Below are 283,935 nucleotides of genomic sequence, written 5' to 3'. Positions count from 1 at the left end.
CCACAACTAAACAGTCTCCATACCTTCCCCTGGAAGAAAATGAAACTGAAGATGATATTTCAACTGATAACCCATCCCACATCAAAAATTTTGATGACTGTCATTCTCAAGAAAGTGAAATGGTCCCTACAGAAGAGGAAGAGGAAGTGACAATTACTGGGACAATGTCACAAAGAGAAGAGCGGCTGTTTCAACTTGGTATCATAAAGAATTTGTTCTCCATCTTTAAGACCACGCTCACCAGGGACAAATGGCTGGAACATCCAACAGAACAATACTCCCTAATGTGGTGCCTGCGATCACTGAATGTACGTAATACCATAATGTGTATTAAGTTTCAAAGCAGAAATTTTGTAGGCGAGGAAAAAGCCTTTATTGGCTTGGAGTTTAGCTAAGAACAGATCTACAAAACTTTTCCACTTTGAAACTTTACATAAATGGGGTGCTAGCTATTTGTTATTTTTGAATGCTGTAGATAAGAATTAAGAGTTGGTAGCCATTCATGAAATATTGTAGGCATTCTGGCCTTACATGTAAGCTATGAACCACATCTGTGTTGTACTTTTGTTGCAAATACAGTAGTGATCCCATTAAGTAGAGTATACATGCATGCATTAGTCCAGAACATTTTTATTTCCCATCTCACAGCACCCTCATATCAGTTCATGGATAGACTCATTTCTTCCTCCATTGCTGATGTTTACTGATCATCATGAGGTACAGGACAACAGTTACCATGGTGTTGCCATGATAATGTACACCATCTTAGTTACATCACAAGCTACTAGGCCTGTCTGGTTTAACTCACCTGATCAGAAATGTCGTGAGTAATCAATGTTACTTGTGTGTATGTGTTTGTGGTAGTCAGAAATGAAGTGAGCCATTCTCATTGTCAAAATATGTTACGGTCAGCAAAATTTCAAAAATATATATAGTCAACCATATTAGTCTCCACTGTAAGTCTGCATGCCCTGTGATACAGAACAAGCTGAAGGCCAAAGTTGTCACTCAAGACCCACTGTGATTTTTTTAAGAAGAAATATTTCGAACTGATACTCTCAGTGTGACAATCCATGCTTACAAGACACTGAAACTCCATTAATACTGTCTGTAAATTCTTTCTAGCTATATACATTGTATCACTTTTAGAGCCGAAATTGGTGCAGTTGGCAAGCCACTTTGTACATAATTGACGCATGTGGGGATTTTTTTACAATGGCCAGTTTAGATAGGTGACCATGTTTATAGCAACCTGATCAGACTGTATGTTGTAATTAACTGATCATCCACACTACAACAGTCTGGAATAGTTCATGAACATAAAAGATTTCAACACATTATTGGAGACGATTGACTGACTGGGTAACATCTAAGATACAAAGGGACTAAATGCAACGGATCTTCCCTCAAATGTTTAGTCGGCAGAATCTTTCACCTGTTGATCAAGATGAACTGAGCATTGTTTGTCTATATTCAACCGTACTTGTTGAAGATTCAATGGTAGGTAGAAGGGAAAACCACACGGGTTTGTAGTTGTCATCCACAGAGGCCTTCTTCCTTCTTCAGTTTGTTCTTCAGTAATTATACTACTTTGGCGATTAAGGAATCACGTGTGAGCCAATTTAACCCCCCCAACCACTGGGGATTGTAGATTTTTAAAAAAATACGTGAACTATTCCAGTGCGACGCTTATAACTTCCAATCAATAAGCAGCTCACAGATAGGGTCTGGCCAGGCGAGACTACATGGACAATGAGCAATGTATTAATGTGGTGCCTCTACGATTTTTTTGCCATAGAAGGTTTTGTGGTTTTTTCACACATTTGCTGGAAATATAGATCCTAATGATTGATGTCAACAGGTCTAACACATCGTATAGACATGATAGGGAACCTTTAATTGTGAAGTCTCACACCGCTGACCAGTTAAGGTTTCAAATCAGGTATGTCACGTGTTTCTGTCAGAGAGGAAATGTGCACAACCTTCTGCGGCATAACAATGTAACACTGTTGAGGCAATAATTCTGAACGTGCACAAGCAACGTAATTATAATTCATCCTTTGCAGGTTTCGTAGTTCGGCTTTAAAAATTTCTATGTAAATTTGCATATTGCAGGAAAAAAAAAGTTTTACCACACAAAAAATTGTATCAAGCACATCGAGCTATGGAATATCAGTCATTGTCCACTTCTCTTTACAGAACGCAGCAGAGATGAGGTGGTACAATAGAGCTATGGTAGTGTATGAGGTAGGTTGATGCACAATGAACCGATTGTGGGTTTATGTTTATGTGTTTGTGGTGCCCTCAGGCTATCCATAAATTCCTGTACTTTGGAGATGTGAACATCATCTGGTCTGTTCATCGATGTTTGTGGTTATTGCTACCGATCATTGATGGTCCCTCACCAGTTAGGGTGGATGCTCCATGTAAGGTAATGTGTGGACCATTGTGTGTGTGCACGCACACACCTAGTTGCTGTTTTTGAATAAACCTAGTTGCTGTTTTTGAATAAACCTAGTTGCTGTTTTTGAATAAACTTTACCCACATTACTCCAGTATACGTTGTTGAAATAGGGATCGGTGTAACCTGGGGAAGCAACACCGTCTGTATAAAAAGTGAAAATTTAGCACTTCAGGTGCCCACCCCTTGGGGTACTACTAGTCCTGCCCCATAAGAATTTGTTTGCATTGACTCGTAGCACCTGAGGTGGAAAGGTATACATAACCACTAATACAACAACCATAGGTTTTGCTGTGCTTGTGTGCGTGTGTGTGTGTGTGTGTGTGTGTGTGTGTGTGTGTGTGTGTGTGTGCGTGTGCGTGTGTGTGTGTACATGTAGAGTGTCTGTTTACACAGCCTGGCAAGAGAGATGAAGTGTTCAGTATCTTACTAAACTCGATGGACTTTGAGACCAAATTACCTCAGAAAAGGGTAAAACATTCAAAACCACTCACACACCATATATGTGTCCCTCTCAGGCGTACAGTTCCGGTGTACTGGGATACATTGATATGATGGGTATCCATGGCGCCAGGCATCTGAAGGTTAGCATGTTGTGTGGTTACTGTACAGTGGAACCTCTCTGTAGTGGACTCTATTGAGACAGCCCATTTTTTTTAACTATTGTCAGAGAGGTCTTTTCTGTTGTCCTTAATTCAAGGAGTTTGTTATTAGTGGTTCTGCTGTAATACTGTCTGTTTGGAGTAAATGTTACAAACAGCACACTTTGTGTACTCTTGCTAGTAATTTAGGCTGTGCAGTTTTTACTGCTTACAAGCCCATACTTTATGTACTATTTGGTCTGGTGTGTAAAAGATCCCAAGCTGTATTCACAATCACCTTTCTTAGTGGTGCCAGGGTGATATGTATTTATAATTACAATGTTTGACGTAATAGAGTACAAAAAAGGGATAGGAAATGCAATAACGTGATGTCACAATGTACGTACATTTCTGTTGGAGTTCTGTGTATTACGTTACAAACATACTCTTACGCCTGCTGTACTTGTATCAAAGAGAAACAAATTGTAGGAATGACAGAATTTTGTAACCAACAATTGTGAAACTTCACTACAATGAACTTAAGTGACTGAGGAATCGGATGGTACCAACTCATAAGGAAGTTCTATGTAAAATAGAATAAGATTGAAAGTGAGAAAAATGGTCGAAAAAGTACTTTTAAACCCCTTAACTTTCTTCACAAATACAATCTATACTTTTGACTGTGATATACCTTTTCCTTACCCCCCACCCATGTAACGGAGAACCAGAGCGAATATCAGAGCAAAACAGGAACAGTTGCTCAAAGAAACCGCAAATTATCTCCCATTTTTGTCAAAAGTTTAAACCCTAGCAGTGCTACACATGGGTTGTTACTAGACAAGACTCTAAAGTACGACAGGCTATACAAGAAGATGAGGGTACTATGAGCAAAGGTACAACAGCATGTAACAGTCACAGTTAATGCGATATGCTTTGTTACAAAATCTACTCACCAAAATCTCTCACAAAGGCCCAAACACTTACTGTGGTCTGTTGAATTACTGTACTATTTATGCTGCTTAGAACACTAATTCCCATACTTGAACACAGAATTGTCTCGTCCTTTCAAGTCACGCATAATGGAAATCGTTTGCGTTTCCATTTCTTTTAAAGTACTCTATTATCTATGGTTTGACTTAGTCTGTTGTTATTATACAGCCATCTTCTTTATATCATTTTTCCCCATGTGTCCTCCTTGTATAAGAGAGCAGCCCTCACTGCATTTTTATTATTGTTAACAGTGGTGTATGTATCAGTCTAGCCTGGCACATGATTCCTCTAGGGGGTTCAGAACCAGTCAGCTCTTTTTAAAATCAAAAAATGAAGATCAATAGACTCTAATAGAACAGTCAGAGGAAGAAGAGGTTACCTGTTGCACAATGTCTATTAAATTACTCACCTTTTTGTCACATCATAATTGTGTCTCCAGAATTTCCAAGTGTGTTACATGTAAAAATAATTATCATTTAAGTGTTTTTAAATGTTGTAACTGCTTTGTTAGATTTCAACCGTTTCTGCCTGGAATGGTGAAATTTAACTGAAACAATGTTGTGTGGTGATTTACTCCATTGCTAGCTAGTGTACAATGCTACATCATAGTGGAACCCTATGCCCACTGTGTCAGAAGGGTTGACAATGAGCTTGTATGGTGTACAGAGTTGAAACCAGTCAGCAATTTTTCTACAACTGCCCTTGAGTCTAGCTGTGCTGCACTGTGCCATTCAAATGTGTGCAACGAAGCTTTTGTGGGTTATAATGCTACTGATTTTAGTACACAGTTTTGTGGCTGTATGATTTTTAACACTATCATGATGCTATGACAAGTCCTGTCCTATCACAGAGGCTGCTCCATGTCATGTACCAGTACTTGGAGTTCCCTGATGTTGGGCAGGAGGAGTGTCGACTGAACTGTCTACGAGTGTTGGTAGCAGTCATGAGGAATGTCTGGCCAAGGTAATTATTGTGGTACAACATGTCTTAATTGTTGTGCGTATGTGTACTGTAGTGTACTGTACTTGTGTGCATGTGTGATTGTATGTGTGTAGTGTCATCATAGATAATGTAAGCGTTAGGAATGCATACATTATCTATGGTGTCATGTAGCTTGTGTGTGTGTGTGTGTGTGTGTGTGTGTGTGTGTGTGTGTGTGTGTGTGTGTGTGTGTGTGTGTGTGTGTGTGTGTGTGTGTGTGTGTGTGTGTGTGTGTGTGTGTGTGTGTGTGTGTGTGTGTGTGTGTGTGTGTGTGTGTGTGTGTGTGTGTGTGTGTGTGTGTGTGTGTGTGTGTGTGTGGTGAGACATCACAGCCAAGCGGTTGTATATAACTGCATATGTACAGGAATCTGTGTGTGGTAGGGCAATATGTCACGTGTTCGGTCATCTTGTTCATACAGGATTCCCTACCATCAGGCTGACATAGTCAAGTCACTCATCAAGCTGGTGTCCGATTGTTGTCAGGCAAATGGAGCACTACCCAAACCAAAATCACCAGGTATTTGTAGTAACAGCTCAGAATACGTCATGACAGTAATCTGCTGTACTGTTACATTAGTAAAATAGAGATCATGGAGGTTTGCATTTTCTCACAAAAAAAAACAGCCTTACAATACCCTTCATAGTAGTGCATAAAAGAATGTCGATTTTATGCTTCGAAAGTTTGATGAATAGTGTATGGTGCTGTAGCTACATATTATGTAGGTGGTATAATTTAGAGTGTATTGTAGCTTAATCGAGTTTTTGTTTTGGCTGTCTTTGGCAAGTGAAATTTCTCACGTTGACACTATTATTCGCCTGTCTAACAAGATATAGTAGCTGGAGAAAACACAGAACAAGATGTAGCTGCTGCCAAAAGACCTCACAGTAGTACACAACTCAGAAATATTCTTCCTCTAAAGCTTGTCCTAACTGCACTTCACGATTAGCGGTGGGCGTGGCCACTTGCGATTAGTGGTGGGCATGGCCACTTGCAATTTGACTTGTCCAGCTGGAGAAAACACAAAACAAGATGTACTGTAGTTGCTGCTAAAAGATCTTACAGTAGTTAGTACACAACTCAATATTCTTCCTCTATAAAGCTTGTCCCAACTGCACTTCACGATTAGTGGTGGGCGTGGCCACTCGTGGTGCGAAATAATTAACTTGTTAGACACTTAGTACAACCACCTTCCATTAATACTTTCTAGGTCTCAAGCGTAACTGCTCATGGCGAATATTATTCATGGCGTGATGAGCAGTTAGATTCTTACGGTCTTCTGCTCGCTAATATGACCAGGTTGCGTATGCGCAAAATTCAATCTTCGTTTACGTCATTCGAATGATGCACCCTTCAAACCATTGAACGAATGCAGCACATTTGTTTATGTACTACTTCATAGTGCTTTGGCAGTATTGGTTGGGTATATCAAGCCCAAAAGTACTTACCTTCAGTGCAACCCAAAACGCTTTCAATACATCAAAAAAAAAAATAAAACAAGTGAGATCATGTACACCTGCAGATGTACTAGTGGAGATTACCTTGTTTGATTACTGCTTTTTTCTATGATCCCTGAGAATGTCACCAGTGCTCAAAATAACGTTTGATAATCTCACAATATCCGGACAATACACGGAATGTCTGAATAAGTTTCTATTTATGGACAAATTGTCCAGACAAAAGAGAGCCAGTGAAGATACTGCTAGCAATGGTTGCAGAAACACTAAGAAGTGTGTGGTAGCGAAGAAAATGGTGGAGAAGTGGGTGTCTGAAAGTCTTCAGACAATATGATGGTTGCAGTTTGAAACAGTGTCTGGTGATCGGTAGCACATGACCATGCCATAATTTTAAGTTTGCTGTAAGTTTAATGATATGCTCTGCTCGATGCAAAACTATAGGCTGGCCTTTTTTGAAAGCATGACCAATATTTGTGCTTTGACCTTCAAGGATCATACGGCAACTGATATACACAAGCGAGCAATGCAGGCAGGAGGTAGCCAGTAGCTTGATGGAACATGCACCAATTGCAAAGGCAATGGCTAAAGCCAACTTTTGCGAGGCTGCCAAATTGAAGATTTAAAAATGGATATTGCTTACACGATTGCTAAAGAAAACCTTGCCTTCACTAAGACTTTATTTGTGAGCTTGAAAATATTGACTTAGCTATAGTTATAACTGTTATGACCATATCGCTTACTGTAATTATCAGTGTAATAATATGATAGTAGGGCCACCCAATTTTTTATTCAGAAGATTGCTATTGATGTTAAACGTTGCAATGCTGCATCTGTAATGGCAACAATTCTATCGACACAGGATTGGGCAGAGTTCGCCTCTCTGCCCACAGTTTGAGCGTTAAGACTTTCTATTTAAAATGCTGTATTTTAAATCGATGTAAAGAAAACATATTCAATAATTATATCATTTTATTGTGATATTACATGTAATGTACAAATTGTACAAGCTGATCAATTCTTGTTTGCTGTCAATAATAAAAATTAATCATACATGAAAATGTTTATAAATGATTCACAGATTAAACTTCAAAATGCTTCCAGATGTGATCTCAGATGTTGTGATATTCCTAGGGAGTATTCCTAGGGAGGGGGGGGGGGGGGGGGGGGGGGGATGCTTCCAGGCCCCCTTAGAATGACATATGCTGAAGTAAATTTTGAATGTGACTGGATAACCACAATTAATGACAAGTCATTGGTGACATTGTCCAGACATTTTGACAGCGAAATAGTTTGACACTATTTCGAGCACTGAATGTCATGGTTATGTCATATGGATAGTGACAATGGTACTGTGATGGACTTTATCGCTTTGATTTTCAACTTCAATGGGAGGGAGGTGTTATATTATCATACTGTATGACATTGATTGCTGATAACTTCTGTATGTACTGAACAATCAAACTATACTTTTGTATCTATGCCTTTAATCACTGCCAAATTGAGGCTGACTCCCAATGTCCCTTTGACAATAGTGGCCATTCTTGGGATGACCTAATCCAGCTGATGTAGTGGGTCTTAGTCTAGTAGGACCACTTCCCCTTTTCTAGGAGTGGAAGTGTGGTGATGTCAGAATATATTGTAGTGGTTTCACCAGGTTCTTTTTGATGTGCTCTAATCCTGAGAGTCCAGTACAGACATACCATAGTCTTGGGATAATAGAGATTGTGTTATTAGTCAGTAAATTGTGGTAACTGAGGATATGTGTTTACTGACCGACCATGTGACATCATGTGATCTCAAGTGACATCATAATAGTGTGAAATTGTAGTGTGTAGTAGTGAGGAGAAGTGTCCAGTTGTGATGGAGTCTAACGTGACCATGTTTGATGGATCTGAGGAGACCATTTACAATGTGACATATCCATTGTATGCTACCTACATGAAGTTGTTTGGGTCGCTACTGATAGCCATCCTTGTGGTCATGTCATCTTCATTTGTCATTTATGTCATACTAAAGAAAAAGAACAAGGAGTTGAGGAATGCTAACAACGCGCTGATCATCAACCTGCTGATTACCGACATCATCTGCACTGTGACCCTCTGCAGTTTCCTTGTACCAGTGATCATTTCATATCTTGCAGAGTTTGACCTCTACTACAACTGCGATACAATTATGCCATTTATGGGATGGTTAACGATGTCCAGTCGTATGATGATTCTTCCACCAGCTGTCCACCGCTTCATTTGTGTGGCACGACCATTTACTCACCACATAATCCTGACCAAGAGGAGAATCATTCTAATGATCGTAGCACTGTGGGCTATTCCAACAATTCCCTTCGTTGTACTGGGGAGTAGCATTCGTACGGCTCAAATCCCATCCCTCGGAAGTTACGTAGTTATACATTCTGATTTACAGTTTGGCGTCTTTCTCGCACTGACTGGTTATGTATTATCCTTCTTGCTTACCATCATATCTGCTGTGTACCTGCGTCACAAGATCATACATATAAAGGCGTACATCCGAGATTTGCAACAGAGTGACTCTAATCGAAGAAAGCTTAACAGATCCCAGAGGTTAAAAGAGCTGCTATCAGAGCAGGTTAAGCCAACCATAGGGGTATTTGTTGTGGGTGGAATGGATGGGGTTTGCAATTTGCTTATTGGTACCATCCTGGTATTTTTTAGGGTCTTTTCCACACCAATTGTGCAATTTCAAATTTATCAGACTGTTGTAGTTCCCCTGTTTTATCTTCAGACCCTAAGCCACTCGTTGAGCTATGGATTTTACAACAAAGAAATTCGAGATGAAATGTTTCCATGGTATCCTAAACAGAGTAGAGTTATTGTACTAAATAGACAGTAACATACTGTAACGCAGCATGCTCACATCGTGAGGTCCTTTACCATTTTAGATGTATATAATAGATTGGCGTTATATTTATTGTACAGTGTTATTAATATTTTATTTACATTTGTAATGATTAAACAAGAAGTTGTCATGGGATAGTAATGTATGGGCAATGTATTTTACAGTCGAAGGGGTACAAGTTGAAATTGATGTCAAGCTTCAGTGGGTTACTGTAGCTGGACTGTAGTACAGCTACCTGTTTGTTGATTATCTGCAGATCTCACTCCTGACAATGAATCGCTTCAGGTTGAGAGGGAGCTAATGGAAGTCTTGTGGATAACACAATTATATTGTAGTGGGTAAATGTCGGGTAGTGCCATGGATCATGGCTATAAAATACTTGCATATGGCAATACAGTACCAAGATGGTCACTGTAAAGTGTTAATAATAAGATGAAGCTGAGTGCTGTATTAGGTTCGAGACACCCTTCAGGTACTGTATTATTTGTGTACACAAACATAGGTTGTACTCTTAGTATGTATTAGTTAGAACACACTGATAATGTTTCTGTGCTATTTAGAGACTCAAAGATATTGTGTGTGAGAGCTACCCACACACTTAATCACCAAGGCTACAGGCCGAAGTAATTGTGAGCCCACATATTATCTGAAGGGCTTTAAATGGCCCTTTTACAATTTGACATATCCACTATCTACATGAAGTTGTTTGGGTTGCTACTGGTGACCATCCTTGTGGTCATCTCATCTAACAAGGAGTTGAGGAATACTAACAACCTACTGATCATCAACCTGCTGATCATCAACCTACTGATCATCAACCTACTGATCATCAACCTACTGATCATCAATCTGCTGATTACCGACGTCATCTTCACAGTGACACTCTGCAGTTTAACCATGTTTTGGTCACTAAATATCTTGATGTATATCAATATTGTGATACAATTTCACCGTTTCTGGGATGGTTAAAAATGTCCACTCGTATGATGATTCTTCCACCAGCTGTCCACCGCTTCATTTTTGTGGCATGACTATTTACTCACCACACAATCCTGACCAAGAGGAGAATCATTTTAATAATAGCACTATGGGCTGTTCCATGCATTTCACAGGTTGGCAATATTTGAATGCTTTATGTTTCATCACTTGAAGCTGTGCAACACTACAGACTTTCAGCACTTGTGCTGTAAATAAAGCCTTAATAAATAAACTAATATCCATTTGTTCCACATGGGGTACTTTGAGATAATAAGTCACTCTAGAGTTCCTATGGATACATATACATGAAATTGACAAAGAGAAGACATCCTGACTGCCTGACAGACCCCTGCAAGCATTCAAGCATTAATTGGATGGCTGCAGGTTCGAGGCGGCCCAGGTCCAATTTTTTTTTCTCCTTTCTCCACCTTTTCAAACATACTTCAGGCTGTAGGACCAGGCATCCTACAGATCTTTGTAAAGCCTTTTAATAATAATTACTAAATGATCAAACATTATGCCCCTTATTCTCACTAATCAGCTATGTATTATTATTGCCATATCTGTTGTGTACCTGCATCACAAGATCGTACATGTAAAGCATACATCTTTGATTTGGAACGGAGTGGTTCTGATCAAAAAAAAGTTTAATTCAGAGGTTATCAGAGTTGCTATCAGAGCAGGTTAAACCAACCACAGGTGGGTACAACAGATGGGATTTGCAATTTGCTTATCAGTGTCATCAGCGTATATTTTAGTCTTTTCCACACAAATCGTGCAAATCAAATATATCAAGATCGTAATAATCCCTCTTTTTTTTCTTCACTTGTTGAGTTATGGCTTATACAACAGGAATATTCGAGATGAAAATGTTTCCTTGGTATCCTAAATGCAGTAGGGTTATTGTTCTAAATAGACAGTAACATACTATGTGCACTCCACATTCACACTGGATGATGAACACAACTTTTGCTACAGAGACCTTGTAATGGTGCACTCATCATCAGTCCTTTGATTAACCCTGTGTGTATTTAAAATATATCTATCATTTATTGTATTGTTGCATTAATTTTTCGTTGCACTTGTTACCATAAGGAGAAGTTTGAATTGTGAGATATTAATTCATGGGCAACATCTTCATGAAATTTAAATACTTGCAGCCCATGCCCGAGTAGTGGGGACTAGTCGAAGATGTCATTTTAGCCAGTCTGAGTACCTCTGTCAACTGCCTGTAGTTCTCATTCACAGCAATGAATGGTTTCAGCCCCTAGATGCCGTGCACATAAAAGTAAGCACAGAGATGCTTACACCAGTGTCCCCTTACTCTGATAAAAGATAACTTTCACACTAAAACTTAATGGTTGAAAGAGCACTGAAGCCTTTTAATGCCATCGTTGTACTGGGGATCCCTACTATATAGCACCTGCTGAGCACGTGTATGATAAATTGGCAGTACAACATGAGGTTATGCCGAGTGTTCAAGATACACTTTTGAGTGCTGTATTTTTTGTGTACATAAGCAACTTCAATCATTCTTTTTCATTTTGAATGTACCAGCCATCAGATTATCTGAAAGTCTCCATACAGTCAATTTCTAGGCATAGAAGACCAACTGTGTTGTTAGTGGAGTAGTTTTGGTACTATTAGTAGGTCCCATATTATAACACACTTCATTGTAACTGTACTAGCTATAGTAAGGGGTCCAAGTTTTATTTACTGGACAATGTACTGTATGGTGTATTCAGGAGACCAGTCCAAGAGTACAATCACTGTGTTGCTTCCAATCAAATCATAAACATCCATTCCAATCACAGGTTCTTGTGGTTGTATCACTATTGATGTTGTATACAAATACCATGTCCTATTCTAACACTATAGAGTTTGCTGTACTCAACTGGGTGATCAAATGTCTCACTATGTTACAAAGGTGTTGTCCATCATTAGAGGTATGTACCACTGTGTGTGTAACTGTGTATGTGTAGCAGTAGTGTGTGTTTGCGCACGCGTGCGTGTGTGTATATGTATGTCTGTAGTGTATGTATGTAGTGTGTGTGTATGTGTAGTGTGCCCACATCTTCACTTGTGGGACATGGTACAGCCTTCTGCAGGTTAATAGTCCTGCCCCAGGAGGATTTGCCTGTGCTGACTGAGTAGGCACAGGTGTCCCAGTGCTGGTTCACTTACTGTGCTAGCATGACAGCTGAAGGCTCTGTAATTTTTGCGTGTTGTGTGTATGTATGTCTGTACTCTGTAGTGTGTGTGTGTGTGTGTGTGTGTCACATCAAGAGTAAAATATTGTAATGCCAACCAGCTACACAAGTCCCACACCGATATTTACTTTGTAACTAGTGCTGCATGTAGTGTGTGTATGTAGTGCATGTGTGTACTGTAGCTTATGTCACTCTAACCTTACAGCAATTGTGTGTTCAGTTACAGGAACTAGCAGAGGGTTGTGATCATGAAGGCCTGAACTACTGTATCCAGCAATCAAGTACTCAACTATCCCAATAAAGAATGGAACCACAAGAAACCACAGCAAGGTGATAATAGAGAGTTTATGGAGCCATGGCCTAGTTACATACCTGTACAAAACAGTGATTAACTGATCTCAAGTGTAAAATAAAACTTCACACTACAGGCACACACTTGGTAGATGCAGTAGTTGTTGTATGTACAAGATTTATTGTTGAGAATATATTAGTATTGTTACATGGAGAGAACTCACCAGGCATTGCAGGTAGAGACTAGGGAATGGCTTAAGATGCTTGACAACTTGCGCAAGGACGTGGCAGATACCACACTAGAAAAAGAAGCCAAGAAGGTACCAGTGCTAAGCAGCCGCCCAATGGATTGCCGCAAAATCTTGAGGGGCCATTTTGCAAAAGTGCATGACCTTAGTTGGGGCAAGGACTCTAGGACACTTTTGACAGTCTCACAGGATGGGAAAATCTTGATGTGGGATGCATACACTGGCCAAAAAGAACATATTATAAACTCTGAATGCAAATGGATGATGAGCTGTGACATGTCTCCCTTAGGAAGGATGGTGGTAGCTGGCGGGTTAGACTGTTTGTGTACAGTCTACCCAGTGACAGATGACCCTGAACAACAGCAAAGTCGACAATGTTTAGATCATGATAATTTCATAGCCTGCTGCCAATTTATGGATGAGGGAACGATTCTCACAAGCACTGGCGATGGAATTGCTTACATATGGGATCTGGCAACGAAGACAGTCAATATGGAGTACCGAGGGCACACAGATTCTCTTCTCTGCCAAGCAATATCTCCAGATAAGAATCTTTTTGTCACTGCAGGCTGTGACCAAATGGCCAAAGTGTGGGACACAAGAATTAGAGATTGTGTCCAAACCTTTTATGGCCACAGTAAAGATATTAATGATGTGGCTTTCTTCCCTAGCGGCACAGCCTTTGCCACGGCATCTGAAGATTACTCTTGCTGCTTATTTGATTTGAGGTCTGATCAGCAATTGATGACGTACAAAACAAACGCAGCAAAGTCACCAGTAACTAATTTAGTTTTCTCACTGAGCGGCCGATTGTTGTTTGCAGGGTATGAAGATTGTGAAATACGATTATGGGATACACTAAAGGGAACATTTGTGGGGATCTTACGAGGACACGCATCTCTGGTCAGTGGTTTAGCAGTCACACCAGATGGCAAAGGGATTGCCTCCTGTTCCTATGACACCACAGTTAGGATATGGAACTGAACCTCAGCTTATTGTAGAATTAGTAGTTGGTAAACATCATGTAACCGCATTGGATGTATTTGTTAGTTATACTAGATGCTGTGGTAAAAAGAAACGAAGATTCACACTCATGGTGCGCTCTAAAAGAAGTGGTACAGAAATATCAGCGAGTGCGTGACCTGTTACCTGTTCTAGACTAGTCATGCAATGCTGTAAAATACAATATTTATCTTGTAGCAGCTCACTTTGTAAAAGATCCTAACTCGGGTCCCATTTTAATACAGACCCACAATCGATACGAATGGCAGTAGCAGCAGCAACAGCACCCGCGGCTGCAGTCCCTTTGAGTCAGAAAACGCACGACAGCGTTGGTGCTGCAGATTTGGAGAAAGTTACCGACTATGCGCCTGAAAAAGAAATATCTGGAGACATTGGGAAGGTTAATATCAGCATACTCTATATAATACCCATCATATTTATGTTGTGTGTAGGCAGTGTCACTCATAGAAGAACAAGAATCAAAAGAAAAAGTGAAAAAAGCTAAAAAGTAATTATTAGCTATATTTCTTCCCTTAACACAACTTTATTCAGATGATATTTTTTATTGTTCACTTGTCTTTCAATGCAGAGATCAGGAGTTAGCAAAGATAAAAATACGCAAAGAAGATGTAGAACTAATTGTAAGTTATTGTCATAGTGATTCAATATCTTGAGCCAGCTTGTTCCTTTGTAGGTTAAAGAATTTGAAATCTCAAGAACTGCAGCTGAAAGAAGCTTAAGAGAAAATGAAGGAGACATTATTAAAGCTCTTAGAGCCTTGACAGATTAGCAACTACAAGTACACAATACCATGAAGAATTGATCTTGTATAAACTTGCTTCAATGCTGACTCAGTCAATCATAATTTTATTTTACACGCGCATGCGTTAGAATTAAATTGCACCACACGAGTGTAACCGCGGCGCGCGGCGCATCTATATAAGACAGCTGCCATTTTCAACCAAGCCTCTTTCTGTGTTTGATGTAGCGGTGAAGATGCCGGTGAGTTCCGTGGTTGCCAGCTCAGCAAAACACACCAAAAGACAATCTTTTTAAAATCACTCAATACTGAATGACTTTTGGGCTGTGTTCTGCCGGCGCTATGCTGCCCGATTTGCTGTTTTGTTGTAACACGTGGCATCGCCATTTTTTTTGCAGTTGTCAGTCGACTTGTTACATCCGAGCCCGGAGGCTGAGAAGCGAAAGCACAAGCTGAAAAGACTCGTACAGAGTCCCAATTCTTATTTTATGGACGTAAAGTGCCCAGGTGAGCTGGTGTTCCACGTCGCCATTTAATGTCTAGCATTCATTGTTTCGCAGGTTGTTACAAAATCACCACTGTGTTTAGCCACGCACAAACTGTAGTCGTGTGTATGAGTTGTTCAACAGTACTGTGTCAACCAACTGGCGGCCGTGCAAGACTAACAGAAGGTTGGTGTACACGCTGTACTGTTCATCCCTTGTTCACGCACACCCCTTTTCTCTGCAGGTTGCTCGTTCCGACGAAAACCGCACTGACTGATGTTGTGAATTTGTTGTATGTCTGTATCAATACTACAATTGCTGATACCTTTTCATACATGGATTAAAAATGTTAATTACCCTTGAACTGTAGGGGATATAAAATTGGTGGTATAGTATGTAGGGGTGCTCGAATGGGTAGTGATTGCAAGACTGAGGAGCTTATCCTTTTTTTTTTTCCAGCATGGTACAAAAAAGTGGAGCCCCTCTCCTAGATATCTTCAAATGAACAGCACAGGTTTATGATTTCAGAGGATTAAATGCGAGTACAATAGGAACAAGGACAATTGTGGGTTGTCCTGATTATTGAGGTACCATTTTCAATAATTTGTTAGTGTGTAGTATGTTCATAGTAATCGTGTTACTTTAACAGACTGATATGATAATATGAAAAACTATGCATAATAAATCGGATAGAAAAAAAAAACATTGGTTAGAAATGAACATTAGTTTATAAAAAATTCTCTCATCTTGCCGCAAGTATTGTTGGAGCACATTTGACAACGAAGGTGTAGCTGAGTGGAACATGACTTGTCCTCCTTGAGGTGGGTGTGCACTAAATCAGCCAGTGCCTGCTCAAGAGTGTTGTCATAGCAACAGACAATGCAGTATTGTTATGGTTACCTCAATGAAAGTGTTGTTATCATTGAGTGACTCTGCTCTCTTGACACTGTTTGGAGCACCACACTACATTGAGAGAGAAAGAAAAGTGTCACATTCATTACTGTGCACACAAACACATACGTAACACATCACCCCACACACCCACTCACTTTTGTAGCCAGCTCCTCAGCATATTCAAGGTCAAGCTCGTGTAGTGTTTCAATATGATCTGAAGTAAATGCTATTGGTACCAGTAAAATGTTCTTGCGGTTTCTTTTTATCAGTTCTTCAATAGTTTTGTCTGTTTGAGGACCCAGCCATGGAAGCGGCCCTACCTAGGTACAATTACAATACAAATTAGTTATTATGACATGTGTGTAGTGTGTCTGTGTGTAGTGTGTCTGTGTGCATGCATGTATAAGGCAGCTACAGCCTATGATCCAGGTTCGATGTCCAGTTGCTGGAGCAAAAAATTGTTTCAGTCTACCCAGCTAGAAATGGGGAACTGGGAAAGCAAACACCAATTGTCCATGGCTCTTTGGATACTCACACCTTACCTGTGAGATATGGCACAACCTGGTGCCAATTTCTTCAAGTTTCAGCTTTGCTCCTAAGTCTCTCAGAAATTCTCATAAGGTGCCAACAGAGTCAAGAATTCATGACTCATACAGAGTGTGGTGGTGTTTTATTTAGTGTATTGTGACAGGACAACAGAAGGCTGTGTGAGTGTGTGCATGTGCGCGTGTGTAGAGAGAGACAGTAGTGTGTTGTACTATGTAATCACCTTAGACTGCCATACTAGCCTGTAAGGATGGGAGAACTTCAGTTGTTCCATTACAGCATGTACAGTAGCAGCCACCTCAGCAGGATAGGGATCACCTCGTTCTACCACCTGTTATATCATCCTTCATGACACACATCCCCACCCCCTTCATTGTGACACAACACTCACTCTCATTGGCAATGAATGAGCAGAAAATAATATCACTACATCATCTCGCACTTCAGGTGAAAACTGCTCCACTCCTTTCTTGACATTGTCAGAAAATGCCTAACACATGATACAAACTGTGAGACATGCCAATCATGTATCAAAAGCACAATAGAGTACATGTGGCTTATGGCAGGAAAAGTGAATCTGTTCATTACATGTAGTTTACAGGTTTATCAGAGCAATAAATTGGAAAACAGTTTAGCTGGTGAGATAAGCACTGCACATACCCCAGAGGCGAGCAATAGGCCAAACACGTAGGCTTGCACCTATGCAGTGTACTCTTACATGTGGTTAGTGATAACTGTTCACTGTCTGTGACCAAGATGAGGTGTAACAAACTTTTAGTTCAGGTAATATATAGTGTGCGTATTCTCAGACGATTTAATGGGTAATATTATGAACAGGTTTTAAAACAACTGTTCTTTCTGGTACATCATTACTAGGGCCACCTATGGGATCCATGATAAGTGGCCCTATTACTGAAACCCTAATTAATGCAGCCATAAAACAAACTGGTCTTATCATTGAGGTTTTCAACAGACATATTACGAAGCTTTCAACAAACCAGCCACCGCATATTTTCAATTGATCACTGTGTAGATTTTATCACAGAGAAAGGTATATAGGAATATAGCTACACTGTACCAGCATGACATAATGGTTGGAAAGTATACTGCTGGAATAATAGGTACAGCTTTTCAGTAGTGAAAATATACACTTAAGAGGAGCAACTTTTGCAGTAATACCTTCACTGCCTGGTCAGCTGGCCTCTTTACTGAGAGAACATTGTATTAGTTTTACCAGTTTGGTCCTGTAGTATGTGGCCACTGGCCTTAATAATGAGGTGGCCCTATTAATAAAAATTAAATACATATAATAATAATGGAAAATGTGTTTGGACTTGCTGGACCTGGCCACTATAATGAGGTGGCCAGGTTTCACTGTATTCAAAGAGCAGAATTATAATGCTCATTGATAAGTTGACAGACTAGTAAGTACACATAAGTACACATTACAATAAACAGACACCGGATTTTAGTAATGAAAGATAACATTCTGTGTCAACCTGCAATATAGCATTACTTTACCTTTACAAGTCCAGGGTGTGTGGGCCATCTGTCAATAGTTGACCAACGTATTTTGGAGGGCTTTTTGTTCACATAACGGTAGATAGCATTAAGACTGCTACCAGTAGTGGAGCAAGAGTACTGGGGATACTGGGTGAATGCCACTGCTCTCTCTATACCATCCCTAGTGTCAGTGGTATTGTAAATGCTTCCATACAAAGAGCACCTTACTGTTCCATCTGATCCAATGAGTCTTCAGTTAGTGGGTGAGCATAACGAAACCCAACATAGAATTTGTGAGGAGCTGTAGAAACACACACACACATGAACAGGGTTACTGTATTAAATGCTGCAGCATTTATTACCTTAGATAATAAAATCATTGCAGCGATTATATGAATTTCACCACCAGTCAGTGCTCAAAAACAACGTTGAACCTCTAATCGTGTAACTATTATGGCCTCAATAAGGAGGTGGTCTTAATGGTGCAGGCCATGAAATGCACCTTAACTATGTTTGGGACCTACTTGACATGGTCACTATAATGAGGTGGTCTTATTAATGAGGTTATGAAGTACACCTTAGCTATGTTTGGGACCTACTTGACATGGTCACTATAATGAGGTGGTCTTATTAATGAGGTCATGAAGTACACCTTAGCTATGTTTGGGACCTACTTGACATGGTCACTATAATGAGGTGGTCTTATTAATGAGGTCATGAAGTACACCTTAGCTATGTTTGGGACCTACACATGGTCACTATAATGAGGTAGTGGTCACTAAGTGAAGCCTACTGTATGTCATGTCTTCTAACCTGTTTCAGGACTCATCTTGTCCAGGAGGTCCACCATTCCTTGGCCTTGTTTCTCAGTCCACATCTTAATAGGGGATCCCCCACCAATCTTCTTGTATTGCTCCTGAATCTTCGGAGTCCTGCGGCGAGCTATCCATGGGGCCAAACGGCTAACAACAAAACAGAAAATATTTACCAGTTGTTTATAACACTTCTTATAAGAGAGCATATAGATGTAGCTACCGTATAGCCTAAATATTTTGCTGATTTTGCGGTTTTGGGTGTTATCAGCAAAAATTTTACCCTTGAAATATTTAGACCTTCATATAGTCTAACACATTTTGGGAGTGTTTGCAAATCCACAAAAAAAAATTATTTTTAGCAACATTGCTCAACCTCGAAATAATTATTTGCCCCTTGAAATATTTAGGCTATACGGTACTTACAGTACAATGAAGAGGCTATGTTTGAGACTAAAATATGGCCTCAATTATTACAGTACCCACAACATTTGTTTGTAATGTCCTCCTACGCTACAAAATTTTGCCATGATTTGGGACCTACTACAGATGGCCAATGTAGCATTGTGGTCTTACGAAGAGGTGGCCATCAAGATTGAAAGAGCTGGTTACAATGGACAAGTTGGTATTTCTCAGTGCATTACAAATTGTTATCACCAATAGGACTTCTTTGACACTTCACTGTTTACATTATTAACACTATGCCATCCAGAGAAGGCTGGACACGCTATAAGCACTGCTAAAATAAATTATGCAAAAGTCTGTTTTTATAGACTGGATTAACAGTACAACATTTGTATGTAGATTTTAAGTGGTACTAGGGGCTCATAAGCACCGCAGTGGAACCTCCTAATATGGTCCAGCTGCTATAGTACGAGATCGACTACATTATCAAGACACACAGTAGTGTGTTGCATATGATATGAAACACAAGTAAGTAGACAAACTTTATTCCTGTGATTTAAAAATAAAAGTAGTATGATTTGCTTTAAAGAGGGGAGGGGAGGCCATGGATGAGTATGTTGTTCACACTGGGAACCCTTCAACCACACGGGTGTAACTAATCACTGGACTGGACTACTGGACTGGAACACTGGACTGGACTACTGGACTGACATATTTTTGGTTTTTACACATTCTGAGGTTGGTTTTATTGAGTCTTGCTAGCCAAGGGCCTTCAGAAAACTTGAAGTCTGCTACTAAAATGATCAGTGTGAGGAGTGGAATAAGCAAAAATTTACTTCTACCTCTATTATGTTCTTCTACAGTACATATACTGTACTCTTTATCAGTATGCTGCAGGGAATGTGCTAGTTATGGTTAACCAACAATAAAGTCTTAGAGATAGTAGCAAGTTTTTATAATGCTAATAAATTTGGTCATATATTATAGTACACCAACCAGCACATGTAAGAACTAATCATGATAGCAGAAAAACCCTACAGTTGTGCAATGAGTTTGTATATTGCATGTAGGAATGAATTTAACTACAACAGATTGTCTAGAAGGGATAGGTTGTGTCCAGGGGTCTGAGCTATTTAGTTCAAGGGTTCATAGGTAGCACAAATATAGTAAAATGATTTTTGGTAGCTATTGCTATATATATTACAATCTCCAAAACGAAGTGTATAAATGTTGTAAAGCATAACAAGTAGTGAGAAGTCAGTTTTAGCTTACTCCACTCCTCACACTGATCATTTTAGTAGCAGACTGCAAGTTTTCTGAAGGTCCTTAGCTAGCAAGACTCAATAAAACCAACCTCAGGATGTGTAAAAACCAAAAATATGTCAGTCCAGTAGTCCAGTCCAGTGTTCCAGTCCAGTAGTCCAGTCCAGTGATTAGTTACACCCCAACCACACTAGCAACTGGATAATAAACTAATTAGCCCTCATACAGCTGTTTTTTTTTTTTTTTTTTGCTGTCCCAATTGTTTTGTACAGTATTATGTTACCATGGAACCACGCTTGCATGTCCATGGAATGTTTTCAAAGGACCAGTAATTCATATCAAAGTAATTTTTTGATAACATGGTTCTGATATTTAAAGGACTTTACCAAATGCTACTAAATGTTTCCACAGCTGGCCTGTATAACCAGCCCATATGGCTCAGGTGAATATGATATACACGAATTTGATACTTTACTGCATACACTCCTTACAAATATGACTGTTCTATTACAGTATCTAGATTTCACTGTGAAGCTCTTAAAGATTCAAAATTTGAAGCAAATTAAATAAAACATGTATAAATTTTTCAAAAGCAAACAAAAGCAAACAGAAAGGAAGCTAAGAAAAACGTGAATATGAAGAAAACAAGACAAAACATTTTTTTTAAGGTGCATATCTTGGAGATGGCTACATGCTGGTTCAGTTAATACCATACAGTGGCTATTTATTGAGGGCAAATTTTTTTTTGCAGATCACCATCCAAAATTTCAAGAGGGTATTTTTTAAATTTCTTCTGCGTATTTAAACAATGCTATTTTGATCCAGCTACGAAAATTTTCACCACTCTGGAAAAACAATTCCCCTTTGGAAAAGCCCGCAATACAGAAGGCGTGTTGCATTCTGAAGAAATTTCCATAACAAAAAGTCCTATTTCCATTCAACCATTACAACTAGAGGTTCCTCTATCAGATAAAAAATTAGCCAGGATCAAACCTTAGTCCTTATAAAGGTTTCTTTCTTGATGTCAGGGTCAGTTGTGAGGTTTATTTCAGAGTTTGCTAAAACAGGCTTCACTGATTACTACAGTAATCCAGTTAAGGTCAATTGTGCACTTCACACAATAGTGACAATACATGCAGAGCTACAGCTTCAGTATTGAACATTAACTACAATTATGGAGACAATATATTTCCCAGAATACACTACACACCTTTGTGCTGGTAGAGGGATGAGGTCCTTATCAAGGAAGAGACGTAGAAGAAAGTCATGAACATCATCCACCTTCTCTGGTCCCCCAAGGTTAAGCATGATGATGCCAGTCTTTGGAGATGAGCTGAGTGATCATGAAAGACCACAAAATTACCATTTAGTTTATTTGTACAATTGCTTAAATAAAACAGTCAGGCCTGTTTAGGGCCAACTTGACAGAGCTAGTGCTACCAGTTAATTTAAAATTGATCTTGGTAAATGGTGACAAGGTTGAAGTAGGATTCACTGAGCTCTTAATAATTCTGCAAATTATATGCACACTTATATACACATTAGTTAATAAAATTTTAGGGTTTTCAAAGCATACTCAACTACCTAATTCACTCTCCCATTAGTTAACAGCAAAGCTAGGACAATGGATATTGCATGCAACAGCAGCACAGCTGTAACTCAAGTTACAGAGCTGCTAAGTAGCCTTACGTCTGGCTAGATGAACCATTATTACGCGCTAGGGCATTAGTTGTAGCAAGCAGACGCTTACTGCAGGCACCAGCCGGGCCAAATGTCCGGCGAGCTTGATGAATCCCGGATAGCCCTCCAGCAGAACTCAAACATCTTAACGTCTTCGACAACATCTTAGTGTGAACACTTGAAAGTAATGGCGGCTACCACAACGAAGTCTATGGCTTTAGGAATAAATATATTCTAAAGATTCGAGCAATATAATAGTGTACTTTAAATAGAATGGCTGCTGAAGTGGAGACGTATGATGCCCTCATCAAACTAATCTTGATAGGCAACTCTAGTGTGGGCAAGACGTGTCTAATATTGCGATATGTGGAGAATACTTATCAGAAAAACTTTCTTCCTACAATTGGTGAGTGATTTGGCATGGACGCTGTTAGGTATCGTATTACTGTGCATGTTCGTAGGGGTTGACTTCAAGACGAAGAACGTGAAATACCAAAATGGACGTTACAAAATTCAAATATGGTGAGAAAGAAGCGTTTAAAAATCCCCTAAATTGTTGCATAAGCTCGCAGAGTTATTATTACACAAGCCCGCAATTTATTTCAGTGTCTGTTTACATCTGTTACTAGGGATACAGCTGGCCAGGAGAGGTTCAATTCTATCAGAACTAGCTTCTTCAGAGGAGCTAAGGTACAGAACCTATGTAAGGTCATATGATTTCAAAGCACTATATTGTGGAATTTGTGGTATAGCAAAAAAAGCTCTCACTGCACCTGTACTAGAGTATACAAGAAACTGGACGCAGTAATGAAAGTTCTTGGCAACTACACAGTCTTACTGTACATAGCCAGTGTATTTTTTTGCTTTTTGCTCGGTTAAAGTTTATTGAAAAGCTAGCTACACGTCACTAGTAATAGTGCACATCTCTATGACCAGCAAACAGTTTTCAGTAATTCACTTTCAATACAGTTATACATACCTGACTAGTGAGAACAAAAAAAATGTGCCTGAATATGGGTGTACAGGTGTATGAGTTAGGTTTTGTGAATAATATCAAATTTTCTGTCTCGAGGTGAATGGTATTGATTTCTAGTACACTTTTGTGGTTATAAATCTGACTAGTAAACAAAAAAAAACTTGAGAGTCCAGATACACCCCCTGAATATCACCAGCCATAGAAGGTTTTGCTATTCCTTACATTGCTTGTGGACTACACTAGATGGATTAGTACTACAGTAGTGTTGACTTTTGTAAATCAGACGAAGAACTCACTCATGAGTATATTTTTCATGGGCCGTCACTATTCAGTGGACTGGACTACTGGACTGACATATTTTTGGTTTATACACATTCTGTGTGGATTTACTGAGTGTTGCTAGTTAAGGTCCCCTAGGGAGCATGTAGTCCACTATAGTATGTTCACGTTGAGCTGAATCCTGAAAAACGGCTAAAAATTAAAAGTGGATTTTTTCTCAACAGAGTTAATATTTCAGCCAACCAGATGATTATTGGTAACAGCAAAGGTGTCAACAATAGACATGTACGGTTTGGCTCCATTGCAAGTTTGGGAAAGGGCTGTAATGAACACTGTACTTATATGGCTTCACCACAGGAAATATATTGTGAAAATTTTGATTGACTGTAAATATTATGTCAAACATTTGAACAACAAGATTTTGAAATATTTTTAGCGGGTCAAGCAGTACTACAAATGAGCCAAATTTCAAGATCGTGTGTAATTGCATCCATGAGTTATTAAATGTTTTTGAGGGTTCAGCTCAACGTGAACATACTATACTAAATGCTTAATACTGGTCAAGTCTTGCATGGCCCCAGTCTTCTATTTCAGCACAGGAGCTTAGATTTTAAAGCAAGGGTGCTTATAATCGCTCATTAATAAGCCCCTGCATTGAAATACTGGCTAGGTTTAGCCACACAAGACTTGACTCCTCAAGCTTGCTCTAAGGATATTATCAACTGGCAAGTTGATAGTTAACTGTCATCATTACATATACATCCTGCAGCATTACTATATACCAGTGTAAGGAGTGAGTATTGTCAGCTATATACATGTATGAATGACATAAAATACAGTAGCGAAATTACTAAGACAGTTTTTGCATATACTCCACTGCTCGAATTATTCAGTGTTTAGTAGCAAGCTCTGCAGGTTCCCAAAGGGCCCCTTAACTAGCGAGACTCAATCATATAATGTATAAAGCCAAAAATATGATATGTCAGTCCAGTAGTCCAGTCCACTGAACAGTGATGGCCATTTTTCATGGAAACTTTTTTTAATTGACAAACTCTAATGGTAAAATTTATTTCATGTGTGACCTGTGGTCACTAGCATGGCTATTAATGTTTAGCCACCTGAATTACTTATCTTTTACAGTAAAGTTGTAACAAACTACACAGTGATAACAGTATTGCCAGAAATTTGTATGCATCATTTACAGGTGTATTGGATAAATTAATGATGTTAGTTGCTATAGTAATTGTTTTTCTGATCAAGTTATGTGTTTGTGTCAAATCATACTAACAGGTGATATCAAGAGTTCATAATATATATATATACTGAAGAGAGTATCCTACTCTCGTATACCCCTGTAGAAGGGTGTATTGTGAAGTTATGATGTAATATTTCCGAGTTCGCCTGTTTCTCTGTGTATAATTAATGATGTTATTAATTGAACATAATATCGATTGAACCCGTGCCTAACAACGTCGCTAGCAACTGAACTAACTCGACCTTTCAACGTTCACTGAACTACAAGCATATTTTTGTGGGTTTGACACAACTTTGTAGACATTTCTTACCAGGCCATTCGCGAATGTGGCTTTCTCAAGTATCACAAGTGTGGGGAAATGCTAACAATTGTTGCACTTTTATGGCTGCTCAGACGTCACAAACCACTACATCTTGTCGTTATGTCATAATTTCATGATACGCCCTTCTACAGGTGTATATGAGTCTCCTCAGCATATATATTATGAACTCTTGGTGATATATATAGTAATTATCAATAGAAGTTGGGTTTTTTCCACAAATAGACTTTTGAGATAAATTCACTGGGTCCACATAGCTACTGGCCCACATATATTGCTATGGTTATTAAAGTTGTGAACTAAGAACTTTGATCATACAATATGGTAGTGCTGTATACTAAGGATCATACTAATAGTGCCTTCATTTAGAGGAATTTTCTACTTTCTGATTTACTCACTCACTGACTGATTCACTCTCTTACTAATGCCTTCAGACAAGCGTAACTTGATAAGACTGTGGCTATGAACTTAATTTTTTTACCGTTAGACGTTGCTTCAGCCCGACGGGTACCTTTTGGCATACTGCAATATATACAATGCATGCATCGTGGAGTTATTTTGTCTCCCTTTGTGTCCCATTTATCTTTGCTGACAGTTGATTTGCAGTAGTGTATAGTGGGTTCCTATGTTAGTAAGGAGAATCGTCCATATTTTCCATGTAGTGACTGGATTGATTGCAGAGGTGCTCATCATACTTTTCTAACACTGTAACGGGTTGAACATAATTGAAAATGAAGTGTAATGACCACTTTGCACTTTTTCAGTTATTGATAGTTGGGCACGTGTTCAAATGAAAACAATAACTCTGGCGCCATTCTTTCTTTTGATGTGATATGCACAGGTGTACCAGTCGTAATAATGTTAAGGAAAATAAAGTATTAAAAAAAGTTGTGAAAAAAGGGAGGTCACCTACACCTGAAGATATACTAGTAGACATTTAACTTGAAGTAGGGATTAAATGTCCACTAGCATATCGTGCACTTGCATGGTTCTGCCCACACTGGTCGGCAGTGGTTCAAAGAGACCAGTACCTCTAAAAACTGACCAGTACCTACATGTACCAGTACGTATGCAATTACTCTAATACAACAGCTCCATGTTAATTTTAGGCCACCACTAAGGAATTCCTAGGCAGAACCCTGCACTGTTCTTTCTCAAAATGTCAAACTGTTTATTTGATAGAGTTATAGTGCTGCAAAGTACCTACAACAGAAAGATCAATTGTATAGGGATGTTAGAAATATAAATTACAGGAGCTCATATCATAGTACAGTGGAACCTCTCTTATCCGGGCAGTCTGGTACATACTACTGTCAGTATCTCAGAAATATCTGTAACTAAGAATAACATGCTATTATGCTAAAGTGACTACCTTAAATACAATTATAGAACTTTGCGTGGGCGAGATCAAAAGAAAAAGTGTACTTAAATTTCATAAAGTACACTCTCAGCTGGCCAACTGCTTCATCGACCACAAAGAGTGCTTTATTGCACCGCAAAGAGTGCTTTATTCGCAATAAAGCACTCTTTACGGTGCAATAAAGCACTCTTTGTGGGCAATAAAGCACAGTTGCCCATGTGCCTTAGTGTAGGCTAATAGCCTACGGGGCTCGCGCCAGTACGACTAATCACCCAAGCCGGTGAAGGCTGATAGCCTCGCCGCGCTGAGTGATTAATCACCCCAGCCGATACGAGTTCCACCACTGGATTGCTTTTATAGACATACCTAAATGCTTCGATGATGGGTGGGAGAAGATAACGTTGCTGTTACGTTTGATAATGTAAACGGACAAGTCCTGGAGATATCACGGAAATACTTCACCATGTGACTCGCAATAGAATTGATTGTGGGTTGCGAGCAAAACCTGCCAAAAGACGCAATGAACGTCTACTATGCCAAACTATGGTGAAATACGCGTGAGTTACTTTGTTAAACTAGTTTGTGTGCGTTCTGGCTGCTAATAGTTCGTACAACGCTTGTTAATTACGAGTCCTAGTTTATGGTGAAGCTGCACGGCTAGAAAGTTCCATAAATCATTTAAAGCATAGCCTTGCTCGTGCTATATGAAAAATAAAGTACTCGGCGCTTGGCCTCGATGCTAATAAAGCACTCGGCTTCGCCTCGTGCTTTATTAGCATCTCGGCCGCGCGCCTCGTACTTTATTTTTCATATAGCACTCGCGGCTATGCTTTAACATATACGTAATGTTGTTATTGCTATCAGTTAGTGCTATGCAGTTTAGTGGGCAGAGGGGGAAGTCGCTACAGAGCATTCATGGTCACTCCCCTGGGCTGTAAAAATGCATTATCACCTAGCAACCAAGTGGTAGTTATTAGTAGTAGAATAAACAAGCCACCAAACAGGTAAACAGCAATTTAGGCTCCCTCCTTGTGCTTTTATCTAAGCCAAACTCCATTATGGTCAACTAAACTACAAGCCACATGACCAATTTGGGCTGTCTGGACAATGGAGGTGCCTGGATAATAGAGGTCCGGATAAGGGAGGTTCCACTGTAAAATTGTTTTTAACTTAAGAATTGTAGCATGCTGTATTTGGCATAAATCCATTGCTGGGTAAATTTCAACAAAAATGAAATCTTGATGGCATTCCATATTTCCGATGTAATGTACTCACATGTACTGTGCCATGATGAAACAAAAAGCTTATTAAGTTTCTCTTCGGATGGTGAACAATCGTACAAACATGAACTGGACATATTTTAGTAACCCTGTCTGTCTGGTAAGAGTATAACTAAATATCAATTCCCAGACTTTTGTCATTAGATCCTTCTGTAAGAACCCACATTTAAAGAACATGTCAATGCTTTACTGTAATTTTGGTGGGCGTTATCAAGAGTTCATAATATTATTTATCAAGAGTAGACCCTCAAGAACCCACACTTAAAAGGTATTTTTCTGATAGACATTCATATTCCCTGGGGTGAGGTTAACCATTTGGTGTTATCATACTATAATTTGAAATGCTGTTAATTCCAGTAAACGGTTTTGATACTGATCTCGTATAAAACGCCTAGCCCCATTTAGTCGCTGGCATTAACAGAAATAAATGCTTAGTCTTCAATGAACATCTAACAATCTGTGCAGTGCAGTAAATGATGAGGTCAATGTTGAAACAAGAAAAAAGTATGTTATGGCTTGATGCTATGCACCGCCATTATGAGATCACATGATCTATTGTACACCAATAGTCTCAGCAATCAAAATAATGTTTTAGTGTCATACCAATACAAGCAGGAAACTATGAAACAAATACTGAGATAATAGCAGGTGAACATATTGTTCTCTACATTGATCTATGGGACACTGTTACCAGATATGACAATGCTTGGTACCAGTTTATATGATGAGTAATGTAGTGGTTGTCTGTCAGTTTGTATATTATCGGAGTTTATACAGAAGCATGTGTGATAACCTAAATATCAACTTGCGGTAGCATTTTCTAATTTTGAATTAAAAGGGGGAACAGGATTCTGCATGTTACAGTTAGTTAAAACACTGTCACATGTTTTTATGGAAAATACAGCACAGGGGGGGGTGTGTCAAGATTAGTGTTCCACCAATAATCGGATCGGTATCGTATCGGAGCCGATATTGGGCTTTTCGTATCGATCGGTATCGGTTATTCAGGTATTCCGATACCGATTAATAGCCACTCGCGCCAATCGTCATAACCATAACTATCATCATAAATCCTATGCTAGCAAAACGTGAGGTATAACAAGTTGGAAATAGTGTTGAGTATTATTCTAGCATAAAAGGTGCAAGAATTGCTTTGCTAAACATCAAGCAACTGCTACTTACTATGTTTGCATGAAAAAGATCGAAATACTCTAATAGAACAGTCACTGCACAATAATATATTCTACTACAACAGTCACACATAGCCAGCTTGAGATGATTGTAAATTGTATAGCAATTATCGGTATCGGTATCTGTATCGGTGAAAATTTGCTTCTAGGTATTGGTATTGGATCGGTAGTTATTTTTCTGTATCGGTGGAACCCTAGTCAAGATGTTAGTTAATACAGTAGGAATGTAAAAAACAATTATTGATTTTGGTGGAGGAGATGTTTGTGGTTCATTACTTCTTATCTAGTGTGTTTACATATTATGGTAGTGAATTAAACAAGTTTTTAAGTAGTAACTCATTGTAGAACAGCAGAAAGGTAGCGCTCAGCTTATATGACACGTGTATGCACAACTAATTCTGTTTTTTATGCCTTAAAGCCTTCTTGTAACTTCTAAGGGTTAAATGAATAAGTTAATTATAGTTAGCAAAATACTCTAATAGAACAGTCACTCCTATTGTTCAAATGCTGCCATATGTAAAGTGTGACGTTGTGATGTCACATTACCATATTAGGGAGTAATAATCTGTTATGACATCACCAATGCTGGCTCATTTCAGTCAATCAGAAAGTGGATGGATGACATTGAAAATGTGAGTGGTGATTGGCTGTATTTGTAGCTAAGATTGTGCTGTGAGCCCCACCCTTTGTGCATTTACACAACATGATGTTGTGTGTATATTGTGTACATACTATTCTGGTATTGATTAATAGCCAGTTGTGACTGAGCCTGCAATAACCAGTCGTTTGAGCACAATCACAGTCACATCTCAGTACTGGAATAGAATATCTGTAGTCTGTAACAAAGCCACTACTGAAAATTGTTTGACCAAAGTTTAGTGGTGTAAAGGTTATGGGCCATAAAAGTTTGAAGAAAATAAAGATACCTTTCTTGGTCATATATTGTAATTTGAACTGTTGGTAGCGTTGAGCATAATTAGAACAAGGTGCAGACTTTACTAAACATTAAGTAATAGCTAGGACTGTACCGATTTCACATTTCCCGATACTTCAAGTACCAAAAACTTATCTGCTGCAAATACAAGTACCGATACCAAGTACCTTAGCTATACTTCATAACTGCACACATTTATAACACCATAAAATTATGTGACCGGATTTGCGAAAAGTACCTTTTCCACACATTTTATGTACTAACAAATGAAATGATATAACACTTGACTCCTTTTGCTGATTAATGTGCGCTTAGAATCACAATGCAGCCAGATACTGCATGGAAAGTTTCAGGCAATTATATGCCATGAACAAAAAGTTATGAAGGTTCGAATTTCAAAAAATGAGTCAAATTTTCTGTGTGAAAAAGGTACCTCTTTGCAAATCCCAGTCACATATATATATTGTTTGTGTGCTTCATGTATTTAAATGTAAAATTTTGTATCATAATTGTATAACAAGTTCATGATAAAGTAGCAAATCAAGATTCACCTACTAAGAAGCTGAGAATTTATAGAAATGCAAACCAGTTTAGTGGCTAGTACAGTATTCTTCTGTGCTCTACTACTTTGGCTCGAGAAGAAGTGGTGTTCACAAAAGCAACATTCTAATGAAACAGTCATGACTAACAGCTCTCTGATTGCTCTATTAGAGCTATTGACTGTTCTATTAGAGTATATTGATATTTTTCTCAGACATGCATTTTCACAGAGAAGTTCCGGTACAGATCAGTAATATTGCTGGTAGTTATTAGCATATGCTTGATGCTTTCAGGTGTCCATTGTGCCAGTAAAATAAGCAAGTACAAATGCATATTTTATTCTCGCACGTGATAAGAATTAGTATCTGCAGCTATATATATAATGGCTGATTCCAATACTGCATGAAAACATCAGTATCGATCTGATACTGATATCAGTACTAGAATTGGTGCAGTACTAGAATTGGTGCAGCCCTAGTAACAGCAACTTATCACATTTACTTTGGAAAGGATCAAGACATTCTAATAGAACAGTTGCCACACATTGGAATTATCCTAATAGAGCAACCACATATAGCAGCTAACTTGGAAGATAACGCATGGTAGTACTGTATAATAGGGATCATGGAGGTTTGGATAGTTGGGGTGTACATTCAGACAAAAACAATAAGCCTGAAATCATTCTTCTAGTGCAGTATGTGTGGGCTCACCAGTCATAACAATGTTGCAAAAAAAGTAAACAAGTATGATTAGGGATCATAAAAATAAAAAGTAGTGAAGCAAGGGAAGTCGTCTACAAACATACTAGTGAACATTCAATCCCTAATTCAGTTATGGGTAGACTGAAGTAGGGATTAATTGGCCTCTAGTATACGTGTAAGGTAGTGATGTACACTGGTGTCCAATTAACCAGTTATTAACAGGTGTTGTCTAGGTCAGCCAATAACCGGTGAAGAAACCTTTAGACCAGTTATTGCCCACCCACTTGGTAAACCATAAATTACCCCTGCTGACAAGTGTTAACATCATAACATAACCTCAAAGAATGTGTAAATATGTGATTGTAATAACTGTTATTGCTAGACAGGATGTTGATGGTCACTTTGGTAACACCCTAAACCTTCCAGCAGGCTTGTTGACTCGCGTTATGTCTGCCAATATACAAACAAACCAATTAACTGGTTATTGCCAATTATTGGTAGGCAATTAACGGGTGACAAAAATTTTGTAGGTGTACAGCACTAGTGTAAGGTGACCTCCCTTGTTTCCATACTTTATGAACTTTAAAAAATTCTAATATTTCTTTATAGAATGCAAGATTAATTTGATAAGTATAGTTGGGGCATAACGGATCAGTGGAATATTTAACTGTTAACATGCGTGAACACCTACATAATCCAGACACCTAGTTAAGGTCCCAAAGTATCCCTTAGTACATAAACTGATCTGGAAAATCAGGGTTGGTCCCAAGGTGTCCATATTATTAGAAGTTTTGGACATTTTGATAGCTTGTTGGTAATGACTGTGGCGAGGAGGAAATTCCATCACTGTCGCAAGCTTGTAGTTTTTGCTTTTGCTTTATTAACTAAAGCTCAGATTTTGAAATTTTTGACCACACTAAATTCCTGGTTTCATAATTTCATACCTAACCTTCTCCACTGACTAAAGCCAAATATACTTGAAAAGTACTAATGTACAAGTACTCATCAATGTGTATACTCAAGTATACAGTAAGCATTCGTCTGCCACTGACATCATATCCCATACTACTAATGCTTTTACAGGGTGGTAAAATAAGCACTAATCTTTTACACTGTGTCTGCTGGTGTTATTTTGTTGTGTAGAACTGCAGTAGCTATGATATGCCAGTGATTTTGTTGGTGGGCAATAAAAGGGATAAAGATCATGAAAGAGAAGTGGAAAGATTTGACGCTGAGACGGTGAGGGCGTGGCTGTTATGAAAGAACTGTCATACAACACATTGTTACTCCATTATAGGCAGCTCTTGGTTTGGACATCAAGTACAAAGAAGTTAGTGCATTAACTGGAGAAGGAGTGGAAGACGTGAGTATATTCTGTATGTATTCTTAATGTATTGTATACACAGTGAAGCATGATTAAAAGGCCCACCTCATTACCATTAAAAACATGCTACAGTGTAGGATAGTGAGATAATCGTTAGTAAGACGTTTCCTGTACAAGCCAGCAAATACATCAGTTACCCTCCTCTCATATTACACTTGATCACCATTATGGTATAACCATTACAATAGCACAGCCATAAAGTCTACACGACAGGATATTGAATTTGTATTCAATAAAACACGTGAAGCAAATATAACACCAACTAGCTCAAAGAATGAAGAACACATACAATGAGGTGGTCGGTGGCCACAGTATTTTATATGTATATTGTTGCTTTTTGTTATTATTGGAGGGGCTGGTGGCCTCAGCAATTGGCAATCGCTAACTTCTTTAGCCGTAACTTCCGTTTGTGTTAGTCTACAACGTTGGAATTTGGCTTAAAATGTTCCCCATGGATTTGGCAAATCAGCCAAGGTATAGTATTAGCACTGTAGTGACTTACACATATGGGTATGAAGGCGGTTTAAAGCATTATGTAATAATATTACTGTACATTATTACTTTGTTACATAACAATAATACTTTTATGACTTCTTCAAAGTGTTCCACTTAGAAGACCAAATATGGAGTTACTTTTATTATTCCCAACTCTGCGCATTCCATATTTGGTTGCACAACTGCACCATGGGAATACAGTTGTGTGATCACCTTCCTCTGAGGACTGAGTTAAAGTAGACACTACACACTACACAGACACTCACAACCACACTTGTATAGTGCATCATACAAGTGTAGTGACAGAAATGAGGGATTTTCCCTTGTAGTGATTCACTGGTGATAAAGTTCACAGGTGTCCTACCTTTCAATTTTAGGATTTTCACAGCTCTAAACACTGAAAGTGCATTACTATATAATAGTGAAAGTGTCATGTTTGTACAAGTCTTAGTGAGTCCCACTATCTCACACTAGAGAAGTGTTGTTATTACCATTTGTGACCACATTAGCTAAAAGGAATCTTCCACATCCAGTCAGCACTGTGAGATAGACTTGTAGTTATTGGTTTGATATTTGGTTAGGGCTGAGTCACAACACTGGTTAACAGATAAAGAAATTTTTGGGCTTCTGTGCGTCTTTGATAGTTTTTCAAGATATGTGTGGAAGATCCCTTTTTGTAAATCCAGTTGCATCTTAAGTGGTTGTATAATCATCAGTGCTATTAGAAGCACACAGTAAGGGCTTCTTTAGTCTTGCCCATCTCGCTGTTATCACTTAAATAATGTGACTGGATTTGCAAAACGGCTCAATACTGACCAAATTTCAAAGCAATAGTTTTATTACAGTTATGAAACACTAAATTTTGCTATGGCGTTTTTACCTTAGTTTTAAAAAATCAATGCGGGAACTATTCACTATTTAGTACTTGAAAGTAACCCATTTTCAAAGTCAGTTGTGGCACCACTCAAGTGTAGCGAAGGTGTTGTGTGTAATCAAGTGTTTGAGTGACATCACCAAAGTTATTGTTTGCTGAGAAAGGCTTTAATCACGTAGTACTGTATTGTGTACTTCAACAATTAGGGATGTGTGTTGATGTAGGTAATTTTATCCTTATTCAATTTACAAAAATGTAAAAGTTTTCTCTGTGATCGATAACTGATGAAAAATTTCTCATGTAAACCCTGGACTTGTTTTGAGCAGTATCATAACTTGAGTGTACTTGAGTATACATTCTTAACAATAATGCGTGTATGAACATCACATAATGTTAGGGCTGTCCTGATCATCAAGGTGTCCTTATTAGTGGATGTCTTGATTTCAAACATCTAAACATGTGACCTTCTTGGTGTCCATTTTTTGTGTATTGCTGTGTCTTTTCTAAATGTCTTACGTGGGATATAGAAGGTTACTTGGTTTAGTGTTGTATCACTTTATGCCTGTACATTTCATTGACATGATCATCTTGGTCATACAGGTGATGAAATGTCACCTAAGTATCTTTAGGCCATGTCAAGGTCCTGACCAACCCACATTTTCCATAATTTGAAAAAACAACTTCATATTTTCCCTCTGATGACAGTATAGTATTCTCCCAATGTATTTAACCTGTGAATATCTCAAAACGTTACCACTGTTTTGTTGAGACAATGCCTCCTTACTTGTATTTTATTATTTTTATACTCTGATTTCTGTTCATTTATATGTTAACCCCTTACTTTTGAGATATTTGCCGGTGAAAAAAACTAATCAAGTGGAAGTGGCCTACAGCCACGTTTCATGGGACTAATGCCGGTGGTAGCTATAGTGTGTTGGAGTGAAGGCCTACCAGTGTGCGCCAGTGGTATTGGCATTTGTTACGTCAAGACAGACAAGAGCGCATTGGTCAAAGCACACTTGATTCTCACAAAGGATAAGTTACTCTTTGTTTAGTCAACAGCTCCACCATCAAGGAAAGAAATCTGACCCGTCATCGTTTCCACTGTGGAGCACCTTAACGTGAAGCAAATTTTTAACTTTCTATATAAGTTTATTTGTCTGCAACAGAAGTGCATGATGTAAGACAGGTATAGTGCAATGAGTTGGATGATGTAAGGTTGTTGCATAATCCAATATGCCTGATGAATGGTGGTTCAACAATGTTATAGCAGCCTTACAAGGCAGTGTTATTCAGTGTTTGATTAGCAATTTGTAGTTGGTTTGTGGTGACTACACAAACAAACTTTGATCTGAGGTGGACACCAAACTACTTGTACTTGTCAGTACATATGATAGGACAAAATTTCTTGTGTTCCAGTGTTACCTTTGACTTGTGGGATGCATGAAGCTTCGTTTTATCACACACTGCATGTACCTTTATACACTTTTAACTATTTTTGAAGTATTTGGGTGATATGTACTTCATGACTCTTGATGCCATTTAATGCACACACACAGTGGAGATTCAGTGGACAGCCCTCCTATAATTCACATCATGGTTGTGTTGGATTGGCTAGATGAGCCAATAATAGCTGGATGAGTCAATAGGGAGCACTTACAAGAGTTACTCAAACAATTTTATGGATTCAGATGAAATGTCACAACTGACACAACTTACATATAATGATCTATTGATATGTAAGAAGTCTGATGCTTTCAAGACGTGTTAACTGTTATGTGATCTCTGATCCAGATTGTGTTAAACTGAAACACAACATTACAAGACTTCTTGGACAGACATACCCAGCAAAACCACTTTTTAGGCCTCTTGCAGGAAGTTGCCATTGAAGTGCAAGTCATCCACAGAGTTTTCAAATTAATGTTGTCAACATTAGCAGAATAGCCCACTAACTGTTAAACCATCATGTGATAATGACTCACTAACTGTAATTACATGACTTCTGTGTTCCTGACAAATATGGTGGCAAATCCGTAAATTTGAAATTAAACATGTGGTAGCACACAAGTGCGTGCGATTACAAGTGTGTACGACTAACAGCAACAAAATTTTAATTATTGTTTTTACTGTTGTACTTGTTAAGCTTGAACATTCTCTAAGTTTGTTTGAATAGAAAGTTACCACCATATTAGGAATGATTCACCAAAAAAAAATTTATGAATGGTACTTCCTCATTCGTAAGGTTAAAAATTTCCCATTGAAGTATTCTATGCCTAAACCTGGCCAATATCTTGATGCACATTTGATTGCAAAATGGAAGCTGGTGATTGCATAAGTGACCATGACGAGATAAATACATGGGTATCACATGTATCAAGATATCTGGATGTCATTTATAGACAAACTTCTGCTGAGAAGAGGTAAACGTTCATGATAATCACGACAGACACACCATCATAGTGAATTCGCAGTCGGTTGTTCCAATACACAGTACAGGCAGCTGAATATCCAGTGGAGGGTCGAGTGCATCACTATTGGACTTTACACTAGTACACATGAGTGTAATACATTTGAAATCAGCACTGATATATTATGTCTTTTCCTCAACAAATTTATGTTAGGTATATTGTACAGACGCAATAGGATGTGATGTAGTATGGCTTCTACTACAAAGTGTACATGTATGGGGCTTCTGACTTAACAATCTTTCTGTGATAATGTTTCTCTTGCTCCACAAGACTTGGGGGACATCTAGGCATCTGATTGAGTAGATTTCACAAGAGAAATGACTTTAATCGTTCACAACCATCATGAATATTATACATTATTTAAAGTACTTTTTATGTAATCTGATATGCTGTATGTGGGGTATATAATCTAGTTTGTTCTTTGAAGCAAATATGAATTTAACGGTAGCTTTAAAAGAAACTCCTCCACATGCCAGAAAGAGCTACATGTGTGTATATAGTTCAACCAGAAATTTGTTTTAAGTGCTGACAAAACATGGAATGGAGCTTGTTAATGTGTTCACTTGAGGATACCTGTATAAAACAGACACTTAGTACGTAAACTGACCTGGAAAATCATTATACATGCCTTGATGCATGATGATACTTAACAATGTTTTATTTGTTCTGTTGTTTGTTGCAACGTTATAATTTTGTTTGCACATTATTGCCGCAACAATTCTTTATTTGTAACCTATTTTATTCCCGCGTTACTTGTGATTGTGAAATTGTTTTCTTACATAATGCATACCACACTAGTCATGACTGTTTGTAATCTAATAAGTATTCCTACACAGCGTACACTCTTCACGTTATGTACATACAGAGAATATTTTTTGCTGTTGTAGAATTAACTGTAGTCCCTAACTTGTGAAACCATGCACTGTGTGATTTAGTTGTTGTTTTTGTACTGTAGCGAACCTTACCATGCTTATACATATAAAAAGGTCAGCTACACACACGTTGAATGTCTTTTAGGCACAATGCGCCAGCCTGAAGCTTCCCCTTGCAAAATCATGTCAGCTAGAAGGCTATTCCAGATGTAGCCAGCCAACTGCGTTTGGATTTATCTAGTGTTCTAAAATTACAGGAGATGAGATCTGCAATGAGTTAGATTATCACACAACTGTGGACAGTAGGTAAGTTCCCACGTTCTTCTAAACTAGTCCCAAAATAGCGGCATGTCGACATTGGAAAAGGGCAAATGAGCAAGTCTGTTCAATGCGACACTGCAAATCATCAATTATGTGGATTAGCATCTCTTTGCTGAAAGGTAGAACTCAACAACCCAGTCATTTTTGTACAGAGGAAGAACTGGCTGCATGTAGCTATAGCTGGGTAAACAGTTATGTAATAGACTAATAATAGCGTTGTCCTCAGTTTGAAGACATTACTCAATATCTTGTGTGCACTCACTGACCGATTGGGAAAAATTACAAATCCTGTTTGTGTCTGTGTAATCAATGTATCACAACAGCAAATTATAAAGTTATTACAACAAAGCTTAACCACTCATACGTATATTGTCAGGATTCAAAAATGTGCCACTGTAATATTGTTTGTGCTATAATATAGTGATTCTGTTGTAGTGAGGTATTAATTTTAATTTGTTCGTCTTTTATGTCTTTTCTAGGCATTTGCCACAATTGTAGAAGATATCATCAAAAAAGATGTTTTTGGTCATTCAACTGCTCCAGCAACAAAGGTAGGAAACCTTAATATCTGTACAGTAGACCCTCGGTTATCCTAACCCAACAATGGTAAAGTGTTCGGAAAAGTGAATTGTTTGACAACCGAAGCCCATACATTCATATGTGACCAGACCTGCAAGAACCCCACATTTTTCACATTCCATTTTATTACATTTTCTTTACCAAGATAGCCAAAGGGATGGTCAAAAGTTTCAGCTCTAGAAGCCAAGAACTTTTGAAGTTAAAAATAGATTTGTACAGTGACATTTATGTAAAATAGGCTACAGGTGCTTAATTAAACAATCATTACTTACGAATGCTGTCTTCTACCAAGATGCAACTTGCACCATTGGGTTCTCCATGAACAGGCGAATTCATTGCTGGGTAAGTTTTGTCTTCCAGGCCCTTCCTATGACCAGGGTGGAGGCAAAAACATGAAGAAGAAAAAAGCTATAATGAATCACTCGTCCAGACTAATACTCATATCTTTCATCTCCTTTGGAGTACTGGCATGAAACAAAGATTTTGAAACTCCTCTTGCTTTGGGGATCACGATGCTATCAAGATTTTTGGAGTTATCATCTTCCTTCATTGTGAAACAAACGCTAAAAATTTACGGAATTTTTTTTATTTCGTAAATAATCCATCCATTACATTTATTGTGTCATACAGTAAAAAAAATTGGCTTGCACGATTCTTGCAGATCCGGTCACATATACAGAGCTGTGTTGAAAATAATCCAATAGAACAGTCGTTTCCAATTTTGATAAATAAGGCTGGAGGGTCTATTGTACTGTATTTTCCCAAGATCTTGTGTTTTTCAGATAATCCTCATGTGCTAGTAATGCATATGCACGCAAGTTACATAATTTAAAAATAGGTTTATTTCTAACATGATAGTACAGGTAAATATTAGCTGTTCATTGTGCACTGAATGAAGTGTAAAACTGAGTCAGCTGTCCAGCAGCATCCATTTTTTACCATATGCGTGTACATTCATCTAACACATGATGTTTGTACAATCCAAAATGTCAGAAAAATGCAGTAGAGAATGTAGTAAATGTTATACATGTAAGTACCTTGTCTTTTAAAGTGTTTCGGCAGGTGGCCTGTGTAAGGAAGGTTTAAAACTTAATATCTGAAGAAGGACCTTTCACAGTCTCGAATCTGCTACAGTTATATAATATTTTTATTTAACTAATTGGTCACCCACAAAATTATACATAGTGTTTGTTATGTAACTGAGTTGAGCAATATTACAGTAAGATTGAACAATCAGAAAATCCCATGTGTCAGCATTTAACCTTGTGTGGCTGTGTTGGACAACTTTGGCAATGTTTATCATCACACTACATACACAGTGTTAATAATGTCACATGATATTGCCGTTTAGTTTTGGTATTTGCTGCAAAGGGATAATTACCTGTTAATAGTTGTAAGACAAATATGTCTTTTTTGTAACTGCTTATGAAACAAAACACTACCAATAAAGGTGATCAAAGGAAACATCAATTAAAAAATCCCAATGCCAGTGATCGTTTTGTTCACGACTACAGGTGGAGTGGTCACGAGTCGTGACCCTACGAGTGTGATTGCATAGCCAAACATGGTATAGAAATTCATACCTTTGTTATTGAAATAGCATTCACGACAAGTATTCATTACCTAGTTATTCTTTCTTTGCTAGAAAAGCCACTCAAATGTGTTGGGATGGCAGTAAGAAGGGCTGTGGATGGCTTGACACATCAATCTGCAATTTGCACCTTCTTTATATTGACACTAAAGTGTTGGACTGAATTTTACTTTGGGACCATGACATACAACTTCACTTCATTTGGATTTCCAATAGTAATATTGACCAATAACAATGCCAATTCTGTTACCACATTGACTATAGCACAAGTTATTTGGACCTTTCTAAATCCTAACATTCTGATAAAGCTTTTAATCTCTTGTGTATATTAGTCACTAGTGTATATGTATGTATGTAAGTATAATATCTAAGTTCAGTTGATAATTTTGCCCTGCTAGCTTGTTTATTTCGTAGTAGCTAAGAATACAGTTGAAGAATATAGCTATAAAGAAATTGTGACTTGCTACATACTGCAGCATACATTTAGTGCTCATTTTTAACGATATGACTTCATTGAACAACACTGCAGCAATTTTCATACAATACATACAGTTAATGGCAGCAGTATTAGAGACATTTCAACACAGAGTGCCAATGAGTTTATTGTCACCTCAACATCAATGGTTATTTGAGTTGTATATCACACATGCAAGGCTTGACAGGAAAGTCTCTGTGGTGATCATGATACTTTCTCAGACAAGGATGCCATACATGTACACTGTCTTGTCATGTGTTGCCTGGTATTGGAACAGAAAATTTGTCAAAAGGAAATCCAGTTATGTACAGTTTTCATTTCAACCTTTCAATTATAAAGCCACACAACTGATATATATAGCAGGCAATGAGGTTAGTTGAAGCCACTGGGAGTAATTAGATTTTCCAGTCATAATTGGAATCCTTTGTAGTCCTTTTTGTCTTTTGAAAATTAGCATCTCAGAAATTTCACCAGCTGTTTCTCATCAGCCATCACCATGTGGTTATAGTTCTGATTAAATGTTTTAGATGGTTTCTGTGTTAATGGAGGACATATAATTAGCCTTTATAAGGAATTATTAGTCTGTAAATATTTTTGCAGATTCATAAAAATATAAACTATTTAATAAATGTTGAATCATGTACTTGATGACTTGGTGTCAGTTGTGTTAATATAGCCAATAGTTGTATGTGTCATCAAACTTGAATGCTATGTTCTTGCTTTGAACTCGTCATGCCAGGTAGTTTGATCAATCATTCAACAAGTGTAGCTTTGAAATTTTATTACTTTATTAAGGTTCTGTGCTATGCCTTGTATGTGAATAGAAGTACGTAGAGGATTAAGTTATTGCCATAGCATTTCTCTTTGGCTTGTTAACTCTGGGAATCTAATCACCACTGCAGGATCGATGTTTACTAGGTTGCGCTATTTAGCTACAAGTGTAAGGAAAAATTAGGAATTTTAAGTTCAATTAGGGATCATAGTAAAAAAAGGTAGTTAAACAAGCCTTCACCTGCAGATATACTAGCGAACATTTAATCCCTAATTCAGTCTTTGTGTTAAAATTCTTTAAAGTACCGCATCAAAAGAAAGGATTGCACCAGAATTGATGTTTTCATCTAAACGTGCGTCCCAGTTATCAAGCACTGCTTCAAAAGTCCAGTGGCCATTACGCTTTGCTTTCAGCTATGTTCAGCCCGTTACACAGCTATACAAACGAAGAGCAGTGTTAGAATTGCCTCTGCAATCAATCCAGTCACCACAGAAAATACGGAGAATTCCCATATACAAACCTACTGTAGGGAAGCCTTGCATTGCGCTACTGTGAATCGACACCTTGGGCTGTCAGCAAAAAGAAATGGGACACAAAGGAAGACAAAGGTAAATCCGTGATGTGTGCATTGTACGTACTGCAGTATGCCAATGGGGACGTCTCCGGACGAAGCAACGTTGAACAGTAAAAAAATCAAGCCCATAGCCTTAGCCGTTATCGAGTTACGCTTGCCTGCCTGGGTAGACAGGCAGTTAGTCAGTAGAAAATTCCATTGAATAATTTATTTATTTTTAAATTTCGTACCAATTTATTGGAAGCCCTTAGGATCATACTGAAGGCACTTTTGGGCTTGGTTACAAGGCACCAGGATGGTATTGTGAAGCTGGTTTTTGGGTGATATTTTTGGCCAGTAAAACCCAAATCTCCACGATCCCTAATATACAGTACTACCGTACAGTATGATACGTCTGTGAATAATGCAGTACATATATATATGTGTGTGTGTGTGTGTGACCAGATCTACGAAAACCCGACATAATGGTGCATTTTTCAAATTCTTTATTATTGAATATTTATAATCTACTTAGCCAAGTGCATGCTCTGGCCAAGTTTCAGCCTTGTATGCCAACAACTTTTGGAGTTACAACCCTACAAAGTAGCAGCAACAGAAAGATCGATTTGTACAGCAAGTATTGGGAAAATAAATTACAGGTGCTTACAAAAACGACTGTAACTTACAAACGCAATGCAGTACAGAGTTGCAACTTGCACCATCGTGTTCGCCATGAATAGGTGAGTCCATTACGTGGTGAGTTTTTTCTTCTTCACTACATACAGAGACGAAATCAGTGGAGAAAAATCGATCGCGTACGACCACTTTGACATGACATAAACAAATGCCCATAACTCACGTATCCTTAAGGCTAAACAAAGATTTTCGAACTCCTCTTGAGTAGGCGAATAAAATGGTACCTATGTTTTTATCATTGCACGTTTTCGTCATAAAGAAGAAAGCATTTTAAAATTTTACGTATTTTTTTTATTTACGGAAATATTTTACGCATTGCAATCAATAGCCTATACTGAAAATTTAGGCTTGCGCCATTATGTTGGGTTTTCGCAGATCCGGTCACATATATGTAACACTTTCACACCTCAGATCAAAGGAGCCACCCGGGCTACATTTCGTATGTAGCCCAGCTAGCTGGCCTACATACGAAATGTAGCCGGGCTAGCCAGTGATTATATAGACATTGAGGCTGAAATCGATTGTGGGGATCAATTAATACTCACGTGATCAGGATGCATGACTTGGATTTTACCATGAAAACCACTCAGACGGAGAGCATTTTGTTATCCTCGCCATCCTACAAGTTAAAAAATGTTGGGCTAAGGTGAGAACTAGTGCTATAGCTTATTCATCGATTGTTTCTGCATGTTTTCGAATACGGACGCGCCCCCATCACGAAGCTACCACTCTGCATGGAGTAACCACTCTACAAGCAAGCTTACCTGTCTAGGCCTTTAGTGAACTCCGTACTTTTTTCACAAACGATTCAATAGCACTGATTAAAACATTAAACTCGTGTAACCAAAATTCTCCGTAATATCTAGGATATGTCCATTCATCATAACCGAACGTAACCAGAACTAGTTGCTGACCCATAATCAAAAATTTTAGGTATGCATATATAATACATCCAGTGGCTGCACTTGTATTGGCTTGGGTGATTGATCGCCCTGTACAGGCTATCAGCCTAATAAGTGTTACATATTAGCTGTAACACGGGGCATTTGGGCTTTGCCTGCAGCCCAAGGGCAGTCGGGCATACATATCAGGCAAAGCCCTCATGCCCGTGTTACAACTATTACATATATTCTTCTTACATTGTGGAATAAAAGAGAATGACAGGATAAGAATTTCCTTCACGTAAGAGCTCATAATGAGAGAACTTATTTAGGACAAAGAGTTCATAATATCGAATTTTTTAATATTGAATTTTTTTTTATATTTGGACTCTCACTAGGACACATTCAGCAAAATGCATCCCCATACTACCTCAGTAGAGCTAAGGTTTTATCTTATTCAAAACCTATCAACAGCTCTCTACACAGTCCCTATCACCAGGAAAAGTGTTGAATGTCATCAAGAACAATGTCTATTAAACCATACATAGTAATTTTATACAGGCTGCATTGGCAGTTAGAGACTTCCTCAAAATTTGCTCTTGTTAAAATCTGTTGGTGTTCTATAGTGTTTCAGACACAGTTAGATGAGATATACAACTCTGCTTATGGGACTTCTGTTGTGCATAAAGAATATGAAGAATTTGGCCATTTATTTATTTTTTATTAATGCTTTACAGCACAAGTCCTGAGGGTCTGTAGGACACCTGGTCCTACAGCCTGCTCAAAGACTTTAGCTGTGTTTGAAAAGTTGGAGAAAGGAGAAAAAATCCATGACTGGACCTCGGTAGCCTCGAACCTGCAGCCATCCGATTTACGCTCGAACACTTACAGGAGTCTACCAGGTGGTCAGGATGTTTTCTCCTTGTTATTTTCATGTAACTATATCCATAGGAATTCTAGAGAGTAACTCATTATCTCAAAGTACCCCAAGTAGAACCAAATGGACACTAGTTTATTTATTAATGCTTAAATGGACACTAGTTTATTTATTAATGCTTGATGCCATGTAACACTAGGATTTATGGCTAGGATGTAGAACATTACATTAACTTGCCTGTTGGCTGAATGGAAGCAGCCGTAGCTTTTGATTCATTGTGAGACACTATAGATAATGTTCTTTTATTTTGTACTTCCCCTCGATGATGTCATAAAAAAGCTGCAGCACTTCATTCAAACATGCCAAATTTGTTTCTATTGTTTTACCAATTCAATATCCTGCCATGTAGACTTTATGGTATGGTATTGTAATGGTTATACCATAATGGTGATCATGTAATATGAGAGGAGGATAACTGACGTACATGCTACCTGATACTGGAAATGTCTTTCCAACTATTATCTCACCATTTCAACGTGTTCTTTAATGGTAGTCAGTGTTCATGGAGAAGCCTTCAATCTGTGATGGTTTTACCTACAGTAGATGACTCCTGGATACATTTTGCATTGTCAAGATTCTTCCTGGCTTACCTTTGTTATAAAATACCAACAATTAGTAGCAGTATGTATTGGTCACCTTCTGGTCAGGAGTTTCCTGCACTCATGGAGTGATCAATATTTGAAACAATTAAGAAAATTACGCATATGGAGTGTTAGGTACTTGTCCAAACATACTATGGTACTATTCAGATTTACTATGAATATGTGTAGTTAATATGATAGGCAAAAGTCCATGGTAGCACCAAGAGCCAGCTTTATTTACTGAGTTGATAAGATGATATATATCAGAGTACTACTCTAAAGGGATGCTTGTAGCATACTCTTGATATTGTTCGCAGCTTTGCAAGGCCTTGCGTATGCAACATCTTGTCATGTTATTTTGTCAAAATTGTAAGAGGGGGTCCATCTCTCAAATCCAGTGCACAATCAGCTTTACAGACAGCAGGAGTTTGCTGTCTGCTCACTGTACATATCCAGAGGAATTTGTTGAATTTGTAAAATGTTCATTCAATCTTAAGGACAACTTATATAGTGAATATATGAATCTCAGCAGTTGACATTCTAAAAAGTTACCTTTTCCTACAACTAAGCCTTGTATAGTTTGTTGAACTAGTATAACTACCTCTGTTGGTTGGTAGAGGAAATATCTTCTATACAGGAAATATCCTGCATTCTGTGTTTGTGTAACTTGTCTTTGAATGGAGAAAGTGACTGAACTTCATCAAACTTGATTAAGATTCTAATCTTTGCAGGGTATTTTTAAGTTAATGAGATTATTGGCAAAGCTGGAGAATTTAATGTTAGTTGACAGGTTTTGTTGCTATACATGACAGAGTTCATGTAACCTGAAGTCACTGTATTGACTGTAACAGTGTTGGGCCTTGCAAAACATTTTCACTTTCAGGTTTATCACTTGACCTTCCTGTAAAGCATATAGCCCACACATCCAGTTACTTACAACAAGTATGGACAACTGGTTATCTAAGTTTCCTTTCAAAATTCACTGTCAAATTGTAGTAGTGTACTGCCATGGCTGCCCTCTGTAAATATGTTATTATAGCCTTCCATGAATATCTCTTTTATTTATATTGCCATTTTGCTATGTTAATTGTTGTTTTAGTCCTTTATAGCACATTCAGAGTTTACTCATAAATCTGTTGTTAGTATCATAAAGAACTGTAAGTCATTCACCTTTTGGATTTCCACTCTTATCATCACTGGTAGCAGTGATGTCATTCACACTAGGTACATCTGATCAGGCAGTACCTTGTGTATGGTCTGAGAACAAGAATTGCTGTTCTGTATAAAGCATTTTAAAACCAGAAGTCACACAGTGATACATTAAAGTCACCAGGGTTGGGCAGTTACTTTTACAATATTGTTACTGGCACTACAATGTTATGTGTTACATTTACATATCATTCCATTTTAAAAGTAACTACCGTCAGTTTAACGCACTAGTCCAGAAACGTGTTAGTACTTCAATATTACTGCAACAAGTAGTAATGTGCTACTATGGTGTTTTCATTACGAGATTGGATGTTTCATAAAAGTTAACCATCCATCAAAAGGCAATAACCAATATCTGTAAATTTACATGATTTGATGTGTGAAACGTATTGAATTTGGAACTGTGACTTGCCATCCCTTATGCTAGTTTAGCTTAGGCAGTAACTTCTCTCTCAATCGGAGCAAGCTTGATTAGAGTAGTTGATGGTAACCATGACAGAATTGTTTTAAGAGTTTCTGTCAAGATATCACATTGTGGTCATTACACTTCTACACTAAAGCACATGTTACTATACAAACATGGAAAGCCCCATACTTGTCTTGCTGTGTGGATAACAATAGTTACTGCTCTAAACGGACTTTCACAGACACAAGATCTTCTATATATGGAGGAGGTTTTTGATAGTCACCAGACAACTTGTGGGGATGGTTAATATGAATCACTGTTCCCATGAGAAGTAGTGACGGAGGTATAATCCATTTTATCTTAGTTTCAATGTATATCCATGTGAAGCCCAACTTAGTGAATAGTTAACCTTGTACCAATGGGAGCATACATACCAACATGTCAATGGCTTGTGTACATACAATAGATGAACCCGAACCTTTTGTATATCAACTGCTTTCTCTAGATCTATTGCTTGTAACAAAAGTTTGTGATTGATTGAAACATCAATAGAAGCTGTTGAAGACAAAGAGATTGCAAACAATGTCACTTGATGTTCAAATATTTGAACCAATTCATCACTAATGGATGACCAACGATCCAGTTAACTGATGGTGATGTCAACGGAAATTGTCACCTACCTGGGATATAGGATCATCTAACGACTTCTGTACAAATGAAATCTGTTGTAGAGTACGTCATGTAATATACCAAAAGTCAGGAAATCAGGAGTAGCTGCACCCACAAAAATTTAACTCGTGAAAAAATTAGCACACGAAATGTACCAAGCAATGTATTACTGAAAATGTAGTGTATGTAGCTATGTCAATTGTCCTCGCAATTGCCCCCTTCTTGCAAATGCAGATAAAGGTGTTCTACAATTGCTGAATCGAAAGTTCATTGTCCAATCAGGTGTCCATCGTAGCCTGTGATAGCATCACAAAACATGTAAAATATTAGAGTGAGTGCAATGTGTAAAGTCCAGAGAGATACATTGCTGCTAAACTTACAGTAACATTAGCTTGTTAGTTGAGAGATGGAGACTAAATGAAGATATTGATTTAACTGCAAATGCAAGCAACAAAATGTATATAATAGTTATTATTGTATCTGTGAGTTGCAAACAACCGTTTCTTCATCTGTCTTAAATCAGAGCAAGTTATGTTATCACTGACAATCTTTGGCTTAATAAATGACCTTTAATATTGGCTTTATCCCTGCTGGATTTTAAGTTTATACCTGTCCACATGGAAAAAGTTTCAGTAAAGCTGACAAGGTGTTGCAAGTTTAATAGAAACTGGGATTACTCTAATGCTCATACTAAAACTGTTTGTGTATTGAGGAAAGTGTTAGCCACACTCATAGCTATATAAGGGAAGGTTGTAGTCACATTTGTTTAGTAGATAAGGAAGTTGAGCCCCATCATTGGTCTATGACTGAACTTCCTGTAAAAGCAATTAATTTCCTGACAGCAATATATCACACCTTTTATCATAACAACAATAGTGTCTACAATGGATTATGTGTGTGGTAGAATGGAATCATTTCCTTTGTGTGCAAACTTGAGCTAATAGAATGTTAATAAATAGTACAGTGGAGTCCGTACCTGTATAAAAGGCTACCTGTTTAAAAAGGACGGCTATTTATGCATGTCTAAAGCAGCCACCTGCCTACTGCTTGAAAGACAAGAAATATTGACCTAAATAATGTGACTGCATGGCCTACTTTCTGGAATAAATATTGGTGATTTAAAAGTTTGTCTGGGGACAAGGCAGTTGTCAATCAATTGTTCGTAATAGCCTTTGAGTTAGAGGTGACCTTAAAGTTAGAGGATTAAAGTTTAGTAATACTTTTGACCATCACAGAATGGTAGTGTGTGGTGTTTTATACAACATAATAAATTATCTTAGACATTTGTCATGTGACTGCAATAGATTACATATAACTAGTAGTTATGGTACAAGTTCATGATATGTCAAAACAAGCCAACCATAAACTACATTATATTGCTAATGAGTAGGGCTGTGCGATAATAGTAAAACCTATATCTCGATAAGTGACAACCATTTTATCTTGATAATCGATATTATCTCGATAATAATGTAATATTGTAAGCATAGTTTTACATATTTGTTGACATAAAGTCCTTGTCAAGTAAGAAATTTTACCTGTTCCTCATTTAATTCAATACCTTTCCAAAGGTTTTTCATCTAACTGTGGTTGATGTACACCAGATTACGGAGATTTACTATTATCTCGATAATGAAAATCATTATCTAATTTACGATAGGTGATGTAGGTATCTAGATTATCTTTTTATCTAAATTATCTCCCAACCCTACTAATGAAGCAGTACAAAAACTAAACTGTTTTTGACTACTTGCAAGGCATGTCAAAAAAGTTCAACGTTTGTCTCAAATTTGTACCTGTCAAACTTTCTCTTATGATACGAGTCCAGTACATATGTAAGGAGTTTTGTTGTTCGTACAAATGTGTTACAATTCAACTATATTTTCTATTATGTTAAAGCATTGCTGTGAGTGCTACAAGGATAATAAAACATGAGGCAAAGCCATTCGTATAGCATTAGCAAGGGAATGCTTCAACTTTTCTATAGAACTTTCTAGTGGATTAAAGCCCACAGTACATAAATCATGCTAACATGACACCTTAGAAGTACACTTACACATGTTAAGTCCAGTATCCCAAGTGTTCCAGCTTCCTTGTGTACAATAGTATAATTGTAAACTTCTATGGACTAACTGAGTTCCTTAGCAGCTGTCCTGAAGGCTGTTGATAACAAGCGCCTGTAGTTGAATTACTATCATAACTGTATTTTATTAATCTTTGAAGTTTCATAAAGTATAGTTCACACCTCAACTGTACTTTTTTGAAAACAGAGTACACATTTTTGTTTGATGTCTCCCACACATAGTTCTATAAAACATTGTCTAAGCTTATGTCTATACAAAACTGTAAAGTTATTCATGTGTAGCTATGCACTATGTTGTTCTGAATCTTCTGATTGGCAAGAATGTTACTTCCTTGTTAAGAAATCAACTTACAGTGTTAGTTTGCAAATATCTCTCAAATGGATATCATGTCAGCTCTGTGTCTGCCCTTGTTATGCCAGATGAGTATATTGAGTTTATCAGCTTGAAAGTGAATATATGTTGGAAATTTCAAGAATGAATTGATGTCTTTCAGGCTGTATTAAATTTCCAGGTGTTCTATTTCTAGTTGGAAAGTGAATATATTGTTGAGCGTTTAACAGTTAATAGAAATCTTACAGGTTGTAATGAATCGTATACTTGATATTGTAAAAGGATAACAGTAGTGTTGGCTTATCATATAAATTACATGGTTAAATCAAAATTTCTAATGTCTAGCACTGCAGATTCAGCTAAATCTCAGCATTGCAGACTTATTTTATTGATTACAGCTGGATGATTTTGTGGTCACAGTGAAATGTGGTATTTAAGATAGATTAGACAGCAAGTATTGTGTGTAACTTGATACAATGCGCAACACAATACTCTAGTCTCCTTGTGGTAAGACTTGTTGCTTGGCAACTTGATGTTGTTGATAATGTTATAATTAAACACTATGTAAACCCATTGACCAGATGACATCTCTGTGATGTCATATGACGTATAGTGACGGCTTATCTTGTGTCTTAAGAGCAATTATTCTCAAGATTTACAACTACTGAGTCAAGGATTTGATAGCTGGTTGTGAATGGCTTAAATACTATACATGTAGAGTTTGAGGATGGTAACGTGTTACAATTGTAACATGTCACACAATATTATTATTACTACTTTTTAAAGAGCAAAGTAATATGACACGTTACATGGCTTGTAGCTATTATCTACTTTACCAGTTAGGCAACTAGAAATACTTGTTGAATTAGTAATTAAATTACAATAGTAGTGTGCTTAGTGACTTGTTATAATAGTAATGTGGTTACTAAGTAACTATCGAGGTAACTAGTTAAAGGTTACAAAGCAACTAGTTACTATAGCAAAGTAATAAATAAATTCTTCTAGCTAATGCACATCTTATTGTCTTGTAATCTACTTTGTGTTTCACCTCTGTGTGTGTGTGTGTGTGTGCGTCATGCACACATGCAACCTTGTGGCAACTATGGGAGATAACAGTGGCAATTCTGCATGAGATTCTGGTAGTCCAAGTTCCAGTCATGCTTCTAACAGTGAAGTGGCAAACACAGGGCTGCTTAATAATATACTGTGTAAAACATTGTCATCTGCTAAGATTACTACTTCAAATCTCAAGAAACATTTGAATGAATATACTATACTGTATTGGTAGCAACAAAAGTAAAAAAGAAAAAACGAAATGAAGAAATGAGGTTGATGGTGATAGCAATAATGGTGAACCAAAGAAGCAGTTCGCTTTACCAACACTGTTGAACAGGCATTCCAATAATCTGCAAAGTTTACTTTCAGAGTTTGTTGTAGAAGACATGTCAACCATTGAAATGTGTTATGATATGTAGTAATGGCTTATCTTGTGTCATTATTACCTCTTTGCTCAAGTACGTATTTACCACTGATCAGTCCATAGTTCAGGTTGAAGTGCTGTTAGAGAATGGTTTAAATACCATGACACACAGAGTTGAGTGTTTCTAGTCTTATTTGATAAAGATGTAATAGTGTCTGAATAGTTTCTGATCTAATGCCACCCACATTCTGTTTTATCTTCCTCATTGTAGATATCATTTTGAGTGTCTTACAACATGCAATAAATAGAGAATATATAGAAACTCCTTTAAAAACCGAATCACCTTGTTGAAACCGGTTTGTTTTACTTTGCCCAAACGCTTAAACCTCCTTTTCATGAAGGACTCACATGTATGTCCAACAAAGCATTGCATTAATAGTCCTTCTGCAATACTAAAGTATTGTAAATTAATTTAAATGTAATTGGTAGCAGCTTTTTTTATTGTTTGATACATTGTTAATATTGCTGAAGGATTGTGATTTTAATGTTCAGGTATTGCTACCTCTTCTATCATCCTTTTCTATAAACACTGAATGACAATATTTGCTGTGCGCACTTCCTAGCTCACCCAACACATGTGTATACAATAGTGATCCTTGTATAGCTGTACTTCCTGTGATTGTGTAGTAATTTGTACACTAATTAACACATTGTGTTAGTAAATATAGTTAATTGTCAAAAGATTAACGATCAATCTCTAGATGTGCTTCATTGCTACTTTTGCAGCTTCATTTATAGCAGCTTCTCTGGTAAGTCATCGAGACCTGACTTATGGATGGGTTTTGCAGCTGTAAATTTACATACATCTCTGTATTGAAAGTTATTGGTACGTAACCTCCTCCACTTCACGAGGACTTTTAGTCTCAACAGTTGGGTACCTTACTAACTATGTTATTGTATGATACTGCTAAATGTAGTGAAACACAATCAATAATTGCACTAGCTGGAAAATGTCTGCATCAAAAGTCTGATGTCTCAATCATGAAAAAGATGTTCTTACATGTTGTTGTTGTTGGTGTTCAGTTTTGTAACAGAAAATCAAAAATGCCATCGTTTCTGCTTAAGGAAGTCTACTGAGTCAACCTGACTGTAACTCTAATCCTGTTTGTTGATAGTGAAAAGGAAGCTAGGAAGTTAATGTTTATATTTTGTTTGATGATGTCAGCTGGTATGTAACATGGCAGAAGTTCCAATGATTTTATTTGAACACAAGCCGCAAATCCTCACCAGAAACTGTGTCGTACAGTAGTTTTATATGTACCACTGGACCACGTGTATCACATGTATATATGCTATCTGTAAGTGTGCTGCATGTTATATAGTGCTCTTGTGTAGTAAATAGCCAACGTATAGAATCAGTGTTGTATATCAAGAAATTTAAACTGACAAAATATGTCATGAATTCATACTATAGACATGCCTCCAGGTCCTTAGAAAAATATTTTATAGTCTCTTCAGCGAACTATTTTCTAAGCTAAAACTAGTACCACAATCTATGTAGGCACACTCCTGTTAATACAGGCACCATGCTTCGTTGGATCACTATGTATCCTATTATTATGTCATGTTTATCATGCACAGTCATCCTTGACAAGGAATTTCTTATTTTGCAATGGGAGACCATCGTAGCAAACTATATTCCAAATGCCACATGGGAAGATCCATCTACAAGTACACAAAAAAAATTGGAATTTTCAACTAGAGTAGGAACCATAGCACATCGTTAAAAAGTACTTAAACAAGCTGGAGTAGTGTACAATATTAAATCACAGTAAAACGATAAGAAGTGTTATATCCCTACTGTGCTCAAGATAAAATTATGGAAATGCACTGTAGGGGTATAACACTTCTTATTGTTTACTGTGATTTACTACTCCAGCTTGTTTTAGCACTTTTTATCGATGTGCTATGTGGTCCCTACTCTAGTTGAAAATTCCAATTTTTGTGTACTTGTTTGTTAACTTATTATTATTATTATTATGACTGGTGAACCCACGCATACTGCATCAAAAGAAAGAAATGGTGCCACACGCCCCAGCTACAAATTATCGTCTGAAAAGTTAAGTACATGTATCCATTACACTTCGTTGTCAGCTATGTTCAACCCATTACACAGCATTACAAATCAAGAACTGTTTGAAAGCACCTCTGCAATCAAAGTAGCCACTATGAAAATTCTGTCACAAAGAGAAGCCATCACGTGCTACCACTAAATCGACTCCTTTCATTGTTGGCAGCAAAGATGAATGGAGCACAAAGGAGGACACTGGTAAATCCATGAAGAATGCATTGTACATACTGTGCATGGGCATGTGTCCAGCTGAAGCGACGTTGAACAGTGAAAAAATCAAGACCGTAGCATTAGCCATTATCAAGTTACACTTGTCTGAAGGCATCAGTCAGTCAGTAGTCAGTCGGTAGAAAATTCCATTTAATAAATTAAAAAAAAATTCCCTTGCAGCTTGTTGAAAGCATTTTGGGTCGATCTGAAGGCTTGTTTGGACTCAGTTTTACCTTACCAATACTGCCTTATTGTCATCAGGGAACAGTGAGGTTGGTTTTTTGGGTGATGTTTTGTCATGGGGCACACCCAAACCTTTGTGGTCTTTACTATACAGTACTATTGTACTGTATGATAAATTGTTTCCATGCACGTATAAGAATTGTTGTCAGTTGCAAAACCTCACTTATTTTTAATAAGACAACCTCATCATGTCATTGAGGACCCAAACATAGCCTTGTGACCTCATTACTCCCATAGGATTAATGGGGCTCCATACACTAGCTTGTATTACAATACATGTTGCAATGTTGCTGTTATACTACTCCAGACATGTGATCATTGCCTTGTAATTCCTGGTGTTGATAGTATTGCAGTATTGAGTACTTCAATGTGTTCATTATGCCAAACAGGATCGACACACATCGGTTGCTGTGGGGGCAGCTAAAGACTCAACCACAAACACCTCCTCCTCGTCTACTAATTCCTGTATTTGCTGATGTGACTTCATCAATGGCCTAGAACTTACAGCTATTAACTACATAAACTGTTAAAATTATAGAATTATAATATGTTATATTTTTATGTAATAATATTTATACGAACTTTGCATGTACATTGTATTTGTAAAGATATAATGTGTGTGTGTGTGTGTATGTATATTATAGTGTACAAGGTTTGCTATTAACGGAAAGACACTAAAGTTCTAAAAATTTATAATTATGTCATTAGCTGTAATTGCACTTCTGCGGTTTGTGTTTCCGGTTGGCGTGACTTCCGGTCAACGGATTTTTATAAGTGCGAAATGGCCTTCAGGTTTTTCACACTTATGACTCAGCTCGCAAAGCTACTGTGTTAAAACGAGAAATTTATTTTTGACTGAGTGATATGACAGTTAAGAAGAACCTCAAGAAAATTGCTGCAAAAGTCACGATGCCTACGAAGAAACTGCGTAAGTCATTCACACCAGTCACATGTGTGCATAACTTCAATTTCTGGGACGATTGCTAGCGAACGCTGTGAGCCTGTGACCATGTATCTTGCAACTGTAGTTTGAGACTCCCTCTGTATTCCTCCAGTCTCGTGATCCTGCAAAGCTTCATGCATGGAGAGTTGCTACGAAAATACCTCCGCCACGATTTGCTGATTTTGCTTAATCGAGGGGTAGGGCCTGTATAAGCCATTTGACGTCATGGATTGTTATTTAGTTAGAGGGGTAGTTAACTTTGTCGAGCTTCGCTCCTGCTAGATCCGAGGCTAGATCATCGTGTGAGGATCTCCGTGAGGTTCGTCGTTGTAGTTGTCGAGAAAACCGTACCATAGTAAGTGTCATTCTAAGTGTCAAATGTGGTGTTTTAGTGTTGGAAGGCCGGTTATGACACGGGCTATGACGTACTATAGGCCAATTAACGAGGCTTGAATGGGTTCTTTGTAACTGGTGGCTAAACCAGCTGTTTGGTTATTTGGTTGAGGACTGTATTTTGGCGACTAGACTTTGCAATTGTGCTAGCGAAGATACGGTCATGGATCCAGATCGTACCAGAAGTTACTCAGTAAATTACGGCTCCAACCACGGTAATTTTCCGTGTTGAAAGTTTGGAAAACATGTCTGTTAGGTCATTCTCTCTTCCCAATGATACAGGTGTAGTTCCTGCACTGCAAAAACGTTCAGCAACAGTCGAAGACGACAGTTCAGTTAAAAGATCAATCCAGAGGAGACACGTGTACAAGGGTGGTGACAGACGAGGAGACAGGAATTCGTTACGCGTTTCGGACAGGAGTTTCGACTACTCGGACGGAAATATACAGTCAGCGAAAAGTGCTCCAGGCTCAGGAAGGTCTTCACCTCCCGATATTCTCTCTGTATCGCTGGCAGGACAAAGAGCTTGGTCGCCGGGCGGTATGACTAACCAACCAATTGAGGCAAAGGTCGTCATCCTTGGCGCTCAGGGTAAGTAAAATTGTGTATGTTACGTATTGATGTGATGAGTGTGTTAAGTGTTGCTCAAGAAAGAATTTTTTGGGTAGCAGCGGAGTTTGTGGTAAATTATACCACAACAAAAATGTTAAGGTGGCCATGTTTTAATCAACAGTATTCATAAGCTGTTGTCAGAAGAGGTTGGATGTGCTCTAAGCACCACCTAATTTGTTTTATTTCACGTGACCCTCAATAGTTGCAATACAAAACTGAAAAATGTCCGTTGGGGCTTCAAGGCAATGTACTTTTGTTTTGTAAGAGCATTTGGAGTTTCTGGTTGAAAAAAAGGTGCAGTTTGGTGTATACAACTTCACCAGACTGGTCATGTACATATTCTATAAATGGAACAATGATACCTCGCTGCATTATACTGAGATTGACACATTACCCTCCTCAATATATTTTACTGGCACTTAATCCCTCTGGATTGTTGTCTAGCTGAGGATGTCGAATCGTGTCATCATTCATCTCATGGTCGCAATAAAATACTGTACTTGTATTACAAACCTTTTCAACATAGCATGTTGCTTTTGTTGCTAAGAAACAAACTTTAATAAATAGCACCTTATGTAATTACATGACAAAGAGTGATGTTGTCCTTAGCAATCTTCTCTATAGAAGAACAATGAGTAGTAGTTATGTTTTGTTGACTTGTGTAGTTTTAACTGCTGTATCCACAACAATAGCATACAATGCTTGACTACAACTACGCTAAGTGACTAAATAAGAGGTCTGTTTTGCTAAATTTCAGTTAAGGCTATCAACTCCAATAGTGTTAACAAGTTATGAGTGAGGTGGCAAAATCTTGGTAACCATGAGTGGCATGTCCTGTGATGGTGATGTAAGTGAAACCTGTCTAATCATGTCACTGTGTAATAAGGTCATTTGTCGATAGTATTAATCCCCAAATGTGTCATTTGTGTACTGAGTGATCTGCTTACTCAATATTGTTCAGAAATTTTGATCCAAAGAAGGCACTGTAACAAATTGTTAATCATACTTTTGTTGTTTGTATGCAGGAGTTGGAAAGACTTCCATCGTGTTGCGATATGTTGGAAAAGTGTTCTCAAATCGGGTGAATTCAACAATTGGGGCATCCTTCTTTACATTCACAATGTAAGTTGTTGTTGCAATACACTTGTGTATATTATGGCTGTTACATAATTAGATTCCTTATTTAGAGAGCATAATTTTATTATCTGAACACACAATTGTGCTAGTATCTGTATTGATCAACACATGCTGTTACATGTGTATGTACGTCAGATACACACAACACAGTGTGCACTTCAATGCCAGAGGAGGGATTTTCCGACGTAGCCATGTTGTAATAGCTACCATCATTCATGTATCTTGTCTCGCTATTTCTTTTTATTGCTAGAACCCTATACACTTAGTTTATTAACTCTTGTTGTAGCGTAATGTATATTTGCGTATGTAGTTGAAATGTGTTACCATAGCGATTTATTTGTAGGGATGTGGACAGTAGTACTAAAGTCAAAATTCAATTATGGGATACAGCCGGTCAAGAAAGGTATTGTTATCTGTTTTGTTTTGGTGTTGAATTTTTTTTTTATTCTGTAACATTCTTAAGTTACACACAACTGTTTTTGTTCTTTCAGATTTCGGTCCATGGCTCCCATGTATTACCGTAAGGCCAATGCAGCCATTATCGTTTACGACATTACAAGCTCAAAATCTTTCGAACAAGCTAAAGATTGGGTGGATGGTAAGAGAGGACTTATACTGATTTATTATGTATCTTTATGTCTGTTCTCTCTTTCTTGTAACTTTAGAACTACACAAAAATATTGGATCTAATCTAGGTATGTTAACTGCAATCAATTTTGGTATTGTGTTAGTTATTGTTTTCTTGATCACAGCGTTATGCATTGTTGGCAACAAGATTGACTTACCAAAGGACATGAGGAAGGTTTCTACTGAGAAGGGAAGAGAATATGCTAATTCACTTGGAGCATTGTTTGCAGAAACATCAGCTGCTCGTGATGTTGGTAAGGGGAATTACACACATGTACACACACGCACGCACTCACTCACACTGCTCATGTGAATACTATGAAGGGTACCTCTAGATGGTTTGACTGTGTACCAGACTAACTTGGATTTACAAGAGTTTGTAGTGTGAACTCTTGTTTATACTATATTATAATTCCGTTGTTTTAAAATTTAGTCCATTAGGACAGCAGGCTTAAACCTATCCTATTTTTTTCTATGCAACAATTTCTACATGCAGGTCACAGATCACATCACCCATATTATCTCCTGCAGGTATTAAGGAGATGTTCACGAACACAGCAATGAAAGTTGTCAATCTACATCAAGACGATGACCACTCTGGCATCAGTTCTCTCTCAACCTCCCAGTTCTCCAAAGGTGGATCGTTGAGGCCACAACATCTACAACGTTACATGTCTAACCCAACGGATCAGCACTCACAACCAACAGAACTTCCAAACATTAGATTAGGTCCCACACAAACTGACACACCTTCTCAAGAAAGTAGTAAGAAAAAAGAAGGATGGTGCTGTTGGCGATAATGTATGTAATCTGCACACATTAACATATTCATTTCAATAGTAACACGCGATTCCTCTTATGCTGCAGTTTTGTTTTGTATTGGTGTATCGTTGGTAGTGTGTGTGTGTGTATAGAATATACTTTTGTGTGTAATTTTAAAGTGTTAATATATTTTTAATATGATTTTACAACATGTACTTCTATGTAAATTTTATTGTGGCTATCACTAGCCTATTGATAGCACAGTTACCATGACTAAACAGTAGACTGGTAGAGTAGAAAATGGTTATGATGAAGACTACACAGCAGTTGCGAGACCATGAAGCATGCATGAATTTATTAGTATACACATCTCAAAAAGTGTCTGCTAGTGATGGATCAGTATGACCCTTTGTGAATGATACAGTAGTAATACATTACTAGGGTCATGATCAAATGGCTAACATTCTATATATGCCCAGACATTTCCTCAAACTTGTGTATATACCTCCTGTAGGGGAAGGTATAAAAGCCGCAACGGGATGGAACCGGAACGGAACGCACCCCCTCCTTTAATTATTTTTTTATTGTCATAATTACATTTTGTGTTCATTTTCTACATGTATAGTTACATGATTTCACCTCAGCTGAATCCTATCGTTGAACAGTGATGACAGCTACCTTATCGACGAGTATGATGATTCATCGTATCCTCCTTTTCCCCGATTGTGGCCATAGACAACATATACCATACGTACCTTTAATATGGCTAGTCTATGGCGGTAGCAATACGACATCATTTCATAGCTATGAATGTACGAGACTCGATACATCATTGTATTTCGCTATTGCACTGTTCAAGCTAAATTAAATTAGATAAACTGCACAGCACTGCATACAAGTGTGTGATTTATACAATTAATAACATTGGAGGTACAGTACTGAACTTGGGTTCGCTTGCACGAGGCTGGCGGCTACTTCTACAATCTCCACTTAAGTTGTAGCTATTCAGCAGACTTTGTTGCTTTAAGTTTGTATCTTCACTTAAGTACGTCAAAGTCTATCACCGTTGTTCTCTATCCGTCGTCACCAAAACGCAACTGAGCAGGGCAGAACGTGCTACGGTCACGTGCTATTAACAGTGCACTATTTGGAGATGATAAATTATCCCTGATGCAGTTGGTGTAGAAGTCAACGATAGGATCTGAGGTGAAATCATGTAGCTACATGTAGAAAATGAACACAAAATGTAATTATGACAATAAAAAAATAATTAAAGGAGGGGGTGCGTTCCGTTCCGGTTCCATTCCGTTCCGGTTCCGTTCCGGCTTTTATACCTTCCCCTCCTGTGGCTATTTCCTTGTTTTAGGTGTAAATGAGAAATGAATTCTGGTAGACAATAAATGTATTATCAAACAGGAAACGCACAGTAGGTAAAATCAAATTATACCACTAGCTAGGCCTCAGATTTGAGGTGTGCCGTACTACACAATTTGTATGGAAATAACTAACTGATCTCCATTGACAACCAGTCACAATGCTACAACCTTAAGACTTCATCAATCTCTTGTTTGTCATAGTTTGACTGTAACTTAGGAAATTCATTGGACAATGTGATGAAATCTAGCATGGCCCATTTTAGACACTACACTACACACATAACTTTATTCATTATCCACAACTGCACTGTAATATTACTATAGAGAAACCCTAACAAGTTAGTCCTGTGTAAATGAGTATGGTGCTCTGTCACTCATGATGGGTTGTACGACATTGGAGTGCTAATTAATGTGACGATTTTATAAAGAATGTGTCTAAGCTTCCCTTAAAAATGAGCTTGTTCTTTCAAAGTCTTCAATTATCTTGAAGCCTTAGTATCTGGACCACATGGTAATGTAACACTGACCAGTTAAGTACATCCTAGCTGTACCTTGGGACCATGTGTCCTTATATACACGTTAAGCTGATTCTAAAAAGCATTTAAAACTCATGGATGCAACTACACAAGTACTTGAAATGTGCTCATTAGTACTGCTTGATCATGACCCATTAAAGTATTTCACAATATTTTCATTCAAATATCTGACACAACTGTCACCATACATTTCCTATGAGGAAGCCATAAAATGCCCTGTCTATTATGGCCGTTTCCCAACCTTGTAATGGAGCCAAACCACACATGTCTGTTGTCGACACCTTTACTGTCACCAGTGGTCATCTGGTTGGCTGAAATGTTACTGCTTTAGCTGTTTTTCAGGGTTCAGCTCAACTTGTACATACTAGCATAGTACATAATAGTGGATGCATGGTCTGATTTCAGTGGTGTACACTAAAATGGGACCATAGACCATTAATTTTGATGTGCGATGGCCTGATTATGGCCTGATTTGGATGGCCACGTGCTCACATTTCTGGATTCCATTGTAATGTCTCAGTAGTCCCTCCGGTACCATTTACACTAACAATGACATTATGTACAATTGAACACTACTACAACAGGAATACCAGCACAGGATATTAATAGTTATACAGGAAGGACTGGTATGATATCTGTTACTATGTTTGGAATTATTTATTATGTGACAAATTGGTGTATGGAAAACAATACCAGTATGTGCAGACATACAATTTCTTTAGGGATAATTTCTCTACTTTTGCTTTCTGATAGTGTGCAAAATTTTGCCATTGTCTCTGTGACACCAAAAGTATCCATAAACCTAAATAATTATTCCACATAATTACGTGTACATACTAGCCACTAAAATTAATACAATTTCTCTCATGATGTGTTATATCAGTAATGTAGTTCTGTGTTGGTGTGTGTGCAACTAAATCACCATGTGTACTGTTTTGACTTATCAAGGCAATGCATGAGGGTACTTACGGTGAAACTGAATATACTATGTAAAATGTGGTAACAAGGATTATTTCATTAAAAATGCAAAGTAATGGGTTCTACCAGTAGCAAACACAGTAACTAATTAAAGTGTCCTAAAACAGAGAAATGTGCAGACAGTTTCAGTGAACCACACACACACACACACACGCATGCATGCACGCACGCACGTACACACACAACACACGTACACATACACAAATGCACATAACTAATAAATATAGCATTTATAGTATAGGACTAACTGCACCTCACATATTGTGACAAAATATTCACCTTGGATGTCTCTAGTACGTAAACTAAGCCTGAGGTAGCATGGATACAGCAGTTCAGTAGTAGTGACATGTCATAAGGATGGGTAGTCACTCAACTAGACTATGATAGGATGTACAACAGATGGTACATAAATTATCACTTTTGATAGTGCTCAGCTACAAGTGAGTGTTCTCTGTTGGATACTTATATATGGTGAAGATACATGAGTCCAGAGATTACATATGTATGTCAAATATATATATATATATATATATAAAACTTAATGTTGAGATATTAGGTAGAAAGACGACACTCCACAGGAAGACGCTGTCATAATAAATCCAGAATGGCTCAAAGGTATGCAACAGTCAGTACTGTTATTATTGACAGCTATCACTACTGATGCTGCTTTGCTGGAGACTCATCTAATTATGGCAGTGCAGTGAAGTGTGAAATGATTATAAAAATGTATAGTTGAAGACTTATCAGATGACGGAAAAGATTAATGTTGAATGGGATAACATGACACGTCAATAAGGAAATAAAGCAATAATTAAATACTTCATGAACTGTACTGCTGAACTATGTAAATTTTGTTGTAACTAATTACTAACTACTATAAAATTAATGTATTATTGTGTAATATGACCAAATAAGGAGGAATAACTTTACAACACAGAAACAAATTGGGTCATGTTTAATTGGGAGTTTTCATGAGCCAACAATGGCCGCTGTGAATCATGATAGTGGCATACAGTATTGCGTACTAGCTCACTGAACTCTCCATCTCATACATGGCTTGATGCTCTAGCTCCCTTAACTGAGCCCCTCTGTAATAGACTCCTTGAGATCATACTAGAGTGTCATTGTTAGTGAGGTGTCCTGATTTCAGAGGGTCTGATTTAATACAAATGGACAAGTGTCTTGATAATCAAAGTGTCCTTATTAGTAAAGCATTGGTACCTGCCCTATGTGCAGGACCATCTCCACATTAAACATTTTAATGCCACAAAGAGGGACTAAGCATTAAACACCAGCACTGCTAATGTAGCTATGTAGGGTACATGGTGATGTCACATTTTTTAAAGAGCATGAGGTTTTCTTATGTCATTAATGATGCAAAACACTAAAGTTTATTGTTTGTGGTTTTGACAGGAATGTAGTTTAATTATTCAGTGCATCTTCCCTACCAGTGACTTCAACGTGCTGTATAGAACAAACGGAACCTTTGCTGCTTTACATGAGAACTAATGCAACAATAATTAATATATTGGGAACCAAGCATAAATATTAGTGTCCTATATTTGCTGTGTAGCATGTATGTCGATAGTGCTTTAAAGTACATGATCCTTATGCAGTACATAATAATTTATAGTGAAGCATGCATGCAAGGCTAGCTAATTAGTTAAACTGCATGCGAGCTAAGGCAATTGTATACAGTATACCCTACATTACATACAGGTTGTGTACACACGGTACAGTTTCAGTTTCTACATTTTGATGTTTACCTTACCGACTGTCACAAAGAGAAATGAACTTGAGCATAATTTAAAGTCAACACAATTTGCAGTTATAGTTACTGCATGGCAAGCAAAAGTTCAGAACTTGTCTTATGCACTTTCAGTTCTGATGTTGCAGTGACACATATACCTCTTTCCATACAAAAACCCAGTTTTGAAACACCTGCAGTGTAATTGACCAATAAGGTAATGTATGAATCTTTAGAGTGAAAGCATGTAAGCAGGATAGTGAAACAGTTGTGCCAGGTCAGATGCAGTTCCTCGGTGTAAACTATGGATCTGCATGGTTCCAGTATTATCATTTTTCAGATGCACAGTAGTATTTGTTCAATCATGCAAGCTGCCTATTACTACAGCAGTATTGAGGTGAGTCTGAACAAACAGTTTTTCATGTCAGTGCACACCTATGTGCTTAAAACAAAGATGTAGATATTCTGGATACTGGTGAAAGAAGCTTTTACCTACTCTAATACAACACACTGGACCAACACACAGATGGACAAATATGTTGGCAATTTGTCTGCCCTGTCCCAAAAGTGCTATAAGAGTCCCTATTATGTGAGGTAATTCAGTGCCAGTGCTGAAAAACTGATCATAAGAGTTTGTAGATGAAGACTTGCATGGAACAGATACAGCAAAAAGGTGCATCAAAAAGGTCCCAAAAGTGAAAAAAAAAAGTTATGACCTAGGCGGGGATTGAACCCTGGCTGGTTATAATAACTTGGGGTTAAGGGGAGGTGCACAAATCGCCACAGTTGTTTATCAGTGGTTTTGACAGGAATGTAGCTCAACTTTTCAGTGATCCTTCCCTACACCAGTGCCTTCATCGCCCTATAAAGAGCGAACAAAAGCACGTATTGATTTGCTACAACAACACTCGAGTTGCCAGATGATGGGCGTTTAATTTCGCTAAAGTCCCGCCTCGATACGTGCTTTGCATGCCAAGATATGATGAGCTAAAAGTCGTGTTTTAAAAAGGTGTTCACAAAAAGGTACTGAGTAGAAAGAAAAAAATCTGTCAACACGTGGATTTGAACCCACGACCTCTTACACGCTAGTCAGGCGTTCTACCTCTTGAACAGTATGTGCTGTGGTTTTCAAAGGAATGTTGCTCAAGTTTTCTCTACACCTTGGCCTTCTACGCGCTGTAGAGACCGAACGGAAGCACGCGTGAACTCGTGATAACAATCTTAGAGTAGGCGGATGATGAGCGCTTCATTATCAGCACAGACTATGTCGATTCGCGCCAAGTCTGGTGAGTAAGCAGCGTGACCGTCAGACAGACAGATATAAGGTGTCCTGATTTCTGAGCAAGGGCCTGTCTAAATGTGTGTGTGTGTGTGTGTGTGTTTGTGTGTGTGTACACTTATGCAAATGGGATCATGGAGAAGTGTCCTGATTATCCGGCAAAGTGTCCTAATTGCAGTTGTCTGGTGAGGTGTACTGATATCACATCTGTGTTTGTTTCCATTTTGAAAGGTCCTATAACAATGTAAACATATACACTCAATCACAATCCCACTATTGTGGGTTCCCGGCACAAACTACACCAGTACAACAGGAATGACATCACAAGAATTAACACTGCTGGGAAGGACTGTTGACCACAAGGTATCTGTATACTTGGAAGTTTACGTGCAGTAGACTCCATAGTGAGTGTAGGCCTACAATCTCCTTAATTCAGTAATACTATTTGGCATTGCCTCATTGCTACCAGAGGCCATAGTGTACAGTCATCATTCCACATGATAGGGACCTCACACCATCAACTCCCTACATACATATAAGGAACATCCTGTTTTGAATCCTCTCCTGAGTCCATAATTTTGGAGTTTAGAAAAACACTAAATTACTTCTTTTGCCATTTATGTATCAGTGGCGTACATATAACTGCTATAGTGTACAACTCAGTGACACTCCCCATTGCATGCATCTAGAATATAAGTGAAGAATATTCAAAAGAAACCATATCATATCAGTTAAGTTGCTTCTTTCCGGCATTGCTTCCTTCCTCAGCTGAATAGTTAATCAACTATGAAAAACTATAACCATGAAATACTACTATGATGTAAGGGAGGAACCTTTGATTAAAGAATTACTTTCTGTTATTGCATTGACTGCATACCAATACAATGGTTGTTTTCACTACTGAAACCACACACATGCATGCACACACACGCACACGCACACACACACACACACACACACACACACACACACACACACAGAGCACACTTGCATGGTTTGTTTTCTACCTGTATCTCAAAGTCCCTAGTAAGCTGAGACAATACTGGTGTTCTTGTGCTACAAGGATGGATGGTACAGCAGAGAGCTTACAACATTATATTATGTGATAGCTGTTACTATCACAAGAGATGATATGCTTTCCGCCAGCTGGAGACCAGATATGAAAGCAGATCTAGAGCAAAACATGAGATGATTGCAGTGATAGTTATGTAAGCTGTGATCAGGTTTTAAGGAAAAGAATGGGATAGGTAGCTAGAAACAGGAAACTTCAATAATGAGGAAACAATTGTAAGTGTGTGCTAGATTTCAATAGGAAGACGTTGTTACATCAACTACCTATAAAGTATCTTCCTTGTATATACATGATCAGGTTACTGTATAGGTATTGGTGTCAACATGGTATGTATTTTTGAGTCTTACTAGGAGCTCCTTGCTATTATATTAAGTCTGATCTATTTAAGGTGGCGGTGAACCACTTAGCAGCTTAACAACTGAAGTTAAGGTAGTGCTGAACCAATACAAACCATCTCAACTCCTAATGAGGACCTGTATATGGTATAATCACTACAGTTAATAATACAATCATACATCTAAGATACAAATAACCTAAGCTCTATGTGGTTATGATCACCAGTTCACTTTATGCTAGCAGCCTTACAAAGGCAGTGGTATTTAGTATTTAATTATGTAATTTGTTGATGGTTTGTGGTGATTAACAAACTTTGAGGTTTGAGCACCCAGTCTACTTGTACTACTTGTCAGCTATGAAGTGTGAAACGTATTTAAAATGTTTTTCAGTGTTACATTTGACTTGTGGATGTGTAGAAATAAACATGTGCAATCTACATTATTATCTATTCATATTAACAATACACTTGAGGCATACCACGTGCACGCTTATCACCTAGTTACTATTATCTCATTAATCTAGTACAGTTATATAGTATTAATACATGACTAATGTGATAAGTAGTTACAATAAGAAATTTGTGCTCTTCATTCCACTCATAATGACCTTAAAAGTTTTGGGTAGATGCCAAAGAAAATCTGCTCTTATATAAATGTCCTCTTGTTTGTGTTTCACTAGGTAGGGTATAAAAAGGACTCTGGGTTAATAGATGTCATTGACTTTAAGATTTTGAAAGTTTCAATAAGATCTCCTAGCTCTATTCCTTCGACAATATAATGAATATAAATCGATATATCTAAGTCTGTCAATGTCTTTAATTAAATAAGTGTTCCAGAGTTGAACACAATACACCAAGTGTGTTTAATGTAAGATTTGTAAGCTAGCAGAAAGGATTCTTTATTTCATAATCTTTTTCAAGTTTAAAGCTATATATGCACGTTACTTATTATTTGTTTGGTCCTCTGAGAGGATTTTTAAAAAGTATGATTCAACCTTAATGGGCCGTGACCGTGACAATCTCTGAACTCTTGGTTTTAACTATTCTGTTACACCAGCTGAGTTGTGAAGAATAGAATACAGTACAATCAACCCATTTAATGTGTGAAAATTAGTGTTCCAGCATTTACTAGTTATTATTGTGGCTGTTGTAAATAGTTATAATAATTTTGTTACTTCAAATGTAATGTATTAGTTATCTCCCTCTGTGGAGGAACAATGACATTATATTAATTATTAATCTTGTACAGACATGTAACTAAAAATCATGGATTCTATAGAACAATTAACAAACTACTCTAATAAATAGTAGCAAGAGTTTATAATGGTCTAACACATTATAAACTCTTGATAGTAGAGTAGTACCTGTACCTCAAAAGTCCCTAGCACTGAAGCTGAGACTAAATACAGCAGTTGGTAATGATGTATGTACTCAATATGTTAGCTACAGTAGAGAACTCGGCTTTTTTCAATAGTATGTGATAGTTGTTACTAAGTTCACAAGAGATTTTATGCTGTAACTTGTGACGCCAGCTGGAGACCAGATATGGAAGCAGAGAAGAACATGAGATGATTGTAGTGATAGCTACTGTACGTATGTTAGTTGTGATCAGGTGTTAAGGAAAAGATCAATGTTGAAAGGGATAGGTAGAAACATGGCACTTCAATAATGAGGACTGAGATAAATTATAAGTGTATGCTAGATTTCTACAGGAAGATACTGTTACATCCATACACCTTAAAATATTAGCTACTACCCCCAGGCCAAAAAGTATTTTCGCTATATATTTATGTGATCAGGTTACTGTGAGGTATCGGTGTCACCATGGTATCAGTGTATTGAGTCTTACTAGCTATAGGAGCTCCTTGCTATCATATTAAGTCTGATCTATTTAAGGTGGCGCCAAACCAATTAGCAGCTTTTCAAAGTTAAGGTGGTGCTGAACTGATTAAGTACAGCTGTATAAAGCTTCTCAACTCCTAATGAGGTTGTGAAATGGGTTGGATGATGTAATTAAAATGGTCTGGTCAACTTAAGGGGGCACACTACTAATTCCTATGGCTTCAATGCAAAATCTTGGTTTTCATTGATCTGTGCTTGCTTTCCATTCCTTTTTGTATCAGATGTGTTTATGGTACTTAAAAATCACTATCTCCAGTTCGAAGCACTGACTTTAAGACCCAGTTTAGTATTTTAGAGCTAAAGAATGGGAATTCTACAAAGTTCTCACGTTTTAAGTTCTGCATTTCTTAAACTTTGTCATCTGCTACTTAAGTATGTTTGTAGCAAAAGTATGGAAGTAATTTTTTGAAGTACTTGATCAAATGAGCTATTGAACTCTCTAAAATTTTTATGAAAAACAGTGATCTCCACTTTTGAAGCCATAGTAGTCATATCTAAATATCTGTTTCCATACTTTTAAAGATAATACTATTGCAAGCCACTACAAGAATTTTGGGGGAGTTTCACAGTTAGTTGTAAGAGGAGAATCAATTTTAGTGCTAAAACTACAGTGTTTTGTAACCTGTAAACCACGCCATATTATGCACATACTTCAGAGGATTTCACTCAGATTTGCACTAAACAGAAGTTCAATGTCTCAACTAAAACATGTTTTATTTATCTGGTGGAGAACAACAGCTATGTTGGTTTTACAGCTTCATATAAACACATAATTTTATTCACAGAAGCCATAGGACATAGTTGTTTGCCCCCTTAATTATTAGTATTTAATTAAGCAATAACGGGTTCGTGGTGATCATACAAACAAACTGAATACCAGTCTAGTTGTACTTGTCAGCTATGAAAGTGAAAATTGTACGTTTTTCAGTGTTACATTTGACTTGTGGGATGCATGACGTTTCATTTTAATATTACTTTTAATTATTACCATGGTGCGTGGGTGAAACTAAAAAGAAAAACCCCACCAAGTTAGTCCTGTGTAAATGAGTATGGTGCTCTGTCACTCATGATGGGTTGTATGACATTGGAGTGCTAATTAATGTGATGATTTTATAAAGAATGTGTCTAAGGTTATTCCATTGAATGTGGAACTAGCTTCCCTTTAAAAGTGAGCTTGTTCTTTCAAATTCTTCAATTATCTGAAGCCTTACCACATGGTAACCAGCTTGAAGGTGTCAAGCCTCTCCATCTTACAAGTGCATAGCTCGGAACCCCTAGCTGTATTCCAGACACCATGTGTTCTTATAGTGTGCACGCATTGAGCTGAACCCTAAAAAGTCATGAATGTAATTACACAAGTTCTTAGTTTACTCATTTGTAGTGCTGCTTGATCATGATCCGAATATCTGACACAACTTTCACCATGTATTTCCTATGAGGAAGCCATAAAACGCTCTGTATATTATGGCCTTGTAATGGAGCCAAACCACACATTGTTGACACCTTTACTGTCACCACTGTTTATCTGGTTGGCTGAAATGTTACTTTTTCAGGGTTCAGCTCAACTTGTACATACTAGCTATAGTGCATAATAGTGGATGATCTGATTTCAGTAATGTACACTTGTGCAAATGAGACCATAGACCATTTGATGCGAGATGGCCTGCTTATGGCCTGATTTGGATGACCACGTGTCCACATTTCTGGATTCCATTGTAATGCCTCAGTAGTCCCACCAGCACTATTGTGGATCCCACGTAAACAATGACATTATGTACACCTGAACACTACTACAACAGGAATACCAGCACAGCAGACAGGAAGAACTGGTATGGTATCTGTTACTATGTTTGAAAGTATTTATCATGTGAAAAATTAGTGTATGATAGATACCAGTATGTGTAGACATACAATTTCATTGGGAATGCTTTCTCTACATTGTCTCTGTGACACCAAAACCCCTATAGTAAACACCACATAGTTACGTGTACATACTTGTCATTCTCTCATGATGTGTTATATTAGTAATGTAGTTATGTGTGCAACTGTGCATGCTGTGTGCAACTAAATCATTGTTTGTACTGTTTTGACTTATCAAGGTAATGAGGGTATAACTGAATATACTATGTAACAGTGTATGGTTTTATTCTGCATTTGAAATGTGGTGTCAAGGATTGTTCGATTAAAAATGCAAAGTAATGGGTTCTACCAGTAGCAAACACATGTACAGTAACTAATTAAAGTGTCCTAAAACCGAGAAATGTTCAAGTTGCGCAGACAGTTTCAGTGAACCACATACACTACACATACTTCACACACACACACACACACACACACACACACACACACACACACACACACACACACACACACACACACACACACACACACACACACACACACACACACACACACACACACACACACACACACACACACACACACACACAAATGCACATTACAAATAAATATAGCACTTATAGTATAGGACTAACTGCACCTCACATATTGTGACAAAACATTCACCTTGGACGTATCTAGTAAGATGCGCCTGAGACTGCATGGATACAGCAGTTGGTAGTGACATGTGGTCTATGTGACTTGTGTTATAAGGATGGGTGATCAACTAGACTATGATAGGATTGCAGTTTAGCTATGTATATAGCATAGAACTTGACTCACAAGATGTACAACAGATGGTACATAAATTATCACTTTTGATACAGCTACAAAGGAGTGTTCTCTGTTGGAGACTTATATATATATGGTGAAGATACCTGAGTCCGGAGATTATTATTATTATTAGCACTTTACAGTGACCAGCACTGAAGGTCTGACAGCAACATGTGCTGCAGCCTTAGGATTACCTAACCTAATTCAAGGACTTAGATTACATGTGTGTGTCAAATATATAAAGAAAACTTAATGTTGAATGGCTGGGGATATTAGGTAGAAAGACGACACTCCACAGGAAGATGATGTCAAAAAAAATCCAGAATGGCTCAAAGGTATGCAACAGTCAGTACTGTTATTATTGACAGCTATCACTACTGATGCTGCTATGCTGGAGACTCATCTAATTATGGCAATGCAGAAATGATTGTAATAACATATAGTTGAAGACTTATCAAGATGACGGAAAAGATTAATGTTGAATGGGATAATATGACACATCAATAAGGAAAAGGAAATCAACCAATAATTAAATACTTCACAAAATGTACTGCTGAACTATGTAAATTTGTGTTGTAACTAAAATTTGTGTTATTGCTGTAACTAATTACTAACTACTATAAAATTAATGTATTATTATGTAATATGACTAAATAAGGAGAAATAACTTTACAACACAGAAACAAATTGGGTCATGTTTAATTGGGAGTTTTCATGAGCCAACAATGGCCGCTGTGAATCATGATAGTGGCATACAGTATTGCGTACTAGCTTGAAGCCTCACTGAACTCTCCGTCTCATACATGGCTTGATGCTCTAGCTCCCTTAACTGAGCCCCTCTGTAATAGGTTCCTTGAGATCATACTAGAGTGTCCTTTTTAGTGAGGTGCCCTGATTTCAGAGGGTGTGATTTAATACAAATGTGACCATGGACAAGTGTCTTGATAATCAAAGTGTCCTGAGTAAGGTGTCCTGATTGGGGCCAGTCTAAATCTGTGTGTATGTGTGTGTGTGTGTGTGCGTGTGTGTGTGTACACTTATGTAAATGGGACCATGGAGAAGTATCCTGATTATCCAGCAAAGTATCCTAATTGCAGTTATCTGGTGAGGTGTACTGATATCACATCTGTGTTTCCATTTGAAAGGTCCTATCACAATGTGAACATATACACTCAATCGCGATCTCACTATTGTGGATTCCCAGCACAAACTGCACCAGTACAACAGGAATGACATCACAAGAATTAACACTGCCGGGAAGGACTGCTGACCACAAAGTATCTGTATACTTGGAAGTTTATGTGCAGTAGACTCCATAGTGAGTGCAGGCCTACAATCTCTTTAATTCAGCAATACGATTTGGTATTGCCTCATTGCTACCAGAGGCCATAGTGTACAGTCACCATTCCACATGATAGGGCTGCATCTCACACCATTAACTCCCTACATACATATAAGGAACATCCTGTTTTGAATCCTCTCCTGAGTCCATAATTTTGGAGTTTAAAATAACACTAAATTACTTCTTTTGCCATTTATGCATTAGTGGTGTACGTATAACTGCTGCAGTGTACAACTCAGTGACACTTTCCATTGCATTGTATGCACCTGGAATATAATTGAAGAATATTCAAAAGAAACCATATCATATCAGTGATCTTGCTTCTTTCGTTGTTTCCCGCCTTCCTCAGCTGAATAGTTAATCAACGATGAAAAACTATAACCATGAAATACTACTATGATGTAAGGGAGGAACCTTTGATTAAAGAATTACTTTCTGTTATTGCATTGACTGCATACCAATACAATGATTGTTTTCACTACCGAAACCACACACATGCATGCACACACATGCACACGCACACACACACACACGCACACACACACACACACAGAGCACACTTGCATGGTTTGTTTTACTGTACCTGTATCTCAGTCCCTAGTAAGCTGGGACAATACCGGTGTTCTTGTGCTACAAGGATGGACGGTACAGTAGAGAGCTTGGCTTTTTGCAACAGCATATTATGTGATGGCTGTTACTATCACAAGAGATAATATGCTTTCTGCCAGCTGGAGACCAGATATGAAAGCAGATCTAGAGCAAAACATGAGAGGATTGCAGTGATAGTTATGTAAGCTGTGATCAGGTTTTAAGGAAAAGATTAATGTTGAATGGGATAGGTAGCGGCTAGAAACACAACACTTCAATAATGAGGAAACAAATTGTAAGTGTGCTAGATTTCAACAGGAAGATGTTGTTACATCTACTACCCAAAAAGTACCTTCCTTATGTGACCAGATTTAGCAAAATCAACCATATGGACGCAAAAGCCAAAACTGAGATAACACCAGCATGAAGTAGCTGCACTATCAGGCTAGCAATTTCCATATCAAACTCGCCTTCAACTTGTCGGGTCTGCTTATGGTGGACTGTTCTCTGGCGGCCTGTATAACCACACCAGACGTCTGTACAGGTCTGTGAACAACAGGGAAGTGCTTTGGGGGGTTCATACACTCTGGACAGACGAGCAGGGAGCTGAATGTGTGATGTATGTCTGTTTTGTGAGAGTTCAGTCTATATTTCTTGCCTCTGACGAGCTGTTTTGTGATCTGGTGCCTTCAACTACCATTTTGTAGTCTATCTCTTGCCCACCCTGCCACCCTCCACCCCTTTTTGAGGACTCGTGATATAGCAACACTGGTGAAAAAAACCAATTTAAAATGGCAGGAAACTCTACAGGGATTACCTTGGCCACTAGCTGCTCTTAAAGGTTGTGAATTGCTCCATCTTTGCTGAAAAATCCATACATGTAGCTGCCAAGGCTGGTGAGTAACAAAGTTTTAAATTATTAAAATACATCTTTCTCAATGCACCCATAAGGGTGATTTTCCAAAATCCAGTCATATACACGATTAGGTTACTGTATAGGCATTGGTGTCAACACAGTATGTATTTTTTATGCTATTATATTAAATCTGATTTATTTAAGGTAGCGGTGAACCACTTAGCAGCTTAACTGACAAAGTTAAGGTGGTGTTGAACCAATAAAGTGCAGCAGTACAAAGCTTCTCAACTCCTAATGACTGAGAATGAGGACCTGTATACGTATAATCACTACAGTTTATAATACAATCATATGCATACATCTAAGACACAAATAACTTAAGTTCTACGTGGTTATGACCACCAGTTCACTTTGACTCCACTTGTACTGTATACTCTTGTACAAAAATAAACTGTGTGGTTGTTTTCTATTCTACATCCAGTCTAATCTGCTGGCAGCACAGAATGATGAAATTTCATACCATGTGTATGTAATGAGAAACAATGAAAAACAGAATTGGGCTTGTTATTTCACATAAGCATGATGTAAGGTGTTGGGTTCCAACTTAATGCTAGCAGCCTTACAAAGGCAGTGGTGTTTAGTATTTAATTATATAACTTGTTGATGGTTTGTGGTGATTATACAACACAAACTTTGAGGTATGAGCTGTCAACTATGAAGTATAAAATGTATTTAAAAATGTTTTCCAGTGTTATACATTTGACTTGTGGATGTGTAGAAATAAACACACACAATCTATCATTATAATAGCATATTAACAATGCATGTGAGGCATACAATGTGCACGCACGTCACCTAGTTACGCTTATCTCATTGTTGCTATGTATAAGTACATGACCAATGTGCGGAGAGTTATACTGCTAGCTACAATATGAAATTTTAAGTGACATCTTCAGGAAAGGAGTTCCAATCATTAATGACCCAGCTAGAAAAATAGTTTTGGGTAGATGCCAAAGAAAATCTGTTCTTATATAACTTCAGTGTGTGTCCTCTTGTTCGTGTTTCACTGGGTAGTGTATAAAAAGGACTCTGGGTTAATAGGTGTCATTGACTAAGATTTTTTGAAAGTTTCAATAAGATCTCCTAGCTCTCTTCCTTCGACAATATAATGAATATAAATAGATATATCTAAGTCTGTCCTCATATGGTAGTGTTGCAATATTGTTTACAAGTTTAGTAGTTCTGCATTGGATTTTCTCTAATATGTCAATGTCTTTAATTAAATAAGTGTTCCAGAGCTGAACACAATACTCCAAGTGTGATTTAATGTAAGATTTGTAAGCTAGCAGAAAGTATTCTTTATTTCATAATCCTTTTCAAGTTTAAAGCTATATATGCACGTTACTTATTATTTGTTTGGTCCTTTAAGGGAGTTTCATTCAACCTTAATGGGTGGCAATCTCTGAACTCTTGGTTTTAACTATTCTGTTACACCGGCTGAGTTGTGAAGAACAGAATACGGTACAATCAACCCATTTAATGTGTGAAAATTAGTGTTCCAGCATTTACTAGTTATTATTGTGGCTGTTGTAAATAGTTATAATAATTTTGTTACTTCAATATGTAATGTATTAGTTATCTCCCTCTGTAGAGGAATAATGACATTATATTGATCTTGTGCAGACATGTAACTACTAAAAATCATGAATTCTATAGAACAATTAGCAAACTACTCTAATAAAATAGTAGAGTAGTACCTGTACCTCAAAAGTCTCTAGTACTGAAGCTGAGACTAAATACAGCAGTTGGTAATGATATACGTACTCCTCAATATGTTAGCTACAGTAGAGAACTCAGCTTTTTGCAATAGTATGTGATAGTTGTTACTAAATTCACAAGAGATTTTATGCTGTAACTCGTGACACCAGCTGGAGACCAAATATGGAAACAGAGAAGAACATGAGATGATTGTAGTGATAGCTACTGTACACATGTAAGTTGTGACTACGATTAGGTGTTAAGGAAAAGATTAATGTTGAAAGGATAGGTAGAAACATGACACTTCAATAATGAGGAGATAAATTATAAGTGTATGCTAGATTTCTACAGGAAGATGTTAGGTCCAGTCATGGATTTTTTCTCCTTTCTCCACCTTTTCAAACACACTTTCTGTAACAACTTTCATGAGGCTGTAGGACCAGGTGTCCTACAGACCTTCAGCATTTGTGCTGTAAAGCCTTAATAAATAAATAAAAACACCTATACACTTAAAAATATTAGCTACTACATCCAGAGCCAAAAAATACCTTCACTATATACGTATATACACGATCAAGTTACTGTGAGGTATTGATGTCACCATGGTATCAGTGTATTGAGTCTTACTAGGAGCTCCCTTGCTATGTGGTGCTGAACTGATTAAGTACAGCTGTATAAAGCTTCTCAACTCCTAATGAGAACCTATTATACCATAAATCACCAGTTTATATTACATCTACACTGAGCTGTAAGCTCCATTGGCTAATAGCTATGCACCACACATCTACTTTGACTCCACTTGTACATACTCTTGTACAAAAATAAACTGTGTGGTTTTTTATTCTACATCCAGTCTGATCTGCTGGCAGTACAGAATGATGAAATTTCATACATGTCGCTGTATTATTGCTTGATACAAGGTGTTGTTGTTTGGGTTGGATGAAGTAATTTAAAAAGGCTTGGTCAACTTAATTTAATTTTTAATTAAGCAATAACGGGTTCGTGGTGACCATACAAACAAACTGAATACCAGTCTAGTTGTACTTGTCAGCTATGAAAGTGAAAGATGTACGTTTTCCAGTGTTAGACATGTGGGATGCATGACACTTCATTTCAATATTGTTGCACTACTTTGATGCATTCTTACCTGGTGTATTCTGATCAGGCTGAGTATACGAAACATGTTGTAACCCACCATAACCTATTGTAACCCACAATGACCTGCTGTAACCTAATGTAGAATCTACTTTTCACAAGGCAATGGATATAGTGTCATGAGTTAGTTCATTAAAGTTCTGACTGACACAACAAATGAATTTCAACAACTCCGGACTCCCACACATCATGATCGGCTATAGATTCAGTGCATCTGTAGAAGTAAGCACATGCAAACTACATTATTTCTAAAAAAATCTATGCATACTTTTAACTTGAATACATGCACGCAAGGCGTACATGTTGGCATATCACCTTATTGATGTATCTTGTATGGCTACAGCATCATGGCCAGACCAGATACATACAATGACTAATCATAATATGAACTTTTTTGTGTATGTTTAACATAATTATTTGTATGATTATTCTACTCAAGACGACGCGACATGATGTATTGTACATTTATGCACTCCCCAAATGCAAATATTAATTACTATACCAGCTGAGTTATGAAGAATAGAATACAGTACAATCAACCCCGCTTAATGTGCAAAAATTAGTGTTCCAGCATTTACTAGTTATTATTGTGGCTGTTGTAAATAGTTATAATAATTTTGTTATACTTCAAATGTAATGTATTACATTATTAGTTATCTCCCTCTGTGGAGGAATTACTAATTATTAATCTTGTACAGACATGTAACGTACTAATTCTATAGAACAATTAACAAACTACTCTAATAAAATAGTAGAGTAGTACCTGTACCTCAAAACTCCCTAGTACTGAAGCTGAGACTAAATACAGCAGTTGGTAATGATGTATGTACTCAATATGTTAGCTACAGTAGAAAACTCGGCTTTTTGCAATAGTATGTGATAGTTGTTACTAAGTTCACAAGAGATTTTATGCTGTAACGCCAGCTGGAGACAGAGAAAGAGCATGAGATGATTGCAGTGATAGCTACTGTACACATGTAAGTTGTGACTACGATTAGGTGTTAAGGAAAAGATTAATGTTGAAAGGATAGGTAGAAACATGGCACTTCAATAATGAGGAAATAAATTATAAGTGTATGCTAGATTTCTACAGGAAGATGCTGTTACATCCATACACTTAAAATATTAGCTACTACCCCCAGAGCCAAAAAATACCTTTACTATATACGTATATACATGATCAAGTTACTGTGAGGTATTGATGTCACCATGGTATCAGTGTGTCGAGTCTTACTAGGAGCTCCCTTGCTATGTGGTGCTGAACTGATTAAGTACAGCTGTATAAAGCTTCTCAACTCCTAATGAGAACCTATTATACCATAAATCACCAGTTTATATTACATCTACACTGAGCTGTAAGCTCCATTGGCTAATAGCTATGCACCACACATCTACTTTGACTCCACTTGTACATACTCTTGTACAAAAATAAACTGTGTGGTTTTTTATTCTACATCCAGTCTGATCTGCTGGCAGTACAGAATGATGAAATTTCATACATGTCGCTGTATTATTGCTTGATACAAGGTGTTGTTGTTTGGGTTGGATGAAGTAATTTAAAAAGGCTTGGTCAACTTAATTTAATTTTTAATTAAGCAATAACGGGTTCGTGGTGACCATACAAACAAACTGAATACCAGTCTAGTTGTACTTGTCAGCTATGAAAGTGAAAGATGTACGTTTTCCAGTGTTAGACATGTGGGATGCATGACACTTCATTTCAATATTGTTGCACTACTTTGATGCATTCTTACCTGGTGTATTCTGATCAGGCTGAGTATACGAAACATGTTGTAACCCACCATAACCTATTGTAACCCACAATGACCTGCTGTAACCTAATGTAGAATCTACTTTTCACAAGGCAATGGATATAGTGTCATGAGTTAGTTCATTAAAGTTCTGACTGACACAACAAATGAATTTCAACAACTCCGGACTCCCACACATCATGATCGGCTATAGATTCAGTGCATCTGTAGAAGTAAGCACATGCAAACTACATTATTTCTAAAAAAATCTATGCATACTTTTAACTTGAATACATGCACGCAAGGCGTACATGTTGGCATATCACCTTATTGATGTATCTTGTATGGCTATAGCATCGTGGCCAGACCAGATACATTCAATGACTAATCATAATATGCATTTTTTTGTGTTTGCTTAACATAATTATTTGTATGATTATTCTACTCAAGATGACCCGACATGATGTATTGTACATTTATGCACTCCCCAAATGCAAATATTAATTACTATACCAGCTGAGTTATGAAGAATAGAATACAGTACAATCAACCCCGCTTAATGTGCAAAAATTAGTGTTCCAGCATTTACTAGTTATTATTGTGGCTGTTGTAAATAGTTATAATAATTTTGTTATACTTCAAATGTAATGTATTACATTATTAGTTATCTCCCTCTGTGGAGGAATTACTAATTATTAATATTGTACAGACATGTAACGTACTAATTCTATAGAACAATTAACAAACTACTCTAATAAAATAGTACCTGTACCTCAAAACTCCCTAGTACTGAAGCTGAGACTAAATACAGCAGTTGGTAATGATGTATGTACTCAATATTGTTAGCTACAGTAGAGACTCAGCTTTTTGCAATAGTATGTGATAGTTGTTACTAAGAGATTTTATGCTGTAACGCCAGCTGGAGACAGAGAAAGAACATGAGATGATTGTAGTGATAGCTACTGTACACATGTAAGTTGTGACTACGATTAGGTGTTAAGGAAAAGATTAATGTTGAAAGGATAGGTAGAAACATGACACTTCAATAATGAGGAAATAAATTATAAGTGTATGCTAGATTTCTACAGGAAGATGCTGTTACATCCATACACTTAAAATATTAGCTACTACCCCCAGAGCCAAAAAAATACCTTTGCTAGATATACACTATCAGGTTACTGTGAGGTATTGGTGTCACCATGGTATCAGTGTATTGAGTCTTACTAGGAGCTCCTTGCTATCATATTAAGTCTGATCTATTTAAGGTGGCACTGAACCAGTTATCAGCTTTACAAAGTTAAAGTGGTGCTGAACCGATTAAGTACAGCTGTATAAAGCTTCTCAACAGCTTCAAATCATACAGCTTCTCAACAGCTTCAAATCATACAGCTTCTTAAGTACAGCTGTATGATTTATGGTTATGAGAACCCATAACCATAAATCACCAGTTTATATTATAGCTATACTGAGCTGTAAGCTCCATTGGCTAATAGCTATGCACCACACATCTACTGTGACTCCATTTGTACTGTATACTCTTGTACAAAAATAAACTGTGTGGTTGTTTTTTATTCTACATCCAGTCTGATCTACATGGCAGCACAGAATGATGAAATTTCATACCATGTCACTGTATTAAGGTGTTGTTGCTGTTTCAAGGTGTTGTTGTTTGGGTTGGATGATGCAATCAAAATGGTCTGGTCAACTATTAAGCAATAACGGGTTCGTGGTGACCATACAAACAAACTGAATACCAGTCTAGTTGTACTTGTGTCAGCTATGAAAGTGAAAATTGTACGTTTTCCAGTGTTACATTTGACTTGTGGGATGCATGACGCTTCATTTTAGTATTGTTGCACCATGATGGTGTATGGGTGAAACTAAAAAGATTCTGATCAGGCTGAATATACGAAACATGTTGTAACCCAATAAAACATTATTGTTGTCATAAAATATGTACATGTAATATGTCTTCTATACACACACAATGTTGCACTATAATATAAATATAACGAGAAACCATTAACCAGAAACTGAGGATTGAAATCGAAAACACTACTACACCACTATCGTCCACAACAACATTTCTTTTTCTTTTTATTTTCAGTGTCCGGTGATGGACCAGGCTGTACAGTCTTATTATCAACATTGTCTAGAACAAGATGATTGCATAGCAGACTTGACAGTATATTGCACAGTATATTGTATAGAGGGAAACTTTGGCGGGAGAAAACTTTGGCGAATTTGGTGATTCGCTACAAATTCGCCAAAGTTTAACCCACCAATTACTCGTAGTGCCTGAGATTAGCATCTTCATAGCTACAGATTGAGCTTGAATTCGCCAAAGTTTATTTCGCCAAATGCGATTTAGCTTGCTATTCGCCAAAGTTTCCCTCTATACGGTAATATATTGCAAAGATTATTGGAAATTGTATTGTTGTTGCTTCAAAATTACTACTAAATATCTGACTTGTAAACTTTACACAAGAGACCGTTTAAAAATCTTATAATTTGGGGGGACAAAATCAGCCACAAAAGGCTATTTATAGTTATAGTTATATGCTCACTGTCACTATCGTGGCAACCATTTTGAACAGTGCAAAAATCTAAACAGTATTTAAATGGAACACTCTGGTAATGTCAAGCTTATTAGCATACATCAAATATTGCCTGAATGCAGTCATTCAGCAATACCTTTTAAGGTTGATAACTGGCTTGAGCAGTTTAAGAAATTGCATCCTGATCTATCTATTTCAGCCTTCTATTCTAGTTAATAAAAAAATAAAAAATAAATTGCTTTTAATTTTAATTTGAAAGGATGTGAAACTATTAAATTAGTGGCCTAATATCGAAGAAACAGTATTTCAGTAGTATTTCAACAAATACTATGTCAGTATAGTGGATTTATGATTTTCAAAAATGGATTTTTGTATATAGCTATAAGGAATAAGGTATCTAGAGACACACATCTGAGATTTTAAAAGCTCTGAGATAAGATTTAGGCTATTATTGGTTTATATTCACAGCAAATCCAATGCTGATATAAAACTTTACAGGACAAAAATTGTTCTAAGCTGAATGGAATTGAAGGTGAAAATAGTGTTGCTGAGCATGGAATATAGGATTGTGCTATGGTAAGTTGTCAACATAGAAATAACAGCTAATTAGACTGCTTTTAGAGGGGTCTCGACCATAACCACTTTGATCTGCCACTGCAAATATTGTCCAATTACATTCTACTTATATTACATGTGGTGATTTACGTACCTAACTTTATTGTTTCATTCACTCGAATTGAAGACACAGGGGTAATAGGGAGACTTTTGCCATGTGCAGCGTGTTGAGATGATGTGAGAGGCTCGTTACGATGGAGTCTGACAATGTTCTCCACTATGAGAGTGAATATATCCTGGATACCTGTGAAGTGAAAATACCATCGTGATGAAAATACGGTACAAGATGTAAGTAATGTATGAGTGTAGCCCAAGAGGAGCTACACATATGATTACCGTTTGTGAGTTCTTAATATTGACCTGTTATAAAGTTGTTTATTATCAACAGTTTCACAAAACCAGGTCACAAACAACACCACTATTAACATATGGTTAGATCTAAAAATATTTCATTACATTGATCCATGTGAATTTGAGCATGCAACTAAACTAAAATTAGTCATTTCAGAGGTCGGTATGTATCACCAAAGACGCCTTAATTTTCATTACAGCACAAGGGATGTGTGTGTGCATGAGAGCGTGCATCTGTGTGTGTTGTCTACTTACCAATATCATGAGCAGCTGATGTTTCTCCATACAACACTTGAAGTGACCTAGCATATTCTTCTAATGTTTCCATTGGAACCTTCCGCTGTTCTTGCAAATCACACTTGTTGCCAACAATGTATAACACTGGTTAAGGGAACAATGATTAAAACCAATACCCATGACTGGTTGTAGTCAACTTACCAACATTAGTTCCAACGTTATTGTGAAGTTCTAAAATTGTACAAAGAGATAATATTATGTGTGATAGTTCATAATAGTAGTGATCACTGATCAGAAAGGTTAGCAGTTTAAAAATGTCATCCAGATACCAGTACCAGATGTACACTTTTGGTGTGGTTAGTTACAACTTCTAGAAGGTTTTGAATGTGTAATTACACAAATGTGAGCAAAATCAACTAAAATCAAGAGGAATTTTACAGTGTACAGATCTCTAGAGCTTTACAGGTCTGCACACAACCACACACAACCATCCAGACATCTCCTTTTTGGCTAGTGCTGCATTAATATTTGTATGGTTTGTCCCACTTTAGGTGTGGTGGAACAGGTCAAATAACAGCAACAAACATTACACAGTGAAGTTGTAAAAGCATACGACAGACCTGGACACCATTTCTGGGGGCCTGGGACATGCCCCACCAAGAAATGATTTAGATTTTAGAAGGTCTGTAGTATTTAAGACTATTTCATCGTGGTAAATTAAGAAGATACTCAGGAATAAAATGTGACTGTTCTAGTTGACTGCTCTATTAGAGAATCTTGATCTTGTGCTACAAACATTGACCAATAAGTGACCCCATCACCTATGATCCACTTTGATTGTGGCAGTGAAATTTAATTGTGTCTTCATATACCTCTGTCTGTGGTGAAAAACCCCAATCGTGCTGTCATGGACAATGAGACAAGTTTGATTGCTGATCATCCAATACATAGTGTGGACTGACCATTAACTAGCAGTTTGTGTCACAATGACCACACAATTATTTTATGTTTTCATCATATCTAATTTTCTACAAATTTTGACCATGTCATCTGTTGCTAAAGTGTATGTACTATAAATAGGGTTGTATGGGGTGATACAAGCCCTGTACATGTAGATGATCAACTCTGCATTGCAAAATAGTTTATAGATTTTTGAGATGTGTACATTTTGTGGATTATAGCTATCTGTAAGTAACATTTTCACTTGAAAATTTAGTGATTATCCAAGTTACATGATAGGGAGCTTGTGTGGAAAATGAGTGATCCTCAGACTACAAATTTTTGATCACCCACAAAAAAATATATATATACCTTGAAGTGAACTGATAACGTTTACAGACAATTAACAAACTAATTTACCTTCTACCCATTCTTTAGCATCTTCAAAAGACTGTAAGTCTGTGATGTCATAAACGATAATGGCTGCAGTCGCCTTTCGATAATACATTGAGACCAAGGATCGAAACCTGATGAGAACATGAACAATCCAAAATTAATGTCAAAAACTGACTATACCTCTCTTGTCCGGCAGTATCCCATAATTGAATTTTAACTTTGGTGTTTTTTTCTACATCCCTACAAATATCAAACTAGCAGTAAGTAAACTGACCTGATATGTGTAGGCGTGTGTGTGTGTGTTGTGTGTGTTTGCGGCCAGACTAATAACCACATCACTGTGTGGTGATCACAAGGCATTATGTAGTGTTGGGACAGTTACTTTTTACAAGTAACTAGTTACATATTACTTGCAACTGAACTATTTAGTTACAGTTACATATTACCCATAAAATAAAGTAACTATAATAATATTACATATTATATTACTTTATGTCCACAGCCTTAAGCTGTCACGTGTGAAACTACCACCTTATCACGTGACATGATTGCGTTGTTGGACAATGTGCAAATCTTGGTTATAAGTAAGAAGCTGGTGAATAAGCTTCATTCAGTAAGCTTCATTACTTCGTTGTGGCCAGGTGTTACTCAGTGGATTACTAATGAGATTAGTAACTTCGTTACTAGTAGTAATAATACATAATATTAGATTCGTTACAGTAACTATATTACTTAGGTAACGCATTACATTTGTAAGTAAAGTAACTTGAGTTATATTACCCATTTTTATAGCGTGTTTCGTTATATTACTTAGTTACCATAAAAGTAATAATTAATTATTACGTAATGCGTTACCCCCAACACTGGCATTATGTATGTTAGTACTACAGTACTGCACACTCACAATGTAAAGGTAAAGAAAGACGCACTGATTGTTGGCTTCACTTTACCAGAGAATGTCTTCCCAATGTGTCGTAACGCAATAGATGTCTTCCCCACACCTGCAATAGCACGCAACAGATAGGATCAAGTTTTTGTTCTACCATAAATAACCAACATTTGCCACCAATTTTTGGTTGCTCGCTGTATTGAAGAAAAAAATGATTATTTTTAACAATCTACAAGTAGCTATTGGTGCTACATAACAATTTGGTAGAGCATTGACATTACTAATTCCGTCTGAGGGGCTTAATGTAACCAGTTTGGGCTCAACAAACAAGGTATTACTTATGCTGACATCATTGTGATCCTCAAGCCAACTGCTAGTGACCCAAGTTTATACATAGCAGCTATCTCTTTTCTTAGAACACAAATTCCTACCTCCTTGTCAAAAATCACCGTTTTCATCATTTGCCAAAATAATAAAATATTTTACATCAAAAATTTGAAGGTAAATATTTAATCCCAATCACTGCAGGCTCATTAAAATCACAAAAATAAGTTACAGCAAGAGAATGTATAGTGCAATTTTGTGGCTAACTCTTAGTACAAAACTTTTACAAATTCACTTTTGATCATATTTACACCTCTGATTACAGAGAACCGTTGATAGGCGAGGATCACCGACAATAGGCGATGATCACTGATGATACAGTCTAGTATGCTTCTAAAACAAAGCCGAGACATTACTTTTAGTATTATTATACTCCAGTTAGATGCTCTCCCTCGATAGTAATCATGTCAAGAGGCCATTGTATGGATAGTGTCTAGCTGGGTGCATGGCTAAATAAAGCTGATCTTGGAAGGCTTCCAACATAGCTTGAAGAACATCGTGACATTTTCCATGTTTTCCCAAGTATATTGTATAGCTAATAGCCCACAGCAGGCAACCAGCCACCCAAGCCAATTATAAATTCAATCACTATTCATTTTATCACCTGCTGGTCTTGTAGCAACAACTCGTGACACGTTGTTACCATCACAATCCACATATTTGCACTGTTTTTGTGCACTTGTTTGTCACACTGTTCTGACACCATAAGGACTCATCAATTTCCTTGTCTGGCACTTGGTCTAGTGACATTATCTTCACTAGCCATGACTGCTTTCCCAGGTCTGACTTTACCGAAGAAGTAGAAATACGGTGTGTGAACTTTGATTTCTTTAGCTCTTTTAACAACATCATATTCAAGTCTTCTGTACTCTTGCAAGATTTGTCTTGTGCACTCACAAGTAAGGAAACTTGCACAGAAAATAAGTAAGATTGAGGACTTTCTACTAAGGACCAGCTAGCAGGTCTAACAGACCCTTCCATAGATCAAACCATATTATGCATACCACTATCTGGCTGTTGATTGGTGTTGATAATAATAGTCTATGAAATCACTAGAGAGGTTACTAACCATTTCTCTTTTCTGAATCAAGAGTTCATAGCAGTGTTGTCATATAGCTGTATTGCTAGGGATTCTGGCATTAAATATTGTTAAATAGTAAAGTCAAAGTTGTCCCCATGCCTTGGGATGGGGAACTCCTCATATAATAGCAAATCCTGACATGGGATATGCCCTTGGGCCAGTATACGAGGCCAGGTGTAATATAGCATTAGAATACCATGAGTGAATAAGAGACTTATACATTCTTGGTATTAAATTTATTATACCACTCACCCTGAGCACCGAGAATAACCACCTTTGCCTCTATTGGTAGTTGTTTGAAAGACATACTGGTAGCCTGGGGTGCTCAATGATAAACTCACTGCAGGCTCACCAGCAGGTGGTGAATGTTATGATGGATGGATTCCTTATAGCTAGCACTGTCGAGTCAGTAATCGATGGAGTTCGTAGCTGGTTGCTTTGAGTACACAGCACACAATACAATACACTGTCGTCTCGTGTTGATTTTATTACGTGTATTAATTGAATCAGTCAGTCATCACTCACGAGGTCACTCACTGAACAAGCCTTTTCCATAGTGACATCAGAATAAAAAGTGGCGACCTCTATTTGGGGGACTCTAATGTTTTCAAGTATAGGTGATATTGGGCGACAAATGAAGATCGATCGTTTGTGTGATTCAGGAAGATGTCGAGCTAAAACTAACAGGTATGGGTATAACGCAGCGGAATAAAATCATTTACGTGGGTTTTGAACATTTCGGCTGGTTTTGAAGGTTGAGTAGAAATAACATTCCCTTATATACGTTGTAACCATACATGGTAACTTGGCTTCAATATCATCCTTTATTAACAACTAAATGGTTCACGAAAAGCTTGTCGTCATAGGACGCAATACTCGAAAATATAAGAGTGCCCGAAATAGAAAACCAATGTGACGCATAATCACGTGATGCGTTCGTAGGAATATAGCGCTCCCACACCATACTACTACTATACACCTGATGCATGCACAATACCAATTTTCCAATTTTTGGTTTGTGCCTATAACTAATGACCACATTTAGAAAATTGTTACAACTCTACTAACACATAATAGCTAACACGTATATCTACAAAGACCACAAAACAGTACAGAGTGAGGGCTAGCCAAACATAAAATAAATTGAACAAAAAAAATTCAGAACTATCCAGCCCCAAGATAGTCCTTGGAAAAAAACCTGGTGGTCATTTTTTAAATTTATTTTTAACCACTCAGGGAAAAACCAAAAAACAGCTCACTCTGTTGTGATGCATGTATGACAAACAATTCCAAAAAAAAGTCCAGTAGCCGTCGCAGGTCACTCATCTAGACATCGTTAAGAAATTTCAGGGGGTGGGGCTGGGATCCAACTTGCTTGTACACGTGGCCTAGAATGAATTAATACACACCATACAACTTTATATACCATGCATCACGTGACACTACTACGTATTCACATGGGAGCTTATTTTCTTGCTAATTCACTGCGTTCAAACGCCAGAAAATACACAGGATGTGTGTGCTCGTGTGCTCGTGTGCGTGAGGGGTCTGCGGATGTGCCCTGGTCCGACGCCAGCTCTCTATGTAAAGAGGCGGGCGCTGCCTGTGTAATAGATTGTGCCCCATACATGGCTGGAGTTATTTATTTAATATAGTTTCTATAATTATAGCCGGAGGTATTGCTGGAGGATTAATGGCGGTTGGGGGGGGGGGGAGCCTTTGATCCAGAAACTGCCGCATGATCAGGCATTTTGTATTGAAGTCTAATAGAGCAGTCAACAACTCTAATAGAACAGTTACAATTTGTAAAGTAAAAACAATGCTTTTTAGACCTGAAATTTTTCCTGGGGCATGCCCCCAGACCTCCAGAACGACATCCATGTGTCGGCAGTTGTATGTTTCAAATTTCACATAGTTCTATGTGTACCTCTTAACCCTTTAACCTGCTCCTGATACTATGCCAGTAGAAGCAATTGCATCTGCTGGCATAGTATCAGGAGCAGATTAAGGTATACTTCATATAAGCAGCCTATATCAATCAGTTACTAACAAACTTTAACTGTCAGCTTTCAGTGTACTTTTAAAAGTTTTCTTCATTTCTTGTGCATGCAACAGAATTTTTTCTGGTTTCACTGATGAGGTTATATCTCTGTGAAAATCAAACAGTATGAATATACAAAACAATTAGCTGCATGCATTACTGCAGGATCACAGTAAACTTTAAAAATCCAGTCCACATCACTTTTATTTTCACCCATTATTGCTGTGTAGGAACGAGTCACAATTATCTTGATGTTGAGATGATTTTGCAGCACAGGAAATATATTCTACACCTCAACAAAGGCAATAGAAAGAATCTTAGCTGATTGTTTTAGTTATCTTGAAAGTTGTGATTGGTTAATATATTTCAGTATTTCCTGACTGCACTGATTAGAGTATCTACGGTCATTCTTATTTCTGCAGCGAAATCGGTTCTTTTAAAGCTCAAGATATACCCATGGCATTTTGTTGTAAAGCATTATAGACTCTGTCTAGACCCATCCATTATCTATTTCAACATCCCCATAGAATCTTCAACTCGCACCATGGTAACTGGTGGATAGTTTGAAATCCATTAGGTCTATCACTGATGAAAATCATTAAGAGCAGCCTTCTAATTTCAGTTGAGCACAAGTCAATTTGTCTAACCACTTCAAAACAATTTTTCATTGTACGGCAGTTGAACAGGATGTGTACATGTTAAATTGAATTGTAGCAAGAATAGTACTACTAACATGACCAAATAAGGTTGGATATTGATCACTGAATATATAACAAATTAGTGAAATTGTACAAGAATCAGTTTGAATATACACGTGCTGGAATTTTTAAAAAAATCAAAAAAAAAACTTACAATACAAAAAAGATAAACAAATTGCATTTTTCATTGGGAGCCATGGTGGCAATGAATTATCATTCAATAGCATACACACAGATCTCAAGGTTTTCTACTAGTGATAGTGGTGTAGCGTGGATTAGTAGGTCCCTCTGTGATGCTGTATAGTGATACGTTACTAGGGTCATGATCAATGTCCGGTGCTCTACGTGCAAATATCATCCTGATGTCTGTATGAAGGTAGACGTGACCGGACTTGGAACATCGGAATCTAAGAACAAAGATTGTTACTTGATACACAATATATTTTCTCCCACCTTAAATGGATGAGGTAATGAAGCTCTGGTACGGCTTTCTGCAAGTACAACAGAAAATAAATTGTCTTGTATGCACACACTTAATATAACACTTGTGCAAAAGTTGTATTAGAACTGATATCAGTGGCTTACATGCAACGGTGGTACTGGTGGTCTGGAGAGAGTTCTCTGCCGTAGAAAGGTTTGACTGTTAGGTGGCATGTTGGTGAAGTCATACATCACAACAAACATCTTCACCACAGTCTTGTTGGGGTTAAATAATGTCTACAAAGTTAACACAATACATGCTACACGCATACAACTCTGATAGTAATTTACTGTCAGAAATGTTACTGTTATGTTATTGGTTAGGGTTTCTTAAAACATACTTAATCCTTATAAGGAACATCCTGTTTCCTACTAACCCCACTACACATAAAATTCTAAAACCAACGTCTATTATCATGAGTTTAAAAAGTGCAAAGTATCATGTCTCCATCCTACTAGATGACATGGGGTGGGGTATCTACCAGTAGTGAGATCAACCAGGAAAAGAGATAGTGATAATGACACAAGTTATCCATAAGGGGAACTACTATGAAAGTACATGTTGTATATTTACTGATACAGAAGTGTGAATATACACATAATTGCAGCAACCATCACACTACACAAAAAGCAAAACCTTCAGCTGCTGCAGTGGCCAGCACTGGAACACCTGTGCACTACTCAGGTGCTATGAGCCAGTGCAGGCAAATCCTCCTGGGGCAGGACTAGTAACCTACAGGAGGCTGTACCATGTCTCACAGGTGAAGGTGTGGGCACCTGAAGTTCCACCTGGACCTTCAACTGCTATATGAGACATGGACAGTTGAGCATTTGCTTCCCCAGTTTACACCAGGTACCCATTGATGTTACAGTTTGGTGGCCCAGTTCCACCAGGTCCCTATTTTAACAGCTGGGTAGACTGGAGCAATGTGAGTAAAGTTTCTTGCTCAAGGAAACAACAACACCAAAGTGGCCCAGTTGGGAATTGAACCTGGAACCTTTCGATTACCAGGCTGATGTCCTAACCACTATACACACAGAGTAACACACTACACATGTACAATGACACACTACACATAAACGCTACATAAACGTACAACTTGTATGGTTCCTTTACGAGGTACATGGTAGCCTTTTCTACTAATACTACTGAGATCAATGTGTCCCTATATGGTAGAGGCAGTGACTAATAATAGAAGCAAGCAGCATATATACTGACCATATATGGTGAGGGACCATCCTCATCAGACAAACTAAAGAACAGAGCCATCACTGGTAATGTAACATGACTCGGACAAAATGATCCACTAGCACCAATATCAGCTGTAAAGCCCTACAAATAGTAATGACATCACATTACATCACAATGTGACGATATAATACCTCAACAACTCCAAGAGGCTCCAGTCTGCCATTTAGTACTGATTCCTAAGTAGGAAAAGTGTTACAACAACACTACAATGGGATCTGTATAATACAGACACCTTGGGACCAACCAATAGTGTTCTGGTAGGTGCCCACATTAACATGTTCCAGTATATACTGTACCTCAAAAGTCCCTAGTAAGCTGAGACTAGATACACCAGTTGGTAGTGACATACTTCTCAATACTGGTGGTCTATGTGACTTGTGCTATAGGGTGGAAGTGAGTGGAATCACAGAACAATGAGTCAAAGTGTACAGGTTTGTGTGTGTGTGTGTGTGTGTGTGTGTGTGTGTGTGTGTGTGTGTGTGTGTGTGTGTGTGTGTGTGTGTGTGTGTGTGTGTGTGTGTGCGTGTGCGTGCATGTAGGAGTGTATCCATTCAATGGACTGGACTCAAGCAAAGTTTGATATTTCTATATGTGTGTATGTAGTGTGTATGTTTGTACGTGTGTATGGTGGTCTGTACATAACAATTGTTTCATCTCACCTTTGATGGTGTTGCAAAAGATTGTCTTCGATGAAGACTGGTATGACAGTTACTACACAAGATAATACCCAGTGTAACAGACTGAGATGATGTACACATATTGAGGAAAGCTTAATGTGTACATCATAATAAGTAGGGATGCGGCGATTATGCCGGCATAATTTCGGGAATAATAGGTATGTGTGGGAATCAGGAATTATGCTAGCACTTTGAGGTGATTATAAAGCTTTAACAGTAGGAAAATCTGTAGATTGCATAGTTCCGTTAAAAAAGATCGAGATACTCTAATAGAGCAGTCAGAAACTCTAATAGAACAGTCACTGAATATTATTTACTTTAATAAAGCAGTCACATTGAAATTAAATACTCTAATACAGCAACCAGTTAAAGAATTCAAGACTATTGAAGCTTAACCATCAATGAAAATAGCCTGATACAGCAATGAACTGGCATTATTAGCCAATTATGGTGGCATAATTTTGGGAATAATGGGCAATTCTCAAAAGCATAATAGGTGATTTTTTGAGCACTGCTCAAAAGCATAATGCTCAATTTTTGGAGCATAATAGCCTCATGCCTAATAATAAGTTAACAGGAAACACTGTACCAACTCAAGAAATGCTGATGTCAACAGGTAGTAACTCCTACATTTCACTGCAATTTGAATTATGCTATAATGAAATATGTCAATCTGAATTTCCTTATTGGTCACTATTAACCCTTAACCCACGTAGTCGAGAAAACTGAATTTAAACTTTACAAATAAGTGTACCCTGCACAAACCACTGTAACTTTCAAAGCATCTGTCCTATGGCTATGCAATTTGCGTCACTGTGCTAGAGATGTAACAAGAATTAAAATGATACCTAGGGTTTTACAATTGTGAGGCCAAAACTAGCCATGTATAAATAACTTTTCGGGTAAGGAAGTGCACAAACTTTTAAAATGATCCATAACTCAATGGTGGTTGCTCCAATCAACTTGCAACAAGTTCCATTTGCTTCGCCATTACATTTTCTATCCCAACTCATGTGAGTAAACCCACAATCGAAATAACACACCTAGCAAGATTTTCTAAGATGTGATTCGCTGTTGTTCATCACTTCACAACAAGTAAGCCATTGTAATTACAGTGTGAGTTTTAGGTTATAAGGATAAACTACTGTTTATATTGTGTAAACATGCACTCCCTTGTGGGTTAAGGTTAAACATAAAGTTTATCAAGTATATTCACTAAAAATATTATTACTATGTCATGTGTAACTTAAGCAATACCAGGATGTGGCCATATCAGTTGACAGTCAAGAAGTCACCACTATTTGAAAATAACTTCACAATTTTGACTCAATAAAATGATTTTTTAAAGACACCAGAAATATCTTTACTTCAACCAGTTTTGCTCAGCACTCAGGACAAAACCTTGTGATACGTAGGTGTGGACTGCATTGATGTGAAAAATAATGAGATTACTAAAAGACCACCTATTGTTAGTTAGAAGTGTAATAAAAAATTAATTTAAAGGGTCTTAGCGATAAAAAGTATTGAAACTAGAGATGATACTTAGTGCAGTTAATATAAACATCTTAGACCTTTATAAGGCCTTCTGGTATACAGGCTCTGCCTTTACTAGGTACTTTAATCATAATGATGGTAGCTATGATGGAAAAATCCCTACTTGGCATTGTAGCAATGCAAGAAATCCCTAAATTGGCATGTTTTCACCACCTTTTAAACGCCAAAGTAGGGATTCTCCCAAATTGCTACAATTCTAAATAGGGACTTTCCCTCATAGCTACCTATCCGTACTTCTTATTCAGGAGGAATCTTGGCAAACTTCAAGTATATGCGATTTTTTGATGATACTGTTACAGAAAGTATTACAAGGCACTCCAAAAAGATAGCAAGTACGAGTGTGCATTTATTACGGGTGCGCCCAGTTGGGAACCACTACTATCATTTGGCTCGCTACCAGGGCACCAGCAATGATTGCCTGTGCCCATGCAGGCCTGGGTGTAGCTATGCCCCGTCAATTTTTAGAAAATTTCTATGTAATTCCCAGCATCATGTGCTAACATTTTAAGATTTGAGTGTGGGTCGAGAGTCAAACATGTGCTGCAATTTGGTGAAACCAGTCAGTGGACAACAGTACTGGAAATAAAGTAATTGTTTTATTAGATGTCTAATGGTACAGACTGATAAAAAGGACAAAAAAGCCAATTCCCAGTCAGTTGTGGTGCCCATCTTAGCTACTGACGGCAGATCATTGTTTATTCAAGCTTTCTCAATGTTGTTATGCTACAGTGCTCAAGTAGAGAAGACAGAAGAGTGAAATATGGGGCTGGAGTTGTCACTGATGAAGTATTATGCTCAGCTATAAAACACTGACAGAAGAGTAAAAAAGAAGTCCGATATTGGGGCTGGAGGCTAAATTAATCCACCATTGTTTAGTTTTAGCTTCTATATTATTCATGCAGTAGTATCTTGGTCTAATAAGCTGCACAAACAGCAGTGTATAGTAGCTAGCTAGGTACATGTATGCAGCCAAACTCTCCACCTGACACTGTCTTTGACTCGGATTGACCCAGCAGAGGAGGTCTTGAAGTCCAGAAGGTGGGCCGTGAGGCCCGCTTCCGCCTAATCATTTTTAAACAGTTTTCGAAAGCAAATGTGTCCACAGAAATGGGCTCGCGTTACTTGCTAAATAGTTTGCATGGTGGGGACAGCTTGATCTTGTGCCCGGGAAATCCAGAAAGTTAGCTACGCCCCTGTTTTTATCACTGGAACCCTATATTAATTAATATATACATTCTTAGTGCACTATTTGTTAACTTTTTTAGTGAGCACACTGTTGCTGTGACTGTTGTACTAGAGTAACTCGATCTGAGGTAGGCAGACAAAAATACTGGTATTTAAAAATTCTGTATCTGGATGGATGTAAATGTTTTCTTGTTTTTAATGCTGTATTTGTTATTGAATGAAGTAAGACTATTCTGTGAAGGTGATTTTTGTCATATATGATTTAATTTTCTATGATGGCTTTTAGATGCGACATTTCTAGTGGCTTGCACCACTTTAGGGGGAGCCCTACACGCCCCTACTAAACAGTACAGTAGTACTCTTTGATATGCTTCAGATCAGGGCAGTTAACCTAAACCAATGCGAGCAGACAGGCACTTCACTGGTGCAATCTGACGGTTTTAAGAGTTAGCTGAATGCTCTGTTAAGAGTATTTCAATTTGTTATTAACCACTAACTCTCTAACTTGGAGAAAGGGCTAAAGCTAATTCTCCCTTACACTGAGGTGGGTCTTCTAGCTGCATGCAAGTCTACCATCAACAATGTTTATACTACCATAAATAATAGACATCCCTACTGGAATTGAAGCGCATGTATAGTGGTAGATTGTTTCTTGGGTGGTGGTGTAGGCGTTTTCCATATAAAAAGTATTTGCACATGACAGGGTGCTAGTTTAAGGGTGGTGCTTATTACTTACTAATACTATGTGTACTGGTACGTGTCTCATAGCATATTTACTCTAGTTCAGTCAAGTTCACTAATCAAGCGCTTCTCATATCAACCTTTCATGCCTGTCAAACTTCTAGCTAATACACATCCACACAAAAATAGCCAAGTTATGAAATAATGATGCAGCCTTGAGCCTGGGTGAAAACAGTTGTGAACAGTTCTGAAATTAAAGGTGGTCCCCAAAAATGGTTGCAATATGTTAATGCTAATAAACTTTAATAATGGCTGCATGCATTGCTAAAATTTATTAGCACTAACATATTTCTTGGCCGCCACCTTTGATTTCAACACAACTTTTTTTATCCAGGCTATTTAAGACCATACCATTTTCATAGTTTGACTTTTTTTTGTGGATTTCACTTCTTTTTGTACTTTATAGAACTGACTGTGGGGTTTGTTTCTACTAACATTTCTACAGATACAATGATGATAATTAAAGACAGACTCATAAATGTATTGCATTCATGATTTACTTCAATATTTGGGTAATACTCGTAAGCAGACTGCACATTTTTGAGGACTTCTAATAGAACAAACATATCTATGAAATACAAAATGTTTATTTAAAGTAAAAACTAGAATTTTCATTTATAATAAGAGGTTCTGGTAAGGACGCATGTTAGGTATTGAGTTTTCAAACTCTGGTAAGTTTGTTTTGACATTTTTTGTGTACCTTTTTTAGCTTTACAACTTAGCAGCTGTAACTCTACTGATTTTCAAACTACCAAAAGGCACTACACTACTAAGATGATCAGCCTATGTACACACCAATTTTCAAGGTATTCCCATACTCAGTTTACCTGTAGCTGAGACAAAAGTTTTACATGAATAAACGCTCATAACTCCTTTGATATTCATTAGATTCACAGCAAACTTGGTACATGAATTTACCTTTATATACTGTTCATTTGTGAGGCAATCAATTACACATTTACGTTTTATAGCAATTTTTACAAAGTGAGCGAAAAGAAATCGAAACCCCACATAGGGCATAAGAAAAAATGAAGACATTAAATCAAAAATTTGAACGCCCATATCTCACAAATGGCTGTTGCAACTTTAATCAAATATGTTGTGTGGCCTACCCTACCTGGTGGACAGCTATAATGCAAAAATGGTGTACTTTGGAAAAAAGGGTATGGAGTTATGCATGTGTGAAAGAGCTGTTTTTTTTTTTTCTTCCTGTTAATATACTCACGGTGTGGTATTGGCCGTATGACACTATCGTGTATCTTGATCAACACACCCACTATGAACCTTATATTCCACGGTGATACATCCAGTAACCAAAAATATGTTTATTAAATCTACTCCCAGTACTGTGTACAGTATTTTAAAGTGGCACGAACTGCGGATAGCTCAGGTGAAACTTATAAGTTTCCAATCCAGTATGGGGTGTCTATTATTTATGATGCTACTATTATTGCAGACAAATAACAAGGGGCACACAGTTACAATAACTCACTGTTGGGTGATTTCTTCTACTGTACTTGTGGATGGCTTAGATCTTGAACTGAATGGAATCTAATTTGAAGACACACAGTTTAGAAGAAGACAATATAATAATTCAATTCTTACAGGACTAGATGCTTCAGGGGGACACACCCTTCCTTTAGACGTGATCTCTTTACTGCGACCAGAGGACTCTAGTGTTCTAGCAGTTATTCTCTGAAGGATAGAACTACTACCATTCTCAACAGATTTACTAGATGATGATGATGGGCTAATAGCAATATCATGGTGTCTACCGGGACTGAGCAAATGAGATTTGTGTGATGGTGACTTTATGACTGACAGACAAGAAGAATCAAAACAGAACTCTTGTGAACATGAGTGTCCATTAGTACTACTACTACCATTACTACTAGAATGAGATACTCTTTCACTGTTACCATTTAATGAGGATGAAGATGATACTTTGGGCGATAACTTCGTGAATTTACTAGAACATTCTGAACTGGATTTACCTCCACCAGATCTCAATAACTGCATTGAGGAGGACAATGATATTTTATCTTTGCGTTCTACAGTGTGACGGTCAATTGATGAGTCACTCAAACACTTTGCAATCCCTTCAAACTGGGTGGTCAGTTTACAACTGGACATAAATGGCATATTGGCCAGTCTTGGTAGGTGACAGATGACAACTTGCAGTGTCTCCACAGGTGTGTAGCTAGCTAGAGGGAAGTTGTGTATATCTGGCATGGCCACTGTGAACTGGCACACATCATCCTCTGATGGACCACATATCCTGTAACAACATTAACACATAACTGACTGCTCTATTAGAGTATTATGTGCTTAAAGTTTCAGAATTGCATTGAAACCTGTGTATTATGGGGACTGGGACCAATCAAAAGTTGTATGATTGTAAGGGGTCCTAATTTTCCAAGTCATTTTGGTTCAGCTTTATACATATCCTCAAGTATTCATATTAACAGGCTCCAATTCTTTATAACTAACTAATTACTACTAAAAAACAAAGACTTTTATACCAGTTACCAAGCAGTGAGTTATACTTTATATAACTACCCCTGCAGAGGAGTGAACATCATTACATCACCTCAAAGTGAGGATGATAGTGGTAGTCACATAGCACCTATATAGGTTTCCTGTAGGAATACTGATGTGCGGAGGTTTGTAAGGGCTTTGGGACATGTAGGCATTGATACACTATTAGGCCTTTAGAATATTTTTGGTAACAATTTGAGGTGTCACTTTTGAGTTTGTTCAACAAATTATGAGATGAGACATGTGACCAAACCTACTAATATATCCTACTCTGTCAGTTACAAATAAGGAATATAGTGTATTGTGTCCCATTGTGCTAGTAATAAAGTTCGTAGGAGATTTATTACACTACAGATATGTAAATAAGTACACGTTATTATGTGTTTTTAAAACATACACTTTGTTTACACAACACGTAAATAGTATAAATAATGTGTCTAAACTTGGTGCTCAATAGATGCATGTACATACATAAACACTTGTTTTAGCAGGAAACTACAGTAGGGTGTTCCATGCCTTGATATACTTTATAAAGGCCAAACAAATATGTGACCGTCTCGGCAAAAACCCAACTTGTTCGCACAATTTAAAAAAAAATTATTCACTCAGCATTATTTGCAGTGTCCAAAGAATGGATCACCAAAGTTTCAGCCTTCTGTGGTGTGCAGTTTTGAAATTGTAGCACTAGACAGTAGGAAGAGCAAGACAATTGATTTGTACATTGACTATACTGAAAATAAACTACAGGTGTTTAAATTCGCAGTCATAACTTCCGTTTGGATTAGTCTACAACTTTGCAATTTGGATAAAATGTTCACCATGGATCAGCACATCAGCCAAGGTATAGTGTTAGTCCTGTAGTCACTTGTGTATATGGATATGAAAGTGGTTTGGTAGAAGAAACAATGACGATCTTATTGTAAACACATGCATACTGTTGAAGCTACAGAAACGAAACAAAGATTTTCGAACTCTCCATGAGTAGGCGAATAAGATGGTATATAGTTTTCTTCCTTCTTTGAGTACTGGCCCGATAAAAACTTGCATATTTTTCTTTGTAGCATGTGTAATTTTACGAATTATTTTTAAATTTCAATTTTCTCAATATGCATGCTTGTACAAACAAGTCGGGTTTTTGCTGAGATGGTCACATGTATGTACGTACAATTCTGTTATGTTAGAATGCAGTGAAGCCAGTAATCACTTACTACCAAAAGCCGTACAAAAGGTATGCATGTAGGGTTGGGAAGTATTAGTAGTTAATAAAAGTATTTTTTAAATACCGATGTCCATACCAATGTGGTGGCCATACATGAAGTCAAGTAAGTAAAGGCCATGTGTGTTAAAGTATTCACAATGGTTTTTAGTTTTTGGAATACTTCAAATCTTACTTTGCAGTACAATTGCCGTTTTCATTTGTTCCTTCAAAAAGATAACTTACTACTAGCACAATGTGGGTAAGTGCAAGAGTGTAACAGTACGATAGTACTGTATAGTAAGGGTTGGTAAGAAATCATATGGTTTTGTGAATTTTCACACCTTTAAAAAATGGCCTTGTAATAAGTTTTACCCGAAAAAAACCACCTGGAATGCATTAGTACTGTTATAATGATGCTGTATCTTGTGTAAACGAAGCGAAAAGTCGAATGTTTCGATGTACAGTGAGTTTTTGAAAATCCGAAATTCACCTGCATTTCATCTGCCAGCCTGCCTGCTGTAAGACAGCCAAGGTAATGACAGCTGATTCACGAATTTGTTGTTCCGATTACATTCTGTCCACTGCACCATGCTATTTGCTTTCATCATTCATTCAAATCTTTGTTCTTCTCGAAGGATAATTAATAGTTGAAGCGCTCAATAGTTGTGGTGCATGCCACAACACAAGCACGTGCTTTTAACGAAGTGTGAGTACATGTGCATAAGAGGAGGGTGAACGGGTGTAGTACCCAAGGAGTTGTCTCTAGCATTTGTGACCGGATCTGCAAAAACAGGACATATTGCATTTTTTTTCGAATTCCTGTTTAGTAAATACTTATGCCAAGTGTACCCACTGGCAAAGCTTCAGCTTCATATGCCAATAACTTTGGGAGTTACAGCCCTACAAAGTAGCAACAACAGAAAAATTGATTTGTACAGCAAGTAAAGGGAAAATAAATTACAGGTACCTACAAAAATGGTTGTAACTTACTAACAGATTGAGGTACAGAGCTACAATTTTCACCATAGTGTTCGCCATGAACAGAGGAATCAACTACTGGGTAAGTTTTCCCTTTACTCGCCTATCTTCACTGCATAAAAAGACAAATTTCGTGAAGAAAAATTGATCACATACGATCGCTTCGACATGACGTAAACAAATGCGCATAACGTATGTATCCTTGGGTCTACTGCAACGAAACCAAGATTTTCCAACTCTTCTTGAGCAGGTGAATAAGATGGTATGCAGGTTTTTATTGTTAGTCCCTTCCTTCACTAAGAAAGAAGGGTTTAAAAAATTTACAGAATTTTTTCAATAATATGCAAGTATTTTGCTCAAGGTATTCAATGCTTTATACTGTAAATTTAGGCTTGTGAGAGTATGTCTCTTTTTCACAGATCTAGTCACATTTATTAATGCTGGGTAGTCGTTTTATATAGTCTTAATGACCAGTTTAGCTTTTTTTTTAAGGTAGCTAGCTAATAATGTCTTTGAAGGGCGGAACCACCTCGGGATCCAGACTTCTAAAAGCGAGGGTTCCACTCTTAATGGTGGGTTCTCCAGCAATGTGTTACTGTAAAATCATCAACATTTAGAAATGCAGCTGAAGCCTTTAACAGTTGCTGTAATAGCTTTAAAATAATTATTTTTAGAGGTGCTTATTGCATACGAAGGTGACAGCTGCTTCAAGTGATATTATACTATGTGGAAAACAAAAAGAGTATAATATAGCTAGCTAGCTAGATAAAAAGCAAACAAACTAGCCATTAAAAAAATTTAAAATTTTAAAAGCAAGTATGGATTGGTATAATATACACGCTACAAAAAGTAAGGAAACAAGCTCAAAAATGTTACAGCTGAAATGAGAAATGATCCAGCAGTAAAAAGTAAGGAAATAATATTAGACGACTACTTGCTAAAATGAGACACACTTTAATCCCTACTTTTGGCGAATTTGATGGTCTCATTTCAAGATGCTAGCCAATAGTAGGGTGTCTCATTTTAGCAAGTAGTCGTTCAATCTTGTTTCCTTACTTTTTACTGCTGGATCATTTCACATTTCAGCTGTAACATTTTTGAGCTTGTTTCCTTACTTTTTGTAGCGTGTACATTATACCAATCCCTACTTGCTTTTAAAAATTTTTTGGCTAGTATAATAGCAAGAGTTAATAATTGAGTATTAACTCTTGATAATAGGTATTTAGAGAAAAATTTTTTTAAATATAATACCGTAACATGTACAATAAAAATTTTTTTGTTTTTGAATGCTCAAACACCTCATGCTAATGTCATGCTTAGCACTAACAAAAATAATTTGGTGACTGAGTGAATTGTTATCGAGGTGGCGACTACATGTACCAGTGCAAATTAGACAGTGACAAGGGGATATCATGTCTACAAAGAAATATGGACCACTATGCTAGGGGAAATTTTGTTTGAGCACAAATCATTGCACTAGACATAACATAGCTACTCCACAACCCATGTGCTCAAGTACCTAAGGATCCAGTTGCTCACACTTCTGCAGCACGAGTTCACATGTGAGTAGCAAGCTCTAAGCTCTTACATAAAAGTTCAGCTAAATCAATTGTTACCCACAAACACTCTAATACAACATACACTGTCTCCTGGTTTGGTGTAGTTATCCACAAGTCTCTTTGTGAATAAGAAATTTCTATTTCAATTAAACTTCAAAGCATTGCTCACCTACCATTTTCTAAAAATGGTTAAAAACCTGCTAGCAGAAAGACCTAAGTCAGGCATTGTAAATTTCAATCATTGATTTCAAAGAACATTACTGGGGTCGAACTAAACACTGATATTACGGAAAATTCTGTTTAATGCCCATCTGTCTATAAAGCGTATTTCATCAACTAAAAAGTAGATGGACTTTACCAAATACCTAAGGTGGGTAGCCAAGCTTCCTTGTAGAGTAGTTATTTTGCTTTATCTGTATTGTGGGTGTGGTCCATATGCAAACTGTATCTAGTCTTTATACTGCTGTAGCGCCATAAATCATACAGTACAGTAATACTGTATAGTAGGGACCCATGAAAAAATATCACCCAAAAACCAACCTCACTATTCCCTGACAACGATGAACAGTATTGGTTCGGTAAAACTAAGTCTAAACAAACCTTTAGATCAACTTGAAATGCTTCCAACAAGTTGCTATGAACATTTAAAAAAAATTACTAAACAAAATTTTCTAGTGACTGACTGACTGAGTACTGATGCTTTCAGACAAACGTAACTCAATAACAGCTAATGCTACAGGGTTGATTTTTTTATTGTTTGATGTCGCTTCAGTCGGACACATGCCTTTTGGCATACCACAGCACATACAATGCATTCTTCATGGACTTAACAGTGTCCTCCTTTGTGTCCATTCATCTTTGCTAACAGTGAAAGGTGTCAATTTGGCGGTAGTGAGTGATGGCTTCCTTTCATAACAAAAATCGTCTGTATTTTTTATAGTGGCTACTTTGATTGTAGAGGTGCTTTTCGAATAGTTCTTAATTCGTAATGCTGTGTAACGGGTTGAACATAGGTGACAATGAAGTGTAATGGATATTTTACTTTCATACAATAATTGATAGCTGGGGCACTTGGCAGCATTGCTTTCTTTTGATGCAGTATGTGTGGGTACACCAGTTATAATAAAAAAAATTTATACAAATATTTTTTTTGGAATTTTCAACTAGAGTAGGGACCATAGCACATCAATAAAAAGTACTGAAACAAGTCCTTTTTGTGTACTTGTACCTATTAAGCCAACAACTTGTGACAACTCATCGCCATTGTAGTCACTCAAGCGTGTCTTCTGTTACTACTCCTGTTCTTCACATTGCTGTGACAACATGGCACATGCAATAGCAGCAACTGGTCAGTTTCCTTGTTGAAATTATTATTTCCACTAGCATTCGACTTCAAGAAGCAGCAATAAGGTGCAAGCTTTAATTTCTCTTCTTTAACATGTTCAGTCTTCCGCACTCGTGATAAGATCTCGTAGCAATTTTAAAACGACATCTAATCCAATCCCACAATGACTCCACTCATATGTCCATATAAAACTAAGTCAATAGACACCACACTCTTGGATCTTCCTTTAAAAACCTCGGCTTTGCCCTGGCTTTTAAAATCCATGAAGATCCTCATGCTAGGTCCCCACACACACACACACACACACAAAAATCATAGTTCCCAACACTGGCACCCTGATGTATAGAGTGAGTGTGCCCCTGTCAATATTAATCACAAACCCTGCAAATTCAAATTTCAGCATGATTGCTCTATTAGAATAGTTCGAACTTTTCAAAGGATAAATGATTGTTCTATTAAAGTAGTTGCTCCTGGTTTTGAAATAAAGTGACTGCTCATATAACATACAGCAACATGGATAAGGGGTTAGTACAGTGAAGTTGTATAATTAGGATCATGGAGCCTTTCTCACAAAAAAAAATTGACCAGAAACCAGCCTTACAATTAAACAAATGCCTTCAGTGTGACCCAAAATACTTCCAATATAGGTTACTTTTTATTCATAAGAATTTTCCTTCAGATCTAGATCAGTGTGCTGTAACTAAATAACAGCTAATGCTGTTCACTGTTAGTCACGATAGTCATCCCTTCAGCCCAACAGGTGCCCTTTGGAATATCGTAGTAGAACAATTGCATATGGCAAGCAATATTCATGAGATATTTAATAGTTTTGGGGGCAAATGCGTTTCATCCTTGAAATCTTTTACATCCCATGTATGAGTGGTCTGAGCCAGTGTATTCATGTAAAATACACTGGCTCAGACCACCAAAATTTCCTGTTTTACAGTAAAGCACCAAATAAGGTGCTAACTATGACACTGCTGGGTGATAACTGAACAGTACCCCATAATTTAGTTATCACCTAGTGGAGCTATCTCAGTTTGCAAAACATGATAGTGACAATGTTGTGTTAAATCAGCAAAACATAAACCCTCAATGGAGTTTATGAGTGTATGGTAGGATTGACATAACAGAAACAATACATGTTTAGAATCATTATTTTATTGAAATGAAGGAAGTACTTGTAGACTAACAAACACACACACACACACACACACGCACGCACGCGGGCATGCACTACACTCTACACTTTAAAAACATGCAACAGAAATGAAATCTACAACTGTGTACAAGAACACACAGTAGCTAGTTATCCTTTGCAATATACATCAACACATACCCAGAACAAGACCACAGACAACAAATGTTACATGTACAAAGTAGGACACTCCATACCAACATGATGACAACTCTGCTTTGATAATAACTGATAAACATCGTGACATACTGTGATATGGAACACATTCACAACAAAGGGGATAGCAAGTCTATAGAACACAATCCACACTGGGTGGAAAAACTGAGATGACAAGGACAGAAGCCTCTAGTGCTAATTTACAGCAGATTTACAAGACTAAAGGTGACAGTTTAAGGTATTTAACACCAGAAGCCAATAATAATATTTAACACCAGAAGGGCATTAGCTAAAAGGTGTCAAGGAAGCCTGGATGATGTACACAAGGGAACATGTGAGAGGCACACACACCTCAACCATTATTTTTAATGAAGTCACTAAGTTGTACTAGAGTAACACAGAGCTCAGATTGACCATTTGGTAGAAGTACTGTGCATGTATGGTGGAAAGATACAACCTTAATAATAAGCAAAGAGGTTTCATATATCATCTGAGGGCTCACAAATCATCTTACACTTCACATACCATAAACATTTCCAAAAATAACAATACTCATATGATTTCAATAAACTCATAAATTACACATACATCCTCCAAAAATTAACTCCACAAAACTAAATTTAACGATATAGCAACATCCTATAATATCTTGAGCTTCTAAAATCAAATTTCATCATTGTAATCACAGCTACCATGTAAGTACATGATGAAGCAAACAAGGATGACAGATCATGTGAATTTTATGCAAAAATGATGCAAGATTTTTGTGCAAGCTTCAGGTATGAAAATTATGCCAATCAGTTAACACTCAATGACAAGGCTAATATGATTCATTAGATGCTTGGAAATAACTCCATTACTAAAATACAAGCTACCATTGCTCAATGAAACATGAAACTGGCACATATACCAGCTGGTATACAGGTATTGTCACAGTATGGAATTTGAAATTACACAAATATTTTGGCTTCAACAACCACTACACACACTTGGTAGACACATTATAGTAGACTTTTCAATGTCTTAAGTACAATAACAAGTGTGTGCTATTTTTAGAATGTCTCCTAATAAGGACAAGGTGTTATCCACACACTACATGCAGGGATGAGCTCACCTGTATAATAGTTCAAATGGGAGTCTTCCTGAGCTGGATACTATCCACGCCCTTATTTGTGAGAAATGTGTAAATGACTCGACGGCTTGTAACAACTGTGCACAACTGATACTGCTCGATGGAGGCCTACAAAGTAACATAGCAAACTAGATTACTATTGAAAGGACACCATGTAAAGCTCATACAAACATTTATCACCAAACATGGTATCATGTCAGTATACATCACATGTATTAGTTGGGACATGTGATACTAAAAATATTGTCACCTTTTAGGAATTGTCTGAATTGTCCACTGTTCCAAAAGGATACAATCTGAATGTTGTTGCTGGGAGTTCTTATGAGTGTGACTCCTAGCAAACAACTCCAGGCATACTGGTGCACCACACCTCCCTAACTGTTCCATTTGCTCTCTGATGGCTGCATCACACTGTTAACATGATAAAATATTTATTACAAGAAGTTATTGCACTCATAGTGTTTACATATCTCATGTATCCAATAGTTTAAAACCATATACCCACATTACCTGCCTCCTGTCACACTCCACACCACCAATAAGAGTTGAATACACAGGCTATTTTTGTAAAACAATATTCACAGTTTAGTCGATGAAGGTGTTAGGGGGTAAAGCCACACAAGTAACACAACAGCTGACCCAACACAACACATACAGTGTAATCCTACATGATATTGTATTGATGTGTTGTGTATCAACAACTTATCTACTTCACTAGTGACACCAAAACACTTCTCACCACGTTGTTAACTTGTATTAACTCGTCTGAGTTCTTTCTTGTACACTTTTGTCGCTTGTGTCGCGATTTTATTTCTTCTCCTGGCGTCCTGGGTTCATGCTGGCGGGAGTTTAACACTGATAGAACTATCCTAGCGACCACGGACTCGTCGACATGGCTTGGAGACGTTGACCCGTCTAAAATAACAAGGTGTGTATGATAGTAACATTACAGAATACTGATATAACGCTATACCTGGTGATAACGGACTCTGCTGGTAAATTACTGGCATGTTAGTAGTTGAAATAGCAACCTAGTTGACTAGTACACGCTCGTAGTGGCACAATTGTCGCTACGCTATTGTGACTTGGCAACTCAATCTATCTCCAACCAACGCCCACTTAGCGGCGAATGTACGTCGTTTGATGTAACATATTTACGTCATATCTCATGTGCGCTTTTACCAAAAATGGCGGACGAGGTGGCGAAGGCGCAGCAATCTCAGCCAGGTGGAGACACAATATTTGGTAAAATAATCAGAGGGGAGATACCAACTGACTTTCTTCACCAAGATGAAAAGGTATGTGGTTAGCTAGTTGATGTTTTGTGCTATCGAAGTTGCTGCAGTGTGTAGCCTTCAAAGACATCGCCCCACAAGCTCCTGTACATTTCCTGGTGGTGCCTAAGAAGCCGATAACATCTGTAATGACCGCTGAAGATAATGATGTAGAGGTAGGGCTGACTGCTCAGTAATATAATAATCATAATCAGAGGTGTGTTATTATACTGCTTAATGGAGACCTCGTGCAAGGGGGTGTCACGTCAGCTCACGCTGTAGGTAGATCTGCGACCGCGGTCAAAGTCTTGACTGGGGAAAATTTCACCTTGACCCTTGACTTGCAGCGTTTATCGTATTTGACCTGTGACTTGAGCGTTACTTGCCGAACTTTTGACCTCCACTTATTTCTCTATTTTCCTAATCGCACCTGCGCTTGTAAGGCCACTCCAAATAAATTCTCTGTTTCCCGTCCACCGCCCGCATCTAGTTACAGCCAGCTCTAAATATTTCATTATTCCGTATTCTTCCATAATTTTCCGGTTATTCTTGCATACTGATAGGCCCAGTAAAAGCCATCTAAATAGTGTCAGCTCATGTGTCAACAGTGCTATCAAGTCAGCAAAAACTTCACGTTTGAGTTATTTTTGCAACTTAAAAAGGAAGGAACAAGCTTGAGCATGCTTTTATGCAGCCTTTTTGGCTGTGCCAGGCAAATAATGGCTTGAAAAGCTAGCCAATCTTATAATGAAATAATGGAAATGGACCGACCGCCCGCATGCAAATATGCCTGAGTCCAGGACGGGAAACAGAGAATTTATTTGGAGTGGCCTAACCTAGTATAATATTTTCTTAGTGCGTGCTACCAGCAGCTGGGGAAGAAAAATCGTTATAATTACAGCGAAATACCTGTTGGAGCTTTAAAGCATCTCCTTCTTGTGAGTTACGTATAATCCCGTAAACTTGATAATAGCTACGTATAGTTTTCGATTGTGGGTTTTGAACCTTCTGTATCGTCTTGACCCACTGTAAGAGCTATTTTGTGGCCTTGGCTGTTGACTTAGTGTTTGACCGCGGTCGCAGATTGACCTACAGCAAGAGCCTGAGTGACACCCCCTTGTCATGTACCATTTTGGGTCGACTTTTTTCTTTGAATTCGACTTCAAAAGCTATAATATATATTTTCTTTGTATGACCAGATATATTAAGTGAACTACTCTATTCTCTTGCAGCTCAGCTAGTGAACTGAACTAAAGAGTCTTCTGCAAATTTAGAAAAAAATACTCAAAAACTGTAATTTGAACCTGGGTAAAGTCTACCTAGAATTATGAGGCACTTGTCATACTCACTATGCTTCTGCTGCCAGCTAACCTACTCCTTTGTAACCTTATTAAAAGTCTCAATGGCCTAGTGGCTTGTGTGAGATTATGCATACTAGGGCTGGGACAAAGCTTCGAATGTTTTGTGGGTTCGAAGGTTAAGTAAACTTTAAGTCATAAAAGTATCCTTCAAAGCTTCGTAATGCACTCATAGTCTACGAAAGAATTACAAATAACGGTCGTTGTCTTTATTGCAGCTACTTATTCCTCTTGTGTGATCAATGTTTGTCTCTTCTTGATGGATCTTTGTGTGCCACGCCCACTTTTAAACCATCGTAGTTCAGCTTGCTACCATAGTTGCAGCCTTAAAACACCTTATAAAGTGATAGATAATTCATGGAAATGTACTTTTAGCCATTAGTTGGTGTTAACCTATGCATGATTGCAGTATAGTGGACGCACCCATTTGCAATCGATCGATCGTGTCATTCAGTACTGCTGCTATGCACTTTGCAAATGCGGTTTAGAAAGATAAAACTTTAGAAGGATGTGCATAAATACAAGAAAACCTGTAACTGGAAAGCTAATATCAAAGCTTTGAATATTCGAACATTTTATTAGCGAATGTTCGAAGATAAATTTCAATATTCGTCCCAGCCCTAATGCTATGGATGTTTTGCAGGTTTTTTGATAAAAACATCAGTATTATTGCATGTGTAAACTTAACCTCTAAGGAGGGGAGAAGCCAATAATAGCTTGTTAGGCATGGAATCGTGGCTGTACCGTCACCTCCTCATAGCAAACACTACTTGACATGGTCACTATAATGAGGTAGTCTCGTTTAAAGTAAAAAATTTCATAGGCCATAGTTTGCCATATGTGACTGTCTCAGCGAAAACCCGTCTAGTTTGCACAACCATGCATTTTGAGAAAAACTAAATTTTAAAAAATATGTGAAATTACGCATGTTGTTATTATTATCTACTTTACTAGTTAGGCACTGGATGGTGTACACAGAAGGCAGAGCCTGGTTGAGGTGTTTACCCATAGCCTAGGAGTTAAAAATATTTTTTTACACAAGTTTTAATCGAGCCATTACACAGGAAAGGAAGTCTTAAATCAAGTAAGCCTATACACCATCTTATTTGCCTACTCATGGGGAGTTCGAAAATCTTTATTTTGTTTCTGTAGCCCCAATGGTTTGCGTGTCACATGTGTTTGTTTACGATGCAGTAGACGTAAACAAAATCGTCACCGTTTTTTCAGTAAAATCGCCTTCATACACCTATGTGCAAGTGACTGGTGGGCTAAAACTATACCTTGACAGCGGCTGATCTGCCAATCCATGGTGAACATTGTAAGCCAAATCTCAACTCTGTAGATTAATCCAACGGAAGTTATGGCTGCGAATGTAAACACCTGTAGTTTATTTTTAGTATAGCCACTGTACAAATCGATTTCCTTGCTTTTCCTACTTTCTAGCACTGTGACTCCAAAACTACTCACTATAATTGACTGAAACTTTGGTGAACTTGAACAATGCAGATAATGCTGAGAAAATAAAAAAAGAAATTCGAAAGTTGTGCAACTAGATTGGTTTTCGCTGAGATGGTCACATATATGTCCATTGTTCTTAGTGGATATGTGTATTTTGACAGATACCTATATGTCCAGTGGAATACAACTTTTTGTAGTTATAATATTGTATCTTTGCAAAAAAGTCTAATGTGCAGAAGTCATGAAACTAGTTTTGGCAAATTGATCATCCTTGGTGTTGGTTAAAACCTTTATCTGTTAGCATCCTGACTAATCATGACCAAAATTTGTGACATTCAATCATGGAATTGTTTGTGTCACACTGTTGTGATGACACAGTGTGATTTGCTTATCTCCAGCCACTGTACTTGATCATGCAATGGTTATGTAGTGATATACTTGGCTTTCACAAAGTAGGACATGTTTCCTCAAACATGGTTAAAGTGAAGTGAATTAACTTTCTGTACCTTAGAGGATTGTTGGATTGTAAATCTTGATTGATAATATTATTTTATGTAACATTTTCTTTGATGTCTGAGGTGACTAAATCCAGTAGAAACCTGGTGGTGGGGTTACTAAATAGTTAGTAACCTGGTGTCTCGCCGGCAAAGCCAAAAGCCTTACTGTTAGCTTACTTTCTGGACAAGACAAGTGTCTTTCTAGCCCGGCATAGTAACTAGTTGATACTGGCACTATAATAATCATGCAATGGTTATGCCGGAATGTCATGCCATAGCAGTGGCACTGACACGATCAACTTGACTTAAGGATGAATGAATCCAAATGCTATCACCATGACACCACTTTCTCATACTCTTTCTTAACCTAGGAAATTTTCTAACTCACTTAGAACCTAGGAAATTTTCTAACTCACTTAGAATGGGAAGCCGAGGTAACTAATTGTGGGTAGCCAAGCCCACATCGTCTGAGGGGCTCTAAATAGCATAGAAACCTTGTCAACCCATTCTAACTAATACATAATATTGGTAGGTAGGAAAAGCCTCCTAAACCATACTGCAAACAAGAATTGTAGACAACAGCTAAGCTGGTTCTCTGGTGTTCACTTATTTAGTGTATACTTCTCCAGGGTTTTGGAGTAATGTATTCAGCACATGATTAGCCGGGACAAAGCTAATTGTTTGATCTTCTATACCTCAGAAATTAGCTAGTATTGTATATTGTAGCCTGATATTATTTTTTGTACACTGGTACTGTATTTCCTCAAAATATTTTGTACCTCATATTGTAGCCACACCTCTGAAAAATGTGCTAACCTGAACTTCGTTGTTGCCACACCTCTTCCAATAGTCTCACTACTAGTCTCGCTTGGCCAGACCACTTTTTTCTCTTTGTCATTGGGTAGGGAGAAAAAAGGGTCTGGAACAGTTCGAATCCCACAATCGTCTTGACACGTCATGAGGCTACGTCACATATGCAACCCATGCGCTTAAACTCCATTGTAACAAGAATGCCGCAGCACAACAATAAACAAAGACTTAGCTTACCTAAACAACTAACAATCGATTCAATCTATTATCGCCTCAAGGCAGCTTTAGATGCTGATAGGTTTATAAATACACGCTTGTAATTGATTGATGCAAGTGGCTACTATTTGAAAACACATCACGTTTCTTTGGTAAACACCCCTGAATTAACCAAGACGTGTGTGGGATTTGAACTGTTCCAGACCCTTTTTTCTCCCTACCCAATGGCAAAGAGAAAAAAGCGGTCTGGCCATGCGAGACTATCTCACTACAGCTATCTGTATAGGGTAGCTGTGGTGATATACAGTGACCTTAACTGTCATCCCACCATTTTCACTTCTCTGTGACAAATTCAAAGGGAAGGATACTGCTAAAATCTATGCAACATAGATATTATATTTATGATAGTAAACAAGAAACCTATTTTATATGTATGTGTATTGTAGAGGACTTGTTTGTAAAATATTTGTTTCTCCTCCAGTTATTAGGTCATCTGTTGCTGGTAGCTAAGAAGGTAGCAGCAGACCAAAACCTCACCAATGGCTACCGAGTATGTATCAACAATGGCCAAGATGGAGCTCAGTCTGTTCATCACTTACACATTCATGTCTTGGGAGGAAGACAGATGCAATGGCCACCTGGTTGACTAGCTACTAACAAGCTGTAATGCTACTGGTAGATTTAGTGACTGGTTGTTGTTTTTTTTACAAATTTTAATACCATAATCAAAATTATCATAATTAATGTGTGCAAGCGATTGTGGGTTACAGGAAAGCGGTGTGTGTGTGATGTAAGGGGATCGAGTTAGGTTGTAAATGTTTCAGATAGAAGAGACATGAGTGATACATCGCAGAGCCAGCTACCTCACAACTACCCAGAGCAGTCACTACCGTGTGCAGCCACATTTAAGATTCTACTTATCGGAGACGCTTGTGTTGGGAAGACGAGCTTGTTGTGCAGATACGTTGATGGGGAGTTTAGACACAATTACGTCACGACAGTGGGTTAGTAATATAACAAAGTGTGTAGCGAGTTTGTGTGACGTACTGCAGGTATTGACTACAAGAATAAGATCGTGGGGCTGGATGATATGAGAGTGAAATTACAGATTTGGTAAGCAGGAGGTGTGGTGACCTCATTAGTCATGCGTCGTTGTAGTGAACAAAATTTTGACTCGTAGGCCAACCTCCTCCATGTGCAGTTTCTTAATTCACTCTGTGTTTTCTGAGGGGGCTGCCACTTTTGAAATTATGTACGAAATTTTGATGTCAGTATGATTTCACTGATTTCTGAGAAATTCAGTGATTTCAGACCACAGAAATCAAATTAAACGAGCTCAGTCTCTGACTTTTAAAAAACTCATCCAAAATCAGATGAGGGTTACTGGCCATTTAGGCACGGTGGTTTCTGGTCTCCCCCAAATGGTATAACATTTTGCAAAGTGTCGGACCCCATCTTTTTATTGCATACTTGGACTTGGTCTGTATTTTATAAGTACTATTGTCAGCACCAAACATTTTACATACTTTTAGAGAAATGGTTTACCTCTCAGTGGAGAGTTAGCGCCAAGTTGTGACTGGTTTTAATAGTTGGGTTGGTAGCAAGGAAACTTTTGTGCTTTTGTAAGCTACTGGTATCTTCTTGTACAAGTGTATATACACTTGATATAAAACTCGATGCATTTTGTATCCTTGAACGTGTCTTATGAAATATTTTGTGTTGTGTTTGGGGAAGTTGTTTCTTGTAAGGGTCCAGTAGTGTTGTGTAAACAGAAGCAGTTGAAAAGGAAATATCTCATTTCCCCATTACATGCAGTGATGGTGAAAAATACTTATCATAAGGGTTATTTGAATACCAAAGAGCTTTTCTGATATGAACTTCCATTGGGTTCTATTCATTGAGTAAACTGTAATTGTTTTGTTGGAATATTTGTAGTGCAATTGATTACATATGTGGGTAATATTTCCATTTGTATTACATACATTCTCCAAAGCCATTACCTGTGATCAGTGTGTTTTCAGAAGTAGCTAGAGGCTCAATTCACACCTGAATCACTCCTATACAGTAAATGGATAATGTACACTCATTGTGACAACCTCCATTGAAGGCCACAATAGGGCTGTTATTTAATGCCACACCTGTTACTTACTACGTATGACAAGAACAAGGCCTTTGTCTATTATAACATTGCTATTGTATCTCAGTGGTTTAAACAATATAGTCCTTGTCTCTTGTTGCACCTATTTGTGTATGTACTTTGTACACAACGTTCTTGATATAGCACATCCCTTACACGTGCTCAGTGTGTGTTGTGCATTGCACATGAATGCCTCACATTGCCATGGTTTACCAGTTACGTTAATGGTTGTAGGTGGAATAATAGTTTCAGCTGTATCATACACCCTCTGTCCTGCTTAGCTTGTAATTCTTGTGTATATGCACCTGTAGTAGCTGCTGCATGTACAAGATTGCAAACATGAGAATGAAGTAGTTGTGAACAGTTGTGAAGTCAATTAACAAATTTAAAAGCTCCTTATCTAGTTTGCATAACAGAATCAAACCTTGTGTAGAATAATTGTGTAGGTGATTATTGAATTTAAAAAAAAATTGGCTAGAATCTCTCGGGGGTTTGTTAAAAAATAATACATTACTCAAATATATATGTATAAGCAAGAGTTCATAATATAGAGAGGGAGGGAGAATGTCCAACGCTGTATATTACCTGGTCAAAACACACTGTGCAAAGCACTAAGAATGCTTTCCTTGAAAAATCATCACCTATCAATGCACTTCAGAAGGTGAAGCCAGGTGACGAATTTGTATGGAATTATACTGAAGTATACTGAAGTATTCAGGATATGATGCAATCTTTGAACACAGTGTTTTCTCCCTCCCTCTCTATAATTATTATGAACTCTTGGTATAAGAGAGTTTCTACGCAGCAGGTAACTGCAGATCTTCCTCATAGGGACACAGCTGGACAGGAGAGGTTCCGTACTCTAACTAACGCCTACTACAGGGGAGCACAGGTATGTATGTATGGAATATACATGAAGCAAAGTGTAAGGAAAACTTGCTATAAGAGTATTAAGAATGGTCTTCCCTAAGGAGTGACACTGTTACTTTGCTCAAAAATTTTTGTTGAGGTAAAAGGAATGTAGAATGACTTTGATGTTGGCACTGTATTTTGCAGAGAAAAACTCTGAAATTTTATGGTGTTTTCTCTTCTTGTATACCAAATTGACAAAATCCATTCAAGTTTCCTATAGATTACAGGTGGTTGTCAGTTACAATCTTTTGTTAGTGATGTCAGGTGAAAAATAGCCTGTAATATACCTTGTAAGAATTTGAAAAGTGGTTGCTTGCCTTTCATTGGTTGAATTTTATGCTGAGCCCCATTTGTAAGACCGACAATCAGCATTTAAATCCTGTAGCAACTTGATACGTATCACCACCACCATTAACATGGGATTATAACCTTTTAATTGTCTACATGTAACCTTAGCTTCTTCATTCAAATGACTGATCACATGACATCATATCACACACACAGGGGGTTATTATCATGTATGACATCACAAACAGATCAAGTTTTGATCATGTGATGGAGTGGGTAAAGAATACCAGACAGGTAAGTTGATAATGTCATTTGAGCTCACATGACGTCACATGATAGCATGGAGCTGTGGACATACAGATAGTACTAGTGGGACACAAGAGTGATAAGGTGGATATTAGGACTGTAACTGTACGAGAAGGAGAATTGGTAATGTGTTTGTGTGTGTGTGTGCGTGCACATGTGTGTGATACATACATTACATGGAATCGTAGATGTACAACTCCTAATAGGGATTGGAAATGGCGTCACACGCCAGAAATAGGCTTATTTCAAATGTTACGGGTAGCTTCCATAATTTGTATCGTATACTAATTTAATTGGCCCCTATTGAAGTTTTAAAGGTTTTACAAGAGTGATTTAGAACCTAAGAGTGAAGTGTTCTACCATCCTACTAGCTTTGTTCCACAGCTTTGGCATTAGATTCAAGCTTGAAACACAAGCAGTTACGCTAGACAGCAGCTGTGCAGAGTTAGAAGAACAGAAACATGATGCTACAACAACACCTAGCCAAGTTGTAACCAAGGAAATATGTAGCGTTTAAACTAGAGGTGTGGCTTACAAACCATAATGCTCAATTCTATTGACCAAAGGGGTTCTAGAAAGCCACATATCGTCGATACCAGAAGGTGTACACAGCTGCTACACGAACAGAAACGTACCTTGGTGTAGAAGAGGTACCGAAACGGCACAACATGACGAGTTTCTTCTGTGGAAAAGGCCAGTCAATGATTTCCACCAAAGCAACTTGTATCATTCAACCTTAGACAACTTTTATATTCTATTAAACCTTCACTAATAGTCTACAGTAAAGAGAAATGTTAGTCTTTTCATGCTCTTCAAAGTGAAATGTGCCTCGTAACTAACCAGTGACGTCAATTGTACAGGTAGTATACTGGGTGCGTGGCGCCGTTTCCAATCCCTATTAAGAGTCGTATATCTATGATGGAACATTGCATGGAACATTCATGTCATGTATCCATTACTGCTTCTTTCTTCCACCTTTAGCTTGCAGAGAATTTTGGTGCTTTATTTTTCGAAGCAAGTTCACTAACAGGAGACAATTGTGACAAAGTAAGTTCAACACTTCATCAGTACGTAGCTACCACAATGTAACGTTTTGTAATGAACATTTTGGGGCCTAGAGTGCCCGTCATTTTTTCAGTGATAAAATTTCAGTAGGAAGGTGAAGCTTCCCTCAGATAAAGAAATGTACAGTGTTTTTTATTTTATTCTGAGGGTCTTTTAAGAGTTATATCAAATTTACTGTATGTACAGTAATGCATAATGCACCACCATATATGTGTACGAAAAACATAGCAGGTGTGTCAAGAGATCAATGCAGCATGAGGCAAAGCCATCACCATGTACTTTATCATACAGTACGGTAGTATTGTATATTAGGGATCATGGAGGTTTGGGTCATTCTGGCCAAAAAAAATCACCACGAAACAAGCTTCACAATACCATTGGTGCCTTGGCAGTATTGGTTAGGTATAACCAAGCCCAAAAGTGCCTTCATTGTCACCCTACGTAAATGCTTCCAATAGATTGTTATGAACTTCTAATGACTGACTATCTGCCTGATTCCTTCAGACAAGTGTGACAGGATAATGGCTAAGCCTCCTTGTGTCCCATTTCTTTTTGCTGGCTGCCCTGCATTTGTAAACGGAAATAGTCTGTATTTTCTGTGGATTGATTGCAGATGTACTTCTGATACTTCGTTGTAGCTCTGTATAACGGTCTGAACATTACTGAAATAAGCGAAGCGTAATGACCACTTCACTTTCAAGCCAGTAATTGATAGCTGGGGTCAGTAATTGCAATTTTTTTTGTTCAGATGAAAACATTAACTCTGGTGCCATCCTTTCTTTGATGCAGAATATGCGCGGGTTCACCAGTCATAGTAATGTTACAAAAAAAAGTTTACAAACAAGTACGTATTAGGAAAAATTAGAAATTTTAAGTTCGATGTAGGGAAACAAGGAAGGTTGCAAGTTTACTAGTGAACATTTAATCCCACCCATGTAAATGTTCACTAGTATATCTGCAGGTGTAGAGTAGGGATAAAATGTCTGCAGGTGTAGGCGATTCCCTACTTCTTTTTCTATGATCCCTAATCGAACTTAAAATTCCTAATTTTTCCTTATACTTTGATAGTATTGAGACACCACCACCACCTTCCCCCCCGACCATCATGCTGTATTTTTCATACACCAAGCATAGGTGGTGCTTTAAGTGTTGTATGGTACTTTCTGAGTTGTCTTCTTCCAAGCATTCTTAAACTGCTTTAGTTTTCAACCATTAAGTGTCCATGTGGTAGTCATAGAACTAGCAGTTAGGATTACCTTGGCTAGTTTTAGCAAAATTAATGTGTGCTAGCTGTTTATCTGTAAATATACCACTTTAGCATGGGTGTTCAAAGGTGCCACTTGGGGTTTAATATTACCTGAACAGTATCATGGTAAGGTGGTTTGCTTGATGCCCAGTCAGTTCGCTATATTGAGCAACACAGAGGTTTGTATTGTGGTATTTAATTTAGTAGTTTTAATTACTTCCTGTCCCAACAATGAAGTTAGTTTGTGTTGAGCTCATAATAATGTGTGAATAACATTTTGAGGGGTATTTTCCCACGCTATTGAAACCACGATCGTTCATCAGATACTAGTGTATAAAACAAATGGGATGGTTCTTTCACCTGTTAAGTGAGTGTACCCCAAGTGGCATATATCATGACTGCTCCATATTATCCTTGGGCCTATGCTTAGATATATTAGTAAATCCCTCACAGCCGTGGTATAACTGTTACCAATACCTCTCCATATTATTAACTCTTGCTATTACATGCTATCCACTGCTGTGTTGTTTAAGCATAACTTAATTAACATACTTTTCATAGCTGCATATACTGTATCTACTGCATAACTTATTCCATAAAGAACTTGCTACTCACTCTTTGATACTTTGATCCTCCCACACATAGTTAAAACACTGCCACCAATGTTATGTGAAAATATAGCATGTAAAAGAGAGGGCGAGAGGCTAATAAAGCATGGGGCGGAGCCGAGTGCTGTATTTCATATCAAGAGTCAAAACCACTCTTTCAGTGATATATTTTTCATATATTGTACTTTGCGTGGGAGGATCAAAGCGATGTTGGCATACTGTATTGTCCATACAGTACTAATCAGCTACATAACTGTACTGTGTGAGTCATACAGTAGAGTTATGCAGCTAATTGGGCAAATACAGCAATGTTATGAAAACAACCCCACATGCGTGACACTGTAAATCGCTAAAACCAGCCAAACTAATTCTACCAGTTCATTTTACAGTTAGAAATAGATTGTATAAACACTTGCTGACTGTCTGATCACGAAGCTATTTAAACACTACTCTACTAAGACGCATGGTTGATCACGTTCGTGACATTGTAAATTGCTAAAACTAGCCTAACTAATCCTATTAGTTTGTTCTACAACTAGCAGTAGATTATATAAACACTTACTGATATCCTGATCACCGAAAATCGTAGTGGTTTGAGTACTAGAGGAAATCCCTCCGAGCCAGATGACCAGGAAGTACAATATAACGCTTAAAGCACCGCCTATGCTTGTGTGTATGAAAAAATATAGTACTCGGGGGTGTCTTGAGGCAAATACAGCACTCGGCCTGTATTAGCCTCTTGACATGCCCTCTCGTGCTATATTTTCTGAACACACATGTGGCGGTGCTTTAGCTATAACATATCATATACCCAGAATATTTTGTGGTACATAATTTTCATAGTTTTCATGGTTATTAAAACTACCGTGAAATTTTATCAAATGAAATTTATGGGTGTCCTACTGACCTTACTGATAAATTGGTGTGGCTCCTGATGTGTGATAGTACTGCAAGACCAGACCATGCCTCACACAGAGATTGCTGCTACTGTGCTACTTGGTTCTGATGTACTTTATGATGCTTGAAGTAAAAATCAATGTAGACCCTTTGTAGCTGTGTGATTGAGAACAAAAATCTTCGAATCGAGCAACAGTGATCTGTGAAATTTAAAATGCGAAAATCCTGACTAAGGACATGACTGTGAAATTTACATACGCAATAATTTCCTGGTTTATGGTAACAAGGCAGTGCTAGAACTTTCATGTTCGAGCTGGAGCTTGAGTGAAACATATGTGAAACTATTCAAGACTCACGATCATCTTAGTTCTGAATACGGACGTACCTTGAAGACCATTTGGAGTGCTTTTTCCTGGTGCCTTTTCTCCAGTTAATCATCCTTGTCTTGATTTTATGGTCGGTAATTTATTACCTCCATATAGCACTGCAGTCACCAATAAAGCACTGTGGTCGTGTATATAGCACTGTGGTCGTGTATATAGCACTGTGGTCGTGTATATAGCACTGTGGTCGTGTATATAGCACTGTGGTCGTGTATATAGCACTGTGGTCGTGTATATAGCACTGTGGTCGTGTATATAGCACTGTGGTCGTGTATATAGCACTGTGGTCGTGTATATAGCACTGTGGTCGTGTATATAGCACTGTGGTCGTGTATATAGCACTGTGGTCGTGTATATAGCACTGTGGTCGTGTATATAGCACTGTGGTCGTGTATATAGCACTGTGGTCGTGTATATAGCACTGTGGTCGTGTATATAGCACTGTGGTCGTGTATATAGCACTGTGGTCGTGTATATAGCACTGTGGTCGTGTATATAGCACTGTGGTCGTGTATATAGCACTGTGGTCGTGTATATAGCACTGTGGTCGTGTATATAGCACTGTGGTCGTGTATATAGCACTGTGGTCGTGTATATAGCACTGTGGTCGTGTATATAGCACTGTGGTCGTGTATATAGCACTGTGGTCGTGTATATAGCACTGTGGTCGTGTATATAGCACTGTGGTCGTGTATATAGCACTGTGGTCGTGTATATAGCACTGTGGTCGTGTATATAGCACTGTGGTCGTGTATATAGCACTGTGGTCGTGTATATAGCACTGTGGTCGTGTACATAGCACTGTGGTCGTGTATATAGCACTGTGGTCGTGTATATAGCACTGTGGTCGTGTATATAGCACTGTGGTCACATAAACTATTGTGTTACTCTGTGCAGCTAATGTAGCACTATTTTCACTTTGATCACTCACCTTTACAATAGGTTTGCACCTTCCCATGAAGAAATGTTGACCAGAAATTAGCCACAGTACCTACACCACACCTTGGTAGTATTGGTTAGGTATAATCAGACTCAACACGATTAGCTGCTCAAGAAGTTGCAAAATTTTCTGCTGATTGACTAATGTCTTCAGACAAACGTAACTTGTAAAATGTTTATTGACTTTTGTAAAGCTAATAATCAGGTCTAATTGACCTCCCAGTGGTTGTATACTTCATGACCTCATTAATAGGACACCTCATTATAGTGACCATGTCAAGTAGGTCCCAAACATAGCTAAGGTGTACTTCATGACCTCATTAATAGGACCACCTCATTATAGTGACCATGTCAAGTAGGTCCCAAACATAGCTAAGGTGTACTTCATGATCTCATTAATAAGACCACCTCATTATAGTGACCATGTCAAGTAGGTCCCAAACATAATAACATATTTCATAATGCCATTAATCAAAGTTTAAGAGTGTACTTGTATAAGAAGGGTAGCTAGATTGTTGCCTTCAAGTTTTTGTGGTCTTGATTCAACTTTCATTGTACTTTATGGTGGTAATAAGAATTTTTATAATGATAGTGGTGTTATGATAATGGCTGCTGCTTTCCCAGTGTCATTATCCAAACTTTTCCATGACAAAATATCTTGTGGTTTTGAGGTACTTTAATAAATTATTGAAAGTATTTTGTGGATATAAAGCTATGACATGTGACAGTGATCTAATAGATCACAGGACTTAATAGATCACATGATCTAATACACAGGTTCTAATAGTTCTTGTGTGACAACAATAACAAGCGAAATCACGTGTATAGGATTTTGACCAATCAAATCAATTCATTTTTGAACTTCAAACTATAATTACCACACGTGACTTCCACTTTAAATTTGTCGACGCATAAGAACTATTAGAACCTATGTAGATCACATGATCTAATAGATCACATTTGTAACAATGTTTGTTGTTGTCTTTTGCAGCTTTTTTTGTCTTTAGCAGATGCTATTAAAAACGTGAGGGAGGGAGCTAATTATGTGAGTGAAGCATCTTAGCGTCTTTGATTTTGACTTTATTAAATGTCTGTCTTTTTTAAAGGGAAATGAAGCTAGAATTTCAAATATTGCAGTGGACAGCAGATTACATGTACCTAAAGAAAAAACCGGCTGTTGTAATTAATGATGCTTGATGATAATTTCAGTCATTAATTCTATTTTCAGTTAACTGTCAAGTTTTTAAAATTGTAATACAGCTATGTCTAGCTATATTCATATCTGTAATTTAATATACTTTACTAATTCTTTTGGATAAGTTATAAATATAACAGATTTATAAATAACAGGGGTATACGTGTGTGTGACAGTAAATACAATTTACAATTCCACAGTTATTTACAATTACATATAATGGATTTAAAAAAATCAATGATCCTCTTCTATGATTGAGTTCAGTTTCGGTTGATGTTTTCTTCTTTTCGTCGACTGCTGTAATACCCCTGAACCAAAGTACTCATTTCTAATAGTTCTCTGCAAAGGAGGATGACTGGCCCTTTGTTGTTCCCCTTTAGCTGTCTTGGTAGGTGGTCGATGTACAACCACTCTGTCTGGTTTAACCATTTCAATGTCGTCATCAGAAGAGTCTGAAAATGATGGATTTGTATAGTTCATGATATGTGTGTCATCTTTTGCTTCAAGTCTATTTGTTACTACTATTTTTGGAATTAGAGGAGCTTGCATTTCTTCTGTTTCGCTCTCACTGTCTGAGTCGCTGTAGAGAGTTCGTTGGCTTGGTTTGGGTTCTTCGTCGTTGGTCAAGTTAAGCATTGGTTGACTAGAGGATAATAGCTCTTCATCAAAGTCAGAATCTTTTTCTGATTCTTGGTCCTCTAAAAGGATGTGTTTGCGAAGTAAAGGTTGTGACTTGGGTGACTGTTGCGATTTCAACAGTGGTGAGGTTTGCTTCGGTTTATAAATTTGTTTGCGGGTTAATGGCTGTGACCTTGGCAATGATTGTAACTTAGGTGGGGATGAATCTTGCTCTATCATTTCAAGGTAACGTTGTTTACGATTAGCTACAGGCTCCCAAGAATCATCGTTACTTCTAGTTTGTTTATGAGGCTTCTCAGTTACGAAAGAGTCAGAATTTGTTAGTGTGAGTTGAGGTGCTGAAGAATAGGTGGACAATAGTGCATCATGATCAGAGACTATGGTCCCAGTAGCACCATCACTTTCATCATGTTTCTCCTCCTGTTTGATGGATGACTGATCCTGGGAACTTGTCTCTTCACTCAACACTACTCCAGAGTCTGGGGTACCTGTCAGTCTTTCTCTAAGGCTACCCTCTGATGTATCAGATGTGGTGTCTTCTTGAGAAGGTTGTGAAGTTGACACTGGTTGATCATCACCATCTTGGATATCTTTCTGTTGATTGTCTGGTTGTTTTGTTGTCTCCTGAGTGTCATGTTGACTGGTTGATTGTTGAATGTTCTGTTGATTTGTTGACTGCTGAGCATCCTGTTGGCTGGTCACAGTTTGTTGTTGACTGGTTGATTGTGGGATATCATGCTGATTAGTTATTTGTTGATTGTCAGCTTGACTTGTTAACTGAGGGTTTTCATCTTGGCTGGTTTGTTGTTGATTGTTTTCTTGACTAGCTGGTTCTGGGATTTCAGGTTGGCTGGTTAACTTTTGGTTGTCACTTTCTCTTGTTGGTCGCTCAGGACTTTCAAGTTCCTCTTGTAGCAAAGTCTCCATATTTGTGGCAAGTTTGGAAATGGACACATCTCCTGTACTAAAACAATCTTTCTTCCTAGGAGAATTGTGAGGCTTTTCCATGTCATAAAATTCTAGCAGCTCTTTGGGGTTAACAGCTGATACACCTAATTTAGACAATTGAGCTTCTGACTTGCTTCGGGTAGAAGGACCTTCGAACAAGGTCTCATCTACTCTGAGTGTATGAAAGTCATTTTCACTTTCTGAATAATTCATCCTGCGCACATAGGTCTGTTTAGGAGAGAGGTCCTCACAGCTTGCAGCTAATCCTCCGTCAATGTTAGTCAGGTTCTCATTACTGCGCCACACTTGGTTGTCAATTACTTCCCTAATGATGGTAACACAAACACTGATATGACATGACATCACACTATGTCACGGTTTGTTGTTATGAACTATTTTATTCTATATGCGTGCACACTACTGCATATTGGAAGAAGATACATCAGTTTAGTCATATATCTGCAAAAGAGCTTGTGACTGAGTTATGGCTTGACTATTTATCATAAGAAACATGCATCTCCAACTTACTTTCTTTACTGTACAAATAACATGTCTAAGTTTGAAAAACTACTTACAGTGAAGGACGGCTTAAGTTTGTATCTGATAATCTTCTCTCAAGCTCCTCATCATTAACAGCAACTTCTTCAACATCTTCCAAAACAGGAACTTTGTCCATTGGCAGTGAAGTTGATTTCTCTATGTATTTCCGTGTAAATCTTGTTCGTCTTGCTGGCCGCTGTCTATTATTTCTCTCAGGCTTGCAACAAGCACACACCCTACACACTCATCCACATTACCAACACTACACCTGGTATATTATCCACACTCACCACATCATAACTGTCAGCCCGGCAACAATGAGCAGTACTAAAGACACTACCACACTCGTGGCTACCACTGTGGTTGTGTTGTTGTTGTCATCAGATGGTGGATTTGTACCACTGCCTGTAGTGACATAGTGCAAATGTGCTATAACAAGGTCATTTATGATAAGGCCACTTCAACTAAATCTTATGTTTCTCGGGCGAAATTCTGCCAAATAAAGATTGGTAGGTTGGTAAAATAAAAATATGCTATTTTACTAGCTGAAGAGTGATATTGCGAGTCAAATGGTGGCTAAGCTACATTACAGTTGCTGTATCACTTGTGAGTAGGCAGCTATATGTTGAGATATTTAGTGTTACTTACTTTTTGAGAGCTTAAAGACAAATTTGCAACTCCTTCGTGGCATTATCACTCTTGCAAGGTGATCACGTGATTAACATAATTATTTTATACTGAAAAACATAGGGTCGGTCGGGCCCGAGAAACAAAAGATTTAGTTGAAGTGGCCTAAGCATGATAATTAACAACATAGTGGGTACTCTAGACTATCACATAAGGGTTCTGAGTAGATTTTTTTGCTACCTCTCCTTCAGCTGACTTCAACTTTAACCTTCAGCTACATCAACTTGAGAACTAAGACAGTTTGCTGGTCCAAGCACACAGATACATGTATATATATGAACGTGTATGTGTGTGGCTTCTTGTTAAGTAGACACACCCACTATTCCTTACCGCTTTGCCCATTCACGGGGACAATTATTATCGCGATCACCACGAGCACGTAATACAGCAGCAGATTTAACTGCATCATCTTGTCCTCAAGTATTCAGCCTGCTGCATACAAACATCGTGATTTAAGTTTATGATGACGTGGTTGTTTACCTTGGTAGCTAATCGAAGGGGCGTTGCTCCTACACGAAAATCGAGGCGTGAATCAGTACTCAGTATAAACTAGTGTGTTTCTCAGACTGTAGCTTCGGTGCAAGCACGAATCATTGCTAACTTGCTATGTGTACTTGCTGCAGGTGGGGCGTTCTTGTGGCTGCAGTAGTACGCACCCACGTATTCAACAAACATGTATACGTCATGTATACGTCGCGAAGGTATGATCCTTTCTCACGTGATTTTGATCTTGGGCTCACGCTAATAGCACGAGACTATAGCTACCTGGAGCAAGACTTATATGCATTTTATCGATAATGACGAACTTGAGAGTAGAGACAGCGGCGTTACAATATAAAATATTGGTACTTGGTAATACACAGGTTGGAAAGTCGAGTATAATAAGACGGTACACCACTGGCCAATTTCCTCACGGCATGCTCGCGACAATCGGTGAGTTTATTCTGTTTCTGTGTAGCAGCCAGTACTACTTGTGGTATGTGTTAGTTGTGCAATCATCTCACCCATCATGAATTGTGTATGATTTGTTGACCTTCAACTACATGAAGCCATAATCTTTTCAATGAAAGCCTTGATGAAAGCCATACTACAGATATGTACTGAAGGCAGTTTGTTAACAATTTGTTACCAAAGTGTTTCTGATTACACTGAAACCAGAAATCACAAAATGATAGTGATGTACTAGGTACATTGCATCACTAGTTGTACGAAGACCAAGATGAGGGCTGTACAACTTCAGTTCTTAATTTTACTCCCATTTTGAAAACTTTATAGTTTGAGAAAATGTTCATAGTTCTACATATACAGGGTTTGTAAATGTGATGTCACGTCTGCCAATCTGTTACCTCAGAACTCTAATAGCAGATTTAACGCTTTATTTATGATTGCTATTTGGATACTAAACACCATGTGATTTGAAAACTCAAAACTTATAAAAATTTATACTGGAATCTTAGCTCTGAAATTTTGCCCTGAAACTCATTGCACAAGTTTCATCAGGTTTTTTTCTGAGGTGCAAACACCTCAGTTATGTAGGAATTAGCTTATACAGAGTGTATGACGCACACACTTGTCACTGACATAATAGGTATTGCTTTATTGTTAAATACTTCAAGAGTTCTCTAATTGGGCTGTTAGCTACGTAGCTATAAAAATATGGTAAATAGTTCAGTGAGAGTTAACATTTCCTTGTATCAAAATCGCTAGAAATGGATTAGATCTGTGTGCAAGTCAGTGAGGTATATGCCACTTAAATGTGGGGGACCTCCCTAGGGGAATCAGTAGTGGTGCAATGAATCTTAGGTCATGTGTTATAAGATCACATGACTGTATAAAGACCACATGCTTAAAGTGCTGAAGTCTGAAAACACAGTGACATATAGTAAAAGCTAAGTGATCCCCAAGGACAAGGTTTACAAGGTTGTATGAGGAAGTGGAGGAATCGAAACAATGTCCGAAGGGAACCGGAAGTCATTCCTTGTGTCCAGAACCTCCAAGAAAAGTTACCATTTCAGATTAGAAACAGTTCAAATTATATTTTACAAATGTTTGTTCATTTTATGTACGGTCTCATATTGTGGTACTGTTTGGTAGGAGTTGATTACAGATCGAAAGACATACTAGTGGAAGGTGTACGAGTTCAACTCAAAGTTTGGTCAGTGTATACACATAGATACACATGTACTACAATATAGACATCTCTTCTCCTTAAACTAAAATGACCTGTAGCTATTATATGACATTTTAGATTCTGTATTTGCATGTATCAGTAATCACCTGATGTAGGGGTTACACCAGTTGCTATAACACCTGTGATGTTACTAAATCACATGTATGCTGGTGATGCAAGACTTGTGGTGATCGATTCTACATTGATAATAAGCAAGTAACAGGCTGACAAGATTATGTGTTCAAGAAATTGCCAGCACGATTTTAGTGACTCTAAATTTGTACTCTATGTACTTCATACGTATTTTAATCACACCTTACTATTAATTAATTGATCTATAATATTATGATATTGTGAAGAGTGTCCCAGCTTGTGTTGTTTGTGTATTACAGGGACACAGCAGGGCAGGAGAGATTTTTTTCCTTCACTAAACAATTTATCAGAGGATCGCAAGTCTGTTTTGTTTTGATAAAGTAATGTTTTTGTTACCTACTTCACTGTTTAGGGAATACTACTAATGTATGATATCACATCACCAGCAACCTTCACTGATATTAGTAGATGGATAGGTGCTGTCCAAGAGGTTAGTGCATCTGTGTGTGGTGTGTGCAATGGGTACCTGGTGTAAACTTGGGAAGCAAATGCCAACTGTTCATGTCTTGCATAGTGGGTAAAAGTCCAGGTGGGACTTTGGGTGCCCATACCTTCACCTGTGAAACATGGTACAGCCTCCTGTGGGTTACTAGTCCTACGAGGATTTGCCTGCACTGACCCATAGCATCTGAGTAGCAAACAGGTGTCCTAGTGCTGGTCTACTGGGTAGGCATGACGATGCTAGCATAACAGCTGAAGGTTTTGATTTTTTGCTTTGTGTGTATTGTGTATGTGTGTGCATACATGTATGTGCGTGTGTGTTTTCCCAAGTGTAATAATGTAGGAGTTCATTTATCTCGTGTTAATTCACCAAGCCTGAAGTGATGGGAGAACAAGGGTGAAAACTAAAAATATTTTGTAAAAGCATTTGCCATTGTGTATACAGTCAGTGTAGCAGTATATAGTGATGTTGATAAGGATGATTATCACTTCTTATTTCAGTCACTGAAAACGGCAGCACTTACACTTCACTAACAATTAAGTCTGTAATGTTGGCTATAAACAATTTGCAAACAACAGTTAACTTACAGAAGAGCAGAACTACAATTGAGAACAGTTGATTGAGAACAACAGTCAAACAAATAATAAAGTTTTTATAGAATATTTATTTTGGAAATTGTCTGGTTGGTGATTCATAAGTTACATTATTAAATGAATCACATATAGTGCTTGAAGTAGGCTCGGTGATGTCTAATGATTTAAGGAATTTTGAAGCAAACAAATAGTGCCAAAATGTTTAGCACAATAACTTAAACTTGCTATTGTGCAATGCACGTCTATATCTCATCTAGTTTGTGTTTCTGTACTAGTATAGCTATTATTATTATACCAATTGTACTCTCATGATATAATGACTATTTTACCTTGTAAGGATGTTGTATCATGATTAGAAGTGGAATATGATGTCATACAATAGGCTGGGCTACAAGGTGAGACTCTGATGTTGATTGGTAACAAATATGATTTGGCAGAACACAAAAGAAATGTGGAGACTTCCACAGGACAACAGGTGAGTGTTACAATGATAGACAATCAGTGTAATATTTTTATTAGTAACCTTAATCCTAGAAATCCTGTTAAAATTCTGCATGGCCATTGTGCTTATATGTGTTCAGTAAACACTACAGTCACGAGGTTATGAAATAGAACATTAAATGCTTTTTGAGCAGTGCCCATGTGTATCTTATACCATCAAATATTACACATTACCTTTTAGTTGGTTGATGTTCTTCATGTGCTTTTACTGATCTATATACTGAGTATCTCAACTTTTCACCTGAAATGTGTCATTTCTTACTCCTAAAAGTGTGTAATGTTTTCTTGAGATCCCTAAAATTATTGTCACATCCCCTAATGACAAAGAACCTAAACACTTCACTGTTTCATGTTTGAAATTGTACATAGTTGTCAGGGGTGGATCCAGGATTTTTCAAGAGGGGGGTCTCTGAGCTGGGTGGAGGGTAACCCCCCTAAGTTCACATAATTATTCAACTCAGCACATCCGGCCTATATACGGCTATACGTAGCATTCATACATAAAATGTGCCCTTAAGCAAACTTTAACAAGCACGATGTGTGTATCTAGCTATAACTAGTTGGAAACCTACACTGCTGTTCGTGCAGCTTATTGCTATACTATGCTATTGTAGACTTATAGCTTAGGCCATACCTATTTGATCTTATGTTACGCAGGCCCGACTGACTGCATTTTTCTTCAAATGAAATAATTTTGAAAATCACGTGTGCGATCACGATCGTGTTCTTAATTAAAGACAACACATCATCAACACCCTCGTGATATAGTCCAAAAGGGACCATTGAAGATTGTCCAATGCTGTAAAATTGTAGAATACGATGGGAAAGCTCTTTTGGAGATTTATGTTTAAATCTGATGCTACTAGAAGAGTATGAAACCTAGATTTTTAACTGTGTATGTACTATTATAGCTACATTTATTATTTGCATTTTGTGTGCTTGTGTTTATAATTTTTTTCATTTTCAAACTGTCCTACCTACCCAAATTTAAAATAATTTTGCCCGCGCAACATAAGATCAAATAGGTATGGCCTTACTACATACGCAACTTCCTGGCACACAGTACTCACGACGAATGATGGAGCACTTGTTCATCACACCATAGATTTTCGATCACACTTCTTGCTTGCCGTCACCCTCGCAGAAGTGGCACCAAAATTGAACCTTGTACAAGTGAGAGTGAAGTGGGTCTTCCTGACTAAGTTGAAGAACTACTGAAGTAGCTAACTCTTGTGTCACTTCATAATTCACATTGTCGAGTGCGGGGACTGGCATTCTGCACTGTCTTCTGTTGATGTCTTAAGAACAGCCGAGTGATATCACGTACCCATATTGACCAAAGGTGGGGTCAGGTGTATTACCACAAAAGAAAAGTAACGGCAGTAAAACACTCTTCATATACAAATCATACATACCTTTACAACAATATCAATGATTACAAACGTCATTGCTCCCTTGCAGCTGCCAGATCTTCTACGCACAGAAAGCGTGTGTCTTCCGCCATTTGATGAATTTTAAACAATCCATATCACGTGAGTTATCATCACGTGAGCTATCATAACGTGAGCTATCATCACGTGATGCTATATTAAATACTTCGGGACTGCTCTATTAGAGTATATCGATCTTTCGTGATCTGTAGCTTTCCTCCGTGCACTTTCTGTCTTAGATTTCCTGTTTGAGGTTCAACCTGAAGGGGGGGGTCTCGAGACCCCAAAGACCCCCCTCTGGATCCGCCCCTGGTTGTGTTCAATCCAGCTAAGGTGGATACCGCAACTTTCCTAGTTCTTCTTGTAACATGCATAATATATTATTCCCCACAGCTTGCTAACCAGAACTCATGCAAGTTTTTTGAGACAAGTGCAAAGACCGGTCACAATGTTGAGGAGGTTAGTAAGTGGATGTGATAACATGTGCAGAGAGTTGCCTATCTACAACTTTGTTGTGATTTTGCTGTTCAAAATTTCTGGGCTTCTTTGTATTTGTCACTATAAGGCCACTCCAATGTACATAGTGAATCCAAAATAAAGCTTGGTGACCTCATAGGTCCCAAAAATAAAAATATGACTGAGGATGCAATTGTGATATCAAAAATGTATGTGTGCATTACAACCATTATAGCTTAACAACATACTTTTTTCCCCTTACTTTGGCCCCTTTTCTGTTACACCTTTTCAGATATAAGTCACTAAGTCTAAGTCTTTGCAATTAGGTTAGGTAATTCTAAGGCTGCAGCACATGTTGCTGTCAGACCTTCAGTGCTGGTCGCTGTAAAAGCACTAATAACAACAACAATACTGTGCATCTAAGTTATGGTACCCTCAGTATATGTGTATTCAATATGGTCCAATGTATAACTCTACTGCCTAAGTCTCTAAATTTGTAACATAGTCAGCAGAAAAGGGGATGGGCTATAAACCTTAATCTCCCACTGGCTGAATAAGGTCTGGACAAAACTTATGCTTCTATAGGAGTCAAATGAAATATCCCTAAAATGGTTAATATACTCTAATAGAACAATCTAATGCTCTAAATAGGGTCAAGTTGCTTTGTAAAAAAATTCTCTTTAAAAATTCAAAACAAAAATAAAATTAATGTTTTCCCTGTATCTCTGCATCTACTGTAATACTGCCTAACTGAAATGTAAAGGACTTATTTTACCTATCTGAAATGGTTGATAATCTTGCTAAAAAGTAAAAACACAACTTTTGCCTGAGATTGTCTAACTACCAATAATTACAGTAGCATCCATGCCAATAATTTGAGACTAAAAAATAGTTATACTCTGAACAGTTTCTGGCATATCATCAACCATTTCCTCTGCTCCTGAATTGTGGTAGTATAAACTGATACTGAAAAGAGGAGAGACAAACATGACTACTCTATTAGAGCATCTTGAAGTTTCTTCTTGTAGCTTATGGCACCTACAACTGGTAAATCTTTGGACAGTAATAGCATGTTCATATAATTAAGAAGTACGTAATGTCCTCACCATGACAGCTACAGCTCTTAGCTGAGTGTTGATGTGTATGTTGCAGGCATTTTATGAAATGGCCAAAGGGATTTTATACCAAAAAGGAATATTTGTTCCTGGAAGATTAGTAAGTTATATACACATATCATGTTGTTAATGTTGTTGTCACATAGTATTATAGTAGAGACAACAAAAATATCACACTTCACCTTCGCAACAATCTGAATACATTTGATAAAATTACTGACTGATTATAACTAACTGACTGACTAATGATGTCTTCAAACAAGTACTCTATAATGGCCAATGATACAGGCTTGAGTTTTTATAGTTACACATTACTTCATGGCAACCTACGTATATTATTTTGGCATACTACTATTTCCCAACTCTATCCTGCTCTGTGTGAGCTCGTCAGATATTTTCAACCTCATATGTGAATGGGACCGACTGCAACCACAGTGTATAAGAAACTAGCTTCCATGTTGGCTGACAAGTGGAAAATGAATTATAGTCACTGTCTGTATTGGTTGAGATGTAGACTTTGCTTCTCTATTAAGGTCAGCCATCGTGTGTTTGAGGGAACATCATTCTTCTGTATGTCGTCCTGCATTTGCCAGTATTGATTCTGCCTATTCTGAGGGCAATGCCCTCGAATAACTTTGTTCTTATAGTCATTGTTGTTATCCAGCTGTCCAACACATGCTGGGGGTGGTGGCAAAGGCATTCCATCTATCCCAGGAAAAAAAATCTACTATACGTACAATGGAAAAATTAATCATGATGGATCGAATAATACTAAGTGTTGCAATGTTAAGTGCCGTCTACTGAAAACTTGAAGGGTCTGGTACACTTGTAATATAAGTATCAGGGATAGTAGAGCAGCATAGCACCAAAAAATGAACATTTCATGCACTTTGTGATGCAATTATGAAACTTTCCACACAAATTGTGCTCCTTGTGACATATGTTTTTTGATATAGAGCCAACACGGATTTGACCTTTGGTGACCTTTACAACCATTTTTTCATTGAAAAGTAATCATTACTGTCTTTATCTCCCTGATGCATTATTTACACTGTTAAAACATGGTATCAAATTACAGATGTTGATCTAAGAACTATATTGACTTTTGTTTGAAGTTAATATCTCATTCCACTACAAAGTTATGATCATTTTTATGTCATAAATTCTTTGCCCTTGGGGTGTAAATTACTAATGGGCAAGTAATTCATAGAATTTCATGGTTAATATAAATGATCATAACTTTGGAATGCAATCACCTATTGACCTCAAATAAAAGCCCAGTTTGTTTTAGCAATTAACATCTTTAATTTGAAACTGTGCAAAATGATGCCTCAGGAAGTTATATAAAGACAAAAACGATGAATTCTCAATACAAAAATGGCTGTAAAAGTTACCAAAGGTCAAATATGTGATGGATCTATATCAAAAAATATATGTCACAAGGAATGCAACTTGTATGGAAAGTTTCATAATTGTATCAAAAGGTGTGCAACTATATCGCACTATGCCGCTCTACTATGACCCAATCCAATGGATGTTGATAATGTTGAAAGTTAACGTGCATTCTCTATTTTTCTACTCACTTTTATGAGTGATGTGTTGTTTGCATCACTAAGCTGGTTGTTATGCTATTCAGTGACATTTTACTAGCTCTTTTTAGAATAGGTTCTTAAAATGAAAAAAAAGCCCCTCTGCTGAAATAGTACTCCAGCCATGTGAGTACTATAGGTTCAAAGTATTCCATTTAAGGTGCTTTTCTGCTGTATTCCACTTTATTCCTCAAAGCAACATAGCTACAAGCAGCTAGCTGTATTTGTTTAGTAATGAGGCAGCTAGCAAGCAGGTGATTAGACATGATTTACAGTGGAACCTGTCTAATCTGGTCACCAGACCTTATTAGGTATGTAGGTGACTGCTTAAACAGCTAGATTGGTATGTGTAAACTTCTTATTTGAGGATTTTAAAGTTGGTCTTTTTAGAGAGGTAACCTTTGCATACAGGTGATTGCTAAGACAGGTTCCACTGTACATATAACAGTATAATTTTAAGTAATTTGCAAAAAACTTAATGTTGCATGTGAAAAGTGTATGTGAAGAATAATGTTTGCCTCAGTGATATGCTGTAGTCTGTGTGGATCTGTTGTGCCTGTAAGTTGCAAGGAAGCAAATTTGGTGAAGAATTCTTGTTTGTGAAGATCATGTGTGGGCTAATCCAAACTACAATAGCATACATGCTCCTTCTGTGGTGCCTTATATGATTATATTTTATGAATTATTTTGTGTAGTTAGTGTATTTTTGTATTATCGCTGTGCTGTATATTGCGTGTCCTTGTGTGTGTGTGTGTGTGTGTGTGTGTGTGTGTGTTTGTGTGTGTGTTTGTGTGTGTGCGTGCGTGCGTGTTGTAATTGTATGTACTACTTGTATATGCTCCTGCATGGAAGAACGGCTTATAGCCAAATGCAAGTACTTAAATAAAAATCAATCAATCAATCACCATAATGGGTGAGTAACCTGAAATTTGCCAAGTCAGACTCTATCACCAGTGGCTGCAGTGTACACCACAAGTCCATCAAACTGGGTCCACCAGAAGCAGAGGAAGAAACTGTCACGAAAAATAAAAGTTGTTTAAATTCATAATTTTATGATCAATATGATTTTTTTTAGCACATCGTGCAATAATTTATGATAGTTATGCTTTAGTAAAGTGCTCCCTGCACTGTATGCTTGAAAACAAGGATTGGGAACTCTTGTAGCCAACTATCTTGATACAGAATGTGACCAATCAAATGGTAGATTGACATCAAATTATTTTCAATTCCACTATCAAAATCCTTAAGTTCACTGTATATATCCACCTGGAAAATCTTTTTTCATAAATCTGGTCCCATATTTGTAGTTTACTTGCACCTCTATATAAACAATATAGCTACGTATATGACCTCTCACATTATGATATTCTGTTTTATCACTTGTAGCTTAGTATCAGTTCAGTGAAATTTGCCAAGTCAGACTCTATCACCAGTGGCTGCAGTGTACACCACAAGTCCATCAAACTGGGTCCACCAGAAGCAGAGGAAGAAACTGTCACGAAAAATAAATGTTGTTTAAATTCATAATTTTATGATCAATATGATTTTTTTAAGCACATCGTGCAATAATTTATGATAGTTATGCTTTAGTAAAGTGCTCCCTGCACTGTATGCTTGAAAACAAAGATTGGGAACTCTTGTAGCCAACTATCTTGATACATAGAAGTTGAACAGTTGACACTGTATCTGCATGTGGTTTGTGGATGCATGCAGCGGCTATTTCATTTGACTACCAGTTGCTTCATTGACAATATGTTTAGCTAGTCCACACCTTTATACCTGTGAGACACAGTATATAGCCTCTTGTGAATTACTGTGACTATGCACGGTCTGTACCAAATATTGGTTTTAGCATCTGAACTGTAGTGCACATGTACAAGTTTCACATGTAAAAAGATATATACGGCAGCTGATCACAGGGGCGGATCTAGGATTTATAAAAGGGGGGGGGGCTAACTGAAGGTACTAATCTCTTGGGTAGAGGTGTGCAAAGCATGCTGGAACTAGGGGGGTCTGGGGGCATGCCCCCCCAGGAAATTTTTGAAAAATAGATGCTAAAATACTGCAATTTGGAGACATTTCCATATAAAATTCATAATATTTTCTGCCTGTAGTTATTTTATATACTGCCTTTAGATTATAGGTATGGCTCTCTGAAGCATTTTGGTAATGGAAAAGTTTGGGTAGGTATAGACAACCAAGTACATGATGCACCCCTCTCACAATTGCACAATACTGAATATGTGCATGTTAGAATAAGAATGTTGAAAGTGGAAAATTTTGAAATTTGAACAATACAAGATTGAATCTGAGAGCATTTTCAATGGTAATTATGTACCTGAATTAAGTATTGTCATACATATTAACTACACAAGTAGATGAATGAAGCCCTTAAACAGACCAATGCACTTCATTGTATGTATAGGCGCAGGCAGATTTGGAAAAATTCCATAACAGAACCAACTACATGTTTCCAGTGAATGTTCTATTAGAGTAGTTAGCTGACTGCTCTATTAGAATATCTCGATCTTGTACACCTCCAATGCTGATCCAGGTCCTTGTTACATAAACTTTAGCATAAATCCACTGATAATACCTTGGAAAGATGTTTATAAGGTGGTTTCAGTAATGAGTATTTGTATTATTAGCGATCATATAATTATGCTAAGACAAAATTTCATTATAGTACTCAGCATATTGATCAAGTAAAGCCTAAATATGAAGGGGGGGGGGGGGGGGGGGGGGGCTTCAGCCCCCAAATCCCCCCCCCTGGATCCGCCCCTGTGATGATCATGCAGGCTTTAGTATATGTGTGTAAGGAGAAATGATGAAATCATGTCATGCGGTCTCTGAGTTCCTCCTGGCAATCCAATAATTGGATCTAATTTGTGCATGGTATATGTTTATTGGCTTCATGGTAGCTATGTAAAGGCTTCTTGATGGCTGTGCTATGAAGTCATGATCACAAAGCCGGGTGCGAGATAGCCACACCGGTGAATTCTGCATTATTCTGGTGACCTGAGTTGTACTATGCAGAGACTATATATACATTAAGCTTGAGGTGTTTATAGGCTCCAGCCAGTGTAATACTTTCTGTGGAAAAAACATTTTTTGTGGCCTACAGCCGGATGCACCTTTACAATTGATCTCACGTGATTCAATGTGATTTCCAAGTTTGACTCGCCCTTCCAGTTAGGGCTTTAATTATAAACGTCGGTTCTCTGCTGCAAGCTTCTTAGCGAAGTTTTCCTTTTATACCACAGCCAGGAGAAAGACATGAGTAGAGTAGAGACAGCGGCGTTAGAGTATAAGGTGCTTGTACTTGGTAACACTCAAGTTGGAAAGTCGAGTTTCATCAAACGATACACCACCGGAAAATTTCCCCGCGGAATGCTCGCGACAGTAGGTAAGATTTTGGTCTTGTAGTGAGTAAATTGTCCATGCACAAAGATAGGGTCCGCAATCCGAAAAATCAACTTTTACAAATCGACCCCCCTACCATTGTGGGATGTTCATTGTGGTATCCCATTGCTAGATCCACCATGAAACCGGAGGCACGATTGTTGTCTTCACAGAAATATTGATTTTAGTATTTCGTGAGGTGCAAAAATTATTTTTTTAAATTTCGTGCTCCACACAAAGAACAGGATAGAACTTCAGATATTATCTAGAGTTAATGTAGTTAAAAAGTACACACAATAATAAGCAAATGATTCACTGGATTCCCGGCACAGGGTTGCTTTCTCTCAAAAAGCAGAAAACGAAGCACAAATTTTCGAATTCCAACTGCCCTACCAGCCAAGACAAGAAAAGCCAACTCTTCCTCATAGTGATGTGATAAGGTTGGATGCATAGTCTGTCTATGCTGTTAGTCTGGATAGGATCTGAGACTTCTCACCATCTGGGTGAAGAATGTCAAAATTTTCGTGCATCATTTCAAGGGATTCTCTCAATGGTACCAAAGTGCTTTACTTCTGATGCCACACTGGTCACTTAATTTTGTTTAGAATGATGATAAATGATGGATCAAAACGTTTGGTAGCTGCTGTGGAGCGAGAGAAGTGAAGTCAAATTTGGACAATTTTGCTGCCTCCTTTGATGCATAGCTTAGAGCGAGGCGTAGAAGCAGTGGATGAAATAATAATTGACAACCGCTGCTACCAAACGTTCAGGGACATATTTTGTCATAGTTTTAGCTTATAATTGATGATTGTTGTGGTTACAGAAGCGCTGGAAATGGCTAGAAAGCGCTACACAATTCTTTGATGCTGCAGAAAATTTTGACGCTCGTCACCCAGATGGTGAGAAGTCTCAGATCTTTTCCAAACTAACAGCATAGACAGACTATGCACCCAACCGTATCGAAACACTATGAGGAAGAGTTGGCTTCTCTTGCCCTGGGTGGTAGGGCAGTTTGAATTCGAAACTTTGTATCTCTTTGTTTTTTAAAGAAAGCAACCCTGTGCCGGGCACCCAGCAAATCATTTACTTATTTCTATGCGTACTTTTCAACTACAACAACTCTGTTTTGGCTACGTAGCAAGTTTCATCCGATCCTTTGTGTGGAGCACAAAATTTAAAAAAATAATTTTTCATCTTGCGAGATACTGAAAACAATATTTCTGTGAAGACAACAATCGTGCTCCGGTTTCATAGTGGATCAAGCAATGGGATACTACAATGACCATCCCACAATGGTAGGGGGATTGATTTGTAGAAGTTGATTTTTCGGATTGCGGACCCTAACAAAGAGTTGTGTCAAGTTGTGCAAACATTGGGCAAGCCACAAAGGACTTTCGTTTCAGTGGAAGCCATACACAAGAAAAGGCACAATGAAATTATACATAAAATTCTACAATAGGTTTATTGCTCTGTAGAATTAATGCTGAATTGAACAGACTATGGGGACAAGAATTATGATTATTATAGTTTGTTCAATTTGGCATTAATTTTACAGAGCAACTAAACCTGTTGTAGTTGTAACTTTTCCTGTGATATAATAGGTGATGTCGTTTTGTTGAGACCACACCCCTTACTCATATTTTTGCACTCTTGTCCTGACATCATTGCGGGCCTACTGATCCTATACTTCTCATTTCACTCGTAGTCAAGTCCTAAGCACCTCTGGGCGGCTTTCCAGGAGTTAAAATTTGGGATAAGCCAATCATATTGACTTAGCCACAGTAATTGCATCATAGTGCTAGCATTTTGTAGGGCTGGTAAAAAAGATTATTAGGATACCCCCTGTATATTAAAAATAATGATTTTACTATCGAGATAATAGTACGTCTCCATAATCTACTGTGTATCAACAGTTTTCAGATAACCAGTACGCTTGTGTGAAGGTGTCAAAACTAGTTGGGGAAAGACTAACACATCACTTTGAATACAGTACGTAAAACTGTTTACAAATGACATTGAGATACTGTAATACTGATTATCGGCTCTCACTTCTTGAGATAATAGTGTTTGCTATTATTGCACAGTCCTACAGCTAGCATTTTGAAACTGGGTGGGTTGGCTACTTCGATGATTGAAGAACTATGTTTCATCCACTAAGACTTTTGGCTTATAATCCCTTGACTAGGTGGTTGTAGCAATAAAGCCCTGTGTGGTGACCTGCAAAACTAAGTGTGTAGTTTTGGTGTTCACTTTCACAGTTTTCTATATGAGCCAGGCTGGATTATTATTTTTATATAACCACTCACTTGTCATTATGAAACATAAATGACATCTGTATTTTTTTATTTGATTCATATTAAACTTGATAGTTAATTTTCGTTTAATAATAGTGATAGCATCAATTGGCATTAATTTTATTTTCGCTGAATAGGAGAGATATGTGAATGGATTACCATATAGTTAGAGTGGGGGGAGGAATCAGTCCCTTTACCCAAGTTTTGAAGGGAAATTTGTTTGCGTATTAGCAAAGTCAGAGATGTTTGTGCTTTTTACCACATTTTCAAGATTGGAATACTGTGATTACATCACTAGCAAGCCAAAGAGAGTTTTATTAGTTATGCTGTAGCCAAAGTTGTGACAATGGTAAAAGATGACAAGGCGGCAGTTGGCCACTTGGCCACTCCATGCCTAGGAAATTTATATAGGAGCTATTTTCCTTCCTAGCTATCATTTTATTCCTGATGATATCACAAGGCATGTAGCCAATAGAGATAGTGATTTGAAACTACATAGAATGGTCACAAATACCTGACCAGTGTTTCTTATCAGTTGAGACCCTAACTAAGTGTCTGGATTATGTATAAGTTGTCCTCAAGTGTCCACATTAACAGGTTCCAGTATATATAAACACTATGACTATATTTACTGCCAATACTGTTGGAAGGAGTTTCCCAGGGAAACATTGGTTACTGCAATGATAATGTAAGCAATGGGTGAAGTTCTAGAGTTGACAGTTTCTTCCTGCCAAATATTATGGTATTAAGTCCATATTTGTTGTTTTGAGGCAAGGAAGAGGTTTTGAGTTGGTATTACTGTTTGTAGCATGTTTTACTAGCCATTGAATTGTCATCCCTTATATATACATGGAATTCCTATTACAGTACCTGTATCTGCACATGTTAGAGTGGTAACCAGAATAACACCAGGAAATATATACAAGTACACAAAGAAAATTTGGAATTTTCAACTACCATAACACATTGATAAAAAGTACTGGAACAAGCTGGAGTAGTGTACGATATAAATCTTAGTAAAACTATAAGAATTGTTATATCCTTACTGTGCATTTCCATTATGGTATCTTGAGCACAGTAGGGATATAACACTTCTTATTGTTTTACTGTGATTTAATATTGTGCACTACTCCAGTACTTTTTATCAATGCGTTATGGTCCCTACTCTAGTTGAAAATTCCAAATTTGTGTACTTTTTTGTTAACTTCTTTTGTAAAATATGACTAATGAACCCACGTATACCGCATCAAAAGAAAGAAATGGTGCCACATACCCCCAACTATCAATTATCATCTGAAAAATGAAGTATCCATTACGCTTCATTGTTAGCTATGTTCAACCTGTTACACAGCATTGCGAATCAAGAACTGTTCAAAAAGCACCTCTGTAGCCGCTATGAAAAATACGGACGATTTCCATTATGAAGGGAAGCCATCACGTGCTACTGCCAAATCGACATGAGACACAAAATAAGAATACATTGTACATACTGTGGTATGGCAAAAGGCACCTCTCGGGCAGAAGTGATGCTGAACAGTAAAAAAATCAAGCCCATAACCTTAGCCGTTATCGAATTACGTTTGTCTGAAGGCATCAGTCAGTCATTCACTAGAAATTTAAAAAAAAATTCTGTAGCAATTGAAAGCATTTCAGGTCGAGCTGAAGGCTTGTTTGGTCTTGGTTTTACCTGCTTCATTGTCGTCAGGGAAAAGTTAGGCTAGTTTTTGAGTGATGTTTTTCATGGGTCACGTCTACACCTTTGTGGTCCCTGATAGTACTGTATGATATATTATGGGGTAGTGATGAAAAATAAGGTCACTGTGTAATAAGCCAACTTGAAAACATATAATTATATATCATTTTACTTTCCACTTGAAGCTCACCACAGGGGAGTAAATATTTTCTCTGTGTTGAGTTTTTTTATCTGCCTCACTTTGCAAACCAAATATTTTCTGATGTAATAATGCAAGTCAAGTCCCACTCCCAATGGTGGGGATTTGATTTTCACATCTTGTCCTACCCCCAGGGCTTTAAATTGCTGAGGTTATTTGGATATTTTTTTAGGTCCCTGTGTTATGTCTTAGTAGAAAGGGACTGCGTGGGGATTTGACAAGTTGTTTTGTCAGAAATTTTTACTCCAGAATTTGCCAATAGTAGTACTGTATGACAAGTAATTTTTAAACACTGTACAGTAAATTTGGAAACATTTATTTAATTGGCAACTCGACACAAAACCTGCTCTTAATAGGGACACTGCAACTATCACAAACTTTTTTGTATGATTTGTCCAGTTTGTAGCAGTGAGAAAGTTTATTTCATACAAAAGTTTCTTAAGCGACAGTTTAAAGTAGCTGTCAAGGACAAACATTTCTCAGTGTAAAGACTATTGTTACTATTTTGGTAACTTCAGTAGTGAGAAAATTATACACTGTTCACTAGGAAACATTAGTGGAATTATAAAACTCTGGCAAATATGCAAATAATTCAATTGGAAAAAAACAACTTAGGTGATTTGCCATGTAACAACTGATAAAATGCTTTGTCAACAAAGTTTGGCAAACTAAGCCATTGTGTTTTTTACTGCCAAAGTTTTCTACTGTATGGCAGTGTGTGTGTGTGTTGTGTGTGTGTTGTGTGTGTGTGTTGTGTGTGTGTGCGTTGTGTGTGTGTGTGTTGTGTGTGTGTTGTGTGTGTGTGTGTGCGTTGTGTGTGTGTGTGTGTGTTGTGTGTGTGTGTGTGTGTGTGTTGTGTGTGTGTGTTGTGTGTGTGTGTGTGTGTGCGGTGTGTGTGTGCGGTGTGTGTTTAACAGTAGCACGCACACTGTACGACATACGTGTTAATCCTTAGCCATATTTTGTGTACAGTTGTGTCATATTATTGTGTCATATTAACAGGAGTTGACTTCAGATCTAAAGACATACAAGTGGAAGGTGTTCCTGTACAACTCAAAGTTTGGTCAGTACAGCAATACACTGTACAGTACACTAATACACTGTACAGTACACTAATACACTGTACAGTACACTAATACACTGTACAGTACACTACTAGAGATCTTTGTGGTGTAGAGAGGCCCTACTTGCCCAAAGAAGGCTTGTTTAAATACTACATTGGTGGTACTACAATATTTCAATGTTGGGCCCTCCGCTTAAACAGTTTCTCATGGCCGTACTCTGTTGCTAATGGGTGCCTTTTTTTTGTTGATGTGGTAAGAAAATGGCTAGGGATAGTAACTTAAGTTGACCTGGCCTTAGTATGAAGGTGATGTATATTTGAGACCCACCAGACACACTGTGATACCGTGATACCGTGATATTACAGGCACCATGTTATGATAAAGTTAATTTTAGTATCAAAGTAAAGTGTTTTTAAGGTAAGGTGGACTTACTGCATCAATTTGTTTCTTGACATTTGTACTTTACAAAATCAGATACGTATAGTACGGCTCATGTGTTACAACTTGGCAAGCTATTTCTTATCAATACTAAATAAAAAAATTTAGTAAAGCCGTGCAGAGCTGTGTTCACAATTATCTAATGCTCATAACTCATTGTATTAAGGACAGTTTATTGTGAACTGCTTGCTTTATTTGTGCATATAAAATTTAAATTTCGTATAAAAATATTTTCATGATAAAAATTTTGTGTAAAATATTTTCGTATATTTTTATGCACAAATGAAACTATTGTATTTTACTTGGCTTGTGCATTTAAGTATCTTGATTTTTGTAGCAATGGATTGGTAGCCATGTTCTGTAGTGCTTGTTGTGTAACTAATAGTAACAGTGAGCCGCGTAGTGTATGTTTTGAAATTTTGGGTTGTAACTAAAACTATAGCTAGTGGATCGGATGTGTACGAAAAGTTCTTAGTAAAAATCAACTTTGGCATGCAAAATTTTGTTAATATATAGTTATAGGTTGATGATCAATGGTCGTGTTTTTGTATCCTTGGTTACCCTGACATCTGTTACGTATATGCTTCAATAACAGATCTCACTAGTAGTAACTATTCAATTAGAGTATTTTGTCTCCGTGTGCATTAGACATTTGTGTGTTCTATCAAAACTGATTAAACAGAGTTGTCTATACTAATCAATGTGTGAACATCTTAGAGAATTATCGAAATGTTCAGATGTGTAAACTTGTAATAACAGTGGACCCACAAAAATATGCCTGACTATTACCATTGAGAGATCTTAGACTTGTGTACAGTTTCTACATAGGGCTGGGTGGTATTGATACTATAGCAGTGGGTTGGTGTATTGTGGTAAAAAAGATCATGGTATTCTTATATGGTAAATAATAGTTGTGTGAATACAGTATTGTTATATTAGAGCACTTGACTAAGTTGACTGCTCTATTTGAGAATCAGTGCTTAAGTGTCTGATCTGCTATCCCATTGCTTGATAGCACATTATATACTAGAACAATATCATTAGTATTCCAGGGCAAGAAGTTGGTGCTAAAATACTGCAGTGATGTCAATATTGTGATAATGTTGTTTCATGAAACTTTGAGTGATACATGCATCATCACGGTTTTACAATATACAAATTTTTTGCCTGCCTTGTTTCTGCATAGCTGTTTATTAAGATGCTTTGCTTGTAGGGACACTGCAGGACAGGAGAGATTTTTAACCTTCACTAAACAATTCTTTAGAGGAGCTGAAGTTTGTTGCCATGGTAACATGTATGATTATGTAATCACCACTACACAGGGGATAATACTAATGTACGACATCACATCACAGGCCACATTCAATGATATTGATAGATGGCTTCGTACTATCCAAGAGGTGAATGTTGTGTTTGTTCATGTGTAGTGTGTGTGTTTAGTGTGTGTGTGTGTGTTGCTGCCCTTACTGTATAGTCAAATGGTTTAATATGTAATACAACTTCTCATGACATCTCCCACGATTACTGTATTAGAGGTAGCGTGGACACCTCTCTACAGTGGACACTTTAGGGAAAAATTTAAGCTTTTTTTGCTGCAATTATTATTTATAGAAGTTTTCCCAGACCTGTTGGTTCTGATACTAATAACTGTGTATGGTTTAGTTTGTGTTGTCGCTATAAATAATGTTGTACAATAGGCTGGACTGGGAGATGAAACACTGATGCTAATTGGTAACAAATATGACTTGGCAGAGGATGAGAGAGACGTGGATACTGCCACTGGACAACAAGTATGTAAGTTATACTGGCACAGGAATAAGCTCAGTAAACACAAGAACTTTTGATAGGAAATATGCAGCATAATTCATTTTTGTTGAGTTAAGAGCTGTAGTGCAATAAGCAGGGTTGATAACCTGGTCATTATGAGGTCCTAAACTATTTCACAGCTTTTACATATATTGTCCCTACAGCTTGCTGATCAGAACTCATGTAAATTTTTTGAAACAAGTGCAAAGAACGGTCACAATGTTGAGGAGGTAAGTGAAAGAGTAAATGTTATGCATGCTTATAAATGTGCGTGTTGTCATGTAATAAGCATACACATTTTTGAAGGAATTTGTATTAATTTTTTGTACACAACTCTCTTCAATAAAGACATTCTTTCTTGGCCACCTCCTATCATTATAGAATAGCTGTGTGTACCTAGTTACTGTGTGTACCTAGTTACAGTACATACCACTCAAATGCAACGTTGTCTCACAGAAGTGCAAACGATTAAAATTAAAACTTGCTAATTAAAGGGTGTGGCACCCATTTCCTTGCAAGTATTTGGTCCCAAACGAAACGGATGAATACTCAAGAGCGAAGCAGGTGCCACACCTTTATCACTTGCACTTGTGCAAGACAATGTTGCACACGAGCAGTACCGTAGTAGTTTATTGAAGTTATGGCATTATATGGCATCATTCCGTACCTGTACTCAGTGCCTCGTGATGCAAATGGCCTTGGATGCTACATTCCACAGTAGTTAGTGAGTGTGTTGTTTTTTGTAGGCTTTTTATGAAATGGCAAGAGGGATTTTATACCGGAAAGGAATCTTTCTACCTGGCAGATTAGTAAGTTACATATGCCTCCCTGTTGTGCTGTAGTATCATCATTATTAATCTTGTACATATTTATTTTATTACTTGTTGTAGCCCAGTCTTGGTCCAATGATGTTTGCTCAATCAGATCGCAGCAGCTCTGTCAGTAGCATGCATCACAAATCCATCAAACTGGGATCCACTGCTGAACAGACTGCCAGTAAAAAGAAATGCTGTTCATCATCAACAACATAGTGTTTTTTTTAATTGTTATTTTTATTAAATGCAGTGCTTATTTAAGTGCGCGTAAGGCTATACATGGCGCTTTTGGTGCAAATTAAAGGTGCGCATAAGATTGACCACTGCAATTTAGGTTAATATATTAATGAGAAGTTGAGAGCATGGCTACCGTTCCTCCCAGTAGAGTGAAGGTAATTTTAAGTGATGCGGAATTCAAAAGCGAGCTAACTCAAGCAGAAAGCGCACTCGTAGTTGTCAAGTTCACGGCAACCTGGTAAGAAATGAGGGTAGGCGCGTATTATAGAGTTTATATTTCTGGTCATAGGTGTGCTCCTTGCCAGTCAATTGCACCAAAGTATCATGAGTTCAGTAGAAGACACACAGGGGCCTTATTTCTAGAAGTGGACGTGGACCGTTGTCAAGTGAGTAACCACGGACATACCATTGTGTCTATATCATATCTTTTCAATAGTGGCTAGCAAGAGTTGTCCCTTGGTAGTTTCCTGTAGTGTTGTTTATTAATACACCTATCTGTTATGTTCTTATTGATGCGCCTGTTTTGCTTATAATTTACAATCAATAAGCGCTGTGCAGAGAAATAGTGTCTGGCTATGAGAGACTATCTGTAACCATTGCCAGAATATTGACAGAGTCAATCAGATAACTTCGTGCACTCTGACGAAGCAAACAATAAATGTTCACGTTCTTAGCTCTTGGCTGAATCTAGATTACAAACAGTCTTGCAAAAGTTTGAAACACAATGGGGTAGACTCTTGAGCATTGATAGGTACATGAAGTATATTGTACTTTTTGTTTAATGTGAAGTGAATGGGAAAACATTTCATGCAGTAGTTTCATATGCTTCAAATGTGTAGTGAGCAAATACTGTATAAAATTTGTGTTGCAGTAAGTCATTACAGAAGCTGACTGTATTTTGGCTGATTTTTTTCTCAACATTGTGAGCTCTGTAAAATGTGCTGTATTTCAAAGAAGTGCTGTTTACATGCAAAACATCTCCCCTTCTCATTAGATTTATTGTGTAGTATGTTAACGTTATAGTGATATGCCATATGCTTGAATCTGACTGCTGTGCCATTGGGATATGATATTGTGATATGATATACAGTTGTTCGTTCATGGGGAAACACTAAATTTCCTCCAGCTATTGCCCCATTGCACTGCTGTTGCCAACTAAAACTGTTGGATCATTAAAATAATTTTGTATTGGAAACCAGTATGCTTTTACGTCTAACCTGAATATCTCTTGAACAGCTGACCTTATCTTCGTAAAACTTCTGTGAAACGGAGTTATCCAAGGACTGCACCTCCCACAAAACTTTCACAAAGAACCAACGAGCCATCATAGAGTTACACACAAAATCGCACATTGTGCCGATAATTGGTCAATCAGGGAAGTACAGTTGCCGATAATAGGTACCCCATGCCGATAATTGGCACACGATAGACATTGCGATTTTCCTCATAACAAGACGGTCACTTACGTGAGATAATTAAAATTTGGTGCGCTAAGAGATGAAGGACTGTTCTGTTAAATGGTTCAAACCGGAAGTTCGTACGCTATTGAATTAAGGAATTATAATTGCGTGATGAAATGGTGCCGATAATTGGCGACTTACGCTAGCCGTTTGCAATTGAATTCATCGGTTTTGCATTTGTGTACTTGCACCAATATGCATGTATCATGCACCACTAGATGATATTTGCTGTGCATGACTTTATCAAAGTGTAATGGCATGGAATGCAATAAATGGAAAATGGTGTTTTATTGGTTCATGACAGGACAGACATTTGGGTGTGACAGAGTACTGTATCTATGTACTGTGTGTAGTGTGTAGTGTGTGTGTGCGTGCGCGTGTGCATGTGTGTGTACCTGGTGGCCTGGTGTCTACTGGGGAAGCAGCCCACCCAACTGTAACATCAATGGGTACCTGGTGTAAACTGGGGAAGCAAATGCCCAACCGTTCTTGTCTCGCTTAGTGGTGTTGGGGTCGTTGTGGAACTTTAGGTTCTGTGACCTCTCTCCATGAGACCTGGACAGTCTTCCTGCTGGTTACTAGCTCTGCCCCAGGAGGATTTGCCTGCACAAGGCTCAAGTGCTTGAGTGGTGTACAGGCATCCCAGTGCTGGTTCACTGGGTGGCAATAGCTATGTTTCGCATGGCTGCCAGAGGCTTCGCATGGCTGCCAGAGGCTTTGCTTTGCTTTTGTGTGTGTGTGTGTGCACATTAAAACAAGATTGCAGACATATTTCTGAAATCTGATGTGATATATGTATCAAGAGTTCATAATATAGTAGTGGGGGAGAGTGTCCTACTGTCAATATAGCCTGTACTAACACACTGGGTTAAGTTTCTGTTTGATTAAATCAATACCTTCACTGGTGATAGAGAACTGTTGATTAGCGTTAATTGGTGCTGATAAGGTCAATTCTTTTTCTTTGAACAGACTCAGGTGTAACTTAACACAGTGTGTTCCATGGAAGTATTTCAGTTAGACACTCTCCCCCACTACTATATTATGAACTCTTGTATGTATGATATATGGTGGGCACACAATGCATCATGTGAGCAGGATGTTCATTTGTGTACATTGCAGTGAGGACAGACAGTGCGGACTGATTACTAGTTTGTATTGTTACAAGCTAACGTGAAAATTGTTAGTATATTGGACACAGTAATCAAAATACTGATACAGGCGCAGTAAAATTTAAAAAGATCCATAGAGTGGAACCTGTTTATAATGGATCCTTTGGAAACCAGCTGTAGCATAGACGTTTTGTCTCTGTCAGAGGTCAATCAAAAAATCTTGTCCTTGTGTTTTGTTTCTTTAATTAAACGAGTCCTTTAAGAGAGGTATCCATTGTATCTTGTTTGTGAAGCAGAAAATTTCACACAAGGGGCAAAATCTAAATTTTGAAGGTTTTAAATTTTGAAAGTGCATATTTTCAGGTAGTAAACAGAACTTTGTATCAGAAATTGTGCAGATACATGCATGCTTGTCAAACACTGACTCACTGATGGAATAATCCTCATCCCCATGTGCTGGAGAAAAGACTGTAGGAGTCTCGAGTGGAGGAAATTTTCATCAGCCACCAACTTGATGGATATTTTCACTAAGATCAGATGGCACATTTTGTCACTACACTCACTAATATACTGAGCTACGAAGAACATGTGAGTGATTACGAGTGGATGGGTGTCCACTCCAAGATGTTGAATCTCACTCAAAGGTTTACTGCATGTGGGAATTTATTTTTGAAGAACAGCAGATCTTTGGGACATTGTATTTAAAAAGATAAATTATCTGTAAATAAAAATCCTTTGAAAATAACTTGCTTGACAGTATTGTGTATCATGTATGCATGCCAACTTGTACCACCAGTGTCTAGTACTTCAGGTATCAACAATGTGTTTATAACTAATGCTCTTTCTAGGTGATAGCCAAGAGATATGAAGTGAGAGCTATCCCAGTGTTCATCTTCTTCAGGAATCGTGAGAAGATCCATCTGGTCAAAGGAGCAGATATGAATAGTTTAGAGGCGGCCATTACACAACACATCACTAGTGGTCCCAGTGTGGAGGCTGGAGGAGGAAGTGATGCTCCTAAAGTACCTGGTCAGGTAAGCTAGAGATGGTGTGTGGTTTGTATTACAACCATGAATCCATAGCACTACACACAAAATCTTGGCAAATCTCTTTACAAAATTTTTTAACCCTTCACGATTTTTTTTCACTGAAAAATAATTGTTTTTGGTATGAGAAAAAAGTGAGATGTTTAAAACACATTTCTTGGACATAGAGAGGTACGACACATGTTAAGCACTATCAAAAGCAATTCGTGTTAACTGCATATTTTACTTTTAAATGATGCTTTTATCTGGCTTTACGTGATTGTGGATACTTTGAATATAATTTCCAATTTTCCAGTGCTATTCTCTTCCATTGTTGCTGTTTGCACTCTGTTTTGTGTGGTAAGTTCTTCATCACGTCATAGTCTCCCGTATACTAATATCAAACAAGTGGGGTTCAACACACCATTATATTACGCATAAGAAAAACTTTCAATTGGCACCTAGTTTCCAACAAAACCCGTTGCTTTAAATTGCTCTACAAAAATGCTACGAGCTCACATGAGTGTGTCATATCTCCTCTGCATGTGACTATATGTGTGAAACGCACAGTGCTATGGAGAATGATATAAGACAACATTCCTAATCATTAGTGATGTGATAACCACTAATTCCTATCAACCACAAGCACTAAAAAATGTAAACTTTGTTTTTACTAGTTCTACTGGGACAACTTCCTGAAGTCCCCAGGTTGGTCCTCAATAAGTTATGCTATGCAAACACATTTAACATGTGTTTAACATGTGTTTTGTTGTTCATAGATGAACCTCAACTCTTTCATTGAGAAAAGTGGTAGTGAATGTTTGAATGAACAAGATGATCATCCATTAATAAATTGTCTCACCTTCAGCAACAGTGGCTACCTTGAGAGTGACTGTGATGAACAGGTAACCATGACTACCAGTACTGGCTAATCTGATTGGCTATATTTCATCACAGTTGATATTGGCATTCAAGTTCAGTCAACCAATTAAACTACACACATTGATCTTTAGAGCTCCAAGTGATGGTGAGATGAAATGCTGTAATAGAACGTACGCTTCGTATTTACATAGAACATATTGGTAAATTCAGTATAACTCATTAATGTGGACACCTGAGGACATAATCCAGAAACTTAAACCTTAAACACACATACGCCGATATATTGGCAAGTCTGCAAGGCTGGAAACAAAGCTCTAACTCTTGAATCATTCCTATCTCTACTCAATCAACTCTTGTAATGATTCATAGTACCCAGGGATTTACCTAATATTATGGGGCCTAGAATTCATGATGAATCCTTTGTCAGGTTGCTAAATGTAAGGAACACATGTTTACACAAATGGGTATGACTGGCTTAGCTCAACCTGAAACTATATAATGTCAACAAAAAGGTCATGTATTGACCTAAAGGTGAATGACTTCTGTAACAAAAATCACTCACCTGTTATGAAACAACGAAACATGGAGACTAATAGTTTCATGACTTCCATGAACATTTCGTGTGTGTGTGCGCGGGCGTGGGTGTGTGTGTGTGTGTGTGCATGTGTGTGTGTGCGTGCATGTGTGTGCGTGCATGTGTGTGTGCGTGTGCGCCTGTGTGCTTTTTAGGCTTTTAATTAAGCTCCCTTTAGTACATAAACAAATCTGGAAAATGAGGACACCTCGATAATCAGGATACTTTTATTTGGTCCCGCCATTATATCAGGAGTCTGAAAGTACCACAAAACAGTTTTGGTCTCCTGATAATATATAGGTTCCATGGTAATGTGCAGCAGACATTACATCAGAATTTCTCATTTAGGAACTCCTAAAAAGTAAGATCTTTCCTCACACCTTTTCCATGTTGTTCCAAACTCTCACCTTGTTTTCCTCAAAATCCTGTTTATTGTATATGAGCCAGTCTGCTGAACTGGTTCATCCTACCCTGTTGTTGTAAAGACACTGGCTTATATTCTAATAGTATTGTTATATTAGTGTTTCAATTACTGTAGGATGTGGTCCAAAGACAGTTAAGTTATTTACTAATCAGCCGAACACGTTGGACTTTGATCAAGCTGAGCAGCAGAGACCAGTACAGGAGCTGATGTTGAGCCCTACTGACCTCTCAGAGGATAGTGTTATGAGTTTGAATTATGTCAAATACCAGAATGTGCAGAACCTGACTGTAAGTGAACTATTGTTGAATGGTTGTGTTAGTGTATTGCCAGGAGGGTGTGGGGAGGGGGTAATGGAATTATGTATGAACTCAAACCTGTATTCTAGGACTCCAGTACATCCAACATGGCAATTTTTTGTAGTTGTTTGATAAATGTTAAGATCATTAGTGGTGACTTAGTGACCATCGTGTGTCATCATTTTGGAACATTGATTTCTTCTAGACTGAAACAAATAGTACAAATACTCACTATTCGTTCGTTAAGAATTATTCGTATTTGTTAAGGAACATTCATTATTTGTTAAATTGTTAATCAGAAATTACACATTTTATCTTGAAAAGCTTTTAAAAATTGAAAACTGTCATTTTTAAATGTAGTTCATTAAACTTTATGAATGTAAAGGACTTTTCATAATCATAAGTTGTAGTAGTAGTCAAAGTAAATTTGTCCCCTTCGAGCACCTAGTTATACAGAAAATTCTTAAAGAATGATTTGTTAATTCATTTGTTAATTTGAAAAGTATTCATATTCTTAAAATTTGATATTTGTTTCACCCCTAAATTCTTCATAATGGGTTTTTCCCACAAAATTCATGTGCAAACACAGTAGAACTTGAATCAAATGTCATCAAGCCTCTTCATTGATATTTTGTATGGTAAACAATGACTTTAGTCAAGCATTGCTTAAGTACATTGTGTAATGTAGATCAGTTCATGTGGGCTTGTTCTACCTCCTGCTGTATTGCCTTGAGCATATATGTCCAGATTTGCCATTAACAATCCTTCAGTTTTATAGCTCATCTGACAGTCCTACACCTTTTAATAGAAATATCCCTCCACCTACACTGCAGTGTTCCACAATCCCATAGCTCAGCTGTAGGAATATTCAGTTCTGTCTAGTTGCTCTAACATTGCCACAGAAATAGACACCTGGTCTTGAGTAAATATAGGTCTTAATCGTAGTCACTGTTTGTTAGAATTCTGTAGTACCATAACAAACAGTATCCTATTCTTTTCCTTTTACCAGGGCAAGAAATTTTCGTGGTGTTAAATTTTCCTGTTTTGCTGAAATGTGGCAAAATTAGCAGAGATGTTCCCAGGTTTAAAACAGTGGTGGCTACAAGAAACCCAGGATAGAACGTGTGAGGCCTTAATTTGCATAAGTTTAAAGTAAAATTGTAATGATTGTTGAGTGGTACTGGTGGCTATTTTATTTGTGTGGGCACATCCCTTAATTAGTAATTTTGATGGAACAAATTTTTGTGGTTTAGACGTCGACCTCCATACAACTTGTACATAGCCTGTAAATGATTTAATTTTTGCGGATAAGTTGCCCACGAAATCTACGAAAATTTGAAATTTCTTGCTCTTGAATTTTGTGGTGAATATCCAAGAAATTAGTAATCAGGTAAAAATTGCTTGTAAGAATTACAGTAACATCTGGGCCACAGTTGAAGCAATGAATTATAAAATTTGTCAGCATATAAGTTTAGACTTTCAATGTGCTGTTAGTTACCTGTTTTTCTTTCTACTTTCTGATGTGACACAGAAAGTCAGGGATCTGATAGTGTACTTGTGATTTTGATAATTGACGAAATGTGTAACTCGGTAGCGTTTCACAAATTTTTGTTGCCCAATTGCTTAATTTAGTCTCACAATCCCTTCTTTGCTATCTGTTTTAAATCATATTAACACTAGTTAGTGGCCACTGAAACTACACTATACGAAAGACAAAAAATATTCAGTGCATTTAGGAACCATGTAAGCTATGGGCTTCTGGTAAGCTATAGGACAGATATCAAAGAAGGGAACTGTGAGACGAAATATTGCCAGACAGCTAAGGCACTGTGTGTCCCTTGACAGCCTAGCTTGTTGAGGTGGTATTAGTCATTGCCTGTACTTTGTTGTAGGTGTTTATTAAGGATAATCAAGGAGGGAAGGAGACTACAGTATTGGAGTACCTGGGACTGTATGGTACTCCATTGGACTCCACTAACATGAAGGACTTTAAGAGAGTGAGTCTCTGTGTGTTGGTTGTTTGTGCACCAACATTTACCAATGAACATAAGCACTCACGCATTTTTAATACTGTACAGCAGCTATTAAGGGGATAGTGTCTAACCTCAAACATCTCGAGTCCGTCAATGATATCCCACAAAGTACTGTATATTAAAACTTGTAACTTATGCAGATGGACCATAAGCATTTTTTCGATGGTCACTTGTGTTTCATGTAGAATGATTTTTGAATGTTTCAAGGAAACAGTTTTGGCGAAAATCAATATTCAGATTTATATTATGTACAGTGAACCCAGGCCTAGGGTTACTTTTTATCCAATGAACATAACCTTACTGTTGAGGTGGTTTTATTCAGGGTTGAACCCTGGGTCAATACTGCTGACTAACTGACATGAATAGTAGTGTGGATGGGACTAGTGTCTGACCCAAAATAGAGGCATACACCAAGAGTTACATGAATAATAAAAAGTAGTGTAGTTATGGATATGGTGTTGTACACAAGACCCAACTCTGATAATAGTAACCTCCATATAAGTCTACAGACAGTAGCACATAGTGGGCATGGCTCCATGTATGCCTACAGACAGCAATGTTCCTTTCAAGTGGGTGTAGTGTAGTTTGTAGTGTCACCAAGACTCCTCCTATATTATGAACTCTTGGTGTCACATAGTCTTGAATGTATACATGCATTTCCATTAGTGTATGGGATTATGGAATTGAGCTTGTTAATTTATTAGTTGTGAAATTTTGGTACTTTCACGACAACATATCACGATATGTTATAACTATAATGAGGTGGTCTTGTTAATGAGGTCATGAAGTACACCTTAGCTATGTTTTGGACCTATTTGACATGGTCACTATAATGAGGTGGTCTTATTAATGAGGTCATGAAGTACACCTTAGTTATGTTTGGCACCTGCTTGATGTGGTCACTATAATGAGGTGGTCTTTCATGAAGTACACCTTAGCTATGTTTGGGACCTATTTGACATGGTCACTATAATGAATTAATGAGGATACCTTAGCTATGTTTGGGACTTACTTGACATGGTCCTTGTAATGAGGTGGTCTAAATAAAGAGTTGTTAACCGAGTGAGGTCTTGTGCTATGGTCATGCACCAGTGTTGTAATTGGGTCAGATCATTGTGGGTTGCATTTTGTTGGGGGTCAAGTGGGTCTCGTCCACTTTATTGAATAGCCAGATCTGATCCGGATGGGATCATAAAATACAATTGGAAATACAGTTGTGCATACCCTTACATGGAGCCACACCCACCAGTCAGGAATGTGTTTTTCTGTCTAGTGATACACCTATTCATCACAATTGTATACTACTGTCTGTGGACAAATGATCTGGTGTCAATGGAGTGAGCTTATAGGAATTGTGGGTTGCTATAGCTGCTTGTAGACATACATGGAGCCACGCCTCCTTCTCAATTGTTGATTTATTTATGTGTGTTAAATACTCTTTGGTGGCTAGCTCTTAACGCATGCCTCTTCTTCCAGATTACTATATAACTTGGAGTTAATCCGGTCAGCAGTACTGACCCACTTACAACCCTGTTATGTACTATAACCAGTTACAATATTATGTACATTGTTTACCCACTACAGATTGCTGGTGAAATTGGAGAGAGCCACTGATGACACTATAGTAGTAAAATTGACACAATTGATATTTATTACATAGCAAAGACATGGGTAAAAAATTTGTACTGAAGAATTATTATTCATTTTTACAAGTATTGTTCAACTTCACATCTGATGCATTACAAATGACAATGATAATATGGACGAATTTACTAAAAATGCTTTGAAGGGTCTATCACACATTAGACTCTATTTAGGCTGTTTTGGGTGGGTAATAAATCTCATATACTCCACCTTGTTTTCTAATATACTCCACGCCTTTAAGCACAATATGACATATGCTCAAATTCGGGTTTGTCCAATCGCTATGCGTTATTCACGTGCAGTGATTTAACGAGCGCGATTATTTAGTCACATGAGGACTGTCACGGAAATATCGGTCCGGGTAAAATCGGTCCAGCCGGACCGATTTTAGATACCAAAACTGATCCGGCCGGACCAAATTTGGTTGACCAAGTTTAGTCCGGCCGGACCAATTTTGGCATCCAAAATTGGTCCGGCCTGACTAAAATTGGTCCGGCCCAAACTTTGTTGGCCACATGCACCCCCTGACCACCTGGACCAATTTTGGTTGGTCCGCGGGTGTACCCGGCATTGTGTGGACAGGTCGGTCCGTGCTAAGTATATTGTGATGGATCACTGCAGCCGACCGCTTAGCCTGGAAACTATATAAATGAGTAGCGTAGTTTAATTTCCCGAGTTGATTTACGGAAAATGCATACAGTAACTAGAAACTAAATTCCATGTCATATAGCTCAGTATATATGCAGCGATGAACAGTCGCAAAATTAATGCTGTTTTAATTTAAAGCAGTGTGGTATAATAAAAGTCCTGCATTCTTCTTCTCCATGTCAATAGCTAGCTGGGAAGTAGAGGTTTTCTTCCGGCATACATCAACTCAAATGCATGGTCAATGCTAGATTCATGGTGGTCAATGTTGCATGCAAAAACACAGGTATCAAAATATTCTTCCCAGGTACATTTTTATATGTTCAACCACTGTTTGAATGTGAAAACCTTTTCTTGTATTATTGATATAAATTACCAATTAAATTAAAAAAAAAAAAGTTCAATAAACTTCACAAGCATCATCAGCTCTGCAGTGTTTGGTTGAATCTTTCATCCAGCTTGTTTGTGTTGATTATGACAAACAACTATAGCAACATGATGGAAATCACCAGCCTATGCTGGATCACTTATATACTTGAGGATGGTAGACAATATATAAAATCTATCATTAAAACATGTCTTATCTTTAACTTCTGCATATATAGCTCAGAATTTAATTTGTTAATTCTGGCCCTTGGTCAGTTTTTTATTAATCTGGGAATACCCATGCACGCATTGTCATAAACAGATACACATATTATTTCAGGGACTGATCCAGAGGGGTGGATGAGGTGGCTAGCCACCCACCATGCATGGCCTTGCAGCCACTCAGACATGCATTATTTAGGCCAATGAAACTTGATTACCAGTTTCTTGCTCATATTTTAGAAAATTTGATGCGGGCGGACGGTTATTATTCATTATTCATTATTTTTCCAAAAGCACAACACACATCCAAACATGAAGATTTCTGCCAAAAAACAGTGAGATCTAAACTGATTACTCTTGCATTAAATAGCTAAAGTATGTTACTAATCTATAACAAGTGATTTTTCCATTAGATTATAACTGATTACTCTATTAGAGTAAAAGTGACTGTTCTATTAGAGTATTTCGATCTGAAATACCAATAATGAAATTCCATGCGGGTGTATCAAAAGCATGCGGGCGATGACGCGAAACTGCTAATCAAGTTTCATTGGCCTTAATAATGAATATTACTGATCATGAACACTCTTTTGTTATGAACTAAATCCCTACATTGCATCAGATTCCAATGCTAGCTGGCTATAACCTTACAGTAGATGGTAGCAGTATACATGAATTTATCTATGATCATGCCATGGGTCTAGTAATGAAGTTAGTCCTCTCGGTCAAGCTTGTTCTCGGTGTTTCTGTAATCTGAGCATGCATATTGCATGGTCTGGTGATCCACGACACCCTCTGGAGTAGTGGAGTAGGAATCGCTAATTGTGCATTACTCAGTGGCGTTAAACAAGGATAATTGAAGCGGCTATTTCTTGTGAGTGGCAGGTACTCTCAGAAACTAAGTCGGCAGAAATCTATACCGTATTTGAGAGTTAATTAGTTTCAATAGATTTCTTCCTTCTCGTTTAGCATCATATGAGAGCAGCCAACAACAATTGAAGTCTCCAAGAGTCATTCGTGAGTAGTATCCGTAGCAGTGATGGAAATGTTGAGCCGGTAGCATATGCAGTCATGTAGATGTGACGATAGGTTTTACCTTCTAATGTGAATAGCAGCTAAATGGTGCAGAATACAGACTTTACCCCCTACAAGATTTTTGTCCATGGCTGAAGAGCTATTGAATCGTGGGTAGGGGGACTACATTGCTAGTACAGTAAAGAAGATACTGAGCTGACGCATGTACATTTTACGTCATAACTTGTGCAAAACATTAGTAAATTAACATCGCTTTGGTGAAAATTTAGATTAGATATCATCTGCAAGTTATAGCTATCACCATTTAGCTGAGATCATCTTGTCAGAGAAGACATACAAAAAGAAGCCACATATATGCCCAGCAAATCAATTACACTCTCCCACGCGGGAGAGTATAATAACGGAAATGGACCGACAGCATTCAGTCATTGATGCAAATATACCTGCATGAGGTCAGGACGGGAAACAGGAAATTTATTTGAAGTGGCGGCCACATGATAAATGTGGCTTTGTGGTAAGGTAATTATTATCTATCGTTTTGCAGCCACATGCACCCTTTCTCTTTTGTGTGTTTTCTTTCTTAAATCATAATCCTCGACTTTTATTGTTCAAAATGGCAAGTTTACCAGACGACTTCGGTGTGAAAATACAACGCTTAACCGTCTCTGAATCAGAGGTTCAAAAACTGGGCCAGGACTTGGGGAATGGAGCGTACGGGAGGGTCTACACGGTGAAGTATTGTGGATTGATATGCGCAGCGAAAGAGATCCACTCCATTCTGATGGAAGGCGCACAGACCCCAGACGAAAAGCGACGTCTCAAGGACAATTTCGTGCGTGAGTGTACTCACTGCAGCGAACTCAGCCACCCCAATATCGTCAGCTTCATGGGTATCTACTTTCCCACACGACAGTTACTTCCGGTGATGATTATGGAGTTGATGGATGAAAGTCTCACCGCTTACATGGAGAAGAAGAATCTCAAGGTCCCTTTGATGAGGAAAGGCTCCGTATTGCTCGATGTAGCCGAAGGTAAGACTATGAAAATGTTTACTCTGCTAGTATCAACTCAGTATCTCGCAAGGATTGAGCTACCTCCATGTGTGGAGACCTCCCATTGTCCACCGTGATTTATCTCCTAACAATATTCTTCTTAAGACAGGCGAGGGAGGAGGCGTGACTGCAAAGATTGCAGACCTGGGTGTGGCTAAAGCGATAAAAGCTAACAAGAAGGTGCAGAGCAGGCTCACCAAAGTCCCAGGAACAATGGACTACATGCCACCTGAAGCATTTGAAGAAGACCCGGATTACAACACTTCACTAGATGTGTTCTCTTATGGAGGTGTCATGTTGTTTGTTGCCAACCAAGAATGGCCCACTCCTACAGTTCAAGCGAGGATGGATTCTAATGGCAGACTAATTGCCTTCACAGAGGTGCAGCGTCGGCAAAAGTACCTAGATAAGATGACCGAAGGAGCAGAAGTGCTGCGGCCACTCATAGAGTCCTGTCTTAGTAATGACCCTGCTAAACGTCCCACAATGGCAGCTGTGACTGAGGCTCTTAAATCAATAAAGGTGTGCATTACTTGTAAGAGGTTGCATGGTAAATAAAGCATGAGTGGACATGATTAAGGGGCTAAAACAGTATGAGGGGAATTTAAGCAATTAAAACACTCCAGCCACCCTCCTTCACATAGTATAATTACATGTTATCATAAGCAGGCATAACTGTGTGCTACAGGCAGTGTTGGGAGTAACGCGCTACATATTTAACGCGTTACGTAATATTATTACTTTTGTGGTAACAAAGTAATATAACGAAATACGCTGATAAAACAGGTAATATAACGCAAGCTACTTTACTTACAAATGTAACGCGTTACCTAAGTAATATAGTTACTGTAACGAATCTAATATTACGTAATATTATTACTACAAGTAACGAAGTTACTAATCTCGTTAGTTATCCTCTGAGTAATGCCTAGCCACAGCGAAGTAACAAGGCCTACTGAATGAAGCTTATTCACCAGCTTCTTACTTATAACCAAAATTTGCATATTGTCCAACAGCGCAATCATGTCACGTGATAAGGTGGTAGTTTCACACGTGACAGCTTAAGGCTGTGGACACAAAGTAATATAATATGTAATATTATTACAGTTACTTTATTTTATGGGTAATATGTAACTGTAACTAAATAGTTCAGTTGCAAGTAATATGTAATATGTAACTAGTTACTTTTACAAAGTAATTTGCCCAACACTGGCTACAGGTATGTGTGAGGCACATGTATGCGTCTGTCTACGTAGCTAATTGATTGCTGGTGTATATTATTATCTCCATATTTTGTGGTGTATATGCATGTGAACAATATAGTCTAGTTTCTTATTCCCACTGTTATTTAATACTCAGGGGCGTAGGAAGATATTTAACTAATGGGTTCCCAGTGGTAAATCTGAAGACCAAAAAAAAATGTCTCAAGTGTGACTGCTTTATTAGAGTCATTGACTGCTCTATTAATGTTTTCAGTAATATATAGTTCAGTGTGCTGACTCCTGTTAGTTACGCCACTGGAAATATTTATGGGTGCCCAAGCACCCATGCTTCCTATCCCTCTGATACTGAGGGCAATTGATCTAGTGTTAATGTCTTCCTTGTAGGAGTCACCTCCTTTGGTGCCGGCACTACAAAGTGGTTGTTATGAGATCACATGGGAGAAGTGTGCAGACCTGCCCTCTCCCATGTACTACATATCAGCAGTCCTACATGACAAGAAGGTATACATCATGGCTGGTATGGCTCCAGAAGATGATACATTATATAATGTCTACTGCTACAACATCACCACTGACCAGTGGGAACAGTTACCTCCCCCTGGTCACCACTTTGGTGGACTACAAATAATTGATGGGAAATTAACTGTAATTGGTGGAGTGGATAATGTTACTAAGAAGACAACTAACAAAATCACTACCTTCACCAACAACAGTTGGGCTGCCCACTTCCCCAACTTGTTAAGAGCCAGGAGTAAACCAGGAGTAGTGAGTCACTCTGAGTATGTCATTGTAGCAGGTGGAGAGAGAGACAAGGATACTTTCAATGATGATATTGAGATACTGAACACTACACAACCATCTCAGTGGATTATGACGACTGTCCTCCTGCCAAGACCAATGTGGGGCATGTTCCCCACTATCAGTAATGGTGACCTGTACATTGTGGGATATACTAGCCCCAGGGGTCAATCCTGTAAGGCATACAATTTACCTGTGGAGATCATTACCTCTACACTGCCACTTCCAGCAGGTGATCAGTCAGTTCAATGGGTGGAGTTACCAAAAACCCCTTACTATAACACTATAACAATACCAAACACTCACCCACCAGTGATCATTGGTGGTAGCACCCAGGGTGTTCCTACTTCTGATGTTGCTGTGTTGGATGATTCCTGTAAGATTTGGAAGAGAGTATCATCATTGTCCAGTCCCAGATCTGATGTTGCTGTAGTCCACATTGATTCTGACACCATCCTTGTCCTTGGGGGTTGTAATGGTGGAAAAGGTATTGCAGGAGCTCTGGCACATTCCATCACTACAGTGGAGAAGGGAAGAGCTATCCTCACACAAAGAACAGCAGCTATTCCTACAGAAGACACTCAGTGTAGTATCCAGTAAGACTATAACTAATAACTGTTTACATTGTTGTATGTTGCTATAGTATTATTAATTTATCTTATAACTTTTTTGTAAATCATGCGAAACACAAAAAATCAACTGAATTTTGTTGTGAAAATTAGTTTGCGCAATATGGTGTGTTTCTACAATGTATGATGTCATTGTAGAGTGGGTGAATGATCTACAGCTATAGCAACTATATGTTGTGTTTCAATATAAGTATAGGCTAGGAAACTAGACTGAGGTTCTTTAGGGTGTGAGGTTTTCTACAATAATGACCGATTATGAGGCCATGGTTCCTACCTGACTTCAAAAATGGTGGGGTGATTAGTAGATAGATTCATCATAACATGATATCATCATAACATGATATCATCATAATATATCTTGCATAAACTGTAAACTCACAATCAATTAAGGTTCTGAAATGTTAGAAACCTGTTAGTAGAGGCATTGGAAACCTCATTAATTACTTTGAAAGATCAAAGGCTTTTATGCACATTATAAAGTTTTTATTCTAGTAATAGACATTGTCACACTTAAAGTACTCACTCTATACATTCACTATATGTGGTGATCTCCTCTTGACTGGATGAACTATTAACTTCACAGCCCACAAAACTATCAGTGTAATTAGGACATTATAGGGGTATTTACAGTATTCAGTGAAATACATAGATAACGGTGAGGAACAACGCTCGTGCACACATGCATCTTGTGACAAACAAACACACTGACAGATTATTTCATTTAATTACTTGTGAAAGGTAGATAGGTAGGTACGTACACCACCATAGATTTATAAACACACGTGTTTTTATGAAAAATATTTCAGTAAACCAGGCTGTGGGTGCACGCCTGGTTTAAAAACAGAGTTAGGAGGGCACGGACTCCTTGACTAGGATAACTGAAGGTAGTGTAGACTGCTAGGGTAAACCAGAGGTATAGCTACGTACTTGTATTCATCCAAACAAGCTCCAGATGAAATTTATACTGAGCTACTTGACAGCGCCAATGAACTATCAATAGTAACTGAAAACAGAATTTCTAAGGCGCATATATATATATATATATTGAAAGATCTTTAAACTTATTGTATTCACACAAGAGATTGAAATATGTTAGCCTGGGACTAATAGCAGTTGTAATGGAGCTACCAGCCTATCCTGATCTCAAGAATTACCATGTAGCAAACGTGTATCTACATACAGCCAAGATGGTGGACACTTTATCAGAGGATAATTGACGGTGTATATGTATGCAGCAGATGGATGAAGTTACAACACAAGATGATGACATTACTGGATCACATGATCATGTTACACAAATGCTAATTCTTCAGTCCAGCATGTAATGCCTTTCATACTATACCAGGTCCTCTCCAAACACCCCTACAAGGACCAAACATGTTAAACACCGCTTGCGTTTGATGTTCATTTACCATATGTAGCAATCCTGACCAGTAAATCTCTGGCATGATGTCTCTCTTAATACATGCTCGCTTGTTCCTATAGCAAAGCCAAATAGAAGTTATATAAGTTAGCATAATTATATCCAAGAAAGATACAGTGGAACATATTGGGGCAGATTACAAAGTCTCCTGATTATCAAGGTGTCCTGATTTTCCAGGTCAGTTTAAGGGATACTTTGGTACATTAACTAAGTGTCTGGATCCTTAACAGATTTTACCTTTCCTTGGTCGATAGGGAAGGTTTCCAGTGGGACAACGACACAGTGTTGAACTTAAACTCAGCCAGAGTGGTAGTCCCATATCCAGTGATCAGTGGACATGATGTAAACCCATCATACTGTAATAATGATGAACACTCATTCATCAATTTGTACATAATATTAAATAATATTACATGTGGCCATTTATTACTCCGGACCATGGATTATGTTGTAGTGATATATAAGTATTTATTTTACTGTGCATGCTTTCCTGACCACATTTTCTGACGTGTGCATGTCATGGTTGTTGGGTGATGACCTTTATAGAGACATCATAATCTTGTAGGATTGTGTTGTACAAGAGTAATAATAATAAATGTGACCAGATTTTACAAAACTGATCCAAATCGCACATCAGGCAAAATCAAACCAACACCACCAGTGGATAGCTACACTATTGTACTACTAGTTTTGACCCTCAGTACTACTCAAACTACTCGAGGTTGGTTTTAACAGACGTCTTTTCTGGGTGGTGTGGAGTGCTCAAATGGCGGTTTCAGGCCTTGTGAAGGACCTGGCTTGGCAAGAATCAGTGGTTTACTGGTGGACAGCCTTATAATGTTGGCCAGACGTTTTCTCTGTTGATTTTACTACTTATCAGCCACAAGGGAGCCAGCACAGCCCTGTAATCTCGTGTCTGGACTCCAATCATGGTCTGCCTCCATTTTGAGGTCTATCTCTTGACCTCTCCACCACCCCCCACCCCTTTGTGAGCACTCGTGATACTACATCTTATTTGACGGGTAACTCTACAAGCAGCTACAAGTACTGGAAGTGTCCTGAAAGGTAACAGATTGGTGCATCTTTTGTGTAAATTTCATATGCGTGCTTGCTATCCTTGGAGAGTTATGCTGGCTTCAATTCTTTAAAACCGTTCATCTCGAAACTTCTAATGTGCGATTTGGATCGTTGTTCCAAAATCCAGTCACAAATACTTTAGGTTTAAGGAAGAAAACCCATCCCTCCTGGAGGAAGACTGAGTGTGGCCCCAAATAGACATTGGGTGACCTGCAGTTCAAATCCTGGGGTTGGAGGGATTTTTTTCCTTACTTTGGCCCCTTTTCTGTTACACCTTATCAATCAGTAAATCAAGTCACTAGGTCAAGTCATTAGGTCTAAGTCCCTGAAATTAGGTTAGGTAATCCTAAGACTGCATCACATGTTGCTGTCAGACCTTCAGTGCTGGTCACTGTAAAGTGCTAATAATAATAAAGAGAGCAGAGTCAAAAGAACAGCAGTGTGTAGAGGCTATTATGCTCATAAAAATTAATGTCACCTGACTGTTATATTAGAGTATATCCCACTCTGTAATATTCCACTTGACTATCTTATAACACTAACATAACTTTTGTATTTTTTGACTATACCGTAATTCAATTTTTGTGATAAAAATTTTCATGTAAAAATATTTTCGTATGATTTACATAAATGACTGCTCTATTAGAGTAGTTTGATCTTGTATAAAGATTTTCTTGCAAGAAATTTTTGTATTAGCTATTTAACAACAACAAAAAAAGCAAATTACGGTAGTGTCATGAGAATTTGTTGATGTTTGTCCATGTGGTGGTTAGCTCATTATTAGTATATGTAATAGGCTGTGGTATTCGGGATTAATAGTGCGAGAACTATTAATCCCGAATACCATGGCCATCCATCCTATTGCAAATTAATCCGACAACCATAGCAACTGTTGCTAGGCAACAGAAATTGAAAAATAACCGTTGCAAAATACCAATCACACTTAGCAAACGCTTCCTAGCAACCGTTGCTATGATCTCAAAATGTTTTACCTTAGCTACAGTTACCTAGCAACCGTTGCTAAGCAACCATATTGTGTTATACCTTGGGGCCTCTATCACTATGGTGACAATAGTTGTCAAGTCGGACATTTACTTCTAATATAAACACACCACACTATTTTAGCCAATCAAATTAGTATTATAGATTTTTGTCAAGGGACCTTGACAAACAAGTGTAATACTAATTCTATTGGCTAATCGCTTGACATATTTCAATATAATACGTCAAGCTGCTATTGAGAGTATTATACAGTAACATATTCAGTTGTTGGATTATTATTATTATTATTACTAGGCGTTTAGTGTAATTGTTGACTTGGACTTGGGCTGTGAGCTAGGTTGTGATGATATCTGTCTCTGCAACAGTTGGTGTGGGTGAAGCTTCAAGAATATGGTCCGAAAATTGCTGATCTATGTTGAGCTCTCTGGCAGATGGTGTAAAGTATCTAAAAAATTTTAATGAAAATGTGCAAAAAATTAACTTTAAAGCTTTAGAAATGGCTGATTTTCTCACATACATATCATTCCTCAAATTAAACACCACACTCCTAGCAATGTGCCATTTTGTCTTTGGTCTGTGCTGCTATTCAGTAACAGCTTGCACCCCAGGAAAACAATGACAGAATTTACAACTATGAATGGGATGGTTACAGCAAAAGGATAGAACGTGAGAAAGAAAACATGAAATATTTCACCGAATCTTTAAGTACTAGATGTAAATTTTAGTAAATCTGTACAATCAGGTAGTAGAATTTATATCCTTCAAAATGTTACCAGATACTATAGTGGATGCATCCATTTTACAGTCAAGCATTCTTATGACTATTATGTAGATACAACTTTCATCCTGAAGCCGTCATATTTACATGTAACAAGATTGATGTTGGAATACTAGTAAGATGGGTTTTACATGGACAGTGAGCCTCATATAAATAAAAGACTTTCATCTGGGACTGAATTGTAGAGGTATCGGGATGTTACTAACCTTCTCAGCAGGTATCTCTCCCTTCAAGACTCTTCAACAGTACACCAGATTGTCCTGTCACAGCAGCTGCAGTCTTACTGGTTGGTACATTACTATAGTCACCAATAGCAAACACATTGGGGAATCTCATGTGTTGTAGTGTAGTCTTGTTCACATCTACCCAACCATTAGCATCAGATACTGGACTATATCCTTGAGGCAGGCCACTGGTCCCATTGGAGGACTGACATGTATATATGTATTCATCCATGTGCTTAATCTTGCTTGTGGTTATTGTTATTGCAGTTTGTGTTCGAGAGTGATGCACGTGTGGTGCTACAGCTGCATGCATCATGTATGGTTTTTTCCTCCAGCTGTTCTTTTTTACCCATGTGGTTTTTGTTCAGTGGAGGTTTTTTCCCTTGGGGGCAGATTTGGGGTCGGCTGTCTCCAAAATTTAGGCAAAACCAATACTTTATTGTTGTAGACCCTGCTGTAGCATCACTCAGGTCTGCAACTCACTGATCACATGGCATTTATTAATGTGTTGGGTAGTGTTTCCAGTATCTATGGTGTTTCATAGTTAGCCATGGTGGTGTTTTGTAAATAATTATTTTCAAACAATCATTAAACTCTTGCTGTGGGAAACATGTATCGTATAATTTATACTGTACAGTTGTACTGTATAGTAGGGATCTCCGTAAAGCTCCTAAATTGGTGCCCATAAAAGCCATCATAGAATATCTTACAGACTTACACAATGAAAAGCATCTTTACAAAAAAGTCTTAGTGTTACTAATGTGAGATATAGCGTTAAAGCCCTTACAGTGGAAGAATGAACACAGAATTTTTAGAAAACTACCCAAATTAAAAATTTTTAGTCTATATGGCAAAAAACAATGCCTCGTATGACCATCATATAATGCCATAATAGGAATGTACCTTTGGGGTTCCAACAAGTGTCTGACCTTTTTACCTTGTCCTCAATCATGCTGGTTGTCGTCTTCTTGAAACCATATTGAGGCATTAATTTTCCATATTGACACTTTCCATTTAGATGCCATAAAATTATCAGGCTAAAGTGCATTTGTACCATTTGCCTGTTGGTTTTCTGTACTGAATACAGTGTGAATGCTTCCAATATGGTCCTGTGGGTCCAACAAGGGCAAGAGAAGGACCAGGTTGGCAACCCCCCTAGATCCACCTATAGTGATACTTATGTTGAGTTTGTACATTATCGATAAATATCTTGCACAAAATGTAAGCCCATAATCAGATTTCTGAAATCTGCTAGTAGTGACATTAGAAGTTGAAGTACTCACTGTATACACTAACTATAATTCTATAATTTAATTGGCTGGATCAACTACCTGATCAACTTCACAGCCCACAAAACTATTAGTGTAATTAGGACTTCAGTGAAATACACTGATAGTAGTGAGGAACAACACTCATGCACATCTTGTGACCAACTCACTGACAGATTATATTGTTTAATTACTTGTAAAATGAAATATAATAGTGCCAGAGACCAGTATCACAGCTAAAAAAAGTGATCCTTTGGAACTTCAATCCAAACAGAAAAACATTAGGACTGGAGGGCATGCTAGGACAACCGAATACAGTGTAGACTGCTAGGGTAAACCAGATACATAGCTATATAGTCACTCATGCAAATGAATGTAGTTTTCATACTGAGCTACTCAACAGTGCCAATGAACTATCATTAGTAACTGAAACTGAACAAAACAGAACTTCTAAGATTCATATTGAGAGAACTTTGTACTTGTATTCACACAAGAAATTGCTAGCCTGGCAGTTATAATGGAGCTACCAGCCTATCCTTAGGCCTACCCTGATCTTAAGAGTTACCAGCAATCATGTACACATCTTCAGCCAAGATGGTAGACATTTTATCAGAGGATAGTTGATTTTGGCATGTAAGGCAGATGGGTAGTGTTACAACACAAGATGATTGACTATGATATTAATGACACTGGCAATTAGTCACATGATCATGTACACTATTTGTTGGTACAGTGGAACTTCAGTTATCTGGATCCCACTTATCTAGGTTCTCAGTTGACCAAACTAGAGAAATGACTGCTCTATTAGAGTGGTGACTGTTTTATTAGGGTAGTTGATAATGCTGAAATTTTTAAAATGCTATTTTAAGGTTATTTTATACACAGTTTCAGGGATATGGACTTTTCAGACTTATGGACCATCCCTGGTTCAGATAACTGAGGTTCCACTGTAATGTATTCTAATTCTTCAGTCCAGCATGTAGTGCCTTCTGTACTATACCAGGTCCTCTCCATACACCCCATACAAGAACCAAACATGTTAAATACTGTTTGCTTGGTGTTTATTTACTGTAGCAATCCTGACCAGTAAATCTCTGGCATTATGTCTCTCTTCAAGTAATCAATGCTTACTCATTTCTATAACAAGTACAATATTATGATTAAAGTACCTGGTAAAGGCAGAGCCTGTATACCAGAAGGCCTTATAAAGGCCTAAGATGTTTATATTAACTGCACTAAGTATGTTTTGAAAAGTAGGAGAAAGAAGAAATAATCCATGGCCATGACTGGACCTGGGCAGCCTTGAACCTGCAGCCATGCGATTAACGCTCGAATGTTTACAGGAGTCTGTCAGGCGGTCAGGATATTTTCTTCTTACTATTTTCATGTACGTATTTGTATCCATAGGAACCCTAGAGAGTGACTTATTGTCTCTAAGTATCCCAAGTGGAACCAAATGGACATTGTTTTGTCTGAACTATCAAGGTTCAGACTAATTTAAATAGAAGCTATTTAAAGTAGTCTGAAGGTGTGGCATAGATGCAGTGAAACCTGTGTGCTGTGGACACATTAGGAATGACTAAAATACCCTGATTATCAAGGTGTCCTGACTTTCCAGGTCAGTTTATGTACTAAGTGACCTTAACTAAATGTCTTGGTGTCCTCAAGTGTCAACTTTAACAGGCTCCAGAGTGATAAGGACACCTTGGGACCAAACAAAGGTGTCAATTTATGTACTAAGATATTTTGGGACCTTAACTAAGTCTAAGTGTCTGTTATACATGTCCACATTCACAAGTTACAATGTAGTAAATATTTTACCTTTCCTTGATCGATGGGGAAGGTTTCCAGTGGAACAGACAGCATTGAAGTCAAACTCAGCCAGAATGGTAGTCCCATATCCAGTGATCAGTGGACATGATGTATACCCATCATATCACACACAACATAATTTTTAGGCCAACAAAATAAATGCATGCAATTATATTTCCTTTAGTGTGCATGCATGCCTTCCTGACTAATGCAGTGGTGACCTTTATAGAAGCTTCCTACACTTGTTGAGTTGTACATTGTGTGTTGAGAGAGTGTAGGCACACAGAGCAGTATGTTTTTGAGCAGTGTTCAAAAAGCGAATACCAATGTATTATTTATGCTAGCACTTTTCTGCCGATTAATAATCTAATACAGCAATCAACTAGCACTCAGTAACTCTATCCAGATAATTCTACTTTGTGACACTGTTACAATGCTTCTTGATGTTACAGTACATGTTGCAACATTGAAAAATCTATCCTTTTTAAACTAGTCGCTATGTTGGAGAATTTATAACACATTCACCCAACATTTTTATTAATAAAGTAGCTAATACAACTAACATGATTGTGTCATCATTTAACTACTCTATTTTCTGTTTGGAGTCACATTTTTCATTGCATTTTTGATGTGTGCTGGTAAATAGTAGCAACTTGCACCAATTTCTGAAGACCTCAGAAGCCCCATACCTGCTTATATTTATAATATAGAGAACATGCCAGTTTTTACAGCCAAGTGTCTTTATGCCTTAATTACATAAAACGTTTAGCCAGACACATATTGAGGTTGGAATACAAGTCAGGAAGATAGACAGTGGAACTTCTCTTATTGACCATCAGAATGAAAGACACTCCTCTAACATCACATGGTGCTGTAATAGTGTCACCATTACATCATTCTATGTTGTTATAGTATTCTAAATCATGTGAAAATGTTTTTATTGGCACAAAACATTTTATCACGAAAATAAAGCAAATTATGTTGTGTCGACAATGGATGTCAGGGTGAATCAATGTGGTAGTATTTCAATGTGGAGATATAAAGTTGTATATATATATATATATATATAATAGCCAACTCTTTCAACAGTCATTCTTAGGTTTAATAATATCCACTTCTGTACTGGACACTGTCACACTTGAAGTACTCACTCTATACACTCACTATATGTAGTGATCTCCTCTTGACTGGATGAACTACTTGACAACTTAACAGCCCACAAAACTATCAGTGTAATTGACATTAGGAGTATTTATAGTATTCAGTGAAATACATTGATAGCGATGAGCTCAAGGAACAACACTCATGCACATTTTGTGACAAACACACTGACAGACTAACCATTTAATTACTTGTGAAATGAAGCCTAGTAGTTGCCAGGGACCAGTATCACAATTAAAACAAGTGGACCTTTGAAACTACAATCCAAAGAGAAAAGGAGGGCACAGAATCCTAGGACAACTGAAGGTAGTGTAGACTGCTAGGGTAAACTAGAGGCATAGCTATATTGTACTTACTCATCCAAACAATTCATACCAAGCTACTTGACAGTGCCAATGAACTATCAAAACAGATTTCAAAGGCTCATATTGAAAGATCTTTAAACTTGATATTTACACAAGAGATTGAAATATGTTAGCCTGGGACTAGTAGCAGTTATAATGGAGCTATCAGCCTATCCTGATCTTAAGAGTTACCAGCAAACATGTACACATCTACAGCCAAGATGGTGGACATTTTATCAGAGGATAGTTGATTTTGGCATGTACAACAGATGGGTGGTGTTACAACACAAGATGATTGACTATGATATTAATACCAATGACTGGATCACATGATCATGTACACAGTTTAATATTGATATATTCTAATTCTTCAGTCCAGCATGTAGTGCCTTCCGTACTATACCAGGTCCTCTCCACACACCCCTACAAGAACCAAACATGTTAAACACTGCTTGTGTTTGACGTTCATTTACCGCAGCAATCCTGACCAGTAAAGCTCTGGCATGATGTCTCTCTTCAAGTAATACATGCTCGTTCGTTCCTATAACAAATAAAAGTTAGTGTGGTGGTTTAACAATGAGATTATAAAGATACAGTGAAACCTGTTAGGGCTGACCACATAGTCTCCTGATTATCAAGGTGATTTGACTTTCGAGGTTTGTTTATGTACTAAGGGACCTTAACTAAGTGTCTAGATTATACAGGCATCCTCAACAGATTTTACCTTTCCTTGATCGATGGGGAAGGTTTCTAGTGGAGCAGCATTGAAGTCAAACTCAGCCAGAATGGTAGTCCCATATCCAGTGATCAGTGGACATGATGTATACCCATCATACTGTAATAGTGATGAACACTCATATAATCAGTTTGTACATTTGTGTGATGAAATATACAGCATGTGTGGCTGTTATTACTCTGGACCCTAAACAAATGGATTTTGCTGCAGCTAGTGTGCATGCTTCCCTGACCACATTAATTTTTCTGATGTATACATTTTTATTATTGTTGAGTGGTGACCTTTATAAGGACATCCTAATCTTATAGGATTATGTTGCACAACAACAGAGTCAAAAGAACATGTAAACACAGCAGTGTGTAGAGGCTATTATGCTCATAACATAGACAATTTAACATTATAATACCTGATTGTTATATTAGAGTATATCCCATTCTATAACAATGCTTTATAACACCATAAGTTTGTTGTAAAATTACACTAGTATCCAAAAGAAAACGTGCATAATTTTCAACAGATTTCTTTAATGCTTTACAATGACTGATTCTCTCACACCTACCATTCAATGCCACACTCCTACCATTTTGTATTTGGGTAAGCAGTACCGGCTTGCACCCCAGGAAACCATGACAGAATTTACAAGGGATAGTTAAAAAGCAAAGTATAAAACACGAAAGAAAACATGAATGTTTCACAGATTCTTCAAGTGGTAAGGTACAAATTTTATGCACAAATGTAGATCTGTACGTGGTAATCAGGTAGTAGAATTTACATCCTTCAAAATGTTACCAGTTACTTGTACTACCGTAAGCGTATTAAATTTCGTGGGTAAAATTTCCATGGTTTGCCAAAGACAGATTTGCAATTGTATTAAATTTCGTGGGTATAATTTTCGTGGTATCTCAACAAGCCAGTTTATTTTCTCAAGGATCTGTGGGGAACAAAATTCGTTCTTTAAGGTTTACAACTTGTACTTATCTGGGACTAAGTAAACCATTTTATGGAGTTTTGTGTGTGTGTGTGTGTGTGTGTGTGTGTGTGTGTGTGTGTGTGTGTGTGTGTGTGTGTGTGTGTGTGTGTGTGTGTGTGTGTGTGTGTGTGTGTGTGTGTGTGTGTGTGTGTGGAGATGACTCACCACAAAAGAATCTTGCCTGCTAGAATCAGAGGAAACGGGTCTTAGATACTTGAACAAGGCCATCAGTATCTAGCTATTCACGTGGTAAATGGGAGCAGGTGTCGTCGTCAGCATATCTATGGTAGCGCATAAGGAAAGTGTATTGGTGGCAACAGTTAATAGGTCTGTTCGAGCTGAGACGGGAGTTTCAAAATGGATTAATTTTCGTGGATCAGCTTTATGTGGATTAATTTTCGTGGATCAGCTGCAAACCACGAAATCCACGAAAATTCCTACGCTTACGGTATAGTGGACGCACTCGTCATTACAGTCAAGCATTCTTATGACTATTATGTAGATACAACTTTCATCCTGAAGCCGTCATATTTAGATGTAACAAGATTGATGTTGGAATACTAACAAGATGGGTTAACATAGACAGTGGAAACCTCTGACCGTATGAATAAAAGATACGTTTCTCTAATATAGTCTCTATAAAGGACACTTCAGAGGTTCCCACTGACTCCTTATAAACCTTGACCAATTATATTTTACCTAGCAACCTCCTTATAACTATAAACTTTCATCTGGGACTGAAGTGTAGAGAGGTTCCAGGGTGTTACTAACCTTCTCAGCAGGTATCTCTCCCTTCATTACAGACTCGAGGCTCTTCAACAGTACACCAGATTGTCCTGCCACAGCAGCTGCAGTCTTACTGGTTGGTACATTACTACAGTCACCAATAGCAAACACATTGGGGAATCTCATGTGTTGTAGTGTAGTCTTGTTCACATCTACCCAACCATTAGCATCAGATACTGGACTATCCTTGAGGCAGGCCAGTGGTCCCATTGGAGGACTGACGTGTATCATATCATACTGTGTGGAAACATGTATATTGTAATAGTGGTAGGCTCTTTACTTGGCAGACATCACAGCTAATTTGTCAAGGATTTACCACATAGCAGGAAATATTGACGGAAAGAAAATTTGACGAATTCACAATTAATCAGCTTCAATAAATCAAAATTTGACGAAAGCAAGAATTACAAATCTAAACACTTTGGATTTATTGACATTTGATGAATTAAAATTTGACAAATACGTCAAATTTTTCTTTTGTCAAAATTTCCTTTAGTATGGAATTCACAGACTACACAAGTCATTGATAATATAGTGGAGAATTGATCACCTGAACTAACGTGGGGGAAGGTTGTGGTATAATGTAAGATCAAACAATGTTCACACAGTATCTAGGAAACCAATACAGACGTGATCTGTTCAATTAGATATTAACTTAATTGAACACACGTGTGTTATCAAAATACTCTAATTAAACAGTCACTTTTGACATTGACATCTGTCTGGATAATCAATTCTCAGAAAGAATTTATAATGGTTCCTCCATTATCCAAACTCACTGGGCCCTAGATGTGTTCAGATAATGGAAAAGTTCAGAAGCCCATACATTTATATACAGAGCTCCGTTAAAATACTCTAATAGAACAGTCACTTCAACAGTTCGGATATCAGATTATTTGGATAATTGATGGCTGGATAATTGAGGGAGCACATGTATACAAGCATATGGCATACACACATGTATGTATTTGGTACTATACATGTGTTGCACATGATATACATATTGTAGTCCAGTTATTAAATGCACATGGTTGTTAAGCGCATATTATCTGTTTAAACACACTTGGTATACTTGTGCTAGAGACCTGTTTACTAAGGGCATGTAATTAAAATTGTTGCTACAAGCTTGTCCAATGTAATTCGGAAGCAGAAGACCATTAGAATAAACTGAAAGCGTCACAGTACACTTGGTGCTGGATTTATGCTAGAGGTTATGTAACAAGGACCCGGATCAGCATTGGAGGTGTACAAGATTGAGATACTCTAATAGAGCAGTCACCTAACTACTCTAATAGAACATTCAGTGCAAGCATAATAGTTGGTTCTGTTATGGAATTTTTCCAAATCTGCCTGCACCTATACATACAATGAAGTGCATTGGTCTGTTTAAAAGGCTTGTTCATCTACTTGTGTAGCTATTACTGGTACTGGTATACTTAATTCAGGTGCACAATTTCCATTGAAAATTCTCAGATTCAATCTCGTATCATTCAAATTTCAAAATTTTCCAGTTTCAACATTATTATTTTATCATGCATGCAATTATGAGAGGATGCATCATGTACTTGGTTGTCTGAACCTACCCAAACCTTTCCATTAGTAAATGCTGCAGAGAACCATATATATCTAAAGGCAGTATATAAAATATCTACAGGCATAAATATGCATTTTATGAGGAAATGTCTCCAAATTGCAGTATTTTAGCATCTATTTTTCAAACATTTTCTGGGCAGACCCCCTAAAGCACACCTCCACCCAAGAGATTGTTAGCCCCCCTTTTATAAATCCTAGATCCACCCCTGTGCTCTGTGTGTTTTGGTGGGGTTCATGAAGTCACATATGTATAACCAACAGGACTAATTAGTGGTCATTTAACGCAGTCTGTTGGTCAATTGCTAGGTTACCCCCACTACACCTTCAAGAGCAAACCATTACTTATGTCAACAGCTTATATGACTCAATCAGTTCGTGAAGCTTACACAAACTGTTTGTTAAACAGATGCGACCTGTTTGTTAAACTTATGCGAGCAGCTTGCAAGACCTCGCACTTAACAAACATGTGCGAACCCTCGCGACTACAGTACTTCGTTACTTTTTTTGTGCAGTGTACCGTATGCATGAAAATTGTGTTCTCTTCCTGTAAATAAACTCATGGTGTGGCGCACTAGCTTTCTTGGCTACACAACACTACTGTGTGTCTTGATTAGCTACAAACTTCATGATGTATATACACACTATACGTAACACACACACACACACACACACACACACACACACACACACACACACACACACACACACACACACACAAACACACACACACACACACACACACACACACGCAGAGCCTTCAGTTCTCCTGCTGGGGCAGTACTACAGGAGACTGCACTATGTATCACAAGCAAAGGTGTGGGAACTTGTGGTCCCACCTGGACCTTCATGTGCTATGTGGGACACTGACAGTTGGCATTTACACACCAGGTGTCCATTGATGTTGTAGCTGTGTAGGCTGAGCAAGAAACTTTACTCTCATTGCTCCAGTCTAACAAGCTAATGAGGACCCGGCAATCTGGTGTCAACTGGAGAAGTAGCAGCAACAACTCATTGATATCAAACCTGGAATGTTTTGATGACTACACTGGTGCTCTAGCCACTTGGCCATGCTATCCCACACAAAAAAGCCTCCAGCAGTCGACAGTTTTACTGCGGGTTACTAGTCCTACCCAGGAGGGAGTGCCTGAGTGACATATCCCAGTGCTGGCTCACTGGGTGGCAATAGCTGTGTTTCACAGAGAGAGGTTATAGAACTTAAAAGTTTCACGACCTCAACACTGCTAAGAGAGACAAGGACAGCTTCCCCAGTTTACACTAGGGCTCTCAGTTTCGATTAATCATCGATTACTAAATTGATTAATCAAATAATCTATATTTAGTCAACACCATGCAGCTACACTTAATCACCACCCAGAATAACATTATAGTGGTAAAAGGAGAGTTGAAGGAATGGTAGCAGTTGATAGGTAGTTACAATTAGTAGTACTTACAAGTTGCAATATGAGCTCAGAATCTGTCATGGATGTGGTGAGCCGAGGTGTGCTGTAGCATTGAGAAAAGAGAAGTGATGTAACTTTTGCTATAAAGCACTGGTTACCTATGGTGGGATGGCCCCTATTACACAACCCAGACAATTAGGCACAACATGCTCCCTTGTCCAGATTACTCGTGTTTTGATTAGTTAACAAGATGGCTGCTATACAGAGAATATCAGTTTATTTTTCCTGTGATGCAGTTCTTTTTTCTTAAAGTATAACAGCTACTGTTTTCTGGGTAAGAATATTTTAAAACTAGTAGCAGTACTTACACGTGCGATTGTATGGCTTCTCGTAACGTGGAATAGTAAAAAGAGGCTTTCTGTTTGATTTTTATTGATGATGTGTATACTACGCGATAAATCGATTACAAAATAAAAAAAAAATCTATATTTTTCATCGAATAATTGATTAATTGTGAGAGCCCTTTTTGATGTTATAGCAGGGTGAGCTGCTTCCCTAGTTGACATTGACACGGGTCTTCATTTAACAGCTGCATAAGCTGGAGCAATGTGAGAAAAATTTCTTGCTCAAGGAAACAACAACAACACCAAAGTGGCGTAACTGGGAATTAAACCCGGGACCTTTCGATCACCAGGCCAATGCCCTAACTACTTGCAGCGTTGGGACAGTTACTTTTAAATGTAACTTGTTACATATTACATATTATTTACAACTGAACTATTTAGTTAGTTACATATTACACATATAATAAAGTAACTATAATAATATTACACATTATATTGCTGTGTCCACAGCCAACTTTATCACGTGACATGATTGCGTTGTTGGACAATGTGCAAATCTTGGTTATAAGCAAGAAGCTGGTGAATAAGCTTCATTCAGTAGGCTTCGTTACTTCGTAGCGGCTAGGCGTTACTCAGTGGATTACAAACGAGATTGGTAACTTTGTTACTTAAAGTAATAATATTACGTATATCATACTCGTTACAGTAACTTCATTACTTAGGTAACGTGTTATATTTGCAAGTAAAGCAACTTGAGTTATATTACCTGTTTTTACAGCATATTTAGTTATATTACTTCGTTACCACAAAAAGTAATATTATTACGTAACACGTTACTCCCAACACTGACTACTTGGCTATGCTGCCTCATTCTACCTACACACGCACGCACACACACTACACACAGACACAGACACCCACACACACACATCAAATATCTTATTAGTGGTGGTGTTATCAGCTGGATTAGTGATGGTGAACATTGCCTTCTTCTCCTTTGACATCACCTCCACGAGGTTAGTGTGTAGGTTAACTTGAATCCCCTTCCTCTCCACCACCTTCCACAGGCTATTGGCGTACTTCTTCACACCAAATAACACTGCTAGTGCTGAGTTGTACATCACTGTGGTCTTGTCCCTGACTCCAGACTGTGTGGGGTGAATACAAGTCAATATGTACTGGTTGATACCTTACAATCTACAGAACTATGCATATCAATGGAGTCAGTTTAGGACCTACTTGATATGGCCACTATAATGAGATGCTGGTCACTACAATGAGGTGATCTTATGATGTCATGAAATACACCTTAGCTATGTTTGGGACCTACTTGACGCGGTCACTATAATGAGATTCTGGTCACTACAATGAGGTGATCTTATGAGGTTATGAAGTACACGTAGTTGTCATGGTTACTAAAATAAGGAGAGAGATTTTGGTCCCACTCATTTTACTTCTGAAAGAGGAATTCTATACTACACCAAATATAGGTCCAAAAGTCTGGGTGGTCCAAAGTGTAATGTATCCTATAGTATAATGTTTATTGGGACCAACCAATAGTGTTTGGGAGAGAAAAGGCTTTCCTGTTATCCATGACAAGGCAGCATTCTCTCAAAGTTTTCGATATCAATATTATTTATAATCTAACTACAATCTTCATCATGTGACGTGCATGTGCTTTATTGATATCTAAAGTATAAAAATTATATATTCAACCATTTTCCAAAACAAATATAATCTCAAATGTGATCAACAGTTTCAATGGGAGAGTTATTGATAGTGTACAAACAGCATAAATTGGATAACGATTATCATCTAGCACTGATATGGCATCACATGATGTGTGCTGTAGTATATGTGGATGAGTTAATGATCGGTCAAGTATTTGATGAAGTACATATAAGTCCCATGGAATTGCTTATATATATGAGGGGGTCATTGCCATTTGGTTCCAAATAATGCTTCACAGGGTTTCTTTGGTTCTCTTGGTCCCTAGAAGAATAACTGGAGAAGTGATAGTATATTGGAAACTCAAAGACTGGTGTGGTTTATATTCAATAAATGACCAAAGCCTAATATATGTTAACATGTACAGTTGAGGACACCTACATAATCCAGACACTTACAGTAGTTAATTAAGGCCTCACATAATGAAGATTTAAAGGAAGAGACAGACAACAGCAAAGGTGGTTATCAGTACACACCTGGTTTACTGATAATAATCACAGGAAACCAGGACACATTGAGACTCTGTGGCTGTTGTCCAGATCGGTGTTGAGTCCACCAATCAAGTTAAAAAAAACACTGAATCACACACACACACACACACAACTACAGGTGCCGTACCTTATTACGGAAGTAATCCTCTGCCAAGTACATAATCTTCTGAGGAGCTCCAGGACACTTGATGGGCAGAGTAGGCATCGTGAATATTGCATTACCTCCCTGAAAATTCTTGATAAGCTCAAATGTCTTGTTGACATACTTCGGAGAAAAGTTAGAAGCAACACCAGATGCTGGGTCCTCAAGTGCCTCAGGAAGTCCCTCAATCTAAAACAATTATATTACAATTGTCCTTTAACCTACATCAATTAGCATGTGATAAGGTATACACAAACTTTGTACCTTGTTGAAATTCACTTGCAGACCCATGGCTACCACAAGGTAATCATAGTTGACCTGAGAGGTGACCATAAATGACATCAAATAGTCTGCCAAACAGGAAGTCAATTACCTTCCTGTTGTCACTGGTGTAAACAAGGTTCTGTGCTGGATCAAACTGTTCCACTTTCTCCTTTATCCAAGTAGCGTTCTTTGGCATTAGTTTACTCATTTCCTTGGCTGAGTCTTGTAGTGTCTTTTCCCCACCTCCAACCAGCGTCCACATGGGCTGGTAGTAATGTACCTGTAGGTGTGATCAAGAGTTCGTAATATATATATATATATATATATATATATATATACTGAGGATCCTACTCTCATATACCCCTGTAGAAAAGCGTATCGTGAACTTATGATGCAACAACAAGATGTTGCAGTTTGTGACGTATGGCAGCCTTAAAAGTGCAAGAATCGTTAGCACCATTTCACACTTGCGATGCTTAGGATAGCCGTATTCAGGAATGGCCTTGCAAGAAATGCCTACGAAGTGGTCTTAATCCATGAAGGAACGATTGTAGTTCGGTGAGAAACGGTTAGAGCTGGAGTTAATTTGGTTGATAGCAACGTTGTTAGGCACACGTTCAATCGATACCATGCTCAACTAATGACATCATTAATTATACAAAGAAAAACGGACAAACTCAGAAGTGCTACATCATAACTTCACAATACGCCCTTCTACAGGGTATATGAGAGTAAGATACTCTCCTCAGTGTATATATTATGAACTCTTGGTGTGATCCTATTACCTGACTGTAGTAGTGTATGCTGTAGCATCAGATTACCACAAACCACACAAGATAATCTGGTTTCATACTACATATTATTATGAACATGGTCTGTGAGTAATAATAGAATTTTAGTGATTAATCAATGTAATTGACTGCTACTGAATGAATAAAAATTTCAAGAAACAAAATTTTTGAGGTTTGGATTTGTATTTACTTTTCAAGGATGCACTTGTACATAGTGTGACTGAGATGAAGAAGGAACAATAATGATCATTCCAATCACGATCTCCATCCATTGGATACAAAGTGTATACGAATCAACTTTTTTAATAAAAAAGTTTATGCTGTATATTTATAGCAAATTTGTCAAAAGTTTCTACCTGCAGTATGTCCTGTGACACAATTGTTTTCTCTGATCAAGCTGAATTGTAGTAAAATCCAGCACACATACAACTAATAGTAAAGGAGTAACATATTCCATCAAGGGGGTGTCACACATGCACACACTGTAGGTTGATCTATGACTGCAATCAGTCTCTTGACTAGACCAAATTTCATCTGAACTGGTAAAGTTGATAACACTCGGGTGACCTCACCTGAATGTGGCACTTGGCTGGAATTCTCAAGTGGCCTGTGGATCAGTCACGATGGGTTAACTTTTTTTCAACCCTTCTAGGTATTTGTCCTGTTTCACTTTAGGATGCTTTAGCTTAGGCTCCTAGGCTAGTGGGTAAACACCTTGTATGGGCTCCGCCTTCTGTGTTCACTCTCCAGTGTGCCTAACTGGTAAAGTTGATAATAACCTTTATTTTGACTTGTGATTTAAAGTCTCCCAATATTTTCAAATATTTTACTAGTAAGGTTTTGGTTTATACATGATGATTGTGGGTTTCAAATTAATGTCCTTGACAGTTGGCTTAGCACCTAGTTTGTGCCTTGACAGATTGTTGACCGTGGTTGCAGATAACGTTCCACAAGTGCATTCTCCTTGTCATAAACATGCACAAACCATTCGCACTATAATTACATGTTGCATACGTCCAAGCACACTTTAACTTACATCAGACGGCTCGATCACAGCTACGTTGCCATCTCCATATTTCCTGGCCAGAGAGGAGGCTATTGCTAGTCCTCCAGCTCCTCCACCAGCCACCACAAAACGATACGAATCATTACTGAGAACTGCTGCAGTTGAGAAATGTTGAGCAGCTATCGCCTTCCCTACTGGAGCTAAAGAGGTACGCAGTAACGATACCATGTCTACACAATAGCGAATAGTATCCGATATTTACCAGGTAAGTGTTGAAAATATTGTGGCCGTGTCGGTCACGTACAAGCAGCTCTGGTCACGAAGCGTATGCGCATGCGTACATTACCATATGAATAAAGTAAACATTTTATTTACGTCATATACGCGCATCCGGTAAATGCTGCTAAAAGATCTGGGTTGGTGTAGTCTTTGAATTTGAGTGATAAAACTTATTATTAGGGCACAGCGTAGGTGCAACAAGTTGCAGAGTCAAGTGCGTATCCATTTTTCCTGGTAAATTTCTTAGGTGAGCGATTGTTGTAATTTGTCGAGCAATTTGTTTGTAGTATGAAGGGGCGTATCCACTAGTGTCCACTCGTACCCACTTTCAGTAGCGTAGCACTTAACTGCAGTGCACAATATAGTGTATCCCATGATTGTGTGAGGCGGTGGAGATTTAGCTGTTCTAGGTCATGAACAAGTTTTTGTAAAGCTGCATTCGAGCCCTGCATCTCGCTGTTTCATCTAATACTGGGACGAGTATTGTGAGATTGTCTTTTTGGCTGTTAAACAGAGTCTCTGTCATGTGGCTGTGACTTTGCTCAAAGCTAGGCTATGCAGCGCATGGTTAATGTTGGTTGTTTCTAATCAGCTGGCTGCTTGTAAAGTTTCAAATTAACACATCCCGAGTTGTGGACTATTGGCCACCATTGATCAAGGTGTATTGTTAATTAGATAGTGGTATTAATTCCAGTACAATTTCTACTAGTTACCTAAGTTATTCATCATAATTTAACAAGATCTGCCTGAAACTAAACATGCAGTGCCTAACTGGTAAAGTAGAAAAACACAATGATCAAATCCAACAAAAAAAACCACAAACTCAACTTTGCTCCTTGTCAAATGACATAATTTAAGCACATACCAAGAAATTACAGATTCAGTTTCCTTGCTGCTGATCTGAAATCATTTAATAGGTTTTCATGCATTCCATTCAATTGCTGGAGGCTGGAATTATGGCTATTAATTTGGCAATTGTCGGCACACTTCGCAATTCCACGCACCATTTGTTCCATACTCTCATGGCATTTGTCAACAACTTGTGCTGTTGCAGCGTCGACTAGCCACTAGCACACACACACACAGACATCACACCTCTCATTACCATTATGTTAATGTCACCAGAAGATCACATCTAATTGGACACACACATAGCAAATGACATAAAGTCTTTAATATACTTTAAGCGTGGTTTTACAAAGTGGTGTAATCATTGTGTTATGCAAATATCTTCTTGTTACAGGGTACAAAGCTACCATTTATGTCGAGAGGGACTTACAAGAGGCCCAGCACACCAAGGTGTGGAGTACAAAAGAGACGAAGTACCAAGCCAAGTTTGACCATTGATTCTAATGAGCAGCTACTTGAAGCAATCAGAAAAGGACGGCCTAAACTGGTCAAGCACTTGTTGTGGTCTAATGCCGATCCTAATGCCAGAGATAACCAACAACAAACTGGTCTCATTCTAGCTTGTTTCATAAAGGACAGTGAGAACAGGATGGCCATTATTGATTTACTACTTCAAAAAGGTGTTTCTTTAGATCTCCAAGATGACTCTGGACAGACTGCTCTTATTAAAGTAGTAATTCTTGATGATGTTATCCTCACTAAGTGTTTGTTGAAGAATGGTGCTGATGCGACACTACGTGACAAAGAAGGGAACACAAGCCTCTTCTATGCTGCCATGAATGGCAGTAACAAGATGGTGCAATATTTAGTGACAGAGTTTCAGAAACATCACAAAAGTGTCGATGAGCGAAACATGAGAGGTCTGACACCACTTCTGGTTGCTTGCCAGAACAACCATCTCGAGTGTGCCAAGACTTTAGTCCTACAAGGGAATGCTAATCCAATGCTGAGAGACTTGGATAATTTCATGGGACCGTCTGATTGGATACAGAGCTCTTCATGGCATCCAAAAGAAGATCTTGAATTTCTCTCACCTCACATGCGCAAGAAAAACTATTATCGTGAACAACGGAAACGGAAGGGAACAAAGATCCTGTCAGATTATCTTAATGAAGGAGCAATGGTGCACTGTGATTCTCCCAACATGTTCACTATTAAGAAAGATGATTGTGTTGCCAGTCAGAGTTACAGCACCTTATCACATGCGTCTACGGACTCAGGATTCTCCGAGTTTAACTTTAACAATTCCAATAACACACAGCCCAAGTCAATGTTTGATTTGCCAACCATTGCTCCACCAACTATAACAAAAACCATCCATGGAGCAAAGCCATTGCGTGTGCCATCACATGAGCTACCAGCGATTGGTACATTCACCAAACCAGATTTGTATAGGTCAATGTTTCAGAAAAGGCTCAACCACAAAATGGCTCCTAAAACACATCCTAGCATATTAGAGCCACTGGCCAGCAGTAGCAGCAGTGAAAAACTGAAACGTCTCAACTCCATAACTGAACTCGATGATGTGGACACTCACCCTGAGGCTATGAACAAACACCACACCATTCCACCATTAAAAAGAAAATCCTCAAAATCACTAATTTGATTTTTACAAATTTTTGTTGCAAATTTTATTTCTTTGTTCTATCTGGTATGTAATGCCAGTTAAATGTCCTTGTAAATTCGAAAACATGATAATATGTACTAACTGTTGTACACTGCACACATGTGTTTGCACAACTGTCATCAAAAATAGACCTACAATAAAACAAACAAAACACCAGATCCTATGTCCATTGTTCTAGCTGGTCCCTGCCTTGGGTTTCCTCTTGCGGGTTTTAGGAGTGCCGCTAGCTGGCTTCCCGGCATCTTCAGGTTCATTGCTGCCCGCTGCTACAGCTTGCTTATTTTCTTTGTTTTCTGTTTCATCGCTGGGCAAGTCTTCTCGTATGTCCTCCACCTTGCCACCCACCATAACTCTCATGATTAATGCGACAATGAAGCCAAACCAGTAAACTTGCATGATGTAGAGAACTGTCAACATGATGTTGAAGGCAAAATAAAATGGCCCACCAGGGTAGACAATGACAGAAACAGCAGCAGAAGAGTAGATAACTTTAACGGGAAACCAATACAGCCGGAACCATATCCTACAAAAATAATGTACATTATCTAGATGCATACGTTTTATTACACATACCATTCAGCAGTGAATAATAAGAAGAGAATATTGGCAGCTGTTTCGATGTAAGGACGTTCTTTCTTTCCACGATATTTGCAGTAAACCACGGTCTTAGATAATTCTAGCATTACATCACCAATGTCGTGAAGGAACAGCACAATGAGACCAATTTTGTGGAACCTTTAAGTAAGAGTATATAAATAAAAGCAACACAACACACACATATACACAACACACACATATACACAACACACACATATACACAACACACACACACACACAACACATACACACCTGACAGCAAAAGAAAACAGCAACAAACTGAGGGTCAAGAAATGATGGATCATTAATACAAGAAAGTCTTTCCTCCTAGTCTCAATAAACAGTGTAGCATATACACAATGAAGGTAGAACCCCATTTGGACCATATAGAGCCAGTACACATCTGGGGTGATAGCTAATCCAGGCCTCCAATCTAAAATGTAAAATAACACTTATACAACAGCTAAAAGTCATAGTTATATTATTCTAGGAAATAATTGACATGTAGATCGAACACCTCAATTATTTATGGAAAGAAAATAACACGATTATACTGGTATACCTGTATGGACATACACACAGAATTTTACACAAGACTGGTACAACCCAGAGGAGACTTACAGGAACTAAAGGATTAGGTGACCTTATGTCTTGATGTAGTTGTTAGAATATTTTAGTGTGCAGAAGGAGTGCATACAGTCTAAGTGAATGTAGAGCATTCAAGTGGGGCTCAACTGTTAAATATGTGCACATTCAAAGGTACTTGTTTCATAAAGAATGCTAACAGAACTAACTACATACGTTAAGCTGTTAAGAAACTTGGAGGATTTGTCACCACAAAAAGTTGTAAAACAATAGCCAAATGGCAAACAACAATATTACTATTACAACTCCTGCACACAAAATTACTTTCAAGTCTACAGCTACAATTATCTTCCCCTGAGCATTCACATAATCCCATAGCATTCCAGACACAACACACATACACACATAGATACGCTTCTTTTTCTGCCTGTCTGGAGATCACCATCCCTCTATCTCCACCCCAACCCTCCATAGAGGTACACACTCACCCAGCCAGGGGATGCTGATTGACCCATTTATAAGCATTTGAATTTAGGCTAGGCAAAAGGACTTACCTAGCCAGGACATGCTGAATCAAGGTGCTGAACAACACATACCAACACTACACACAAACGCACGCACACGCGCACACACACACTCCTTAAAACCCCTGTATAGAAAGGCCACTTGTATATTCTCCCAGTTAGACATTCACACACTAATCCAACTGTATATTATATAAAGCAACCACCTGCATATTAAGCCCAAAAAGTTTTGGCCCAAAGGTGGTCAGGTCCCACTGCATTATATCCCCATTTGTATTAGTGTACACACATTTAGACCCCTGAGATCAGGACACCTCACTGATAAGGACACCTTGATAATCAGGACACTTGTCCACATATTAGCGTATACACCAAAATCAGAACACCTTACTAATAAGGACAGGTCACACACTTACCAGACCAATGACAGTCGGGCTCAAAAAAGATACGTGGTCGAGTCACTATGATGTAGATAGACCATATCCATGTAAAGAGGTAAGCAAGACCCTTCCAACAACTTTCAGGAAACTTAGATCCATTCTCTTCATTAAGCTCCAACCATCCTGGCATACGCTGCAAAAATGAAAACATTAGCAATAGCAATTCAGTGGAACTTTTCTTAAAGGTCTCTCTGTATAAGGCCACTCCAAATAAATTCTTTGTTTCCTCCTGTTAGGAGGCATATTTGCACACAGGTGCACGTGGTTGGTCTATTTTATTAGTCCAAATTAAGGCATGTCCACAAGACAAAAATAATGCGAATTGAATCCGCATTGATTCGAATTATTCGCGTCCATACGGAATGCGTATTGGGGTGATTTGAATTGAAAGTGGATTACATGAATCCACCTCCACAGGTGGTATGAATACGAGTTGGCTGTGAATCGGGATTAACTACGTCATAATAATGCAGCACGTGAGGGCTTGACATGTTTGCGTGTGACCTTTGTAAACAACACAGGATAGAAATACAGAAGCGCTCGGTGTGATAAAAGCGCAGGGAAGTATGGAAGCAGTGTTTCATCATCGTATCTAGCCATTAGAGTTTGAAAGAACAACGGTCCCATACCTATCACACACCATCAGCAGTTTTTCGTATTCTATTCGTAGAAATCCTTCCGGTACATTATAAACAAAAGTATAAGCGTTACTACGAGCTATTCCTTTCAGTCTATCGTTAAACTCACTGTTCTCTTGGTTGGCGCAAATGAGTGTTTTCTCAACCGTTTAATTATCCGTTTATCACACTAGTAAATTAAATAATGCTAATTACGCGATAATGTGTGTGGACACGTTCAATTCGGATTCAATACGCATTGCCTGAATTCGTTTTGCATCTGGTTCCTAATTCGAATTCGTGTGGACATGCCTTAAGAGTAGCAGCGAATATTTAGCTGGGCACAACCATAGCAAACAGCCTAAAAGCATTTTCAACTTATACCTTCATTTTTGAAGTTGCAGGAATAACCTAAACTTGAATATGTACCAAATTGATAGCACAATGACACGTAAGCTGACCTTACAAGATCAATTTTACTAAGCCTATACAGTATGCAAGAAAAAACAGAAAATAAAAGGATACAAACATTTTAGGGCAGACAATAAAGAGATGCCAGTGGTAGACGAGAAACAGAGAATACATTTGGACTACGTGCCCTAAGGACACTGTACACTTGACCTCTCTATATAAATTTGTTGAAAACCATTTTACTTCCTAGTATATTAACATCCAACACAAACTAAGGAAGTACATCCTACATGTTTCCCACTCCACCTCTCACCTTGAATAACAAAAAGTCCAGTGCATATCGTAGCAGTGTCATGATCACAGCACACATTACTACATGTAGTAAATTCTCAATGTTGAGGACACTGTATTCAGAGAGGGAGTAACGTGCCAGATCCATCAACTTAGCTCCATCAAATCCCTTGCCATTATGCAGTATTCTACAGTACAACACAGAGATGGATTAAGCATTTAATTAATTGTAGACGATGGGATGACTAATTGGTGTTAATAAGATGCGAAAATGTGGCACCTTTACCACCCGCCATTGTAGAGGATAGTCGTTACAGACCAGGAAATATCGTACCACGCAAACAACAATACGAAAAGCTACCGTTTTTACTGGTGATCAAGCCGCCCGCTTACCTGTCATTAAACTCCTTGTAGAAAGTGGTCACACAGTTAGCTATAATCGGGATGGGATTATCAAAATAGCCAGTGTCCAACTCTGGGTAGCGTCTTTCGACCTCCAAATCACCTGGATAACCCTCCATTTCCAGACCTTGATGATGTCTGCACTTCTAAATAGTGTCTTCTGTAGGCTAGCACGTGATCGGAGCCCAGGATAAGCGCCAAACAGTTTTGTACGCATATCTCCGGATACTGAGGGTGCTATGGCGAAGAATTTGTCTGCTGTGTCCAGCTTCCTGGAGAATCATTATTCTAGAGACAAAGTGTTCCGTACTGCTCAGTTTAGTGCACTACTGTTGAGTGGACTGTCTCAACAAAGGCTTCCTGTGTTGTCCGAGAAACTAGTCCGGATATATCAACAGTTTAGTCACGTGAGATTGGTGTTAAGGCTTGCAGATGATTTGCCCATGCTTGCCTACACGTTGAAGTCAGCCTTTGCACGTGATGTAAGAGCTTTTGTGCTATTTATACAAGTTTTAGTAGCAATATTGTATGGAAAGACAGCTGAACAAGGCAGCAGTGTTTGTGATACTAGGTTTCACCATAAGCTCACTTGTGTAACAAAGAGTCACAGCCTTTCATTTTGGAACATCTTTGGTAGCATTCCTTGGTCTCGAACCAGACCACAAGTGTTTGGTGCCACACAATAGAAATACACGCAAAGCCTTGTAACTGGCAAACTGATGATTTTATTAGGAAAAGCTCTTGCTAAACAAAGTGTTTTTTAGCAGAAACGTTGCTGTTGGTTGGCTACTATTTCAAAAGTGTTTGCATTCCAGCTCAACATTTTGAAGATGGTAGCTCAGATTTTGTAATGTGTTGAATTGACTGAGAACAGTACTAATATGTTACTGGAAACAGTTGCCTCACGTAACTCTCAATAGACGCATACAAAACAGAGATCCCTTTTTTGTTTCTTGGTGAATTGCTAGAAGACTGTTTCTTGTTCATGTTTGTATCATAATTTCAATGTAGCGTGTCTCAGTTTAGTCTTGGTCATCTCAGGTGTAGGACAAGCAAATTATGTAAGGCTCTGTTAAGAAATACTTGTTTGATAACCATAAAGGTTTATGAAGTCCATTTATGAAAGATTACGAAAGCCAAATTTCTTCATTATCACACCTTCATGAAACGCCATTGAAAAGTACAATCCAAGTATCCTATCGAACCCTGTGAAATTATTCCCTACAGAACTTTTTACAAGGGGAAGACTGCTGGTAAGTACCTTGTACAGGCTTTGCCTCCAGTGTTCGCCTTCCAGTGCCTAACTGGTAAAGCAGATAAAAACAAGCAACCCGTCATGTAGTATGCATAAATCAGTTAATGTGGACTTGCCTACCACTGCCTCTGCTGTTCACCTGTATGTTGTGTATTCTATTGTGCTACTGTTTTATAATTACATTTTATTGTTAACAGAAGTCTGATAGTTTCCTACACTGGTCCACACTGTTGTCAAACATTTCCATTCAACTGTATTATCCTCTGGAGCATCTTGCATGGCTGTCTGACTCCAGTCTAGTTTCCTTCTCCTCCGGAAGGTTATGGAGAGTTGCTCTCCTGTGTTGGGTGGTATATTCCATCATCAAACTACTCCAGACAGTATACAACCTTAGAGCTATTAATGCTATGAAGAACAAGAAGGGATCTGGTTCACAGTCTGCCAAACATGGCGTGGACGTCGGGGGACAGAGATTGCAGAGACGTCAGTCTGTGATTACTCTGGGACTAGTACAATACATTTGTGACTTGTTGTGTGGCTTACACTGGTTGGGATGGGGACCATTATCAAACAAGCTACCGACATCTCTGTTAGGCTTACTGGGAACCATTTCATCTGTTGTACAACTTTACCAACATTTGACTAGGCACTGACTGAAACAAGTTTAGCTTTTATACAAAATAACAAAATTGTTTTTAAAGATGAAATATAATTATTGTACATTTATCATCATCATCTAACAATAATAGATTTTGTTTATTTGTGTTTCTTTTGTTTCTTCTCTTCTTTAAGCCTTTTCTTTTCCTTGCGTTCCTGTTCTTTTCGGCCGGGTAGTGTGATCATTCTGTATGCAGCATAACCTGCAGTATGGGAACATAAGCAAGTTATCACTCCCAAGTAAAAACTTCAGTAGTCTGGCATGACTAGTAACCCTTTGTTGTAACCAAAGTGGAACCATGCTAAACTTGTTGACCATTTGCTTGGGGGAAAGCTTGGTAGAAATTCCTTTTATATAAACCACAGCAAAACAAGCATGTACGATTACAACAGCTATAACATCACGATAAACACTTCCAAGTCACTCAGGACTTCGGGGAAACATAACAGTATGATACTAGTGCATACCATAAACATAAAAAGTTTCGAGGTAGAAAACTTTTGTAGATGAGCGACTATGGCAAGATTCGGAGGAAAACTTTTGTACCTAGGCAGTTACTATAGCTAATTATTAGCATAATTGCTGGATTTCGTATGTGAAAGGAAATCTATGAAAATCTTCCACCTCGAAAATTTTTAAGTATACGATACTATTTATTTATTTATTATTAATGCTTTACAGTGACCAGCACTGAAGGTCTGACAACAATTTGTGCTACAGCCTTAGGATTCCCTAACCTAGTTACAAGGACTCAGACTTATACAATAACTTAAGGTGTTACAGAAAAGGGGCCAAAGTAAGGAAGAAAAAATCGCTCCAACCCCAGGATTCGAACTACTGTGTTAGAACTTAAGGATTTGGCAGCATCGACTCTACCTGAGGTTGGTGTTACTATGGCAAGGCATTTTACAACGTCCTTGGCAAATGACCATGGAGATGTTGGCTTCTTTTTGGGGGTCTCACTGATGATATCAGCAGAAACATCCAGGAGACTGCTATCCATATCATCATTAATGCTTGTCATGTTAATCATATTCTTGTATTAGTCACCAACATCTCCACGGTCATTTGCCAAGGACGTTGTAAAACGTCTTGCCAACACCAACCTCAGGTAGAGTCGATGCCGCCGAAACCTTAAGTTTTTACAACTACTCACCCAGTAACACCAGCAGCAGTATCGCTGGAATAAGTAAGTAAGTTGAGAAGGTATCAGATATTTGAATATGATGTGGTTTATCAGCGTCCTCAAACTCTGCCCGACCAGATTCTTCTGCCATTGTCCGCTACAATAATAACAATACCACAATCGAATGATACGTCACCTATCGCTTTGTGAAAACCGAACACCACAATCAATATTTACAGGATGGAACGGTAGGCGTTTTCATTGCTTGTTCACTTCATGGTTGCATTATAACAGTGGTAAGAAGCGGCGACACAGCGACAAGAAGCGACACTCATCAGAAAGCGACAATGATGATGATTCTGGCTCAGATAATAGCAGTAGTAGTAGTGATTCCAGCAGTGATGAAGAGTCAAGTAAAACATGTTGATGTGCTGTATTGTGTTTAGGTGTGTGTCACCAGGTGTGGAGGAGTCACCCCCTGTGAAAGTGTCAAAGAAATCAAAGAGTTTGAAGCATAACAAAAAGCACAAATCTTCTGCAAAGAAAGCTACCAAAAAGAAGTCCAAGAAGAAGTCATCGAAGAAATCTAAAAGACCTAAACAAGATAGTAAGTTGGTAACTGGCTTGTTATTAACACAGAAGTTGGTTGTAAAAGGGACTGTCAGCTACCTTTCATCCAGCCAATATTATTATTAATGGTGCTGGCTTATTAAGAGGGGTGTACGACATGAAATGAGAACAGAAAAGGGTTGAATGTTGCTAAAATGTATTATCCCAACCCAAGACATTTCTGGAAGCTATATAGCTAGCGTGAGTGGCATTAGTTTATGATAGCCAGTCCATAGAATTTTTTTACTGCTTACATGAAATGCTTAGTAGCACTAGAGAATTGAATATTGAATAATTTAAGTGGCACTAAAAATGCATCTTTGTACATTAGGGAAGTATTTGTACATGTGTTGGTATTGTCTATGTGTGGTAGACATGATTAGTGAAGAAGATTACTTCAGAAAGAGCTCAGAGTTCAGAAAATGGCTGACTGAAGAGGTAACAGTATATCAAGGAGGTGTCACCCCAAAAAGCACTGCTACAATCCATAAACATGGTAAAGATCAATTTTTGAAATTGACTGCTGACTTTTGTCAAAAATTTGTGTTGATCATTGACCTTATTTTGCTACATTTTCATGCACTATTTACTTGTGTAGCTTTGACTACCCTTAGAAAAGGCTTTCTTCGTGTACAATGGCCTCTTTTGCTTCAGCCATGGTTGCAAATCTTAGGACAATGGCATTTGGAGTGACACCCGTATGGCACATCGTATAAACAAAGCATACAGTACTGTTTGTTATGATTATGGAGGTGTCCATGTGTTCTGAGATTACAAAAGTTTATAACATGTTCACAACATTATGTATAGCGGAAGATATTCTTCAGTGATTTGACGTCGGAAAAGTCCAGAAAGCTGTTCAGAAAATTTGTGAGGAAGTGGAACAATGAATTACTCCCTAAAGTGATGTGAATGGTAGTTCCATGTGTTATCATTGTACTCTACTGTGTGTATCTCCTCCAGCAATATTATGGGGGAAACGTGACTGCCTCCATTAACCAGAGTTCCTACAAGTGGAAGGTAATGACCAGATTGTTCTGTTCTCTTGAGTGTTGTGTATGCTGTATGCATGAGTGTGTATCTAGTGTATCTGTGTGTGTGTGGGTGTGCAGTACGTGCATGTGGGCATGTAGTACATACGTGTGTGTATGCATGCACATGCATGCAATATCATCAAATTTTGGCAAGCCTCCCTCATTTCGCTGTCAACTTACAACTCTTTTAAGATTACAAAAACATGTACAGAGAAGTAATAAGGGACGCAGAGGCATTCTTTCAACCGGATAACTGTGAAAAAATTTCCTATGCAACAATATACTCACTCTAATAAAACAGTCAATAACTATAATTCTAATAGAATGGTCAATGTTTTATCGTGCATACGTGTGTTTGAATTTTAGTCATGTACTACTTGACAACACCTTTAAACATTGTCACAGTCCATCTAGACCATTTCAATAATGCCATCCATTGTAAAAATTGAGTGTAAATTGATACAATAGCTGGAGAACTGACCTCTTGCATCATGCCAGGGTGTGCTCCTTCCCTTGTCAGCTCCTGATGTGTGTAGTGTGTATTTTGTGTGTGTTTGTGTGTGTGTATAGCATGGTTTCACATATGGTACTATTCTCTTTCAGTTATCTAATGTGGATAGTGTGGAACTGGGAAGTGTGTCAGACAGTGTTACATCATGGACATCGGGCAAGTCAGCGTCTGAACAATTCTCCCCACCCCCACAAACAAGCAAGAGCAAACCGATCATTGGTCCAGAAATGATTGGTCCAGTAATGATTGGTCCAGCAATGATTGGTCCAGCAATGATTGGTCCAGCAATGATTGGTCCAGTGGGACCACTACCTGTAAGTGATGCTGCTACATGGACACATCGTGTAGTAGAGAAACTTAACCGGTTAACCGATTAATTGACCAGTTATTTTTAGAAATTCAGTTGTCAGTTATTTTTTCTCATAACCAGATAACTGATCTCTAAATATTTTCACTCAAAACTGTATGGTTTGGGCATTCTTTTCATTCTTCAACATTGATACCACACTTGTTGCAGGATTCAGCTTTAGCTTGTTGCCCACTATAAGTAACCTTTTCAGCTATAAGTCACTAAGTCTAAGTCCTTGAAATTAGGTTAGGTAATCCTAAGGCTGCAGCACATGTTGCTGCAGACCTTCAGTGCTGGTCACTGTAAAGCATTAATACAATAATACAATACAATACAGTACAGTCTGATAAGTTATACTATACATTTTGAGGTGCACGTAGCTTACAAACTATGCCCAGCATTAAAAATTCAGTTAACCAGATAACCGGCAATTATGATTTGCCCAGTAACCGGTTATGATATTCTGTCCAGTTTCACAGCTCTACTCTATCATGTAGTGTTACAAATAAGCCTTAAACTACTCCTGTTTTTTGAGAACAAAAACACTTTTGTGGGTAGGCTACAGTATGACTAACAGACTAAGGGTTAGAAAATGTGCAGCATCTTACTGTTATTTCTACTGTAGATGTGTACATTATAGTCAGTATGAGTTGCATAAACACAAATGCCTATACAGGAAAAGTATTTTGTGATTGTTTATTATGATAATCAAGCATCTCACTGTAAAAATAATTCAGCGTGCTATCGGCACTCTAGACAATGTGCTGTAGACTTGTGGTGTAGTATTTGACTGTTGTGTGCTCTAGGCAGGCCACCAGGCATCATCCTCAGATCCTTGGACTCTTGAGGAACAAGCAGAAACAAAAAGAAAGAAAGAAAAACACGAAGCAAAAGAGTTCCGCAAGTACCACAATATGGTATGTTACAGAAATGACATGCACACAATTTTGCTTTAGGAAGATGCAGCCACCCAATAGTACCGTAGTTGGTCTATCATACAACACACAGTGTGATAGCCAAGTATGGTGACAGGTGTTAGGGCTTGTTTGTTAACTAGGATAGTGTTGAGAAAGGTTGTAATGGCCTTGGGCAACATCTCTTTGAGATCATGAGATGAATGATGATGTACAACCAACATCCTATCAATAATGCACTTGAGAAAATATGTTGTTGTTATTTTATACTGTAGGTGATGGATGAGTTGTTGCCTAAAGCGACTGGAAAGGAGGCAAGGTTTGAGAAGAAGAAGATAGATAGGGAAAAGAAAAGAGTGAGAGAAGGAAGCCCTGGTGAGTTGTCACACACACACACACGCACACACACTACACACACTACACACATGCACACACACACACACACCACACACACACTACACACTACACACACACACACTACACACACACACCCATGGAAAGAAAGTATATTAAAAGTTCACAATAGAAAAGTCGTTCATCTTAACATACATCTTTGTTACCTCTTACAGAAGTGTCAGACTCATTTCTGATGGGAAGCAGGTTAGCTATCTTATACACATATCACAGTCAGTATCCTTATGTAGTGGTAAGGGAGTTCGGGAGAGGATACAACGTCAACAACAACAGAGGTAAGAGACGTTGGTATTGAGTGATGCGTATCGTGTTTGTGTCCTAGAGAGAAGAAGGCCAGTAGTGCTATGGAGAAATTGTCAGAATATCAAGCCAAGGAAAGAGCTAAGGCTGTGGTGAGCATAGCACATTCAAAAACTGTATTTCCTATTTAATATGTGAACATAAAAGTGTACAGTAGAACTTTACTGTAGCAGATACTTGGGGGCTATCAATTTAGGGCCATTTTTGTTGCATTATAGAGTTACGTAAAAGTGTGTGGCTGGACAATAATCTTTGTCCTTATTTCTATTATTTTTTCCCTTAATTCTTTAAGCATATTTTTACTGTATTGTTCATAGGCAATATTAGAGATGGCCAGAGGTGCTAAGAAGGAAGGAGCATTGTGGCAGTGAACTACGATGAAGTTACGCATGCATACACCATCACAAATTTGTAACTATATAATACCATTTTATCATTTTATGCAAAACAGAAAAGTGTAATTATTTGCAGAGAGGACTATCATTATTGATGGAAGGAAATGCAATAATTACAAGACATTGTAATTAAATGAGGTGAGTACTGAGACCCACAACAAGTGGGTGTGGCAAGGAAAGTCAACGAAAATACACACAAGGTTGTCCATGCATTGCTATAGCGTCTGTTCTCCTTGATGTGAAGATTACAGTACAAAAATGTACTTGATTTCTAGCACAGGTGTAGCTACTACTATACAATATGGAAATCTACAGACCCGATGGTACTTTGTAGTGTCGGGGCGCGCGCATTTCTAAGGTCAACTGAAGACGACGTCACGCGAGTTGTATAAGGAAAATGTTGCAAGCTAGTGCTAGCCACACCTGCATTTTCGTCTTGTTGGTTTTGCTATCAAGCGGCAATGGTGAAGTTATAAAACAGCAAGTTTCATTTGTCGATGGTAAGTTTTGCGCTTTTGTATAAGTTAAGGCAGCTCGTGATAGTACTGTACGGGCATGGCCATGCACAAAGCGTGTTTGAGCTCATACATAATGTTATTACAGTTTGACTATAATATTATAAGTGTTGTGTTGTGTTGTGTTGTGTTGTGCGGGAAATTAACGTCATTTTGCTACATATGTGTGAAGGGTCCGACATTGAAAACGGAAGTGGTTAATTTTGTCGCGTCATTGAATTTTTCATTTGTACAGGTAGCAAGGCGTGCTTTGGCAAGATACTTAGCAACAATAGCAAGACTTTCCCAGCTGACCACACAACTTTCAAATGCAAAGAGCCCCTCCCAGAGTTATGCAAACACCAGAAAATAGTCTACAATGGCGTCTGGATGATGCATATGTCACCTGGTTCTTGTAATGTTACTTATACTGCAGTGGGCTCTGATGAACAGCAAACTGTGGCACTGGATTCTTGTTATACCATCTATGAGTGCTGGTTGGTGCACAGCAATAAGTCCGTCTGTTTATATCTTGAGAGTCTTGATATGCTAATTGACAAACCAACCCTGACACTTGTAGCATTAATAGTTAAAGAGCAAAAATGGGAAGTCACGACTCGAACCAGAGTATTTCTCCAAAGAGTCAACACTACCTTACCATTCTCAACAGCTTTGTATGAGACTACAATGGGTGATACAGAAATTGCAGAATTTTTGATTGGAAATCAAGCAGTTCTATCCCGAGTGATATTGTACTTTGACCACACACATTCCAACCACTGGAAACTGCGCCACGTATGCAAGCCACACCACAGAATAGTAGCTTTAACAGTTAAAGAGAACCTAATTGTGGCCTGTGACAATGAGGTAGTTTATGTGAAGCTGGAGCAACCTCAACAAAGGTTTAACATTACCCCAGATGAGCTAAATGGTGAAATGCTCAAGTCTGGCTCTGCTGTCAAATATGGTAAACAGTTTGGAGCGATAGTCATCAAAAATTACACCACCCCAAACAGAATGAACAGCAATGATATCAAATATTGCTTTCTGTGTCCATTGGGAGAGTGTTCACAGATCTGCAGTGTAATTCCTAACACCTTATTTATTGATGGAGTAATAGTTGAAGAAGGAAACTCAAAGGAGTGGTTTTTTATTATACTAAACCAAAGCCTGGCCATACTTAACCCATCTAAAGTCACTCCTAACATACTTGCTGCAAATGTATGCCACTCAGATGACTGCTACTTACACCATTCTGAACATTTCTTATACATCTATGAACCCAACAGAACCGCTGTCTTGGATCTGACAACATACAAAATCATTGTTGTTCAAAACACAAGTGTATGCAATTTATTGCAACATGTCGCACAGTATTGCAATGACCAGTCGACACCAGCACCAATCATTGTCACTCAATCTTTACAACCCACGTCATATATTCCGCACACTTCTTTCATTTTCTCACCATCCATTACAAACAGTGATGGACCCACCATGGCCATTAAACCATCAATATCTACTGTCATACCTACCAGGAGTATTTCTGTTACTACTACTATTACCTCTTCTAGTACACAAGCCAGTAGTACTGTCATATCAACTGAAGCTACTAGGGTTATAGTCAATACTACATCTACACCAGCTGTGAATGATACGTCTTACATTACTGAAAGTTCAAGTGCATTGACAAAAGAGTTGTTCATTATTTTTGCTTTAGTGGCAATCCTCATATTCTTGTTGAGTGTGATTATGATCTACTGTGCTTATGTGAAATCTCCAGCAAAAGCCTCTTTTAAGGCTAAAACTGTAGTTATAAACTGGCCATCTGTAGGATCACTCACTTCAGAAAGTGGTGCTGTATCTCCTGTGTGTATACCTCATCATCCACAACAAGCAACCGGTTCTGGCTACACTAATAGTCTGGATGAAATAGTCTGCCTTGCTCAAAACAGTGTGGTCCCAGTGGATTACAATCAGCCTGCTTCACAGTGTGAACTGAAAAATACCACCAGAATGCAGTGGAGCCAATACAGAACAGAGCCATCTCCATGTAGACAAGTTGTCTTGCATAACGCATCAGAAAGCACAACATAAGCATGCACTGTTTTTAAAATGTAAGTAGTACTCAAATATTCTGTGGAAGTATAGAGCCAGATGGATATGTCAAATATTTCTTACAAGTGTAGTAATGTGGCCATGCATTCACTATTCAATTTACACTACCTGAATTATGGAGAACAGTCAGTACACAAAATGCATCTGCAATCAACCCACTCAATTTCAGAGTGGCTGTGCTTATACAGCATGATAACTAGTAACTTGCTACTTTTGTAACTTTGTCTTCTTGGACACTTGCAACAAAGTTTAGTTATTAGCAAATTAGCCAGTTATACTACTTAAAAAGATATATTATGTAATATGGAATTTTTTGGTTAAGTACATCATATAATAAATTATATCTTTTCTTATTGTGTCTCACTACCTAAATTTTTGCACACACACTACACACAATCATACGTTGGTCCATGTACTATTATATATAAAATCTTGTGATCTCAATGTCCACTGTAACACCTACATGCATATTATACACATGCAGTAAATGTGGACTAGCTATAGTCAACTGCATCGACCGGGTAGTATATTTGAACTACATTACGGGCCATCCAAAATCATAGGTGATAGCGATAAGAGCTGGTTGATAAACCTATCATAATGGCATGAGTACATATGCTTTCAAACTTATTCCCAGCAAATGTTTTAAGGCGCGCCACTCCAAATGAGATTGTAGTTTCCCGTCCTCCGCCCGCATCACGTCTGGGCACCTGCATTGTATGTCATTATTTTTCCAAAACCACTTCCTGTGCTGCTTTCTGGAAACTTCTCATGGAAACTTTTATCTTGTATTGCTAATAAGCACAATGAAACCTAAAAATGAATGGTTCTGGTGGTTGCTAGCTTGCAAAGAAGCCATTTTCATGACCATGAAATCCTCTCAGGATCGAGATACTCTAATAGAGCACTCACACCTTTAATAAATGAATAATGATAATAAGCCTCCCACCCGCACCAAATAACGAAAACATTAGGACGGAAACTACAGTCTCATTTGGATTGGCCTTAGAGTACAGCATGCAGGGACAATGAAATTGCTAATCAGGTAGTTTCACCCCCAGACCACCACTGGCAACTGAATAATGGTGTGGCAACAATAGATATCTTCCAAGTACAGCTGAGTGGAAATCTCTCTACATCTAGCCCCCCTATATATGGACCTGTAAGGAGGCTACTGAAAGTTTACACTATACACACTAACCAAGTTTGCAATCATACAGTTGAAATGCAGAAGTATAGGATCTGTATTTCAACTGTATGATTGCAAACTTGGCTAGTAGTCGGTGGAACTTGATTCATAAGCCGCGTTGCAATGTCTATCGGGTGCATGGGGAGGGGCTTTAGGCCAGGCAAACTTGATTAAGGTTACGGGATGCTGTAAACCCCACATGTACACTATCGATCATTTTTCATGATTAGGGGTTTGATTTTTCTTAATGCATTGTTATCAAATATTTATGCATTATTAACTTCTCATAAATCGACATGGGATTCAAATGTTGTTATGGAAACATGAGTTGTCCCCATGCCAAACAGTGAAAACTGTGAACCAAAAATCAGACCAATGAAGAACCATAAGAACTTACTAACTATTCTAAGGTTTGAAGAACATCACTTGTGAGGGACTGACAAGAGGATTTGTGAATAATGTGTATAGTTGCTGAAATACGACCTAAAGCAAGACACTGTGGTAACAAAATTAATTTTTAAATTGATATCACAAGCACTAGAAACATTATTTCTAACAAATGGCTCCGTCAGGACCTAGACAAGAAGCCAGACTAGTAGTCTGTTTATACAAAATGTTAACAACTAGTTTGACAGTCCTGATTTTTGGTTCAGGAAAATATTTCATCGCCATTAGTCAGCAAAACTACGCATGCGCTTGCCCGAAGCTGTCTAGCTCATCAACCACCTCTGAAGCACCACAGGTGAGTTCTAGCTAGCTAGCTATATTGTTTTAAAAATATGAGCGTATTTTGGAATTGAAATGATCATATGCATGGTCGCCACTGTTGAAGTTTAATAATTGACTGCATGCAATCATTATAAAGAGCCTATAAAAACTTCAGTAGCCGTATTGTCTATAGGTGGCCCTTTTATACAGTGTCGATCTATGGTTGCTTCTAGCTTCTTCTTACTTCTTATCTACTTTACCAGTTAGGCACTGGAGGGTGGACACAGAAGGCAGAGCCTGTTCGAGGTGTTTACCCATAGCCAAGGAGCCTAAAAGCTATATTGTATGATATTAAAGGACACTGGAGCTAAGATGGAGTATACAGTGTATATTGTATTAGGTTACAAATATGGTCTTTGTAGCTATTCTCAAAGCCACAAAATCCAGGTGGGGTTTAGTTTATGGGATATTGAAATCACTTGAATACATGGCATTTTATTGATCCACCCAGCCATGTCTAGCCAACCCAGTGGCCTCAAAAGAACCCAAAACATGCCAGGGGCGCTTATACTGAAAAGGGCATACATTATGGCTGCCATAATGCATAAGCAGACTTGATTATTTGATGCTTTTTATACTATAATGGCCATATAGAACGAAAATCTTTTACTGCATGGCATTAATAAAACTTTTTGCTCTGGTTAGGTGGATTTTGTTGAATATGGGCATAAATATATATTGCAAATTAGCTACCGGCTTTTTTATTAAGATTTTCAATTCACAGATTCCAGAAGTATTTGTTGGCAACAGCAAGGAATCCTTATCTTTAAAGGCTAACCCCGATTTAGCAGTAAATTCAGTAGCAAAAGAGTTTGGAAAGTTTATCAAGTTTTTTGTTGATACTTCAGAAGATGTATGTGTGGTGGAAGTTCAACGTCCAAATGCATTTGACATTTTGAAACAATCTCAGTTAGAAATATCAAGGAAAAAGGTTCCATCATGTATTCAAGAGAGAAACAAAAAGGATAAGTTATATAATGAAATCATATATTACCTAGAATTGAAAAAACTTCATTGGAATTCTAATGAAGTAAATTCATCAGGAACCAATTTTGTAAAATCACTGTGTGAGGTTTTATGGTACATAGACGGGCATCAAAGTACCATTTCTGCTCGTGGATATCAAATTCCTGCTTGTTTTAAAGATTTTCAGGGATTCAATGCTCCTGAATTATCAAAACATCGCAAACGCTCAGCAGGTAATATGTCTGCTGATATCATTCAAAGCTTGAGTACAAAATTATTGCAAGCTAATTATTATTCAAGAGAAAATTGGGCGTCTACGAGGCAAAGTTGTGAACTGCTGGCAAACACCTTGCATCTTTATGCATGTGAAATTCAAGATAAAAGCAAAGTCATGAAAACTATTCATTCATCTGGTACACCCTGGAGTTCCATTGACAAAAGTATGGATATTTTGTATTTAAAGCCAATTGGGAGTGTTTGCACTGAGCTTCAAGATATCTGTGAACAGCTCTCAAAGGCAGGCCCTTATTCCCTAATTGATTTGCATTCTTATCTACCCTCTGATAACCAGAAAAAGTATTACATGGTTAAGAAGCTTAAAGCTGGCTTATCTGTTTCTGCATTATTACTCATCTACTCAAGTGGTAATAATTGTGGAAATGCATATTTTGTTTGGCATGTACCAGACAATTGTCTTGATCAAGCACTCAAAAACAGCCAAGTGGTCATTGAAGAAATTAAAAAGCATATTCCAGTTTATCACACAAGGATGATGATTCAAGAATTTATTCAAAAGTTTGGGCGGGTAACACATACAGTTAAGCCAGCAGTTTTAAGATTTTTTTATAAAGATCTTACAGGTGACTGCTCCAGTAGTGACACAACTGATCAGGCCGAAATTGACGAACGAGTGAAGCAAGCAATTGAAATGGAAGATCCATCTATAGTAATGGACCTCCGGCATAATAATTCTGGCATGAAGTCTCAATATGACGTGTTTTGGGATGAATGTAGTAAATTACTTGAAGAATCAGTTGGTACAGCTGTGGATGATCGTCGTCATACAAATATTACACACATTGCAAGTGCAATATCAATCCGTGACTTTAGAGATCAGGTAGCAGCAAGATGTCCAGCAGACACTAAAATTCCAAGTGTAGAATGGATTAGATTACAGTTTTGGCCCAAAGCACCCAATTCTCTAAGAGCCCTCCACCACACAGGCCGTTTTAAAGTACGCTTCAAAGTTCAACAGCGTCAGTTCAGAAAAGATCACCCAGATTGTCATTATGCGGCTGGTGTTTTTCGATATTTAAGAGAATATGCAGTTCTTTTTAGGGAACACAGCTTATTTTATTGCCTCGATGACAAACATAGGATAAAAATTGGCGAGCCCAATGTCCCAGTAGCAGCAGCTGAGCGAGGGCGTCATGTATTCACAGCACCTGGCTCAGAGTTTTTGGTGGCTGATCATGACTTTACAAAGCTCAGCTTTATACCATCAGTCTTTTTTAAAGTTGCTATCCCAGATGATATTTCTGGCTCTTGGTATTCAGGTAAAGTCCATATTAGTTTAAAAGAAAGTACTTTTGAGCCATCCAGCCCAATAAGGCATGCTTCTGAACTTATTTCTTTGATCAAAACAGATGTTCAGTCAAAGCCTATTTTGTTTTATATACTGATGGGGGTCCTGACCACCGGCTTACTTTTATTGCAGTTCAGTTATCTCTGATTTCATTATTTCTACAATTAGATCTAGATTATCTTTGTGCAGCCAGGACAGCCCCTTACCATTCATGGAGAAATCCAGTGGAGCGCATTATGTCAGTCATCAACCTGGGACTGCAATGTGTTGGACTCGCATGGAATGGAATGGATGATGACAGCGAACAGTTATTGGGAAAAGCTGGAAATATGAAGGAAATTAGAGCTGCAGCTGCTAAGCATCCCACACTGAGAGAGGCCATAATTGATTCAGTTCCTGGTCCAAAAATCTGTCTTGCACAAGTCCTATCAAGACTTCAACTAAAACAAGAAAGTTTTAATGTTTTTAATGCTGCTACTGCAGAAGCTATGGACCAGTCTTTGACTGTGCTAAAGCAAATTGATGACACAATAATAAATACATCTATTAACAAAAAATCCCTGCCTGATCACCCAAACTTGAAAGAGTTCATGCAACATTGCTGCAGGAAGCGGCATTACTTTTTTGAGATCCGTAAATGTGGCTCTTTAGAATGTAATATATGTAAGCCACCTCGATTATCTGAAGAAATATTTAAACAACTTAATTCATTGCCAGATCCTACACCTGGAAGTGACAACCATTATTTAAGTTTCAGCCAGATATTTGGTCAAGTTACCACTGAAGAACATCGACCATCTCTCCATGTCAAGACACCTAAAAAAACACTACCATTTTCTGCAAGTGTGCAACATGTAAAGAATGTTGACATGATGATGTTGTGTGAGGAATGTGATATGTAGCGTCTGTTGTACTGTAAAACAAAGTTAAAGAAAAACACAACGCACATCACTGGAGTCATTGCTTGACAACTATTCTTATACATGTGGCTCTTCATTACAGGATATGGAACTTCCAGAGCCCTTTTCAGAAGTATATGTGCACAATATCAATTGCTATGACCCTATTGAGAAGCTGTACTATTCAGCAGGCTATACTCCAATATGTATTTACTGTGCTGAAGAAGTTGAAGTTGATGTGGACTCAGCGTTTTACCCTCAATGTGCACACTGCCAAAAACCTAAAATAAAAAAATAGATCATACTGCTTTTGTAATAGTGTATTATACAATTTTTCTTTATGTGTCAGCTACTGTATGAAGTTTTTATGTGACTTACAAATAATGAGATAACCCGCCCGCCCGCCCGCATCTGTTATTCTATGAGAAGCTGATGAGAAACAAGTTATCTCATTGCAGTGGCCTTAGCCTTAGGTGCACAATTTCATTGGGAAGCAAGTATATATGGGAAACTAGCCGCGCTACACAACCAATGACTAATTTTGTCACCAGCTGTGCGTTGTAATAGAATAGCGTGTGTTGTATTAGAGTTACTTCATCACACCTCTGACTAAACGAACGGTCTCGATGACTGTTTCGGAAAACCGGTCCTAGTCAATTCATGCACTACCCATATTAACAATAATATAGTTTATCACACAGGCACACACACACACAACCATGAACACACTTCCCACAAGGGGAGTCATAACAATCTAATTATGGAGAAACATTTTCTTCTGACAACTGCAGTTGCTATCCAAGTCTTTACTGAATATCTTAAGTCCATCTCCATTAAGTACACACCACAGAATCAATCAAGATGATGACTTAACGTTACATCCTTTCCTTGCTGACACTTCTCCATGTATACTTGCTGACACAAACACAATCCTATACAGCATTAAAAGTGATACACAATTATCCACTAAATACAATAATGAGTTGATTAATAAATACAGAAGAACACAACACGTACTTTGTATGGTATTAGTAGTGTACTACATCAGCATATAGCGTAAGGGACCGTATGGAAGTCATGCACCACAATAAGTCATGTGGTTCTCACTTGTATGTGATACGGGCCTTCAAATTACGTATATTTACAGATGGTGCCTAGTGTCCTCAGGTCCTGTTTGATGGGGTAAAACATGTGATATCATGGCACTGTATAGTTTGGTTTCTTTTTGGCTTGTTGCTGTCAATTTTTGAAAACCGTTGCACAAGGCCAGTTACGAGTGGCAATGTAAAAAGTGTGGACTTACAGTCCCTTACACTACTACATACTCAAACATAGTTGAAAATTAACCAGCCAAACTAACAACTAACTATTTACTGTACAACCAATGGAGCTAAAGCCTTTACCACCCAGACTGGGTCAGTACTACTTTACTTTAATTTCTCTTGGTGCACAGCTTTATTTACCCAGGCTTTCGAAGGCTGGAACCCTTTTCACAGCTCAAGTTGCTTTTGTGCAGTACAACTATACAACAAAAATATAAAACCAGTGATCAGCTTAGGCCATGACAAATTAATCTTATGTTTCAGGGAGGCGGATGCGGTGGGTCACTGTTTTGGCAAACTCAAAAATAAAATATTGTGCAAGCAGTAACAGGTGTAGTACCCAAGGGGAAGGAAATGGAGCTCCGCACTTTATTATGGAAGGACTTCAGCTTTTACACCAGTCAAGATCAAGATACTCTAATAGAGCAGTCATATAACTATCAAAACCTGCTGGCTCACTACTAGAGGGCAAACAATCCATGAAACACATGATTAATTTGGTATGGTCTTAGTATAGTAAATTACTTAGTATAGTAAATTACTGTGGACGGCCTTCGTTAAAACCCGGAACGGACCGGACCGGGCCAATTTTTTTTTTGGGCCCACTTCTGGCTTAGAAAATTTTTCTCGTTTAGTGAACTTACCGTTTTTGTTTGTTTTACGTAAAGTCACATTACTCAGGGGGTTGGTGAATCTCGGGGACAAAACCCTCGAATCAACCCAGCTGGGTCCCTCGGGGTTCTTCTTCTCAAGTGATGTAGCGAAGTCAAGGAGCGAATTATACAGGCAGCTAGTCTTACTACAGTAGGTGAAGATTTCCTTTGCCAACTCACAACACTGACACGAGATGACTGAAACAGATTCGCCATGGGCTGAACTTGCTGGGAGTGGAGGAAATGAAGGCTATAAGAACATGAAATAGTGAACACTGAATATATCTATATTGTATGATAGTGTAAACTGCAATTGTTGGTTAGTTGGATTTCCTGAGACTACATGGGTAGCTATCTTCATTTGATATGCCAGTATGTCAGTCATTCAGTGTCCAGTTCAGGTGACCCCACCAAAAGCACAGCTAAGTTTGCATCATTTACTCAGGTGAATTGGCAGGGAAGCACTCATTTTGTTTTGTGGGTCCACTTCTGAGTTAGAAAATTTTAACATTTTGTGAATTTACCGTTTTTGTTTGTTTTACGGAAGTCACATTGTTCAGGCATATATTATATATTCCCCACCTAGGGAATATATAATCTATGGTTTGCCATTTTCTAATCCTTTTAGTGTGCACATGCAGTACTAGTTTCAGTAGTAGGTGTTCTAGAAGCAGTTCCGTTGGGAGCTATAACATATACCATTATTCAATACTATAGTGCTGCTGTGGTGAAGCTTTGTTTACTAAAGGAGATTGGTCATGCATCATAGCCCCGGGCATGTCTATGCTTGTATTACTGTATGTTAGAAGTGGTGCTGCTAATCACGTATTTGAATAATTGTTATGTGGTTGGCATATTTGATGACACAATGTGTGTTAATATTGCTCATTGTTTCAAATTGTCACAGGGATGCACTGATATAGAGCAGATGACTCAGGAGACACTGGAGCTGAAGGCAAAGACCTGCTTCAAGGCAGGCATCTGATGACACAGCTGAAAGACGAGCTAAGGAACGAGACGGGTATCACCAAATAGCCGAGCTTAACCTTGCAGTGTAAGGGGGTGGGGTTAGACTGATGATAGTCATGTGAGATAGAGATAGTGTTTAGTGGTTTTCTACAATGTTGCAAGACAACGTGATAATCTCAAAAACACTGTTGCTCCCAGAGCATCCTGCTACCTGTATCCCTAATGTGCAAATAGTCATTAGGGGGAGAGTAATAAAGCTGTTACTAGTTGGTGAGACTTATAGTGGTGTGAAGTTGTCTTTGTTGTTGTACAGGGCAATGTGTCACTGAAGGAACAACTAGAAAGTTAGTGAGTGAAGAAGCCAGTGAGTATATTCTGTTAGCTTGGCTGGCCTCACTACGGTGTAGTGTATGGCAAACGGACATTGAGTTTGGGTCAAAATTTGTGGACTTTTTAAGTGGGTGCTTACGTTATGCAAGTCACACTTTGTTTACCACAAGGCCACACTGTACGTGAGGAGGGAGAGGTGCACAAACAACGTACAGCAGTAAAAGTGGTCATCACACAAGGGGACACAGTTAAGACATGGATGTTATATCATTGAGTAGTTAGGTCCCAAACATAGCTAAGGTATACTCGACAAGCTCATTAATAAGATTATCTCATTTAAAGTGACCAACTCAAGTAGGTCCCAAACATAGCTCATGTGTATTTTAAGACCTTGTTGAAAGATCACCTCATGATATAACATCCATGTTAATTATGTCCCAAGCCTTAAGTATAATTATATACTTCATGAATAATACAAATGCCATTTTTATGTAGCTAAACACCACCACACCTTTAACAATGGCTGAATTTGAGCAGTGTCATAATATTAAAAAACATTGTTTTATACTGAGTAGTGGTCAAGTTTGAATAGCTGTTGCTTCAATTTTGTGAACAAGTATAATAAATGTCAACACAAGTACAGTGAAACCTCTATAACCTGATGCTCAAAAGATTGTATATTTTATTAAAGCTAAATCTGAACTAAAATTATAATCAAGGTTGCTTGACTATCAAGGTAAAGTGTTAAATGATTCGGGGATGTTCCCACAGTGGTCGGGACCAGCTGCCACTGAATTACCACAATATTGCCACCACTACTCACCATAATAATATACCAACTGCTACATATTCACCACTAACTTATGCAAGTATATAGCTAAGGCCACTCTAAATAAATTCTCTGTTTCCCATCCTGGACTCAAGCATATTTCCATGTGAGCGGTTGGCAGCTTTTCAAGCCATTGTTTGCCTAGTACAACCATAAAAGCATGCATAAGCTTGTTTCTTCCTTTTTAAGTTGCAAAAATAGCACAGACGTGAAATTTGTGCTGATTTGATAGCGCTGCTTACACTGTTTCAAAATGGCTTTTACTGTGCCTGTCAGTATGCAAGAATAACGGGAAAATAATGGAAGAATATGGAACAGTTAGAGCTAACAGTAACTAGATACAGGACACAGAATTTATTTGGAGTGGCCTAAGGCCCCACACTAAATCTTCTGGGCCTAACCTTGTTTCTTGTATTCTAAACCTGGGTATAGGGGGGTTCAAAGGGTTCCATGGAACTCTCTTACTCGAGATACTCTAATAGAGCAGTCAAGACCGAGATACTCTAATAAAGCAGTCAAGATCGAGATACTCTAATAGAGCAGTCACAGTATTCTTAAGGGGAGCAGTGTAGCAGGCTACATGTGGAGTTATAAATAAGGAAATATAGTTGGTGAGAATATCTATGGTGAGGGGTAGCTATTGTCAGCAGGTAATGACCTTCTTTTCAGTTTTGGTCTTTGACTTACAGCTACGCTGAAGTTGCAATTCCAGAGTGGAACCCCCCATTTATAAAGTCTGGATCCGCCCCTGGTACATCCTTGATGATTGATGGAACAGGCAGTACAGTTTTAGACTACTGGATAACAGATGTGTCCAATAATAAAAGGTTTCACTGTAGTGGAGCTCCACAGTTGTTATAGCAAAACTGAAAACAAGTAACAATATTTTCAAATCCACTGAGTAGCTACATATTGTAAAATTAGTGACATGCATGCAGACCTTCAGTTCTGGTCGCTGTAAAGATAACATAAACATTTAGATACCCAGAGTCTACCATTACAGCTCTCAATAGTCACATACTACACATTCAGTTCTCAAGTGTTGTTATTACTTGTGACACCTTCTTACAAGTGTCCTTCTATCCTTTCATGCCTTCACCTTGACCTTCACTTGAAGTTGTTGTTATTATCTACTTTACCAGTTAGGCACTGGAGGGTGTACATAGAAGGCAGAGCTGTTCGAAGTGTCTACCCATAGCCTAGAAGTTCTCAGCGAGTCACGCCAGTGTTGTAAGATGACAGGTGGGCGGCAGGGAAGAAATGTCCATCTTGTCCGTTGTTCACAACATCTTTGAATACGACCAACACACTTAATACAGAAGGGCGAATAGTTTCAGTGTGACCCTTTCCTTCTCCGCAAACAAATGTTGCTTTCCGTAAAACAAAGAAAAACGGTAAGTTCACAAAACATGAAAAATTTTCTAAGTCAGAAGTGCGTCCGGTCCGGTACGGGTTTTAACGAAGACCTACTGTGGACATGATAGTGCCACAAAATTTCAGAACAATGGCCAGACAAATGTACCAAATGATCAGTACTTCAACATTCGCAACAGTTTCACTATTCCTTACCCTTCTTATTTGTGCATTTTTACAGCAGTAACGATGGTACACTAACCAAATAATCATTGTCACCTTCAAATTTACACCAGGTTGGTTACAATGAAATTTTGAACTAACACACTTAGCACGATTAAAACTCTTTACCTCACATCCTTACATATTGTGGCACCATTAAAACTGAACTTGTATCTAGAAGAATGACTCACATTTAGGGTCCATACACAAGGAAGCAAAGATTGTTGGCATGAAACCAATGGATGGTCTGTTGTTCTTAATCTACTACAGATACCAACTCAAAATATAGCCTAAGTGATGTATTTTATCCCAGACAATCACCTCGGCGACTCAAAACGATCAAAAGATGCTTGTCTGGATAGTTTCACGCCCATTTGTGAAACAGGCAAAAAGATACCACTGGCTAAAATTTGGCACAAGTCGCGAATTTGTTACAATAACACCTCTAAACTCACAGTACAGTATCACTATTGAATAGCGCATCAATACAGCATACATTCGTGACATAAAACACTTTTAGAATTTTTGCTTGCTCCAGTGAAAGAGAGAGGAAGCAAAAATGGCGCATTTTTTCAAAACGTGAATATGCACTTTTTCCGTACAAAAACTGGACTAGCGTGTACAACATGTTATAATATGACTAACCACGTCGATAACTCATCAGTTTTCAGATTCTCGAGTGACTTTTCAGCGTCCAAAGGTAATTATTTTTCCCTAGCGCGGATAACAGGGATTGTTTCAAGAGTGCCTACGTCATAACTACAAGGTATATTGGGTCCGCGAAAACCGTTTCCAATCCAGGTGTTATATTATAAATATCTATGATGAGACTAATATTCTTGAGGGCACACTCACCTGACATCAATGAAGCGGGCTCGCAATGAAGTATACTTCACTTTGGGTTGTGATTACTCATATACAATTCCGTGGACACCAATAACTGGTAGTCTGGTACATCCCGTACAAAGTCTCCAGTCTGCGTCCCTGTACTCTGTACTCCTGTGCATCCGGAACAAATAGTTGTTAGTGACGTCATTCAACAAGCAACTTATTTTCACGTGGTCCACTTATCGAAACGTGTTACTTGATAGTAGTTATTAGAAGGATTCCTACCATGGTCTTCAGCCACGCCTCTACTGTTTTATTGCTTTGTTTACTCGCATCAACAACAGCAGTGACGTCTGGGAAACCAGGGGACGATACTCGCGAGGATACTCGTGTGCGAAGTGAGTTTCCGTTTGTACGTCGCCTCCTCGGTTCAACTTGCCTCGGTTACTAGTAAAGTGTATGTTGCCTCATAGATCATCTATGGTTTCCTACATACCGCATAGCCACAGCTCAATATGTACAATAAACGTTTAATATAATTGAAGGGGTCAAATGGCACTTGTCCCCTTTTGCCGCTGACTCCTTCAATTATGACATTGTAGTTAATGTTTGTCCGTATTGGTTTTTACTAGACTACTTCAGCCATATCGTCACAGTTATTTTTGCAGTTTCAGTCACTTTCCTTATTTGTGTATTGCTATTTTAGGATCACAAGAAGATATTTGCATAAGCAGGATATTGAGCAATTCCGTGGTTTCTGCTATTCAGTTGACTGTTGGTGTTTGCTATAACATGTCCTTTTCTGAATTATGCAACCATGATGAAACTGATGCCATTATCAGCAACCAATGGATGGTCTCAATACAGTCTGACTGCACAATTGCTTACACTACTATCAACAACTCCAGCAATCAACAACATCAACAGATCAGGAACTGTGATATCATCTACCGATGTTGGATTGTACATAATAACAAGTCAGTATGTTTGTACTTTGACAGCAATGTGGATGCAGCAGACCACAATAGACTAACTCTAGCTTCGATGAAAGTTGTTGAAGGTGGAAATTGGACCTTTATAGATGATGACATTAATGTTTTCACTTTGTTTTCACGAGTTTATGGACAGCTGCCATTCTTCACAGGGTTGTACCAAGCTATAGACAACGATGAGGAAACAGCGACATTTGTAATTGGAAATAATGCAAGACTATCCAAAGTGATAGTACGCTTTGATGGCAACCGTCCTAGCTACAGACAACCTCGAGTGTGTGCAAGGAAAATCACTGATATAACTGTAACTGACCACCTAATTGTTACTTGTGACGATCAGACAACTCGTGTAGAGCTACTGGAGTCTTGGCATGATTTTAACATTTCTTATACTAGATTACTCAGGGTTCTTAGGTCTGGATTAAGTAAATCTTATATCTCAGACAGTGGTGAAGTTGGGATGATAGTTGTAACCAATAAAACTTCAAATAGCACTCACGTCAGCTACTGGCTTGCATATCGAGAACATCCAGACCTTGAAAAGTGTGTAGACATTTCTGCTACCTTCACTGATGGCCTGTTGGTTGAAGATGATAATTCTAGTGTACTATTTTTTGCTATACTTAATGGAAACTTGACTGTAGTTAATGAATCATGTAATGGCCTGCACACAATAGCTACTAACGTCTGTCACTCAGGTGATTGCTACTTGTATCATACCAAGCATTTGCTATATATTAGTGATCATCAGAACAGGACCATCGTCATCAATCCTAGAACCTATGAAATTATTACATATAAACATGATGATATCCGTAATGTGCTACCAGTAACAGAAAGGGCCCAACAGCAATGCGAAGATGAGTTACGAGTACCAAGTACAATTGTCTCACCCATTATCACAATGACTACCACACCACCAGCTACTACTATTAACAACAACACTACTTCTAATACTGACACTGTTACAGTTTTCATTGCTCCTACTAGTAACACCTTTCTTTCTCCTACAAGTACATTTCAAACTGCTAGCTCTAACCCTGTGCCAACACAAAGTACTAATAATAGTATGACCACCAAAGCAGAAATGTACAAACCCTACATTATAGCTGGTGTTGTAGTTACTGTAGGAATGGTTTTGACTATAGTGTTAGCAGGATGTTGTCTGAAGAGAAGATGTTTACAAACACAGCACAAGAAACTGCAAATTAACAGTCAATTAGAAAAGAAAGCTGAGCCTCCTTTACCTGTTTTTAACTTAACTAGTTCTCCTAAGCAAGTTTTGCGTCACCTCTCACTGCATGACACAGTGCAGGATTGCTCAGAACAGAGTCAAAGACAGCCATTAAGCTCACATGCATGAACACCAGCAATTTATATAATTGTAATTGATAAACATTTGTAATGAATTAATAAACAATATCAGTGTTGGTTGTAAAAACAAGATGCTTGTGCTATAATGGTACAGAGTATAGAGTTGATATGTGATTTGAGGGCTAAGTATAGTACTCGCATTTCTATTATCAAAACCGAACATTAAAGATATTGAATAAACCCAGAGGAGACTCACATGAGTTAATAGGAATTGTATAAAGTAACTTTAGGAGGGTACTATAGTGCCTAATCAAAAGCTTTGCTTGTGTGTAATCTAATGGTGCACTGAACCCCAGTAAGCACATGTGGTGAATGGAGATGTTTAGTTATCACGTGATGAAGGGCTTACCGCATGCAACAGATGGCAAATGTAGAGAATAGCAATGGAAATTGCATTCAAGCCAGGTGCTTGATGTGTGTTGTCTGGAATGAAGGCAATGAAGAGGTGAGAAAGCTAAACACCCAAAACAAGTTTAAGGGTATATGAGGCCTTTACAATGTAAGACCGGCTGCAATATTTGTGAGTGAAATCATCACTCTTGTCCAATTCCGATGTAAAGTCTCCACTGACAAACATAGTGGCACTCAAGACATCTGTATGACACATCTACAGTCAGTGCATGTAAAATTCTGTAAATGTTTAAGGCTGGAGTGGAGGGCCCACTGCACAAATCTGACAATCCAATAAACCATTTCTTGGCACTCTACAGTGCACAAGGTAGCTACTGTATGAGTAGTGTGGCAATCATGAAGACTGACCTGCACATGTTTAGTATTTTGTTATTCAGACAAATAATGATATAATAGGGAAATACGTGGGTGCTGATGAAAACAGAGCCAGGTCGACTGCCCAATTTTTGATGTTGGTTCTGCATTCACCCTTTAGTGCTCAACTGGTAAAGTAGATATAATGACATACTATTAACATAACACCAAGCTCAGCTGATACACCATAGATAATATACGTAATAGGATTGGCAACGCGCCTATTAAACCTGTAGTGACGTCACGTACAATCCTCGTTACGGTTCGTCATCCAGTTAACGCGCCCTCTCACCCGTTGCTAAACGCACTAGCTATAGGCTGCTTCATTCCTTGTACCGTAGCAGGGTACTACTGAGTAAAGACGTAAAGCTTAGTTCAAACGAACGTACAACTACTAAGGTGAGTATCTGATGTAATAAAATAGTGGAACACACTGTCAGTTTTAACCCAGCGCAAGATAAGGCCCACTGCTTCATGGCTTTTCACAGTTTTGGAGTTTTAACAAGGACACTGAAGTGCTTTTTTCCGAACAATATATAAATAACTAATCGTAACCATTAGTAGAGTGTCATGCTTTGTTTTGTGTAGGCGTACCACTTACCCAAACTATGGTTTGAAGCTGTTTCATTGTGCTGGGTTTTGGAGTTTTGTCGTGGTACCATGAGGAGAAGCATCAAGTTACTATTCAGCACAAGAGAGCTTAATGTTATGGTGGTGTTATGCAAATATGCATGAGCTCAAATTCAGATGTGGCATTAACCATCAAAGTATGTGAAAATGGGATATAAAAAGTGTAGTGGAACAGAGCATGTTATCAACATGAAGGAGCTGTTGGTGGTAAAGAGTAGTGTATCGTGACTTCAAGCTTAGACAGGGAATGATGAGCTTATCTATAAATGTAGCAGCTCACAGCAAATACCATCCACTGGATATCAAGTGACGTCCTTGTGTTTTGCCACAAAAATAGACATTCCCTTCAAGTGCTGGAAACTAATGTGGACTAAGTCTAGCTAGTTCACTTTGTTATAATAACTGATATAAACAATGGACACATATTATACTAGTTATCTGAACTCCTAGGCACCACCTGCAGCTCAGATACCTGATAACTGAAGTTTGTACAAAATCTCTTTACACAATGTTAGTCAATTGCAAAGTATGAAAAATAACTTCTCTAATAGAACACTCGCTACTCTAATAGAGTATTCAATTTTGACATACAGGTTTGGATAACTGAGATTCCACTGTACACCTGTAGAGCATTTGCCAGTAGGTCCCACATCCCAGTGTATAGCAGTCAAGGTAATCATGACTGTGTTACATTCAATGAACTCAAGCACTAGTAGTAGTATTCATATCAGATAAAACAGCAGCAACATCACAACCATCAGAGTCACAAATGACATGGGACTCTCACACACAATCTCATAAAGAAATCTTAAATTCTGAACTCTGGAATCACACAAAATCAGTGAGGCTTCCAGGTCCAGGATGGCTTGGAGTTAGCTAGATAAATGACTGATGGATGTTCCATTGATTGATCAATGCAAAGCATACCTGCATCTCCATTGAGGCTGTCGGCTACTCCATTTTGTGCTATAATAGAAGTGTGAAATCCAAGTAAAACCTAGATAAAGATTTATATTATTGAAATTCTAACAAACACTAGAAATCCCTAAACATAACACAATTTAGAGATGTTGGTTGAGAGGTCTGTCACTCAGTGAAATTTTGTTGATCAAAGTTCAGAAATTTGTCAAACGATTACTTTTTTCAGATACTTTCACATACCTAAAACAACAGCCATTGCGAGATCTTTCATGTAAATATGGCCCCTTGGTATGGTTTCCTACAAACAATTAGCCCCAGACGGTGTTGGGAAAGTTACTTTGAAAAGGTAACTAGTTACATATTACTTACAACTGAACTATTTAGTTACAGTTACATATTACCCATAAAATAAAAACTATAATAATATTACATATTATATTACTTTGTGTCCACAGCTTTAAGTTGTCACGTGTGAAACTACCACTTTATCACATGACATGATTGCGTTGTTGGACAATGTGCAGATCTTGGTTATAAGTAAGAAGCTGGTGAATAAGCTTCATTCAGTAGGCTTCGTTACTTCGTTGTGGCTAGGCGTTACTCAGAGGATAACTAACGAGATTAGCAATTTTGTTACTTGTAGTAATAATATTACATAATATTAGACTCGTTACAGTAACTATATTACTTAGGTAACACGTTACATTTGTAAGTAAAGTAATTTGAGTTATATTACCCGTTTTTATAGCGTATTTCGTTATTACTTAGTTACCACAAAAGTAATAATATTACGTAACGCGTTACTCCCAACACTGGCCCCAGATATAAAAGGAAATCTCATCATTGAAATTTGCTTACTGCACTATTTAGTTGTTCACTTTACATGGTCATAGCACACAGTAACAGTTGTCAACAGCACATGCACTATAAAGATAGCTGAATTTCGAGGATTTTCTGAGTGACTGACCCCTGGCATTGGTGACCCTAGTCACCCACGCAATACGACACACATGTGAACAACACAACAAAAACAGAATGGAGTGTTCAGTGAACTCTTGTCCTCCACCACACACATACACACAGCCTAAGCTGGCAGCTGTACCTATTGTCACCCAAAAAAAACCAACACTGGGATGCCTGTGCACCACTCAGGCACTATAGTCTTGTGCAGAATCCTCCTGGGACTATATAGATCTCACAGGAAGAGGTCGCAGAACCCAAAGTTCCACAACAACCACTAAGTTGAGACAAGGGCAGTGAGGCAGCATAGCCAAGTGGCTAGAGCACTAGCCTGGTAATTGAAAGGTTCCAGGTTTTTTGAAATTTAGTGTTTCCTTGAGCAAGAAACTTTGTTCACACTGCTCCAGCTGTATACAGTTGGGGACCTGGTGAGCTGTCACAGCAACATCAATGGGTACCTGGCGTTTACTGGGGAAGCAAATTCCCAATATCCATCTCGAGCTCTCCATTAAAAAAACATTGCCACTGGATATATAAGGTATTTGCTGCTGAAGCCCTAAACGAGCATACAATCCACATAAATCCTGGTTTACATAGTCCATCCTTATTATGACCTACTGTAGCTGGCTACCAGGAGCGCATCGAATCCTTGATAGAATTCGATGCTCATGTGAAACGGTAAGACTCCACGACTCACCAAGTTGCTGCCGCGCCCAAAATCCGCTGGTTGATAGCTCGCTACGATCGATACTGGTTACATGAGTAGTTCCTCTCTGTTACTGGATAGCGAAATAACAGCACTGGGAACGATAAAGCGGAGCATTCATGTCGGGTAGCCGTATCTATGACAATAGACGCGCATAAGTTACATAATAAGTCACGCGACCGTAACGAGGATTGTCTAATAGTTGCTATGCGCGTTGCCAATCCTTTATTACGTATATTATCTATGGATACACATAGCTACACCCATATACTAGATAGATACGTACTGACCACTCAGTTAAGACATACATCACAATAGCGTAGCTCAGTAGCTAAAAATCTTGCACAATTGTCCAGTGCTGTGCAGTAAACTGTGACACATTTTTGGCTTAGCTAGACCATAGCTAGACTGCTCTGCGAGCTAAGCTACTCTGCCATGTCTGCCGAGTCCAGGGCTTGCTGTTCCATTGACAGTGACGAGCAAATATAGCAGCAGGATATGCATCATTCCTCCCTTCGTCAACTTTTGCGGGACTCTTTGTGTTGTTATAACAAAAACCGACCGCTGGTGGTTTAGAATAAGTTCGCGAATGAAAAAATTAGAATACGATATCGTCAAAATATGGAAACAAATGAAGAGAGATCAATATTTGTCACCGTCGGGACTACACGATTTGACGAGTTAGTCAAGGCGGTGGCTTCTGAACAGTTCATAAAGGTACACATGATAGCAGGTCGTATTAATTAATACGGCCTTTGTATAGCTGGCCATATCTAAAGGCTACAACAAAATGGTGGTACAGGCTGGCAAGAGCACCTTCATTCCTGAAGTTGTCAACAACACACAGTTCCACACTGAAGTGTACCAGTACAAGGATACGTTGAAACATGACATGCAAGAAGCATCCCTAATTATCAGTCATGGAGGTACAGTATCACAGTAAATTGTGCAAGTTCACACTTTGTTGCTGTCTGTTAAAGTGAAGATCATAGAGTTCTGTTCGTTCCCACCAACTATTTCCATTTTGATCTCTTAAGAAACTCTCACACAATGAATGGAGAAAGACTTGGTCCCACTCCACTTATATTTTACCTCTTTCAAAACCCAGAGATGTTCCATTGCATTTTAACGCGATCTTTTTTTCTCTCACTACCTGATTGAGACACACACAAACACATTGTCAGAGATGCCAACCTCTCAACAATTTTAGGAGTGAGACCTCAAACACTATCAGCAATGTGGACCAGACTCAAGTGCAGCTCCAGGATTTTCGGTAGTGAAGACAAAAAAAAAAGGTCACTGCATGCTCTAAGTACATAAATAAGCACAGGGCCGTCCGATTTTAACCACAGGGCTAATTATGAAGTAGATCAGACGTGAGAACTAAGCTGAAAGAGTGAGAAACAGAAGGTTAGGCGTGATAGCGTGAGATTACTAGCCAAGAGTGAGACTCACGCCTAATGCGTGAGAGTTGGCATGTCTGGCATTGTGTGTTGTGCAGCCAAGAAAGCCAATACATCGAACTGTATAAAACACAATTTTCACACATGCATAGCTTCATGCCCAGTTTTAATTTTTTTTTGTCTGAGGGACCAAGATTTTTACACACTTTGCTTGTTACATAACTTGATTACCTTGAAATTGGTGCAGTACAAAGCAAAAGTGTAACATCGCAAGATATTCTAATAGAACAGTCATTGCAGTGTCAATAAAGTTGGATCCATACCTAACCCAATCCCACACTGCTATCACAGGATGAATGATGATGCATGACCAACCTCCTCTGCAAGAGCCTTATAAAGTTCAAAAAAGAAGCGAAATCTGTGTAAATACAGCCAGGCTATGGTAGCCTTCAAAACACCTTTTTCACAGCTTTGCCCCTTCTTTGCAGGTGCTGGTACCACTTTGGAGGCACTCACCCTGGACAAGCCCCTCATTGTAGTAATTAATGATCAACTAGCTGGCAATCATCAAACTGAACTGGCTTACCAACTACAACAGGATCAACACCTCATTGCTACCCATTTTGGGTAAGTGTGTGTGTGCAAACTTAGTGGTTAGGCCATACCTATTTGAAAAGTTGTTGCTGGGACCCGACTGACCCAATTTTGCAGATTTTAATTAAGAAAAGAAAAATTAGATCACATATCACCTTAAAAAATTGCTGCCAAAGATCAAGGTACTCTAATAGAAGTCAGTTGGTCACAAATTTTGAGCTCAAATATAGTGCTAGCTATCTGTACGTAAAGATAGCATCAGTGCACATTGAACTCTAGCTATGTTCATCTGTGATAGGTCTGCATACAGCTTTAATGTGACTTACTGATCTATTACATGGCTTGTACCGACTGACCCATTTTGTTGTAATAAATCTGAGGAACAACTTTTCAAATAGGTATGGCCTTATACATAGAAAAATGATTGTGTTCCTGGTAGACAGGTCTGTGTAGTCTTAGATTGCATTACCCCAATAGCTTATAATTATATATTTATTATACAAACTTGCTTTTAGGTAATCACAAAAAATTTGAAGTATTATCAAGAGTCAGTATATATATAATAACTTTTGGTATTATTGTTAGTTGTATATTCCAGTGATCTATTAGAGACTGTCAGAAGACTTGACCCATCAAATTTAAAGAGCTACCAGCCAGGAAATCCTAAACTGTTTGGAGAATTTCTGGACAGAATGATGGGATTTGACAATGTATAATATATAAAAATGCTAATTTTCAATATCAACAATGCATTAACATATAACAAGCATCTAAAATTCCATTAGTTCTATATATCAACACTAAAAGTCATGTATTAGTATCTTCTAGGATAGTTGCCTTGATAGGGGGCAGGTGCACTACTGACACGTCTACCACCGCGATCATCATGCATACGAGGTTGACTAGGGGGATACCCTCCCATCTGTCCACCTCTTGGGTTACCTTGGAAACTACCAGGACGAGGTGGGTAAGGGTCCGGACGACTTGTGGGTGGTGGTCCTCCTCCATAGGGTCTTCCACTGTTTGATGGCATCGGTCTACCTTGTCTGTGTTGGTCAGGAATGGAACCAGTTGCTGCTCTTTGAATGGTCTGCAAAGCCTTGTTGGCTGCGTTGATCAATTCTGGTGGTAGATTGGGGGTAACTGGTAAGCCAGTGGCACGGCTTGTAGGGGGACGGTCTCCATAACTAGGTGCACCACGGCCTGATGGAGCTGGGTATCCTACTGGTTCTTGTGGTCGGCCTCTGTCATAGCCACGTAGAGGTGGTGACTCACGACGGATGCTACGACTTTCTTGCTGCATGCTGCCTTGGTGTTGGTGGAAACCAGTCAGAGTTTCTCTGATGTCATGTCGGATTGGACGCTTGATATCTTCATACATTGCTTCATCATTGAATGGTCGTTTAGTGGCACGGTCACTGGGCTGCTTGGATGACTTGTGGTCATGCTTATCTCGGTCCCTGCTACTCTCACCACCTATAGAAGACATGTCTTTCTTAGACGATTCTTGCCTCTCTCGATCTTGTCTCTCTCTGTCTTGCCTCTCACGCTCCCACTCACGTTTCTCAGCTTCTAGACGTTCCATCTCCCTGCGCTTGAATTCCTGCTGCTGTAGACGAACCCTCTCTTCCATTTCTTTTTGTTTCTCTAAGAACATTCTCTCTTGGTCAGCCTTCTCCTTCATTAACCTCTTCTCCAGCAAATCTCTCTCCCTTCGTTCACGCTGTTGAATATCAAGGAGTTGGCGTTCTCTTTCTAACTTCTCTTGTTCAGCTTTGGCAGCCCTAGCTGCCAGTATCTCTTTCTCCTTGTTCAACTATAAAACAAACAATCCAAAATACCATTTGTTTATGATATGATTCTAACCTTGAAGTACTGCTGCTTTGTCTCCTGTAACTTTCTTTCTTGGTCACGAAATTGCTCTTCCTTCTGAGCTTGTACTAACAGGTCACGTTCCCTCATCTGTCGCTCATGCTTAGCCTTCATTTCCTGATCACGTAGTTGTCGTTGGAATTCTTCCTTCATGCGTCGCTCTCGTTCACGGAAGTCTCTCTCCCTGGCATCTCCTTGTCTTAGTATCCTCTCCAATTCTTCTCTCCTACGGCGTTCCCTTAGCTCACGTTCTTTCAGCTCTCTTTCTTTCTGACGAAACAATCTCTCTTGTTCTGCAAGTGCTTGTTGTCTGACTTCCCTCTCTCGTATTTCTCGTTCCTTGATAGCTTGAATACGCTCCATCAAGTCCTTCTCTTGCTGTTCCAGAGTCAGCTGGCGTCGTAAGTATACCTCCCTTTCTGGAAGACGAGGCTCAAGACGCATCTCAAGATTACGCTGGAGTTCTCCCCTTGCTGCTGGTCGATCAGTTTTAGAGTTAGGTGATCTGGACCTAGATCTAGACCTACACACACACACACACACATATATAAATCACATAACACTGACGTATGCACACACACTATAATAACAAACATACCTTCTCCTCCTATCTCTTGATCCATGGGATGGACTACTACGACGTCCTCTTGATGAACTACGATGACGATGAGATGATGAAGACTCTTTTCGTGAGGATGACTTGTCAGAAGATGTTCCCTTTGAAGACTTCGATGAACTACCTATAAATATTATCAAGAGTTCATAATACATCTACCGAGGAGAGTGTCCTACTCTCGTATACCCCTGTAGAAGGGTGTATCGTGAAGTTATGACATAACTACAAGGTGTTGCGGTTTGACATACAGGCAGCCTTAAAAGTGCAAGAATCGTTAGCACCATTTCACACTCACGACACTCAGGATAGCCGTATTTGCAAATGGCCTAGCAAGAAATGTCTACGAAGCGGTCTTAATCCATGAAGAAACAATTGTAGTTTGGTGAGAAACACTTAGAGCTGGAGTTAATTTGGTTGCTAGCAATGTTGTTAGGCATGCGTTCAATCGATACCATGTTCACTAACGACATCATTAATTATACAAAGAATAATGGGCGAACTCAGAAGTGTTACGTCATAACTTCATGATACGCCCTTCTACAGGAGTACATGAGAGGACACTCTCCTCAGTATATATATATATATATATATTATGAAGTCTTGATATTACACGGAACACAAATCACACATACGGGAGGATAGCAGGCAAGTTACCTTTGGTATCACTAGACCGTGATTTGGAGTCACTTCTGCTGCTGCTCTTTTCAGCAGCAGGCTTGGACTCTCCTTCAGCGTCCTTAGAAGATGGCTTCTTGCCCACAAGAGCACTGCTCTTGGCCTACATCATGAATACAGCTAATATACCAGCAATGGGTGGATATGATGTTACCATTTCAACTGTGACTTTAGCTCCCTTGAGTTCCTTGCCATTTAACTCCTTGATACAGTTGGCAGCTTCTTTCTCGTCCTTCATAGTAACATGTCCAAACCTGCTCTGTGAGCCCTGTTTAGCAACCACCTTAGCTGATGACACCTACAATGGTACACAGTAACAAATATGCTGTAATACGCATAACACAGATGTCAACAGAATTAAAAAAAACAAAACCCCAAGCCCTTCTGGAGGTACAGAAAACTATACCCTACAAACAGCTGCACTACACAACTTTTTTCACTCACATTTCCAAATGGAGAGAACATGGTCTTCAGATCAGAAGCACTGACAGAAGAACTTAGTCCACTCACCCACAAGGAACACTGTGTACTACAAACACAACACCATCATGAGCTCTATACACACATTACTACATGACACAACACACTAATATGCAATGCACACAATTCTAGTAGCATATTATATAGCAGCGGAATGAGTACAAAACATAATACAAAAACAAGAAAGTCATCTGGTCCTCCTTCATTTAGCTTCAGCGATATACCATCTTACAGACACTACGGATTCCAAGTTCATCTAGAATCATCAAAAACGATAATATCTTCTTCCATACTGTTCTATACACCTAATCCTTATATACTTGATCTCAATCAATCACAAAGGATGCTCTCCCATATGAAATGAGTAAACAGCCAGTAAGGCTGATGATGGCTGAGGTTAAATAAAACTAAATTGATTAACACAGTTACCTATAAAGGAAGAGATTACATGCATAGACTATCATGTCGTACATGCAGCAGAAACCATATAAATAGCTGATTCCTTTTAGTAAACCTACGGAAATTAGCACAGCATATAGCAATAGTCCAGTGTTTTACAAAATGCAACAACAGAACAATGAATTCCTCATAGAAACCATTGCCAAAAAAGAGTATATGATCTAGATGTAGCCTGAGGTACAAATGTAATATCTTGGAAAAGCTAAATTTCAGTTGACATTCCTAAAGGAATGGCAGAGCAAACCAACATGAACAATGCAAGCTGCACAGCAGAGTCTGAAACACACAACAGAGACATGGGTATACCATTCAATGGGATCTAGATAGAATTTAGCTCTGAGAAAGTTTTAAAGACTATTTTCACTGTATTTACATAGGTACAGTAAACTATGTAGCTACTATAAAGTTTTAAGGGCTCAGAAAGTGACTGTTCCATCAGGAAGTTGACTGCTCTATTAGAACATTTCAAGCATATACTATAGAGCTGGGGGCATGAGCCTACGTGGTCAAGTGTTACATTCAGTATGCAACAGTTGAGTTTAGCTGACTAGAATCTTCATCCTACTATCAAGTGCTACTGCACTCGATCATCAGTAGGATTACACTGCAGCAGAGGGTCAGAAAGGACAGAAAATTAGTTAATGAGATTCAGAAATCACTTCTCTACAATGTCCGATCATCATAGCAGGCAACCGTCTCTTTTCAAACCAGTACCATTGATGTATTCCCAATTTAAAGTGTTTAGGTGTTTTCTAAAATCTGTTGTCTTCTTCAGTGTGTTCCTGTGACCTGTTTTCTGTATGAGCTGCAAAAATTACAACTTAGAGAGACAAAAACTACAAAAAGAAGGTTACAAAAAGCATTGTCCCTAAAGGAGAGAACTCACAGCAAACAACAGGATCATGTGATCCAGATATAAAACTTCCTGTGATGATATAGTTCCACCAGACAGCCATTGGCCTGTGGATAGTTTAATGACATCCTGTCTTCCTGGTTATCATCACACACACCCTACATGCTGCTTCATGCAAAGCCAACCACAAAAATACTATCGGCATTACTGCTGAGACCAGGGCCATGACTGAACCACAAATGACTCTGATGGTTTTACCACCATTGTTTCACATCATCCTAAAGGATCAAACAAATGGACAAGAATAGATCACAAACCTTTTATCACCCTGACTGGCTCCTTCACCAGACTTGCTTGACTTATCTTCATCCTTGCTCTGTATTTGTAGATCCTCGCTGACATGGATGTCGAGAACCAACGAGAGGTCTTGCTCACGATTCTCCTTGCTAGTCGATTCATCCATTACCGGGGTACCTTCCTTTTCATCTGTGTGATCGTGTTCCACGTCACCTTCATATAACAATTCTTCTGTTTCAGGAGCAAAAGATATGTCAATTGTGGCACTTTCAGGTGGCGGATCATCTGCCTTAGTATCCTTGTCTTTTTTGGGTGGCTCAGTGGTGCCACCCTCGTCCATGGCATCATCTTTAGCACCCTCTGGTAGGACAAAGTCATCACCAGCCTGATCTTGGTTTCGTTGATCAAAATCTGGCAAATCATCAATGCCATGTTCTGGTACAACATTGTCATCATCATCAACTTTGATCTCTTCTTGTGATGACTCCATTTGACTAGAATAATCCATAGCTCCTTCATCAAGATGCAGTGGGAGGCCCATATCTTTCTCATCATCCTCCTCTTTCCATTCTTCTTCTGGCTTGTCGTCCTCAACTACTATAGGTTTATTGTCTTCTTCATCCTTTGCATCGCTGTCGGCTGTGAATAAGTCAGATGGGACTGACTCCGTGATTGGTTCGAGTGGTTCTGTTTTTGTTTCTAGTTTTGTCTCTAACTTAATAGTATCGGATTCTTCCAATGACAATCCTAAACATGTTTGGTGTGCGCGGTACAAATGACAAAGAACACATAATATCAGCTTCACAATATAACTTACACTACTGTATGTACAATCACCTGGTCATGCACTAATTATTGTCTCATGTAATTAGCTTTTGGATTGGAGCCTGCCAAGTTGTTAATACTTTCCAAGCCAAGCCATGGCATGTCTTACCTGCCATTCCCAAACTACATAAGAGACGTCATTTAAGACAAATCAAACCAATACTCATTTGTTTCAAAGCTTGATAATTTCAACTGTCATGCAGAAACCTCCTATTTAATGCCCACCAGATAAAACCATGCACTTGCAATAATATAGAACATAAACAGTTGTTCGATCAACTGTTAAGTCGTTATGTGCTAGCAGTATCACACTGGATAACACCAGTGTTGCTTGACCAATGAGTTTATATGCTACGTTCTCTGTTGTGGATATCAATTGTATAGCTGTGTATCCAAAGTGTATCCAATTTGAGATGCAGTTATCATTCAATTGGGACCAGTCATATGGGGTAGTGTAAGGATGTGAGCTACAATAGTATAGGTGTAATTTACATAAACTACAATGGAACATGCAGGCATGCCAGTTCCCAAACAAACTTGCTGACACTAATCTGTTCAAGTAGCAATTATGCAAATGTGTGCAATATGTTGGCAAAGGTGCACTGGTCGCTGTTCTGTGCTTTGAGTGACCAGAAAAAAATGGGAACACTACTTTTAAGGAGGTCATATTATGACCAAGTATGTTGATGTGCTGCCTTCATATATAGCCTTGTCATTTTTGAATCCCATGGATGCGCTTGGAGTGGTATGCCACAGTGGAACCTGCTAATCAGGACACTTTATAATGGTCCCAAAGTATCCCTTAGCATGTAAACTTACCTGGAAAATCAGGACACCTTGATAATCAGGAAACTTTTGTCAGTCCCAAGGTGTCCTTAATACACAGGTTTCACTGTAGTGCTGACATGGAATCAATTATTTGATATTTGACTGCAACTAACCTTGCAACTCTGCACAAACTAAAATGTTACCAAGAAGCACCATCAGTCATTCCCGTGTAGTCTGATTGCACCAGACTGTATGATAGCAGAATTACAAAAAGAACTACTGGTCATGAGAAAATGGTGCTAATCTAGCAACCATACGTTTGTAATAACAAAACATATTTAGGCAAAAGTTTTGCAGCTTGTACATGTAGTAGAAGGTTACAGTCTTTGTTCAGGAAAATGCCACATGCACGACCAAATACTTTCAAAATATACGTCAATATTTGTATGCATAAATGAGACACATGCATATCATGTAAGCAAAGCATGGACTTTAATTTGTAAATAGGGTATATATGGAAAACAGATGTACAAAGCGAGAAGTGTATGCAAAGGTGTAGCAGAAATTGCTATAAAAATTGCAAATGTCAATCATGTACCACATGAACAGATGACGCAATGTTGAGCTATGCAAACATGAGATCATCCACATAGAATGCAACTGGAAAAAATCATGCAGAATCCTGTATTGTAGCTCTCTAGTACCTATTGCAGGCATATTCAATGCCTACTTATTAGGTGCTCAATGACCACACCATGGATTAAGACACGGCATACATAGGTTGATGCAGTCAGATCTGGAAATTACATTTTGCTGTTGCACAAAGCTACCCAGAAATTGAAGGATACATGGGCTATGAACACCTAATGCACCAGTACTAATCACATTTAATATGGTGCTCAGATGAATAACAACATCAACTACAACATTTTAGTGCAACAATTCATCGATTTTGTCAGTCATGAAGTGCTTGCCACATACCAAAACAAGCAAATCAAGGGAATTCAGAACATCAAATACACCATGCTTTGAGCAAAACAATGCACAACCAACAGCACTGCAGATATTTCCAATGGATATAATTCAGACCAGCCAATTTTCAAGGGGGGGGGGGGGGGGGGTACTGACCCTCAGTGGTGTAGCCAGTTGTGTTATGCAACCATGATAATGACACGGTTCAACTAGTACCATTCATCTAGCATGCTAACAACACCTGGTAATCATATACACAACACACACAATTCCCTACATAAAAGTTCAACAAATTGTATGATAGATACGAAATCAAATGTAACTCACCAGAATCATCTTCAAACTTTGATGGGGTCTAAAGGATTTTAAATAATTTCAATTACAATTCATTATCATCTTACATCAGATGGAGTGGTAGACTTATCCCTAGGGCTTGTTATTCTCCCTCCTCTTCCACGCTTCTTGTATCCAAGCTTCCTGCCTGGAGTAGGCTTCTTGGGCACCACAACCTCTTGCTGTAGTTCACTTCCTGAAGTGACACTCTCTTCTGCTGGTTCACCAGTTGAAGGGGCAGTCTCCTAATTGATAACAACCCATATGAATATTGAAAAGGGGGACGTGAACTGTACTCATGTGAAAAATGAAGGGCAACCTCAAGGCTTTCCCTAAACAATCCGCATGATAAACACACTACAAAAGAGTTGAGAAGATACTTTTGTGCATAATTTGCAGTGTAAAGTAGTTTGTTCTATTTACACTTCCTTATAGCAATGCAAAATAATTAATGACTAAATTGCAGAATTTATAATCTAACCATTAATAGCATGAATATAAGCTAAATTATATACAAGGCATGTTTAGTCAGTACTAACTGCATGGCTCCTGGCTTTTAAAAGTAGTATAACATCAACTCGTTACTATTCATGTTCATTAAAAATAGTGCACATTAATTAGAAACACACTGCAATTGCACATTACGTGGGTTGCACACAAGTTGTTTTGCACACAGCTTCGCTTCACGCACACAACAAAAGAACCAAACACAGCCACTGCGTTTGCAAAAGACAAGGTAAAGTTTGCCAAAATGGCGGTTACGCGGGACAAAAACACACCTCCATTTCAGAAGCATCAAGTTCTACCGACTCATCGTTAGAAACAGAAGAGGCAGCAGCCGAGCTTGCCATTTCTTGCAGCACAGCCTGCAAAAATGAGAGTGTGCACACGAAATGCGAAATGTTTGTACCTTCCGAAGTCGCTCAAGTAGCGCAGACTTGTTTCCTTTCTTGGACAGGTCCCGTTTGTCCAGCTCATCTTTCAACTCGCTTACTTTCAGGTCGTCCAACTTTTTCCCGTTCAGCAGCAACTCCGCCATCTTGTAGCGTATGAACACGTGTTCTCCTACCGCATTAGTGTCAATTTCAGTAGGAAATTTATTAACAAGTTGCACGTGATATAGCATAGTGAGCATTATGAATTAACAGCATATAGAGGGCGCTACGCCCTCTATAATCTATGTTAACATTAGCTAGCTAGTATGGGCCTGTGGGGTGACCATCCTATGGATGGACATAGGCACTTTTTAAGTTGATACAAACAAAACGTGTATGATTTGATGTTTCTAATTGTTTGATTGCAGTCTGCCAGAATTCAAGTGAAGAGTTCACACTTCAGGCTAAAGTGACTCAGTGCCATTGGTATACTTATGGCTGGTTCACTGGGCCATTGAACTTTCACAACTATGATGTGGTCCAATTAAGACCCGGCCTGCACTGATCGACTCACAGGATAAAAAGTTCTAGATAGCGTAAAACTCATGCCTGAAAAGGAAGCTAAGCAAGATGTCACTGCAAGGTCAACAGTCCACTGACTGCAGTATAGTTTATCTGGGTAAAGATCTATGGTGATGCAGTGTACTAGTGGCTTTTATCATGACACTGTTCAGGTGCTGTGAAGTGTGAACTACACGTTGAATGGTAAAGATTTTATAACACCCTCTATATCATTTATAGGATTTCAATTTCATTAAATTGTAAACACAGACCGAAATTCAAAGGCTTTAGGAAGTGGCTATTTAAGCATAACGGTGTATTTGGCTCAGAAACTCGTAAGGCTTCTGCTTGGAAAGCATTAAGGCAACAAACTAAACTGCGGCTAACAAACGTTGTGGCTCTCTACTCTAGCTCTGCTTGTACTACACATGCTCGCTACGGTGACAGGTGACATGTCCAAGGGGATGCACCAGAGCTTAACCGGCTCCCGTAAACTTATCGTCTACAGAAAACCAGGTGAGTGTATTCTCTCTCTCGAAATACTAAGTCCATAGGGTTGACTTACATCAAAGTAGGTCTTAGCACTAGTTAAGTCCCCACTTCAGTTTCCCATTCTTTTTTTCCCTTGTTTTCCCCTCAATAATATAAATACGTAAATAACCTACCAAAACCGGAAATAGTGTGCTTTATTTAGAGATAGCTTTTAATATGGTCGCCGCACGAATAAGGTTAGCATCTCCCTGTGTGTTCACTAATCAGGGTGTTTTAGTTGTTAGCAATATTGCACGTAGTGTTATGCAGTCGCATGCGCAGAGAGGACACCCTGACATCATCCCATTCTATTGTTACAGGGTTCACTAACTTTGGCGATCCTGTCATGGACAAGGCGATAGAGAGGCTAGCTGGGGGCGGTTCTCATGTCTCTGGTGGTAACGCCCCCTCGAAGGGTTTCCAGATGCTGATCAAGGGAATAGCTGAGGCGAAAACCAAACACGTAAGATCAGCTGACTTGTAAAGCATGCATGCGTTGCAGAATGCAATGTGGGGCACAGCTGCAATGACACCCTGAAATACCCCACACTGCAAATAATTAGCTGCTACTTGAATCAGTGCAAAACTTACTTTTTGTCCACCCGGATTAAAGTACTTGTTTCATGAAAGAACATTTTTGAGATAATTCCCTTTGATCCCCATGACCACTATACACCCCATCTTTACCATGCCGAGGAATGCCTTATCTTATGATAAACTAGATTAAGTAGAAAGTTCAGTTTTAAGTTGCATGCTATGTCCATCTCCTTTACTACTGTTGGTGAAATATCCCAATGTGACATCTTTCTAATAAGAAACAGCTGTACTTATTTCCATACATGAAAGTGCCCTAAAAGCAGTTGCAAAATTGTCTTAAGTGTGTAATGCATGGTTCCTGGCTCTTATGTACCACACATAAAGCTCAGGAGGCTAATGTTAGTTTTGAGAACTGGACTGACAGATCGATGTAGTGTATTCCAGATGATTTGTATGCACCAACCTTCCATGCTATTCTGTTCTTTGTGGAAACACGTAAGTGTGTATGCCAAATATGTCTAGAAATAGTTATGTTTGATAAAATGTGATCTATAGTTGCCATCCTTTATGTGTTGAATGATAGTGGACTGTGTGTTCCATGATAGAAGTCACATGTGTTTTGCTTCTTGTGGTGGAAAGGTAGTAGTAGTGCTGAGGCAAAAAACATTTACACTTACACTGTAGCTACACATTAAGCTCGTTTGATGCACAACATCACATTGTATTTTACCATTAACCACTAACTACTATATAGTATTTTTTGATATTTCAGTATCACAGTTTTGGATCTCAATATGGTTTTACTCAGCATGACTAATAGTGTTGTATTGTTAGGTGTATTCCAGAGTCCTACTGTGTACTGCATCACTCTATACAATAGTTAAATACTTTTTACCATTTGAGGGCACTATCTATATATGTTAATATCAAGAGATTTTATAGTGAATTGAGGATTTGGAAAACCACAGAGTCCTAATGTGCAGAATGGATGTAACACATGTTTGAAAAATATTCTTATCACTCAAATACTGATCCTACTCATTTTGCTCAAATTATTTGCTGGACAACACAGATACCTTCTCAACAAAACAAACTATGTTTTATGTATAACATGAAAAGTTAGTTGTGTAGTTTAATGGTCAAGAGGGCTTTTCTGCATTTATCAAAATAAGTGCTCAACACTTAATGAAGTAAATTGTTTGTTAAAATTTTGTCGAACCCATAGTCTGATCATCTCACAATATTTCTAGTCCTTACCATTTGTACAAGATAAGTACATGACTTTGGTGATATATTATGTTGTGTTAGAATTGGAGAAGATTTGAATTTAGTGCCTTTATTGTATAGTTACTGTAGTGTGTGACAAATCACGTGGTTCTGTCATAGGCAGTGAAATTTACGGTTGTCATGATTTGTGAGATTTTGTTGCCACTAACTATGTCACAGATTCCAGCTCCCTGCTCCACAGGCTATCAGTAGCTTCTTGTAGGTCTTCAGTGGAGTAACTATGTACATACACTAGTACTGATTTTCAAACATTACACACACGCACTTGACACATACACAGACACACAAGTGTGTCTGTGCACATAATATAATATATTCTGCACGTATGGATATCTCTATACTATCTTAATTATCGTGTGACTATCAGACATGTTGGCTAAGCATTTCCTTTTGCTCATCATAATAAATGGTTTCATAAGGAAAACGTTTAAGTTTTGTCAATTGATTAATTATATTTTTATGTGGTTTACCATTCTGTGTGTAGGAAGAGGACCGGCTGATTAGGAATGAAGCAATGTTCCTTAAGGACCGAATTGGAGACCCTGAAATAACTGGAGTAGGTTATGTGTGTGTGTGTGTGTGTATATGTGTACGTGTATGTGTATTGTATGTGCATGAAGTCATGTACTACCCATGTGTGTGTGGTGTGCTGCAGGTGTTAAAGAGTTAGCATGCAGCCATGTATAATACATTTTCACACACATAATCATTGCCACAAGTTTAACACAATTGTCGATGTCCACATATTTATCACTTGGCACACACCAAACCACTAATAACTGATGTGGTCTCATTTATGTGGTTTAATGCTTACACCACAACCCAGTACACATCATCATGGTGTGCTCTATACAGAAACAGATGAGAGAGCTGCTGATACGACTGCTCTACTGTGAAATGTTAGGACAAGACTGTAATTGGGGGTATATCCATGCTGTGAAATTGACTCAGAAGGGAACTCTCAATGATAAGAGAATTGGTATGGGCTGTATAACATTGTGTGTGTGCATGTAGAGTGTTAACACCTGATAATAGTAAATTTATACTCTTGACATGAACCTACATGCTATGTGTGTACTCACATAAACATAATCACACTATAGTCACATGCCACAGAGATGTGTATGACGCTAGCCTGGTACACTGCACATTTTGTGATGTGTATGAATTAGTGATGGCTTGAAGTGTCCTGACATCTCAATAAATACCTACCCACACAGCTGTTTCCCAATTGAGTGATGGTATGTATTTAGTCAGGAAATTAGATAAACAATTCATTTAACCATGACGATGTCACTGTTGTGAATCCCTATGATCTTATTACTGTAGTATTGTGGATTGTCATATTCTGTAGTTAGAAACAATAGCATACAATACCACATGAATACAAAGTGAATTAAACTTGATAACTGATGATTTCTTTGCAATTGTCAACTTGAAATCACCCAACAAAAATGACACTAGTTGGATCAGTATTCCACTTGCAAAACACACTGAAGTGATTAGCATGTGTATATGTTTGAGACGATCCACCTATTTAATAAATCTTGGCCTTAAAATTGACCGCTTAGACAGGTTCCACACAAATTGACACAATACCATATATGTACATAGCCAGTGTGTTTTACAACACTGTAATACTCACATGCGTACTCATACCTGTTGCCCCATAACAGGATCTTTGTCACGTAATGTTATCATTCACCTGTCAGGTTATCTCACTGTGTCACTATGTCTCCAGGAAGGAAATGAGTTGAGCATGTTGTTAGTGAATACTCTACAGAAGGTAATGCTATTTTTTTATGTGATGCAGTCATGGGAAGTAGGCAAGTTAGTGGCCATCTTCTATGTCAACAGTCATTGTTTGTAAACTAGATCACATGTGAGATTCGGGTGTATTTTTGTGATTTAGCCAAGGAGGGCTAGAACTACCTTTGAAAACTAAATTTGAGGGCCCAATTGCTGAATTAGGAGATTGTTAAAGTGAAACGCCTTCTTCAGTTTGCTCTGCCTGAGGCTCCGAGTGACAATGAGGTTGCAACTGCTTTCAACAGAAATCTGCCATCTCCATCAGTGAAGGGTGTATCGTCATAAGTGGACTCTGCCACATTGTTGTTATCTACTGTAGGTGATAATCCAATAATGGTGCTATCAAGCAATCCTGCATCAATGTATATTACATTGTCGAGTACTGCAATTATTACAAATTTCTGCTTTAAGTTTTCAAGGATAAAATTTTTGTGGGTAGTAAAAACTGTAAAATCATTAAAAAAGAACCCCCGAACTTCACTACACGGAGGTACACTAGCTAGACACACAGTAGTAACGTATCTCTGCTGTTAATGGGTGGAACAAAGCTGAAAACTAAATGAATGATGACTCGTGTTAGCCAGTATTTAGTAGTATTAGAAGCACACATTTTATCATACAGAATATGTATGTAATCATGTACATGTGTCTGGTTCCCTTTCTGTACATACCATATATAGCTTAAATTTTTGAGGGGAAGTTTTTGTTGATTTTGCAGTTTTTTTTAATTCTCATGAGAATTTTTGATTCTTGGCAGAAATTTGTAATAAATGCAGTTCTCGACAGCAAGAGTTAACCCCCACTATTAACCCTTGTTGACCATGTATTAGACGTTGATGTGGGATTGTTCAGTAATACTGATACTAAGAATTACTGTGATTTCTATTGAAATCAACTACAATCTTACTGTCACATGGATCCTCAGACAGCAAACTACAGACTACAGAGAATTGCGGAATCTTTGCAATACAGGAAGTCACCAGAAATGTGACCTATAAAAGTTGTGGTGACGTAATTCGACACATTTCAAGGTTGACGGATCACATTTTTTGGTTGGTGCTTTACGGGTTTTTTGTAAACATTGCTTGTTAAACAGGCTGTAGGACCAGGTGTCCTACAGACCTTCAGCACTTGTGCTGTAAAACCTTAATAAATAAATAAAATAAATAAATAAACAGTTGTAATTTGCTTGGACACATATGTACTGAGACGTGCATGTTTAGTATTGGACTTTAATTTTGTTAAGAAATCAGTGAAATTTATATCATGAGCATTTCTTTTAATGTAACGTAGCTCAACCTCGAAAATATTCCCCACTTACACGATCAGGCTATACAGTCCCTCCCTAATTGTTTGGATTATTACCTCCAAATATTTTGAGTTATGTATGTATATGCAGGTGTGAGTTTGTATGTTTGTCGGTATGCATTGTGTGAGAGAATAATTGTAGTATTTCTCTTTCAGGATTTGAAGAGTGCAAATATAATTGAGGTCTCCATGGCAATGAATGTGATATGCAGGCTTGTTACCAAGGAGATGATTCCGGCATTTGTGCCACTAATCCAGGAGAAGATGGTCCATCCAAAGTGAGTGTGCTGTACTGTACGTATGACTGTACCTCTGAGCTATGTGTATACTCTGAAATGTGAAGTCATAGTACTAAATACAAGTGCATACTAAATATTGTATACTAGGGTATTGAGGATATTGTACGATGCATTATATGGAATGGTTGCTGTATGTTCCTCTCATACAGAGAGCTGATCCGCAAGAAGGCACTAATGGTGATGCACAGGTTCTACCTTTTATCTCCATCCTCCATCACTCATCTGTTTAATGATATCCGGCGTTGCCTTAGCGACAGTGACCCTGGTGTCATGGATACCTGTCTGGAGGTGTTGATTATACTCATCAAGGTGTGTACGAGTGATGTCTATTGGTTATTACTATGCTGTATTTAGTTCTTGCACTAATGTATTAGAATACATTTTGTTGCTAGGACAACCCAGACAAGTTCAAGGACCTGACATGTAGTCTGGTACACATCATGGATCAGGTGATCAACAGAAAGTTACCACCAGACTTTGACTACCATGGAGTTCCCTCCCCATGGACCCAGATGAAACTACTCCGACTGTTTTCCATATTAGGAGCTGACGACCAAACTACAAGTGGGGTGATGTACAAAGCTATACAGGATTCACTAGGATCAGCTGAGTGTACCTCTAACATTGGATTAGGTGTGTGTATTTGTATATCTATACTAACAAGAGTAATTTTCTCTTGATACTAAGTAATGTCAGGCCATGAAAGAAAGGCCAGTTGAAGCTATACAAAGAATGTGGCTACAGTAGTTTAAATTGTGCAGGCAAGGCTTATAGAGATTATCAGTTCAACATCATGTGTAATCAGAAGTTATCTTAAAAGAATTAGATACCAAAAAATAGTAACAAAATGATGTAATTTGTTGTATACTCTAATAGAGTATAAACTTGTTGACAAATACTCTAATTGAATAGTCACGTACAGCTAAGCCTTCAGTAGTCAATGTGTTTAGATTGAATGAAGAGAAATTTCATGATTAGTACTTCTTCTCTCTATCATTACAGCCATCACTTATGAGTGTATCAAGACCATCACTACCATTTATCATAATCCTTCACTGGTCTCAAAAGCTGCTCATTCCATTGGACGATTTCTCAACTCCACCAACAACAACTGGAAATGTCTTGGTTAGTAACTGCTAGTATTGTAACAGTATGAAGTGATGGGAGAAGGAATAGGAGCCTCTGTGGTTCTGTTGATGGCAGTTGAGTCTCCTGTTGTGGGGAAATTCAACTTTCAAAGCCATATTAGTGTTAGTGTTACAAATGGGACCACGGACAAGTGCCCTAATTATCAAGGTGTCCTTATTAGCAAGGTGTCCTGATTTTAGGGCTCTAAATGTGTGTGTATACTAAAGACTACAGGGAAGTATCCTAATTATCAAGGTAACCATATTTCAGGGTGTCTTGAATGGTTAGGTTACACTTGGCAATATGTCACTTTGTTGTTGTTTAGGTGGTTGTGCTACTAAATAACTGCCTCTGGTGTCCTCATATTATCAATGACATCAATTTGTTAGATCACTTCTAGTTGTATACTATTGTACATCATGTTGTTTCCCTGTAGGCATTACAGCCTTAGGGCTACTAGTACAAGTGGACACACAGTACACACTGGAACATCAACTAGTGGTTATTGACTGTCTGGATGATCCTGATGATACTCTGAAGAGGAAGGTAACCACATACCATCCTTGGACTAAAAGTATTTGTGTTTCCCAGTTCTAGTGGTAGCCCGGCATGCTGGGGAAAATATAAGTTTTTGTGGAATTATTTTAATCGCACTTGGCTGTTCTATTAGAGTACCTTGGCATTGGAGCGGCTCAAAAGAGGAGGAAGTGCTCTGTTGATCTTTTGTTGCTAGACCTATGACTACTTGTACTGTACCCTACTGCTATTGGCCTGGCCTATTGGGGGTATCATTGTGGATTTTTGGTATTTGAAGTGATCACACAGCATGAGGCAAAGCTGAGTGCTATATTTGGCCCGAGACCACACCAGAGTACTATTTTTTTCATATGCATAAGCGTGGCGGTGTTTTAGCTAGTTTTTAGAGCTTTCTTGTTGTCTTTGTTCGGAGCGTTCATTTTGTAGACTCAAACCATGTTGGTTTTCAGCAATCTGTAAGTGTCTATATAGTATAAGTTTGGTCATAAAACAAACAGATAGCATCATTTTGGCTACTTACACACACGATCAACAGGGCTGTATTTTCTGTACACAGTGCTGTATGGAAATAACACTCTCATTCGTTTGACCTTCGCCCACACAAGTGCTTTAAATATTAAAGATTCTCCATGCATGTTAGTGTCATGTTACGTGTATGTCAGTGTCATGTTACGTGTATGTCAGTGTCATGTTACGTGTATGTCAGTGTCATGTTACGTGTATGTCAGTGTCATGTTACGTGTATGTCAGTGTCATGTTACACTTATGTTAACATCATGTGTGACATCACTAATTTGTTCTAAATGTGGAAAACTAGGCCAATACATTGATACATGATCTGAGCATTTAATTTCATGTTACATGTTGTCAACATCATGTTTCATGTATGTCAACGCATGTTTGTTGTTCCACTGGCAGACGCTGAGCTTGTTATTCATGATGACCAATTCACTAAATGTTGTTGTCATTGCTGAGAAGATGATAGCTTACCTAAAGACAACTAGAGATGAGTACATCAAGGCTGACCTTGTCTCTAAGATCACACAGTTAGCAGAAAGATATCCTTCTTGATATTTGTGCTATATCTAATCTGCATACAGACAAAATGCCTTTTCCCATACATAGGACTTCAGTCAAATTTTTTTGAAGGTGGTTACTAATGCTAACTAGCACATTGTCAGGATTTGTTGGTGGGAATGAGTTTTATAGTACTACTGCACAACAGATAACTTTTGACACACATCTACACATCAAAAATATATCACCTCTAGTAACACAGTACATTCCTTAATTATTGTGATCACGTATGCTCCAGACAACCAGTGGTTCATTAGGACGATGAACATTGTGTTTGAAGTTGGTGGTGATCTTGTGAGGAAGGAGGTCGCACACAACTTGATGAGATTGATAGCAGAAGGTGTAGCCAGCTAGTAGATTACATGATCCATACAATGTCAGGATTCTTATACTCCCTGCATTAGAGGTTTAGCCTTCGTATACAATACTAGTTCTTACCTAACTTTTTAGCATGTCTGAATAGTTTAAGTTAGAGTTAGGCTCTGTAGTGTGTATACTAATAGTGGGATACGATCTGAGTAACAACTGCATATCTGATGTTACAGGTAGCGAGGATGATGATGTTGATAATGAGCTGAGGATGGATGCCGTGACCTGTTACCTGGAGTTGATCAGCAAGCCAAGTCTTCCTGATATCTTGATCAAGATTATCTGCTGGGTGTGTGTTATACGTAATCATACTCTAGATTGTAAAATATATTACCATTAAAGGAATGCTTATTCACAGATTTTTCCAAGGCAAACATTTTGGTAATGTTAAGCCATTTCAAGAATACCAAAGTTGAACTAAAATCCGCTACTACTAAACCAATTGACCAATTGCAAAATGGTTTCTTACAATCCTGAATATCACTGAGGCGGTGTTCACGTAGTTTAACATAATAGAGTTGTGATAGCATTTTTCTGTATATTGACTTGTTGCTGTTGTTGTTGCACAGGTTGTGGGAGAGTATGCTTATTTGTGTGAAGATGTCAGCTCTGAAGAGATACTCAAGAAAATCACTTCACTTCTTAATAGAAAATTTGATGGTAAGTTAATCATCCAGTTTAGGATTGTGTGTACTTGTATGCATTGTACCGGTGTTATTAGTACAGTGAACCCTCGGTTATCTGAACCCCTTTGTTCTCAGGCGATTTGGATAACTGAAGACCGTACATTTATATACTAAGCTCTGTTGAAATACTCTAATAGAACATACACCTGTACTTAAAAAGTCTACCGTATTGCCTTGAATTATGGCCGGTCTCCTATAAACGCCTGGTCTCCTTTAGTAGTCAGGGTTGATAACAACGTGACTGCCATGAATGCCAGCTTGTAGTATTCATAGCTTTAATAGACATTATTTAATATCAACTGAAACCTTTGTTGTGTCATCAGAAACCTTTTATAGCAATTAACCTCAGATTTAGTGCTACTTTTGGACGAGCAATAGGTACTTTAAAGAAATAAATGCCCGGGCCATAATTTGAGGCAATACGGTAATAAAAATATCATTTCCAATTTCAAATAAACAAAGCAACGGATAACTGAGGGTCTGTTGTACATGTGTGTAGTGAAGGAGCTATGGTAGTTGTACTAAAGACATAAAGTGCTATAAGTTTTTGACACATTTACAATAGGGCTGGGGATAGTGAATTTTTCAATGTCTGAACAATAGTAAGACACTGTTCAAGGTAGACGATAGAATAATAGTGAAAATCTACTTATTACCTTCACAGAGGAGGGATGTACTTATGGATATGTTTTTGACTAAGAGACTAAACAGCCTTTTAGACTGATTCTGTTCCCAAATATTATTTTTTACAAGTGTTTGCATGAATATTTGCATATTTTTACATCTTGATTACTGTCTGATAGTAATTTTTCAAACAACAGGTGATACATGATAACGATACTATCCCAATATTCTGATATGTTCATACTATCCCCCAGCCCTAGTTTACAAACTCATTGGTTGCAACATATGCAAGTGACAGAGCTGTTGATGTAAATAACCAATCATATCTTTGTCTGAGTAACTATTTACACTTAGGTGCAGAAGTCTTATTGTAAAAATTTCTTTGTTTAAAGTCTTTAAATTTGAAGCGCAGGAGAACCCCATTATTCAAACACCATGTGCCAGTTCAATTGCAGATGTGTTCAGAAATTGTTTTGATTCATATCTCTGTTTAATTGCTAATGTACACTTACTGTACTATATAGTAGATTGACAAAATACTCTAATAAAACAGTCACTTGTATATATTGTTCTTGTATAACTGTATATAATGTTGAGCTTCAGAGCCTCATGCTTAGCTGTGTATGTTTAAAGGAAATAGTCAAGTATGAGAAATCCACATGTCCTTAACAATGAGATTCTATGGTATCCCAAGTGTTTGCTTATTAGAAGCTCAAACGTGAATGTTTCACATTCATAAATCAAATATGAAAACGTTTAAACGTTTATGGGTTTTTGATCCCAAAGTATTGATAAGGTACCAAAAAAAGTGTCATTCCTTTTTGACCTTTAGTAGCGTGTGTGTGTTGTGTGTGGGTGTGGGTGGGTGCGTGCGTGCGTGTGTGTATTATTCATCTACTCTATACAGATAAGGACACACCAACCTGGGTCATCACAGCCATCACTAAACTGGTGTCTCAGATGGGTAACTTCGCAGATGAGGCTCAGTCACACATTGCCTGCTATCTTGCATCGGTTGACATTGACATGCAGCAGGTCAGTGGGTGGGGTTGGTAGCCTTTATTAAAGTACAGTGTACCCATACTGTTGTGACATGCTGTAATGTTCATCATTACAGAGATGTAGTGAGTTGGCTGAGTTGTCACAGAACCTGTCACTGATGCAGCAGGTGCTACCAGTGGATGCTAGTTGTGAAGATGTTGAGGTAAATACAATATACAATTGTGTGTAAAATGAATGTTATATTTAATGCAACTTAGTACACTGTTAGCTCTTAGCTCTTGTATTATGTTGCATGTACTGTGACAACACTGTAGTGTTGTGTATGCCAGAGGTAGTGTATTTGATGAAAGTTTCTAAGAGACCATTTGTTTCATTATCATGATGCAGGTTGACTCTTCATTGTCCTTCCTGGATGATTATGTTTCTGAAGCACTGGAGAAAGGGGATACCCCCTACAAGCCAGCTCATGTAAGAAAAGCAGAGAGAGCTCAAGAAGAAGAAGCAGAAGGTACGACAGCTACATGACTAACGGTAGTACTTGAGTATGTTGACTTATGTAGCTGTTGCAGCTCCTCTTAGTCCAGAGATCAAGTTCAAGCCATACGAGAAGCCATCAACACAACCTATGTATCACGTACCACCATCAGCTACCACCTACACTGACAACACCACTCCCTCCCCAGTGGTGCCTTCTCCTGCACCACATGTGAACAGTGTTGATATGGTAACCAGTAGAGGACAAAACTTGTATAACTCACAAGATGATTATAGTTACAAGTTGTCAGAGTGAGTGAAACTATTAGAACTGCTTGTTGTACTTCAGGGGTAGGACAAGCCCACATGAACTGATATACATTATACAAAGTGCTTTAGCAATGCTTGAAAATATTTTACCATACAAAATATTGATTCGACGAGGTTTGATAGATTTCTACTGTGTGACAGTGTGAAATTTCATGAAGAAAAACAATGTTTTGAATGAATCAGTGTTTCAAAATGACACTACATCATTTCATTCCATTTCATTCCATTTCATATGTTTCTTTAGAATATATTTGAGTGGTGCTAAGGACCTTATGTGATTCCCTTACAATTGGGCTTGTCCTATCCCTGTGTTGGAACTACCACTGTACATGTCTAACCAACTGGTCTATATTATGCTCTGAATCATGAATAGGGCTCAAACAAATAGTGGTTTTTACTATTCGAATATTCTTTATTCATAACTACCGAATATTCGAATATTCTTCAGTTTTCAGCATTGATATGGATGAGATATCAATAACCCTGCGGTTGTACAAGATGTCTCTTTAATACAATACAGAATCAACATGATTCGATCACTTATGTCATAGATATGCTTATGTAGGATAAAGAATTTCCATGTATTCTACCACTTATATTTCCGTTGAAACGAATATTCGAATACCAGAAATGGTATTCGAATATTTGAATATTCTCCGAATATTTGAATAATAGAATATTCGTTTGAGCCCTAATCATGAATGAGAAACCACACCAATAAACTACACATTTGCACCACAGCTATACTGCTCAGTTCCGTGGTCTGTTTTCTTACTTGCGTGTACTCCATATTAAGCCTTAGTATAGCAATCGCACTGGTATATCAATAGAAGCACAAATCCATGAATGGTGGGTAGGCAGGTATCTGATCAGAAAATTGTTGTATGAATCTCACTCCAGTCTTAAGCCAAGACCTCCTCGCGCTTATGTTGAGACAACTGGGCAGTCAGAAATTCCATGCTCTAGTTTGTAGCCAGTGACACTCCTATGGTATGTACGCATTGAGCTGGATCCTCAAAAACATTTAATAACTCATGGGTGCAATTACACACGATCTTGAAATTTGGCTCATTTGTAGTACTGCTTGACCCACTAAAAATATTTCAAAATCTTTTTATTCAAATGTCTGACATAAAATTTACGGCCAATCAAACTTTTCACCATACATTTCCTATGATAGGCCATAAAAAATACAGTGTCCATTACAGCCCCTTCCTGAATTTGTAATGGAGCCAAACTGTACATGTCTGTTGGTTGACACCTTTGCTGTCATCATTGTTCATCTGGTTGGCTGAAATGTTTACTCTCTTGAGAAAAAATCCACTTCTAATTTTTAACTGTTTTTCAGGATCCAGCTCAACTTGTACATACTATAGGTGCCAGAAGGTTTCCACTGGCTGGCACATGTCTCAAGAAATTGATCCATAGAAAACAGACCAGGCAATTGAGTGTCATAGGTGTAGTGCAGTTGTAGACGAGCTCTTACAATACTGGCAAATGTAATTGTTATGGCGTGTTTTATATGCAGTACTCTTGTCCCCTTTCTGGTAGGAATGTACAAATATTTACTGTAAACTTTCCCACTGTAGTTCTCCACGTTTACCAGTGAAAGGAACTCGTGTGTGGGGAAGTTCAGGTTACTTGAAGACTGCAACTTACCCCACCATTTCTCCTAGTGAGACTGTATCCACTAGCAACCATATTGATAGGTAACTGAGATGTCATCTTGTGCTTAACAAGAAATGGTCTAGATTCCATGGAGGATATGCTAACTTGTATTATGATGTTTTGTTGTTGTGTGTAGTGTTGAGGAGGAGCCAAGGAGACCATCTGTTGAAGAAGAACCATATAATGAGGTACCTCAAGAGACCACTACTGCTGTAAGTGTGTTGAGTGTATATACACCTGTTTTTCACCTTTGTACAGTTGTATTGTGTGTGACATCAGTGCATCGTGTTGAGGAGAGTAAATATGCACACAAAACAGTCCTGTGATCCTTCATGTCTGTATATCATAATATACACACATTCAGTGACGTGAAACTGAATTTGAATAAAGTCAATTTAGCAGAAGACCAAGATACTCTAATAGAGCAGTCACCTACATTCACCACTAATAGAGCAGTCAGGGGTAACCTCACCATCCGGCTATGCTCTTGTCCCTTGACATTTAGTTAGTGATGTGGTGTATGTTTCTGTTGTCAGTGTGTATGTACATTCTTTTAGCAACGTGTATGTAATGTATGTTACAGCCCAGTAGAGTGACTGCTGTTCCTGTGTTATCAGCCGAGGAGGTGAAGAAACGGGAGCTAGCTTCAGCTCTTTTTGGAGGTGGAGGAGGAATGAACAGAGAAGGAATGTTAACAGTAAGCAGAACAATACAAAACTTTGGCTGTATAAGGCATTGGTGAATTTGGCACATTGTCCTTCATTTGCCAAACTTTTTTTCCACCAAAGTATATTTCCAAGTGTCATTATCTATTGCAATGTGTAGTGACACATGATGAAGCACAGCAACTCACCAAAGTTTTTTTGCCAATCAGATTTTGCCAATATCTTATGCTGCCAGAGTTTCCTACTATACAGCATGTCACCTCAACTGTAGAGTGCTACCAAAATGTCTACCCAGAGTAGTGTAATATTTTTTTATTACATCACATAGTTTTAGTGCTGAGTTTCTGACTCCCTAGCCCCCTTGCAGTCCTGTAGTGGGATAGTATATTCTTCAAGTGAAAAATATGACAGTGGAACCTGTGTTAGTGGCCACGTGTATAGAAGGCTGCCTCTCTAAAAGGACTAACTTACATTTGAGAAGATTATACACTACTCCACTTGCCACCACCTGTCTTTTAAGGCCTAGAAAGTTTGACTTGAGGGGAACCAACTTCATTGTATGTATACAAGAACCATAATGTTTTAGCCCTATTTGTTTCCTCTCTACCAGGGGTGTATTGGGGGGGGGGGGGGTTCTAGAAGAACCCCTTTGAGTTTTATACTCTACTTGGAACATTAAGATTTTTATTGAGACTGTACTTTTTGTCATTGAACAATGATTTCTCACTTGGTAGTGTGATTCCAAAACCACAAATTTGAATAAAGATCTATATACTTTAATATAGCAGTCAGGCAATGTTAACCAATAAAACAGTCTTTTAGCTGTAGTGGAAACCCTTATCAAAATTCCTGTGTACACCCCTGTCTACTAAATTACATATAATGTACTGGACTGTTGTACCATACTACTTGTAGGGTACTAGAACTCCTCGTAAACAGAAGAAGACAACAGAATCATCATCATCAACAGTTACTCCTAAAAGAACACCATCCAATACTAGTGATAACACAAGGAAGGGATCTGCACCAAATGTCACTCAAACTAATCTCCTCTTGGACATTGACTTTAGCAGTCCATCAACCACCATAATCCAGGATAGATCAAACTCTGTTCCCAATCAACAGACGGTCAACAATGAATCAACGACAATGTTTGACTCCCTTGATGTGCAGACACAGCCAGTAACTACCTCTACCTCAACCACAGCTACTACTAGTGGTGGATTATTTGGTGATCTTGTAGACTTGTTTGGTAGCAGTGGACCGTCAACTAGTAATAACAGACCAGCTCCTTCTGTTCCCTCACAGGTAGTGTTGTAGTAACACCTTGTTTATTTAAAACCTCTTGACCAAGTGGTTCTTATTTTGTGACTTAAATTCTAATAATGAACAACTTTTTAGCTAAATTGGTTGTCTCACAAGCCATGATGTTTGAAGTTTGTATAATTTAACATTGTCTTGTCTTGACCATTGCTTTCATGGAATTGCAGTCTAGTTTAAGTTTGGCCGTGTAGTTTATTGTGTGTGTGTACTGAAAGTACTTGAATTACAGATTTTCTCTTGTATTATCAAAAAGGTATAATGCCATGTGGTATAAATCTTGTACATTCATAAATAATTTCTGCTTGGAACTAACTGTTGTCTTCTGAAGTTCCATATCAAAGTTATTGTGTATTTTGTTGAAAAAGACAACTGAGTACAAAAACCACTTACTTCTCTGTACTGTTCCTCATAACAAGGTATAATCTTATGGCACATGATAGGAAACCATGGTAGTGTCTATACATGTGAATTCTTGGCCTTGGCTTTTTCACAGCTAAATTGAGTACTGTAATACTATATTTCCTTGTTCAAGGGAGAAGGCTTGTAAGATATTTTCTTGTTCTACATATTTTCATTGTACATACGCACTTTTCTCCACTCGCTTAGTATTCGCATGTTTTATTCCATAGTACACACAGTCCTCCATTAATACATCATCAAGTTTACCCTCCACAACCAGTAGCAGCACATCAGGGAGAGGGGCTACTGATTCATTTGCTAGTTTACTGGACACTCCAGGATATTCACTGCCATCGAAACAACCAGCCCCGCCCACAGCAGAGGTGCAGGATAAACCATTGGCTATTGCGCTATTTGACTCACCACTATCGGAGTTGAGAATACCAGCTGAACTTGAGGTGTTCCCAGTTGCACCAGGAGGGAGTAACTTAGTACGTTTTTGTGTGTTACCATTGGCTACCTACTAAATACAAACCTCTTTAAACTCTCTAAGTTAAGGACACAGTACATAATAATAATAAGGTTGTAGTGTGCGTTTGGCCCCTTACATTTTACAGTACGTATAAAAGTCTCAAAAAATCGGCTGAAATTTCCTGTCCATTCTAGAGAGGTCTATGGAATTTACTTGTTAACTATTACAATATTGTCATTTTCTTCTACCAGGAGTTGTGTTGTGATGATACTCTGAGAGTTACTGTTACCAAGGTGATGAAGCCAAAGGAATTAATACTGGTGTTGTTTCTGACCAATCAGAAGCAAGTCAACCTGGTTGATGTGATAACCAGTGTAAACACGTCCTCCAACCTAGAGGCCAAACTCACTAATCCTCATGACAATAACAGCTTCTTGGACCAGTTGTCCAGCTTTGCCACTGTAAGGAAGAAACTTGTATTTATGATAAGTTGGGATCATGAAGGGTTGTATTTTCTATCAAAAAGATCAATAAGAATGTTACTCTTCATAGTTCCTTGGCAGTATTGGTTGGATACAATCAAGCCAAAACATTCCTTCAAAGTAACCTGACATGCTGCCATTTAGAGTTTCAGTTAAAGTTGCAAGTAGCTCACCAGTTTTGCAATCACGTATAGAAAATCACACTAAGCCTGGCTTATATTCAAGTATATAATTTGATGAGATTTACTCTGTGTAATAAGTATTTGCCATTTTCACACAGTGATTGTGACATTGATAAAATATTTGACATCTGTGTACATCTTTGACTCAAGCATTGTGTTTCTTAGTAGCAAATTAGGTTGTGATTATAATGTGATTGTACTGTCATGACCATTAGTAGCTAGACTGTTGTGTCTTTGATGTTCTTAGTGACGTTACAGACTCTCTTTTCCATAGATTCGTCACTTGTGTACTGTGGTCCCAGTGTCTCCAGGCCACAACATGAATGTCCATGGAAAGATAACGTACAAAGTAAATTTGTCAACAAAAAGATTATTTTTTGATCTTAACATACAGAGTGTTGACTTAATAAGGTATGTGTTGTGTAATTGTATTTGTTGTGTCACTGAGACAGTGTGGTTAGGCCATTACTAATTGACACTGACTCGTTTGGAAAGAAATGGGGAAGTTTCAAGAATGAAAAGAGACATAAAAAAGTCTCCTCCCACATAAAGACACCAGAAATGTACATGGAAGTTGTCAAGACTAAACTAAATCTTCATCCAATTCAAATCATAGGTATGAGGAGGTGTTACAGACATGGTTTAGATGTCTTGTGGTTTGTACAGGTAAAGAAGCGATCGCTGCTGGTACCTTCCTACCATCCACTCCTTGTTTACTGCATGGTAAGTTATCCAGTGCTGGACTGGATGTGTGGGTGAAGTCTACTAGTTCTGTATTGACTGAATCGTTTAATAAAGAAGTACTAACTGTATTTGGAGTGTCTTGAATGTGTACAGAATTGTATAATTTGACGTTTATATGAAATTGTAGCTAAGCATTCACTCATAGAGTGTTTAACTACTGGTGCTTCTAGCTACTTCAACTGGTTAAATTTCCTTGAGAGTCTCTAGCAGAAGTGCTTTTACGTTAGGGAAACAGCTGATCATAACTGTTATTGTCTAGCTTAAACAGTGTGCAAGTGAAGCACATATGCTCTCATGCAGCTCTGTAGGATGATCATGAGTTAAGTAACATGTATCCCATTCCAAATTAACCACAAAGCCTAGGCTAGAGTCATGTTAGCTGGTATAATATAATAACAGATAATACTATGGGATGGTATAAGTAATAGCACACTTGTGTGTGTAACACCTATTCACATATTACACATTCCTCTGTTGATGATAGCTTTTAATTAGGTTTGCTTCATTGACTAACTAAATCTGAACTATCTCTTGTACTAATCATATGACCACGGGAAGAAACATCACCCTAGAGCTAAGGCCATACCAAATTAATACGGATTATTTGCCCTCTAGTAGTGACCCGGCAGGTCGAAAATTTTATATCATTTCAGCTGCAACTGTTATGACTGCTCTATTAGAGTATCTTGATAGGTGCAAAGCTAAAGTCCTTCCTAAATAAAGTGATGGAGCTCCATTTCCTTCCCCTTTGCTACTACACCTGTTACTGCTTGCACAATATTAAAGAGTCTACAGCCATATTAGCACTCTTTTTAAGTGATCACATTTATTTTTGGGTTTGCCAAAGCATTGACCCGCTGCATCCGTGAAACATAACTCTCTAGGTTTAGTAATCATTTAAAGTCTCCAGTTTCAGTTAGGTAATTCAAAGGCTGCAGCACGTGTTGTTGTCAGACCTTCAGTGCCGGTCACTGTAAAGTACTAATAATAATAAGATTAATTTGTCATGGCCTAACTTATACTCCCTAGCAATAATATCATTTTTCACCACTTGCTATTGAATAAGCACGATTAATGTAACTTACTAACTTCTGTGTATTCACATTATACCACAGTCCTTTTAATGTCACAGCATAGCCCCTGATTTGCTAGCAACTATGTAATGAGTAAATAAAAGCAATTAATCCCCCCCCCCCCCCCCTCCCCCTCAAGAACTCTGTGTAGTGGTACACTGCTGTAATACTGCTCATTATTATTAAATAAATTCATTAAATGTGACCGGATTTACAAAAAGGAGTCTGCAATTTACCTACTTTGACAACTCATAACTTCACATTGGATATGGCTATTGACTTAAAATTTGGTCAGTAGTGAGTGCCAACATAGCTGAATGGATGGAGAAATTTTCAGGTTAAGGCCACATAAACTTAATTATTAGTTTCTCACCTTCCTGTACTCAAAATAGCAGTGCAGGAGGGCAGATTTTTATTTTATTTTTTACTAACTAGATAGCTGAATTAGCTAGCTAAAATGACTCAAAATGCAATTTTCTTACACTGCTCTAGCAAGGTACCAACTATAAAAGGTGCTAATTGGCCTCCCTTAGCCACCAGTGGTACAAAAAATCCTTGATGAGGTAAGAAAAATGGTGATGCAGGTGGGGATGAGAAACTAATAATTAAATTTATGTGGCCTAATGTTAAAAAAATAAAATAAAAACACCCGAGTTATGGTGTTCTGAGTTATGGTGTTCTGAGTTACGGTGTTCTGAGTTCATAGAATTGGATATTTGTGGAAGTTGCAATATTTTACTGATGCAAAGATTTGGGGCCAAACAATTGTTTATTATTTCAACTTTGATTTTTGTGGCATGTCAGTATCCGGCACATTATACCATGTTCCTCAGTTTTAATAATTATTGTATCATCATTCTGTGCTTTCTTTTGCGATTGCAATTACAGTGTACTTGGTGAAATCTTCCTCGAGCTCGCATTTTTCACATGCTCCACACTGTATTCTTCCACTAATCAGGCTAAACAATTGTTACACATACATAGTAATTTTCTAAGCAAGGAGAGTCAATTATCTGGACACAGCTATAGAGAGTACTTTGATGAATTTATTACACTTTCCTGAGCACCTATTGTGATTAAACTGTCCTGTACAGAAAGGATTTAGTGGAATGGAATGGTGCATATAGTGTATAGTCCACCCAGTGGTCACCTGTGTAATAAAACCAACTCCAAATACTATAGGCCTAAATTGCAAGGTTGGTCATCATATAGTGCAGTTATAATTAATTTTACAAGAAAACGTCTGATATATAGATCAACACTTAGCAAACACTGGTTAACTTCCAAAATTTTAAACAATAAAGTAACTATAATTAAAACACGTATAACTGCACATGATTGGCTACATAATAGCACATAGCTAATGCTAGGCAGAAAGTTAGGTGTGCGTATATTATATTATATATAGCTAATCATTTGCGTGTATAATTAAAGTGTCTATTTTGTTGCTGCAGCTGCTGTAAGTGGCTAAGCCATACACACAACAAACACACATGAGCTAAAATTATGTGCTCATTTAGTGACTAATTTAAGTTGTACATGTTATACAGTTCATGCAGATGAACAAAAACCACTTGGTGATTGCCAGTGTCAATTGCAAGTTGCCTAGCGATGATGCTCAGACTGATGTGATTACACAACATTGACTACTTTGTTAGCTATCAACATAACACAATTACAGGAAATAGGCATTTCTAGGAAATAGACATGATAAGACATTCAATTTCATTAGGATGGTTTTGTACCAGCTGGAATGTTAACCAAGTAAAGAAATCAACATTACTTAGAGTTGATCACTCTTATGATATGGTCCTCCAATGTGTGAACAAGACTACTATACACTATAGTACATGAGATTCCTTGCTATTGGTGACTGTACGTGGTGATGTACCATGCAGCTGCTGTGGGAGGACAATCTGGTATATTGTTGAAGAGCCTTGAGTCTGTAATTAAAAGAAAGAAGCCAGCCGAAAAGGATTTAGCATATGCACATTGTAAACTCTTTTTGCATAACAATGGGAGAGGTATAAATTCTCGTATCAAGCTGACCATATTTACAATTGGCTTGGCATTTACAATCGATGCCTGCTTTTGTTTGGTAAGTTACATTCCTGTCAAAACCACAGACAATCATCTTTGGTGTTTGTCACCTGCCTGATATTACCTCAAGTTATTTTAACCAACCCAGATTTGATCCCACCTATGTCAAAACTTTAATTGTTTACTGGACACTTTTGTTCCTTCACATATCTTCATGCACATTTGTCAGTAAGGCATGCAGAGGTAGGTAAATTGCATTGTCCCAGCATCAACTATTCAATTGACCTTAAACAATGTTCTTTGGGCCTCACAATAATCTAATCATGATGTTGACCCCTGAACACGAGCTGCCACAACCAACCTTGGCAGTAGCTAATAAGAGCTTGCCAACAGATGTGAATGGCTACAGAAACAATTATACACATCGAAATGAAAATCAATGCAAAGATTACAGCTTGTTTGCAAACATTTACTAAACAAATCATGATTGTTTATGTCAACAAGAAACAATACCCCATTAGAATTGCATGCATTACATGAACTGCTTGGATAATTACAATATTTTACAAAATATATAAAGAATAAATATAAGTCCATAGAAGGTCAGAGGTGATCTAATATAAGAAAGACATATTATGAATAACCTTCGGATAAGGATTCTCAGATTGTGCTGGCTTATCTTGTTGGAATGGCTTGAAACATGCACTCTTCTTCTTCCAGCAGTGCTTACATAAGGCATGTAGTGTCGTACTTTTTATCACAATGTTGATGACAACAAACGCCAGTGGTCCAGTAATGTAGAGAACTATGAATGCATACTGTCGAACACTCTCCGAACCCATCGAGCTCCAGTAGGCAATCACACAGTTTACTGGAATGATTGTGACTTTCAATAGAAGGTGTAGAGATGATTCGGAATGAAACAGAGTTTGATCTACACATTCATCATCAGCAAAATTCATCAGAGCAAGCAGTAGAAATTGTAACAGGCCGACAATTCCTACGCCAGTTGCTGCCACCTGAATGGCAGTAGCTTTGTCAGCTTCACTAGTACCAGGTCTAAAGAAAACTGCAAACAATTCGACGAGAGATGGCACCACTCCAACAAACGAAAGAGAACACTGGTGTACTAGGAACATCAAAGAATTGAGTTGCTTGATAAAATTAAATAACGAGTGATGGACAAACCACAATAAGCTGATTATCAAGAACGTTGTAAAGTAGGTGATGTAGTCCACCCTGTTGTTATCAAGGGCTCTCAGTAAACTACCATTAAAATTTTGATTCACTTCAACTCGAGATGGTATCCCAATTATTGTGATTTCCAGGATAACCAACGTAGCTATAATTGAATATACACCATCAGCAAAAAATTCTATCCTATCCTTCGACACTGTTACTCTCAGTACCTGCACAACTTCTGCAGTTATCTCAGTTTTACGCCACCACCAGATGCAATTGGCAACCACCTTTGGTATAAACACTACAAACACACTGCTGTAAAACAATAACCGACCTGGAAGAAGGCTGAAGTAGCCTACCAAAATAGCTAGGGCAGCAACTACTGGAAAAATCAATAATTTGAAATACATAGCCTTCTCAAAATACTTGGCATGAACGTCAGACATATTACTCGGTAGAAATCTCTTCTTTCTGTAAACATACCACACTATTACAGCCATTAATGTATTTATGAGAATAATTGTGATTGACGGGAACACTAATCCTTCATATGTGTCATTGAATTCCCCCAACAAACCAAATGTCAAAGGCATAAAGGACATAAAGTACAAAAGTGCCATGTTCATCCAGATCAACACATCATTCACTCGCTCAATCATTGAGAACACTCGTGAATGGTTCAACCAAATTACACTAATGTGCAGGAACGTGAAGTGATATACGGAAAAGAAATTGGCATTTTCAAAACAATGATGTTGAAGACTGTTGCTAGGATCTTGAAGTCTTGGTAAGACAATTTGGTTCAAGTAGGCAATTAAGATTGTCCCCACTATTGCAAATACTGCATCAGTGTATGATTCCAAACGGACACCCAGAAACTCGTGCCGGCGATGGTGTTCACTTGAAGGACGGCGTGTACGCGTCACATCAGACTGCGACTCGGACTGCGACTCGGACTGGTTGAAAATCTCCATTTCCCATGTCGCACTAGGTTCTTCCTGCCTTTCGTCTGAAGAAGACTCCATTTCGCTGCTCCGTTCAAGTTAACTTTTCTCTCTTCATTGTTTAAGTCTCCCACGAACCAACACCCAATTACAAGTTGCCGTGAAAAAATCTTCGCCTATCAGATTGGTTTGCGTAAATTTATCGAATGATCGCACTTTTAAAACTAGTATATGCGCGCGCCCGTACGATATTAAAAACTTGTAGTTAGAGACTGTTATTATATTTATTACTGTGCAGCAATCAAACGATTATAGCGCACAGGTGTGATTATTACAAAATTCATTAGCAGTAGAGGAATTAATTACATCAGCAGGTAGTTGGTTCCATAATTTTTGATGGTTGAAGGGAAAAAATTTTTTCCTGTAGTTAGGTAAAAATCTTTTAAATGATTAAGAAACCAACAGCAACATGATACATACATTATCTAGCTACAACTACGTACAACTACAGACTACACATACTACCTATAATTATAAGGGAAAATCGGATTGTCATTAACATCGAGAAATGTCCAATACCTGATAGGAAAAAGGAAAATGTATACGCATCAATCAGAGTCTTTGGTTGGTGATAATAGCCACTCCTTACACTAGGGTAAGATCATCTGTGAGCACATCAAATATCCATTAATTATTTTGATCGGTTTAGTTTGAGTTCTTCTTGCCTGTAACAATGGTAGATTAAGAGAAGAAAACATGTTAGTAACACTTGAATATCTTGAAAACTCATTAAAGCAAAATCTAGCAGCAGTTCTCTGGATTGAGTTTATATTCAACAAGGTGTGGGGGTCCTCAACAGACACAGCATATATATTCAGTGATTGGACGAACCATATAATCTTGTAACAATTACATTTAATGTGAGTATAGGACATTCGTGTTGGTTATGATAACAAAAAAAGTTGTTTACCTGTTTGGCCTTGTTGGTAATCCTCTGGACATGTTCATTCCATGAAAGGTTGTTTGAAATTGTTACACCAAGATATTTCGTGTGAGCAACTTGAACAATAGATTCGTACAGCTTCAATGCAGTAATTGAAGACAATGAGGTTCTTCTTAATGGTAATTCTCAAAAATAATTATTTTTGTTGGGGTTAAACTCCATCTGCCAAATGTGTGCCCATTGCATGAGACGGCATCTAGGTCTTCTTGTAATGCATGACAGTCAGTTTCTTTACGTAGGAATAGAGTAATACATCATTAGTGTACAACTTTACTTTAGGGCGTACTCGTGAAGGTAAATTATTTATATACAATAAGAAGAGCAGTTGGGTGCCTTGAGGAACTCCCTGGGTTAGATGGCTCTTTTGGTTAGGAAAGATTTAAGCCAAAGTAGTAGTGCTCCATGAATTCCATAGTGGTGAAGTGTTTGGAAAAGACGTGAATGAGGTACCTTGTCAAAGGCCTTAAGGAAGTCTAACAAGGGGACATCACATGACCCTTCTCTTAAAGGCACTTAGCAAAATCATTAATGGTGGTGATCAGTTGTGATTCACAACTTTGTTTCTGTCAGAATCCATGTTTCCCATCACAAAAGACTTTGTGGTACTGCAAATGTTTGATAATGCTGGAATATACAATGTGTTCTAAGATTTTACAGCAAATACAAGTTAAGGGTACTGGCCTATAATTGCCTTGATCGGATCTGCAAGTTAAGGATACTGGCCAATAATTGCCTGGATCAGATCTGCCCCTTTTAAAAAAATTGGGACAACTGCTGCTGTTTTCCAAATGCTTGGCAAAACACCTTGGTCTAATGATGTTTGAAAGATCACAGTAAGGATTGAAGCAATCTCATATGCAACCACTTGTCGAAAACATGCTTGAAGGCTACCAGGTCCAGATGCTTTACTCACTTTGATATTAGATAATAGCTGGGCTGTGCCATCTGAATGCACTACAATCTGTGGGATACTAGGTAAGGTTTCACCACTTAAAGCAAATCTGCCTTTTCCTGTGAGTCAGTATAGGCAGATCCCTGAGATGTTTCAGTGTACTAACTCCTGTGTGATCTAGCTTCTTGGTATATACGACCATAAACGTTTGGTGACAGCATTACTGTTAGGACCAATGAGATTGGATATGTACTGGTTAAAACATTTGCGGCATTCATACTGACACTGTTAAAAAGTTGCATACCTCTACATACTGGTATTGCTGTATTAAGTCACCACAGTGAACAGGGAATATTCAGTATCATTACTAGATCAGTTACTGAGGGTGCCACACCAAGATTTTAGGAAGTCTCTTGCAGTTTCTTTAAGTGCCACCAGCTAAATCTGTGCTAATCAGTATGAAAATATAATGTGTCCCAACTATTATCTGTCCTATACAAAGTGAGTACAAGCTCTGGCTCAACCACAATTATATGCGTTACATTGTATCTCTCCACTTGTTGGTAGATGCTGTCTCTATAAGGGGCTATTTAGTACCAAAATAGAAATTGGGAAAATTTAACTACTTGACATCTGCTAAAGAAATGGTTGAGCCTTCTAAGAAGTGCTATCCTATACTATCCAGGCCACAAGTATCTTGAGACAGGCCGGCAAAATTGAGCCTCTTGTCCTGTATATAAGTGTCTTCCGTGATTAGGTAATATAAAAAAGATTCCTTGTTTCCCGTCATCTTGAGAGCAATCAGATAGTGAGGGTTGGCAGTTATTATTATTAGTAACTAAATTTTCATCATTTTGATGAGCCTTCAAAATGACAATGCACTGTCCACCAGCCAACTTGTTTCAAGCAACAGGCTAGATGTTTTAAAGGGCTGTGGATTTTCATGTGTCACAGGCAACAGCAAAGCACTTTTCAAGAAATTTAGTAACTTTTTAGGAGTTTGAAACTAGTGAAATTTTTCCCAGCAAATAAATAATGGTTTTGATTGTTGTGGTAAGATAATTGAGTGTTATATTAGAGTTGCTGACTGCTCTATTAGAGTATCTCAATCTTTAACACGAACTAAAAATTATTTATAATTCTAAATAGTTTTAAATTTTAATTACAATAATAATTACCAATGTGGTAGGCAAAGTGGCATGCGGGTGGGTGGCAGGAAACTAGTTATATTCATTTGCATATTTGGTAGAGCTAGATGAATGAAGGGCATACACATACACTTTTTAAGACTCTAGTTGGATGTTTTCTGAGAAAATTTTTAAACTTAGACGGTTAGACCTCCTAGCTAGATTTGAATTTGGGAATATTAATGATAGTTATTTGGGTAAAAAAGTGCATATGCTTTGTAAAGAATATATGAATTGGTAAGCCTATCTATATAAAACCTGTTGGATGGTAGAGTGTACTAATGTATTATTATCAATTGATGGCATTAGAATTGTGACTGCACTCTATTAGAGTATCTTGATCTTAGCACAAAAACTGAACTATATACAGAAGGTGTCAATACAGAAAATTATTACTTCGATATGGTTTCATTTCATGAAGAATGGCTGAACACTAACGAAAGACAGTTGTTGAAACCTCAAAGTACATTTATAACTGTTGTCTTTTATTTGCTCATCAGCTTTCTGTGCTTCTGAATACAGTGTGAATACATCTGTTTCTGGCTTAGTCCCCCCATGCACAGATCTGCCTATGCACTTAGATACTTATTTGCAAACACAGGCTGCTGACTACATACTCCATCTTCCAATGGCTTGCCATTGTCAGTGTCACTCTTTTCTTGCAGACAAAGAAATAAGCTGCAGCTGATGATCATAAACATTCATACATTTGACCACACACACTGTCCGTCCAGGGTAAACTGAAGGACTCTGCGTCACTAGAACCCTGTTGTGGCATCTGGCATTACCAACTATTTGATACTTGGAAAATGAAAGACTGCTCTATTAGAGAGTTTTATCATAAATCACAAATAGTTGTACTGAGAGCTAAGTGATGTGTGCAGACAGCTTTATTGATCAACCAGTAGCTTATCTAACTAATGAAATCCTTACAAGTGCAAATTATATTTATATGGTTATAAGTGTTATGTAGTCTGGACTGTGTCACCACTATCTTGAACAAGATTCATAGTTGTAATGAATTCATTAGTCCATACAGTACTGCTAACAATACTCTAAACATGTCAAAGCTTAAAATTATTCTTTGAAGGATTGTTGTGCGCTGTAACAAAAATAAATTTAAAAATGGGTGACTTCTTTATTAGAGTAACTCAAAATAATTGTGCTCATATCAGCAGCAGTTATATACTTCACAAGCAACTCTCCAATTCCTCCTTCTCTCCTTACTATTCTTTATAATGAGAGAAGCAACTTACTGGCCTTGTTAAAAATGATCATGACATGCCCCTTGGATTCGGTAAAACATCTCAAGTCTGCCAGTGATAAAAAACAAAGGAAGAGAGCTAGAGAGAGAGAGAGAGACAGAGTACTGTCAGAATTTGCATTGATCGTCTATACAGACATCATCGTTTCATAATTGTGTTAACTTTGAGAATATATCAGCCTGCAGACAAAATTTGACTGGGCAGCTACTGTTTCAATCTCTTCTTCAAGAAGAATATTTATTGGAAGAGATTTCCCAGAATAGTCTGAACATTGGTCACTTTCATTCAATTTTTGTAAGTTTTTTTTTCTAATTTCCTTACCACACCCACTCATGGGATATTTTATACCCCATTTGTGACTGTGTGTGACTGAGGACTCACTTAAGCTTATTATAATGTAATATACTAAACAATGGTTTCTCTCTGTGGAATATGCCTGCATGCAGAAACAAGTTAGCCAAACCCTATAGACACTACAATTGTCATACTAAGCGGATCAATCAAGTTAGCCCTTTGATTTTCTAATATGGAAATACTGTCTCTGATTATCCTTGAACCCTTCACTATGTTACATATACAGTAGGAAGCATGTACGAAGGTATAAATTGCATAATACGTGTAACCAAGCTGTTTTGACAGTCAGCTGCAGTTGTTCTTGCTACCTCCCTCTTCTCTATACTGAGCTTTTGGCTGCAACTACAGCTATAACCCCTTTTAAAATCTGTCTTGGTGGTTTATATTATTTCTTTCAAGCTAGTTCTTGAAAAAAGTCTTTAGCTATATAATATTAAGTTGGATCCCTTATCAAAAATCAAGGTTATAATATTAGGACAGGCAGACTACACACAAGCAGGGTGCTTTTGTCAGATGAATGTCCAAATTTATACCCATGCAAAACCCATCTAATTATGCATGTCATAATTATATAGTCCATAAAACTGCTCACTTTTTGATAAGCCATACCGCCAAATTTCTTATGGGGTCTGTGGCACTGAGGCATGTATAATAGAAGAGAAGACATGCAGACCCTATTTTTTAGGCCTTGCAATAAAACTGCTTGTTTACATATAGCTATAGTTTGCAATGGCTGGATCTATATAGTATTAGAGCAGTACAAAGCCGATAGCTGCATGATGGCCCATTAAAAACATGCAAACAAATTGTTTACCCAGGCTATCAGAATTACCATTTTAAGAGGTTTTATACATTAAAGTTTAGGATTTCCAATGTACACATGCAGTTCTGTAGTAGATATGATCATGATGTCCTGATGTGCATCATTTCTATATTGAAGATGATCATGACATCAAAATTAATAATGAAGTTGTAATTGGTTGCTGGTGGACATAATTATACAAAATCATTGGAATAATCAGTGTCTATTTACCAAACAAGTTGGCTTTACAATAAATATACTGATTGATTATGAATTGAATTTGATCAATATCTAAGATAATAATGGTATATTTTATGTCCACTTGATAACATTAAAATTCTTAAACACCTGACCTTCAATAAGAAATGACACTCATTAGGAGGATGATCTTTTTATACATAATATTATACAAAATTTTCTGGATTGAAAAAGCTAAAACTCCTTGCAATTTCCTTTTTAATGGGTTATTTGTTGCAGCTGCATGCAGGCTTTGTAGTGCAGCTCTACTATAGATCCAGCCACAATAGTAAACAGATAGTCAAGGTCCAAATAATATAATAATAATAGGTTTCCCATATAAAGGACTTTTATATTCCTCTGCTCCTCTTCTAAAAACACTTAGTACACATGCTACAACACTCCATAAAAATTTGGTGCTATAGTGAACGATTATCTCAATTAGAGGGTCTTAAGTGCTGCACTGGTATTTCGTTTTCTATCAGCATTTTATACATTGTGCTCAATTGTGCAACAACATTGGGTGTGTGCATGGTGGAACCTATCTTAGTGGCCACTTGTATAGAAAGGCCGCCTCTCTAAAAAGGTCAACTTTAACCCCCCTTCTCCATGCACTTACAAACTAATCTAACTGTATAAAGCAACCACCTGCATATTAAGGAAAAGAAATTTTTACCTAAAGGTGACTACGTATACACAGGTTCCACTTTGCATCCTTCAATTAGGTGACCTCTTGTACATTAACCATGTAGGTGAGCATAATAAGGCAATAAGCATCATCAAGGGTGGAGGAGAAGAGTGTCCACAAACGATTCTATGTAAGTCAAAGGGATTCCATCAAACATATTTTAACATGTAACATAGCAAATCAAGGAAATGTGATGATTACATCTACTCTGCTATGGAGTTTTGCACCTTTTGAATCACTTGTATAGAGGTCCAGCATGCATGAATGTGTTGGATACTCCATTATTAACTCTTGGCATTGTACCAGGATGATTTTAATTATAATTTACAATTCAAGTGCCAAAAAGAATGAGCACACCATTTATTATGACTTTTTGTTGGTTAACACTTTACAAAACTCTGATAGAACACACACTTTCTGATAAATACTCTAATAGGACAATCACCAAGTACTTGTATAGTTAAAGTCTTTGCTAGACCACTACATGCAGTATCGTGAAAGCTTTTGTTATGCAATTACCCAGTGGCGTAGGAAGCACGGGTGCAACGGGTGCTGGAGCACCCCTACAAATTTGTCTGCGCGCCGCAAAGTAATCAAATAGATCACGTGATCAGGAAAAAGCGATTTGACGGTCATGATGACGATTCCGATGTTGCAGCTCGCCAGCACACTTTGCTTCAAATAGATTTAATAAAGGTCTATATACCATATATCTATATAGATTAGAACATCTAATTATCTCATCAAAATATTCTCACTGTATTGACTACAACAGTGTCATACCATCTAGCAGAATTTGACTTTAATGCATCCCCACTGAAATTCTTCCCTATTAAGAGCCATCTTAAAACCTAATTTCAAATCTTCCATTTACTTTAGGAACAAGTGAGCGTGAATAGAGATAAAATGCCTAGTCAGGATTGCTACAGCAAGTGCTCAAATAAGCAGTATTTAATATGTGTGGTCCATGTGCTGATATAGTACGGAAGGTGTTACATGCTGGACTGAAATTAGAATACATTAATATTAGACTGTGTACATGATCATGTGATCCAGTCATTGTCATTAATGTCATAGTCAATCATCTTGTGTTGTAACACCACCCATCTGCCATACATGCCAAAATCAACTATCCTCTGATAAAATGTCCACCATCTTGGTTGTAGATGTGTACATGTTTGCTGGTAATTCTTTAGATCAGGATAGGCTGGTAGTTCCATTATAACTGCTACTAGTCCCAGGCTAACATATTTCAATCTCTTGTGTGAATACAAGTCCAAAGTTCTCTCAATATGAGCCTTAGAAGTTCTGTTCTGTTCAGTTTCAGTTACTAATGATAGCTCATTGGCACTGTCAAGTAGCTCAGTATGAAAACTAATTTCATCCGGAACTTGTTTGGATGAGTAAACAGCAGCCCCGGCACCAATTAATCCGACTGTTGACCTCAGACGATGTTCTCTTGCTGACTTGATGATATCAGTGAATACTTCATAGTAATCTAGCAAGATATTTCGGAACGGTTGACCCCATTGCTGTACTCTAGCTGGTACACGTAACCTCATCCGTAACAACCTTGCCATCATTAGTGGAAGGTATGGCTACAGAAATATAATACACATTATATGACCTTGTTTATAAATATTTGTTGATTTGTTACATCAACCAGAAACAATATGCCATTAGAGTTATATTACATGAAATGTTATATACACAGATTATATAACATAAGTATGTACAAAGATAAATGCAACAGCAAAAAAAAACACAAATCTACAATAACAATAAACAGCAGTCCATACAAGGTCATGAGTGAGATGCAAGAAAGCTCCATGTTGGACAGGAATTTTCAGGTTGTATGGCTATTAGTTTGTATAGCTATTTTCAGGTTGTATGGTTGTATTGTTTTGTTGGCATGGCTTGCGACACACATTTGAAACCTTCCCCCAGCAATACTGACAAAAGGAATGTAGTTTGGTCCATTTTATCATAATGTTGGCAAGAACAAATGCCAGTGGTCCACTGATGTAAAGAACATAGAATGAGTAACGTTGAACGCTCTCTGAACCCATTGAGCACCAGTAACCAATCACACAAATTGATGGAATGATTGCAACTTTCACAAGAAGATGTAGAGATGATTTGAAATGAAACAGAGTTCTATCTACATATTCGTTATCAGCTAAATTCATCAGAGCAAGCAGAAGAAATTGTAACAGGCTGACAATTGCTACGGTAGTTGTTGCCAACTGAATTGTAGTAGCTTTGTCAGCATCAGTGGTGCCAGATCTAAAGAAACCTGCAAACAATTCGAAGGCAGTTGGTACCACTCCGACAAACGACAGAGAACACTGGTGTACAAGGAACATCAAAGAATTGAGTTCTTTTATAAAATTAAATAACGAGTGATGAACAAACCACAATAAACTGATTACCAAGAACGTTGTAAAGTAGGTGATGTAGTCTAGCCTGTTGTCAGCAAGGGCTCTCAATAAACTACCATCAAAGTTTTCATTCACTTCATCTCGGGATGGTATCCCAACTGTAGTGATGTCCAAAATAACCAATGTTGCTATAATCGAATAAACACCATCAGAGAAAAATTCTATCCTATCCTTTGACACTGTTACGCTCAGGACTTTCACAATTTGTGCGGTCGTCTCAGTTTTACGCTTCCACCAGATGCAATAGGTGATAGCCTTTGGTATAATCACTACAAACACACTGCTGTAAAACAATATCTGGCCTGCAAGAAGGCTGACATTGCCTATCCCAATAGCCAGACCAGCAAATACTGGTGTAATCAATAATTTGAAATACATAGCTCGCTCAAAATACTTAGTATGAATGTCAGACATGCTAATTGGTAGAAAACTCTTTCTTCTAAACACATACCAAACTATACAGGCCATTATTATGTTTATGAGAATAATGGTGATTGACGGGATCACTATTCCTTCATAAGTGTCATTGAACTCTCCCAGAAGGCCAAACGTCAAGGGTACAAATGACACCACATACAAGAACACCATGTTTATCCAAATGACAATGTCGTCAACCCTCTCAACCACTGAGAACAGTCGTGAGTGGTTCAGCCAAATTACACTGATGTGTATAAACGTGAAGTGGTATACAGTGGAGAAGCGGAAATGGTCTAGAGATTGCTGTTGAAGACTCTTACTACCACCTTCAAGCTTTGGTAAGACAGTATGGTTTATGTAAGCAATTAAGATTGTCCCTACAATCGCAAACACTGCGTCAGTGTATGATTCCAAACGGACACCGAGAAACTCGTGTCTGCGATGGTGCTCACTCTGACGGCGTCTATACGCCCCATCAGACTGGCTGAACATTTGCATTTCCCATATCATGCTATGTCCTTCCCGTGTTTCCGTAGAGGATTCCATTACGCTGTTCCTGTACAAGTTACCCACTGCACGTGTCTTCAGTCGTACTTGTCTTTATCATTGACTCAGCTACGCCGGCAACCTCGACACACAGTATACACGTTTACAACACAACGTACGGTTATCTATTATAGACTACGTACGGTATCCTACCTTTAATATACTGTCAGAAGTATCAAATTCACCACCTGAAATTCGAGATCTAACAAGAGATCAAATTCGTGCGAGAAAAAATCTTCGCTTATGGAATTGTTTTCGTAAACTTACCGGCTGCTCGCACTTTAAAAATGTACGCGCACGCCCCTACTGTACCTCGGCTTGTACTACGGTACTGCAGAGCTCTCAACTCTCACGTATTCTGCATGAGTCTCACGCATTGAAGCAAAATCTCACTCTCTCACTCACAACACCTGTAAACTCACGCATTAATCTCCCTGGCTCACAGTAATTTAATCACCAAAGCAGCCGTTTCATACCATCACGTGATCAATCGTAAGGGTGCGTTTAATTATATTGCAGCTTGCATTCATGAGTGTACATGTTAGGGCTGTTCAGCCACCAACCGTCAACAGAAGCCATGTAAACAGAAAGTCTCCCATAGCCATTATTGAACTCATTGCACACACCTTATAGCTAGCTAATTAACTGACTTCACATTATTTTTAACATGCAATTATATATATATATATATATATATATATATATATATATACTAAGTCATTTCCATGGTGTGTAGTTATTGTATGTACACCATAACAGTGATGTGGTAGAATATAACACAGTCTTTTGAAATGTCTGATGTTGGCAAGTTGACCTTCTCTAAATAAAATGATAGATCCTTTGGTATAGAGCCTAACACCCCAACAATTATAGGAATGATGAATACTTTTCTACATTCCACACTCTAACAACTTCAGTTTTTTAATCCACATATTTTGTTTGCTTTTCAACAACCTTTTGAGAAAGTCTGGAATCTCCAGGAATAGCAATATCAATTAGGTAGACTTCATTTGTTTGTTTCAATACCATAGTAATATCAGGGTGGTTGTGTTGCATCAGTTACAATGGAAAAATCCCACAACAGTTTACAGACATTGTTTTCACAAACTCGTGGAGGACAATGTTTCCACCAAAGATCTTGCACAGGGAATCCAGCTTGCTTTGCTAGCATCCAGTGAACATGAGAAGCAACACGATCATGCCGGCTCTTATATTCCTTTTGAGCTAAAAAGGAACAACAACTTACAAGGTGGTCAATGGTCTCATCAAAAGAACCACAAAGCCGGCATCTAGCTGAGCATGGCATTTTGTAGATATGAGCTTTAACAGCATTTGTGGATAAGGCCTGCTCTTGGGCCGCAAATACAAGTCCTTCCATTTCTTTAGTAAGGTTACCAAAGCGTAGCCATAACCACTGTGATTTAACACAAATCTGCTCAGAAATTTCCCATATGAATTGCCCATAGAGAGGCTTGTTCTTTCAAATTTGTAGATGTTCCAAGTTGGATAATTCCTTGTATTCCTTGCCATGCTCCTCAAACATCTGATAATCTGTTGCAATTAATTTAAGGTAAGGATCATCAGAGTGGTGTACGTAAAATGACAAGTTTCTCTTTTCATGCTCAATTGCAAACTTCACTGAGATCAGGCCCCTACCTCCATTCTTCCTTGAGACATAAAGATGGTCCACATCACTATTCATTGAAAAACCACCTTGCATATATAGTCATCAATTTTCTTGTATCAATATCCAACTTACGCAACTTGGCTTGGGTCCAATTAATTATTCCTCCAGAATAACACAACAATGAGAAGGCACAACTATTTATTGCAGAAATTAAAAGCTTACTATACAGTTTTGAACGAAGAAACTTTCGTACACGTCGCTTATATTCTTTTGTTAAGATGTTTTTCATTTGCTGCTGCTTGAAACAATCTGACTCAAGGACACCCAAATACTTGTAAAAACTTGTAGGGGATAAAGATTGGATTATATCACCAGATGAAAGAACAACAACATTATCTGACTCCACAAGGTGTCCCTTAGATACAGCCACAATATTACACTTAGCAGAACCAATTGACATGCATATGTCATCGAAAAAGATGTTGACGGTGTGAATTAATGACTCAATCTCTTGTTGTGAACGACTGTACAGTTTTATGTTGTCCATGTAGACCAGATGGTTAACAATTGTGGATGAGTTGGAAAGATGGTAACCCTTAGAGGTCTGAATGATAACGGTGCCAGGATCATAACGAACAACAAAGGTGAAAGACTATCTCTCTGAAATATTCTGCATTTGATATTTATTTTACCTAACTTGAAGACACTCCATTTGCTGTCAAAACAGTAGACCAGTGGCACATTGCAGCTTCCAAAAACTTTACAATCTTGTCATGAACACCGAACAGTCTCAAACAATGTAATATCCAGTCATGTGGAACAGAGTCAAAGGCTTTTTTACATCTAACCAACCCATATATAAATTCTTATGCCTTCTTCTAGCATCATTCATTATAAATGTATCGACAATTAAGTGATCTTTACTGCCCTTGGAACTATGTGTGCACCCCTTCTGTTGAAAAGGGATTGCACTGACTGAAACTAAGTGTCTATGTAACACTAGCCTTAGGACACTAGTAAGAAACTTCCATACTGTTGATAAACAAGTGATTGGACGGTAATTTGATGGAATATTGCCTTTAGAAGGGTTTTTAACAATGAGTACTGTTTTCCTGACAACCAAAGTTGGGATGATCCTGACAACAATTGATTTAAATGATGTAAAAATGCACCGTGAAGTGAGTAGAACTTTTAATCCAAAATCCACAAATGAATCCAGGCCTGGGCTCTTCCAATTGGAGATTCTTTTTAAAGCCCTGATGAAGTCATCATGCTGTAGTTGGGAGCCAAACTGATGCAGAGTGATGGAGGGAGCTATTGTACCTATCACTTTGTCATAAACTAATCTTTCTAGCACTTTAGAGATGACACAAAGAAGTGAAATTGGTCGATAGTTGGCAACAGAAGTTTTGTCTCCAGATTTGAACACAGGAATTATTTTGTGTGTTTTCCATTCAGAGGGTATGTTTCCACTACGTAAGCTGGTTGTGAAAAGGTGATGGATGGGTAAAGCAAGGGTAAAAGCACAGTTCTTTAAGATGACAGGTGCGATGTTGTCAATTCCTCTAGCCTTGTTTGGGTTGAGGTTGTTGAGAGCATCTATCACTTCTTGCTCTGTGAAGTAAATCGAGTCCAGATGATTTACAGGAACAGTTAAATGAGTCGTATCAGGTAGACAGTAGTCACTTGAGATAAAAATGAAATAAAAGTACTGATTAAAAAGTTCAGCTTTATCAAGGTCAGCATCAGCTGTAGTAGTGTTATGGTGAAGTTGAGGGGAAGGACGCGTGACTTGGTGAACTCTCTAATAAATCGAAAAATTTTTGGATCATTATTGGTAGAAAGTTATATATAAAAGATCCTGTTCATATCTAGACTTGGCTGCAATGCTGGCAGATTGGAAGGATTGTTGAGGTTTTGATAATCGTTGAAAGTTATTAGCTGTTGGATTTTTAGTATATTTGCGCTGAATTGTAAGAAGAAACTTGAGAGAGTGACGTAACTGAGGAGTAAACCAGGATGGAGATTGACAGGTACGTATCCTTGTCTTAGGGATAAATAGATCCACACCAGACATGATATAACTCCTCAGGATGTGCCATATTTCTTCAAACATCAGATGAATTGTAAAGTAGATTAAGGTCACAGTTAAGTAAGTATTCGTTAAATCCGTGATAGTCACCTCTGTTAAAGTTGAATACTTCCTTGATGGTTGAGGATGGCACAGGAAGTTTAAAACTAGCCGTGAATGTTATTAAGCTGTGGTCAGATGCTATACATTGTAAATCTTGGGGGTGCACTGTCAGTAGTGTCACATATTCAGGGCTGTTTGTTAGAACAAGGTCACGTATGTTGCCACAGTGTGGGTAGATGATTCCACTAGCTGCTTTAAGTTAGACTCAAAGACAAACTCACAGAAATTTTGTACGCATGTAATCATTGTAACTATGTTTGTAATTTCTTTTTCCTGAACTAACCAGCACTGAGTGCTGCCTGCTCAGTAATAATAAATAAATAAATAGACAACGTGCTCCCAAAACAAATTACATTTATTTTTATTAAGGCTTTACAGCACAAGTGCTGAAGGTATGCCTGTTTAAAGTTGCTACATAAGTGTGTTTGAAAAGGTAGACCGAAGGAGAAAAAATTCATTACTGTACCTGGGAAGCCTTGAACCTGCAGCCATCCACGAATGCTTACAGGAGTCTGCCAGGAGGTCAGGATGTTTTCTCCCTGTCAATTTCATGTATATGTATCCATAGGAACTCTAGCGAGTGACTTATTATCTCAAAGTACCCCAAGTGGAACCAAATAGACATTAGTTTATCTATTAATCTTTAGGCTTTACACATACACACATAACATTAATACTCTGTTAACTGCATGGGGAGTAACCACTAGGCATGAGTCTATTATGCTTTTTATTCTTCCAATTATTCTTTCTGGAAATTCTTTTTAAATTGACCTATTATTCCCAAAATAATTCCTGGAATTTGTGCAACAGAAAGCATAGTAGTTAGAGTTTTACATAAGTGACTGCTATATTAGAATTATGGACTCGAAGTTGACTGCTCTATTAGAGTATAAGTGACTGCTCTATTAGAGTATCTCGATCTTTTCAACCGTTTTTATGCTTGCACTGTTTCATGTGGTGTTTTTGTATCACACTACAAGAAAAACTTATAACTTTGCACTAATTATTCCTAGAACTCATCCGATTATTCCGGAATATTCCCTAATTCTTTTCACTACCTATTATTCCCAAAATTATTCCGGCATAATAGACGCGTCCCTAGTAACCACATACTCTGAGCTGGGGGGTACTCTACAAGGGGAGTTTGGATTACTAGCATGCAGAGTAACAGCAATGGAGAGCAACAAGAATTCCAAATACATTGTGACGGCACTAACTTGAAGAGTTCCCATTAGCAGCTAGTAGTAGCTACTTTGCTTGTATCAGCCATCTCATGTTATTCTGGCTACCATTCACAACAAGAAGATAAAATAATGGTCTAGAACGGAAATACATTCTATAACATAGTCAGCAGCAGCTTTAATTTCTTAGTCTGTTGGGATGATTACTATTAGTATTAGGTATACAGGTAAGGAAGCTTGTAAAGCCTGATCTTTAAAAAAATTATTGCCTATAATTACAACATAAAACTGTACAGATTATACAACAAGAATTAATTAATTAGCAATCATACAAAAAGTAGACCAGCTACAGTCAAGTAAATTTTTAAAGTCATTTAACGAGGGTGCATTAACTATGTGATGAGGTAGGTTATTCCCATCATTAATGGCTCTCACAGTAAAAAAAAAGAAAATTTCACTCATGTAGATGAATAGTGTTGTTTTAGTAAGGAGTTTTAGTTTCAGTTTTAGTTATAGTCATAGCTAGGTTCGTCAACAACTTTAGTTTTAGTTTTAGTAATCTTTCTCAATTCTTTTTAGTTATAGATTTAGTTATAGTTATTTGCTCTTTTTAGTTTTAGTTTTAGTTATAGTTTTAGTAAAAAAAAAACATGAAAACGTACCTTTTGGTTTTATAGTTATAGTTTTAGTTAATACGTTACTCTTATGAAAATCTTTTAGTATTAGATATCGTTTTAGTTGTGCATAAGTAAACATTTTAGTTTTAGTTGCTCAATTCTTTTTAGTTTTAGATTTAGTAAATTATTGCTTGTAATTGTAGTTCTAGCTAAAATGTGACCGGATCTGTGAAAAGGGGTCTTACTGCCTTTCCAAATTTCCAAGGTTGAAGAGTCATAACTTGTCATCTGCTTAACCCATTGTCTTAATATTAATATGCTATGTTAGGAGTGTATAAGCTAGGTGACCAAATTTCCGGCTGGTACCATACTCACAAGTCAAGTTATGGATTGCCAAGTGCATGCAACTGAATTAGAAAAGATCCGATCACAAATGCAGATTTGTTTTTAGTTATAGTTTTAGTTATCTAAAACATATTTACCTTATGCTAAAAGTACTTTTAAACTAACACTATATAGTCACAAACCCACCATTGATGTTTGGATGTTACATATATAGCAAGAGAATTGAGTATGTATGTGGACTTATATAATAAATGCAGTGTATGCATGGTCTAGTATTGTAGTAAGGAGTTTTGGTTTAATAGTCTTAGTTATAAATTCATTTTAGTTTTAGTTTAGTAATCTTTTAAATTCTTTTTAGTTAGTCATTGTTATTTGCTTATATAGTTGTTTTAGTTTTAGTTATAGTTTAAAGACATAGAACTCCAGTAATTTATCACCTGGGCATGCAAAATGAATCCATGCTATGCATAATTGTAGTTACAATGTTTTGATTGTTGGTCATTCCATTTGTATCAGTGGATTCATGGTTCCTATACCAGTGGGATAACTATCACTTACAGATGTCTATGTATGTCTCTATGTTATGCTGGTTGTTTCCACTATATGCATATGTAGTACTAGCTTCATGTCAGGGGCACTTATATGCATTATAGTAAATTTTTTGCATGAAATATAGCAATTTGCTGAGTTCTGATTCATTAAGATATTGAAAATTTCTCAGTGGCTGAGTGCTGTGCCCCGGACTCCTGCTTCTGGTAGCTCAATACTGATGTTGAAACCCCCCTTCAAAAAATCCTGACTATGCCCCTGAAATTATATACAAGCAGCTTTGGTACGCCCTATGCTTGAACATTGTGGGGGCCTTCCTTTGTGTTGATTGATTGATTGATTGATTGATTATTCTCAACAATCAACAAAGCCGTTCTTCCTTGCTGGAGTAACAAAAGACATTTACAACAGATACACATACAGTGACAGAGACAATTAAGTGACAACACAAAGCAAATACAAAAACAAGAACAACACTAAAATATAATATTAAGAATCAGTTCATTGATTGTAGTATGAATGTTCTAGCACCAATGTATAGAAATTGTTATATATGTGTCAATTTCCTTAAGCTCAGACAGCAAAGAATTCCATATTTGAATGGCTTTATATCTGAAAAAAATTTGAGTAAATGACAGGTGACAACGGGTGGAGTTCGCAAAATACACTGGAGTTCTGATGTCATAAGGGGTGTGATTTTCAAATATTATAGGGGGAAGAAGTGGAATACCTCTAATAGAGGTGTACTGATTGTTCTCGATCAAACAAAAATAGAAAAAGTCCACCGTAGGCTACACGTTTGCTACCATCAATTAGAGACAAGTCCTATGAGGAGAGACTTTTGATACTCCAGTTACTATCTCTGGTTCATAGGCGTCACAAATGTAACACGATGCTATACACTGAGATTCTTACTGGATACAGATACATGACTATAATACATACACTAGCATGAATTATTTATATACGACAAAGTAAAATACACATTTAGACACCAATCACGAAATACGAACTAAATGGCTTCTAAAACAAACTTCAAAAAGCCATATACTATAGTATGTTCACGTTGAGCTGAATCCTGAAAAACAGCTAAAAATTAAAAGTGGATTTTTTCTCAACAGAGTTAACATTTCAGCCAACCAGATGATTATTGGTAACAGCAAAGGTGTCAACAACAGACACGTACGGTTTGGCTCCATTACAAATTCGGGAAAGGGCTGTAATGAACACTGTACTTATATGGCTTCCACATAGGAAATGTATTGTGAAAATTTTGATTGGCCGTAAATATTATGTCAAACATTTGAACAAAAAAATGTTGAAATATTTTTAGCGGGTCAAGCAGTACTACAAATGAGCCAAATTTCAAAATTGTGTGTAATTGTATCCATGAATTATTAAATGTTTTTGAGGATTCAGCTCAACGTGAACGTACTATAAGGTTGTCACTTACAATTAGCAATGACATGTACCAGAAAGCAATGCAACATGTGCCAATAAGCGGGATAGACATTAATTAAATAGAGTATGTGCATGCGTAACAAGCAGCATAATTGTAATAATAGCAATAATGACTAATCTATAGGTTTTTATATTTTGATGTGGGTGGGAGACCAGAAACCAGTATACCAATTGGCGTGGCCTAACAATAATTCTGTACATACTTTTAAATCCTTATTAGATGAGAGAGAGAAACCATCAATATTGATTAATAAAAAAGTTGTTACAAAATAAACAAGAGATCGTAGATAATAGAAGTGTATAATTATGTCAGGGATATATTAAATTGAAAAACCAGAATCTATTAATAACTGTTATTAAGAAAGGAATTCACGATGCTCATATATAGTTAATAACAATAGCAATTACTACATTTTTATTTTTACAGATAAAAGTGCAAAGCTATTATCAAGACACACGCCGGGTAGTGTGTCGTGCGGCCCAAGAAGCCGGCGCGCAACACCCGTGAGTATATTAACAGGAAGAACGAAAACGCAATTTTCGCACCTCCGTAGCTCTGTGCTGCCTTGATGAAACAAGACGATTTTTGCTGTGGACACGCCCTCCAACTTCAGAACTCCACATTCCAACTTTGAGCGAAATCGCTTCAAGCGTTCCCGAGATATACGACTTCAAAAATTGGCTTAGTTTCTTCGTTTTTTAATTATTTTTCTTCTTCATTTTGCACACTTACAAACGCGAACGCCATATTGCCTTGAAATTTGACACACAGAAGGGGGGTATAAACAGGGGCGGATCCAGGGGGGCACAGGGGCACGTGCCCTCCCCCTCCCTTAAAAAAACGTATATAAGATCGAGATACTCTAATAGAGCAGTCAATCACCAATCACTCTAATAAAGCAGTCACAGTGTTCATGGGGAAGTGTAGCTTACTTAGGAAGCTATAAATAGGATTTTATTTTACATAACATACGTGATATAATATATTTGGTAAAGGATAACTAGCTATTATTGTTGTGACCTTTTTTTTTTTTTTTTTTTTTTGCTCTTCAACTTTTTTTCAGCAAGGTGCTCCCCCTCTTTCCAGACTCTGGATCCGCCCCTGATAAAGGCGCATCTCTGTACCAACTTTGGCTGGAATACGATAAACAGGCAAAGAGTTATGAGCGATTATTCACGAAGAATAACACCAATATGTTGTCACGTCTACAGGGTAAATCGCGTATGGGAAGAAGCTGAAAATCGGTGGGTGAATAGGTTAACTATTGAACCTCAAACCTTTTGTGGTTTGAAAGAAATCGAGCTAAAACCAGGAAGATACAACGAAAAAACCAACAGTGTGTAACAATTATGTAATCGAGATTAGCTAATAAAAAACGACTGCTTGCCACGTCTACCAGATAAACCGCTTGGGGTAATGCTTTGAAAATCGCTGTATAGATGGAGTAATCATCTTAGAAAAGCTCTTCAATGGTGTAGAAGAATCAGACTTAAAGCCACGGAGTTATAACACGAAATCCAATTTGGTGTAGCAAGTGCGAGATCGAGATACTCTAATAGAGCAGTCACCCTGAAGAGAATTCAAGAGATCAGCTAGAAACAAGTAACCTGTATAGAGATCAGCTACAAACAATCACCCTGTAGAGAGATCAGCTACAAACAATTCACCCTGTAGACAGATCAGCTAGAAGAAGTTACCTTGTAGGGAGTTCATCCAACTATGGAAAGAGATAGTTCAGCTAGAAGAAATCACCTTGTAGAGTTCAGCTACAAAGAAACCACCATGTAGAGAGTTCAGCTACAAACAAATTGCCCTGTAGAGAGATCAGCTAGAAGAAGTTACCTTGTAGATACAAAGAAACCATCATGTAGAGAGTTCAGCTGCAAACAAATCACCTGTAGAGAGTTCAGCTACAAATAAATCACCCTGTAGAGAGATCGGCTAGAAGAAGTTACCTTGTAGAGAGTTCAGCTACAAAGAAACCATCATGTAGAGAGTTCAGCTGCAAACAAATCACCTGTAGAGAGTTCAGCTACAAATGTAGAGAGATCAGCTAGAAGAAGTTACCTTGTAGAGAGTTCAGCTACAAAGGAACCATTCTGTAAAGAGCTCAGCTGCAAACAAATCACCTGTACAGAATTCAGCTACAAACAAATCATCCTGTAGAGAGATCAGCTAGAAGAAATTACCTTGTAGAGAATTCAGCTACAAACAAATCATCCTGTAGAGAGATCAGCTAGAAGAAATTACCTTGTAGAGAATTCAGCTACAAACAAATCACCCTGTAGAGAGAGCAGCTAGAAGAAGTCACCTTGTAGAGTGTTCAGTTACAAAGAAACCACCATGGAGAGTTCTGCAATAAATGTATGTATTATATATATAATTTGTACATTTACTGATAAAATCAGAAATATTTAAAGTACATCTGCTTCATCTTTCCTTCTTCTTATGGTAAAGAAAAAAAGATAGGTTAAAAAGTCCCAAAGCCAGTGGGTATACAAATACAAAAAGAAGTGAAATCTAATCCAAAACAGCCAAGCTGTAAAAAAAGAATGCAGCCTTCAAAAAGGCTATGGGGTCTTGACACCAAAATTCACCTGAATTGTCGTTATTAAAATTTTTACCATTAACCTACCATCACAGCCATTTCTTGGCCGCCACCTTGGATTTCACATCTTTTTTCACCATAGCCTTTTTGAGGGCCACACACTTTTTTTACAGCTTGGCTGTTTGGATTAGATATATTTTATTGAAAGGTATAGACAAGGATGCAGTGCAAATAACTGACAGATACATATAGCTGCAGTTTACAACATGGATCTTATTAAGTTTAGATTGACATTTGCTCTGTGACTAGTGCAAATAACACACAGGCAAGAGCACCACTCTACTGAACCTTAACATAAATTTAGGTCACACTTGTTTACGTAGATTATAATTATTAAGTCATTAATCTATAACGACTATTGAGTTCTGTTATATAATAGCTAGCTATATTAATATATTTATTGAATTAACTATTATGCATGTTATTAGCTATTGTCATAGATTATATCATAGATAATAGACACCCCTACCTATGATTATATATACTACGTACCCGGGATTGGAAACGGAGACACGTGATCCAATTACTCGTGTACATTTCCTAAAAGCAATCCGCGTTGGAGCGCACCCCCCAAATAACCGCCCATTTTCAACTATTGAAGTGTTTGAATGGTAGAAGACGAAGGAGAAGGCTTAATATCCAGGTTGAGATACGCCTAAAGCCACTAATACTGGTAGGTTAATAGCTACTTAGGCGCCTACCGGGGCCAGAGATTCGTACCTAGCGAATTCGTTGTTCTGTCGCGTCTAAACCATTTAGCCGATGGACTCAAAAAAGTTATCGGGAGTATGCAGTGTAGTGGGAGCATTTCAAACCCACAAAAAATGTATACGAGGTTAACATTTAGTTACCCAAGTGGTACTAGCTAAGTAATTATGTCCCTTTCTTAGCTGTTTTGTTCCTACCCCCTCTACAAGAATATGGCAAAACTCTTAGTGCTTCTGGTCTCAATCATTTGTAAACTGGACGATTTCAGAAGTTAAAATGATAGGCAATTCCATATAGAGTGGTACTGTACAGCTCTCAAACTTGAATAATACTTCAGCTAGTCAAAATATTTATCCAAAGAAGACCTACTAATAGCTACACAGTTTTAACATTTGATAGTCACATGGAGCACTGATTGAGACAAGTGTACAATGTTTCTGTGTTGGAACAGAAAGTCAATTGAGTGTACATAATGAACGTTGTAATAGAGCATGTTACATCCTACCACCATACTCAATTTCACGGCAGTGGCTGTTTTAGCTACATGTATTCACAGCAACTACAGAGTCTAGATAAGTGACATGTCATACCCGACTCCATTGCTGGATACACACAACCATCCCTCTAGCAATATGTTGCAACATACACTGTTGTGCCGTACCGTCATGTTGTTAGTTTATTACTAAGAACAGCCTGAGCTTGGTACAGCATAGAAATTATATAATTTTTCTATAGTCAACTTGTCCACTACAAAAATCCTATCAGTTTCAATGTGAGATGAATCTTTCACAGTAACAAGCACTGTCACTGTATCCTTTGACAAGTGGTAGAAAGACACAGCACAGGAAGAGTTTTGTTGACCTACAAAAACAGTCTACATATAAAGATTGAGCTACATTAGCAAATGCAACACTAACATTGTATAATGTATAGTGGAACCTGTCCTGTATAGAAGTCACCTCTTGAAATTGGCTAACTTTAATTCCTTTAGTGAGGCAGCTATACACTAACCCAATTGTATAAAGCAAACGTCAAGAAATGTTGGCCTGAAGGTGACCGGCTTAGGACAGGTTCCACTGTACATCAAACACATTGATGTCATGCATTCACAATGCAACAGTCCAAAGAGAGGGAAATCACAGTAATCATATACTGCACTGTGCTAAGCAGAGATGCCATGTACGTTTATCACCACTACTCTTGTCACTACTATGGCACATTCACTTTAAGGTAAGTAGGGCAGGTAATTCTGGACACTTAGCTTGTCCTCAGCAATGGAAGAATCCCACAATGGTTAATTGTATTACAACGTAATATTGTACAAGAAATGCACCATACTTGCAACCATAGCTACAGTTACTGTTACCCCGTCAGTGGAACATGCTGTAGTTGTTTTAAGACCGGTACCTATACCGTTAGGCCAGACCACTTTTTTTTCTCTTTGTCACTGGGTAGGGGAGAAATGGTCTGTTTCAAATCCCCATTTGTCTTGACATGTGATGAGGTTACATCACAAGCATGCAGTATTAGTGACTCCGTGTGCTTAAATTACATTACATTAGGATAAAACCAGAAGACTTCAATCATTGGTAGATTCCGATAAAATTTTAGACACCAACTGGATGGTTCAACTATTTCATTACAATGGAAAGATTCACCAGGCTATACCATCAATGTCATTGTCTCATTCTCCCAAACTCATCACACCAGTAAAATTTCTACTCTAAGGGCTACTTTCCATCTAGAAATGCACCCTAATTTTGTAATTGCATAAAATTTAATTTGTTTTGTAATTTCCCTTGCCATATCACGTGTGCTGTCTGCTCTGTAACAATAACGTACGTACCATTGTGTCTGAGCATGGTCTGAGTAAGAATTCAAAGAACTGGTGACCCCGCCGCTGACCGCCCATTCCTGTAGAGTTCACCTGGTCAGCTAACTCCAAATAATGCCTTCATTTAGTAAACCTACGAAATACGAAATGTTGAGTTAAGTAGCCTTTATATTAGCTATGAACTCACAAGAAGATGAAAAGAATCAACTACTCACCTGGCTAGGCGCTTCGCTGTCATAAGGGTGCGCTCCAACGCGGATAGTTTGGATAAAAACCGGCGTTTCCAATCTCGGGTACGTAGTATATATAGTGGGTTGCAAAGGAGGTCGGAAGCGTAATAAGCGCTACGAAAATTTTTTCGTGTTAATTGCATTTTTGAGATTGTAAGGCAGGGTATAGCGTGAAGGAGGGCCGCAACATTGAATGTTGGCCGTGAGAATCTCATTTCCAGCCTTCTTTGTGGTGGCCAGTTGATGCTATCGTTCGTCTGGAGGCTTTCTTCATCTTTCTAGTCTCGTGTAGGGCGCACGCCACTAGTGTATTAGTGAAGTACGCTGCATAGGATGACTTCTTGGGTGTTTATTCATACTGTTTTCTCGAGTGGGATTCCTATCTCTATTTTTCTAGCCCGTCAACAAAGACATTTAAAGCATCCGTGGCCTGGCGCGAGATCTCGCGTGATTTATACGTAGCCCAAGTTTAAAAAAAACAAACTTATTCAGTGGGGCTTAACGGGGCTTATTGTGCCAATGCCATGTACTTGTCGTATTTCATCAAACGGGAGGTATTTCAGTACCCAAAAACGTCCAGTATGCTTTTCAATACAAAGCCATTGGGCTCACGTGCACGCTTCCGACCTCCTCTGAGTGGGTTGTTTGAATTTAACCACTGCAGGGCTGTAAGTACCTTGATGGTCAAATATACTCATACATATAGGGCCTGCTGTCTCTGTCAGCTGGTTAAAGTGTGTTTAACGACATATTTACACATTGTCATTGTAACACGTCATGAACTATATAAAACTGTCTTTGTTTCACCTGACATGACCAAATATCAAAGAAGTAAACATAAGCAATTAGTGGAAGAACTCAAACGAAGAAGGGTCAATCAACCAAATTTGGTTATTCGAGATGGGGTTATTGTCACCCGAACAGTACGTCCAAGTCAAGCCACCAACCAAATGGACACAAGCATAGCGACCCCTGTTGGGGCCACGACAAATAGCTCCTGATGTTAACCAATTTAGCATTGAACAATGTCCTGATGTTGAGCAACCCAGTACTGATAACTCAGATCCTAGAGCAGCTATTAACCCTATAACCAAATTAGATATTTTGTACACTAACGCTGATCAACTACTGAATAAAATGGATGACTTATCTACACTCATTGCTGGTGATGAACCTGATTTGATTCTAATCAGTGAAATATTATTACCAAAACGTAGTATTAATTCTCTCTCTTCAGCTAGACTCTCACTTTATGGATATCAAGCTTTTTTCAATTTCGACCCTGACTCTCACCAGACCCCTCCAGCCATGCGTGGTGTTGGGATATACATCTCCAACAAATTAATAGTATCAGAAGTAACTTTTGATGGATACCCACACCATGAGCATGTTTGGATATCAATTAAACTGATGGGTCATGACTCACTTCTTGTGGGTTGTATATACCGTAGTCCTTCTTCTGATACCTTACAAAGTACTATTGGCCTGTGTAAATTGCTCACAGAAATTGATGACCATACACACTTGTTGATATGTGGTGATTTTAACTATCCTGACATTGACTGGTCATCAAATTCTTGTAGTAATCATTGTTCACAATTGTTTCTTGACACTGTACAAGACAAGTACCTTTTCCAGCATGTAGAGGCTCCTACTCGGCATGCACAAAACTCAACGCCACACATCCTTGACCTCATTTTGACTAATGAAGAAGAAATGATCAATAGTGTTAATATTCTCCCCGCTTTGGGTTTAAGTGACCATGCATGTCTCCGGTTTAATTATTTATGCTACTGTTCTACTAATCCTGCTTCCAAACCACGCTACAACATACATCAAGCAGATATTGTTCGGATGCGTCAAATGCTAACAGTTATTGAGTGGGAAGATCTTCTGTCTCCTCTTGATATACAGTCGGCTTACAATGAATTTGCTTTGAGGTTAACTAGTATTATTAATGACTGTGTTCCCTTTGAAACTCCTCGACTAAGGAAAAATCTGTTTATGACACGAGCAGCATTACATTTAAAAAACACAAAATGTAAGTTATGGAACAAATATCAGCGTAGTAAGTCCCCAGCAGATTATCAAGTATATTGTCAATCTAGAAACAAGCTGCGTAACTTGACTAGATCCCTTCGTAGGAAATATGAGGCTAACTTAGCATCCAACAGAACCAGTAATATTAAGCAGTTTTGGAAATATGTGAATTCACGTCTCAAGACACGCCCATCAATTAATTCATTACGATGTGATGATAATTCTGCTGCTGACTCAGATCAAGAAAAGTGTGAGCTTTTCAATAAATTTTTCACCAGTGTATTTACTAAAGAGGACTGTACATCAATCCCCCAGTACCAATTAGATGGTTGCCATTCTTCACTTACAGACATCACAATTACTCCAGCAATAGTGTTTGACAAACTGACCCAGCTGAACCCCAATAAAGCTCCTGGCCCAGAGGGCTGGCCACTATTTTGCTTAAAAGAATGTGCACAAGAGCTAAGTAGTCCTTTACCTTTCCTGTATAACAAGTCCTTGGAGTGTTCAGTACTACCCAAGCACTGGAAGGAAGCTCTAATAACTCCAGTACATAAGAAGGGAGATCGCTCTAATGTTAGCAATTACCGTCCTATTAGTTTGACCTCGCCTATTTGTAGAATCTTGGAATCCATCATTAAAGACAACATACAAGATCATTTGATGACTAATAATGTGATACTTCCTCATCAGCATGGCTTTACTCCTGGAAGATCCTGTTCAACTCAACTGTTATTGGCCATGAACGATTGGACCAAAGCGCTTGACGATGGCCATTCTGTTGACATCTTGTATTTTGATTTTGCTAAGGCATTTGATTCCGTCCCACACAACCGTTTAATTTCCAAGTTGCAAGGGTGTGGCATATCTGGCAAGCTGCTAGCGTGGGTGAAGAATTGTCTTGTGGGAAGGAAGCAGAAAGTTGTACTGAACAGTCATGCATCAGATTGGTCAAGTGTCAGTAGTGGAGTGCCTCAAGGCTCTGTTTTGGGCCCTATTTTGTTTAATATATATGTCAGCGACATGCCCTTAATAGTTAATAGTCCCATTTTTCAATTTGCAGATGACGTGAAGATGTTCAGAACTATCAGGACTGTGGACGACTTTTGCCAACTTCAACAAGATATAAATTTGCTTTTTGCATGGTCTAAGAAATGGCAACTGAAGTTCAACATTAGTAAGTGTAATTGGTTACACTTAGGTATACCTCACGGATTTGGTGAATATGTAATTGATGGCACTACTATTACATCTTGTGATGTTGTAAGGGACTTGGGAATAATGATTGACAATCAGTTAAAGTTTCACGATCATACCACCACAGTTGCCAAGAAAGCTAACAGACTACTAGCAGTTATTCACAAGACATTTCAGAATTTTGACCATGCTACATTCATCAACTTGTATAAATCATATATCCGCCCAGTGTTAGAGTATGGTAACGTCATCTGGGGACCACAATACATTCTAGATCAAGAACAAATAGAGAAGATACAGAGAAGAGCCACTAAATTGGTCCAGGATCTTCAAAACTGCACATATAATGATCGCCTCACTGCTCTAAACTTGCCATCACTTAAATACCGCAGACTGCGTGGAGATATGATAATGTTCTATCAGCTATTACACAGCCATTTCAGTCTAGATACATCAGATTTGTTTACTACTGCAACTTCATCAACAACTAGGGGTCACAATTACAAGTTATTTAAACCTCAAGCAACATCAAGAGTGAGATCTACTTTTTTCACTGTACGAGCCATTAATGACTGGAACAGTTTACCCAATCACATAGTTAATGCTCCCACACTTAATGATTTAAAAAATTTTCTTGACAGTGGCTGGTCTACTTTATTGTATGATTATTAATTAGTTAACTATTATTGTATATAATTTTTGCTATGTAGTTGCAAATTTGTTAAATTCTTTTTGTACAGATCAGGCTTTACAGGCTCCTTGAGCTTTCTTTACCTGTAATACTAATACTAAAATACTAAATACTAATACTAACACTGTTCACTGTGCTTTTACGACAACTTCAGCTGATCTCAATTGATCGCAAGGAGAGATTAATACTGACTGTCCATACAAGTAATTGGAAATACCTCTGATAGGAGTAGCTTATGTACAAAAATAGTGTGGTAGTGTTGAGGGTCAGATGGTAATATGTGCCAACTGCCTAAACTAATTACTTATAATACGGTTAATTACATAAGTACTGTACATGTTGACAACATACAAAAACACAAACTTAAATTTCCCCACAAGTAGGTGTGGCAAGGGAAAAACATAAAAACTTATGTATAAAAAAGAAATAAAGTGCATGGTCAGCGTTCAAAATTCCCGTGACCATTCTGGGTAATCCCTTGCCAAAAATATTCTTCTTGAAGAAGAGATTGAAGCAACAGCAGCAGCAGCAGCAGCAGCAGCAGCAGCAGCAGCAGCAGCAGCAGCAGCAGCAGCAGCAGCAGCAGCAGCAGCAGCAGCAGCAGCAGAGTCAAAAATGTGTCTGCAGGAAGATTTAGCAATCTTGATCTCACTTTGAGTAAAGTTAACATATATATAGTTCTGAAATGATGACAAAGATGGTGGCAAGTAGTGATTTTATTTGTATAATAATTTACTGTTATGTGCTAATCCCAATATTTAAGTATTTTAAAAATATTTCTGTATTTTAAAATATTTGTAAATAGAATATAATTCGATTTTATTAAGGCTGAAACGAATAGTACGAATATTCGTTATTCGTTCATTAAGAAATATTCGTATTCGTTAAGAAATATTCGTTATTCGTTAAATATTCGTTAATTGGATAATGTACACATTTAACCTTGAAAACATTTTGACAACTGAAAACTGTCATTTTAAAATATAATTTTTCATCTTTATAATACATGTAAAGGACTTTTCTTTTTTTAACATTTAAAAGTTTAGTAGTAATCAAAGTGATTTTGTCCTTTTCAAGCACCTAATTATACAGAAAATTCTTAAAGAATAATTCGTTAATTTGAAGAATATTCGAATACCTAAAATTTAATATTCGTTTCACACCTAATTTTTATCGTGATATTTTAATTCGAGTTTTGCTAATACTTGTGCAGGAAACACCTATAAGAGAGTAGCTGTGGGATTCTCTAAATATTTAATGGATTTCTAATTGGATTTCTCAGATAGTGTACGAGAGTTCCAAGACATCGGTTACCCCTTGAGCTATATATGGTGAATCCAAGGTGGAGGCCAAGTTGATGGCAAAAAATTTAATAATGACAATTCAGCTGAATTTAGTGCTGAATCCCAGTGAAACTTGGAGGAGGCAACACAATTTCACCTGAATTGTCATTATTAAAATTTGTCAGTGGATACTGGACCAAAAGTCAGTGCAATAATGCACCTATCAATGTCAAGCCCCACCCCTGGGTCCCCATTCACCTACTGGGGATTTGACATCTACACTTGCCCTACCCCTGGGGCTTTTGGTGGTGCCAGTTGGCTGAACCAAAATAAGTAAATCAAATTCCCTTATAGAGACCCCTCTCTTGAGATGGGGACATGTTAGGGCTTTGACAAGTTTCTTAGCCCCAATACTGGGGAATTTGACTCTAGACTTTGTCAAATCCCCTGCATTTATTCCCCCACGGTACATAAGCCATACCAGCTATTGAACCAACATTAAAACTTAGACAAAAGGGTTACTAAAACCAAAAAAAACACCACAAAACTCATCCAGGGTTCAAACCATGGACTACCGGTGTGTTAGGTGAGTGTGCTAACTACTGTGCTACTGCTGCTAGCTACCCACCTCCTCTATATATGATGCTTGAATTTTCTATCTCATAAATGTGATTCAAGTAGTAGTCTAAGCAAGCTGCATAATAAGAACAACGTAACCTAAAAGTGAAGAAGAAACCAAAGCTTAACCCAACCTAACCCTAATGCTAATACTACTTATTGCATGCCCTAAAGTTGAATACTTGTGGCAACTACTAGACGCATACCCTAAAGTTGAATGCTCAGGACATACCAACCCTAACATACAACTAGTTACTTGATACTCATGTACATGGATGACTGTCAGCTATTTTGTTATCCGCAAAAATAAAACCTTTAAGTTCAGTAACCACTTCTTTAAAAATTTTGCCATTAATCTACCATCACAGCCATTTCTTGGTCACCACCTTGGATTTCACATATTTTTTCATCTTGGCTTTTTGGAGGCAGCACCCTTATTTTACAGCTTGGCTGTTTTTTGATTAGATACACATTGACATGAAAATCAATACAGTGATTATAGCTTGTTTGATTTACTAAACAAATTATGAACAAGAAACAATACCCCATTAGAATTGACATTACATATGAACTGCTATTTAATTATAAAATACAAAAGAATATCAGAAGGTCACAAGTAATCATTGTTAATATTGTTGTAATTCTCAGATTGTGCTGGCTTATCTTCTTGGGATGGCTTGAAATACACACTTGTCTTTCAGCAATGCCTACATAAGGCATGTAGTGTGGTACTTTTTATCACAATGTTGATGAGAACAAATGCCAGTGGTCCACTGATGTAGAGAGTTATAAATGCATACTGTCGAACACTCTCCGATCCCATCGAACACCAATAACCAATCACACAGATTGTTGGAATGATTGTGACTTTCAATAGAAGGTGCAGAGATGATTTGGAATGGCACAGAGTTTGATCTACATATTCGTCATCAGCAAAATTCATCAGAGCAAGCAGTAGAAATTGTAACAGGCCAACCACGCCTACGCCAGTTGCTGCCACCTGAATGGCAGTAACTTCGTCAGCATTGCTGGTACCAGATCTAAAGAAAGCTGCAAACAATTTGATAAGAGAAGGCATCACTGCAACAAATGATAGGGAACACTGGTGTACTAGGAACATCAAAGAATTGAGTTGTTTGATAAAATTGAATAATGAGTGATGGACAAACCAGAATAAGCTGATTATCAAGAATGCTGTAAAGTAGGTGACATAGTCTAACCTGTGGTCATCAAGGGCTCTCAATAAACTACCATTAAAATTTTCGTTTACTACATTTCGGGATGGTATCCCAACTGTAGTGATGTCCAGGATAATCAATACAGCTGTAATTGCATACACACCATCAGCAAAAATTTCTATCCTATCCTTCGACACTGTTACTCTCAGTACCTGCACAACTTGCGCGGTTATCTCAGTTTTACGCCACCACCAGATGCAGTAGGCAACCACCTTTGGTATAAATACTGCAAACACACTGCTGTAAAATAATAACTGACCTGGAAGAAGACTGAATTTGCCTAGCCCAATAGCTAGAGCAGCAAATACTGGAAAAATCATTAATTTGAAATACATAGCCTTCTCAAAATACTTGGCATGAACATCAGACATATTAATTGGTAGAAATCTCTTCTTTCTGCAAACATACCACACTATTACTGCCATTAATGTATTTATGAGAATAACTGTGATTGATGGGAGCACTATTCCTTCATATGTGTCATTGAATTCCCCCAACAAGCCAAACGTCAAAGGCATAAAGGACATAAAGTACAGAAGTACCATGTTCATCCAGATCAACACATCATTCACTCGCTCAATCATTGAGAACACTCGTGAATGGTTCAACCAAATTACATTAATGTGCAGGAACGTGAAGTGATATACGGAGAAGAAATTGACATTTTCAAAACAATGATGTTGAAGGCTGTTGCTAGGATTTTGAAGCCTTGGTAAGACAGTTTGGTTTAAGTAGGCAATTAAGATTGTCCCCACTATTGAAAATACTGCGTCAGTGTATGATTCCAAACGGACACCCAGAAACTCGTGCAGGCGATAGTGTTCACTTGACAGACGGCGTGTACGCGTCACATCAGGCTGGGACGAGGACTGCTGGCTGAAAATATCCATTTCCCTAGCTGTTTCCGATATCGCGCGAGGTTCTTCCTGCCTAGTTGCGTCAGACTGCGATGAGGACCGCCGGCTAAAAATCTCCATTTCTTGAGCCGTTTCCCATGTCGCACGAGGTTCTTCCTGCCTTGCGTCCGAAGCGGAGGACGGCTGCATTTCGCTGCTCTGTAGTCCTGTCGTTGTTCACTGAAGTTAGTCAAGGACAATTCCAGATTCATGGAAAAATTTAGATATTGAGGACTTATAGTTAATTGTGATCAGACCTCTTTTAAAGGTTAGCTACTTTTACAGTTCTTGTTGAATTAGTTACTAGCTAGCTAGCTATATCAAAGTAATAATTATAATTTTTGTACATTTATACGTTTTGGGTTTTAAATATAGCTAGCTACTGCGGTTTTCCAATTTCTTGCAATGCAAAGCGTCATGCGCTAATATTCAATGTGACAGTATATGCGCAGTTCTTTTACTGTATTTTTCCAAGATCTTGCTGTGTACAAAGCGCCATGCGCGCGCATCTGACGAATAGGGCAGTGCTGATTCGGTTTTGCACGTCGTTTTATTCAGTTTAGTACTGATTAATAAACAGTATAGAAGACTAACACAAGTATTAACAGTACATTATTTAACTCTCTATCACTTTAACCTATAAATTCCGTACCTCACATGCGTACGCATTGTTAGCGCATGGCGCCTCGTATACCGCAAGATCTTGGAAAAATACAGTAACTGTACATAACTACACCTGTGATATTCTGTGGTTGTCGAGTTGTATGCGTAAGCATGTTTAAAGTTCTGTGAGTCAGTAGCCGTCGCTAAAAATCCGCTGTTGTACAACTACGTACACACATGCTTGTACAGCGCATGGCGCTTTGCATTGCAACATAGAGGATCTATGATTGCAAGAACTTGTACACCGCGGTTTTCTTTGTTCTTGCAACAGTGTTCGTGAGGCGATTCCATGCGTGCGTACGTGTTATGCACCTATTAATGTCACGCCCCACCTACCCCAGGTCGGGCAGCAGGTGGGGATTTGTCACCCAAGCTCGTCCCCAGGGTGGGGGCATTTGCAACACGAATATCCGTACTTTTCCACACTGTTGTGATTCCCGGGATAATTAGTAGGGGATTCGTAACTCAAAGTTGTCCCCAGGGGTGGGGAATTTGCATTCTCGCATTTACAAATCCCCAACAATCCCCACCTCTGCCCCACCTGGGTATATAGGTGGGGCTTGACATTGATAGGTGCATTAGTGAGAGTGCAGGGCAAATATGGCGTCTAGTGCAACTATAAACCGAGCGAATAATGAAAAGGCTGCTCACTCGGCTGTAACAACGACGATTCAACAACTATTTCCTCTGCTGGTAGTTGTATCAGACGCCACATTTGCCATATACACTCATTGTCACGTACGCATGCGTGAAATCGCTTTGTGAACACTGTTGCAAGGACAAAGAAAACCGGTGTAACTGAAACCGCAGTAGCTATTATAAAACAAAATAAATGAAATAGTTCAAGTTAAGTCAACAACGCCTTTTCCTCGTTCTACATTATAGCTAGACCTATACAACGCCTTTTCCTCATTCTAACGGCCGCAACGGTCTTTTCCTCATTCTATAACAACGCCCTTTCCTCATTCTCACAGTAACCAATGTCTGGTCTTTGCTGATACTCTATTTGTCAAAGTGTATGCTGATCGATTTGCTGAATTTCTATGCCCCCGACAATAATTCCAACTGATCTAATACCGCCAGACCGAGTGATTGTGATATACAATTTCTGAACCCATCTGTCACCCTACTGGATTTAACTTGCCCTCTGCATGACTCTGCTCAGCATATTCAGGCCACTCGAAACAGGGAACAAAAGAAAGTTGAGTATCTTCAGTTGCTGGCTGAATTTGACCGCCTTACATCGATTGAAACCGAACAATTGAGATATCAGTGCTGGGCCCGGGCACCTGCAGCTATCTACAATCAAGAATCTGCTTAGTTTATTAAATTTTGTTCACCCTGAAGTGAGTATACATCAAAGTCTTCCATCAAGAAATGTCTAGATGATGCTACCTCTGCCAGTAGCTATATTGGCTTCTAATTTTTCTGGCAAGGGATTGTAAAGAGTGGAACACTAATTAGGTAGCACTTTATTATAGTTGTAGTTTATAATTATGTTTGTATTTTTTCCTTGCCATGCCAACATTGGGTCCATTTGTGGTTGCAAGTTGCTGAGTACTCACATGCTTATACTGTTGTTTGTTGTACATATTTTCTGGATGGTATCTCCCCTTTCCTCATTAACAACACCTTTTCCTCATTTTAACAATGTCTTTTCCTCATTTTATAACAACACCTTTTCCTCATTCTAACATGTGTTAAAATTCGAGTGCAACTATCCCCACCACACTCTTCCCTTTCCCTACAATGCACTTCTGGTGGACTGTGTTAATGTACTGCTCCCTCATCATTCTCATGCACAACCCTCCCCACTACTATTACTACTGCAACACATTTGGGTGGTGAAGCAGTACCAGATGGCTACCCTTTTAATACTACAAAACCAGGTAGCCTGTTGTGTCAACACAGCTGAGACTGGAAGACCATAATTGCACTCCCTTTATATACTCACTGTCATGTGAGCCATTGCTTACTTTCTGTCTAATTATCATGTTCAACCGACAGAAAATTCACTACTATTGTTTGTGTAGTTAGCCATTAGGCCATACCAAATTATATATATATATATATGTCACAGATTGTTTACCGTCTAGTAGTGACCCGGCAGGTCAAAAAATGTAAATCAGTTCAGCTGCAACTGACTGTTTTGTTAGAGTTTATATAACTGCTTTATTAGAGTATCTTGATCTTGACAGGTACAAAAAAAGTTCCGAAATGAAGTGATGGAGCTCCATTTCCTCCTCCTGTGCTTTACTGTTCTCACAATATCAAAGAGTCTATACAGCCACAATGTACCACTTGCACACCTCAGATCAAAGGAAAGCCAGTACATATATATCACATATTGTGCTGGCTCAAAATGTTAACGAGATAATATGCACTGTCTTAACGAGATATATGCACTGGTACCAGTGTGTATATCTCATTAAGGCAGTGCGTATATCTCATTAACTCAAGATATTGCACAGTTAGGTGTGCATATCACGTTAATCCATTCCAAGAAATTCTCAGATTTCTTTGATGTCCTTTGCTATCTCTTTGTGCCATTATATAGTTACACATGTTGAGATTGATGTGGGATTAGGTTTATTTGTAGTTTTTCAAAGTGTGTTGAGTACTTCCTTTGACTGAAATGGAGCTGTTTCTAATACAGGTGAGCTCTGGTTTGATAAGTTCTAGACACCTGTCTCAATGTTACATAACACATGCTAAGTAAATTGAGCCATTAGAGGTAAAGTGGTATTCATGCGCGACTGTAATTTTATTCAACCAGTGTAAAACCATCATTATCAAGTTGCATTTCGATGTCCTGTGTCTCTGCTCACTTTATAAAATCGAAGTTTTGTATGCTCATGTCGTTGTGCGTATGTTTGAACTCTTAACACAGCAACTCTTTGTCATTATTCTTACGTTGTTTCCAGTGCCCGTTATTGAAATTTACAAAGCCCAATATAAATACACTCATGAAGCATGCCAGCAGTTTCTCACACGTGTAGGTGATTAACCCACATGACACATATTAGTTATACCACGGGCACTTGTGCTTTGCCTGATATATATGCGCTCGCACTCGGGCTAATGCCCTTGCGCTCGTATATATATATCGCCCGAGTGCGAGTGCATATATATCAGGCAAAGCACTCGTGCCCATGGTATAACTACTACTTACAGCACTCCTTAAGAGATCACATGATTTACATTTATTTTTGGGTTTGTCAAAACATATAGTGGTCAAAACCATAACAAAGATTATATATACCAGACAATTCAGTTGTCATGGAGATTACATTATCAAAACATTACCTCTAAGGCATATAAATCATTTGGATCGCTCCATTGTGTATTTAAAGACATCTCCTGTCTTGAGACGACACAGTAAATTCAAATGGATCAATTCGACCTCTATGGGTAAATTTAAACTACAGAAATTTTGGTTAAAATGACCTTCTAAAAGGTGGTTGTAATTGGAGTAGGCATTTGAACTAAATCAGTCTAAACAAGAGTGCATAATAAAAATAAACCTCCCTATTTATATTATGTACTCTTGGTTTAAACAACTAGGAAAGGTCAATATAACTGTCCACTTAGGATGTTGAATTAATGCATTTGGTAATTTCAGTGTGCATTGTCAAGTCTACTATATATAGTAAAGTTAAGATGACCAGCTACATGGTTAAATTTACATTGGTACACTGGATTTTGTGGTTAATACTGCTACATCCCACAATCAAAAGTGAAAATTGAGAACATTGGTTTTATATGCAACTAGCATTGGTACCTGCCCTACATGCAGGACCATCTCCAAATTAAACATTTTAATGCCAGGAAGAAGGACCAAGTATTAAACACCAGCACGTAGTGTCGTGTGCATGGTGATGTCACTTTTTAAAGAGCATGAGGTTTCCTTATGCCATCCTGCTGAAACTAATGATGCAAAATACCGAAAGTTGTTTGTTTGTGGTTTTGACAGGAATGTAGTTTAATTTTTCAGTGAGTCTTCCCTACCAGTGACTTCAATGTGCTGCAAAGAGCAAACAAAGCATTTGTACCCATGCAGGCTACTTTACATGCAAGACTGCAGGACGACTAATGCAACAATAATTAATATATTGGGAACCAAACATATTGGTACCCTATATTTGCTGTGTAGCACCAAGAGTACATAATAAAAATTGGGAGGAAGAGTGTCTAACTGCCAATGCAGCCTGTACAAATCACTGTGTATTATTGAATAGACAATGATCTTTGAACAAATTAACACTTTTACTGATGATAGAGATCAGTTGATAGGTGTTGAGCGCTGTTGATAGGTGTTGAGTGCTGTTGATAAGTGTTGAATAAGGTAAAGCTTTTCTACCAATGTGTAGATGGGGAGGTTGTAAAAGACGGAATAAGGAATAGCGGAATAACGGAATAACTCGCATCACAACGAACGGGCATTTATATGGCTTATGCAATGTTAGGGTGATTGTACTGTTACAGCTGTGAACTCATCCCTCGTAGATATCCTTACAATGTAGGGTGATTGCGTGTACTGTTACAGCTGTGAACTATACACTGCTTCGTCACTCATAGATGTCCTAGCGAAATGATTACTATACGCTCTTACTACTACTGTATGTAGCTAAGCTAGAATATACAGTAGTTAGCTATTAGTTTCGTTTTCGAGTCTTCATCCTTCCAGTGGAGGGATGAAACGAAACGACTGCCACGCCCCCTTTGCTCATGACGTTGGTACCATACTTAACATACAGTAGTAGCTAGTAAGAGCTATAATCAAATGTAATTTTGCACTTCGTAAGCGGGTACTGTATGTTAAGTATGGTACCAACGTCATGAGCAAAGGGGGCGTGGCAGTCGTTTCGTTTCATCCCTCCACTGGAAGGATAAAGACTCGAAAACGAAACTAATAGCTAACTACTGTATATTCTAGCTTAGCTACATACAGTAGTAGTAAGAGCGTATAGTAATCATTTCGCTAGGACATCTATGAGTGACGAAGCAGTGTAGTTCACAGCTGTAACAGTACACGCAATCACCCTACATTGTAAGGATATCTACGAGGGATGAGTTCACAGCTGTAACAGTACAATCACCCTAACATTGCATAAGCCATATAAATGCCCGTTCGTTGTGATGCGAGTTATTCCGTTATTCCGCTATTCCTTATTCCGTCTTTTACAAACTCCCGTGTAGAGTAAAGTATCAATTATCGGACAATATGATGTTCGGACAGCTGCCACCCACTTCCTG

The 283,935-nt window shown here is 38.1% G+C and overlaps 30 protein-coding genes, 5 long non-coding RNA genes and 2 pseudogenes across 55 annotated transcripts in view; 22 read left to right on the top strand and 15 right to left on the bottom strand.

The window, feature by feature from the left end:
* The window catches only part of LOC136239120 (TELO2-interacting protein 2-like), a 14,241-nt gene extending 1,215 nt beyond the window's left edge, over nt 1–13,026 (top strand). Inside the window, exons 4-15 of one of the 3 annotated variants that reach the window (XM_066029856.1) lie at nt 1–308; nt 649–717; nt 770–823; nt 2,200–2,247; nt 2,309–2,431; nt 2,858–2,932; nt 2,980–3,045; nt 4,883–4,995; nt 5,433–5,530; nt 12,196–12,263; nt 12,748–12,857; nt 12,913–13,026. The exon at nt 1–308 is cut by the window's left edge and continues 72 nt beyond it. In XM_066029856.1, coding sequence (XP_065885928.1) covers nt 1–308; nt 649–717; nt 770–823; nt 2,200–2,247; nt 2,309–2,431; nt 2,858–2,932; nt 2,980–3,045; nt 4,883–4,995; nt 5,433–5,530; nt 12,196–12,263; nt 12,748–12,828 — 1,103 coding nt within the window. In that variant the 3' untranslated portion in view covers nt 12,829–12,857; nt 12,913–13,026. Of the gene's footprint in view, nt 309–648; nt 718–769; nt 824–2,199; nt 2,248–2,308; nt 2,432–2,857; nt 2,933–2,979; nt 3,046–4,882; nt 4,996–5,432; nt 5,531–12,195; nt 12,264–12,747 lie in introns of all 3 variants that reach the window. The other 2 variants (XM_066029855.1, XM_066029857.1) reach the window with 2 other exon arrangements.
* Nucleotides 13,027–13,266: 240 nt separating this feature from the next.
* Nucleotides 13,267–14,328, top strand: LOC136239124 (guanine nucleotide-binding protein G(I)/G(S)/G(T) subunit beta-3 pseudogene; annotated as a pseudogene).
* LOC136239127 (huntingtin-interacting protein K-like) lies at nt 14,296–14,933 on the top strand. Its single transcript, XM_066029867.1, has 4 exons — nt 14,296–14,468; nt 14,521–14,576; nt 14,658–14,709; nt 14,763–14,933. The coding sequence occupies exons 1-4, from the start codon at nt 14,331–14,333 to the stop codon at nt 14,856–14,858; spliced, it is 342 nt and encodes a 113-aa protein (XP_065885939.1). The 5' UTR covers nt 14,296–14,330; the 3' UTR covers nt 14,859–14,933.
* A 21-nt stretch (nt 14,934–14,954) lies between these two features.
* Nucleotides 14,955–15,677, top strand: LOC136239128 (small ribosomal subunit protein eS27). The gene is made up of 4 exons (XM_066029868.1): nt 14,955–15,070; nt 15,227–15,335; nt 15,389–15,499; nt 15,558–15,677. The coding sequence occupies exons 1-4, from the start codon at nt 15,065–15,067 to the stop codon at nt 15,584–15,586; spliced, it is 255 nt and encodes an 84-aa protein (XP_065885940.1). The 5' UTR covers nt 14,955–15,064; the 3' UTR covers nt 15,587–15,677.
* A 273-nt stretch (nt 15,678–15,950) lies between these two features.
* Nucleotides 15,951–22,680, bottom strand: LOC136239121 (ferrochelatase, mitochondrial-like). Its single transcript, XM_066029858.1, has 10 exons — nt 22,426–22,680; nt 21,947–22,069; nt 19,070–19,218; nt 18,485–18,557; nt 18,275–18,437; nt 17,145–17,243; nt 16,977–17,084; nt 16,363–16,527; nt 16,214–16,276; nt 15,951–16,161 (listed from the first exon to the last, which is right to left on the bottom strand). Exons 1-10 carry the CDS (start codon nt 22,578–22,580, stop codon nt 16,036–16,038), a joined length of 1,224 nt encoding a protein of 407 aa, XP_065885930.1. The 5' UTR covers nt 22,581–22,680; the 3' UTR covers nt 15,951–16,035.
* LOC136239126 (ras-related protein Rab-13-like) lies at nt 22,654–54,145 on the top strand. Its single transcript, XM_066029866.1, has 8 exons — nt 22,654–22,822; nt 22,878–22,938; nt 23,046–23,106; nt 29,630–29,707; nt 32,394–32,489; nt 32,548–32,613; nt 38,144–38,215; nt 53,821–54,145. Exons 1-8 carry the CDS (start codon nt 22,690–22,692, stop codon nt 53,905–53,907), a joined length of 654 nt encoding a protein of 217 aa, XP_065885938.1. The 5' UTR covers nt 22,654–22,689; the 3' UTR covers nt 53,908–54,145.
* A 57-nt stretch (nt 54,146–54,202) lies between these two features.
* LOC136239123 (uncharacterized) lies at nt 54,203–58,120 on the top strand. 4 transcript variants are annotated; one of them, XM_066029860.1, is made up of 9 exons: nt 54,524–54,729; nt 54,809–54,982; nt 55,050–55,358; nt 56,405–56,501; nt 56,860–56,919; nt 57,008–57,114; nt 57,182–57,211; nt 57,269–57,397; nt 57,675–58,120. In XM_066029860.1, exons 2-9 carry the CDS (start codon nt 54,931–54,933, stop codon nt 57,941–57,943), a joined length of 1,053 nt encoding a protein of 350 aa, XP_065885932.1. In that variant the 5' UTR covers nt 54,524–54,729; nt 54,809–54,930; the 3' UTR covers nt 57,944–58,120. The 4 variants fall into 4 exon arrangements, with proteins under 4 accessions (XP_065885931.1, XP_065885932.1, XP_065885934.1 ...); XM_066029859.1 differs by lacking the exons at nt 54,524–54,729; nt 54,809–54,982 and adding an exon at nt 54,203–54,359; XM_066029862.1 differs by lacking the exon at nt 54,809–54,982 and having other exon boundaries at nt 54,557–54,729.
* A 21,048-nt stretch (nt 58,121–79,168) lies between these two features.
* LOC136238851 (ras-related protein Rab-31-like) lies at nt 79,169–85,575 on the bottom strand. 3 transcript variants are annotated; one of them, XR_010693222.1, is made up of 9 exons: nt 84,955–85,575; nt 83,253–83,349; nt 82,529–82,588; nt 82,373–82,479; nt 81,215–81,244; nt 81,032–81,157; nt 80,520–80,669; nt 79,947–80,018; nt 79,169–79,404 (listed from the first exon to the last, which is right to left on the bottom strand). XR_010693222.1 is itself a non-coding variant. In XM_066029481.1 (8 exons), the coding sequence occupies exons 1-8, from the start codon at nt 85,007–85,009 to the stop codon at nt 79,319–79,321; spliced, it is 711 nt and encodes a 236-aa protein (XP_065885553.1). In that variant the 5' UTR covers nt 85,010–85,566; the 3' UTR covers nt 79,169–79,318. The 3 variants fall into 3 exon arrangements, 2 of the variants coding, with proteins under 2 accessions (XP_065885553.1, XP_065885554.1); XM_066029481.1 differs by lacking the exon at nt 79,947–80,018 and having other exon boundaries at nt 84,955–85,566; XM_066029482.1 differs by lacking the exons at nt 79,947–80,018; nt 82,529–82,588 and having other exon boundaries at nt 84,955–85,570.
* Nucleotides 85,299–95,773, top strand: LOC136238856 (uncharacterized). Its single transcript, XR_010693225.1, has 3 exons — nt 85,299–85,389; nt 94,040–94,136; nt 94,787–95,773. It is a non-coding gene; the product is annotated as an uncharacterized lncRNA (long non-coding RNA).
* LOC136238849 (atos homolog protein B-like) lies at nt 87,486–104,569 on the bottom strand. The gene is made up of 14 exons (XM_066029478.1): nt 104,408–104,569; nt 104,174–104,349; nt 103,685–103,845; nt 103,417–103,542; nt 94,936–95,608; nt 94,823–94,881; nt 89,833–89,884; nt 89,470–89,553; nt 89,305–89,349; nt 89,141–89,254; nt 89,019–89,087; nt 88,027–88,158; nt 87,895–87,932; nt 87,486–87,848 (listed from the first exon to the last, which is right to left on the bottom strand). The coding sequence occupies exons 1-14, from the start codon at nt 104,442–104,444 to the stop codon at nt 87,680–87,682; spliced, it is 1,935 nt and encodes a 644-aa protein (XP_065885550.1). The 5' UTR covers nt 104,445–104,569; the 3' UTR covers nt 87,486–87,679.
* Nucleotides 104,570–104,572: 3 nt separating this feature from the next.
* Nucleotides 104,573–109,791, top strand: LOC136238855 (adenosine 5'-monophosphoramidase HINT1-like). The gene is made up of 3 exons (XM_066029489.1): nt 104,573–104,732; nt 104,780–104,884; nt 109,529–109,791. The coding sequence occupies exons 1-3, from the start codon at nt 104,622–104,624 to the stop codon at nt 109,691–109,693; spliced, it is 381 nt and encodes a 126-aa protein (XP_065885561.1). The 5' UTR covers nt 104,573–104,621; the 3' UTR covers nt 109,694–109,791.
* LOC136238854 (uncharacterized) lies at nt 109,787–119,162 on the top strand. Its single transcript, XM_066029488.1, has 8 exons — nt 109,787–110,051; nt 110,100–110,160; nt 112,016–112,076; nt 112,601–112,678; nt 112,724–112,813; nt 113,672–113,737; nt 118,820–118,873; nt 118,935–119,162. Exons 1-8 carry the CDS (start codon nt 109,883–109,885, stop codon nt 119,013–119,015), a joined length of 660 nt encoding a protein of 219 aa, XP_065885560.1. The 5' UTR covers nt 109,787–109,882; the 3' UTR covers nt 119,016–119,162.
* On the bottom strand, nt 119,135–122,519 carry LOC136238848 (bromodomain-containing protein DDB_G0280777-like). Of its 3 annotated transcripts, none has more exons than XM_066029475.1 (5): nt 122,318–122,519; nt 122,168–122,269; nt 121,441–121,555; nt 121,186–121,386; nt 119,135–120,935 (listed from the first exon to the last, which is right to left on the bottom strand). In XM_066029475.1, the coding sequence occupies exons 2-5, from the start codon at nt 122,244–122,246 to the stop codon at nt 119,258–119,260; spliced, it is 2,073 nt and encodes a 690-aa protein (XP_065885547.1). In that variant the 5' UTR covers nt 122,247–122,269; nt 122,318–122,519; the 3' UTR covers nt 119,135–119,257. The 3 variants fall into 3 exon arrangements, with proteins under 3 accessions (XP_065885547.1, XP_065885548.1, XP_065885549.1); XM_066029476.1 differs by having other exon boundaries at nt 122,168–122,266; XM_066029477.1 differs by lacking the exons at nt 122,168–122,269; nt 122,318–122,519 and adding an exon at nt 122,018–122,136.
* LOC136238852 (ras-related protein Rab-13-like) lies at nt 122,340–131,842 on the top strand. Of its 5 annotated transcripts, none has more exons than XM_066029484.1 (9): nt 122,340–122,770; nt 123,932–123,992; nt 124,400–124,460; nt 124,513–124,590; nt 125,578–125,590; nt 125,633–125,670; nt 127,520–127,585; nt 128,735–128,797; nt 131,673–131,842. In XM_066029484.1, exons 1-9 carry the CDS (start codon nt 122,635–122,637, stop codon nt 131,811–131,813), a joined length of 657 nt encoding a protein of 218 aa, XP_065885556.1. In that variant the 5' UTR covers nt 122,340–122,634; the 3' UTR covers nt 131,814–131,842. The 5 variants fall into 5 exon arrangements, 3 of the variants coding, with proteins under 3 accessions (XP_065885556.1, XP_065885557.1, XP_065885555.1); XR_010693223.1 differs by adding an exon at nt 128,844–129,230 and having other exon boundaries at nt 122,343–122,770; nt 125,578–125,670; XR_010693224.1 differs by adding an exon at nt 128,852–129,230 and having other exon boundaries at nt 122,345–122,770; nt 125,578–125,670.
* Nucleotides 131,843–133,438: 1,596 nt separating this feature from the next.
* On the top strand, nt 133,439–142,263 carry LOC136238853 (ras-related protein Rab-13-like). Its single transcript, XM_066029487.1, has 8 exons — nt 133,439–133,692; nt 138,877–138,937; nt 140,590–140,650; nt 140,699–140,776; nt 141,074–141,166; nt 141,347–141,412; nt 141,929–141,991; nt 142,073–142,263. Exons 1-8 carry the CDS (start codon nt 133,563–133,565, stop codon nt 142,211–142,213), a joined length of 693 nt encoding a protein of 230 aa, XP_065885559.1. The 5' UTR covers nt 133,439–133,562; the 3' UTR covers nt 142,214–142,263.
* Nucleotides 142,264–142,276: 13 nt separating this feature from the next.
* On the top strand, nt 142,277–151,765 carry LOC136238850 (thioredoxin-like protein 1). The gene is made up of 8 exons (XM_066029480.1): nt 142,277–142,472; nt 142,524–142,620; nt 145,652–145,837; nt 146,608–146,733; nt 146,786–146,855; nt 147,823–147,995; nt 149,897–150,001; nt 151,622–151,765. Exons 1-8 carry the CDS (start codon nt 142,360–142,362, stop codon nt 151,649–151,651), a joined length of 900 nt encoding a protein of 299 aa, XP_065885552.1. The 5' UTR covers nt 142,277–142,359; the 3' UTR covers nt 151,652–151,765.
* Nucleotides 151,766–154,502: 2,737 nt separating this feature from the next.
* LOC136239384 (uncharacterized) lies at nt 154,503–157,716 on the top strand. Its single transcript, XM_066030120.1, has 3 exons — nt 154,503–154,980; nt 155,033–155,523; nt 156,609–157,716. Exons 1-3 carry the CDS (start codon nt 154,563–154,565, stop codon nt 157,620–157,622), a joined length of 1,923 nt encoding a protein of 640 aa, XP_065886192.1. The 5' UTR covers nt 154,503–154,562; the 3' UTR covers nt 157,623–157,716.
* A 9,316-nt stretch (nt 157,717–167,032) lies between these two features.
* LOC136238164 (sulfide:quinone oxidoreductase, mitochondrial-like) lies at nt 167,033–177,308 on the bottom strand. The gene is made up of 9 exons (XM_066028512.1): nt 177,022–177,308; nt 175,304–175,474; nt 175,195–175,248; nt 174,916–175,119; nt 173,499–173,717; nt 169,218–169,469; nt 167,465–167,575; nt 167,214–167,281; nt 167,033–167,163 (listed from the first exon to the last, which is right to left on the bottom strand). The coding sequence occupies exons 1-9, from the start codon at nt 177,217–177,219 to the stop codon at nt 167,103–167,105; spliced, it is 1,338 nt and encodes a 445-aa protein (XP_065884584.1). The 5' UTR covers nt 177,220–177,308; the 3' UTR covers nt 167,033–167,102.
* Nucleotides 177,309–177,378: 70 nt separating this feature from the next.
* Nucleotides 177,379–180,554, top strand: LOC136238392 (uncharacterized). Its single transcript, XM_066028840.1, has 2 exons — nt 177,379–177,517; nt 178,514–180,554. The coding sequence occupies exon 2, from the start codon at nt 178,532–178,534 to the stop codon at nt 179,783–179,785; it is 1,254 nt and encodes a 417-aa protein (XP_065884912.1). The 5' UTR covers nt 177,379–177,517; nt 178,514–178,531; the 3' UTR covers nt 179,786–180,554.
* Nucleotides 179,855–183,874, bottom strand: LOC136238393 (ceramide synthase 1-like). The gene is made up of 6 exons (XM_066028841.1): nt 183,665–183,874; nt 183,294–183,459; nt 181,929–182,085; nt 180,656–180,836; nt 180,380–180,541; nt 179,855–180,329 (listed from the first exon to the last, which is right to left on the bottom strand). Exons 1-6 carry the CDS (start codon nt 183,790–183,792, stop codon nt 179,981–179,983), a joined length of 1,143 nt encoding a protein of 380 aa, XP_065884913.1. The 5' UTR covers nt 183,793–183,874; the 3' UTR covers nt 179,855–179,980.
* LOC136238395 (peroxisomal membrane protein 11C-like) lies at nt 183,865–185,687 on the top strand. The gene is made up of 2 exons (XM_066028844.1): nt 183,865–184,155; nt 185,126–185,687. Exons 1-2 carry the CDS (start codon nt 183,913–183,915, stop codon nt 185,579–185,581), a joined length of 699 nt encoding a protein of 232 aa, XP_065884916.1. The 5' UTR covers nt 183,865–183,912; the 3' UTR covers nt 185,582–185,687.
* A 1,169-nt stretch (nt 185,688–186,856) lies between these two features.
* On the top strand, nt 186,857–191,298 carry LOC136238394 (transcriptional regulator ATRX homolog). Its single transcript, XM_066028842.1, has 13 exons — nt 186,857–186,960; nt 187,007–187,125; nt 187,173–187,319; nt 187,695–187,759; nt 188,132–188,224; nt 188,285–188,341; nt 188,959–189,180; nt 190,022–190,132; nt 190,405–190,504; nt 190,699–190,729; nt 190,774–190,818; nt 190,866–190,935; nt 191,161–191,298. The coding sequence occupies exons 1-13, from the start codon at nt 186,953–186,955 to the stop codon at nt 191,212–191,214; spliced, it is 1,122 nt and encodes a 373-aa protein (XP_065884914.1). The 5' UTR covers nt 186,857–186,952; the 3' UTR covers nt 191,215–191,298.
* Nucleotides 191,299–191,579: 281 nt separating this feature from the next.
* On the top strand, nt 191,580–194,203 carry LOC136238391 (uncharacterized). The gene is made up of 2 exons (XM_066028839.1): nt 191,580–191,738; nt 191,989–194,203. Exons 1-2 carry the CDS (start codon nt 191,636–191,638, stop codon nt 193,827–193,829), a joined length of 1,944 nt encoding a protein of 647 aa, XP_065884911.1. The 5' UTR covers nt 191,580–191,635; the 3' UTR covers nt 193,830–194,203.
* A 3,419-nt stretch (nt 194,204–197,622) lies between these two features.
* LOC136239252 (uncharacterized) lies at nt 197,623–199,260 on the top strand (annotated as a pseudogene).
* A 671-nt stretch (nt 199,261–199,931) lies between these two features.
* Nucleotides 199,932–205,773, bottom strand: LOC136238388 (uncharacterized). Its single transcript, XR_010692953.1, has 2 exons — nt 205,581–205,773; nt 199,932–200,189 (listed from the first exon to the last, which is right to left on the bottom strand). It is a non-coding gene; the product is annotated as an uncharacterized lncRNA (long non-coding RNA).
* Nucleotides 201,145–202,779, top strand: LOC136238389 (uncharacterized). Of its 2 annotated transcripts, none has more exons than XR_010692955.1 (3): nt 201,145–201,500; nt 202,140–202,286; nt 202,515–202,779. It is a non-coding gene; the product is annotated as an uncharacterized lncRNA (long non-coding RNA). The 2 variants fall into 2 exon arrangements; XR_010692954.1 differs by having other exon boundaries at nt 201,145–201,524.
* LOC136238386 (uncharacterized) lies at nt 205,748–208,199 on the top strand. Its single transcript, XM_066028836.1, has 2 exons — nt 205,748–206,161; nt 206,470–208,199. The coding sequence occupies exons 1-2, from the start codon at nt 206,050–206,052 to the stop codon at nt 208,116–208,118; spliced, it is 1,761 nt and encodes a 586-aa protein (XP_065884908.1). The 5' UTR covers nt 205,748–206,049; the 3' UTR covers nt 208,119–208,199.
* Nucleotides 208,200–209,899: 1,700 nt separating this feature from the next.
* Nucleotides 209,900–212,757, bottom strand: LOC136238390 (uncharacterized). 4 transcript variants are annotated; one of them, XR_010692959.1, is made up of 4 exons: nt 212,103–212,723; nt 211,548–211,961; nt 210,452–210,521; nt 209,900–210,400 (listed from the first exon to the last, which is right to left on the bottom strand). It is a non-coding gene; the product is annotated as an uncharacterized lncRNA (long non-coding RNA). The 4 variants fall into 4 exon arrangements; XR_010692958.1 differs by having other exon boundaries at nt 209,900–210,521; XR_010692957.1 differs by lacking the exon at nt 211,548–211,961 and having other exon boundaries at nt 212,103–212,721.
* LOC136238387 (UDP-N-acetylglucosamine transferase subunit ALG13-like) lies at nt 212,694–216,476 on the top strand. The gene is made up of 4 exons (XM_066028837.1): nt 212,694–212,828; nt 212,875–213,037; nt 214,003–214,141; nt 214,707–216,476. Exons 1-4 carry the CDS (start codon nt 212,733–212,735, stop codon nt 214,822–214,824), a joined length of 516 nt encoding a protein of 171 aa, XP_065884909.1. The 5' UTR covers nt 212,694–212,732; the 3' UTR covers nt 214,825–216,476.
* LOC136238385 (SAFB-like transcription modulator) lies at nt 214,820–223,323 on the bottom strand. 2 transcript variants are annotated; one of them, XM_066028835.1, is made up of 12 exons: nt 223,169–223,323; nt 223,038–223,124; nt 222,327–222,503; nt 222,253–222,280; nt 219,381–220,107; nt 217,716–217,800; nt 217,426–217,569; nt 217,251–217,374; nt 216,579–216,720; nt 215,975–216,503; nt 215,669–215,924; nt 214,820–215,584 (listed from the first exon to the last, which is right to left on the bottom strand). In XM_066028835.1, the coding sequence occupies exons 1-12, from the start codon at nt 223,295–223,297 to the stop codon at nt 214,923–214,925; spliced, it is 3,090 nt and encodes a 1,029-aa protein (XP_065884907.1). In that variant the 5' UTR covers nt 223,298–223,323; the 3' UTR covers nt 214,820–214,922. The 2 variants fall into 2 exon arrangements, with proteins under 2 accessions (XP_065884907.1, XP_065884906.1); XM_066028834.1 differs by having other exon boundaries at nt 214,820–215,924.
* Nucleotides 223,324–224,031: 708 nt separating this feature from the next.
* LOC136238384 (uncharacterized) lies at nt 224,032–241,765 on the top strand. 3 transcript variants are annotated; one of them, XM_066028832.1, is made up of 27 exons: nt 224,032–224,210; nt 224,546–224,688; nt 226,534–226,605; nt 226,905–227,028; nt 227,762–227,835; nt 229,323–229,444; nt 229,615–229,774; nt 229,858–230,098; nt 230,468–230,590; nt 231,030–231,139; nt 232,049–232,188; nt 232,435–232,547; nt 232,753–232,865; nt 233,146–233,236; nt 234,794–234,921; nt 235,004–235,090; nt 235,276–235,396; nt 235,458–235,674; nt 237,282–237,401; nt 237,497–237,572; nt 237,944–238,057; nt 238,941–239,333; nt 239,978–240,238; nt 240,471–240,680; nt 241,158–241,294; nt 241,345–241,499; nt 241,550–241,765. In XM_066028832.1, exons 1-27 carry the CDS (start codon nt 224,123–224,125, stop codon nt 241,708–241,710), a joined length of 3,894 nt encoding a protein of 1,297 aa, XP_065884904.1. In that variant the 5' UTR covers nt 224,032–224,122; the 3' UTR covers nt 241,711–241,765. The 3 variants fall into 3 exon arrangements, with proteins under 3 accessions (XP_065884904.1, XP_065884903.1, XP_065884905.1); XM_066028831.1 differs by having other exon boundaries at nt 235,449–235,674; XM_066028833.1 differs by lacking the exon at nt 224,032–224,210 and adding an exon at nt 224,359–224,422 and having other exon boundaries at nt 235,449–235,674.
* A 3,379-nt stretch (nt 241,766–245,144) lies between these two features.
* On the bottom strand, nt 245,145–247,054 carry LOC136238013 (endosomal/lysosomal proton channel TMEM175-like). The gene has a single exon (XM_066028321.1). It carries the CDS (start codon nt 246,945–246,947, stop codon nt 245,355–245,357), a length of 1,593 nt encoding a protein of 530 aa, XP_065884393.1. The 5' UTR covers nt 246,948–247,054; the 3' UTR covers nt 245,145–245,354.
* Nucleotides 247,055–254,337: 7,283 nt separating this feature from the next.
* Nucleotides 254,338–254,874, bottom strand: LOC136239251 (mitochondrial import inner membrane translocase subunit Tim29-like). Its single transcript, XM_066029984.1, has one exon. The coding sequence runs from the start codon at nt 254,872–254,874 to the stop codon at nt 254,338–254,340; it is 537 nt and encodes a 178-aa protein (XP_065886056.1).
* Nucleotides 254,875–254,898: 24 nt separating this feature from the next.
* On the bottom strand, nt 254,899–256,837 carry LOC136239104 (endosomal/lysosomal proton channel TMEM175-like). Its single transcript, XM_066029841.1, has one exon. The coding sequence runs from the start codon at nt 256,696–256,698 to the stop codon at nt 255,157–255,159; it is 1,542 nt and encodes a 513-aa protein (XP_065885913.1). The 5' UTR covers nt 256,699–256,837; the 3' UTR covers nt 254,899–255,156.
* A 1,341-nt stretch (nt 256,838–258,178) lies between these two features.
* On the bottom strand, nt 258,179–260,427 carry LOC136239250 (uncharacterized). The gene is made up of 4 exons (XM_066029983.1): nt 260,396–260,427; nt 259,359–260,010; nt 258,412–258,929; nt 258,179–258,365 (listed from the first exon to the last, which is right to left on the bottom strand). The coding sequence occupies exons 1-4, from the start codon at nt 260,425–260,427 to the stop codon at nt 258,179–258,181; spliced, it is 1,389 nt and encodes a 462-aa protein (XP_065886055.1).
* An 8,189-nt stretch (nt 260,428–268,616) lies between these two features.
* LOC136238631 (uncharacterized) lies at nt 268,617–270,125 on the bottom strand. The gene is made up of 3 exons (XR_010693106.1): nt 270,011–270,125; nt 269,836–269,956; nt 268,617–268,850 (listed from the first exon to the last, which is right to left on the bottom strand). It is a non-coding gene; the product is annotated as an uncharacterized lncRNA (long non-coding RNA).
* Nucleotides 270,126–276,579: 6,454 nt separating this feature from the next.
* Nucleotides 276,580–278,166, bottom strand: LOC136239249 (endosomal/lysosomal proton channel TMEM175-like). Its single transcript, XM_066029982.1, has one exon. The coding sequence runs from the start codon at nt 278,164–278,166 to the stop codon at nt 276,580–276,582; it is 1,587 nt and encodes a 528-aa protein (XP_065886054.1).
* Between the last annotated feature and the right edge of the window lie 5,769 nt (nt 278,167–283,935).

This window comes from Dysidea avara, chromosome 11, assembly GCF_963678975.1.
Source record: "Dysidea avara chromosome 11, odDysAvar1.4, whole genome shotgun sequence".
Classification (NCBI taxonomy): domain Eukaryota; kingdom Metazoa; phylum Porifera; class Demospongiae; order Dictyoceratida; family Dysideidae; genus Dysidea; species Dysidea avara.
Note: the sequence above shows the minus strand (reverse complement) of the source record. Positions and strands in the feature narration are given on the sequence as shown.

Bases quoted from the DNA above. Each gene is read 5' to 3' on its own strand.
- LOC136238386 (XM_066028836.1), top strand. From the start codon at position 206,050: ATGGTCTTCAGCCACGCCTCTACTGTTTTATTGCTTTGTTTACTCGCA. The intron at 206,162-206,469 runs GTGAGTTTCCGT...TTGCTATTTTAG, and splicing joins CGAGGATACTCGTGTGCGAA to GATCACAAGAAGATATTTGC.
- LOC136239126 (XM_066029866.1), top strand. From the start codon at position 22,690: ATGGCTGCTGAAGTGGAGACGTATGATGCCCTCATCAAACTAATCTTG. The intron at 22,939-23,045 runs GTGAGAAAGAAG...ATCTGTTACTAG, and splicing joins CGTTACAAAATTCAAATATG to GGATACAGCTGGCCAGGAGA. The intron at 29,708-32,393 runs GTGAGTGGTGAT...TTTGTTGTGTAG, and splicing joins GGATGGATGACATTGAAAAT to AACTGCAGTAGCTATGATAT.
- LOC136238384 (XM_066028831.1), top strand. From the start codon at position 224,123: ATGCTCGCTACGGTGACAGGTGACATGTCCAAGGGGATGCACCAGAGC. The intron at 229,775-229,857 runs GTGTGTACGAGT...TTTTGTTGCTAG, and splicing joins TGTTGATTATACTCATCAAG to GACAACCCAGACAAGTTCAA. The intron at 241,295-241,344 runs GTATGTGTTGTG...CAGTGTGGTTAG, and splicing joins CAGAGTGTTGACTTAATAAG to GCCATTACTAATTGACACTG.
- LOC136239121 (XM_066029858.1), bottom strand. From the start codon at position 22,580: ATGTTGTCGAAGACGTTAAGATGTTTGAGTTCTGCTGGAGGGCTATCC. The intron at 19,219-21,946 runs GTGTGTAGTGTA...TTTTGTTGTTAG, and splicing joins ATCCCTCTACCAGCACAAAG to CCGTTTGGCCCCATGGATAG. The intron at 16,277-16,362 runs GTGAGTGGGTGT...CTCTCAATGTAG, and splicing joins CTGAGGAGCTGGCTACAAAA to TGTGGTGCTCCAAACAGTGT.
- LOC136238394 (XM_066028842.1), top strand. The intron at 187,320-187,694 runs GTAAGTTGGTAA...TATGTGTGGTAG, and splicing joins TAAAAGACCTAAACAAGATA to ACATGATTAGTGAAGAAGAT. The intron at 190,936-191,160 runs GTGAGCATAGCA...TATTGTTCATAG, and splicing joins AGGAAAGAGCTAAGGCTGTG to GCAATATTAGAGATGGCCAG.
- LOC136238392 (XM_066028840.1), top strand. From the start codon at position 178,532: ATGTCGAGAGGGACTTACAAGAGGCCCAGCACACCAAGGTGTGGAGTA.
- LOC136238395 (XM_066028844.1), top strand. From the start codon at position 183,913: ATGGCGAAGAATTTGTCTGCTGTGTCCAGCTTCCTGGAGAATCATTAT. The intron at 184,156-185,125 runs GTAAGAGCTTTT...TATTGTTAACAG, and splicing joins AGTCAGCCTTTGCACGTGAT to AAGTCTGATAGTTTCCTACA.
- LOC136239104 (XM_066029841.1), bottom strand. From the start codon at position 256,698: ATGGAATCCTCTACGGAAACACGGGAAGGACATAGCATGATATGGGAA.
- LOC136238849 (XM_066029478.1), bottom strand. From the start codon at position 104,444: ATGCCAGTAATTTACCAGCAGAGTCCGTTATCACCAG. The intron at 103,846-104,173 runs GTGAGAAGTGTT...TCATGTTAACAG, and splicing joins TAATACAAGTTAACAACGTG to TGTGATGCAGCCATCAGAGA. The intron at 89,255-89,304 runs GTATTATATCGT...TACTATTTGTAG, and splicing joins AGCCTCTTGGAGTTGTTGAG to GGCTTTACAGCTGATATTGG.
- LOC136239384 (XM_066030120.1), top strand. From the start codon at position 154,563: ATGGCAAGTTTACCAGACGACTTCGGTGTGAAAATACAACGCTTAACC. The intron at 154,981-155,032 runs GTAAGACTATGA...GTATCTCGCAAG, and splicing joins ATTGCTCGATGTAGCCGAAG to GATTGAGCTACCTCCATGTG. The intron at 155,524-156,608 runs GTGTGCATTACT...TCTTCCTTGTAG, and splicing joins AGGCTCTTAAATCAATAAAG to GAGTCACCTCCTTTGGTGCC.
- LOC136239250 (XM_066029983.1), bottom strand. From the start codon at position 260,427: ATGGCACATCCTGAGGAGTTATATCATGTCTG. The intron at 260,011-260,395 runs GTGTGGATCTAT...TTTTATCTCAAG, and splicing joins GAGGAGTTATATCATGTCTG to TGACTACTGTCTACCTGATA. The intron at 258,366-258,411 runs GTGGTTTTTCAA...TTATGTCTCAAG, and splicing joins TTGATGACTATATATGCAAG to GAAGAATGGAGGTAGGGGCC.
- LOC136238852 (XM_066029483.1), top strand. From the start codon at position 122,635: ATGACGAACTTGAGAGTAGAGACAGCGGCGTTACAATATAAAATATTG. The intron at 124,461-124,512 runs GTCTGTTTTGTT...TTCACTGTTTAG, and splicing joins AATTTATCAGAGGATCGCAA to GGAATACTACTAATGTATGA. The intron at 127,586-128,734 runs GTTAGTAAGTGG...TGTATGTTGCAG, and splicing joins CCGGTCACAATGTTGAGGAG to GCATTTTATGAAATGGCCAA.
- LOC136238387 (XM_066028837.1), top strand. From the start codon at position 212,733: ATGGAAACAAATGAAGAGAGATCAATATTTGTCACCGTCGGGACTACA. The intron at 213,038-214,002 runs GTACAGTATCAC...CCTTCTTTGCAG, and splicing joins CCTAATTATCAGTCATGGAG to GTGCTGGTACCACTTTGGAG. The intron at 214,142-214,706 runs GTAAGTGTGTGT...TGTATATTCCAG, and splicing joins CTCATTGCTACCCATTTTGG to TGATCTATTAGAGACTGTCA.
- LOC136238854 (XM_066029488.1), top strand. From the start codon at position 109,883: ATGAGTGATACATCGCAGAGCCAGCTACCTCACAACTACCCAGAGCAG. The intron at 113,738-118,819 runs GTAAGTTCAACA...TGTCTTTTGCAG, and splicing joins CAGGAGACAATTGTGACAAA to CTTTTTTTGTCTTTAGCAGA. The intron at 118,874-118,934 runs GTGAGTGAAGCA...TCTTTTTTAAAG, and splicing joins TGAGGGAGGGAGCTAATTAT to GGAAATGAAGCTAGAATTTC.
- LOC136238853 (XM_066029487.1), top strand. From the start codon at position 133,563: ATGAGTAGAGTAGAGACAGCGGCGTTAGAGTATAAGGTGCTTGTACTT. The intron at 140,777-141,073 runs GTGAATGTTGTG...GTTGTACAATAG, and splicing joins GGCTTCGTACTATCCAAGAG to GCTGGACTGGGAGATGAAAC. The intron at 141,413-141,928 runs GTAAGTGAAAGA...TGTTTTTTGTAG, and splicing joins ACGGTCACAATGTTGAGGAG to GCTTTTTATGAAATGGCAAG.
- LOC136239128 (XM_066029868.1), top strand. The intron at 15,336-15,388 runs GTGAGCTGGTGT...ATTGTTTCGCAG, and splicing joins TATGGACGTAAAGTGCCCAG to GTTGTTACAAAATCACCACT. The intron at 15,500-15,557 runs GTTGGTGTACAC...TTTTCTCTGCAG, and splicing joins CCGTGCAAGACTAACAGAAG to GTTGCTCGTTCCGACGAAAA.
- LOC136238850 (XM_066029480.1), top strand. From the start codon at position 142,360: ATGGCTACCGTTCCTCCCAGTAGAGTGAAGGTAATTTTAAGTGATGCG. The intron at 142,473-142,523 runs GTAAGAAATGAG...TTCTGGTCATAG, and splicing joins GTCAAGTTCACGGCAACCTG to GTGTGCTCCTTGCCAGTCAA. The intron at 146,856-147,822 runs GTGAGATGAAAT...CAATTACTGTAG, and splicing joins CTTTAGAGCTCCAAGTGATG to GATGTGGTCCAAAGACAGTT.
- LOC136238164 (XM_066028512.1), bottom strand. From the start codon at position 177,219: ATGGTATCGTTACTGCGTACCTCTTTAGCTCCAGTAGGGAAGGCGATA. The intron at 175,249-175,303 runs GTAATTGACTTC...GTCACCTCTCAG, and splicing joins ACACCAGTGACAACAGGAAG to GTCAACTATGATTACCTTGT. The intron at 175,120-175,194 runs GTACAAAGTTTG...TAATTGTTTTAG, and splicing joins TGCAAGTGAATTTCAACAAG to ATTGAGGGACTTCCTGAGGC.
- LOC136238851 (XM_066029481.1), bottom strand. From the start codon at position 85,009: ATGTCTTTCAAACAACTACCAATAGAGGCAAAGGTGGTTATTCTCGGT. The intron at 82,589-83,252 runs GTGAGTGTGCAG...TGATATTTGTAG, and splicing joins TCTTTCTTTACCTTTACATT to GGATGTAGAAAAAAACACCA. The intron at 80,670-81,031 runs GTAAGTAGACAA...TTCACTTCACAG, and splicing joins ATCAGCTGCTCATGATATTG to GTATCCAGGATATATTCACT.
- LOC136238385 (XM_066028834.1), bottom strand. From the start codon at position 223,297: ATGGCGGAGTTGCTGCTGAACGGGAAAAAGTTGGACGACCTGAAAGTA. The intron at 222,504-223,037 runs GTGTGTTTTTGT...GTTATCAATTAG, and splicing joins TTGATGCTTCTGAAATGGAG to GAGACTGCCCCTTCAACTGG. The intron at 217,801-219,380 runs GTTTGTGATCTA...TTGTGTTTGTAG, and splicing joins GCCAGTCAGGGTGATAAAAG to TACACAGTGTTCCTTGTGGG.
- LOC136238855 (XM_066029489.1), top strand. From the start codon at position 104,622: ATGGCGGACGAGGTGGCGAAGGCGCAGCAATCTCAGCCAGGTGGAGAC. The intron at 104,733-104,779 runs GTATGTGGTTAG...AAGTTGCTGCAG, and splicing joins TTCTTCACCAAGATGAAAAG to TGTGTAGCCTTCAAAGACAT. The intron at 104,885-109,528 runs GTAGGGCTGACT...TTTCTCCTCCAG, and splicing joins CTGAAGATAATGATGTAGAG to TTATTAGGTCATCTGTTGCT.
- LOC136238393 (XM_066028841.1), bottom strand. From the start codon at position 183,792: ATGGAGGGTTATCCAGGTGATTTGGAGGTCGAAAGACGCTACCCAGAG. The intron at 180,837-181,928 runs GTAAGTGTGTGA...TTTACATTTTAG, and splicing joins GCCCGACTGTCATTGGTCTG to ATTGGAGGCCTGGATTAGCT. The intron at 180,330-180,379 runs GTATGTGTAATA...TTATTTTTGTAG, and splicing joins TTATTATTCACTGCTGAATG to GATATGGTTCCGGCTGTATT.
- LOC136238391 (XM_066028839.1), top strand. From the start codon at position 191,636: ATGTTGCAAGCTAGTGCTAGCCACACCTGCATTTTCGTCTTGTTGGTT. The intron at 191,739-191,988 runs GTAAGTTTTGCG...TCATTTGTACAG, and splicing joins GCAAGTTTCATTTGTCGATG to GTAGCAAGGCGTGCTTTGGC.
- LOC136239127 (XM_066029867.1), top strand. From the start codon at position 14,331: ATGGCAGTAGCAGCAGCAACAGCACCCGCGGCTGCAGTCCCTTTGAGT. The intron at 14,577-14,657 runs GTAATTATTAGC...CTTTCAATGCAG, and splicing joins AAAGTGAAAAAAGCTAAAAA to AGATCAGGAGTTAGCAAAGA. The intron at 14,710-14,762 runs GTAAGTTATTGT...GTTCCTTTGTAG, and splicing joins AAGAAGATGTAGAACTAATT to GTTAAAGAATTTGAAATCTC.
- LOC136239249 (XM_066029982.1), bottom strand. From the start codon at position 278,166: ATGCAGCCGTCCTCCGCTTCGGACGCAAGGCAGGAAGAACCTCGTGCG.
- LOC136238848 (XM_066029475.1), bottom strand. From the start codon at position 122,246: ATGATGCAGTTAAATCTGCTGCTGTATTACGTGCTCGTGGTGATCGCG. The intron at 121,556-122,167 runs GTAAGGAATAGT...ATGTCACTACAG, and splicing joins CCCCGTGAATGGGCAAAGCG to GCAGTGGTACAAATCCACCA. The intron at 120,936-121,185 runs GTAAGTAGTTTT...TACCATCATTAG, and splicing joins AACTTAAGCCGTCCTTCACT to GGAAGTAATTGACAACCAAG.
- LOC136239251 (XM_066029984.1), bottom strand. From the start codon at position 254,874: ATGGCAAGGTTGTTACGGATGAGGTTACGTGTACCAGCTAGAGTACAG.
- LOC136239123 (XM_066029859.1), top strand. From the start codon at position 54,296: ATGACAGTTAAGAAGAACCTCAAGAAAATTGCTGCAAAAGTCACGATG. The intron at 54,360-55,049 runs GTAAGTCATTCA...CCAATGATACAG, and splicing joins GATGCCTACGAAGAAACTGC to GTGTAGTTCCTGCACTGCAA. The intron at 57,212-57,268 runs GTATGTTAACTG...TCTTGATCACAG, and splicing joins AAATATTGGATCTAATCTAG to CGTTATGCATTGTTGGCAAC.
- LOC136238013 (XM_066028321.1), bottom strand. From the start codon at position 246,947: ATGGAGTCTTCTTCAGACGAAAGGCAGGAAGAACCTAGTGCGACATGG.